The sequence below is a fragment of the Callorhinus ursinus genome, unplaced genomic scaffold (genome assembly GCF_003265705.2).
Source record: "Callorhinus ursinus isolate GAN/ISIS: 27379988/994484 unplaced genomic scaffold, GSC_fseal_2.0 scaffold74, whole genome shotgun sequence".
Taxonomy (NCBI): domain Eukaryota; kingdom Metazoa; phylum Chordata; class Mammalia; order Carnivora; family Otariidae; genus Callorhinus; species Callorhinus ursinus.
Genome location: NW_027397136.1, coordinates 3,647,858 through 3,855,372, shown reverse-complemented (window position 1 = coordinate 3,855,372; position 207,515 = coordinate 3,647,858). Strand labels below are relative to the sequence as shown.

General features: G+C 50.3%; 3 protein-coding genes and 1 long non-coding RNA gene across 21 annotated transcripts; 2 read left to right on the top strand and 2 right to left on the bottom strand.

Annotated features, from left to right (window-relative positions):
• The first annotated feature begins 10,884 nt into the window (after positions 1 to 10,884).
• Positions 10,885 to 51,984, top strand: DDX11 (DEAD/H-box helicase 11). 8 transcript variants are annotated; one of them, XR_012376481.1, is made up of 30 exons: positions 10,885 to 11,012; positions 14,688 to 14,873; positions 15,118 to 15,265; positions 21,412 to 21,660; positions 22,128 to 22,214; positions 22,530 to 22,687; positions 28,787 to 28,832; positions 29,684 to 29,791; positions 30,012 to 30,099; positions 30,529 to 30,734; positions 32,365 to 32,517; positions 33,675 to 33,721; positions 34,058 to 34,137; positions 34,976 to 35,020; positions 35,131 to 35,198; positions 36,730 to 36,768; positions 36,999 to 37,110; positions 37,267 to 37,398; positions 37,849 to 37,961; positions 40,585 to 40,657; positions 41,013 to 41,116; positions 41,817 to 41,966; positions 42,259 to 42,327; positions 42,436 to 42,536; positions 42,939 to 43,023; positions 43,352 to 43,430; positions 43,590 to 43,744; positions 43,830 to 43,917; positions 44,317 to 44,336; positions 44,489 to 44,872. XR_012376481.1 is itself a non-coding variant. In XM_025851844.2 (28 exons), the coding sequence occupies exons 3-28, from the start codon at positions 15,122 to 15,124 to the stop codon at positions 43,857 to 43,859; spliced, it is 2,721 nt and encodes a 906-aa protein (XP_025707629.2). In that variant the 5' UTR covers positions 10,885 to 11,012; positions 14,688 to 14,873; positions 15,118 to 15,121; the 3' UTR covers positions 43,860 to 44,872. The 8 variants fall into 8 exon arrangements, 4 of the variants coding, with proteins under 4 accessions (XP_025707629.2, XP_025707633.2, XP_073743049.1 ...); XR_003204410.2 differs by lacking the exons at positions 44,317 to 44,336; positions 44,489 to 44,872 and adding an exon at positions 50,977 to 51,984; XR_012376482.1 differs by lacking the exon at positions 42,436 to 42,536.
• WASHC1 (WASH complex subunit 1) lies at positions 44,868 to 61,828 on the bottom strand. Of its 4 annotated transcripts, XR_012376483.1 has the most exons (12): positions 58,990 to 59,716; positions 57,987 to 58,140; positions 48,937 to 49,048; positions 48,595 to 48,741; positions 48,292 to 48,428; positions 47,904 to 48,039; positions 47,484 to 47,685; positions 47,226 to 47,393; positions 46,321 to 46,479; positions 45,916 to 46,052; positions 45,394 to 45,462; positions 45,199 to 45,236 (listed from the first exon to the last, which is right to left on the bottom strand). XR_012376483.1 is itself a non-coding variant. In XM_025851851.2 (11 exons), exons 2-11 carry the CDS (start codon positions 58,133 to 58,135, stop codon positions 45,097 to 45,099), a joined length of 1,419 nt encoding a protein of 472 aa, XP_025707636.2. In that variant the 5' UTR covers positions 58,136 to 58,140; positions 61,353 to 61,828; the 3' UTR covers positions 44,868 to 45,096. The 4 variants fall into 4 exon arrangements, 3 of the variants coding, with proteins under 3 accessions (XP_025707636.2, XP_025707635.2, XP_073743054.1); XM_025851851.2 differs by lacking the exons at positions 45,916 to 46,052; positions 58,990 to 59,716 and adding an exon at positions 61,353 to 61,828 and having other exon boundaries at positions 44,868 to 45,236; XM_025851850.2 differs by lacking the exon at positions 45,916 to 46,052 and having other exon boundaries at positions 44,868 to 45,236; positions 58,990 to 59,631.
• Positions 61,829 to 94,350: 32,522 nt separating this feature from the next.
• Positions 94,351 to 205,565, top strand: IQSEC3 (IQ motif and Sec7 domain ArfGEF 3). 8 transcript variants are annotated; one of them, XR_012376477.1, is made up of 16 exons: positions 94,351 to 95,029; positions 128,199 to 128,282; positions 147,723 to 148,002; positions 159,304 to 160,442; positions 162,290 to 162,451; positions 178,736 to 178,858; positions 179,324 to 179,490; positions 185,652 to 185,791; positions 186,939 to 187,064; positions 188,022 to 188,075; positions 189,105 to 189,204; positions 189,386 to 189,547; positions 192,081 to 192,173; positions 194,441 to 194,490; positions 194,577 to 195,604; positions 197,851 to 197,982. XR_012376477.1 is itself a non-coding variant. In XM_073886946.1 (16 exons), the coding sequence occupies exons 1-15, from the start codon at positions 94,467 to 94,469 to the stop codon at positions 194,649 to 194,651; spliced, it is 3,318 nt and encodes a 1,105-aa protein (XP_073743047.1). In that variant the 5' UTR covers positions 94,351 to 94,466; the 3' UTR covers positions 194,652 to 194,656; positions 197,868 to 198,007. The 8 variants fall into 8 exon arrangements, 5 of the variants coding, with proteins under 5 accessions (XP_073743047.1, XP_073743048.1, XP_073743045.1 ...); XR_012376478.1 differs by having other exon boundaries at positions 197,868 to 197,924; XM_073886946.1 differs by having other exon boundaries at positions 194,577 to 194,656; positions 197,868 to 198,007.
• On the bottom strand, positions 100,931 to 104,650 carry LOC141371489 (uncharacterized). Its single transcript, XR_012376480.1, has 3 exons — positions 104,616 to 104,650; positions 102,209 to 102,284; positions 100,931 to 101,058 (listed from the first exon to the last, which is right to left on the bottom strand). It is a non-coding gene; the product is annotated as an uncharacterized lncRNA (long non-coding RNA).
• Positions 205,566 to 207,515: the final 1,950 nt, after the last annotated feature.

Here is a 207,515-nt window from a genome sequence, read left to right as displayed (position 1 = left end):
GCAGATGACCTTTGGACTTGAACTGCAACATGAGCTCTTCCCCGTGCCTCCAGCCTGATGGTCTACTCTGCAGATTTTGGACTTGCTGGCCTCCATCATAATTGGCAATTCCTTAAATCTATCTCTTTCTTCCTTGCTCTTTCTTCACACACACACACACACACACACACACACACACACACACACGTCCTATTGGTTCTGTTTCTCTGGAGAATCGTGACTAATACACCAGGTATAAGGCAGCATCCTCTGAGTCAATAGAAAAGTGTCAATACTTGGGGATGACAAAGGTGGAGTTGGTGGGAGTTGGTGGGAAAGCTAAACTTTAAAGACTTAGCTTCTGAACCAAAGCACTGAGACTTCTAGTGCTTTGTATATTGGCATGTGCCCCATTGGCCTTCAGCCTAGCTTTATGCTCTTTGACTTTCTGACTTTTATTTCAATTTCCTTCGAACTGGGACTTCTCAGGATACCCCCAACCCTGTCATGATCTCTAATTCTTGCCACCACTCCCTGCTGCACATTCTCTATGAAGACAGCTGCCCCATCTGTATCCAGGTGTTCGTAGAGCCCCTAGTCTTGTATTTGGGGGGACCTTGACCAAATCAGGCTACCCGGCAGAGGAAGCTGGTCAATGGCAGAGGGAGAGGTTGCACTCTCACTTGGTCCTAGGGTTAGCATCCTGTCTTCCTTTGCACAGTCCCCCTGCCCCTGCCTTCCAGCACGCATCCCTCCCGTGTTCCTCTCCTCCCCACCAGACTCCTTGAATAGGTGCAGTACTTCTGCTCCTCCAACCTTCTCATCATTTAGGCTTTTCTTAACACTTGCAAAGTAATTTTGTTCCAACTACTGTACTGACTCTCCCTCCTTAAGTTGCCAGGGGATTTTTTTCTAGTTATTGTTCTCCTTGACCTTGCTGTATCCAATATTTTTGATCGTTTTCTCTTTTGCCTTCGTGATGACCCTAATTTGCCCTCTACTGCTCTAATCAATCAATTTCTCACTTCCCTCCCCCCAGAGGGGGCCATTTCTTGAGGTCATTCTCTGATTTTATCCTCTTTTTAAAAAAATTGTGTTCGGGCACCTGGGTGGCTCAGTCGTTAAGCGTCTGCCTTCAGCTCAGGTCATGGTCCCAGGGTCCTGGGATCGAACCCCGCATCCGGCTCCCTGCTCTGCGGGAAGCCTGCTTCTCCCTCTCCCACTCCCCCTGCTTGTGTTCCCTCTCTTGCTGTGTCTCTCTCTGTCAAATAAATAAATAAAATCTTAAAAAAAATTGTGTTAAAATACATATAACATATAAGATTAACTATATTAACTCTTTTTAAGTGTACATTTTAGTGGTAAGTGCATTTACTTTGTTGTGCAACCGATGTCCAGAACTCCCTTCTTCTCACAACACTGAAACTCTCTACCCATTAAACAACAATTCCCAATCTCCCATTCAACTCAGCCCCTGATAACTTCCATTCTACTTTCTGTCTCTATGAATTTGACTACTCTGGGTACCTCATGTAAGTGGAATCATACAGTATTTGTCTTTTTGTGACTGGCTTATTTCACTTATCACAATGGGATAGTTTTTTGCATCAATTTGAAGTGGGCCATGGTGTCCAAATATTTGGTCAAACATTATTCTGGATGTTTCTGTGAAGATGGTTTGTTGTTTTTAAATAGATTTTATTTATTTATTTGTTTGTTTATTTATTTTAGAGAGAGAGAGAGTGTGCGATGGGGGGAGGAAGAGGGAGGGGGAAAGACTCTTAAGCAGACTGCACAGAGCCTGACTTGGGGCTTGATCTCACGACCCTGAGATCATGACCTGAGCTGAAACCAAGAGTCGGATGTTTAACTGACTAAGCCACCTAGGCGCTCTGTGAAGGTGGTTTTAGATGAGATTGACATTGAAATGAGTGGATTCTGAGTAGAGCAGATTAGTCTCCATAATGTGGGTCAGCTGCATTTAATCAGGTGAAGGCCTTTAACAGAACAAGAGGCGATTCCTCGGAGCGAGAAGAGATTGTGCCAGCCCACAGCCTTTGTACCGGCGTCTCCAGCCTGCCTGCTGGCTTACCTCATCAGATTTTGGCTTTGCCAAACCTCCACTATGTGAGCCAATTCCTTAAAATAAATCTCTCTCTATACACATCCTGTTGAACCTGTTTCTCTGGATAACCCTCTCATGTCCTCAAGGTTCATCCATGTTGTAACATACGTCAGAGTGTCCTTTCATTTTAAGGCTCGAAGATATTCCATTGTATATAAATGTCACATTTTGTTTATTCATTCATCTGTTGATGGACACTTGGGTCCCTTCTACCTTTTGGCTATTGTGAATAATGTGGCCATAAACGTGTGTACAAAAACCTATTCAAGTTCCTGCGTTCACTGCTTTTGGGTAGATACCCAGAAGTGGAATTGCTGGATCATATGGTAACTTTATTTTTAATTGTCTGGGGAACCATCCTACTGTTTTCCGTAGTAGCTACACCATTTTACAGTCCCACCAGCAGTGTGCAAACGGTCCGATTTCTCCACATCCTTACTAAACCTCGTTATTTTCTGTGTGTTCTCACAGTTACCATCCTAATGCGTATAAGGTGGTATCCCATTGTGGTTTTGGTTTGCATTTCCCTAGTGATGAATGATGTGAGGGATGTTGGCCATCTGGGTCATGTGAATAGCTTTGTTCAGATGCTTTGCCAATTTTTTAATTGGGCTGTTTTTGCTGTTGCTGTTGCCTATAACTCAACAGTAGGAGATATTTACATATTCTAAATATTAGCCCTTTATCAGATATAGGGTTTGCAGGTATTTTCTCCCATTCTGTAGGCAACTTTTTCACTGTTGATTGTGTCTTTTGATGCACAGAAATTTTAAAGTTTATTGTTGTCCAATTTATCCATTTTTACTTTTGCTCCCTGTGCTTTTGGAATCCTATCCAAGAAATCATTGCCAAATCCAAATCTCCTATGTTTTCTTTTAAGAGTTTTATAGTTTTAGGGATGCCTGGGTAGCTCAGTTGTTGGGCATCTGCCTTCAGCACAGGTAATGATCCCAGGGTCCTGGGATCAAGCCCCGCATCAGGCTCCCTGCTCCGCGGGAGGCCTGCTTCTCCCTCTCCCACTCCCCCTGCTTGTGTTCCTGCTCTTGCTGTGTCTCTCTGTCAAATAAATAAATAAAATCTTTAAAAAAAAGAGTTTTATACTTTTAGCTTTTACATTTAAATCCATTTTGGGTTAATTTTTTTAAGTGGGCTCCATGCCCATCATGGAACCCAATGTGGAGCTTGAACTCAGGACCCTGAGATCAAGACCTGGGCTGAGATCAAGAGTTGGTGACTCAATTGACTGAGCCACCCAGGCACCCCCGGGCTAATTTTTATATATGGTATAAGGTAAGGATCCAACTTCATTTTTTGCATGTTGATGCCTCCCCCCCCCCCCGCTTTTTTAAACTGTTCACACCTTCAGAAATTTTATAACTCACTGTGGCTTTAGTTCTTTTACCCAGAGGTGATCAAATCCATATACATAGCCTCTACCTCTTTCCTGAACTCTAGTCCTCCATTTTCAAACAATGTTTCATGGAAACATTGAGGGGGGGCAGCCTATAAATTCAGTCCAACAAATGAGATCGACCTATTTTTTTTCAAGATTTTATTTATTTATTTGAGAGAGAGAGACAGAGAGAGAGAGAGTGCACGCTTGTGTGTTGGGGAGGGGCAGAGGGAGAAGGAGAAGCAGACTCCCTGTTCAGCAGGGAGCCCACACAGGGCTTGATCTCAGGACCCCAAGATCATGACCTGAGCCAAAGGCAGACACTCAACTGACTGAGCCATGGAAAAGTTATATACCTAGATATACATTGGACATAGTAATCAAAGACATTAAGGCTCAGAGAAATATTATTAGGGTGCATCTTGCACTCTTCCAGGGAAAGGCACATGGAGTCTCGGGGATGGGACCAATTTGGTCTCTGGAGGTTTTCTCTCTCTCTCTTTTTTTTAAGTAGCCTCCGCACCCAATGTGGAGCCCAACACAGGGCTTGAACTCACGACCCTGAGATCAAGACCTGAACTGAGGTCAAGAGTCAGAGACTTAATGGACTGAGCCCCCCAGGTGCCCCTGAAGGCTTTCTCTTATATGACAGGCACATTTCATGAAGCTTTCCCAGTGCCTAGGTGATATGTCACACTCAAATTCCTATGTTTTCCTTGTTCTGATTGTATGCTTACCAAGCAATCGTCCAATTCACATTGGCTTCCCAAATAGGAAGAGATCAATTATTCTACTTACTGGAAATGGCTCCTTTATAAATGAATCCATTAACAAGGATTGTCAATGGATTGACAAGGATCACAAATACAGTGATCATGCATTTGTATGATGTAAACTTTCTGAGTTTACTAAGATAATTCAGCTTCTGGACTGATGCTCAGTTGGTATTTATTGAATGAATGAATATGATGGCCAGGCTATACCCTGGAAAAAAGTTGCTTTAGAGAGGCCCGGTCCTGCTTGTAACATGGCATGTAACTAATGTGTACCCCATCAAACTGCATAACTTCAAATATCTCAGAGATAGAATATTCCCATCCCCCTCTTCAAAATAGCTAAGGTGGTTTTTCCTTCTAGCAAGGCATTAACATTAAGAAAGTTGGGAGTTGCTGGAGGAACGTCAAATTCTGCCTGTCTCAAGTATTTGTCAGTGGGCCGCAAGTTAGAAGGAAATTTAATTGTATCTATATTTCCTTTTGCCCATGTTCTCCGCATCAAGAGCTACTTAAGCCCATTATATATTCCTCTTTGCCTCTGCTGCCAATAATCTCAAAACTCAATGTGCATTGTTTTAGTTTTTCATTGGCCAGTGTTTTTGTTTTTTTTTTTTTTAGAAAGAGAGAGAGAGAGTGCGTACTCGAGTGCCCACACACGCAGGTAGGGGGTGGGGCAGAGGGAGACAGAGAATCTCAAGCAGACTCCCTGCTGAGCGAAGAGCTTTGATCTCACGACTCAGGAGATCATGACCTGAGCTGAAACCAAATAGGGCTCAATCCATTAAGTCTCTGACTCTTGATCTCAGTTCAAGTCTTGATCTCAGGGTCCTGAGTTCAAGCCCTGTGTTGGGCTCCACATTGGGTGTGGAGGCTACTTAAAAAAAAGAGAGAGAGAGAAAACCTCCAGAGACCAGATTGCTCCCATCCCCAAGACTCCATCCCTCCTGACCTCCTTATTTCTGTTCTTCCAATTGCCAAAGGCCTCAATCTCAAAATTTGATTCACAGTTAGGACCCAACTTTACTTATTATTAGATTTTATTTATTTATTGTTAGATTTATATCACAGCTGTATCTAAAGGGGATCTAAGAAAACCTATAATAAAAGCATAGGATTACTAAAACCAAACCCAATTCATATTAGTTAGCTTTGTTGAGCTTTTATAATATGGCATGCCAGGAGCTAAGCCCTCAATGTTACCAAGATGATCTCGTTTATCTCAGAAGAATCATGTAAGGGTTGGTCCTGCTATTATCTCCATTTTATAGCTGAGAAAACTGAGGCCCAGAGGTCTTAAACAGCTTGCCAGGGTCACTGAGACTGTTAACAGTGGATCTGAATCCAGATGGTCTGACTACTAGAGCGTGTACTTAAAATTATCAAGAAGTAATGAGAACAGAAAAATAAGTATCAAAAAACACTGGCCATTCAGGGGCGCCTGGGTGGCTCAGTCGGTTGTGTCTGACTTTTGGTTTCAGCTCAGGTCATGATCTCCTGAGTCGTGAGATCAAGCTCTTTGCTCAGCAGGGAGTCTGCTTGAGATTCTCTGTCTCCCTCTGCCCCAACCCCTACCTGCGTGTGTGGGCACTCGAGTACGCGCGCTCTCTCTCTCTCTCTCTCTAAAATAAATAAATAAATAAATAAATACCCACTGGCCAATGAAAAACTAAAACAATGCACATTGAATTTTGAGATTATTAGCAGCAGAGGCAAAGAGGAATATATAATGGGCTTAAGTAGCTCTTGATGTGGAGAACATAGGCAAAAGGAAATATAGATACAATTAAATTTCCTTCTAACTTGCGGCCCACTGACAAATACTTGAGACAGGCAGAATTTGAGGTTCCTCCAGCAACTCCCAACTTTCCTAACGTTATTCCCTTGCTAGAGGGAAAAACCACCTTACCTTGACAATAGCTAGGCCTCCAGGATCCTGTAAATCTTCTCTAACATATGAAAATCCTTTTGGAGACTTCCTTTGTCTCTACCTCCCTACGCATTTAAATGTATATAATCCATTGCTCCTCAGAACTCCAGTGCAGCCTTTCTGCCCACCAGTTCTGTCCCCGTGCTTTAATAAAACCACCTTTTTTGCACCGAAACCATCTCAAGAATTCTTTCGTGACCCTTTGCTCCCGGATCCCAACATCCAGTCACACCAGCTCTCACTGTTGAGTTACAGAAAGCATATTTGTACATGAGTGGAAAGTTTTTTCTCCCTGGCCTGGCGTTTAGTGGGGTATTTGTTCAGAAGGTCTTTGAGTTAATTCAATGAATGGCATCATCTGAGGCTGTTTAATAAGAAATGCAGAGGTGCTCCGCATAGGTCTAACGGTCCTGATTTTACCCTTGGGACAAAGCCCAGGGTCTAATGTTAGGAGTGTCGGTCTTATAGGATGATGCCTGGGGCAGGGATGAGAAGAGATTAGAGGGTCACCTGCAGGTTTATAGGCTTGTAGGAACTGCCTCTACCCTTTCCATTCCTATTGCTGCCACTCTTGAAGTCTGCGTCCCTATTGCATGGTCGGGTTTACTGCACAACCTGGCTTATTTGCTTGCTTCTGGTCTCTCCGCTCCAAAGCATCCTTTGAGACAGAGAAACTGAGGGACTTCATAAAAAATCTGCTTTCTGCTTCTTCTCCTGCTTCTATCTTTGCTAGGACCTGCACCCGCACTTTACCCACGTCTCATAGTGCAAATAATGTAGGTCCTCCTTTGGAAGGGAGTTAATGATTTCTTTCGAATAATTAACATCTAAGGAAGGACCAGGTGCACATGACTGGAAGAAGTCATCCCATGTGTGTTCCAGACCATGGGCACTAGACATCTCGACACTAAGACCCCCTGGCTCCAGGAAATAACACCTGGGCCCTCATCTTTGTTCTAACTGGTTCCTGGATGCCTGAGAGGATACGTACTCCAGACCACCCTCCTCAATAAAAACCCCAGACCCTAAACATAGACAAGACTCTCTTCTTTCCTTTCTGAGTCTCCCAGACACTCTGTACCTGCACTCTTTCAATACCTCCAATAAACTCGGCTTTCACCTTCTGCTTGGCTCATGTTTGATTTCTATCCTGCGTACAGCCAGAGGCCCTCCTGGCTGGTCCAGTGGGACCCCCCCCTCTGAGTCCCAAGACCTGGTCTGCTGGCATCACTTTCACATTGCTTCTGGCTTAACATTTCCAAGACATTGCTTTTTCAATTTCGCCCCTCCATTCAAAAACATTTCAGTGACTTGCAAATTGCTTAAAAAGGAAACCACAGGCCCAAAATGCTGTCACGTAGGCCAAATCAATAAACCAAGAATCAACACCTAACCTAACTGCAGTTTGTACTCCCCCCCCCCCCCCCCCCGGAATGTAACCTTTAACCAGTCAACATGGAATTTGCTGGTCAATGACGAGGAAATTTACTGATAGACCCCTTCTGCTCCCTTTGGGGTGGGAGTCCGGGGGGAGGGGCAACCTTGCCAAAACAATTCATTCCTCGCTAACAAATTCCTTTCTTCCTTTTTAATGACTTCTTTGTCTTTAAAAAACATTCTTTTGTTTAACTCAGTGGAGCTCCTCTCTGCTTCCTAGATGGGATGCATGAATTGTTTAAAAAAGCCAATTAGATCTTCAAATTTACTTGGTTGAATTTTGTTTTGTTTTTAACAAGTATGAAGTCTAATGTATTATCTTGCTATTTAAAGTCTTCTGCAACCAGACCCTGACTTACCTTCATGTCTTATCCTCTCCTAGTCCTTAAATGGTGCTTCTGAAATCAGAGGCTTCAATACCCTAGGAGTGTGTGTGGGGGGGGGGGGGCGGCAAGGAGGGAGAGGGACCTTTGATGCAATAGGGCCAAAACATAGTGAACATTATTTCTAAGTGTCAAGTTTACCAGATGACAGTTACTCTAAAGTTTTTTTTTATTTTTTCTAAAACATGCTATAGGGGCGCCCGGGTGGCTCAGTCGTTAACCGTCTGCCTTTGGCTCGGGTCATGATCCCAGGGTCCTGGGATCGAGTCCTGAGTCAGGCTCCCTGCTCGGCGGGAAGCCTGCTTCTCCCTCTCCCACTCCCCCTGCTTGTGTTCCCTCTCTTGCTGTCTCTCTCCGTGTCAAAAAAATAAATCTTAAAAAAAAAACAACAAAAAAACCCCCCAAAAACCCCCCAAAACATGCTATAGAGTAGAGTGCAACATTACATCAACTTTAAAGCTGAAACCAAGGCATCACAGAGCTTTTCGGGATTTTGGTGGGCCACATTTCAAGGCCCTATTACTTTCTTATCGTCTTCAAACTAACCCAGTCACTGGTAGTCATAAATACTCATAAAAAACTGACCCTGGAATTGATATGGGAAACAAAGGAAGAAGGAAAATTATTAAATTTCCTTACTACCTACAGCCCCATTGACAAGTCCTTGAAACAGGTTAGAGTGACATTCCTCTAGGGACTCAACTGCCTCAATGTTGACACTTTGCTAAGGTCAAAAGCAATCCTAGCTGCCCACCCCCCCAGGATCCTGTAAGCTTTCTTTAACATATAACCCCCCACCAAGAAACGTGTTGGCAATCATCCCCCAAGAATATGGCCCACCTATATACCTCTGAAGGGTCTCATGGCTAAGGTGTTATTAGATGGTAATAAATGGCCTTTTCCCAACAAGAGCCAGCCCCCTCAAGGTCCTGGAAACCTTGCTTCCAAAACTCCTTAGAGACTTACACTATCCCTAGCCCCCTCCCAACTTGAAAGTCTATAACGGGCCACTCCTCCTGACCCCGGTGCAGCTCTTCCTGCCTATGGGTCCTTTCCCCGGGCTTTAATAAAACAGCCTTTTTTGCACCAAGGGCGTCTCAAGAATTCTGTCTTGGCCATCGGCTTCTAACTCTAATGTTCCTTCTAAAATCAGAATCACCTTTTGTAAACTCCCACTTTTATGCAGTTTTTAACTTTTATGCTTTTATGAAGTTTTTAACACTGGTTCCTCTCCCTGAAAGCCTTTCCTTCAAATTCCAGCACACTGTCCCTAACATCCCTTGATCCTGCTGGGAAATCACACCAATTACCTATGTCATTCCAGGAGAAGCACTTAGTATAAAATGCCTCCTTTATCATTTCTTAGAATCATTCTGTGATATTGTGGCAATAAATATATATATATAAATATATATGTCTGATATATTCGGTATTTGTCCCCATTCCTAGCACAGAACTCCTAAAATCCTTGGAACTTCCTGAGATCGATGGAGGTGTATTATGTTAATGTAGTGATTTTTGGAAGGCCCCTAGGTAACCTAAGGATGGGGTTTGGTTGCTAGGGGAACCAACCAAGAGATTAGAAGGTGGGACACCCCCAGACTTCCTAGGACGGGAAAAGGCCAGGAGATAGAGTTCAATCACCAATGGCTAATGATTTAATCAATCATGCCTGCGTAATGAAACTTCCATAAAACGCTGAAAGTAGGGGGTTCAGAGATCTTCTACGTTAGTGAACGCGTGCAGGTCCTGGGAGAGTGGCACAGCTAGAGAAGGCATGGAAGCTTCCCACATAACCTTGCCCTATGCATCTTTTTCAACTGTCCCTGAGTTTTAGCCTTTTATTAAAACAAACAAAATAACAACAACAACAACAAAAACCACCTAGCGACCTAGTAAGCAAAATATTTCCCTGCGCCTCTACAGCAAATTACTCTGCCTGGGTTGGGGGTGGGGTCATGGTAACCTCCCATCAACTATAGCCTGGTGGGTCAGAAGCACAGGTAACTAACAACCTAGAACTGTAACTGGTGCCTGAAGTGGGGGCAGGAGCAGTCTTGCAGGCCTGAGCCCTTAACCTGTAGGATCTAATGCTATCTCCAGATAGTGTCAGAAGAGTTCAGTTTGGTGGTGTTGGAAAAAACACACACTGGACATACTTTTCAGAAAGTTGGTAGGGATCAGATATCGTCTTAATTCCCAGACTGAACAAAGGAGAACCCAAGTCCAGAGAGGTGAAGGTGACATGTTTATTCTAACTAGAAGGTGTGCTTCCTGATGGCAGGGCTGGTGCTTTATCCTCCTTGCCCCCCTCAGGGTAGTGCCTGGACTTAGTGCGAACAATAATCTAAACTCTTCTTCTGGAGTGTTTTAATTTACACGATTTCAAGATATCCAAGACCCTGCACAACCCTGTCGAGGTGAGCAGGGCAGATGCCGTCCATTTTAGAGGTAAAATAACAGGTTCACTCGTAAAGCCTGACAAGAGCCAGGACCAGAATACGGGTTTCCTGATTCTTGGCTACAGCATCTCAACATCTTTGGGTGTTTGGTCAATATTGGTCAATTTGATCAAGCCAAGCAACTGTTGAGCTCAGTACATTTGGCGCCAATCGGAGGAGGATCACTGAAACATGCTGCACCTGGCAAGAGGGCAAAGGGAGAAAGCCCAGTTCCCTGACCCCAGCCTCTAGGGTTCTGTCATGGCGACGGTTTCCAGCGCCAGACAAAAAAAAAAAAAAAAAAAAAAAAAAAAAAAACCCCAGCTCCGAACCCGCTGCGCAAGCGCAGAGGTACAAAAGGCGAATCACCCCACCGCGCCCCTCCAAGTTCCGGGTTGCGCAGGCGCAGTGGCGCGGGGGCGTGGCAACGCAGCACGCTCCTCCCGGGGGCCGACGTTGACGGAGGGGCGCCACGGTTTGAAGTTACGTGACTTTCTGTTCGAACGCCTCATCCGCCCGGCTTCAGCGAAGCAGTCCCGCCGGCGAAGAGGGTGAGCGCGGTGCCGCGTGAGGACGACGCGAAGCGACAGGAGAGAGGGTAGACGCCGGTGGAAACGCAAACGCGGCGAGCTGTTGTGCAGAGGGGCAGGCCGAGTCGGGAGCGGGAAAAGGTTCTGGAGCCGGAGGGGCGGGACCAACGTGTGATTGGCGGGCTAGAAACCAATGCGAGGGGAAAGGACAGACCAATGAGGGTGGGACCTGCAGTGGCTGTGGAGCGGCGCTTAGGAGTGAGAACAGCTACCCTGCGTCAGGGGGCTTCAATTTAGCCCGGCTGTGCTAAGGCGCTTTTCATAAATTACCTTATTTAGTGATCCTACAACGCTATGAGTAAGTGCTGTTACCTGTTTCTCTTTTACGGATGAGGAGACTGAGGCTTAGGGATATTAACATAAGCTGGGATCCCAGACTTGGCCACCGGAGCCCAGTTCCCATTCTGTTAAAGGCTCCGCTCTACTGCCCGTCAGGGAATCAAAGTGGAGTAGGGTTCAGTCTAGAGGACTGGGATGAATGGAATTGACCACTTGTTGGAGGAGGTGTCATAAAGGTGGAAATAAATGCTAATAAGTAGCAGGTTCTTCTTACATAGTGTGAGAGCTCCGAGGATGGAGCTGGGAGGGAGATAGAAGGCTCCAGCAAGGTGAGAATGTGGGGGTTGTGGGCCGGACTGTCTCTCCAGATCTTGGAGCATTGCAGCTGTGCAAGCTGTGGCTCTGGATTAGCAGCCGGTGTAGAGAAGCTTTTCTTCTTTTAGGGCTGTGTTGCCTCCCAGGTCTGTGAAGTTGAAGTATTTTAGGAACCTAACAGCACAATAGTCGCTGGCTGGAAGTTGTCTCAGGCTACCATAACAAAGTACCTTAGACTGGTGGGCTTAACAGAAACTTGTTTACTCACGGTTGCAGAGTCTGGGAAGTCTAAGGTGCTGGCGTATTTGGTTCCTTGTGAGAGCTTTATTCCTGACTTGCAGAGGGCCCCCTTCTTCCTCATCCTCACATGGTGTGGAGAGTTCCCTCTTTCCCCTTCTTCCAAGGTCACCTGTCTTTAGAAGGATTAGGACCCCTCTCTTATTATGACTTTAACTTCAGTTTCCTACTAAAAGCCCTATCTTCAAATACAGTCTGTGTTGGGGAGTAGACCTTTAACACTTGAATTTTGCTGGCGGGGGGGGGACACAATTCAGTCTGTAGCTATAGTTTATACGCAAGTAAATAATGAGTGGTGATTGAGAACTGAAGAAAAGGAACTTTCAGAACTAACATGTACCTGAGATGCTTTCATGTATTTTATCTCATTTAATAAGTATATGCTCTGTGCCTTAGCATTGGTGGGGAATTCTAGGGAGAACTTGTGTGTGGGGTTGTGGCTGTCCACCACACAACCAACCTGAAGAGGTGAGAAAAAGTTACACCAAATGTCCTGAATAGCACTTAGTGAATCCGCTATTCAAGCATTTATGCAAATACTTCTTTAACTTGTGATTTAGCTTGTGCTGCTTTTGGAATAATGAGATCCATAATTACCACCCACAGGGGGGTGAAATAATTACTTTTCTTCTATACTGTTTCATGTTGTCATTCTGAAGTTTAGTAACCAAGTCTTTCTTTTCAGTAGGCTTGCCCTGGTGGAAGGAAGAGGGATGAACTGTAAAACACAGGGGCTTGGAGGTCTGGCAGATGGGGGTTCAAGTCTTGGGTTCAAGCACTTGCTGAGTGACTGGTCAAGTCTCAACCTCTCTGAGTCTCAGTGTTTTCATCTATAAAATACAGCTAATAAAAATATCACACAGGGTTGCTGTGAGGTTATATGAAAGCAGTTGGAAACCATTAAAGAACTGGCCCTTGGACTAAATATTTTAGTTGTGGGACCTCCTCTGCCCATGCCTCTGAAGAACAGAAACCTCTACCTACAGCCACCATATCAAGCTGGCTATTCATTCATTTCATCAAAATTTATTTGAATGCCTGCTAGGTGCCAAAGTACCTATTCTGATGCTGGGGGCAGGGAAGAACAAGACAGACAAGGTTCCTCCTCTTATGCCATGTATATTCTGGTATGAAAGGATTATAAATAAAATAAGTTCAGTTAGTGCTAAGAGCTGCGAAGAAATTAAATACAGGGTAATGAGACAAAAGAGTGACTTCAAGCAGGGTGGTGTATGTGTGTTTGGATAGGGAGTGGTATTTGACCCGAATAGGGTGGCCAAATAGAGGTGGAGGCTTCTGGGAGAAGGCTGAGTCCTAAATGTCCATCATTTGCCAGGCAAGCTCAAAGGTAGAGGGCGCTGAAGAGGCCCTGTGCCAGCCAAAGTTTGGGGTAAGCAGAAGCTATGAGTAAGCGCAGGAGGTCAGTGAGTGCCTCCATCTGGCATGTGACTGAGCAGCAGAAGGGCAGTCTGTGGGTGTTTACTTGGTGGGGAATTTCTTGGAGCTCTCTTAGGATCTGGATTACTTTGTAGTTGTAGTCTGCAAGAAATCCCACTCTGTCAGTGGCTTCTGTTTTTTTTGTAGGTTTTCGCAGATTTTGCATAATTTCTCAGTATGTATATTTTCATTAGATCTCCCTTCTGCCTCTGCTGATTATCTCTTGTGAGGTGAATCTGACTAAAAGAGAGCCATATGGACCTTGGTGTGGGTCCCTGGTTTTTCTCTTGTTAACTTTGCCCTTGAAAATTATTTAATGTCTGGAAGCATGATTACCCAACAACTGTGTCCTTATAGTGTTGTACAGGTTAACTGGGATAATAATAGTAAAAAGGCCTGTGGAGTGTTTAACACATACTAGGTGATCAAAATTTGTTAGACACCTTCCTCTTTTCTTCCTTTTTTTTTTTTTTTTTTTGATTCTATGCCTCCCTCTCAGTATTGAATGGTCCTAGTTTTTAATAGTCACCCTTCTTATAGTTTCTCACCTCTGTCGTCCTGTTAGGTGCTCCTAAACTATTAACTGGACGAACGTCATGGCAACTACCTTTCCCTTCATCAGTGTATTGACATTGTCAGTAGTCTTACTGAGGCCGGTCGTGTGGCAGGATTCTAAGTGGATTTCAGACTGATTAGTACTTAGAAGAGATGGGCCTGCCAAATAGGTTGGAGCAGTGACTTCCAAAGAGAGTGTGGGAACCAGGATGGAAGGGTTAGTCCTCCACATGGTAACGAAAGGAAGAAAGGGTTGGGGCGGCTAGCAGGCTCAGTCAGTTGAGCATGTGACTCTTGATCTCAGGGTCATGAGTTCAAGCTCCACATTGAATGGAGCCTACTTAAAATAAAGATTAAAAAAAAAATCTAAAGGAAGAAAGGGTATGGAGAAGCTATCTTAGAGAAATTTGGTTCAGAAGAGGGGAAAAAAGATAAAACATGGAGCTGAGAAGTTCTTCTTAGACCTTGGCCTGGCAAGGAAAGAGAAATGCTATGGTTTCAGTGTTGGGGAGCTCTGGAATTCCAGCCAGGGCTTAGTCCCTGTCAGGAGAGCTCTCCCAGTCTGCAACCAGACAGAAAGCTCTTATTTCTTGAGGCTGGCAAGGCTTTAGGAGGAGGCTCTGGTTTATACTGGACATGGAGGCTAGGATGAACAAAGAAGCAAACTAAAGATCCCTGTGAAATACGGATGTATGTGTGCACCTGTGCCAGGTAAAGAACTGTACTGGTGATTCTCTGCCTGTGTTTTTACAGGTCTTGGCAGCAGGATTAAGTGAGGCGGCTTTGCCAGGCAAAGGCTGTGCTGTGGACATGGGCAGAACTGTGCTGCACAGCTAGTCAGGAGCAACACCCCTGACCTCAGGGGTACACCTCGAGAGGAAGTCTTTACACCTTTCCTGGAGGCATTAGAAGGGTGTCCAAGAAGCAGAAGAATCCCAGGTAAAATGGCAGGGCGGTTTCTGTTTCAGGGCTCTGCTGGGCTGCGTTCTGCATAGCCATTTCTGATAAAGGTCATTAGATGGGTTGCATGAGCTGGGTATGGCTTCATGAGGGCGTGCACCTTGGGGAGAACCTGGTCTCTGCTTGCAAAAAAGTGTACAACCTGAGGAGAAATTCTGTATCTAGTATTGAGACTGGTGTTAGGAACTGTTCTAGATTTCAGGCCTATTTTTTTTCCCCCTAGGACCATGGCTAATAAAACCCAGGAGGTTGGTGGTATCCATTTCCCTTTTCCCTTCACACCCTATTCCATTCAGAAAGACTTCATGGCAGAGCTATATCAGGTGTTGGAGGCTGGCAAGATTGGAATATTTGAGAGTCCGACTGGCACTGTAAGTATGACTCTTCAGGGGCCAAGAGGGTCCTGAGAGACCCTGATTATGGCACTGCAGAAGCCACCTAGCATGCTTGTTAACCTAGGCAGAAGTTTTCATGGTTTGAAGTTGGGCGAAGTTGTTCCCTTGGTTTATCTTTCTGAGTAACAGTCGCTTCCTCTGTTAAATGCAGCCCCAGGGTCTGAGAACAGTTACGCTGAAGGTAAAGGAGAATTTGAATGCCTGTAGAAACCAAGACCTATAGCACCGAAGCTTTGCAAATTGTTCTGGGCACACAACTGCTTTGATGTTGAGAAACAAATTACCTTGGCTTTTTCACAGATTAAACATACTGGTTTCGTTGTCAGAAACAAAGTTACTGAGTGCTGGAGAGATCCAACCAAAGGCCCGTGAGTTTTTCCTTCCAGGAGTGGAATGATGGAGGGATTTATTAGAAGGTGGCTAGGAGGAAGATTAGGACAGTAGTGAGCAGTCCCCGCCTCTCCTTTAGAAAGTACTATGTGGTAGTGAGCTGCGTGTGTTGATGCGAAGATCCCCCAGCCAGGCCGCGGTCTCCTAGAGGTCCTCCTCTGTGTCCCTGTCATCCCGTGGGGCTTGGTGAGTTCTGCCCACAGGAGGCTTCTAACCCAGTGCAGCAGGCCTTCTTCCCCCACCAGTCCTCGCAGACTGGTTTTTCGTCTCAGCAGTGATTTCCTGATTAGTAGATTTGGGTGTTTCGAGTCCTTATTTGATCTCTCTGCAGCAGTTAGTATCATTGAACATATCCCTCTCCTTCGTTTAGAGTCATAAAAAATTTAATCAAAAATAATGCGTGTCATCTGTAAAGTTAAAAAGTTTATCAAACTTGGTTCTTTGGGCAGGTATTTTTAATTCTTTTAACTGGTTCCTAAGAAATACACTTGCATAGCATATCTGAAATTGTAAACTTGGTGCTGTTTCTTGATTTATTCATTATAGTGATTGTGCCTTCCTTTGTGATAGCTAAGATGTAGCTCTCTTACTGTCTCCTTTCCTTCCCTCGCCCCATCCTCCCGGTGTAGTTAGGAAAATTTTAGCCTCTGCTAAATCAGTATGCTCTGATTATGGGTTTTCTTCTTGAATAATTTTTGTTTTCCCAGAGTTGATAATTGCCTTTTAAAGTTTGTCTAGTTTTTAATATACCTACACCACTTTCTCACACCATCCAGGGGCCTTTCTGTATGATACTCCATCCATAAAATTACAGCTTAGTCTGGCTGCTCAGGCTGCCATAACAAAATACCACAGACTGGGTGGCTCAGAGGACAGAAATTTATTTCTCAGTTTGGGAGGCTGGAAGTGCAAGGTTTGGGCAGCCTCTGGCTTCTGGCAGGGACTCTTCCTGGCTTGTAGGGGGCCCCCTTCTCACTGTGTCCTCACATGGTGGAGAGAGGTTTGGTGTCTCTCCCCCTTTTATCAGGACACCCGTTTTATCAGATCAGGGCTCTACCTTTACGACCTCATTTAACTGTAATCCCTTCCTTGAAGGCCCTTTCTCCAATAGTCACATGAGGGTTAGGGCTGAAACATATGAATTTGTGAGGGGACATAATTCAATCTGTAGTAATTACTAACTCCATTGTACCGTGGAGATTTCCTTCTTGAAGTTCTCAGTTTACTCTTAAGATCTACTTCACAACTGTAATGCTAGGATTTCCCTTCTTTCCTTTAAAAAAATCAACTTTATGGAGTATAATTGACATATAATAAAATATACCCCTTTTATTTTTTTAAAGATTTTATTTATTTATTTGACAGGTAGAGAATCAGAGAGAGAGGGAACACAAGCAGGGGGAGTGGGAGAGGGAGAAGCAGGCTTCCTGCGGAGCAGGGAGCCCGATGTGGGGCTTGATCCCAAGACCCTGGGATCATGACCTGAGCTGAAGGCAGACGCTTAACGACTGAGCCACCCAGGCGCCCCCAAAATATACCCCTTTTAAATCCACAAGTCAATGAGTGTTGACAGATGTAAACCCCCATATAGCCACTACTGCAATGAACATGCAAAACAGTTCCACCAGCCCAGAAAGTTTGTTTACCCTTGGCTGCTGTTCCCCTCTCACACCCCACCCTACCCCAGCCAGTCAGGGTTCACTTTCCATCTCTGTAGATGCATTCTGTCTTTCTAAAATTTCATGAAAATGGAAACATATAGAAGTACTATTTTGTGACTAGCTTCTTTTGCTCAGCCAGCATAATATTTTGGGGATTCATCCACATTGTTGTGTGAATTCTTTGTTGGATTCTCTGTTTCCTGGATTCCGTATCTTTTCGGTTCACTTGTTTTGATAGAGAATGTTCCTGAAGGTTGTATGGGAGGTAAGATTTTGAGACTTTGCTGGTCTGAGAATGTATTGATGTGCCTTTTCACTTGACTGGTAGTGATAGTTGGGTTGGGTATATAATTCTAGCTGCAGAATGCTTTTCCCTAATAGCTGCTCCCTCTACCCTCTGGTTTCCATTGTTGCTACTGGGACGTCAGGTGCAACCTGCACCTCAGTCCTTGGTGGCCTGATCCACCCCGCCTTCCAAAGTTTCAGGATATCCTCTATCCTTTGTATTCTGAAATCGCATGTCGATGGGTTGGATGAGTGTGTTTCGTTTTTTGTGTTGGCCTCCTGATGGGCACTTTGTATCTGGAGACTTCTTATCTCTCCATTCTGAGATGTTTTCTCACATTTGATAATCTTCCTGGTACTCCCATTCTTTGAGTTTGGACCTCCTGGTCTTCTTCTTCCGTTTTTTTTTTTTTTTTTAAAGATATTTATTTATTTGAGAGAGACAGAGATAGAGCATGAGCAGGAAGGAGGGGGAAAAGCACACTCCCCGCAGAGCAGGGATCCCGATTCGGCACTTGATCCCAGGACCCCGGGATCGTGACCTGAGCCAAAGGCAGATGCCCAACCGACTAAGCCACCCAGGTGCCCCAGTTATGTTTTCTTCTAGTTGCTTGTCTCTTTGGGCATATTGGTTTGTTCCTGTTTTGTTTCACTTTGAATTCTTCTTCAGGATTCCTTTGACTTTGTTGTCCAGTCTTTCTGTTCAGTGTATTTCTCTTATTCTATCTTTAATATTTAAGAACTTGTTCTTATTCTCTGCTTCTTAAAAATAGCATCCTGTTCTTGTTTCATGGAAATAATATCTTTCTGCGGATACCAATTAAAGTAGCATTTTTGAATTTTTTCTGCCCTGCATCATCTCATTGTCCATCCTTCTCCCTCCCCCAGTTTGGGTTCTGTGTTTTGTTGAGAGGCTTTCCTCAAATGTCTGGTGATCCTTGGCTATCTTCTGTTGGTGTTCAAGAAAAAGCCACCACAGGGCGGGCTGACTGGCTGTGGGGCAGGCTGGCTTTGGACTGATGGGCTAGCCTCTCTGTTGGGGCCTCCAGTGATCAGTCACTGTGTGATTTCTCTCGAGCCATCCAGTTTTTCCAGAGAAGGTTCCTTTAAACTCTTGCCTTCTGGTCCCAGCCTGATGGCCGTTATTCTTGAGGGTGTTCTGGGAAAGCTGCTTCAGGTGCATGGGCTTTCGCTTAGTGTCCTGCTTTGAGTCCGGCCCTCTTGGGCACCCTTCACTTGACCCACCGTCTCCAGAGCCCTCCTGGCTCAGCTCCTCCAGAGGGTACACATCCTGTCTTCTGCAGGGAGGGGACATCCTTGGCAATTTGGGGGTTTGTGAGCAGGAATCGGGGGGATCTCTGCAGGCACTTGGGCTTAGCATCCTTTACTCCTCTCAGTCCAGTTCTCTGCTTTCCATTTCTCCTAAAACCTGTTACTTTCCCTTCTTCCACTTTCTTTGTTTCTGTGGGTTTTAAGCCTCTTTTATTCCTTTGGTGTAATTTTAGCATGTTTCAGAAAAGGACACAGAAGAGCATGTGTTCATTCTGCCCTGTTTAACCTGAAGGCTTAGGTCCCCATCTCAACCCTCTGCCTGTTCTGTGCATCCCATTCCTCTGCTCAGCCCTTTCTTGTCGATGTTCGTGGTTCCAGGGCGTCCTGTCTTTGTGACTTCAGTTACCGTATCATTCTGACATTATCTAAATCCTGTCTCTAGTAAGTTCTTCCTCCTGTGGTTGGTGCCCCCTTGCACACAGGGGTGCCATACCATTACCCGCGGTGCCTCACCTGCTAGACCTCTACCTCAGTGGCCAAGCTCCCCACTTAGCTCCTCATGATGCCTGCTTCTCTTGTCCCTCCCCATTTTAGCCTTTCATGAGTCCGCCACATTGTGCTGACCTCTCCACCTGGAGCCCACGCTTCCCAGGGAAATGCGACGCCCCGCGGTTCGTGTGTTAAGTTTGTGCCTGTGGGCATTTTCTAGAGAATTCTCCTTCCCAACATCAAGTCCAATGCTTGTTACAGTGTGGGTGTTTGTATAACTGTGATATCTTGGGTGGTACCCCACGAAATAACATTGTTCAAAGCTAGGTATGTTGTGGGTACTTTATTAACTGAGGCAAGCATTGGGTCATACATCCTTTTAACATTTTCCGGTTTAAATTTTTATTGTCTTACTAGGGGATATAGAATTGCAGGCCTCAGTCCTCCTTTCTCTTTGTGATCGAGTGTGTTCACAATTGTGGGAAGATAACTTTGACGTTCCCTTGGGACTTCCTCAGCTCACTTTCCAGTGGAGGGTGCTGGCTCTCTGACCGGGTGTCCGACCCAGGGCCACTGTTTTAGGGGGATGGCTCCCTGGCCCCTAGCTTGGTGATGGCTAAAGCCGGTGGCTCCCCATTTTACTGGCATACAGAATGGCTGCTGTCCAGCTGCTGCTGGGGAGTGCTGTTCGGAAGTCTTTGCCATTGTGTATTTATTTATCAAAAGCTGAGAGAAATGGTCTATATGGGGCTTTTTCCAAAGATATGTCATCTCTTCATTCTTCAGAAGTGCCATTCTGTCATAGGGCCTTTTAAGAATTTCATGAAATAGGTTCTTATTGCAGGACATAATAATCTTACTATTATTACTTAATAATAGCAAAAAAAATTAGCTCCTGTTGCTCACTTATGTACCAGGTATTGTTCTAATCCTGGAGTAGGTATTAGCTTTTATGGGTGTGAACTTACTTAATGCTTGCAGCAGTTCTGAGGAAGGCGCGCGTACGCTCTCTCTCTTTCTCTGTCTCTCTCTCTTTCTCGTCTCACACACACACGCCTCATTTTTTTTCTTGCCCCAGAAGGACTGTGTTAGTGCTCCCACTGCTGTAACAGAGTTCCACAGGCTGGGGGCTTAAACCACAGAAGCTTTCTCTTCACAGCTCTGGAGGCCAGAAGTGCAGACTCAGGGTTGTGAGGCAGGGAGGGTTCTCTTGGAGGGCCGTGAGAGGAGACTCTGTTCTGGCCCTCTCCTCAGCATGTAGGTGGCCATCCTCCCCTGTGTCTTACCGCATCGCCTTCCCTCTGGGCATGCCTCAGTGGCCCAATCTCCCCTTTGGGTAAGGACACCAGTCTTAGTGGATCAGGGCCCCCCTCTTTCTTAAACTACATGCATCTGCAGTGACCGTATTTCCAAATAAGTTCACATTCTGAGACACTCAGGGTTGTTAGGACTTAACATATGAATTTGAGGGGGGGACACAATTCAACCCACAGCAAGGACCCACAGGGAAAATTCTAGTCTTTGAATTAAGAATTGTGTTCTCCAGAGCAATTAGTTTGCTTTAAAAAGTTTCTGAAGACTGGGACTCATGGGACCAATCATGTTCTGTCTGCACATGGGCTGTATTAAAGCATAGAGCCAAATGTGGCTCCCCCTTAGCGAGTATATAGGTTTCAAGCCATGTATTTTTTGGCCTTCTTTTTTGGGGCTTTTTATCTAATTCCTCAGCTTCTAATTATGTTAACTTGCAGTACTTATATGTAACTTGATAAGCCACATTAAATTATCTTAGGAACAGTGAGCTATATAATTAAACCAAGAACTTTTTTTTTCTTTCTTCCTTTTTTCCTATTTTTCCTGGCTGTCCTTTTGCTAATTCCCTTCCTGCCCTTTCCCAGGTTGGTCTTAGAGTGCCTTCTAATATTTAAAGTTAGACCTTCCTTGAAGGCTTTATTAAAATGGGAAACGTCATTTGGAAAGCTTTGGTTTTTGTTCTCGTTTTTGAAGACCTTTTTCTTCCTGTAGGGAAAATCTTTAAGTCTTATTTGTGGGGCCCTTTCCTGGCTCCGTGACTTTGAGCAGAAGAAACATCAAGAAGAGGCACGTCTCCTTGAAACTGGAACTGTCCCCTTAAGTGACGGGCAGGAGCAGTCCCTGTCTCTCTCATCCTCCTGCAAAGAGACCCCAGGCACCCTGAGGCCTGTGGGAGAGCCTGACTGGGTGACTCAGTTTGTGCAGAAGAAAGAAGAAAGGGACCTGGTAGACCGACTGAAGGTGAGCTGTGGGGTGACAGAAGTGGGAGCCATCCAGGAAACAGGGCTTGGCTAGTAATTTGGGGTTGATTGTGGGAGTTAGCGTGTCCTTTGCCTTTGCGGTGCCTTCTTGAGCCTGTGGTACTGCACCCGCGCTGTCTTTTTAAAGCTGATGTCAACAGGCCTTCTCTAGATGGGGTGGACAGTTCCATTCATTACCTACTTGGGAAAGGAGCCTCACCGTTGCCGTTGGCAACGCGGTTCAGTGGCTGCAAACTCCATTAAGGGAATGAATTTGATTGAGAGTCTGTTGCTTTGGGAGGGAGTGTGCAGACCTCCCACACTGAGGGTCAGAGATGCTGCAGTCCCCGGAAGGAAGAACCGCCCCGCCCCGTGTATGGAGGCCCTGGGCTGAGCCCCAGACTCTTCAAGAAGGGCATGGTTGGGGACTTGGGCAGGAGTTTCCTTTCTGGCTACTCCACCCTCTAGGAGGAGCAGGTCAGGAGGAAGAAGCGAGAGGAACGCCTGCAGCAGATCCGTCACAATGCACAGCTCAAGTATGCAGCCAAGCGCATGGTGAGCGTCCTCTGCGGGGGTGGCAGGGATGGGGTGCCGGCACTGTTGTCACACTGTGTGGGGCCTTACGGTGCCGCTCCTGTGGGGGAGTGGCCAGGACCTCAATCTGCTGGCCCTGCCCCCCTCTGGCTAAGTTCTCATCGTCCAGTAGCTGCAGCTCGAGCTGAGGTATTGCTACCTGGGGTATAGTCACCGGTAGGGAAGCGAGGCCCGTGGTGATGGCGTGTGGTAGCCACTCGCAGGCAAACTTGGGTGGGGGCGCGGGCGCCGGTGCTGAGATTGCTTTCTCTCTCCACTGGCGGTGCTCTTACACAGAGACAAGAGGAAGAAGAGATGGAGCGTGTCCTCCGCCTCAGCAGGGAGGCGCTGGCGGCAGGGGCAGCGGCCGAGCTGCCAGAGCAGCCAGCATGTGGGGAGGAGGACCTGGTCCTCGCCGAGTATGAGAGCGACGAGGAGAAGGGAGCGGCTGGCAGGTAAGGCGGCACTTCTCCCTGCCCCGCCGCCCCCGCCTTCGTGGACATGGGGCCTCCCGCGGGAGCGGCTCCTGTGCCCGGAGAGGGGCAGGCTGCTTTGTCCCTCATGAGGCATCCGAAGGGATGCAATGCCGGCCACCTGGCCCTGCTCTCAGTCAGGCTCCTGAGCGTGTGTCACTGGTGGTGACGGCGGTGGCCAGCCGTGCCCTCTGCCAGCATCGGGTTCGTGTGAGTGAACTCTGGTAGCCTCGCAAGCTTTGTGTCTCCCCATCATGGCCAGCAAGGGGCTAGGAGGCCGAGGGGCAGGGACTGCACCCAGCCCGGCCGGCTCTAGTCGCGTGCTCTTCGCCCCCGGACTACACCGTGGGAGCTTTAGGACGTAAACCATCAACGTATCCTTAGCCTGAGTTGCTCTTTCCACTGTCTGGTTTCTGTCTGGGTTTCTGATTTGTGAGCAGTAAGCTGCTGGGTGGAGTAGAAGACCCTGAAGATGGCAGCGAGGCTTTTCAGAGGTCATGCTTCCCCTCGCGGGAGCCTCCTTTTCCATGCGCACTTCAGTTGCACAGATGACCTTTGAGGATCTGCTCTAGGTGTGGCATGGTTCCAGATGCCAAGTACGCCGGCTATGCCCCCTGCCCATGGAGAGCTTGCATGTGGTTGGGGGCGGCGGGTGGTGGGACAAACACACAGGTGGTAACTGCGTGAGGTGAGCACATTTGCCCAGGAGGAAAATGAAACCAGGTGCAGCGGGTAGAGTGTGGGGTTGCCCCTTGAGGTGAAGCCAGGAGAGGCCTCTGAGGAGGTGGTGAAGGGTGAGAAAGAGCCGTGGGAAGACCTGGGAGGAGAGGTCTAGTCAGAGGCCTGCTGGTGCCCTGGTCTGGAAAGGGGAGCAAGTTTGGCGGGTTTGAGGGATACAGAGAAGGCCCACGGGCTAAGAGCGAATGAGGAAGAGAGGCAAAGAAGAGGCAGCTGTCTGTTTGGGCCTCAGAGTTCCACTGAGGGGTCTAGGTATCTCTCTCCGTGTCGCGGGGCTGTGGGCCGTTGCAGGCAAAGGAGTGACCTCATTTGGGCATTAGGAAGGGCATTAAGGTCATTTTGACATCAGTGGCTCTCCCCAAGGCATGAGTGCATCTAGAGGTCATTCCTCTTGGGCTCCCAGCTTGGAAGGGGTGTTTCCTGCTCCTCTAAAGGTGACTTCAGGTCCCATGTGTCCCATGTTGTCATTGACACTGTGGTGACCGTGTGTGTGGAGTGTAACTCCAGGGTCTCAAACCTTCCGTTGAATGGTGATGGAGAAAACCTTCACAGCCTGTCTGCCGTGTACCTTCTAACCTCGCCCGCAGACGCTCAGGGTCCCGGCTGCCCTGACTTCTTTCTTTGCCCCTCAGCTTTATTCTAGATATAATAGGGGTATAACATTGTGTGAGTTTAAGATGCGTACCATGATGGTTTGATAGGCGTATGTATTGCAAAATGATCACTATGATGAGGTTACTTAACAGAACCATCACCTCACGTTCGTAACATTTCTTTAAAAATGTGCTCTCAGCACCTCTCAAATACACAATATAGTGTTAACGATAGTCATTTATTTTCAAAAGATCTATACCCTTTGACTGCTTTCACCCCACTCCTCAGCCCCTAGCAATCTACTCTGTTTCTAGGAGTTTGGTTTTTTTAGATTCCGCACAAGATGACACAAAATTTGTCCTTTGGCTTACATCACTTACCATAATGCCCTCACGGTTCATCTGTATTGTCACAAATGGCAGAGTTGCCTTCCTTTTTATGGCTGTTTTACGCTGTGTGTGTGTGACTCGTTCTTTATCCATTCATCTATCTGTGGATACTTGGGTTGTTTTCATTAGTTGCTCCTGTGAACAGGAAGGTGCAGGGATCTCCTTGAGATATGGATTGCGTTCCCTTTGGGTATATACCCAGAAGTGGGCTTGCTGGATCATATGCTACCTAATACTTTTAATTTTTGAGGAACATCCATGCTTTTTTCCAGAGTGGCCGCACCAATTTACGTTCCTGCTCACAGGGCACAGGGTTCCCTTCTCTCCACATTCTTGCCAATACTTATATGTACATATATATATATATATATGTTTAAGATTTATTTATTTGAGAGAGAGAGCGTGCAAGTGCGTGTTTGTGTGCCTGTGTGCACGGGGTGGGGTGGGGAGGAGGGAGAAGCAGGCTCCCCACTGAGCAGGGAGCCCGACATGGGGCCTCCACCTCAGGATCCTGAGATCACGACCTGAGTGGAAGGACCTGAGTGGAAGGTAGCCGCTTAACCAACTGAGCCCCCTAGGCGCCCCTTGCCAACACTTATCTTTTTGATTGTAGCCATTCTAACAGGTGTGAGGTGATGGCTCATTGCGGTTTTGATTTGCATTTCCTTGGGGGATCAGTGATGTTGAGCATCTTTTCATGTACCTGTTGACCATTTGTATGACTTTGAAAAAATGTCTGTTCAATTCCTCTGCCCATTTTTAACCAGATTATGTGCTTTTTTGCTGTTGAGTTGTAGGAGTTCCTTGCATATTTTGGTTATAAGCCCCTTATCGTCAGATAGGTGGTTTGCGAATATTTTCTCCCATTTTTTGGTTCCTGTTCCATTTTGTTGATTGTTCCTTTTGCTGTGCAAAAGCTTTTTAGTTTGTCATAGTCCCACTTGTTTATTTTTGCTTTGCTTGTACTTTTGATGCTATTTCGAAAAAATCACTGTGAAGACCAGTGTCATAAAGCTTTTTCCCTATGTTTTGTTCTAGGAGTTTTATGATTTTAGGTCTTACATTTAAGTCTTTAATCCATTTTGAGTTTTTGTGAGTGGTGTAGGGTGGGGATTGAGTTTCATTCTTTTTCATGTGACTTTTAATGTGCTTTTGAATTCAGTTTCTCCAGCACCGTATTGGAGACTGTCTTTTCCTCATTGAGTGTTCTTGGCTCCCTTGTCAAATACTACTTTACTGTATACGCATGGGCTTATTTCTGGGTTCTCTTCTATTCCATTGGTCTTATATGTCTGTTTTGATGCCAGTACCATCCTGCTTTGATCACTCTACTGTTTTTATGCCAGTACTGTACTCTTTTGATTATCATACTGTTTAAAATCAGAACATTGATGCCGCCAGCTTTGTTGTTCTTTCTCAAGATTGCTTTGGCTATTTGGGGTCTTTTGTGGTTCCATATGATTTTTAGGATTTTTTTCTTCTATACCTGTTAAAAATATTGTTGGACTCTTGATACAGGATTGCACTGAATCTATAAATGGATTTCAGTAGAATGACATTTTAGCAACATGAATTCTTCTGACCTGCACACATGGGACGTTCTGTCATTCGTGTCTTCTCAGGTTCTTTCATTGGTCTTGTAGTTCTGAATGTGTAAGTCTGTACCTCCTAAGTATTTTACTGTTTTTGGTGCCATTGTAAATTAGACTGTTTTATTTCTTTCTCAGACAGTTCATTGTTAGTATGCAGAAATGAAATTGACTTTTGTGTGTTGATTTTGTATCCTGCAACTTCACTGAATTTGTTAGTCCTGACAGTTTTTTGGTGCTGTCTTCAGGCTTTTCCTATGTATAATAGTATCACTTGATGATAACAGGTAGTTTTACTCCTTCCTTTCCCGTTTGGATGCTTTTTCTTCCTTTTTCTTGCCTGATTGGTCTTGGCTAGGACTTCCACTGTGTTGCAGAGAGGAGGTAAAAGTGAGCACCTTTGTCTTAGTCTTAGTGGAAAAGCTTTCACTGCTGAGTATGGCGTTAACTGCGGACTTATCACGGATGGCCTTTGTTCTGTTGAGGTACGTTCTTTCTGTACTTCATACGTCAAGAGTTTTTATCATGAACAGGTGTTGGATTTTGTCATTTGTTTTTTCTGTCTTACTGAGGTGATCATACGACTTTTATCTATCATTCTTTGATGTGTCACATTTACTGATTTGCATATGTTGAGCCATCCTTGTATTTTAGGCAGGAATCCCACTTGATCATGGGGCATGATCCTTTTAATGTGCTATTGAATTCAGTTTGTTAATATTTTGTTGAGAACATTTGCATCTATATTCATCGGGCATATATATTAGCTTGTAGTTTCCTTTCTTTGTAGTGTCATTACCTGGCTTTGGTATTAGACTGATGCTGGCCCCCTAAAATGAGTTTGGCAATGTTTCTCCTCTTCAGTTGTTTGGAAGAGTTGGAGAAGGGTTGGTATCATTTCTTTAAATATTTGGTAGAATTCGCCAGTGAAATCATCTGGCCCTGGGCTTTTCTTTGTTGGTGCTAGAGGCCTGCCCTTAAGCACAGATTTCAGGACCTGGATTAGAACCAAAACTTCTGACCCTGCCCAGGGTTGAGATGGCCAGACCTCTTTATGCATCCCGCTTTGGGGAGGTAGGAGCAGTGAGTGCTCGTAAACCCTTTGCCACCTGCCTCCAAGGTTACTTGCCCGTTCTTGTACTTCTCCTCGAGAGCCCCCCTGGGGACAAGAGAAAGAACTTGAGTGGAGTTTGTGACCATTAGAGAAACAAAGTGTTACTCAGGGCCTGGGCCTGAGTCATTAATCCTGCAGATGAACTTCTACAGCTCCCATGCCCTGGCATTTCGAGAGACAGGAGCCTCTCTTAGAACACAACCAGTTCCTTTTTTTTTTTTTTAAAGCTTTTATTTATTTATTTGACAGCGAGAGCGAGGGTGAGTGAGCACAAGCGGGGGAGTGGCAGAGGGAGAGGGAGAAGCAAACTCCCCGCTGAGCAGGGAGCCCGAGGTGAGGCTCGATCCCAGGACCCTGAGATCATGACCTGAGCCGAAGACAGATGCTTAACCATCTGAGCCACCCAGGCGTCCCAGCCGGTTCTGAATATAAAATTTTTGCTCTTCATTTCTTCACACATCCAGCTTCTTATCTAGATCCTGTTGAGTTTGCTTATTACCTTGTATGTGATTTAAATCAAGGCCCGTCAGATAAAACGGACTGAACAATTATTTATTTATTGACCGGAAAGGCAACCCTATAAATAACTCTACTTCTGATTGCCCAAGGGAATTAGTATTTCTGCCTTAAAAAAAAAATTAATTTGCCAGGTGAACAGAAAGAATCCCAGTGATGGCCCTGTAGGGGGCAGTGTATCTGTAAATGATTTTGTGTTTTCTGGGGAGTCTAGACGTTTAACAATGTTGACTAACCAGTCAGCCTTGTAATGCAGGCTTGACCTCCCTCCCAGTTCCTCAGTGCACGTGGGCTCTTCATTCATTGCTGGGAAGGGTAAGGTGCCAAGGAGAGAAGAGGTTTGTCTGGTTCTGGGTGACAGCATCTTTTAGTCAGTCAGTCGTGACTTCCCTCAGGAAACGTGCATGGAATTCCTGCTGTGTGCCAAGCCCTGGGGTGGGACCCCCTGGCCCTCACAGAAGCAAGACACCCCCCGAGTCCTGCCTGTGGACATGAGTCTGGAGGGGTGGACAGACCAAGAATAAGTGATTTTGAACGAGATGGGTATTACAAAGAACAGGTGTGGGGGCCACAGCAGTGTGTTGAGGGGCCAGCTGAGCCTCTAGGGAGGTTGAGGAAGGCTGCCCAGAGGCGGCAGTGTTTATGTGGGCCTCTCAAGGTTGACAGTTAGCTAGGTAAAAGAGGAAGTGAGGGGAGAGTGCCTTCCAGGTAAAGAGAACAGCATGTCCACGGCTCTGAGGTGGTAAGAACAAAGTTCTGTGGGGAGCCGAGAGAACTCCAGTTTGCTGCTGGGCGCACAGTAAGGACAGAGTCAGACACCGAACCTCGGCTTCGGGCATACTGTACCCCTTTCTCATTGCCTTCGTGGATGGGAATGGGAGGACGGGGTTGGTGTTAGCCTGGCACGTCTCTCTGACCAAGTGAGCAAGCGAGCGAGCCCTTGTTTCGGTGGAACTTTGTTGCCGGGATGTGTCCGTCTCCCTCTGGCTCGGCGCTCCAGCCTCAGCTGTGCTGGCCTCCAATGACGGGAACTGCATCTTGCTGGTTTAGGTCCAGGGCGAGTTGCTGGCACTCAGTAGATGCCCGGTAAGTGTGCTTTTAGTTGAGCTGAGCTGAGTTTCCGTGTCACTTTCTGTCTCAGAGTGGACCAGGATGAGGATGGCCCGGAGGAGGAACATGTAACTAAGGTGAGACATTGCGTCCTGGGGATTCTGGGATTGGGCCTGAGTCCAGGGCTCTGTGTCCCTTCCCCGGCTGCTTCTCCTGTCATCGGCAAAGAGCCTCCGGCCTCTGCCCCAGACCTCAGTGCTGAGGGGCTCACTTGGCAGGCCCACGGACCAGTGGTGTCGGTCTGCGGGGTGGGGGGGGTGGGGGCAGGCCTGAGCAAGAGCACCCTGCCCTTTGGCTCCCTCTCCTCTTGTTTGTGTTTTCATGGGCACAGAGTGCTTTGAGGTACGAAGGGTTCTGAGACCTGTCACGTTTAAAAACATTTGGTTTTATTCGTGTAAGACTTCTGTTTTCTCTGCTGAAAGGTATTTCCCCCATGTCTCTTTTCCTTGTCTTGCTCTCCGCAATCTCAGGAGCATAGAGCTCAGCTCACCACCCCCCCGCCCCCGCCCGCCCTACTGCGAGCCTGGCCCCCAAGGCCTTTGGGCGGTGTGTGTGGACGGCCCACCCCCGACACGCCCCCCCAGAATCTAATCTTCCCCACTTGGGAACCTCAGCACGGGGAGGCAGCCTGTCCTAAGAGGACCAAACCCTGTGAAGTGGCTGGATTCTCGGCTGAGCAGGACTGATGGCAGGAGCTCCATGTTGTGGGTGTTCTTGTGAACTTCTGGAGCTGAGGGGGAGGTGGGGACTGCCTGGGCCCTGCATTAGCTGAGATCTGCTGTGGGGCGGAGTCCCGTTGCTTTAGGTGTGTGTATTTGTGGCCACTCTCCCCAGTCCCTCCGCCTGCTAGGCCATGTATTCCTTGATATGCAGAGAATGGAGATGTTGTAGTCTCCTCTTTGAAATCCCGTGCTTCCCCTCGGAGCAGATTTACTACTGCAGTCGGACGCACTCCCAGCTGGCTCAGTTTGTGCACGAGGTACAGCGGAGCCCCTTTGGCAAGGACACCCGGCTTGTCTCCCTCGGCTCTCGGCAGGTACGCAGAGGCATCGTGTCTTGGCCTGGGTGCCGTCCTGCTCCCTCTCCTGGGCCTTCGTCTTCCTCTTCCGGGCGTGGAAGGATGGTGGATCCAGGGCAGGCCGTGCAACGGGAGGACTGGCCTCTTCTGGTTCTTGGCAGGGCTGGGCAGGCCCCGGAGGGTTGCTGTATATTGTGTAGCCATTGCTGTGGCTCTCTCTTTGTCTTCTGTCTTCTAGAATCTTTGTATAAACGAAGATGTGAAAACCCTGGGTTCTGCGCAGCTCATCAATGACCGCTGCATGGAGATGCAGAGAAGCAAACACGGTAGCCCCCAGCGCCTGGAGCTGTGCAGAGAGCCTCTGGGATGGTCGTGTAGCCTTGGGCAGTGCTGAGAAGGGGTGGGGAGCGGGCCGGAAGCGGACCAGGGACCTGGGAGATGGTGTCTTAAGCAGCAGTGAGGGCAGAGCAAGCAGCTGGGTCCTTCCTTAAGATCGTCTCCTTGGGAAAAGGCGTTTTGCTTTTTGGGTCAGTGTCTAGTCCAGAACCCTGGCTCTGAGATGTTCTTACTGGCTTTTTCTAGAGAACACAAAGTTAAATGCCAGAATGGTGAGACCATCCTAAGCAGTACCGGGAAGGGTTTATTAGACCCCACCCCATGGAATTGGGTCTTGACATTATGGACCTACTGCCGCCACGTGGACAGGGCTCATTCCTTGTGGACAGGGCTCATTCCTTGTGCCTTTGCCCCCTCAGAGAAGAGCAAAGCTGAGGAAGAGAAGCCCAAGAGGAGAAAGCAGGAGCGCCGGGCCACCTGCCCCTTCTATGGCTACGAGCAGCTGCAGCTCCTCCGAGACCAGGTCCTGGTGGGGGTGAAGGACATTGAGCAGTTGGTGGCGCTGGGGAAGGAGGCTCGGGCCTGTCCCTATTACGGGAGCCGGTCTGCCATTCCAGCAGCCCAGGTAAAGACCCTGGAGGGTTGAGCAGTAACTCTTGGCTCTTAACTCTGGCCTCAGCCACAAGGGATTTCCTCATTCCTCTTAATTCGGGAGGATGTCCCTGGCCGTGGTTGGACTGACCAGCACACAGCACCCCGGTGACCTGTCACCCCCTCTGTCCTAGTGCGTGGGGGTGGGGGCAGCCCCTGGTCCCCTGTGGCTCTGGGTTGTAGGAACAGATGGCCTTACTGGGGACAGCACATAAGAACTGGGAAGGGGTGTGCAGTCCTAGAGAAACCAGAGTCTGGGGGCGCGGGGCAGCAGGAAGCTGAAAGGTTGTAGTCGGGGTGCTGTGGAACAGAAATGTGTTTCCAAATGGCCTTTCAGACAAACCGTCCTGATGTAGGCACCTATCTGCCAGTGTGGGAGAAGACTGTCTTCTCTAGACTTGCCATGTTGAGTCTCATCTTTACACACAGAGAAAAACTGCCCATTTGACAGATCAAAAATATTGTTATTTGGTATGATTTTATTGTCTTCTTGCTATTGCTTAATTCCAGTGACTTTTGGAAATAGGGTTTCATTTGTGGAGAATTCCATATATGCAGGAAAAGATTAGGTAGGTTTTCAGAGATTCAGGGAACAACGTTAGTATTGATTTTACACAGCAGTTAAATGCTTGTTAGTATACTGCCCTGAACTGTTGCATGGGTGCTCAGAGGGAAATTCCAGAACCTTCCCAGCCCCCACCGTTGTTGCACGCCCTTCATGGGGTCTGTCTGCCACGTCGCCTGATCAGTGCCATAGATACCTGTGTGTAAATATGATAAGATGTCCTGAGATTTTTGTGATCTTAACTTTTTGAGACACTTGTCACCTCATTTTTGCTTTGTAGTATCCCACTGAAAAAGCAAAGGCAGGTATTATCCATACATACACATGTGGACACAGGCCCAGAATGGCTAAATGATTTATCTGTTTTCTCACGGCAGGTGGATAATGGAGCCAGGATTAAAGCTGGGCCTTAAGTTTCCAGTTTTCTGGAGTTTCACGTTATCAGTATTCTTTTAACTGGAAAATCGTCCTCACAAGTAGCACCTAAAAATTTACAGAATGTGTTTATTTTTGTTGCCCCCGTCCTCTAGCCCTTAGCCCTCATTTGAGATAGAGTTTATCAAGTCTCTTTTGCCCACGAAGAAACTGAGGCTCAGAAAGGTTAAGTGACTTTCCCGGAGTCACACAGCTGGGAAAGTGGCAGCCCTAGGACCAGAATGCAGGGCTACCTTCTAGTACACCAGGGGTGTTCACTGTGTTTTGAGGAATCGCGGGTGCTTTGGGGGCTACCTCGGGGGTATGGATAAGGCTGAGCAGGGGTTCCACACTCCTCTCTGCTCCCCTTTCCCCACCCCCACTCTTGGTTCGGTCAGAGTCAGACTGGCTCCGGTTTTGTCTGTTTCATATTTGATGTTCCACAGAAAACTTGAGACAAGGGTCTGTTGCTAAAAGCACAGTACTGTGCTATAGCTGTCCCTGCGCACATCCTGGCTGGGAACTAAAAACTGTTCGCACCAGGCACTTAGAGTAGGTGGGGCACACCTGCCAGAGCAGGGAGCCCTCCCCACCCCACTGCTCAGGTGGCCGCTCCTCTCCCCAGCTCGTGGTGCTACCCTACCAGATGCTGCTGCACGCGGCCACCCGCCAGGCTGCGGGCATCCGGCTGCAGGGCCAGGTGGTGCTCATCGATGAGGCCCACAACCTGATCGACACCCTCACGGGCATCCACAGTGCGGAGGTCAGCGGTTCCCAGGTGGGTTGGCCTGTCCTTTCTTGGGCCAGGGCCTGCCGTGGGGCAGAGGGATGTGGAGGGATGTGGATCATTTCTCTAAGCCCTGGAATTGGTCTGGCGATGGCTTGGGAGAGGGTGCCCTGAGTCGAGGCAGTGGCCTCGTCGGGGGGCTAACTGGCTTTCCAGCAGGTTGTAGAACTAGGGGGACCCAGCTCAGGCGAGGTGGCTCATTTTCTTGCTCCTCACTGTCATAGGTCAGTCATCCTGAGTCCCTCCAGCACAGGATGCTAATACCTAGTTCTCTCTAGGCCAGAGAAGTGAAGGAAGCAGGGGTCCTCACATAGTTCGATGTTGTTAGCCTTGCTTTGAGGGATGCTCAGGGTTTCTGAGAGCCACAGTGGATTGATTGCCTCTTCTGTGCCATGCACCGTGGGCAGTATTGTGAATTTTCACACTGCCTCCGGGTGGGCTGGTGTTCCTAGTTAACACTGAGAACTCTGAGATTCAGGGGGCATTTAAGCAGTGTGCTGAAAGTCACACAGCTCATGAATGTGGAGCCGGGACTTGACCACTGGTTTCTGACCCTGAGGCCCACATGGCATCCCACAACTTTTTTTTAAAGATTTTATTTTAGAGAGAGAGTGCGTGTGTGCGTGCATGAGGAGGGGGAGGGGCAGAGGGAGAAGGAGAAGCAGACTCCCCGCTGAGCAGGGAGCCTGATGTGGGGCTCCATCCCAGGACCCCGGGATCATGACCTGAGCCGAAGGCAGACACTTAACTGACTGAGCCACCCAGGTGCCCCCCACCACTTCTACTGCCTGTGTTGACCTTAGGCCAGGGTGTAATGGCTACCTTGAACCACCTCTGTGCTCAGTGGAAAACACATCTTTGCCCAACGCAGTAGAAATTAGTAGGGAGATTCATTACCTGAGAGATTGAGCTTCTTGCTTTTTTCCCTGACCCAAAGAGGATATGGCAGCAGATCCCCCCCCCCCTTCGCCTCTCAGCTCCCAGTGCCCTCAAGGTCTTTTGTCTGTACCCAGGCCTACTCTCTTTACCTGCTTCCCATGTGGCCTGGCTGGAATTTTCTAGGCATAATCTCAGATGTCATTCGCACAGCTCTCGGCTGCTTGCCCAGAGCCTGGGCTTCTCTCACGCCCATTCTCTGTTCTCTCCAGCTCTGCCAGGCCCATTCCCAGTTGCTCCAGTATATGGAACGATATGGGTAAGACGCTGCCTCCTGAAGGGGAGGGGAAAACCCTGCTCGGTTTCTGAAAGCCCTGGGGTCTCCATCTCTGGCCCAGGCCCAGTGCCAGGGAGGCCAGCGGGTTATTCCCCTCCTGTTCATCGTGGTGTGTACCCCACACGGGCCGAGGATGCTCGGGACGCAACAGCTGGCTACGAGGGCCTTGGGCCATGGCAAGCCTTCTTTTCTGGGGGCATATTTATCGCTCGTGGCCTGCTTTGAAAGACACTAGACAGAAAGGCATCGGCTTGAGGCACTTGGAAGGGAAGTTGCTTGTGGAGTACTACCACTTGATGTCCGTTGGTGTCTCCTCAGGAAGCGTCTGAAGGCCAAGAACTTGATGTACATCAAACAGATCCTGTATCTGTTGGAGAAGTTTGTGACTGTGTTGGGTGGTAAGGAGCACCATGCCCACCCTAACCCCTGGCCTGCTAAGCTTGCTGTGGTCCATTCCCTGGATGCCAGTCAGGACACCTGGGTTTTCTGCATCCTCAGGAATTGTCTTGGCCACTGATGGAGAAGATTCTTATTTCTTATAAGCTTATAGCTTAGCTGAATTGTCTGACCTTAGATCCTTTTTTAGATTCCTGGTTTATTTCTCCTTGTTCTGAGTCCTTTTTATTTTGCCAGACCCTACTCCCCAGGTAGTAATAACAGCCTAGTGTAACAGGACTGTGTGGAGTCACTTTGGAGTGCGCCTCTGAGGAGAGCAGCCCGCTCACCCTCGTTGACAGATGAGTAAACTAGAGCTCAGAGCAGGGATGTGACCTGCCTCTGCTTCATGAACCTAGTAGGGGGACTCCTGTGGCTCCGAGTCCCACAGTTCCCTGTCACCTACCCTTTCCTTTGCTGCATGGCTGTCCACCTGAAGGCTTACATACCTGCTGAAGTTCAGGAAGCCAGGGGAGCATCTTGCAGGAGGGATTTTGTCGAATGCTGGTGCTTTTCCCTTCCATCTCTCCTTTGTGGCTGCATAAAGTAGGGTGGTCACTCGGTCCCAGCCTCCTTGGAGGAGGTGTGAAAAGAATGAAATCCACAAGGCTTTGGGCCCCATGTGCAAATGTGGGTCAGATTTTGAGGCTCCCCTCAGTGGGTTTTTTGGGTACTTATAAATGGCAAAAAAAATCCGTTCAAATATGAATGCTCTTATTTGAGGAGTACAGTGTTCAGTGTGAGAAGCGGGGGGGGTGGGTCAGAGAGTCACCATCCTGACCTGCTTGAACTTTGTTTTAGGGAACACGAAGCAAAATCCCAACACACAGAGCCTTTCGCAGACAGGTAAGAGGACTGCCTCCAGAGGCCCGGAGCTGCTCTGAGCCGGTTCTGAGCTCACCTCGGGGACCGTGGTCTTCAGAGTAAGGATTCCAGGGCCCTTTGTTTACCCCTAGGGACAGAGCTGAAGACCATTAATGACTTCCTCTTTGAGAGCCAGATCGACAACATCAACCTGTTCAAGGTAGAGATTTTCACCGTTTTGTGTCCGTACATCCCATTTTCTTATCTTTATTACCACTTGTGAGCAGAACACTGTGTGAAGACGGAGGAATAGAAAGTAAATTTCTTCTGTCCTTAAGCAGTCTAGAAGTCTGAGGATCTACAGCATACATGTTCTAATTATTTAACCCTTAAAGCATTGCATCAGCAAGAAAAAAACAGTCTTCAATCCAGGGTTGAAGGGTCCTAGGGATTGGTGAGAAAAGGTTCCTTTCATTGTCCCAAATAGGCAGAAGTAGAAATTCCCAGGTCTTTTGCCTTGTTCCATCTTTCTTCCGGCATAGTCTTTGCCCTGGGCTTCTAGTCCGAGCAGGAGGTTAACTTCAGGAGCATGATCCTGCTGTTGGGCTGAGGTGGCTGAGAACTCCCTCGCCTCCTCCCACTCCAGCCTTGAGCTTGAGTGCAGCCTCCCGTGGTAGCTCGCTCCGGGCTCGCTGTGCAGGGTACCGCCACCTTCGCTCAACTCACGACTCAGGGATTCTAAATTACTAATAATACAGAGCGCTTACTGTGTTCAAGGCAACGCACCAGGTTCTGTGACTCCAGGGTAGGATGTACCATCACTGTTCAAAAGCAGAGGGACCCAAGGCTGGGAGAGGTTACCCCAGGAGGGACAGGCCCAGGCCGCACACAGTGAGCAGTCGGTGCCTGGCGTGTGAGCGCCCCCCCCCCCCCGCCCCGCCCGGACTCCTGACCCTGCTCGCTCTCCCTCCTGCCTTCCCATTTGTCTTCACAGCCCCGCAACTTACCCATTTTGGTCCTGTCACTGCCATGACCCCATCAGACAGGCTGGCAATCTGAGGCCTTTTTGATTCCTTTCTTCTCCCCTTGGGTCCCACATCCAAACAGTTGCCGGGCCCCAGAGCCGGAAATAGCTCTTGAACTTCCGCGGCCTTTCCATTCCCACGGCTGCTACGTCAGGACAGGCACTTTTCCTCTTGCCTTCTCCCTGCTCTCCCTCATTTCACTCCCTCTCCCTTCTGATGTCTTTCCTACACTATAGTCTAGTGGAGCTCCCCTGAAAGGTCACGCTCTCTTTCGAAATCTTCCAAGGCTTCAACGCCCTGTCTCCCTCCCAGGCTGCGCGTAGTGTACGCACCCGACATCCCCAAACAAGCCCCAGGCTGTACCTCTTTCGTGCCTTTGCTCCGAGAGGTTTTTTTTAACTCTTGATCTTTCAAGGTTCAGCTTAGGTGCTGTCACATTGAAGGAGAACGGAGGGGACCTGTCACCAGTACCTTTAGAGAGGGTCGGAGCCGTGCACACGTTTGTGAGGGGACCACACGCATGAGGCTTGCTCTCGGAGAGCACCGCGTTGTGTGTGGGGGCGGCAGGAGAGGCGTGACCTCAGCAGGGTGACACGCCTGGCCACGAGGAGGCTGTGGGCTCCTCAGGAGGTGGCAGGGAGTCCTGCTCCCTGGGGTTCGGGAAGGTGGCAGTTTCTGTCTTCCAGCTAGTTGTTGCTGGTGCCTGCAGCGGGTTTGCTTTCGCAGGTGCAGCGCTACTGTGAGAGGAGCATGGTCAGCAGGAAGGTGCGCCCTCCCCTTTCCGGCTCTGGCCGGGCTCCGCGGCGCCCCAGTGCTGCCCCCAGCCTTTCAGACACTCAGGTCACCTCTGCTCCCTTCTCCTTCCTATAGCGCTGCTTGCTGGGGGCAGGGGGTGGGGAGTTGCGGGCTGTATGGGGTGTGGCAAAACCTCCCTCCAGCCGGGGCTCCCACTGCTGCACCCTCATTCCTCCCTGCGCTCTCTTACCCCGTCCCAGCTCTTCGGCTTCACAGAAAGGTACGGCACAGTCCTCGCACCCTCCAGGGAGCAGCCCAAACTGGCTGGGTTCCAGCACTTCCTGCAGAGCCTGCAGCCCACAGTGACCCAGAGTGAGTCAGAAGGCTGGAGACTGCACAGCAGGCGGGGGACGGGAATGTCCGCGCCTCACGCCTGGACTCCACTCCCTGGGAGAATGGCTTTAGCCTCGCTGCAGGGGGCCCTGCCGCCTCTGTGGTCCCAGAGCCTCTTCTCTCTGCTCTCTGCAGCCTCTGTGACCCCTGTGGAGGAGGGCGAGGCCAGGGTGCCACGGCTGGCTTCCCCACTGATGCACATCGAATCCTTCCTAGCAGCCCTCACCACTGCCAACCAGGATGGCAGGGTCATCCTGAGCCGCCAAGGTAATCCGAAGGAGGAGCCGGCATGGAGCTGCAGAACCAGAGCATGAAAAGACTGGATCAGGAAACAGGGTGGTGATGACTGGTCCCTGTGGCCTGGTGGGGTGGTGGTGGTGGAAGTGTGAGGAGGGGTGTGAGGCAGTAGCACGGTGGGGCGTCTTGGGCCAGGCTGCAAGAGATGGGTAGGTGGGTTTTGGTTTGAGTCTTGATTTCATGACCTCTGAGCTGTGTTTATCTCTCTGAAGATAAATGTGCAAAGGGAGGGGATAGTGCTGTCTCCCTCAGGGTTGTCCTGGAGATTAAGTGGGATCTAATCAAAAAGGAAAGTGGTATCTTTCGTGGCTCCTATGTAGACACAGCTGAGCTCCCCTCTGCCTCAGACTCACGGAAGTCTTTGTTGGGCCTGCAGCCCGCCTCCTGCCCCATGGAGCTGTCTCTGTCTTTTTTTTTCAGGAAGCCTTAGTCAGAGTAGCCTCAAATTCTTGCTCCTGAATCCAGCTGTGCACTTTGCCCAGGTGGTGAAGGAATGCCGGGCCGTGGTCATCGCAGGGGGCACCATGCAACCGGTAAGAGGACCAGAGCCAGCCTCCTGTACCCCAGGTGCTGGGACGGGACAGTGACAGGGGAAAGATGCACCGTCAGGCCTCTTCCCGTCCAGTGGGCCCCCAGACCGGAAAGGGGTCAGCATGAGCAGGCTGAGCAGTGTCCACTGGGTGGCATTGCTGTACTGTCTCATGCCTGGGCCTTTAGCCCTGGGTGAGGGGCGGGCGAGGGTGGGGGCAAGGGCACTGCCGCTGATTTGGTGCTTCTGGAGCCACAGGACCACACTTCTCCCAAAGACAGCTGTTGTGGAATTGCAGGCCCTCATTCGGTGCCTTAGCACCGTTCCTTTCTTAGACCCACCATAGATGCCACCTTCCCTCTCTTATAAGTTCATAGACACACACACGTACATAGGAAAGTATTATGCTTTCATTGTAGAAAGCAGAGCCCAACAAAAGGAAAAAAACATCATAATTCCACCAGCAAAAGATTTATTTTAGTGTATGTCGTTACAGTCTTTGTGTGCATAAGTTTTACAAATCTACATACATATTTTAAAAACAAAAATCTATCTCTACATGCTGTTGCTACGATTTGGTTTTTTCACTCAGCAACAAAATGCCGTAAACATTTTTCAGGAAGTACATACGCATTTGTTCTACCATGCTCTGGCTCTACTGCATGAACATACTCTATTTTGTAGAACTACTCTTCTTGTGTTAGGTATTCAGGTGATTTCCAGTTTTTCTCTGTTTTGAGCAACACGGGCACATAGAACCATGTCTGCGCACAGTGGTCCTGTCCTCAAGGTACGCCTGGCACAGGACTGAGCCCGTGGAAGGCTCCTCGGTGCTCACGCGCTCTGGTCCCTCTCCTCAGCTGCTAGAACCACCCCTGTTGCTTTATTTTCCATTTTTCTTTCTTTTGTATAGACTTGCAGATTTTTGTTCACACGTTAAAATCATTTCTAGTCATTGCTGCTTTTGATGCTCAGGTGTCTCAGACTCAGCTCCTTAGAGCTCCCACATGCTGCCCTTGGTCCTTGACGAGGCCCCGTGAGCCTTGGGATGCTTTCTTGCTTTTTGGAATGACAGAATGCAGAATGTCCCAGGTCATTTTATACTTTCTTTGCCCCAGAGCTGGAATCCTTCATTTCTCCAAGATAACCTGACTTCTTTATTTGGGAATTGGTGTGTGGAAACCAACATCTTGGTTCTGGGTGTTTGTCCTGCCCCTGGATTGTAATTGCCTTTAGGCCTTCTGTAGACAGACCAGGGAGAATGGTGTTAAGAAATCATGAGTCCATATTGATATTTCTAAATGAAAATCAGTGAATTTATTTGACCTTACACTGTATCTATTTTCTCTTGAGCTGAACGTTTCTTATTACATTTGCTCTATCTGATTACTTATTTGCTCTATCCCACAGCATACTTCAAATACTTTCATATACTACCAGTATTATTCTAACAGTAAACTACTGATTGAAATTTCATTTCTTTGCATTTATTTTTTGCCCTGAGAGTATATCCTACTAAGGATGTATGGTCACTAAGGATATGAAGTCACTTGAAGTCAGACTTTTCTTTGTGTGCTTCTCTTGTGAATGTGACAGACAGGCTTTCTTGTTGCCATCTGTTTTCAGTTTTAGAGTTTGCTTTTTTATTTCTGACTTAATTTTGTTTTTAAAATATGTAAACACGTATATGGTTCAGAAGTCGAAACCATCTGGAAAGATGCCTTCAGAAAGTCCCACTTCCGTCCATCTCCAAGCTGCTCCCCGTGCCCAGAGGCAATCATTTTTATGACTGCTGGTCTTTCCTTGCACGGTTTCATTGTATTTTTCTGTAAAACTAAGCAAATATATGTACTTTTCTCCTTTCTTTGTTCCTTACATCAGAGGCCGCGGTGCCATGGTTGGGAGGGTGCGGCAAGCGCAAACCACCGGGCCCTCCTGAAGGGCGGTCGTGCGCTCACAGATTGCTGCGCACGAGTGTCCCTGTGCATGGGTTGGCTTGTGAAGCTGTATCTTCAGGGGGCACTCCTGGGTAGGCGGAACTGCCAGGCTAAAAAGTCATACGTCCAACTTATTAACTGTTGTCCAGTTCCCCTCCAGCTGGAGTTCTGTCTCCCACCAGCAGTGTGTGAGCACCTGTTTCTCCCCGGGCGCGGGGGGGGGGGGCACACTTTTGGATTGTTGCCAGTTCAGTAGGTGAAAACCCTGGAGTGCTTTAAAATTACACACGCGTATGTCTTCCCCCGCAGAGGTTCTTCTCCAGAGAGTAGTTGAGGCTGGGCCTGGGCGTGTGGGTTTTGTCTTGAATTCCCACAGGTGATCTTGTTGCATAGCCAGGGGTGAGAAGCACTTTGCCTAGTTTACCAGATTTCCTTTGCTATTCCCACAGTCTCGCTGAGACTGTCCAACACTGGGTATCATTAATTTTTTTCCTCTTTTTGCCAATTTATCTGCCTTTTACCTCTTTTTCTCTATTTTTATGCACTTAACCGCCTCCCAGCCCAAACTTTTGTCTCCCCCCCGACATGCGGCTCGCTCTCCCTCCCTCCCTGCCAAGGCCCCCCTGCCTGCTCAGGCCTGTAGCCCCCAGCCCCCTGGGGGATCACAGAGCCCTGCCTTGTGGTCTGCAGGTGTCTGACTTTCGGGAGCAGCTGCTGGCCTGTGCTGGGGTGGAAGCTGAGCGAGTGGTGGAGTTTTCCTGTGGTGAGAATCCTTGTCCAGGGTGGAATGGGCCACGCGTCACACTCCGGCCCCTTGTTGTCACAGTTTGACCCTATGCTCTTTTATCAGGCCCAAGGGGCTGAGGAGACCAGAAAGTGGGGGAGCTCCATGCTTTGTCAGCTCTCGCGTGAGCTCACTTGTCTCTGTGCTCCCGCACCGTGTCCTCGACCTGGAGAGGTCTGAGTACGGCCCACGTGTGCTGTGGAAGCAGGCGGGTGGGCGAAAGTGGGAATTGCTCCTCCTGGCATGGAAGACAGGGTTGGGGAATGCTCTTTCTGGACCCTGCCTTACAGAATCATCAGCACCTTGCTTTCAGCCCCTCCCCCGGTCTCTGCAGGTCACGTGATCCCTCCAGACAATATCTTACCCCTCGTCATCTGCAGTGGGCCCTCCAGCCAGCAGCTGGAGTTCACGTACCAGAAGAGAGAGCTGCCACAGATGGTTAGTGCCAGCCTGCTCGCCTTACCACAGCCTTTGCTGCGGCAGGAGAGCCGTTTTGGGGGTGATGGGCACCCTGGCCGTTGCTTAGTGTTCAGGTCTTGGGGAGATGAGCACTGGGGTCTTCCACCACGGAGCCGGCAGAGGCTGGAGAGTGTCCATCCGGATGCTCCTCAGGGGAGGTCTGAGCTTCCCCCTCTTCTCACCCCTTAAGACTGTTAAATACGTTTTCTTAGAACCTCGAGGCATCCTTTCAGGATGAACCTGATGAGAGAGAAAGCTGCTTGTTTCCTTTGGTTCTCTTGGCCATTTGGTTATATTGGTCCCCGCCCTGGGCAGGGATGCGGGGCTTGGGGGCCTGTCGCGAGAGGCGCACCTGGGATTTTCAGTGTCTGATTTGTTGTAGATGGTGCTTAGTCCCCAGTGGCCCACTAGGCATTGGGCGTTGTAGCAGGGAGGCCTCGGCAGCACGCCAGCAACAAGTTTTAGCTCTGGTGCGCTAGCATCGTGATGTGTGTGGTAGGGAGGGGGGCACCTTCCCATCTCTGATCCCTACCCGGGGGGCACTCCCGGCTACAGGTCCTCCCCCATGACTGCAGTCACCCTTGGATCTCTATACTTGGTTTTGAGTCCCAAAGTCAGGAAGCACTGTTTGGATATGGCCTCTGGAATGGCTCCAGGGAGGGCTCTCTGTCTTCCTTAGATGGATGAGACTGGTCGCATTCTCTGTAACCTGTGCACTGTGGTCCCTGGAGGGGTGGTCTGTTTCTTCCCCTCCTATGAGTACCAACGCCAGGTCTATGCCCACTGGGATAAGAGTGGTCTGCTGGCCCGCCTGGCTGTCAAGAAAAAGGTGAGTGACTGCTCAGCTGGAACTCCCACTTGCGAGGACAGTGGCACCCAGAGTTCCTGCTGGGATTTCTCATGCATGTCAGACCAGAAGGTTAGGCCTCGTGTCTGGGCCTCTGTTAGTTCCTTACCCCCACCACTTGTAACCCCTGATCACCTTTGGAGAATTTCCATAGATCCTCTTACTCTGGGGGCTTCTCCAGTTTCCAACCTGGAAAACATAAAGGCCAAGAGCAGAGCTGGGACCCACGCATTCTGAAACCCTTTTCTGGGAGACATTGTCTTTTTTCCTTCAGATATTTCAGGAACCCAAGAGAGCAAACCAGGTGGAGCAGGTGCTGATGGAGTATTCCAGGTGCATTAAGGTGAGACATAACTCTGAGGTCTCGGGTCCAGAGAACAGGGGGCAGCTGCCAGTATCTTGCGTGGCATCCAAGCTTTGGCTCCACAACCTGGGCTGGTATTTCCCACAGTACTGTGGCCAGGCGGGAGGCACGGTGACAGGTGCTCTGCTCCTCTCTGTGGTTGGAGGAAAGATGAGTGAAGGTATTAACTTCTCTGACAACCTCGGCCGGTGAGTTGTGGGCTTCTCATCTCCCAGGCTCCGCTTTTCATCACCCCTCCACAAAACAGCTGATGCTGTCAGAGTCTGCACCCCCGGCTGACTGCTTGGGTCACTCAGCTGTGTGGGGAGGTAGCTTTGGCCCTCTGGCCAAAGGTTCCAGGTGGAAATTAGAGCGTAATCTTGTCAGGACTCCATTCATGTGGCCTGCCCTGGGTCTCTCGACTGAGCACACCTACTCCAGGTGGGGAGGGGAGGCGGGGACTGCAGGCACAACTTGAGGGCCTGAAGGAGCGCTGGATGTAGCTGTTGATGACGTGAGGGTGAGGCCTGGGTCCTTCGTCCTGGCCCTTGGCAAACGCGCTGGGGGCCTGACCGCCCACATACCATGGGCTCGTGTTCCCTCCGCCGTAGGTGTGTGGTCATGGTAGGCATGCCCTACCCCAACATCAAGTCTCCAGAGCTGCAAGAGAAGATGGCCTACCTGGATCAGACCCTAGTGAGTACCTCCCGTGTCCAGAGAGTGGGAGGCGGCGGCCGGGGAGAAGCTGCTGTCGCCTCGGGGGCTGCGGTAACAGGGCCGCACCACTGTGGCCTGCCCACTGCCCCGATGCGTGCCAGTGTTTCCCGTCTGCTCCAGGGGATGGGACGCGCCCCCTTACCCTCTGGAGCCGCTCTGCGGTCTCTGTTAGAGCCGCTGCTGGCCTTGTGCCCGCCACACCTGCCCTTGCTCCCATGCCGAGCGGTGCCATTTTCTCAGAACACTGAGCCGGGGGCGGAGGGGGGGGCAAGAAACACTAACAGGTGCTCTGCTCTGCCCTCCCCAGCCCAGAGGCCCGGGTCAGCCACCACCAGGGAAGGCTTTGGTGGAGAACCTGTGTATGAAGGCTGTCAACCAATCTATAGGTAGGCCTGGGACTGCTCCTGGCTCTTGGGATGCGTGGCTGGAGAATGGGGTGACAGGAAGGAGGGGTTTTCCTTGTCTTTCCGAGGAAGGAGGGGGCACAACGGAAATGTACTGTGGGGGAGGCTGGTTTAAGAGCCCCAACCTCTGTCCCCATCTAGGCAGGGCCATCAGGCACCAGAAGGATTTTGCCAGCATAGTGCTTCTGGATCAGCGGTATGCCCGCCCACCTATCCTGGGCAAGCTGCCAGCCTGGATCCGAGACCGTGTGGAGGTCAAAGCCACCTTCGGTCCTGCCTTTGCTGCTATGAGGAAGGTCGGTCCTGCCTTTTCCTCCCCTCCCCCCGGGAGCTCCCCACCCCCGAGGTCTCATGCCTCACTGCTTTCCCCTGTCGCCTCAGTTTCATCGTGAGAAGTCTGTCCCTTCCTGATGGACGGCCCACCACTGCCTGGGTGCCAGGCCCTTCCTTCCCGCTGCCCACTTGAAAGGTTTGTCTTGGGCCTGCTCTGCGGGGATCCAGCCTAAGAAGGTGAAACCCAGGTGGAGACCAGACCAGCCCCTTTCTGGAGTCAGAGGGCTGCCAGGACCAGGCACAGGTGGAAAAACCAGTAGGAGAACATTAGGTTGATCCTGAAGAAATGGTGGGTCGTGGCCATCCTGGGACCCATCCCGGGGCAGTTCCGCTCCCGGAATTGAATGTTTGCTCACATTCAGCACGGCCCAGAGTCCAGCTCCCCGGCCAGCCTTCTACCGCGGCAGCTCTGTCCTTCCCTCAGTGTCCGCGCACTCACGCGTGAGGTGGAACATGCCCTCCAGTCTTTCAGGCTAGTTTGCTGTTCTAGACCTTCGCCTTCTCTTCAAAACTAAGAACGTTCCCTGTTTTCCAGCCCCCTGGTGCCCATAGGGCTCCTTCTGCCCAGGGGCCCCTGACCACCTCAAGCCTGCCTTCTGTCAGAACTGGGAAGAGAGCCATGTGCTGGCTCCCCCACCTGCTGGTCTCTCTCCCCAACCACAGTGCTGGCCCCTAACCTGTTCCATAGCATAGCTAGCTCCCTGGGCCTGGCTCCACGTCCTCCTCCAAGGCAGTGGCACCTCCTTCCCACTCAGCCACTTGAGCAAGCTTCAAGACACCTCCTCCCCTGACTTCAGCAATGATGCCAAGGGCCATTAGGCTCCCAGCAGGACTATTTTTAGAGACCCTGTGTCTGTCACAGAGACATTTTTCCCTGTGTGAAAATCTCCCTCCCTCCATCTGCAGCAGCCACCCCTACTGACTGCACCTCTCTGCTCTCCCTGACCCAGAGGAAGGGGCCGTGGTCCACTCGGTGCTCTGCCCCCACCACTGGAGCCCAGGCGGAGCGGGAGGACAGGTGTCGGCTTGGAGGAGACGCTTGCCCTCTGCACAGCTAGGCTTCCTTAATTAAAAGTGGTTCTTGCATGATACTGCTGGATCGATTCATGTATTTATTTTAGTCTGTGGCTGGAGGAGAGCACAAGGGCTCCCCGCTCCCAGCCATTTGGCCTCAGAAGCTGGCCACCTCGCTCCTCGAAGAAGGCACAGGCCTGGGACAGTCCTCCATGGGCAGCAGAGGCCGAGAGACCCCCCCCAGGCCAGGCAGCTCGTCCCGGCCGTGTGCACGCTGCAGGGGGAAGGAGGGGCTGAGCCCCTAGGATTCCCAGTCGTCATCGTCCTCCTCTCCAGGTGGCTGCTGTGGCGGGGGCAGGGGCGGGATGGAGTCTGACATTCGGGCGAAGGCTCCTCCCGGCCCCTCGCTGGCCCCTGGCGCAGGTCCTTTCCCAGAGATACCTGGGGCGGGGGGTGGAGGGTGAGGGGGGTTAGTTTGGGATACCAGTTCACCCAGCCGCTAGAGACTTAAAAACAGGAAGGAAAAAGCAGAAGGCGCAGGATACAAAATACCCTGAGGCTCCCAGCCCAGGGAAGGCAGCCAGGCTCTGCTTCCTACCTTTACGCCTCATGACCAGCTTGTTAAAGAGATCCGACATCAGGTCTCCACCTTGGCTTGTGGCTCTCACTGTGGCAGGAAAAAGTCACGGGTCAGATGAGGGGACCAAGGACAAAATCTGCCCCTGGAGTGACCTCCTCAGGGTTTGGTCATATTTCTCCTCTTTTTGCTCACTAGCCACACCTGCCAGCCCGCTTCCCCCCCCCAGCCCCAGCATCACAGCCAGCTCTTGGAGCTGCCGGCCGTCAGTGGGGCCAGCACTGGGGCACTATTAAACTGGCTGTGAGACAAAGCGGCGAGGTAGGAGGGGCCCCGTTGTATGGACCAGGAAACCAGCCCAGAGAGGATGGGCAGTTTGCCTGAGGTCACAGCGCAAAGCTCAGAAACCTAGCTGGAACTCAACTTCGGGACTCCAGGGCACTGTGGCTTTGGGCCCAGGTGTTCTGTTCGTGCTGCATTTAGGATGCACAGCACGCCTAACCTGCAGCCTCGAGAGGCTTGGAGAAGCAGGACTGAGCTAACCCTTCAAGTCCGCAGTCTCTATAGCAGCTCAGGTCCCCACCCATGTCCTGGGACAGCTCCTGGCAGAGTCTAAGAAGATGCTCTGTTATAGTTTGAGCTGGGTTGAAGCTCTTGTCTCCTGGGTGAGGCTCTGTCTCCTATTAGTTTAGAGAGGAAGGTTCTAAGCAGGCTACAAAACCAGGAAGGAACCCCTAGCCCAAACGGGAAGGGTGGGAATGTTCGGGATGGCCGCCCAGGGCTTCCTGCAGACAGCCTGGGGAAAGCATGGGGCAGGTGGGCTGGGTGCTTGCCCCTCTGACCTTTGGGGTGGGCAGAGAGCACCCTGTTGGGAGTCTGGTGGAGGCTACAGGAGAAGGTGGCCCTTTCTTTAGAGCCCCCCTACCGGAGTTGGCTGACGATCCTCACCTTGCTCCTGCTCCTTCTGCTTCTTCTTCTCCAGCTTGCGCTCTTTGACGCTGCGGAGCTTGGCCTTGCCGATGCCGCCAGCCTGGCGGATGGACTCCAGCAGAGTGGCCCGGCCACTGGAGGGGTCCACCACTTCCTTGGGAGCTCCCTGGACTGTAGCTGGATGTGAGGGCAGGGTGTGAGGAAGAGGGCTGCTCAGGCAGGCCACGCTGCGGGACAGCCTTGCCCAGCCTGAGGTTCTGGGGGTCCAGAGGCTTCCCCTCAAGCCTGGCTGTGAGAACGGGCTCTTCCTCTTGAAAAAGGAAGCCAGTGGGTGAAGCCGAGCCCTGGGAGACCGTCTGCAGCCTGGATGCTGCCTGCATCTGCCTGAGCTCAGCAGGTCTTATGTCTAGGCACCCCAGGTCCCTCTCCAACGCCACCTGGGCCACCCCAGAGGTGGATCGTGGGAATCTACTGCTGTGCAGACGGTGTCTGAACTTGACACATGAGCCAACATGGGGTTTTTGTGCCGTCTCTGGGTGCTGGAGATAGACCAGGAGATGTCCTGCTTAAACTGAAATCCTGCAATTTAAGGATATGGATATTTTGTTGCTGAAGCTTTCTACTGTTTTCAGTAGCCGCCCTTTTCCCACTGGTGTAAGTGGGAATGGGGGACCACAGCTCCACCTGTCCACGTCCAGGCTCCCTCTGCCCTGGAGATGAGAATTCTGGGGGGGCTACAGACAGTTTGAAAGCCACTATTTCATGAACCCAGTGGAACAAGATTTTGAAATTAGAACTATTCTAGAATTCATGGTCACATAAACCTACAGGAAACCCTTCAGGGATCCAGAAATTAGAGGCACCCTCAAAGAGCACACGCCCCCTCACTCTGACCCCTCCGTGAACCCTGGTGCTGCTCTTACCTAAAGGAGACACCCCACCACTGCTGTCGTCCTCCCTGGCACCTTGGCCCGGGGAGGCCATGGGCTGGGGTGGCGGTGGGGGAGCGCTGACCAGCACAGCCGGAGCTGGGGGAGGTGGAGGCGGCGGCGGTGGCGGGGGGGGTGCTGTTAGCACCCCATCTTCTGGGTCTGAAACAGAAGTGTGGGAAAGTGTGAGGTGCCTAGGAAAGTGAGTGGCCAAGTAAGGGAGTTCTTGCCCAACTCCTATGCTCAGCTCACCCGGCCTGAAAGTCTCGGCCACCTCTGTTTGGAAGGCGGGCAGCTCTGGAATGGTGCCAGGGGCGGAGGGGGCAATGCCGGGGCCCAGGTCAGCACTGTACATGAGGTCATCGGCGATGCCTGGCAGGTCGGGCAGGTAGGATGGCACGTCAATCTCAGGAACTTGGCCCAGGTCGGGCACATAGAAGTAGTTCTCTGGAACCTGCAGGATTAGGTGGGGGGCACGAGTGGGGGCTGAAGGGGGCTTGGGCCCTGCGGTTTGACCTTGGGGCAGTCAGCAGGACCTCGTGCATACCCATGTACAGCAGGGTGGGAGTAAGGGCTCAACGGACTCCTCACTTAGAGGACGCTGGCAGGGCCCCGCTCCTTGTCCGCTACAGCCGCCCCCCCCCCGCCCCAACAGGCATCATCCGGCTCTACCTGTTGCTCCAGCTGCTCCCTCTTGCTGATGGACAAAGGGGCATCGAACAGCTTCTCCTCTGTCTCCGCCCCCAGCATCACGTGGGTCTTTGTTACAGCACCAGCCAGGGGGTCCAGGAAGACATACTTTTTGTACCTACAGAGGTGGGGTGGATGTCAGGCAGTCCATCTGCTCAAAGCCCATGGTCCTGACCCAGCTTTCCTACTTCACTGGGGCCACAGTTAGTCTGTACTGTGGACTCCGAGGCCTTACAAGGTCAATCAAGCTGCTCGGCTCCGGGTTGCCCAGGCTGCAGACTTCTGCACCGGAGTCTGAGGCCCCCCAGGCCCCCACAAAGCCAGGCCAGGCCACCCAGCCGCCCTCCCAGGGCCCTGCCGTGTGCCGTACAGGTTCTCAGTAGTGTTGAACAACAGCAAGGAGCTGACGGAGCTGATGTTGCTGGGAAGGCCCCCGAGGCCCTCCTCGGCCTCGTCCTCAGGCTCTGGCTTGGTGTTCACACACACGGGGAAGTATTTCAGCTTCTCCTGGCAGGGGCAGGGGTGGTAACACATGGATGGTGGGCTTCAGGGCCAGGCCAAAGTGACCACCCATCCCAGTCCAAATCCTCTTAGGGAAAAGAACCCTCAGTTCCTCCCCGACACCCAGGGCCGCCTCTGGTCACTCCCCGTTAAGTGTGTGAGCCCATGAGACCTGTAGGGCCCACTCGTCCAGGGGGCGGTGCTTGCTCTGGATCCTGTGGCGGGGGCGTCTCTGCAGGCCAGGGTCCTGGGCACCCGTGAAGATGGAGCCATACTCCTGTAGGTGTTCTGGCGCTGGGTACTTGGCACTGGAGAACACCTGTGGACACAGGGAGTCCGAGGTGCTCCAGAGAGTCTAGGGTGGGGGGAGGTGGTCTGAGCAGAAGGAAAGCTTGACGTGTGGCTGGGCAAGGCAGGCAGGGACCTGGGCAACGTCAGGAGCATGGGGAGGTGATAGGGATGGGATTTCTGGGACTGCCTGCCAGCCACGGGGACTCAGGGCCACATGGTCTACCTTGATTGCCTTCTTGCTGCCCTTGATCTTCTCAATCTTGGCCTGGGCCAAGGAGACCCTCTCTCCAATGGCCTGTAGCTGCTTCCGGCTGAGCTCTACTCGCTGAGAGATCCTGCCATGGGAAAAAAAACCCAAAAACCCAGGGGCTGAGGGCTGCTCCCCAAGCCCCTGAAGTCTCCTGCACCCCTGCTTCTATCTGCAAACTTGCAAAGCCAAGGGCTTCGGCAAGGGCCCTTAAAATACAGTGTTACCTGCTTGTCATGGCTGACCTTGAACTGACCTCTGCAGGATCTCTAACCTGAAGGGTCTAGAAATGAGCTCTACCAAGTTCTTGGAGCTCTGGGTAGGAATGGGCAATCACCCTGGCCCCAAGGTGGTACCTGGACGTGCCATCTGTCGGGGACAGGGCCCCTGCTTCCAGGATTTTACAGACTCAAGCAGGGGCAAGCAGAGAGAAAATCGTCATGACTCCTGTACCTACTTGCCTACTTCCAGATGAGGAGACTGGAGCTCCCAAGGAGGAGGGCTGGGCAAAGCTGGGTCTAAATCAAGTCCCAGACCCAATCACAGGGAACTGCCCTGACACATAATAAATGGCTCACGTGCAAATCCAAAGTTCTCACCATGGTTCTGGTGGCTGTGGTCAGAGTGCTCGCTCGGAGGTTTGGCAGGCTCCAGGGACACACAGTGTCCTGCTCTTCCCCAAACGTGCCAAATGTATTACTGTGGGGCCTCTGCCTCAAACGGAGTGCTGTCCCTGCAGACAGCCACGGGGCTGGCTGTGTCACCGAGCACACTCCTCACTGAAGCCTTCCTGCCCACCGACTCTAAACATGCACCTGTCACTTTCCAACCCCCTTCCACACAGAGCCACTTGACATGCGCCTATCTGTGCTCCGAGGGGGTGAGGGTTCGGCTTTGTTCCCTACTGTTCTCCCAGCGCCGGCAGCTGGAGAGGCTCCCTGAATGGCTAACACCCACGTGCCCTAAACGTAAATGCACAGGAGCCTCACGCTGTCCCACATTACTGAGCAACGGCAAGGGTCTTCTCACTGCAGAGTTGACTGGCTAAACAGGTGCCAGGGCATCCTCCTCCCGATCGCTCCCCCACCTGCAAGAACACCAGCCCCTGCCCATGGCCACCACGCTTCACATTCAGAGAGGGCGCACGTCGGCACTCACCTGGCAGGAGGGAGCACGCAACTGAGAAAGAGGCAGAGCCGCAATCTCAAGTTTACGGGGAAAAGGCAGAGGCTGCAGTGGATGGCAGAGGGGCCCCACGGTCTCTGGGGTCAGAGACGATGCACCCAGGGAACGCCAGGATTTCCTTAAAGGTTGAACGGCCAAGGCTCTGGACCAATCTTCCTAAATCAAACCCCACCAACTCTAGAGGATTCTGGTCCCCCAGAGAACCCGCCAGATCAGCCAATTTCACAACCCAGCGGTCTCAGTTCCCTGCAGTCTCCCTGCTTACTCCTGGCTCCTTATGTGTAGGGGGCTCAGTGAGGTGGGGGGCTGGGGTACAAGCAGGGACCCAAAGCAGCTTAGTCTTCCCTGGCAGACTGGGCTGCATGGCGGCAAAGGAGAGAGAGAACAGAGGGCAGAGTTTCCTTCCAGTGAGAGAACGTAGAACCAGACTTGCATGAGCTCCATCTCTTCTGGCAGGAAGAAAGGTCTGCATGCACTGAGAAAGGGTACTCACGCGCAAGCTACCTCCTCCAGCTCCCAGCCCGACCACATTCTGCCCCCGGGGTGTGGAAGCCACCTCAGTGGTTATATGACAACTTGGCGTGAAGTCAACATGGAGAGTGGGAGGGACAGCAGAACTAGAGAGGGACAGAGGCTATTCTGTTCCGGTTCTTCCATCAAGGAGAGCAGGGCTGCTCTCTCTAAGTTGCAAACATAAAGCTTAACCATCAACTCCGGCAAAGTTCCAGAATGGATGATTAAGTCGAGGGTCTGTAAGCACTTCGAAGAGAAAGAGGCAGATCCCAGGGGCCAGCATTGTTCTAAAATCACAGGATTTCTTTTTTTTGACAGGGTGATTAGGCTGCTGTATCGGCGGAAAACCTTAAACACAGTGCATCTTGAGTCAGCAAAGGTCCTGACGGCTTCTCACAAAATCCTTGGACAAGATGGAGCTATGGGGGTTGGAGGAGAGCACATTTAGGAAAAATCAGAGCCCGATGAGCAACAGCACCCAAAGGGCACCGCTGAAGAACGGACTGATTTCAGCCTTGCACAAAGGTCTCTGGCAAGGCCCCATTCAGCCCACGAAACCCTGGGTTAGTAAACTGGAGATATTGAACGGAGGAGGGCCAAAACGGTCTGCATGGGGAATCAAGACTCAAATAATCTTGAGAGGCCAGAAGGACGGACTGCAATCAACAAGATGAAGTTGACAAGCGATGAAGTCCAGCACTTAGGTGTAAAAAGTCCAGTGCACAAACACACAAGATGGAGGGCTAGCAAGGCCTGAGGTTTTGGTTAACCAGAGCTCAGTGAGAGCTAAGAGTGTGTTAAGCAGCTTGAGAAGGAAATGGGATTTGGGGGCACACAGCTCCTTGTCCCTCCTCCCTTCTTTCAGTAAACAGGGGACATCCACTCTCTTGGGGGCACTAGAGAGAAAACAGACCCCAGACTGTTGAGCTAATCTGTGCTGGGCACCAACCTCTCCACAGCTACATCCCCTTTAAACTGGATCCACATTTTAAGAGGACTCTGAATTCCTTCTAGACTAACTATAAGGTCTGTCTTCATTGCTGTGTCTCTAGCACCTGGGACTGTGCCTGACATGTAACAAATACTGGCTGAATGTAAAGTGACAAGTTCAAGAACGTCCAAAGGAGGGTGATGAGGATGGTGAGGAGGGAGCCACTCATGTCCTACAAAGACGACTGAAGGGTGTTCTGGCTACAGGGTAGGTGACTTAGACAACATGGTAATTCCCTCCATATGTCAAAACCATCACAAGTGCTGGCGGGTGGAAAAGCGATTGCTACTTATTCTGTCGCCCCAGCAGGCTGCAGGAGGACCAGTGGGTGGAGTTACAAGGAAGTAGATCTTGGTTCTGCACAAGGAGAACTTTCTAGTAAACTTTCTTTCTAGGAGAGCTTTGCAAATCAGATTCCAGCAGGATGAGCACCTGTCAGGAATGCTCCAAGGGAGGCTGCTGTGGTGGGCAGGGGAAAGAAGACAGGATTTCCAGGGTTATCCAAGAGCCTACCAGCCCAGTGATGGCCTGCTTGTTGACAAAGCCCCCAGTCAGTCTAGTCTCTCACAGTTGGGAGCCGCGGTGCCGAGAGCGCAGAGCATGGGTGAAAGGGCCCTCACGACAGGCAGTGGCAGTGCCAAAGGCGGCATTAGGAAGGCCCGGCAGGACACACGCGGCTGGGACGGAGTGCCACGACCGATCAGCAGTGTCCTCCACGCAGGCGGGGGAGAAGTGGCAAGGGGGCGATCTGTTTGCCTTCCCTCATCTCCACCCCCTGGCTTGGTGGTCTGCTTCAAGGCAGGTCAGTTTCCAAGCTTACCACTGAAGCCAAGTCCCCAAAACACATTTGTCCAGACCCCAGGGCCGCCTCTGTGGGCGTCAGGAATGGAACTGGCTCAGTCAGTCTGCTCAGAGCCTGGGACGGAGATGAATCAGGGAGCACACATCCCCCAGGGAGATAAGTGACTAGTGTGCCCCACAAACCTGGCTTTAACATCTACTTAGCAGCAGTGTGACCCTGAGCAAGTCACTCAACTGGCCTATGCCTCGGGCCTCTTCAGCTGCGAAACAGGGACGGGGACTTCTATACCATGGAATTACTGTAAAGCTTAAAATAAGCAACCGTGTGCGCAGTGTTCCCATACTAGCGGATGGGTCCTCAGTGCTATTACTACCCACAAGGTTGGGGGGATGAGGGGCTCCAGGCGCTCAGAGGAAAGCAAGAAGAGGCGGTGCTGAGCAGACATGGGGGAGGACGGTCCAGGCCGAGGAGGCAGGCACTTCACAGGGAACACCGTGGAGGCGGAGGGCAGGGCTACCGGAAGCGGCTCCTGCGGGGGGGGGGGGGGGGGAGGCCCTCCCCCAAGCCCCACAGGGACCACTGCTTGGGCTCCGGGGGCCCCACCTCCCATGCTGACCCTCCCACTCCCTCACAGCCACAGCCCCGCAGCAATCAGCACCCCTGCACGCCTTCCCACCTGCCCACAGGGGCTGCTGGGGAGGAGGGAGCACCAGCCTCTCCTTGGCCTGGCGGAGCCTGAACCTGCGCCGGCCTTACCTCCTCCGCTCCCGCTGCTGAGGACTGCTGTGCTAATGACGCAGGCAGCTGACTGAGCGCTTCCTAACCTTGGGAGTCACCAGGTGCCAGTCGGCGGAGGAGGGGAGGCAGGGGGGAGAGGCTGGGAAAGGGGGGAGGGAGAGAAACGAGGAAAAGAAGGGAGGAAGGAGGGGTTGGAAAGACCAAGGAGAGGAAGGGGAAAAGCTTGGCAGAGAAAAGGAATCCTCCCCCAGGCGGTAGCTTCCCTGCCACACGAGGCATGACGGGGAAGGCAAGTGACGGCCCCCCAACTTCCACACACGGAAGCCGTCCGGCTCCTCCTCCCTCCGCCCCTGCAGCCCCCTCTGCCTCGAAGCAGGTGATGTCTCTGGACGGCTACTGTGGGGCCTGGCCTCTCCCAGGTGAGGGAAGGGCAGATCGCCGGGCAGGGAGAGGCGCGGCTCCAGGAGAGCCTGAGAGGCACTTGTCATTCTCTTCAGGCTCCCGGAGGCTCCGGCTGCGGCAGAGCAGGAGGAAGGCGGCCAGCTTGGAATGCTAATTTCCCATGAGCTCCCCTACCTGCGGAACTGGGCACAGGCGCCCCTGGGCCTGAAAGGGGGAAGCGGGGGAGGGGGGGGGAAGGAGACAGATACCCACCTGTCTCTTCTGTACAAGAAGTTTTCAAGCCGGTGGAATAAGTTTGAGGGGGAAGAGTCCAAGCCGGGGTCACGCCCCCCCCCACAAAAGCCCATGAAAAATGAAAAGCCCCTGGGGTGTGTGGACTGCTGCAGGATGGGGGGAGGGGTGGTGGTGGGAGAAGCAGGGAATAAGGCTGGGTCTAGGCCAGCACCACCCTCACCAGCCCCGCCCCCTCCCTTTCCTTCATCCTGTTCCCAATCTGTCACCATGTCCTGTCATTATTCCCTCTGAAATGTCTCTTACCCAGCCCTCCCTGCCTGCAGCCGCCCTGGACTGCAGCCTCACCCCTTCCATGCCTTGACTGCAGCAACAGTTCTCAGTGCGTCCCTGGAAGCCCCTGCCTCCCCTCCTGGCCACTCTGTGATGGCTGCCGGCTCAGCCTTCCCTCAGCCCTTCTGTCACACCCTTCCCTGATGCAGAGCCTCCCGCGGCTCCCTGCAAGGCCCGAATCAAGTGCAAAGCCCTGTCCTGTTAAGGGGAAGCCCTCACGGGCCCTAAGTTACTTACCCTAACTGCTCACTCGCCCCACCATCCGTCCCCCTCCCTCTGCCCTGGCACATTCCCGCAGCACTGAGGAGCACAGAAAGAAGCCAGGGGCCAGCTCCCAAGGGCGCACACTCAGAGGGGGAAGCAAGGCCCGCGGACACAGAGAAAGTTGACTCTTCACACCCTGTTCTGCAGTGCAGGAGCTGAATGTCTGGGGCAAGCAGCAACGTCTGCACTCCCAGTACAAAACGACGCCCCCCCCCCCCCCCGTTCAGGCCAGCCTCTCCTGGGGAGCCTGGGATACACCATCCTCCCCATTCAGGCCCCTGAGCCTTTGGGGGTCTTTCTAGACCCCACCAGAGGCTCTGCACACCCACATTCCTACCCCTGCCTAACCATGACCTATCCCTCCTATGGCCTGGTTCATGCCCCTCTCCTTCAGGAGGCCTCCCTTGACCATGTGTGGTAGGCAGGCAGGTTTCCTCTCTAGCATCCACTTCCTCCTTACTCAAGTAAGGGCCCTCCTTTCCTCTGGGGAACCCACTGCTCCCACAGGCTTAGTCCCCGCACTTCAGGTGGGGCTAAAGCCAGGGCTCGGGAGTAATGCACGTTAGGGGGTCTAAGCCCATCAGTGTGTCATGCCCTCTGCCCCTGCAATGGGCTCTGGGATAGACACAAGAACCCAGCCAGGCCAATGGGCCTTCTGAGGAGATGCCGACACAGAGGGTGTCCCTCTTTTCTACTGGACCTGAATGTGAGTGCAGGAGCTCCGGCCCTGCTGGAGAGCAAGGCCTTTCTGGGAATGGGGCCGATGGAGAAGCAACAAGCTGGATGGAATGAAAGAAAAATCAGGTACTGACGACATCGGTTAAGCCCTGCAACTCTAAATCCTGCTCTACTGACTGCTTACTGTTTGCCTAAACTGGTTTGGGGAGTTCCAATTCCTACTTATTGTCTCTTTTCTGGATCCCTAGAAGCTGACACAGTTCATGCTACACACTGAAGAATCCATCTAGACTTAGTGTTTTCCCTATTCTAGACTATAAGATCCTTGAGGACAGGAACCAAGTTGCACACATTGTCGGGACCCCTCAGGGTCCAGCACGTTTGGCACATGGTGGGAGGTCAATGGAGTGACCAGGCACTGGGCTCCTGAGAGGCACCCTAAGCCCCCTGGACCATGCCTAGCCACTCGGAGGGCCCGTTGCTCACTGCTTTCTCCCAAGAGATAAGACTTCCTGCCCTCTTTTCATTCCATCTCTGGGCATAGGGACATGACACTGTCTACAGATGCCAAATACCAGGAAGGGAAAGGAAAGTATGCTAAAACTCCAGTGCTCCCTTAGAGAAAGGCAAGCATACAATCACAGTCCTGGTGAGAAAACGGATTGTTTTTTGCCTCCATTTCAGTCACTGGGCATGGGGTGTCTATCATCTGGGACTGATGGCTCTTAAAGGCCTGTGTCCTCTTGCTCATGTGCTCCTTGGGCATATTTAGCACAAATATAAGCACGGAAAGGGCACATAACACTCTCCGTACTACTGATAGCACGTTCATGGGGGGGGGGGGGGGCCACGCCCGGCAGCAGAGGATCGGGGCTGACAGCAGCAGGTGAAAAGCGGGAATGTTTCCTGAATGCCTACTAGCTGCCAGGTGCTTTAATTCCTTCCCAAGTTTCAATTTACTTAATCTTCAGCACAATCCTATGAGGAAGGTAGCATCATTAACACCATTTGATAGATGGGAACACTGAGGCCTAGCGAGATTAAGTAACCTGCTCAAGTTCACAGGGCGAGCCAGTGGGGAAGCCAGACTGGAGGCCCCGCAGGCTGCTCCGCGCCAACCCCCTTCACCACTCCGGGGCACGGCCCCCTGCTGACATGTATAGTCTGGATAGGCCTGGGCAGGGAGGGGAGTCAGTGGGTGCGTCAGAGGCTGAAGAGTAAGAGGGTCTGGTGTTTATACCATGTCTAATGGAAGACAGTGAACCCATTTTCTGCTCCCATGGGGGAAGGCTTCTGGGAGGAGGCCGGCTTCCCGGTGGTGAAGGGGAGGTTGCACGGTGAAGTAGCTGGGGTTTCCTGGTCTGGGGAGGGTGAGGGGGTCACTTGGACCACGGGAGGGACCTCAATCAGACAATGACTTCCCACGGGGTGGGATAAAAGGGCCCTGTGAGAAGGCATGGGGTGGGCCCCAGGAAGGAGATCTGAGCCCCATCTCAGGCTTCTTAACAGCCAGAGAAAGACAAAGACCTGTACGTAGGACAAAACCTGGGACCTTTGGAAGGAAACGGCAAACACCATTAACTCATGTTAAATAACCACCGAGTGAAAATCATTATGGCCCAAGGGTTGTGCCAGATAAGCACTGGCAACTCTCCCACTCAAAACCGTCATCACCCCTCAGGCCCTGCCTAGCTCACCGGCTTCGTGACCCCCTCAGCTCCTCACTCCTTGCTCCGGCCACACTGGCTTCCATTCAGGTCCTTTCCACCTCAGGGCTTTAGCTCATGCCCTTCTTTCCTCCTGGAATAGTCTTCTTCTCAATCTACCCCCTCACAATAACTCCGACTCACCCTTCAATTTCCCCGTACATGTTTTCCTCACATACGCCTTCCCCGATACCCGCCCTCCCAGACCAAGTCAGGCCTCCCGTTACCAAGTCCTGTAACATCTTATCTCCCCTTCACAGACAGCGGTAATCCCAGAGTCTGGAGCCACAGTACCTGGGTGCGGGCCCTGGCTCTGCCACTTGGGCAAGTCTCTTAGCTGTGCCTCAGCTTCCTTATCTACAGAATGGAGAAAACAGCATCTCCTCATAAAGTTGTTCTGAGGGTTAAATGAGTTAATACACTCAGATCCACGGTAGCACACGGTTCCCTCCACACGACTATCAGTTCTTACAAAACTATCATAAATAGGTCTTAATCACAATTGTGATTAAAGAACTAATCATGCCTGTGGTTAATCAGAGTCCGTGTCTCCTGCCAGAGTACAGGCTTCCCCCACTCTCCACAGCAGAGTGTTCCCGAGAAACCTCCCGTAAGCTAGAATGACGTGAAGTGAAGAAGCAATGATCAGTTCATAAAAGTGAGAATCCGCTTCGGATTTCTTCCAGTTAGTGAACCCAGGTACAAATGTCTGGTCTTTCATCAAAGAAAAGTGGCAGAACGTGATCTTTCTGATTGTGGGGGAAACCTGTATACTCTCCAGTTAGGAGAGGGACACGGCCTTACTCCTTGCTGTAACTAAAGACAGCAGCATGATGCCTTGCACACAAGTGTTGAATAAATATTCAGGATACGAGTGATATGCAGGAATGAGTGAGGACATAGGCAACCCCCCCCCCGCACCCCCGTGGGAGAAGGTCAGGAATTGGGAGAGGAGCACTACCTCTGGGGCCTGTGGATCCACAGGGAAGCGGGCGGACTAAGTGGGACAGTAAGCAGTGAGCTCCTACGAGCACTTACGAGAAAGAGCTTCTAAGATGGGCTCCTACCTTGGGCCCCCTGGGCACAGGGAAGCCAGCCGAATCACCAAGATCAGCAAAAGGGCCGCAGGGTGCACGCTGACTGCCCAGCCCCTAATCAGGTGCGGGTGGGTGGCAGCACCCACCTGCTAAAGATGTCTCCAGAGACCTTCTGTAGGTACTGCAGGGCATCCGCCACCTGCTGGATGGCCTCCTCCCGCCGTAGGTCTGGCTGGATGAGGGGCACTGCATAAGTCTGCCCCGCCAACGAGTGCTGGGTCCTCGTGGGAGTCATGGTGCCTGTGGGTGGGAACCAGAGCATGAGGGGCCAGGTGCCGGGAGTAGAGAGCCCTGCCCCCCACCCCAACTGTCTGCCACAGGCCCGCCCTGGTGCAGGCGGGGAGTGGAGGACAGAGCAGTGGCTGGGAGGCCAGGAGCTCCCAGGGGCTGGTACTCTGTTGATGCTCGTGGAGTAAATGAGGGAGGGAAAGTGGTAGCAACAGCAGAGACTGAAGCGAAGCGGTCAGAGAAAGTGCTTGCTGCTCTCCTACGTACCCTTTCCATACATGATCTCATTTCAACCTCCCAAGCCTGGTTGAACAAGAAAGAAACCCTGGCTGCAGAGTTAAAAAGAGGCCAGAAGCAGAGAGATGGATTTGGGGGGCGGGGGGGGGGGAGGGAAATGCCTGTGTCAACTGCCAAATGATACCCAGGTCTAGAAAAGCACAGGAAATGCGGGCTCCTGGGTTCTTCTCACTTTGACCCCAAGGAACTCAGGACCTATTCCTGAGACAGGAGAGGTAGTGGCTGGTGACCCGGCATATGCCAGTGTCTGGGCTCTGCTCTCCCAGGCTACGGCTAAGGGGGGCCAGGAGGAAGGAGGGGCATGTGGGGGTGGGGGACAAGAAGGAAAAACACTCCTTCCAATTGCAAGATGAGGGCAGAGTCTATTTATACTGGGTTTAATTAACTCCGCTCCCTGGTGCCACTAAAGCAGCAATCACGCTGCAGACGGCACTGATTTGATTGGCAAGAGATGTACCAGGCAGAATATTAAGGCACCGGGCCCCTATAAATAGGCCTAATCACAGCCCCTCAGTAGAAGACGGTGAGGAAGACATTAATCAGACCTGGCACTGCGCTACATACCTGTTCTCTTCGGCACCATGTTGGGGCCCCTGAGTGCAACAGAGGTGGAGGTGGGGCAGGGTAAGTGCGGCAGGGAGGGCTGAGGAGGCTTCACGTGGGCTTAAAGAGCAGTGTGACTCTGGGTACGTCCCTGCCTTTTCTGAAATCTCTGATTCTTCCCATTTCCCATTCTGCAGACTGAGAATGACACCGCTAAGATGTGGTTATTCCCGACGCAGCACACCATCTTCTCCAAGCCGGAACTTACTCCTTTGCTCCCTCTGCTGGCTTCCCCGGCCCTTCCTTCTACCCCCGCCTGTTCCCTCCTACCCGGCCTACACCGGGACTCCTCAAGATCTGAAATGACCAGTCTGCTCTTCCACTTCTTCTCGGGCAGTGACATCCTCAGCTTCCCAGACCCGAAGCTGCCTAGAATCCTCATGAGGGCCGGGGAGTTACTCACCTCCCCACTTCTCTTCCCTCCTATCAAATGGCCAAAGTGGGGCCAGCTGACACCTAACTCAGGAACCCAACCCTCTGAGACCACCGCACTCCTTTCAAGAAGCCCCCCCCATTTATATTCATATTGATGCAAATTTGCTGGCCTCTCTAACTTAATTCTGCACCTCGGTTTTCCCATCTGTAAGCTCAGGAGAGGATAAAAGGTAGAATATACTCTCCGTGCACACCCTGAGATGCATTCCTTGTAAGTTACCCCAACTGTTTGTGTATGTGCACAGAAGGGGGTCGTACAGGAACAAATCTCAACAAGGAAGTAGCAGGTCCATTCAAGAATTAACAGACTGAGTACAGCTGGTTAATGATTTACTCCTTTTAAAAAAAATTTTTTTAAAGATTTTATTTATTTGACAGAGGAAGACACAGCGAGAGAGGGAACACAAGCAGGGGGAGTGGGAGAGGGAGAAGCAGGCTCCCCGCTGAGCAGGGAGCCCGATGCGGGGCTCGATCCCAGGACCCTGGGATCATGACCTGAGCCGAAGGAGACGCTTAACGACTGAGCCACCCAGGCGCCCCCGGTTTACTCCTTCTGTCTCCAAACATCTACGGATCAACTATTAGACGCCAGCCAGGATCACAACAAAGATGAATAGGACACTATGCTCTACATAGAAACGGCCTCAAAAACAACACGACAGGATAAGTGCTCTAATTCAGCCACAGTACAGTGCTAGGGAAGAAGCACCGAGGAAGGAGTGATCCATCCCTCCAGAGGTTAAGGGAGTCGGCACAAGGCTCTCAGCAGACACGGCATCTCCCTACGAGGCCTGGGGAGAGCATTCCAGGTAGAAGGGCTTGAACAAAGGTGTGTAGGGAACGGCAAGTGGTCTTGAGTGATAAGGGTATAACTATCCTTGGGCCATTAGCAGGAAAAAATAAGGCAGCCAAATCGTGATAAACACTGCGAACCGCCTTAAGAAGTTTGCTCTGAAGCCCTTAGGCCCGATCTGTCCAGTATGGTAGCCTCTAGCTGCATGTAGCCTGCCCGAGTGGAGGTGCAGTGTAAGTGCAAAATGTACACCCTCATTTCAAAGACTTAGTAGGGAAAAAAATGTAGAATATCCCGTTAAAATTTTTATATTGATTACAGGCTGAAATGACCATATTTTAGATACACAGGGTTAAAGAAAATCTATTACTAAATCTATTTCACCTGTTTCTTTTTACTTGTAAATGTGGGGCTCACATCATATTTCTATTTGATGCCACCACCTTACAGAATCTAGTAAAAACCATGGACCTATCCAGAAAATGAACAGACACCATACCCGCCCGCCAGGGCTGTTTATAATCTCGGAAGTGCATGGAATCCTTCCGGCAAACCATCCCTGGCCACCCAGCTCCCAGGGTCCTCAGCCCAGGTTAACGGCAACGGCGCGGGCAGTCAGGAAGCAAGCGCGGTGAAAGCCGTGAGCGAGAGGTCAACCAAGAGGGGCCGGGGAGGGAAGGGGTCCGAGGATTCAGTGGAGCCCGCTCGCGGGGCCCAGAGACGGTGCAAAGGCACGTGAGGGTCACGGGACCCGGCGGGCCGCGAAAGGAAAGGAGGGCTGGAGCCCGGGGCCCCGAGTCCCGCGGGCCGGCAAGGGTCCTCCCGGCGCCCCGGCCTCGGCCCGCCAGACTGGGGGCAGAGGCCCGGCGCCGCTTCCGGACGGGCGGCGGGGTGGGATGGAAGCCCGGGCGCAGGCCTGTGCGGACGGCCGCCGCCGCTGGGCTCGGCGCCGGGCCTCCCGCGGAGGCAAGGGCGCGGCGGCTCCCGGGCCTCGCCGTCCGGCTCCCATCGCCAGGCGCGGCCTCCCGGAGCCCCTCCCTCCCCGTCCCCGCACCGCCCCGGGGGCCCCGCGCCCTCCCCGCCGCCCGCTCCTCACCTGCGCGCCGCCCGCAAGCCCGCCGCCAGCCGCTCCGGCCGCCGAGCTTCCGCTGCGCCCGCTCCGCCGGGTCCTGGCGCCGCCGCTCCGCCTCTCCGGGAGCTCGGCCGGCTGGCGGAGCTCTGGGCGGCCAGTGGCGGGCCCCGGCGCGGAACCGCCCCCCGCCGCACCCCTCGCGCGTATTGCGGGCTACCGGGCCGCCGCGAGCCCTCGCCTTTCCTCGCGCCCCGTCTCCTCGCCGCTTTCCGCTCGGGCCCGGCCCCGGGCTGCCCGCCCCCTCCGCCCGTCCGCCCCTCAGCGCCGCCCCGGCTCCCGACCCCGGCCGGGTCCCGGAACCGCCCGCCCTCCGCCCGCGCGCGCCCTGCTGCCGGGGCTTGGCCTCTGGGGCAGACGGCCGGCCGGCTGGAGGGTGGAGTGGCGGGCGTGCGGCGGGTGGGGTGATGGTTTCGTGCGTACAGACTTTCTGTTTCTCTCTGCGGTTTCTCTGACCGCATTGGACTCAGGCTCCTCTGAATCCTCTGCCCAAACAGGCTTCGACCTGCATCGCCAGGCTGTAGCGAGAACCCTGCGAAGCCGCTCTAGCGGAATCCCCTAGTCTCTACGTCAGATCACCCTCCATTTCTGACCACGTGCCTCATCCCCCACGATCCCCCCGCTGCTAGCCCTTCGCCCTGGCGGCCCTCAGCAAGAATCCTGTTGGTCAGCTGAGCAAAGAATTACCTACCCTCCTAGTGAGTTTCCATCCACCGCCCCCACCCCCGGCCCAGCCTGCTCCTTGGCTATAAATCCCCACTCGTCCATGCCGTGTTTGCAAGTGACCCTGCTTCTGTACCGAGGTCTCTCCCTCTGTTGCGAAGTCCTGAATAAAATCTCTTTCTACTGCTACTGTGCAGCTCTGGTTTCCTTTGACACGTCATTTTGGGATGATGAGAAAGTTCTGGAGATTGGTAGTGGTGATGGTTGTACAGCAATGTGAATGTACTTAATGCCACTGAACCCATACACTTAAAAATAGTTAAGATGGTCCATTTATGTTATGCGCGGGTTACAACAATAAGAAATAAAGCCAGGTGGTATTTTTAAAAGACTAAACAAAAATTTAAATATATAAAGGAAGCATCAGTCCAGAGATCCTGCAGCAGTCCCTCCTGAAATCCATTTCTTTGTCTCAAAGTTCTTGGCCCCTGTCTTTTAGGGTTGCCAGATAAAAATGCAGAACACCAAGTTAATTTGAATTTGAGATAAAAAATGAATATAGATACAGATATCTATGTAGATATAAATATCCCAAACTAGGCAAGAGACACACTTGCACTTAAAAATTATCATTTACTTGAAATTCAAAATTAAGTAGATGTTTGATATTTTTGTTTGCTAAATCTTGCAAACTTACTCTCTTCTTAAAACTCTCTGAATTTTGTCCTCTTTCCCTGCTGCCCACCCCCATCCTAGAGTTAGGTTAAATTGTCTTTTTTGACAAGCACATTCCAATGTCTTGCTGGCTTGCAGCATATGGTCCCTACTGACGATGAGGAAGAGACGGGTTTCCACCTGTATTGTAGACTGAGTGTTTTTGTCCCCATCCCCTCAAATTAAATATGTGGAAGCACTAACCTCCAGTTTGATGGTATTTGGAGATGAGATCTTTCAGAGGTAGTTAAGGTTCAGGGAGGCTAGGAGAGTGGGGTCCTCATGGTGAGATTAGAGCCCTTACAAGAAAAGACGCCTGAGAGCTGGCTCTCTCGAGCTCTGTCTAGCTCTCTCCACCAGGTAAGGACACAGCCAGATGGCCATATGCAAGCCAGCAAGAGAGTTCTCACCAGGAACCAAATCTGCTGGCACCTTGATTTTGGATTTCCAGCCTCCAGAACAGTGAGAAATAAATGTATGCTGTTTAAGCCACTCAGCCTATGGTATTTTGTTTTTGACGAATATAGCCTGCAAACACATTTTCTCCTCACTCCACCTGAGAGATGACTGAGCAGGTTCTTAAAGGTATTTTAAGGTTCTCAAAACACATCAAAGAAGGGGAAGAGTGCCATTCCAAAAGGAAAGCATGCAGGCTTGGGGCTCTGTCACTAGTTCTTTGTGCAACTCTGGGCAAGTCATCTAATGGGGGTGGCCCCATTTATAAATCGGGCTGGAGAGTGCTTGCCCTGCCTCCTTTTGAGAGCTGCAGAGAAAGGATATCAAAGAGCTTTGTGATCTGTAAAGATTATTCGTACACGAAAGGAAATCTGTATGTGCTCCAGGATGTTTGTTTATACACGCATGCACGCACGCACCCCACCGCCGCCACATACCAAAACTAGCTGTGTCTTCTCACAAAAGTGCTGCTAGACAGCAGCCCAGTTCACCCAGACCACCCAGTTCACCCTCAGTTTACCCTCCACTTCATAGAAGTTCTTTACCTAATCTACTGAGGCTCATCCCACACCTAATTTTAAAGATTTCCCAGGAGCTGGACGGCAAAGACATTTAACCTCAGCCACTCAAGCTGCAGGGGGAATAGACCTCGGTCAGAGCGAAGAAAAGCTAAATGTCATCCTCCTGTGTGAACACTGGAGGCCTCGCCGGCCCTTGCCGGCCTGTTGTGCGACTCCATCTTGTGAGATACCCAGGGACAGGGAAACCATAGGGACAGCACGCCGACTGGTGGTTGGCAGGAGCTGGGGGAGGGGAGGACGGGAAGTGGCTGCTGATGGGTGCAAGGTTTTATTTTGGGGTGATGGGAAGGTTTGGGAGTTACATAGAAGGGGTGATTGCATACCATTGTGGAGGTATAAATGCCACTGAATTCTTCGCTTTAAAATGGCCCATTTTAGGGGCGCCTGGGTGGCTCAGTCGGTTAAGCGTCTGCCTTCGGCTCAGGTCATGATCCCAGCGTCCTGGGATCGAGTCCCGCCTCGGGCTCCCTGCTCTTTGGGAGCCTGCTTCTCCCTCTACCTCTCTCTCTCTCTCTCATGAATAAATAAAAATCTTTAAAAAAAATAAATAAAATGGCCCCTTTTATATGACTTTCGCCTCACGTAAAAAGAAACGAAATGCTGTGTAAGTTGTAGTGGTTCTCCTAACGCACTCCCGCACTTCTCGGATGGAGGGCCCCGCCTGCGTCTTATGCTTTGGTAGCCTCCTCGGTGTGGGGAGTGTACTGGATGTGGGATGGAATCTGAGAATTCGAGAGCTTGAAATTACCTCAGAGGTCATAGAGCCGATGCTCAGCTGATGGAGGAGGGAAGGGGCAAGAAGGTCACAGCTGCAGGCCGTCTGTGTGTGTGTCAGAACGAGGCTGAGGAAGACACAACAGCATCCCTCGTCCCCATTCCCTCAGCACACAGTGCTTGCCCATGCCTTCAAACAGGTCAGATGATTCCAGAGTGTGACCGTGTTTCCATCCAAGCAGTGAGGGGAGCGTAGGGGGCTCAGCAGCTCAGAGCTTTCAGTTAAGATTGCTTTCAGTTGTGCTAAATAGACACCTTGCTCCAGGGTTTAAGAGTTAGGAGTTTCTAATTCCACATTATAGGAGAACCAGATGGAGGCAGCACAGGCCTGGTACGATGGCTTCATGGTTCCCTGAGGAACCTGGAATCTTCTTTCTACTCTGCCTTAGGGCATGGCTGTCTTCTTTACGGTTGTAAAATGTGTGCTCCATTCCCGGGCATTGCATCTGAGTTCTAGGTGGGAAGGCAGGGAGCGTAAAGGAAAAAGGTAAAGGGCAGATATGAGCCCAATCTAGTCCCTTTTTAAAAAAGCTCCCCTAAAGGGGCACTTGGGTGGCTCAGTTGGTTAAGTGTCTGACTCTTGATCCTGGCTCTGATCTCAGTCTTAGGGTTGTGAGTTCAAGCCCTGCATTGGGCTCCATGCTGCGTGTGGAGCCTACATTAACAAAACAAAACAAAACAAAACACAAAACTTCCCTAAGAATCTCTATCCAGCAACTTCCTCTTACATTTTATTGGCCAGGACTGGATCACATGACTCGCAGGCTCCAAGGGAGTCTTGACAAATGGGTATTTTTGACTGGGTATGTTACTGCCCTGAATAAAATTGAGATTCTACTAGGGAGCAAGGGAGAATGAACAAAGGGTAGTCAACTGTTCAGTGTCTGCTAGAGGTACCTCACCCCGAGTCTAGGAGTTGGGGGGTTGCTCAGGGAAGGCTTTCCATAGCATGTGATGCCAGAGATGAAGTTTAAAGGCTAAGCAGGAGTTTCTGCAGTGAAGCAGGGTGCAGTTACAGGCATTCCAGGGACATGAGACAGCGGGAGGTACTAATTTAGGTAAGCCTAGCTATCGCATCAAACCAAAATTATATAATGGCTTAAGCATGATGGAAGTTGACATCTCACTAATCAATGGAACATCCCAATCAGTTGGATGATTCTCCTTCATGTTTTAACTTAGGGACATTGGTGCTTTCTACCTGTGGCTCTGCCATCTTCAACATGGGGCTTTCAAGTTTGCCGCTCTCCTTGGAAGAGGAAAGAGCATGAAGAGCATGTGGGAGGTTTGAAGGAACGGGCCCGGAAATGGCATACATCGCTCTTGTTCACGTTCCGTTGGCTAGAGCTTGTTCAAGTGGCCACATCTAACTGCAGGGGAGCCTGGGAAATATTGTCTATCTATACTCCCAGGAGGAAGAACTAGCTGGTTTGTACAACAATGATCAGGAGGTGAGAAAATGTACACTTGGGAGTGGAATGGGAAATAGGAGACAAGACCATAAGCAGTTCGATGTTGCCAAAGTTCAAGACAGAAAGGGGTCGGGATGAGACTGAGAAGTAGGTGGGAACCAGACCACAATACTAGGTACCATGTTTGGAGCTCCTACTCTGTGCGGGGCAATGTGCTTGGTACTTTACATATATAATCGCAATTATGTTGGCTATCTGAGTTGTGGAGAAGAGGTGGGGTATCGCCTCTGTGTATTTGTCTTGCATAACAATCCTATTTCCTTTTTTTTAAAATTTTTTTAAAAGATTTTGTTTATTCATCTGACAGAGACTGCAAGAGAGGGAACACAAGCAGGGGGAGTGGGAGAGGGAGAAGCAGACTTCCCGCTGAGCAGGGAGTCCGATGCAGGGCTCGATTCCAGGACCCTGAGATCATGACCTGAGCCGAAGGCAGATGTTTAACGACTGAGCCACCCAGGCGCCCCCTTATTTCCTTTTTTAGAAAAAGATTTTATCTATTTGAGAGAGATCAAGCAGGGGGAGAGGCAGAGGGAAAGGGAGAAGCAGACTCTCCTGCTGAGTAGGGAGCCCAACGCAATCCCAGGACCCCAGGATCATGACCTGAGCCGAAGGCAGATGCCCAACTGACTGAGCCACCCAGGTGCCCCTCGCATAACAATCTTATTTCCCAGCAAGTGTATAGAGCTTTATTGTATGCAACATAAAGGTACATGTACAATATTGAATATTTACAAGAATCTGGTGAGGAAAATATTCCCATCATCCCCATGTAAGAGTTGGAGAACAATGAGCCTTTGAGAGGTTTAAGAACTTGTCCAAGGTCTGGCAGGTCCACCTCTTAATAAGCACTCCCATCCACTATATTACATTACCTCTCAAAGAGGGTCTCACAGGTCCTAGTAAGGAGTCTGGACTTGAGCCAGCATGTGTTGAAACCTTGGGATCATAGCCAGTACGTTTGGAAGAAGCCGTCTCTTTCTGATGCCAACATTGGGCTCCCTCAGATTTGCTGAGTTACCTGGAATCAGCGGCAGCAGGACAGGAAGGCCTTCATGAAACCATGCATGCATTCTTCTTGGGGCAGCACCTGGCTCTCCTGGGTGAGGGAGGGCTCCATTTTCAGAGGGAGGGGACAGGGAACTTCAGGGCCCCTCTTCTGAGCCCAAACCAACCAAGACTGTAGAAGCCAGAATTGGGGGTGGTAGAAGAGCTATAAGGTCCTCAAGTGAGTCATTCTGGGCTCAGAGTGCGTGCATGCGTGTGCGTGTGTGTGTGTGTGTGTGTGTGCGCGCGTGTGTGCTTCAAGGCACAGATTGAGGCCCCAAGACTATGGGCTCTCATGTCTCCAGCTCTCAGACTTAGGGTCGCAGGCTGCCAGTGTCCATCTCACTGAACTACATATATCATGACAGGCTCTAAGAAGCATGGAACCTGGCCCCCAGTGCCTCTGCCCTGCATGGATCTGCATCACAGGAGTTGCACCCCTCCCTTCCTGACCCAGTGTCCACAGCTCTGAAATCCCACTTGTGTGGGAGCTGGGCACAGGGCAGCAGGACTAATCCTTGAAATAGCTCAGGGAGGATTATCCCAGCCTCTCAGCTGCAGCACAGCCGGGCTCATTCCCGGGGAGGGAGGAGGCCAGAGCAGGGTGGCTGCCCAAAGTGGGAATACTGGGGAAGGTGAATATCCAGCAGAGGTCCCGAACAGGGCATGGTGAGGAGGGGGTCCTGAGGGGCGGGACTAAATCTCAGAGGTGGGATTGTGCAAATCAAGCCAATTCCAGGCGGACATCTGAAGCTTGAAAAAAACCCAGCCTGGGGGAAAGAATTAAAATTATAAAAATTTTAAAGTATGAAATGTGAAGTAATCCCTTAAAGTGCTTATTTAACAACCAAATCATTCTGACACAATGAACCATATGTGAAATGTCCTCTTCCCACCCACACAACACCCACAGGCACCCACCTTCAACCCCAACACACTACCATCCATGCTCAGGTAGCTTCTCTGTTCTCCTTCCCAACTCATAAACCAAGCAAATATTGTAAATCCTGTCTCCTCCAGTGGGTGATAAAAAAAAGCAAGACCTGATTTTTCCGGGGCCCCATTCAGTCTGGGGAGAATGCCTCCTGATCCTGAAAGTGTGTGAATCTGCCTAATCAGTATGCAAATTGGCTTTCCGGTATGCTAATATGTATGCATAGAAATGAGAATCCCGATAGAAGGACCAGGTGAAAAGTGGGCCAGGGGAGCCAGGGATGGGTATGAGTCATGGGTGGCTCCTGCAGGTTGGAGATGGGGGTACAAGGGGGAAGGGAGGCTGTTGTTTGAATGTCTGGGTGGACATGCCCTGGACAGTAGAGCCTGGGTAAAACTCGATGATTGGAGAAAGCAGAAGCTGAATGGTAGATCTGGCGCCCAGACTGGAGAGGCCTAGGAGAGCCACTAGTCATTTGTGGGCACTGACCACTTGAAATGTGACTTCTGTGTGCCACAGAGGAACTGAACTGTTACTTAATTTTTAACTCATTTAGAAAGAGATGTTAAAATTGATTGGGTTATTGGAAAACTTAAGTAATGTGTGAGACAACTTGGGCATGAGAATTTACTTTTTCAACATAAATTTTGTGAAATCTAAGTACAGAACACATATTTCCAATAAAAATTTAGCAACCAAACTGAAATGTGCTGTAAGTGTAAAATACACAATAAACTTTTGGGACTTAAAATGAAAAAAGAGTTTTTTCAAGTACCATTTATAATTTTTTATGTGATTCTATGTTGAAATGGTAACATTTTGGACATAGGGGTTAAATAAATATATTATTTCAAATTAATTTCTCTTCCCCCCCCGTTTTTTTAAGTAATCTCTATGCCCAATGTGGGGCTCAAACTCACAACCCCAAGATCAATAGTCACATGTTGCATCGAATGAGCCAGTCAGATGCCCCAAAATTAATTTCACTTTTAAAAAACTTTCAAAAATGTGACTACTAGACACTCTGGAAAACAGAATGGAGATTCCTCAAAAAGTTGAAAATAGAGTTACCATACGATCCAGCGATTGCACTGCTGGGTCTTTAGGGGAGATGGGAAGATAGAGACAACTTGACCTGGCAGTGTTAAAAATGTGTTTCGGGGGGCAGTCCATGTCTGTTGGTTTCTGTCCTGAGGCTTAGGTATCTCTTAGCAGCCCCTAGATGTGCACCCCTCAGTGCCCCCTGGGGCCTCCTGCCCCCCAACTGTGCCCCCATCTTTGCTCATGTGCTGCCAGAGTGCATCTCACCTCTGGTGGCATAACCTTCTTCTCCAGCACATGGGTCGTGTCTGCTTCCTCCTTGTATTCACAATATTAACATCATGCCAGAGTTACAAAAGACACTTAGCAACTATTTTGCTGACAGATGGAATGGCAGCCCGACTGCTGTTCGCTTCAGCGGGCTAACAAGTGTTTGTGGGGCTTAAGAGACCTTAAAGAGAGAGGAGGACACAGAGGCGGGGTGGGGGAGGGGCTAGGGGAGGGCTGTCCTCAACCCTGGGGAAGTTCCAGGGACCCCTAGGAAGTGGCAGGGGACTGTGTTTGTGTCAGTCCAATAACAGCCGCCCAGCCCATCTTCCATCTGGATTGTTTTTTTGCAGTAGCTTCCTAACTGGTCTCCTGCTTCCACTCTAGTCACCTCAATCTAGTCTCAACATGGCAGCCAGAGGTGTCCTTTAAAGACATGCCAGGTCATGTGACTCCTCAGCCCAAAACCCTTATTTCAGAGTAAAGCCCTAGTCCCTTAAAATTGTCTATGTGGGTTGGGGCGCCTGGGTGGCTCAGTCAGTTAAGCGTCTGCCTTCGGCTCAGGTTATGATCTCAGGGTCCTGGGATCGAGCCCCGCATCAGGCTCCCTGCTCCCTGCTCAGTGGGGAGCCTACTTCTCCCTCTCTGCCCCTTCCCACCACTCACGCACACACTCTCTCTCTCTCTCAAATAAATAAAATCTTAAAAAAAAAAGAATGCAAAATTGTAATAACATGTTGCCAGGGGCAAGCCCTTGCTGCCTTTGAAGGAGCATGCTGCTGTGTTGCAAGCTGCCATGCAGAGAGGGCCGGGCAGCAAGGAGCTGAGGAGGCCTCCAGTCTGCCTCAAGAATGCAGGCCTTCCATTCAGCAGCCTGCAAGGAACTGAATGCTGCCATGTGAGCTTGGAAGCAGATCCTTCCCCAGTCAGGCCCCAGGTAAGAACCGAGCCCTGGACAACACTTTTTGTTTTTAATTCAGATATAATTCACATATCATAAAAATTGCCCCCCCTTTTTTAGATGCCCTTTCAAAGTATAAAATTCAGTGGTTTTTAGGATATTCACGAAGTTGGGCAGCCATCACCCACGATCAAATTCCAGAATATTTTCGCCACCCTAGAAAGCAACTCCATACCCATTAGAGGTCATTACCCATTCTCCCCTCCCCAGCCACTGGAAACCACTCATTTCCTTCCTATCTCTGGGGGCATCTTTACCGCAGCCTTATAGAGAACCCAGTTCCCTCATGCCCAGACTCCTGCCCTCCAGAAACTGTGAGATAATAAATGTCTGGTGCTTTAAGCCTCTAAGTTTGTGGTAAAGTTATTGCACAGCAATAAATAACGAATACGGATTTTGGTGCTGGAAATGGGGTACTCCTGTAACAAATACCAAGGAATACAGGAGTGGCTTTGGAATGGGGCCGTCGGCAGAGCTGGGAAAATCTTGAAGAGGTGGTAGAGAAAACCCGGATTGCCTGGATTGGGCTGTTAGCAACAATGCGGACTTGCCAGCAAGGATTGAAAGGAAGTGAGGATTTTATTGATAGCAACCTGAGGAAGGGGTCCTTGTTAGGTAGGGCAGAAAGCTTAGCAACCTTGTCTCCTGCAGTTATGTGGAAAGTAGAACATGTAAGTGATAAATTGGCTCCTATAATTGAGATGAACAAGCAAAGCACTGAGGCGCTACCAGGTTGCTTCTTGCTGCTTCTAGTCACATGTGAGAGGAGAGAGGTAAGTTGAGGGGGGAAATTGTTTAAAAACTGTTAAATAGGCATGGGGACTTGAAGATTTTTTTTTAAGATTTAATTTATTTATTTGAGAGAGAGAGCACGTGCTCGCTTCGACAGCACATATACTAAAATTGAAAGAGAGAGCACAAGGGGGGAGCAGAGGGAAAGGGAGAAGCAGACTCCCCGCTGAGCAGGGAGCCCGATGTGGGGCTTGATCCCAGGACCCTGCGACCATGACCTGAGCCGAAGGCAGACACTTAACTGACTGAGCCACCCAGGTGCCCCAGGACTTGACGATTTTGAAAATTCCCATCCTCCCTACCTAGCAAAAGATGCTAAGATTAAGAAATGGCCTCCACGCACATGGAATAGAAATAAACCCTGGTTTAGAAAAAAAGCAGAGTGTGATGATACAATCTTTTGTTAAAACATCGGTGAAGATCAAAGGATCAGGGTAAGTACTGAGTCACACAAAGGACTGTTTCAAGAGATTAGGGATGTGCTTCCCAAGACCTCTTAATCTGATCATGGGGCCCTGAGGAAGTGTAAGTGAGTTATCCCCTGGCCATCTCAGCAGGAGCTGGGTAGAGAGGGGCTTATCTCACAAAGATCTGGGGCGTAGCTTTCGCCTAATGGATGAAACCCCATTGAAATCCACAGAAGACACACAAAGTTTTTGAGAAAGCTATTTCAGCAAGTGCACTGCCAACTTGAACTGCAAGGGACAGAGCGTAAAATGAGAGGGTGCTGTAGGATCCCCCAAATTCTGCTGGTAAGACAAAAGCTGATAAAACTACTCAGATGCAAACACATGCTATCTTTCATGGAAAAGGAAGGATGACCCAGAGGGCAGAAGCCCAGAAAGCAGAGCCAAGAGACATGGAAGTATTCTCAGGTCTTAAGACCTAATCAGGGAACACCCAACATTTGCCCGGCCAGATTTCAGAATTGCTGTGGACCAGTGATTCCTCTGTACCTCCCATGTTACTTTTTTTTTTTTTTAAGATTTTATTTATTTGTCAGAGAGAGAGAGAGCACAAGCAGGGGGAGCAGCAGACAGAGGGAGAAGCAGACTTATCCCGATGCAGGGCTCCATCCCAGGACCCCGGGATCATGACCTGAGCCAAAGGCAGATGCTTAACCGACTGAGCCACCCAGGCGTCCCCCATGTTACCCTTTTTTGAACAAGAATATCAGTAGCTGTTATCCTACTGTTGCATGTTATGTCTATGGAGGCAGATAACTCGTATCTTTAGTTTTACAAATCAAGTAAGAAGAACACCTACAGGAACCTCATCTATACCTAAACCTGTTTTAGATAACTCTCTGGACTTTGATCTTGGGGGACTGGTGGCAAATTTATTTTGCACGTACAATGGACATGAGTCACTGAGGGGACAGAGGCAAAAGTGGGCCGACTCTGAGGTGACCCTCATGACTTTCCACCTCTTTGTATTCACACCATTGCATAATCCCCTTCCCCTGGGTGTGGGCAGTCCCCGTACCTTGCTTCTAATCAATAAAGTTCAGTAAAGGAGACAGTTTGTATGTGATTATGCATCCATGAGTAGGTTACAGAAGACACCCGTCTTGCCAGGGCACTGCCTCGCTTGCTGACTTTGAAGAAGCAGGATGCCATGTTGTGAGCTGCCATATGGAGAGGACCATGCAGTAAGGAGCTAAGGGATGCTATCAGTTGACATCCAGCTGAAGAGGCCTTCCATCCAGTAGCCTGCAAACAACGGCATGCTGCCACATGAGCTTGGAAGCAGATCCTCCCCCAGTTGAACCCTAGACAGGAACCCAGCGCTGGCTCAACTTTGACCGCGGCCTTACAGGGAGTCCAGTTAAGCCGTGCTCAGACTTCCAGCCTGTACAAATTGTGAGACAGTGTGTCATCTGAAGCTGCTAAGTCTGTGGTCCTTCATGACCCAGCAATAGAGAACAGATACAGCCCACGGGCCTTCCTCAGTGTTAGCCTCCGCCTCCTGCCACTCTCTGCCCCTGGTTCTCTCTACCGTAGCCATATGGCCCCTTGCTGGTCTTCGAAACCATCAAGGAAGCACCTATGTCCTGGTCGTGGCACTTGCTGTTCCCGCTTCCTGGCATGCTCTCCCTGCACATAAATGCACCACTCACTCCCTTGCCTCCTTCAAATTATTGCCTACATTTCACCATTGCAGTGAGGTCTTCCTTTGTCACCCTTTTGAAAATCGCAGCGCACCTCCACCTGTCGCCGACACTCCCTCCCTCCCTTTCTTCTTTATTTTTCTCCAGTGTGTTTATCGTCATCATTCTTGAATGTTTTATTTTTTACTGTTGCATTCGCAGATCATGGGATGTGCTCATTAAGTACCAGCAGAGAAAATAAATGAACCGTGGGGATTCGTGGATGTTGGGGATGGCTAGGATAATGAAGAGGAAGAGCCTGTAAGCCTGGAGGACATTTTCTGGCTGGTAGATTTCTGTTGATCTAACTTCTAAGATACTTTTCCTGGACATACTCCTTATCATAGAAAATCCAGTCCTGCAAGTCAGAGTCGGCTGTGGGTCTATCCCTATGTTCTATAAAATAGCAACGACTATATACATTGAATTATTTGAAGCGTGTAAAGGGATTAACTCCTAGTAAGTGGTCAGCAGTGATGGATCTGCTTCTCATCTGATCCATTAGACACATGAGGACATCCAGATCCAGAGAAATCAGTCAAGTTGAACAAGGTCACTCATTTATTTCATTCTGGATCTAGGAACCAGAAAGGAGGTCTCCTGACTCACAGTCCACAGTTGGAGAAGTGGCTTACCACGAAAGCTTCTCTAGGAGCAGTCACCCCCTGGGGTGGGAGGCAGCAGCTGTGGGTTCAAATCCAGCTCTGCCACCAAAGTGCCACATACCCCGGGCAAGCTTTGTCTACCTGGAGGAGAAGCTGATGTCATCCTCTGAGCTGAAGGCGGGTCGCTTTCTGACCAGACAGAGATGAGGGAGCTGCCATTTGCCGGATGCTGGAGGCCCCTGGTGGACACACCGGAAAGGCAAGAGGTTCTCACCCACAGAGGCGCAGGGCCCTCTGGAAGCTGGCCAGACACAGGAAACTGGGGAATCCACAGGGGACTCCACAGGCCTTTCTCTGTCGGTCTTCCTGTGCACTTCCTTCTCTCCCCTTCCTTCCTCCTTCTGCCTAACTTCCTCCTCTGCTCTGCCCCTCCTTCTCTCTTGTTTCCTCTTTTCTTTATCTTCACCTGTCTGGTTTCTCAGGGCCTTCTGGATCATCTCTGCCTCCATCCTGCTCCTTCTGGGAGCCCCTCTTCCTGACTTTCTCAGCCTCCTCCAGCCCAGCCTCTGAGGGGCAGCACTCCCCTCCCGACCACCCCAGAGCTGGTTGTGGTCCATGGGGAGTTCCCACCAACTCTGTGGAGAGTGTGTGCATGGACTGAAGTAATTCCTGTACATGGGGAGTGCTTTGCTCAGACTTCTCTCCGGCCAGGTCAGTGATGGAGGCGTCTGCCCTGGGGTCCACCCTCCAAGGACCAGATACAGCCAAAGGTCGGGAGTGCAATGTGAGAAAACCGATCGACCTGTTCTGTTCCAGTGCTCCTCTCCTAACCTAGCTGTGTGACTTTGGGCAAGTCACCTAACTTCTCTGAGCCCCACTTTCCTTATGTGCAAAATGGAAATAATAATACCCACCTTGTTGGTTTTTTTGAGGATTCGGTTCAATCAAATAAGCAATTCCCTAGTGATTCCAATGTGCCAGGCACTGTGTTAGTTGCAGAAGAAAAAAAGATGGATTATATATGTGCTCAAAACTCAAGGCAACTGGGAGAAACTGACATTTGTCTTAACCTTTATTCAACCAGAATAAAAAATGCTAAAGAGAGGTGTAGGAAAGCATACTATGTATGTGATGAGCTCTGATTGGGGAGAAGGTTGAGATTTTTCAGAGGTGTGTCCTCCAACAGAATCGCAACAGGTAAAGGGCAAGGGAAAGACAAAGACGGAGGAAGAGATTTGAGTAAGCATGAAGAGGGATGGGCATTTGGAGGAACGTCCTGCTTTGGCTGGGATGTAGGATGTGGGGACATATACATACAGTGAGAGGCCAGAAAGGTAATTGCTATCCCATCGTAGCAAGATTTTATAGGCTTTTAAACCTTTTTGACTGTGATCCACAGCAAGAAATCCATGTTATATCTCTGGTCAGTACATAAATCCACACATATGTGTATAGGTAGACCTAACTGAATCAGACACTTCAAGAGATAGTATTTACCCTTAGCACACGTGATACCTTCTACTTCCTTTTCTATTTGATTTCATATTTTTAAGTGACCCATTACATTGATCTCATGATCTACTACTGCCTGCATTTTGCAAAGCACTGCCTAGGCAATGGGAAACTGTTGAAGATCTTTTGAAGACGGCAGTGACACAGCTTCCTTGGTCCCGTAAGCCCCTCTCGTGGCAGTGCGGGGAGTGGGGAGGAAGGGTGGGCTGAGAGGCAGAGGGAGCCATCATGCAGCCGTGGTCACAGTCCAGAGAGAGCTCATCCATCACCAGGGCTGGGCTTGATCAATGAGCCCTGGGAAGAGCTTTGAATGTAGTTGTCCTCAGCAAATGCTTCAGCAGGGTGGAAAGTGGAAAGTGCTGTCCGTGGCGATGTTGAGATCCCTGGAGAATCAGGGCAGGGGTTGCTTTCTGCCCTGGAGCGGATCTCAGTCGTTCCCTGGGTGTCCAGTGGGCCCAGGCAGAACCCCCAACCCTGGCCGGACATCTTGCTAGGGCTTCCATTGGGTACGGTGAGGATTGGTGGAGAGAATATGGCAGGAGGCCATCCTCACGGAGATCCCCATACCCTCCATTTTAAGTATACACTCTTCTCCATTCTTCTCCACAAAGAACAGCACATGGTTTTCAGACCCAGGCCCAGCCCTCAGGCAGCTGCCTGTTTTCCTCAAAGAATAGGAGTTGGGGTCCTACTCTCTGCCTTGTCATTATGCTCAGCCCCGGGCCCAGGCCCCTGGATGTGGCAAACTGAATAGAACATGTACCTTAATACCACATAGTTTTGGCTTCTGGCCCCAGTCTTACTACTTAGTAGCTGTGTGATCTTGGGAAAGTCATTTCATTTCTCTGAGCCCTGTTTTTCTCACATGTAAGATGGGGGATAACCACACCTCTTAGCCATTGGTAAGATTAGCAGCCCGTGGTTCTTGTCTCTTCTATCCTCTTCACTTAGTGATTCTTACTGATACTCATGGCTTCAATTTAAAAACATTTTTACTAAGGTATAATTTACATAAGTACAACTCTCCCACTTTTTAGGGTACAGTTCTGAGTTTTGACACATGCATGTGGTCAAATAACCACCACCGCAATCAAGACATAGAACACTTTCATCTACCCCCAAATCTGTGCCCTCCCACCCCTTTGCAGTCAATCCAGCCCCCCACTCTCTAAACCACTGATCTGATGTCCGTCACTGAAGATTAGTTTTGTCTGTTCTAGAATGTCACATAGGTTGAATTATATATATGTGTTCTATCTGACTTCTTTCACTAAACTTAATATTTCTGAGGTTCATCCACATTGTTACTTGTACTTGTAGTTTGTGTCTTTTTGATAAAAAGCAGTATTCCACTGTATGGATATAGTGCCACTTGTTCATCCACTCAACAATTGATGCACATTTGAGTTGTTTCCATTTTGGGTTGTTATGAATAAAACTGCCATGAATGTTATTTTTCCAGTCTTTGTGAGGACAAATGTTTTATTTCTCTTGGGTAAATAGTGAGGAGTGAAATTGCTGGGTTGTATGGTAAGTATATGTTTAAGTTTTGAAGAAATAGCCTTGCTGTTTTCCAAAATGGTTGTATAATTTTACATGTCTGCCAATAATATACCAGAGTTCTGGTCATTCTACATCCTACCCAACATTTTGTTTTGTTGGTCTCTAAAAATTTTAGACATTCTAGTGAAATGGTATTTCAGTGTGGTCTTCATTTTGCATTTCTTTAATGACTGATGATATTGAGCATGTTTTATGTACTTATTGGCTATCTGGATAATCTGTTTTGTAAAGAGCCTATTCTAGCCTTTTGCATGGCTGCAAATTTTTATTTAAGATTTTATTTATTTGAAATAGAGAGAGAGGGAGAGAAAGAGAGAACACACAAGCATGGGGAAGGGGCAGAGGGAAAGGACGAAGCGGACTCCCCATTGACTAAGGAGACTCACACAGAGCTCGATCCCAGGACTCGGGGATCATGACCTGAACTGAAGGCAGACGCTTAACTGACTGAGCCACTCAGGCACCCACCATTTATATTTATATTATATGATGCAAATTTTAAATGGAAATATGAGCATTTAACTCAGATGTGAAATCACTAAAATTACACAATTCGTATTTCATAGCTTGTATATGTGTATGTATTTTGTTCTTATAGGACAGTGGAAATGCTGCACAAAACAAACTCAAATGTTTTTATTTCACTTCTTGACACACACACATTTTACCCACATGCTATGCCTTTGGGTTACTGATGAGTAAGGCAGGACGGAAAGGAAAAAGAGCTGTAGGTCACTCTGTCTCTCCCCGTCCTTCTGTGTCACCATTTTCAGCCTAAGTATTGGTTAATATGGGATGTAACAACAGTTGGAAAGGATATGATAAGCTTTCTTGGTCATTTGTGTGTCCTCAAAGGTCATTGCCTTCTTTCTGTGTATAGTGTAAGTTCTGGTTTGGATGGAAAGTGTGGCCTCTCAGGTCTTTGGGTGTCCCTGTCACCAGTCATAGACCTAACACCCCTTCCTTGTGCTCCCTCCATAGCGTGGGTCCACAAGAATTTTGTGCTCTCAGGTCACTGAAAAGGCTGCATGGGAACAGGTGTCTAGGAATGGCAGAAGTCATATGACATAGATCTCCTCTATGTGCATGCACCCTTGTCCCACTGGACATCAGTTAGAAAACACAAACCGTAAGTTAAAATTATTAATGATTTCAAGATGGTGACATCAGAGCATTAAACCAAGTGCAAGGCTCTCTCGAGCCCAGGACCCTGTGGGGCTGCACAGGTCACAACACTCATGAAGGTGGCCCTTGTGAACATTCACAATGCTCAATAAATACACATTACATGAGTGAATGAAGGGTTGTCACTAGATACAAGAGACAGTTCATTTGTTTTGTTTTTTTAAAGATTTTATTTACTTATTTGACACAGAGAGATAAAGCGAGAGAGGGAACACAAGCAGGGGGAGCAGGAGAGGGAGAAGCAGGCTTCCCGCAGATCAGGGAGCCTGATGCAGAACTCAATCCCAGGACCCTGGGATCATGACCTGAGCTGAAGGCAGACGCTTAACGACTGAGCCACCCAGGCGCCCAGTTCATTTGGTTTTGATGAAAACTACAAACTTCCCTCTTCAGGACATCTGGGTGGCTCAGTCTCTCTCTGGCAAATAAATGAATGAAAATCTTCAAAAAAATAAACAAAAATAAATAAATAAAAACCTCCCTCTTCTCTCACCTTGGAGATTCAATATAAACTTCAGGCGGGCACTACTGCCTGGAACTCCCTGTCCCAGGGAGAGACGCTTCCTCTAAAATTTCAAGTGGAGTAAGAGAGAAGGGAGTGAGGGGGCAGAGAAAATCTGACGAGACTCACCTGTCAATTAATCACTGCACTTTGCACTGGCAGCATGTAACATCTTGCAGCCTGCGCTCTTACGACATGGCCTAAGTGTGAATTAAGCTTCAGAGCTCACTGCCTTCATCCACCTCCTCCCCTTTCAGCCTCCACCCTGGCTCCAAGAGAGAGCTGAAGGTTCTACTTCATTAGCAGAGGACCTCTGGGACCCATCCTGCAGGGGATGGGGCGCAGAACAGCTCAGCTAAAGTCAGACCCACAGGTTGCTGGGGGGATGCTCAAATTCCTTGTCTCTGGCCTTGGCCTCCGGTCCACAGTTTGGCATGTGCAGAAAGATCTCTGAGAATTACAAACGCCAAGAGTTAGACGACCTCAGCTCAAGATCTGGCTTTACTCTACACACTCCATTATGTGACCTTAGGCAAGTGATGTTTCTTTCCTGGGCTGGATTTTCTCCTCTGTCAAATGAGAACATGAACTAGATAAGTAGTCTACAAGTAGTGTTCCCAGAACCTCCAATGTCTCAAAAATTTCACTGGTTAGAGGAAGAGAGAGTCTCCCCAACTTCAGTCAGTGGTAATAATAATGATAAGAATGACAACAGTAATAATAATGGCAGACACTTGCAGAGCACTCACCGCCCCAAGTGTTCAGTGCTTTGTGTGCATTAACTCATTTAGTCATCACAATATTCCTGTAAGATTGATCTTACCCATTTTCAGATAAGGAAACTGAGGAGCTAACTTAAATGACTTGCTCAGGGCCACACAGCTAGTAAATGACAGAGCAGGGATTTGAACCCTGGCTCTAGAATACACCTACTTAACCACACTCTTCCCATTTTATCTAACTACCTGCCTATCCATCCACCAAACCATCCACCAATCCATTCATCCAACCATCTGAGTTCCGTGTAAGAGTTTATATAATAAAAAGTTAAATAAAAAAATAAAAAATTATAAAAAAAAATAAAAATTTGAAAAATACTGAATATCACCATTCAAACTGGAGAAACCCCAGGGGGTGGAGTGCTGTGACTGCTTGCCACTTTCTGGGTCATTCTTAGAGCAGTTTCTGTGAGTTGGGGGTGATGAAGAGTTGGCAGCAATCAGAAAAAGAATATTTTAAAACAATTTGTCAAACGTGACACCCACAGCTTGTACGTAGACAGATGCTATGTAAGAAAGCTCAGGCAGTTTGGATCTGGTCTCCCCCCTTCTTCCCTCTTTCTCATCTCCCGCTCTCTTCCAGGGAAAACAGAGCTGGAGGGGGTTTAGGGATTGACTTTGATAATGAGACTACAGAAAGCTGAAATCAGACCAATGGGAGAAAGGGAAAGGAAGGCAGATCACAGCTCAATATCAGAAATATCTTCCTAGCTTTTTGGTCATCCTAAAATTAGATAACCATCTTGTGATGGTTAGGGACTTGTTTGTTGTGGGAAAATTTGGGCAGAGCCTGGTGACCAAGAATGATGTGGTGGGGTTGCTTGCATTTAGGTGTTAGGGGGTCCTAGAGTAGGTGAGCTCCTGGGTCCTTTCTCCTAGATTCGGTGATTCCACCTCCACCCCCTCACTCCACTGTGGGGCTCCTGAGGTCCAGAGAAGGAGAGACACTGGCCCCAGTCTGGTAGCTTTTCAGGAACAGAGAGAACAGATTAGAACCATGGCTCCAGCTCGAAACTTTCTCAGGTATTCTCAATAACACCCCACAGAGTGTCAAAGAAGGAGGAAAATTCTTCCTATGCCCTTCTCACTACAGGTCTTTCTGGATTGTCTCAATGTGCTTGTCATGGAGGCTATGACCTCCAAATTCAAGACAGGCCATTTACTGGGGCTAGAGATGAGGAACAATGAGAGAGGGGTGTTCCTACCTTCAGCTGGGCTCACAGGTTCTGTTTGGATCTGGGTTTACTGCCCAAACAATTTGTTTACTACTTTCCAGTTCATATAAAAATTCATGGACCCATTTGACAGATGAAGATGGGAAGCTCAGAGAGAGTAAGTGATTCACCCATGTACCATGACCAGAGGGGTAAACTCAGTCTTCGGACTCCAGGAAAGTCTTTACCACTCCCACTAAATGCTAAAAACTATTAAACATTTACTCTATGCCAGGTATTGTGCTACTACAATAACCCCCACAATACCCATCACATAGAGATTCAGACCCATTAGTTAACTTCCCCAAGGTCAAATAGGTGGGAAGGGGCAAAATGAGGGTTCAAACCCACATCTGCCTTCTCCAGAACTCATACTCTTTTCCATGACTCTGTTCTATTCCTAAATTCAGAGAAGCCCCAAGAAAATGGTATCTTGGGAGAAGGGGTTTGAGGGGAGGTCTGTTCAAGCCAGAAAGCCTGAGATGCCTTCAGAATGTCCCAGACTGGCACAATCCATCAGGTGGGTAATTAGGGATGAATAGGGCTTCCCTAGTCCAGAGGCCGACTGCAAGAAGGCCTCAGAGACTCCTTCTGAGGCCCATACTATGAACTGCATCCCCTCAGTTGACCTTTGCTATATGAGATGTGGACAAAGTCACCTCTGGGACGCCTGGGTGGCTCAGTCAGTCAAGCGTCTGTCTTCGGCTCAGGTCATGATTTCAGGGTCCTGGAATCAAGTCCCATATCCAGCTCCTTGCTTAGCAGGCAGCCTGCTGCTCCCCCTTCTCTCTCTGGCAAATAAATAAATAAAATCTTACAAAAAAAAAAAGTCACCTCCCAGGCTGCATTTAAGGGAAGTTCTGTCTAAAAAACCCCAGGGCAGTGTGGTGTCAGTGGGATTTCTGGCTCTGATATTTTCTAGCCTTGGGCAAGTCATTATTTGGGGGGGAGCACAAAGAGAGAGAGAATCATTAGTAGGATCCATGCTCAACGCAGAGCCTGATGTGGGATTTGATCTCACGACCTGAACCGAAATCAAGAGTCAAACGCTCAACCGACCGAGCCACCCAGGCGCCCTGCAGGTCATTATTTCCTCGTGCCCCTGTTCCCTTTCCTGTAAAATGGGGTTAATAAAAATACTCCAGGGGCATTTTGTGAGGACTAAATGAGATCATGTATCTGTGCTTTTAATTTTACCGATACCTGGATCAGATCAGTTAAATTAAAATCTCTGGGATTGGGCTTTAATCATCAGCATGTTCAAAGCTCCCTGGTGATTCTAATGTGAAGACATTATGTGTTAAACCTAAGAAATACAATATACAGGGAGAAGCAGACCTCTGAAGATTAAAAACTACAAGGAGTAGCACTGTCCTTATCTTCCTGGCAATCTCAAATGAATGTCAAAGTTGGGACAGAGAAATCATGCAAAAATGATCCTGAAAATACCTAACACGAAAGGACATTGATAGACATTTGTATACAACCTGATGCATATGGCATGAGGTCAGTTTCTGTAAACCATTAAGAATTAAGTCTAACCACTAAATGAAAAGGTATCATGTGTTCAGGGATTGGAAATATTGATATCGATAAAATGTCAATACTACCAAAAGCCATCTATAGATTTAATGCAATCCCTATGAAGATTTCAATGGCATTTGTTACAAAAGTAGAAAAAATCCTAACACTTAAATGAAACCACAAAAAATCCCGAAAGCCAAAGTAATCCTGAAAAGGAACAAAGCAGTAGGCATTATACTTCCAGACTTCAAGCTACATTACATAATTATCATCCTCAAAACAGTATATGGTACTGGCATAAAAATAAATAAATCAATGGAACAGAAACAACAGTACAGAAATAAACCCAAGGATATACATTCAACTAGTATGACAAGAAAGCCAAGAATACTCAATGAACATGAGACCATCTCTTTAATGGTACTAGGGAAATTGGATATTCACATGTAAAAGAATGAAACAGGACCTGTATCTTATACCACTCACAAAAACTAGCTGGAAATGGATTAAGGACTTAAATGTAAGACCTGAAATGATGAAACTTCTGGAAGGAGACCTAGGAAAAGAGCTCCTTGACATGGACCTTGGCAGCGATTTTTTGGATAACACCTAAAGCACAAGCAACAAGTAAAAAACACATGGGACTATCTCAAAAAGCTTCTGCACAGCAAAACTGTCAACAAAATGAGAAGACAACCTATGGAATGAGAAAAATATTTGCAAGCCATTTATTTGGTAAGGGGTTAATCCAAGATATATAAAGGTTCCTACAACTCAACAGTAAAAAATAATCTAATTAAAAAGGGCAAAAGAACTCAATGGACATTTTCTCTAAGAGTACACATCTACAGAAGGGGGACAGATACATGAAAAGATGCTCAATGTCACTAGTCCTAAGGGAAATGCAAACCAAGACAACAATGAGCTACTATCTCACATCAGGCATCCAAAAAAAAAAAAAAAGTGCTCTGTGCCAGACATTGTTCTAAATGCTTCACATGCTTTATCTCATTTAATCACACACACAAGTACAAGGTCATTACTGGTCAACACTCCCCCAAAGTATTCCTTCCATGTTGTATGCCCTAATATGTGGTGCAAAGGAAAAGGTGTAGGGGCTTAGACTAGGAGACTTGGGTTCTAGTCCAGGTTCTGGCTTGATTGGCTGTGTAACCTCAAGAAAGCTACCCACCCTCTCTGAGCCTCATTTGCCACATCAGAAAAATCTTGCTTACCACTCACTGAGGATCAAATAAAATGCATACATGTGATTGCACATCCCATGTAATATTTATCCTTAAAATAACCTATGATATGGATTCGGTTATTATCTCCAATTTACAGTTGAGGAAACCAAGGCCCAGAGATATTTAAAAGCATAATGTGAAATACAAATGCTGGCTAGGATTATTAATCATCACTATTACCATAGAACAATAAGGCAAAAGAGAGGCCATATTTGCTTTACTTCCCTATAGGCTGATAGCCTGATGTATTTCCAGTCCTGGCAACAGTATACATAAGAAATATGTGTGAGCCAGGAGAACTTCTCGTCATCTGTGGGGCTTAGTTGCTGTTCTACCCAGAGGCAGAGAGCTGGATGAAATGACCCTGAACCCCCTGGCCAGTTGTTTAGAATCCATCAAATCTGGAGAGAAGCAATACCCTAGCCCCACCTGCCTGTCTGGAGAACTGTCCAATCAGAGGGAGGTGGGAAATCTGTGGGCCTTCCGTGCTGACAGGACAGGATTTCTCACTGGGGGGATGCAGCTTGTGGGCAGCGGCGGCAGCAGCACCCCCTGTTCTGACCAAATAGGTGGGGAAGAAGAGAGGTACTGAAGTCAGACCCTGGGCCAGAAAAACCAAATGCCTTGCTATTCCTGCAGCTAGTCATTGGTCATCAAAGGCATCATTAATATCCCTTCTGCTTCCATAAAATTGCCCTAGAATTATGACTTTAAAATGTATATGTCATAGTTAAGAGGAAATGTAGAAATGACTTTGTTCTACAATCTGTTTTTAAACATTTTATTGTTGATTATATATGCATGTAGAAAAGTACACACCCACACACAATTTAACCAAGATCCCACCACGTCATTTTATTTATTAATTTTTTAAAAAGATTTTATTTGTCAGAGAGAGAGAGAGTGCACAAGCAGGGAGAGCAGCAGGCAGAGGGAGAAGTAGGCTCCCACTGAGCAAGGAGCCTGATACAGGACTCGATCCCAGGACCCTGGGATCATGACCTGAGCCGAAGGCAGATGCTTAACTGACTGAGCCACCCAGGCATCCCACCCACAATGTCATTTTAAAAGAGAGACATCTGAGGCCCAAAGGGGTAAAGAACCATTTTGTATGGCTGAATTCTTCCCTACAACTAAGCATAATTGCTCATTATCCCCTCTCCCCACCACCACACTTCTTTTATTAAACACATATTATTTGAACATCCATTGTGCCCCAGGCCCTGGAATTAGTGTAGATAGGGATGTGCGGTGGGTGCCCAGATTTATAAGGCACTAACTTTTTTAAAATTTTATTTTATTTAAATTCAATTAATTAGCATATAGTATATTATTAGTTTCAGAAGGGTACTAACTCTTGCCCTTCAGAAGACTGCAGTCTAGGAGGAGAAAACACCTTACAGGTAACTATATAACAAAGAGAATAGTGAATGCCAGGGAAAGACACATAGATAAGGTGCTTTGAGAATCTAAAGAAAGAAGAACAAATGGAAGATACTCATGGCATAAATGGCATTTTTATTGAGCCCTGGTGGGACAGGATTTGGACATGCAGGGATTCAGGGTGCGAAAGCCACTTTAGCTAGAGTAGAAAGTACAAGAAAGACAGAAGTGTGTTGTTGGATTTGGGGAGGAGTAAATAGTCCAATTTGGCTGGAACCTAACATTTATTAGGAGAAGTGATGGGACCTAATGCTGGAAGACAGGCTATAATGTAGTGACAGAGAAAGAATAGCTTGAGCACTGGGGAGCAAACAAGTGACATGGTTCAGAGAAGGGTAATCCCAAGCTCACTCTTAGGCTTGTCTCTTCCAGGGCTCCTCACTTCTCACAGTGTATGGGAGATGAGTCTGTGCATTAGGGTCTGAGGACTAGAGTTCCAACTCCAGCTGTCCTATCTACCAACCATGTTGTGGAGTCACAACATCCTTGGGCCTCAAATTTTGTGTCCTAAGAGGGGAATCATAATCCCATCCCTGCCTTCTTCGGAGAGTGGATATGAGGATTAAATGATATTGCATATGAAGAGGTCTTGCAAACTGGAAAGTGCCACACAAAAGTAAGGCATTACTTTTATTTCCCTCTAGTCAGGAGTTCTCCACATTTAGAATACATCAGAATTACCTGGGTGCTTATTAAAAATGTAGTTTTTTTTGTCTTCTGGCCAGTTTTTTAAGGCCAGAAGCCAAAAATTGGTACTGCACTTGCCCTCCCATATCAACAACTAGAAAACTGTTATATTCCAATATAAACATATATTTAAAAACCAATTTCCAGGGCTGCCTGGGTGGCTCAATCAGTTAAACATCTTTCTTCAGCTTGGGTCATGATCCCAGGGTTCTGGTTTTGAGCCCCGAATCGGGCTCCCTGCTTGGTGGGGAGCCTGCTTCTCCCTCTTTTTCTGCCTGCCACTCCCCACAATTGTGTGCTCTTTCTCTCTCAAATAAATAACATCTTTAAAACAAAACAAAACAAAAATAAAAACAATTTCCAGAATTGGAAAACTATCAGCACATTATGATTCTTGAGATAAGGAAAACAAACTAGGTGAGCCTTACAATCATCTTGGCTCACTGCCTAGAGAAACCTTCAAGATTGCAGGGCAGGGAGAGGGAGTCAAAGCAGAACATGATGGTCTCTCTGAGTTGAGGACACAGAGATCAGAGGAGGCTGAGGTGGCTGGAATTTACAGGGCAGAGGGCCAGAGAAGAGGGAGTTATATAAAGAAAGAGCTCCAGGAATCTGCAGATAGCCCTCCTTGAGCCTGTGGCTGAAGATTAAGCCATATATAGAGAGAGTGAAATCCTACATGACTGAGTAAATAATGACTGTGGGGGTTTAAGATGTTTAATAAGTTCAGGGCTTACACAGGCTGGAAAACTTAGAGTTCTGACCCGTCAGACTACAAAGATCTTGATGACATTCAATCAGATGACAGAATGATCACACCATAATAGTAAGGATAAATTAGACAAGAGTAGTAATTACTCTAGACTTGCCCTATAAAAAGCTTAAAACAGATCTTAAAAGGATCAAGTGGATCCACAAGTAACTTAACTACCTGCAAAAACACAGTCCAACACTGTTAAAGGGAAAACAAAATTCAGCACTCAACAGAATCACATTCAAACTGTCTAGCATAGAATGAAAAAATTACTAGACATGTGAAGAAGCAAGAAAGTAAGACCCCAAACTAGAAGAAAACATAAACATAATGAGGTGAGAAATGGAATATATAAAAAGGAGCTAAATGGAACTTCTGGAAGTGAAGCTATCTAAACTGAAGCTCAGAGAGAAAAGAAGACTGGGAAAAAAAACAAAACAAACCTGAGGCTCAGAGACCTGTGGATCAATATTAATCAGGTTAGGTAAAAATTTCTGTTGCTATATCTTTAAGTTTACTGATTTTTAATTCTGTAGTGTATATATGCTGTTACTCCCACCCAGTAAAAGTTCCATTTCAGATATTATATTTTTACCTCTAGAAGTTCTATTTAGTTTTTTTATATTTCACATTTCTCTCCTCATTGTGTTCTATTTCTTTAAATCCTTACACATATTTATGACAGCTGTTTTAAAATCTTCGCTAATTTCACCTCTCTTTCATTTCACATCTTGTTTCCATTGATTATTTTTCTCCACATTTTGAATTACAACAATGATAAGATTGATCACAGGGTTCTTGCCAGAAAATGCAAGCCAGAAGACACTGGAACAGTATCTTTGAGTGCTGAAAAAAATCAAAGTAAAAAATTCTATATCCATGAAAAAGAAATTTTTAACAATTGAGGAGATATAGAGGCGCCTGGGTGGCTCAGTCAGTTAAGCGTCTGCCTTTGGCTCAGGTCATGATTCTGGGGTCTTGGGATCAAGCCCTGCATCAGGCTCCCTGCTCAGTGCAAAGCCTACTTTTCCTTCTCCCTCTGCCTCTACCTCTGCTTGTGTTTTCTCTCTCTCTCAAATGAATAAATAAATAAAATCTTAAAAAAAAAACAATTAAGGAGACATAAATACTTTGTCAGACAAAAAGAAAAAACCTGACAGAAGAAATGTTAAAGAAAATTCTTCAGGTGAAAGGATAATGATACCAAATGGAAACCTGGGTCTATATAGAAATACAAGTGGCCAAAATGGTACACACACACACACACACACACACACACACACACACGTGTGTATATATGAGTAAATAAAAAAGAGATTAAAATTTAAAAAATTAAAAAGATAATTGACTTTTTAAGGCAAAAATTATGATGTATTATGAAATTTATAATAAATACAGAGGTAAATCTATGACAATAATAGCACAGAGGATGGGAGGAATGGAAATAATCTGTTGTAATGTTTTTACATTTTATGTGAAATACAATATATGGACATAGACAATGAGAATTTAACAACAAATATTGTAAACCCAAAACAATCACTAAATAAATAAATGAAGAGCTGGTGTCAATAAGCCACTAGTGGAGGTGAAATGGAATACCAGAAAATATTCAAGCTAAAAGAAGGCAGGAAAAGGTGAAAAAGAACAGAGCACAAATGAAACAAATAATAAAATAGCAAGATGGCAGATTTAATTCCAAACATATTGATAAGATTAATTTAATAAATTAAATTAAATGTAAATAATCTAAGCACTCCAATTAAAAGAAAGAATGTCAGGCTGGATTTTTTTTTTTTTTTTTTTTTTGGTGGTGGAGGGAGAGAGGGAGGGGTTGAGAGAGAATCTTAAGCAGGTTCCCTTCCCTCACAATCCTGAGATCATGACCTGAGCCAAAAATCAGGAGTCGGATGCTTAAACGACTGAGCCACCCAGGTGCCCCTCAAGCTAGATTTTTAAGAAGTCAGATCCAACTAAATGTTATCTATAGGGAAAAAAAATACTTTAAATTTAAAGACATACATAGATTAAAAGGAAAAGAATGGGGGAAAATGTAACATGCTGTATTGGTTTTCTGTAGCTGCCATAACAGATTATTACGGATATAATGGCTTAAGTCATTCAAATTTATTATCTTACAGTTCTGTAAGTTAGAAATTTAACAAGGGTCTCACTAGACTAAAATCAAGGTGTCAGCAAGGCTGTATTCCTTTCTGAAAGCTCTAGGGGGGAATCAGTTACCTTGCTTTTTCCATCTTCCAGAGACCACTCATATTCCTTGGCTCATGGTCCCTTCCTCTATCTTCAAAGCAAGCAAAGCAGGTCGGAGTCCTTCTCACATCACCTTACCCTGACCATTCCTTTGTAGTCACACTTCCCTGTGACCACAACCACATATAGTTCTCTGCTTTTAAGGAATCATGTGGTTACACTGGGCACAGGTGTGCTGAGGACAAAATCCAGGACAATCTCCCCAATCTCAGGGTCCTTAATTTTAATGGCATCTGCAAAGTATTTTTTGCCATGTAGGGTAATATTATCACAGTTTACTGGGACAGTATATGGACATTTTTGGGAGCCATTGTTCTGCCTACCACACAAGCAAACATTAATAATGAGAAAGCTGGAGTGACTATCAGACAATTGCATACAGAATATTCATCAAAATAGATCACAAATTAGATCATATAAAAGTTCTAAAATTTCAATAAATTTTACAAGATTGAACTCATATAGATATGTTCTCTGACCACAAAGGAATTAAATTAGAAATGAATAATAGAAAGATTTGGAGATACAAAGAGAAATTTAAAAATATTTTGCACTGAATGAATACGAAAAATTTAGGATACAGGTCAAACAGTGCTTGGTGGGAACTTCAGAGCTTTAAGTACTTATACTAAAAAAGGAGAAAGGAATTATGTAAGACTGATGAATCACAGACCTGTACCCCTGAAACAAATAATACATTATATCTTAATAAAAAATTTTTTAAAAAAGGAGAAAGATTTGAAGTCAATAGTCTAAGCTTCTATGTTAAGAAGCTAGTTTTAAAAAAGCAAATGGAAACAAAAGTAGGTAGGAAAAAAGAAAGATAAAAGAACAAATCAAGGAAACAGTAAATGGACAAACAATAGAGAAAAATCAATGACACCAAAAACTAGTTCTATGAAAATATAAAAATGGATAAATATCTAGCCAGACTGACTTTTAAAAATACCCAAATTACCAATAACAGGAATGAAAGAGGAGACATCACTACACAGCCTACAGGCATTAAAAGTCTAATTAAGAACATATAAACAACTTCATGCCAACAAGTTTGACAACTTAGATGAAATTGATGCATTCTTGAAAAACACTTATATTCATTCCCTATTGCTGCCGTTAGATTACGACAAACATAGTGACTTAAAGCAGCACAATTCATTATCTTACAGTTCCAGAAGCCAGAAGTCCAAAAATGCATTTGACCTGGCTAAAATCAAGGTATTGGTGGGACTGCATTCCTTCTGGAGGCTCTGGAGGAGAATCTGTTTTCCTGCCTTTTCTAGTTTCTATATGCCACCTGTATTTTCTGAATTTTGCTTCCCAGATAGCAATTGCCTCATTCTGGTCTCTGCTTCTGTTGTCACGTTTCCTTTCTGACACTCTCACATTCCCATTACAAAGACTCTTGTGATTACATCGGACCCATCCAGGTAATCCAGGATAATCTTTCTATTTCAAGATCCTTAACTTAATCACATATTTAAAGTGGCTTTTGCCATGTAAGGAAACAAATTCACAGGTTTTTGGGACTAGGACATAGATATCTTTGGTGGTCATTCTCCCTACCAGACACACAAATTACCAAAATGGATACACGAAGAAACAGAATGGATAAAAAGCCCCGTATCTATTAAAGAACTTGAATTTGTGGTTAAAAATCTCACAAAGAAACCTCCAGGATGGAATGGCTTCAGTGATGAATTCTGTCAAAAGCTTAAGGAAAAAATGAACTTTGACTCTTCATACTAAATACAAAAATTAACCTAAAATAGATCACAGACCTAAACATAAAAGCAAAAACGATAAAACTTCTAGAAGAAAACACAGGAGAACATGTTTTTGGCTTTGAGTTAGGCAAATGATTTTTAGATAGGACACAAAAAGCACGAGCTATAAAAAGAAAAAAAAGTGATGTTTTTCTTTACCAAAATAAAAACCTTTGCTCTTCAAAAGACAATGTTAAGAAAATGAAAGGCAAGCCACTCACTAGAGAAAATATTTGTTAATATATGTATCTGACCAAGACTGCTTTCCAAAATATATAAAGAACTCTTACAACTCAATAGATAAGAGAAACAATTCAACAGAGTGGGCAGACAAAACAGACACATGAAAAAGTGCTCAGCATCACTCGGCATCAGGGAAATACAAGTCAAAACCTCAATGAGATACCACCTCACACCAGTCAGAATGGCAAAAATTAACAAGTCAGGAAACGACAGATGTTGGCAAGGATGCAGAGAAAGGGGAACCCTCCTACACTGTTGATGGGAATGCAAGCTGGTGCAGCCACTCTGGAAAACAGTATGGAGGTTCCTCAAAAAGTTGAAAATAGAGCTACCCTACGACCCAGCAATTGCACTACTGGGTTTTTACCCCAAAGATACAAATGTAGTGATCTGAAGGGGAACATGCACCCCAATGTTTATAGCAACAATGTCCACAATAGCCAAACTATGGAAAGAGCCAAGATGGCCATCAACAGATGAGTGGATAAAGAAGATGTGGTACACACACACACACACACACACACACACACACTGGAATATTATACAACCATCAAAAAAACTGAAATCTTGCCATTTACAACAATGTGGAGGGAGCTACAGGGTATTATGCTAAGGGAAGTAAGTCAATCAGAGGAAGACAAGTATCATATGAGGAATTTGAGAAATAAGACAGAGGATCACAGGGGAAGGTAGGAAAAAATGAAACAAGATGAAACCAGAGAAGGAGACAAACCATAAGAGACTCTTAATCTCAGGAAACAAACTGAGGGTTGCTGGAGTGGGGGGGGGTGGGAGGGAGGGGGTGGCTGGGTGATGGACATTGGGGAGGGTATGTGCTATGGTGAGCGCTGTGAATTGTGTAAGACTGATGAATCACAGACCTTCTATTACCTCTGAAACAAATAATACATTATATGTTAAAAAAAAGAAGAAGATAGTAGGAAGGGAAAAATGAAGGGGGGGGAAATCGGAGGGGGAGATGAACCATGAGAGACTATGGACTCTGAGAAACAAACTGAGGGTTCTAGAGGGGTGGGGGGTAGGGGGATGGGTTAGCCTGATGATGGGTATTAAGGAGGGCACGTAATGCATGGAGCACTGGGTGTTACACGCAATGAATCATGGAACACTAAAAACTAATGATGTAATGTATGGTGACTAATATAACATAATAAAATAAAATTTAAAAAAGAAAAATAATTAAAAAAAGACTGAATGAAAAAAAAAGAAAAATGGGCAGAGAAAACAGATAAATGGCCAACAGCACGTGAGATGTTCAACAGTGTTAGTTTACGGAAAAATATTTATTAAAGCCATATTAATATACTTACTACTCACTCAAAGTGATAAAATTTAAAAAGGCTAAAAATACCAAGTGTTAGTGAGGATGTAAAACATCTGAACCTCTCATACACTGCTGGGGAAAATAAAAAATAGTACAACCACTTTGGAAAACAATTTGAGAGTTTCTTATTATGTTAAATATATATTTAGTATATGACTCAACAATTCCAGTTCTAGATTTTTCCTCCCAATAAAACATATGAAAATGTATGTCCACACAAAGACTTGTCCATTAAGCTTGTCCACAGCAGCTTTATTCAAAATAACCAATACCTGGAAACAACCAAAATGTCCATTTTCAGGTGAATAGATAAATTATGGTTTTTATCCATACCACATAAGACTACTCAGAAATAAAAAGGAACACACTATTGATATCATAACAGAGTAGATGAACTTCAAAAGCATTATGCTGAGCAAAACAAAATACACAAAAGAGTATATATTTTATGATTGCCATTTATAAGAAATTCTAGAACAGGCAAAACTAATTTATCTTGACAAAAAGCAGATCAATGGTGGACTGGGGCTGAGGATAAGAGCAATTGACTGCAAAGGGGCATGAGGTCACTTTTTACAGTGATGGAAATTTTGATTACATGGGTGTATGTATTTGTCAAAACTCATTAAACCATGCATTCAAAGTGGATGCATATGATTACATGTAAGTTGTAACTCAATAAAGTTGATTTTTTTAAATAAAAGGAAAAAAAAGTCAAAAAATGAATGCACTTGGGCCTCATTCCTAGTGATTCCAACACAGCAGGACTAACATGGGGCCCAAAAATCTGCATTTCAAACAAGCCCTAAGGATAATTATGCTGCAGGCTGTTTTACTTGTAGAAATAGTATTGTCTCTATGGGCACCCAACTCATGGAAAACAAACTGACTAGGCGAGCAAAGAAAATTCAGAAGAAGTGTTTGAGTTTTTGTGTGCCCTCGTTCCATCCCCCAACCTCCATTCTTTAGTTGGAATACTGATCACTACCAAAGGATCCTCCCCGGTGCTCTGTTCTCCTAACTGTTGGCTCAGCTATGGATAAGTTCTCCTAACTGTTGGCTCAGCTATGGATAAGCTCTTTCACTCATTCTTTATAGAAGGAAGTTCCCTAGGAAAATAAATAAGAGAAAAACAAAATAAAAACACACTGCAGGTGCAGAGAAACCAATATATTTGCAAAGCACATACCCTTTCCCATAAGGTCATTCAAGTCTGGCACCAGATGGGCTTGGGTGGCCAAGCTCACTGGACACATGGTATCCACAGATATGCCTACTTTGGGGAAACAACCACCTGTGTGGAGAATAGAACAGTAGCACAACAGATATGCTAAGAGCACTCACAGCCCAGAGGAAAGGGTCATTTTTCTGTCAAATTAGATTAAACTAAAGTGCTCTATTTCCATTCCTAGTCTTTTCCTGCTGTCAGACATATCTTCTTCATCTTCTGCTCCCCTGTTCTGTCTACCTGTTGAAATTTCCCATCATTCATAGCCTAGCTTGAATAACACCTCGTCCTGATCAGATTACCATAGTCAAACACAACCTCTCCCTCCCCTGAACTCCTATGAAACTTGAAGAGCTCTAACAGAAATTTCGATTTGTATTTTAGTTATTCAGGCGCACACCATATCTGTTGTGCTAGATTCCACCCTAGTCATCTGGATCTTACCACCACCTAACCCAGTGTTTGTAGGAGAATGCACTGCATAAATGTTTTTCAAACAGAACGATCTCTTCAGAAGTTTCTGGAAGCATGAACCATGACACACAGGACCTGGTTTATTTAGTTAATGTTCATATTAGAGTGGCCAAAACTGTCCTGAGGTCTCATTCCCAGAGAAAACCCAACATAAACAGACTGCCCACCCTAAGTTTCCTCTCGGCTGAATAAAGGACTAGATGTTCTCTAGAGTCCCTTATAATTCTATGATCCTTGTATCCCAGGGAATTCCCTGGCAGAATAGATTGTTGAGTACAAAAGAGGCAAGTGTGGCCTCTCCTCAGAAGGACTTTAAGATGACCCGTAACCTCTGGGATGGCTGGACATAAGAGAAAGAATTTGTGACCTTTCCGAGTCCCATGACTTCCTCCTTTTAAATACATTTCTCTCTCCTTTGCCACCTTCTCTCTCTCCTTCCCTCTCCTTCTCCCAGCCGCTTCCTCTTCTTCTCCTCTGTCCTTATCTGCTTCTTTTCTCCGACCTGTCTCACCGCACTCTCCCAGTACACCTAAGTCCACCTCACCCGCTTTCCTTTTCTCTCCAGATTTATCTATCTCCGGTCCCCTTCGTTTATCCTGCTCCCCTGCCGGCTCCCTCGCTCCTCTCCCTTCTCTCCTGTCAGCCCTGCAGGAAGCCGAGACTCCTCACGAAGCCCGGAGGTGGGAGGGTGGGCCCTGGCGCCGCGGTCCCGCCCCTCGGTGCGTGTGTGAATGTCTGTGTGGCCGTGACGCGGCGCCGGCGGCGGGGAGGGAGGCTGGGCCCGCCGGAGAGGGAGGCGAGCGGATCGCTGGGGCTGCTCGGCTCCTGCGCGCCCTCGCGCTCCCCGCCGCCCGCCGAGGCGCAGGCAGGGCGCAGGCGGCGGCGGGCGGCATGGAGAGCCTGCTGGAGAACCCGGTGCGTGCCGTGCTCTACCTCAAGGAGCTCACGGCCATCGTGCAGAACCAGCAGAGCCTCATCCACACCCAGCGCCAGCGCATCGACGAGCTGGAGCGGCGGCTGGATGAGCTAAGCGCCGAGAACCGCAGCCTGTGGGAGCACCAGCAGCTGCTGCAAGCCCAGCCTCCGCCCGGGCTCGTCCCTCCGTCGCCAGCCCCGCTGCCTGCCACCCCGGCCACCGCTGCCGCCGCCGCCGCCGCCGCCGCCGGGGCCCAGGAACCGCTCCAGAACCACGGACAGATCTCGCCCGCCGCGCCACAGCCTGCGCCGGAGCAGTCACCGCTTCAGCACCACGGACAGCTCCTGGTGCAACCCCAGCCGGGCCCCAGCAGCAGGGCTCACGCACCCCAGTTGCCCCACCAGCACCCTGTGGCGCCCGGGGCCGTCGCAGACAAGGAGAAGGAGCGTCCCTCGAGTTGTTGCACTGCCGCTGGAACCCTCCTTCAGCACAAATCCCCCGCCGCCCTCGGCAAGGGCGTCCTGAGCAGGAGACCCGAGTGAGTGGGGAAGAAAGGAGGGGGATTGTAGTGACAGAAAGGGAAGCAAATGGGTGTAAGGAGGAGATAAGAGGGAAATCGGGTGCCCCTAAGAGTCTGAAGGACTAGGGTAACCTGAAGTGAAGAGATGAGAAGAAGCTTGGAGGTAGAAGTATGTCAAGGAGATTTGGGGGAAAAGAGGGATTAATATCAGTGTTTGAGAGGGTTTAGGGGATGTTGGAGCAAAAGAGAGAATCCAGACCCTTACAGGGGGGCAAAGGAGGAAAGAAATGGGTTTTAAGTGATTGGAGATACCAGAAACTGGCAGATTTTAAAGGAGACAAGATTGGGAGGAAGTTGTGGTGAAGATTATACTGAAGAAAAAAGAACAGTTGAATTTTTTTTTAAGTTAGGAAAAATTTGGAAGGGAGTTTGGGTAGTAAAATTATTTGAATGGAGAGTGAAATATGAAAAAGACAGAGGCTTGGCAAAGACGCATGTTAAGAGCTTTAAAAGGGCTAGGGTCCAGGAAGAACAGAACTGGGGTCTGAGAAAATTTACGAGGCAGGGGATAAGGCTGAAAAGCCGGAATGATGTGAGAAGGCAGGGCTGTTGGGGATAGAGGAAGATAAAGGGTGGGAAAAGCATTTCCCAGAGGAACGAGTCTGGCTCTTTAACTGATGCAGTGGGATCAAAGCCAGGAGTGGCTCTTTGGGGAAGCTTACTCTGCTCTGACCTGAGTGGGCATCTTTCTTCTGAATCCCCACAGGACCAAAGGGGTGCAAAGACACAACCCACCAAGCCAATGGAGGACTCAATCTGGCTATAGCTCTTTTCCTCTGACTCAAGGAGGATTTCTGTGCAGGATGGTCGGCAATTGTGGGAAGGGAACAATGATTAGAGAGATAGTTGGCAAACGGGAGTTGTTGGTATTTGGGTGTTTAAATCTTTCTCTATTATGCCTGATGACTGCAAATCTTGTTTCCACTTGGTTATTTGGTGATATTAGGAATCTCATGTTGGGTCCTGAGAGAAATATACTCATTAGCCCCAGCGAGGGATTCTAGGACCTCAAGCTCTTTCTTTACTTTCAATGTCTGTGAACTAGGGACATGGGAAGAAGAGATGAAAGAGGACTGGAATATTCTCTCCTCTGTATTAGGCAGGCTGTGACATATCAGCTTCCTTCCTCTGAGTATACAGGTGATGGGAGAACTGCATGGAAGAACAGCTCAGGGGAAATCAGTACCTCATCAGCACCTGACCCTGACAATGGTGTTGCTAAAGGGGGAGCTAAGGGGGGGGGGCGGGGAGGAGAGCCAAGAATCTCACCTCATCCAGTCTCAGCATGTTTCAGGTCTGCAGATGCGTGTGAAGATTTGATGTATTCCTTAAAAACTCAATTTCTCCTCATATCTATGTAGAGAAGTCGGGTCAGGATATGTTAGCTCATAGAGCGTAGATTTGACAAGAATCATGGGCTCATAGGGGTGAAGATCCAGGATGATCTGACTTGGCAGACCCATAGCAATTGATTCAAGCCCCAAGAAGATGCAGCTTTCTTCCCCAGCTCCCTCAATGGCCCATTTGCCCTTCCTTCAGTTTCACAGTTTCCCTCCTTATCTGGCATAAAAAGCAGAAAGTCAATTTTCTTTCAGTGCCCACGATTCAACAAAAAGACAATGTTCTTACAAGGTATTATGTGGCTTTTTCCCTAAATAGGGGGGAAAGAACGATTTCATTTGTTTTTTCAGGGGACGGCCACAGCTTCCTGGTAATTATGGTTCTCCACCATCTTCCTCTCCTCATGCCCTTTGGTATCTCCCTTCTCTTCCCCACTTTCCTCGCATCTCTTCAGGGAACTGTGAGCAAAAAGGGTTGAAGAAAGATAATTTTTTCTTGGAAAAGGACTTTGTTGTGGCCCCCAAAGTAGCTTAAAGAGCCCAAACTCTCCTGCCCAAGTGCTCCTGCTGGGAAACCGGGGATTTAGGAATCACCTGGATTCCTATCCAGCCTCCTGAGTCAAAATCAGAGACAAACCATAGCGTCTTCATCTTTCCTTCTCCTTTGTCCTGCTTTTGCTTCCCATAGGAGCGGAACAAAAATAAGAAATAATTAGAATGGTGGAGGAGAGTAGAAGTTGTTAAAAATCTTTCACTTAGGAAGTTGTGCCAGGCACTAAAAGGTTAATACCCCAAGTAGCTCCTTCCTTCCTCCAGATCCTCCAGCTTTTCCCCTTGCTACCCGAGCCTGGACACCAAGAGACAGAGAGAGCGCCTTACTTCCTCCCTGCAACTCTCTCTCCCCTTGGATGTGAAATCACGGACATCCTGGCTGGCTGAATGCCTTTTGTGCCTTTTGTACCACCCATTTCTCCCCACTGTTTTGCCCAACTTCAACCTAAGTTTCCCCCACAGAACCTCAGTAATGAATCACTGTTGCTGATTACATTTGGCCCCACCCTGCTCTCTACCCATGACCCCCTTTTTGTATGGCTATCCTCCTCTGCCCATACCTTTCAGTGGTGCAGGGCTAGATGCAGCCAGCAGGCAGAGATCTTTATGGATAGGGTGAGGTGAGGGGAAGAAGAGCAGAGCCAGCAGCCCTCTCCCTGGTGTTTCTCCTGGGGAGCTCCCTGCTGAATCAGTTCTCTACTGGGCATGCTGAAGTAGGAAGAAGATATGGCAGATGAGGTCTTTGGATCATAATGTTACTGAAATCTTTTCTCATTTTTTACTTGCCCTTCTCTGGCCTCATTATAGTAAAACTGCGGCCCTGGTGAGGTTGCTGAGGGTTGGGTGAGGGTTACCTGGGGCCAGGCACTGTGTTAGATGCATTATCTTCCCACACATTTTGTCTCTTATCCCCAGAACTCCCCTTCCTGCCCAAATCCAGGAGAGGCAAGATCCCCAGGGAACCTGGGACCAGGAAATAATGGATTATTAATTGTCATCAGATCTGCATTAATATGCAGCCTGGCCTGTCTCCCTTCTTCAGCTGAGGGAGATAGGAAGGTGGTGGCCTTGGAGGTCAGGCCAAGGAAGTGATGATGAAGGAGTGGGTGAGTGCAGAGATACCATGGAAGAAAGACGATGGAGGGGTTAACATTCTTTCTCTGCATGCTTCCTGGCTCTTGCTAAGCTCCAGCCCCCACTGCTTTTGCCTCTTAATGAAAGCAGCATCTAGCTTCCTCCTCTTTATTTTTTCAATCAAGGCTCACAGCTTCTACAGAATTGATTATCTCTTTCCTGGCTGGAGTCAGAACCTCAGCCTGACCCGGCAAAGTCTACTTCTTGCCATGGAAGCACATGACCCTACTGGAGGCCACTAGCTTCAGTGCGACCACAGCTTCTCTATCTGAACACGTTTGCCCACCCAGCCAGCCAAGCATTCAAAGCCCAGGGCTTGTCCATGTTCTCCAGTCCCTAGGCAGAGGATTACTGGAGGTTGGATGTGATTCTTGAATTATAATTCAAATTCAGCTCCTACCCCAAACCCCCCACCTCCAAGTAGCCCTGAGGTCTGAATGGCTCAGTAGCTCCTGTCCTGTTCTCTCTTCCTTCGTCCCTTGTCTTCCTCTTTTACTTTCTCTTCCTTGCTACCTTCCCCTTTCTCTTTGTCCTTCCTTCTCTTTCCTCCCTTCTGCCCTCTCCTCAAATTCTTTCTCTCTCCCATATTTTCTTCCTTCTATCTCTCCTTTGGTTCCACTTAAGCTGCTCAGGGAAGTCTCCTCTTCTCTCCTCCCATCCTTTAAGCATAAAACAAATCTTGGGTCATTTTTTGAGTTCCAGGGGGTCATACTGACTGGAGGCTCAAGGACAGTTAGACAATCATCAGACGTGCTTTTTAGCCTATTGTCTAAAATGCCGATTGGAGCAGGTGTCTCTGTTCCTACTGAGTCAGGGTTGTCTGCCTGGAGATGGCAGCTCCTGTGTGTCCCATTCTGAGCGCTACCCGAGAGAGCATGAAGGTCCGTCAGTCAGTGGAAAAACAGGAGAGAAGCAAGCAGTCCTTGTTCAACAACATACCTGAGGCATAGATCTAGAAACATCTAAACAAGTGTGGGCAGATTGCTGCTGCCTCGAGCTACCCTCTATCAGAAGAGAACAGGGTGAAAGGGGGAGCGTATTGAGAGTCCAGAGAGAAGGTTTCCTTGGTTGGAGTCAAGGGTTTATGTCAGGAACAGTAAGAGCCAAGGATAGCTGGAAAGAGGACGGAGCCCCGAAGACTCAAACCATGGAGATAGCTATATTGCATGTGCATATCATCCCATCTGACAGTGCGGTACCCCCAACCCTAATCACTTCCCAGCAGGCCAAACTCCATCAACAGAGTAGGAAAAGCCTCGACACTCGGGATCCCTGTCTGCCTGTGGCTGGAAGGCCTGCTTGCTGAGGATGCAACATGAAGGCCAGTGCTCACCAAACTGCCTATCGCCCTTCTCTTCCTCTAGAGAGGGCTTCTAGCTGCTACGCTGGAAAATGAGGCCAGAATGAAGGCTCACCGACAGGAGGGAGCATGTATCTTTCTGCTCATCTAGAAGCTGGCACAAAGTGGGCACTTATAAAAATCTTCTGTTCCCTGCTTGTCCAAGAGCCTGGACCACTGTTCCTTCCTCCCTTTCACCCAAAAAGAACACAGTTCAAGAGAAACGAGTCACTCCCACCTCTGGGAAAACCCAATGGCCTCCATCCTCCTCAACAGCTCCCTGTGCCTTGCTCCATTCGCTCTCTCCTTCCTTACTCCCAAGCCCTTCCCAGGCCCACATAGTTAACACCATAAGGGCCTCGAGAGAGCATCCTGGAACATTTTCCTGTTGGCCTGAAACCAAGCAAGAGGAGCAGCAGTTGGTTCTGCTGATTCAGCAAATATCTGTGCAAGCTGAGTTTCAAAGGTCACTTATGAGAAAAGGCAGATGGGGTCAGGTCTGGGTGGAGAGCCAATGAAAGTGAGGGTGATATGGAAAAAGAGGGGAGAGCTGGGACCAACAGCTGGACCTGTGGTCTGGAAAGAGACTTAGATCCTGAATTTAAATCCCACGTAAAGATTTTTAGACAGACTGACCTTGTTGGGGAAACTCAACATTTTTCACCGGCACCCAAACATATTCTCAGTGGCCCTGGACACTAACTAAGCAGCAGCTTGGTGTGGGGTTTCTTCGTAAGAGGTGCCGGGGACACTCTCATTGCACCTGGCAGATCCCCAAATGCAAGGCCATCTGGCAGGATTTCCAAGGCTTGGGCCACTGCAGCACCTTCCTCCTCTGCTTCTGGAAAAGCACAAAGTGCAGACTCTCACCCAGGCTGCAAAGAGTTTCTTGGTCCCAGGGAGGAAAGTGGTGGTCATCTCCATTTCAAGGAGTGAGGGCATTAATAAACAAACAAAAAAGATGAGGAGTAGAGTGAGGGAGAAATTAGATATTTCAGGCTGAAGGGAACTTGAGAATGACAGAATCACAGAATTTTCAAGATCAAGGTGGTTAAGAACATGGGCTTTGAAGTCAGGCATCTCTGGGTATGAGTCCTGCTCTATCACCTACCAGCTGTGAAACCTTACATTCATTACTTACCTTCTTTAAGCCTCTGGGTTTTTTTTTTTTCATTTATAAAATGAAAAGTAATATATACTTTGAAGGGTTGTAAAGTTTAAAAATCAAATGGTATCTTTTTTTTTTTTAGTATACATTGGATACATTCAATACATTAAATACATTGTAGTATTTCTACAGATAAAGAACCCAGGGCCCAGGGTTCATCCCCAGTCAGCCCACAATGAAAGACTAGAAGCCAAGTTCAGGATTCCTTCCCTGCTTCCAAGCCAGCTTTCTACATGTGCCCTTTTCTTATCTGCCCCTCTACCTTTGGACAATGTGCACCCAAGCTCTTCCAGATACATGAATGTGGAGCTTACCTTGCAATGCAGCCAGGCAGGACGAATCCACCATCTCTTAGTGATCTGCGATGGGGTCTCACAACTTTATAGTTGGGAAATGCTTCCTTAAGCTCAACTTAAATGTCTTCTGTTGCATTTTAAGATTCTTTGCACTTCTCCTAAGGACATTAAAGAGATCCGAGTTATCACCCGATGCCCCATGGTGATAAGAATGACCTTGCCCATTTTCCAAATGGGGAAACCACAGTCTCATCTAGTAATATGCACGTGTCAAGGATAAAAGTAAAGGGTGAGGGGAGTGGAGTCTGGGCCAGGAGAATGTTTCCCACTTCCCTGGAATGAAAGCTATATCCATTTGTCCAAATTCTTCCATCCTGGGAATTTTGAAAGTGTAGCCCTGCTCTTTACAGCCCTTTCAGAGGTCAGAAAGTTGAAACAAACAAACAAACAAACAAACAAAAAACCCCAAAACCCAGCAGGGATTACCTGAGAAAAGGAGAGCCTGATGTGTTGTAGGATTTGGGGTTGTGGGTTGAGGGGAAAGGCAGGGAGGTTAGGGGAGGACTCTACTTTCTCTGGTCAAGCCTAGAGATACAAGTTTCTTCTAAGACTTTCTTAGATGAAATACCGTCTGGGGGCGGTTGGGGGCGGGGAGACCAGAAAAGAAAAGATAGTGGGCTTCTGACGTTCCCTCCCAGGGTGGTTGTGGTTGTGAGGCCACCACAGGCAAAAGCTGCCACCACGGGTGGCACTGGGTGCACTGGAGACCTGGGCTGCCCTGCGGTTGCTCTTTGTTTGGAATATCCCATCTGGGAGGTTATGTAATTCTGCAGGACCGGCGTAAGTGCCAAGTGGTACCTTTCGCCCCCGGCAGGCAGGCTACTGTGGACAGAGGCCACGTGGGCCCGTCCAAGGGCCTGCCCACACTCTGCGCTGGCACCAGGCCATTCCCTCCAGGCCACAGCTGCAGGGGCTGCAGGGCTTTCGGAGCTGGGCCAGGGTCCTCCAGCCCCGCTGGGGAATCAAGCAAATGTCAGAGCTGGAAAGGTATGAAAAGGTCCTTTGCTCCAAACTTCTCATTGTGGCAAATGAGGAAGCTATGGCTAGAGAGAGAAGTGACTGGTGCTTCCAGATGAGTTAGTGGTAGCCGGAGACCTAGGACTCTTCATCTGGCGCTCTTGACATTATCCAGTGGCGAGGTCACCAGAACTGGTCAGGACTGTTCCGTGGGTGTACGGGGCCAGACCTACAGCTAGCTATGGGAATTCAGGGGACCCAGGGAGGTCTCTGCCTTCCAGAACAGCTTACCTGTGCCAGCAATTCCACAATTAGAAATTCCTTTCAATACTTCAAGGTTATCCCCCTTGTTAAAATGCAAATTCTCCTAGGACGGGAGAAAAACAACACATTTAGCTCTAGCAGCATTAACACTTCAGCATGAAAGAGTTCTGATGTGAGCAGTGTCCGAGAGAGGATTTGATAAGGGAGGAGGGTGCCATGATGGCACTGGTTGACTAAGGGACAGAGCAGGAGGCTCAGAAGGAGTTGAAGGGCTCGCGGGGGAGGCTGTTGAAAGCCTAAATGATTTTTATCTCTGCCGTGTTTCGCAGGGAGTTGGAATTGCCTTGCCTGGACCTGGCAAGCAGAGAGGTGGGGGGGACGCAGGGCACTCGCACATTGGATCATCTTGGCTGTAGAAGGGATATTTGCCCAGTGAGCTTCATGGGCAAGAATCATTAGGCAGGAATTTAAGGAGCATCCTGACACTCGGTAATCTTTTTTGATCCTTTCTAGGATCTTAAAATAATTCTCTAGATGGCAAAATTTCACACAACTCTATTGGGGTTTGCTGTGAGGTGAGAAGATGTGGGCAAGAGGGTTAACAGGAGGTAGAAGTTGGTGTTACATGGGCCTGGAGAGAATGGGGGATGAGGGGCTAACTCAACATCTAGTAGGGGCTTGATAAATACTGCTTGAATAAATAAACTTCTAACATGTAGGTCTCAGGCAGGCTCAGCAATCGTTGAATAGAGGGAGGTAAGGGTATGGTGTCTAGGCTGAAGAAGATCTCAGCTGGAGGGAAGGCCCACTAGGGACGTGGGTTGTGCTTAGTTAGGCCCAAAAGCCCGGGCTCTGCAGCTGAGCATGTAAGAGAAGCTGGATCAGAGGCTCAGCTCTTAAGGCCAGCTGGGGAGTGAGGGGCACATGAATGCTCCTCCCAGCTAATAGATCCCACCCCAATCCTCTCCATGAGCATGGAAAGGCCTCCCCTCCCTCCACCGCCAGCCTCTGACCCCAGACCAGTCCAGTCCTTGGCGAGGGGTGCCGTGTTAAGAATTAAGCATGAGAAAGCCCTTTCAGTGTTTCATCTCAGTGTCCCCGCCCCAGGCCCATGGCCTCGCCAGATGCTTGAACTAGGAATAGGCAAAAGATCTATGATGATGGGAGGGAAAGGAAGCCCAAAATGTGGCCATGCCTCCAGGTGGAAAGAGAAAAGAGAGAGCTGGATTCTGGCCTGGGGGATGAAACAGGAACCGGTGCCAGCCTCCAGGCCTTTTTACTCCTTTTTCTTGACCAGGCAGTGTCAGCTCTGTTCAGGGAAATGTCAGGACACTGAAGGGAGGGGGAGCGGTCATGTATAAGCTGCAGATGCGTTTGTGGGTATGGTTGCGTGGGGGTGAGTGTGTTACTAGGGCTGGGGGAGATGGATCCCAGCGCACACCATAAAAAGATGTGTGGACCTCACAGCAAAACTCAGCGGAGGCCTTCCTCCTGCTTCCCCACGACACCCCGGTCTGGTTACACGGGCAGGACTCTGGGTTCTACCTCTTTTATCTGCATGGCTTGTTTTGTCTCTCTTGGCCAGCCAGTTCCTTACGGGTGTTCCCCTCTGTAAAATGGGCGAGTCTATAATGCCTCCACCCTCACTCTATTGCAGGCGTGAAGGGGACCAGGCCTCTGGAGGCTGCCAGCTCCTGGGAGGAAGGCTGCCTGGAGGGCGGGCAAGGGCAGGGGTCAGGGATCAGAGATGCACTCTTGAGGTATTGTGTTTGGAAGCTCAAGTACCCAGCAGCAGGGTGATGCATGGGAAGCTGTATTGTGGTTTTTCCCTGAACCCAACTCGGCCTAGCTTCGGCCAGGGCCTGGAACCACATGACCTCTCAGGGCTTTGGAGCTGTCAGGTCAAACCAGCTGCCTCCCTGCCTCCAATGAGGAAAGCACTCCCCATCCCAGGCAGAGAGGCAAGGGAATTCCACAATCTCTTCCTTGATAAATGGTTCCAATGCACCACAATTTTCATTCAACACATGAATTCAACACAATGATTATTTTAAAACAGCAACAGCAACAAAAACTCTACAAAGCAGTTGGGAATCTCTTGCTTGCGTCTAGTTTCAGTGTTTCCTGGCACAGTCTGGTCTTTACAGAGATGTCCTGGATGCTTCCAAATTGGCTCATTTGGCATCTTTGACATTCTTGGGGCTACTTAACTCCTAAGAGCCAGTCATGGAAGGTCGAAGGGAATTCCAGAAGTAGGCAGGGACTCTGACCCAGAAGCCAGGCCTCTCAGTCCTGATGGCTGTGCCATCCTCACGGACCCCAAGTGTAAGCTTGGTGCAAATCCCTCCCCTTCTCTGGGCCTTGACTTCCCCTCTGGTCAATGGGGACAATCACTCTTTGCCCTGCTCTTTGACTCTGTCTCCCCTAGACTCACCAAGTCCACAAAAAGCAGAGCTGTTGAGAGGTTGCTGCAGCAGGAAGGACCTAGCTTAGACGTGAAAAGTGACTTCCAAATGGTAAGAGCCTTAGGAAGGGAGGTCAGGATGGGTGACAAAGGGAGACTGAATTTACGCTCCCTTTCCAAAAAACAAAAAGGAGACCCTTGCAGGTCGGGGAGGGACGAGGTGAATTCTGCAGGGGCTTCCAGCTCTAAGTACCCCAGGAATTTCCACCAGGTTCCCTCCGGACTTTGCGTGAAAACCGGGAGCAAACTGGAAGGGAGAGCTCAGGAACCAGGAACGCGTGACCCCGAACTCGCTCGGCAAGCCTGGGGGAAGCCCTTCCTCCCCTGGCCGCTTCCCCGGGGGCTTCTCCGTGGGGAGGGCTCGCGCAGCCGGCTTTCGGCTGCGTGGGCGGCTTGGCTGGCTGCTGACAGCTCCATGGAACCTCCGGCCCCCGCGCCGCCCCCGCCCCGCGCCGAACTCCACGCTCCCCCGCGGGGGCGGGCACCCCGACCGGGGGAAGCCGCGCCCCCCCCAACTCCGCCTCCCGCGCGCACGCGCCCCGCGCCCCCGGCCCCGCCCCCGCCCGGCGCGGCGCTGCTGAGTCACCCGCTCCGGAGGCGCAGCCTTGGCACCTGTGCGCTCAGGCTCGGCCGCGCCCGCCGGCCCCCACCCCCTCCGCCCGCCCCCCGGGGCCCTCGCTGCGCTCGCGCTGCCGGCCTCCACTGGGCCGCCCAGCCCCTCTCCCTTCTCGCGTCGCCCCGCGCCCCGGCCCGGCTCTCGAGTGTGGCCGTTTCCCTTGGTCCCGCCCCGCGGCCCCCTCCGACTCAGCCCGGCGTGCACACAGCCACCCGCCCACGGCGTCTGGGAGCGCACCCCCCCCCCCACCTCCTCAGGCGCCGCCGCCGCCCGCGCCTTCCCCGGCGCTGAGGCGGGAGGTCGGGGGCGGAGGAGCCTTCGTGCTGCGTCACCACCCGGCCGCTGCTGCTCCTGTGGCCGCCGCCCGGCCCCGGACCGCGACCGCTGCCCCCGGGGGTGCGGATCCCTTCCCAGGCCTCCGTAGGCCCCAGCCCAGCCTGGTGGGCGTGCATCCACCTGGGAGAAGCAGCGGAGGCGGCGGCACGGGCGACTTCCGGGATGGGGCTGGTGTCTCGTAGGTCCAACTTCTACAGAGCATCCACCTCCCCTAGCCTTCTTTGTACCCAGACACGTGGGCAGGAGAATCCCCGCTGTAGCTCAGCCTTCCCATGGTTTATATTGTATTTTATAGAATCACATAGTCTTAGAATTATGGCGCAACCTATGATGAAGCGTAATAGTTCAGAAAGTGGCACTAGGTATGAATCCTGACTCGGTCATGTGCTCACCACGATACTCAGCAGTGACAGTGTTGGTCTTCTTATCTGTAAAATGGGGATAGGCTTGGTCCTAACCTCATAGGATTGCTGCAAAATTAAGAGGGCATGCGAACAAAGCGCCAGGCAAGGCGAGTGTCTGCGCGCATCGAGGACTCAAAAAAGTATAGTAGTTGCTGTTCTTTTGGGACCTTTGTGGCCAGAAAGTGCTTTTCGAAGGTGGAGGGCTCTCTTCCTTGTTCCCCTGTGTTTTCCAGAGCGCTCAGAACAGAACTTCTCATTGACAAGCCCTCAAATATCTGAAGGCCTTCATCTCTCCCTTCCCTGGCCTTCCTGTCCACGATCCACACACTCTCACCCCTGTCTTTTTTTTCTTTCGGAAGAACACACCTAAGCTTACCTCTTCCTGCTCCTCGTGGCTTTGTGGGTCGCTCTGCGTGGCCACCTCCTCAACTGCTCTCTAAAACACAGGCGCCAGGACTGAGTCCGTAGGCCCGGGAGGTGTGGCCAGACCAGCCTGAGCATAGGGAGCCCCTCCCTCACCCTGTCCCCGCCAGGCGGGATCTGGATTCTGCCCATCTCTGGATGGCCCCTAGGAACCCACTGGCTTTCTCAGCCCCCAGGGTCACAAATGGGACCTGTGGAAGAAGGTCAGTGAGAGCTCCTGAAGGACTCCATCCTCAGACTTCTGGCCACCCATACCAGTGCAAATTTTAACACCAAAAATGCTGAACGTTTCACCTGGCCCTGTTGGTTTTCATTTTGTTAATCTATTTGTGTTCTTTTTAAATTTTAAATTACTCTTTCCAAATAAATAATACATTGCCATATCACAAAATTAAAGGATGCAGGAACTGACAGTGAAACGTGTCTCCCCACCTCTGGTTCTAACCCACTCATCCCCATTGCTGCCACCCCCCGAAACCACCCCCAAGAAAAGTTAGCAATTTCTCATGCGTCCTCCCAGGGTTATTCTAAGTACATTCAAGCAAACACACACACATAAATATATGTATGTCTTTCTGTTTATGTGTGTGTGTATTCTTTTACACAAATGGCAGCAAGCTATATGCTGCTCTGGACCTTGGCGCTTTTCCCCTAATAATCTATCTTGGTTATCCTTCCATATGCAGTATAAAAAAGAGCTGCCTCATTCTTTTTAATAGCTGTAAAGTATGCCATTGACTGTGAATCTGGGTTCCTTCTTCTTGTCTGCTGAGAGTTTGGAAGGCAAGCTCTGGGTAGCCTGCCTCTATGTAATCATTCCGGAGGGGTTTTTCTGAGGGGTGGGTGGGTAGGCAGACATTACCTAGGAGCTGCATTTGAACTTGGCCTTCCAGCTGCTGAGGCATGCTGCTGCAGTCTCCTGCAGACCCTGGTCAGTTGCGGTAGAAATAAGACTCAGGAAGTGTGCCTCCTTACCTGAAGAGTCTTCGCCACTCTTTTAGCGGGGCCCCCTCTGTTGTCTACAGGCATCAAGGTTGGGGGAGCTGCCAGGGTGTTATAGTCTCCTTCCCAGGAGCCGAAGATGAGTCCTCAACCCCACCTCCTTCAGGAAGTCTTCCTGAACTGATCTGAGGAGGAAACTGAGCTTCTCACCACTTCTCCTACTTCCCACCTCAGGTTGAGCATTCTCCAGTCCTGGCTAAGAATGAAACCAATTCTTTATTCCTTGGCTTAAAGGTGCTTGTTTTCTTCTCCACATAAGTATATAGTCGTGGCATGTGTACTCTTTCACCTAACAAATATTTGGTCGTCTACCGTGTGCCAGTTACGACTGTTCCAGGCACTGGGGTACAGTACTGAACAAAAAAATCCCCAGCTCCCTTCATGAAGCTGACAGACAAAAAATCAGCAAGATTAAGAATGCAAACATATAGTACATCTGATGGGGTGAGCGTTGTGGAGAAAAATAAAATAGAGAAGGGGACCTGGGAGTAAAGAGGTTCACAGTTTTAAACAGGGGGCCCCGGGAAGGCCTCACAGAGAAGGTAACCTCTGGGCAAAGACCTGGAGGAGGGGGTGTTCTGTGCCATCTGGGGGAGGCGCGTGGCTGGCAGAGGCAAAACCCCGGTGAGGGACCCCGCCTCGTTGTTCAAGTAAGACAGGAACAGAGGGAATGCAGGGAGAATAGTCTGAGGCAAAATCAGAAATGGTGGTGGGGGGTAGCAAAGGTGGGGGAGTGCAGGGGTGCAGCAAATCTTGTAAGGGATGCTCAAGCTGCGATCCACCAGGCTGTGTTTGGAGATGTGTGGGGATATGCTAGTTGCCACAATGGCTGGCAGGGTTCGGGGGGTGTTGTCCCCCAGCATTTAGGGGCAAGGGCTACGCCAAACAGCCGATACTGCACAGGACAGCTCCCGCAGTGAAGAACGTTCCTGCCCCAAATACCAGTGTTCCTCGTGGAGACACACTGATAGGGTCTTGACATCCGTTGTGATGAGTTTGGCTTTTACTTTAAGACAAACTGGATTAAGGGGCGCCTGGGTGGCTCAGTCAGTTAAGTGCCTGCCTTCAGCTCAGCTCATGATCCCGGGGTCCTGGGATCGAGCCCCATGTCGTCCAGCTCCCTGCTCGGTGAGGAGTCAGCTTCTCCCTCTCCCTCTGCCCCTCTCCCCGCTCATGTGCTCTCACTCACATAAATAAATAAAGTCTTAAAAAAAAAAAGAAAAAGAAAACTGGTCAGACCAGCAGTGCCTCCTTAAGGGTTAATGTAGCGTGTGAGAGAAAGAGGCACTGAGCATGACTCCAAGAGTTTGGGCCAAAGTTATTGGAAGGGGGAGATGGGGAGGTCGGGATGGGGGGAGACATCAGATGGAGTTTCAGGCGTGTTAAGTTTGGGATCCCTGTTAGACATTCAAGTGGAGACGATCAGTAGGCATATGGAATGGACTGGAGATATAAATTTGGGGTGGCTTTGAAAGCCTTAAGACTGGATGACATCACCAAGGAGCGAGAAAGGAAGACTGAAGAGGACCAGGGGTGGAGGCTTGGCGCACGCCGGTGTCAGGAGAAAAGCTGGATAAACATGAGGTGTCCTAGCGAAGAGGGGTTTCAACCAGGAGGGTGGGAACATAGAGAGGAGCCCTGGAGTAGGGTGAGGACCGAGAATTGCCCATCAGCCTTAGCAACATTGAGGTAATCAGTGACCTTGAAAAGCATAGTCTGGTAACTCCATCGGGGCAGAAGCTTGATTAGTGCGGGTGTAAGAGAGAAGGGAAAAGAGACAAATCAACCAAATGTGATGTGTGGACCTTGAGTAGGTCCTAATTCAGACCAAGCAACTGTAAAAAGACATTTTTAAGGCAATCAGGGAAATTTGAGCACCGATATTGGAGAATTATTGTTAATTTAGTTCGGCGTAATAATGATCCTGTTATTATATCTTTTTAAAGTTCTTACCTGTTAGAGATACATTCCAGCTAAAATGATCTTATTGCTGGGGTACGCTTTAAAATACCCCAGCAAGGGCGCCTGGGTGGCTCAGTTGGTTGAGCGACTGCCTTCGGCTCAGGTCATGATCCTGGAGGCCCCGGGATCGAGTCCCGCATCGGGCTCCCTGCTCGGCGGGGAGTCTGCTTCTCCCTCTGACCCTCTTCCCTCTCATGCTCTCTATCTCTCATTCTTTCTCTCTCAAAAAAATAAATAAAATCTTAAAAAAAAATGCCCCAGCAAAAAATATTGGGGTGGGAGGTTAGTAAAATGTATGTTTGAAATTTCCCTAATAAGAAGTTTAAAGGACGACAGAAAGAAAGGAACTGCAGACAGTGAGTGCAGAAATCTCTTTGATGAATTTTCCTATAAGGAAGAGTGAAGAAACGGGTTGATAACTGGAGGGGTCGTGGGTTCAAGACAGAAGATTGCTCTAGAAGGTGGGAGAAATAGCACGTGTGTTTCCATCAGCCCGACAGGCGACTCCACTTGCTAACCGTCTGCCACAGAAAGCCTTGTAGGGAAACTGAAGAAGTTGGCATCACTACCTAGAGGAAAGTCATAATAATTTAATGAAAGCAAATATTTTATCATGCGCTTACTATGAGTGAGGCACTGTGTTAGGCCTTTACAAACTTATCTCAATATATGTCCTGATACCCGCTACAGTTGGGGGGTGAGGCATGAAGACTTCGGTTGGGTGGCTTGAAGTGGTGCTCACATTCAAGCCCCGGCAGGGTGATTCTGACGGGCGGTGTCTTCTGCTCTCCACTGCCTTCCCACAGATGATGCAGTAACATGCATCTGGGCGGCCAAGAGAAGTTTTTCAGAACATACTTGCCCCGGACTCCGCCCTGGAGACTGTCATTCAGTAGGGGGTTAGTGGAAGGAGAGCGGCCAAGGGTATTTTAAGTGAAGGACTCAGGATGCAGCTCCCTGCTTAAGAACCATTAGCATAGATCAGCCCAAGCTCACTCATTTATCAACACACGTATACTAATATTCACATGAGGGCCGTGAATAACTAGACTAGCTGGGGGCTGGGGAAAAAATTAAAATATAATGAGCCACGCTGTACAGGAAAAAAGGAACGTGCAGAGAGGAGAGCTGAGCACATTATTGTTATTTAGGGATGGAAAATTTATTTAGGTTCCTCAAGGGCTGGAGTCATACCTGTATGTTCATTTAGCAGGTAGTTACTGAGCACCTACTGGATGTCAGGCTGTGACGCAGGTGCTGGGGATTCACAGCCAGACAAAGACTCTGTTGTCATGGAGCTCACATTCAAGAGAAGACAGATATTAAACAAAAAAAAAAAAATGACCCCATATGTGCATATAAACTCATAAGGGCTCGAAGGGAATATAAGGGGATGCCGGGGGAAAGGTGGTTTTGGTAGGCAAGACCTCACCTAGGAGGTGACATTTAAGCAGAGAGATTAAATAAAGCTAGGGACAGAGCCACGTGAAGACCCGAAGGGAAAACACTCTGCGCAAAGGCCCTGGGGCTGGAAGAAATGGATGCGTTCAAAGAATAGAAGAAGGAAAGGGTGGCCAGAAGGCAAGGGAGTGGGGAAGATGGGGTTGGAGAGTAAGATGGGCCTTCCAGAGGAGTTTGTGGGGTGGGAGGCTGATGGGAAGTCTCGGGGGTGGAGCTTTAGGCAGGGCAGTGATGCAATGCACTACTACCAAAAACAGAGTCGGGGGTTAAAAGGTCAGAAGAGGGAGGGTAGTTCAGCAGTGAGCGCCCTAGAGTACCATTCGCAATCATCTGCTCGTCACTCATTCATTCTTTCTTTCAACAGCATGTACTCATTTCTGCTGGGCATTTATGTACATCTATCATCCCATTTTATTGACCCTCCTGATGGGAAGGTATTATTATCCCTCGTTCACAGATGTGGTGACTGAGGCTCAGAGAGGTTGAGGTGGCCCACCCAAGGTCACACAGTAAAGTGGTGTCTTCAAGATCCCCATGCAAGCTTCAGCCTCTTATACCCTGACATAGCTTTCCCCACTCCAGGGGAGTCCTCCGCAGTGTGGGAAGTGCCTCCTCTCAGCCAGGCCCTACCAGGATCCTGGCTCAGTGTTCAGGGACAAAAAGGTTGGTGGCGCCATGCCCATGTGACAGTTGTTCATGTTGCTGCAGCTCTGAACTTGGCCTTTGGCTCGCTCATCTCCGTCATGCCATGCAGGACTAGGCTAGAGGACTGGCAGAATGCCACCCACATGTAGCCACAGATGGAGGATTTGTAGGTCCCCATGGAACATTGTATCCTTCCAGAGCCCACATGATCAGGAGGATTCATGTAGGGGGTACAACACCCTTGGTCTCAGTTCTGTGTGTGTGTGTGCACATGGCTGTACATGGAGGGTTGTATATATGTGTGTATATGCATGTCTGCATACCCAAGGGTGAGTGTGTGTGCATTCATGTATTCACGTGTGCATAGGTTTGGGGAGTCTCTACTGACTTGGAGTACATTTAGGACCCATGTGCATTTTTATGAGAGCTCTGGATGTGTTCATAGAATGAGGTGTGCATGTTAAGGTGTGTGTGCACCTAGGTGAGTGTGCAATGAGGGGCATGCGTGTATATTTATGTGTATGAATCTTTGCACTCCCAAACAAGTGTCTGTAAGCACACCGCGTGTTAGTGTGTAGCAGTGGGTGTTGCTGTGTGTATGTGAGTTGGGTTGGTGTGCATGAGCAGAGCGGCTGGCTAGGAGGTAGTTGAGGTATGGGATTGGAGACTGGCTGAGGTCTTGTGTTTCTGTCTAACTCCGAGTCTGACTATGCTATGGAGGGCAAGATCAAGGCTCTTCCATTCACAGCCCAGAGGCCACCTCCCCTGCACGTACCTGCTGTGGGGTTGTGGGGCGTGGCATGGGGCTAGTCTTAGCTGTGGGTTTTCAGGAGGTCATCAAACCTCCCTTAGCCTTAATGTCCTCATCAGGTACATGGCATTAATATTAACATTAATTACTATTATATTTATAATATATATATTATTACTTTTACTACTGTTATCCACTGGGATCATTCATGGGGCATTCAAAAATGTTTTGTAAATCAGAAACACTGACAAACGCAGTCATTATTACTGACCAGGATCTGCCTTCCCTGTTCCTGGAAAAACAGTGTGTGCCCACAATTGACTAAGGGTGGATGAGTAACACTGTGTAGGCGTGCTTCTCTGAGGCTGGCATGGGCTGGATGGCCCTGATCCGTCCTCTCAAACTGGCTTTGCCCAGTAGCCAGGCACCTGTCTGCCAGGTAATAGAGATCTCTCGTGAGCGCGTTTGGCAAGATGCAGCCGAGTGCGCAGCTCTGTGATTCCCTCTGAGCCACCCAGCCTGGCACGGGGAACTCTTCTGGCTCCCTACAAAGGCAGCTGGACTTCAAACAAGTAAGCTTCAAGATAGGCCACTGAATGGCTGTGGGGTTGTGGGCAGGACCACCCTGCTGGGCAGGAAGGAGAGAGGGTAGCAGGAAGCTCAGGGACTGAGAGGAAGCCCTGAGGGCTCTAGGGCTGGGCAGGGGGGGAGTGTGGAAGGAGGAGGAGGTTGGGGCTTCCTGGCACACTCAAGTTACAGACCAAGTTTCCTAGTCTGAGTTAAGCTTCCCCAAGACTGCCAGGTTGATGTCAAGGCTGTGTGATATTAAGCAAATATCTTGTCTCTCTGAGCCTCCTCATCTGTAAAATGAGGATTTAATTGAGGGGCGCCTGGGTGGCTCTGTTGGTTAAGCATCTGCCTTCGGCTCAGGTCATGATCTCAGGGTCCTGGGATCGAGCCCCGCATCAGGCTCCCTGCCCAGCAGGGAGTCTGCTTCTCCCTCTCCCACTGCCTCTCCCTTTGCCTCTGCTCCCCGCCCCCACTCATGCTTGCTCTCTCTCTCTCTCTTAAATAAATAAATAAAATCTTAAAAAAAATAAAATAAGATGAGGCAATGTCTGGAAAGGGCTTTGTACGCCTGCACACACGGTAATACTGGTGGACAGTTCTCTGAGGCACGTACTTGGGCTTTTGTCCTCATGAATGCACGTGTTTTCACAAAAGTGCGGGCTTAATTCCCCATTTTTCTCCAGCGCCCTCAGTAATAGGGACTTGATTCATGCACTGAGTCAACAAATGGTATCTACTATATGCCACGAGTCAGGCTGCATTCTGTCCTGGTGGAGAGGTGAATTGGTCACTGACGCTGCTCTGCCCCGAAGAGCTCACCCTAGTGTAGGGAGATGAAGCCTGTACAAACATCGGTGATGCGGCGTGGAGAAAACAGACGGAGGCTGGTGTGGGAATCCAGAGGAAAGCAGGTCCAGTCCAGGCAGGGGCAGGGGCAGGGGCAGGGGCAGTGGCAGGGGCTGAGGCCAGCAGGGCTGGAGGGCAGGCACAAGAACAACGGGGGAAGGCTTGGCAGGGGACATGTCTCAGCGCTGGGCTCTGGAGGGTGGGCAGAATCTGGAGATTGCAGATTGAAGCAGCCTGAGATCTCTGGCTGAGGTTTCCCCCCACTTCACTCTGTTCCCTAATGGTATACTTCAGAGATGGATAGGGACTGTGCTGTCCCCACAGCATTACCGCAAGGCTTTGGAGCATGCAAGCCCAGGGTGGGACGAGAGGAACTCTGGGTCTGGGAGCAGCAGGGGCATACTAACCGGGCCAGGCACAGCTCCCAGCACTTCAGATATATTCGTTCATTGAGTCCTCAGGATACCCTTGAGGTAGATGCCATTAGTATCCTATTTTATGGTAAGGAAACTGAGGCTCAGGCAGGCCAAGCTGTTAACTAGAAAGTGGCAAAACTAGCTTTGGACTCTGGACTTTCCATGCCCTGAAAACCCTGGGTCGGTTCATGGTCCCTGTGTGGGTGCATGGTATGGACATTGATTTTGCCCCTGCTATGTGCTAAGCATCGCGCTAGCATGACTTAGATTATTTTTGTTTTTTGGTTTTTTAAAGATTTTATTTATTTATTTGACAGAGAGAGATACAGCGAGAGAGAGAGAGAGCACAAGCAGGGAGAGGGGCAGGCAGAGGGAGAAGCAGGCTCCCCACTGAGCAAGGAGCCCAACCTGGGGCTCGATCCCAGGACCCTGGGATAATGACCTGAGCCAAATGCAGGTGCTTAACCAACTGAGCCACCCAGGCGCCCCGACGTGGGTTATTTTGTTGGATCTTCACAACAACTCTAGGAGGTGGTTTCCTTTATGACCCTCCCCAATCACAGCTGAGAAATCTGAAGCTGCAGAAGGTCAAATAATCTGCCCAAGATCCCCAGCCATCCCAGTGGAAAGGTAGGGCCTGCATGCACGTCTTCCTAAACCTCAAGCCTGCTTGCTGTCCATGGAACCACGCTACCTCCTGTGGTTTAAGGGGCCTTGATGGAATTCCTCCCTAGAGCATGTGGCAACCTCACTGCTCCACGCAGGTACACTCCTGGGACCAGAGGACCTCGGAGCAATGCTGGTTCGACCCCTTATCAGCTTTGTGACCTCGGAGAAACCAAGTCACCTCTCTGTTCCTCGTCTGCAAAGGGGGATAACTATATCTAACTCACATGGTGGTACAAAGGTTAAACGGCATGTAAGAAAATGCTGTATGTAAACTGTGAAGTGCTGTAATGAAAGGAAGAGACAGCAGCATTGTGTGTCCACCACTGTGGTAAATGTAATAAGGAAGGCACTAGGCAACACAAGCAAAAATAAACAAGTGGGATCACATCAGACAAAAGAGCTTCTGCTCAGCAAAGGAAACCATTAACAGAGTGAAAAGGCAGCCTACGGAATGGGAGAAAATACTTGCCAATCATATGTCTGGTGAAGGCTTAATATCCAAAATATATAAGGAACTCATGAAACTCAATAGCAAAAAAACAAACATCTGGTTTAAAAATGAGCAGGGGCACCTGGGTGGCTCAGTCGGTTAAGCATCTGACTCTTGATTTTGGCTCAGGTCATGATCCCAGGGTCCTGGGATTGAGCCTCACGTCAGGGCTCCCTGCTCAGTGGGGAGTCTGTTCTCCCTCTGCTCCTCCCCCCCTGCTGTGTGCACACTCTTTCTCTCAAATAAATAAATAAAATGAAAACAGAATCTGAAAGAAATATCCACACCCCCATGTTCACTGCAGCATTGTTTATAGTGGCCAAGACCTGGAAACAACCTAAGTGTCCACCAATAAATGAATGAAAAAAGAAAGTGTGGTGTATGTATCCACTGGAATATTATTCAGCCATGAGAAAGAAGGGAATCCTGCCATTTATGATAGAACTTGAGGGCATTATGCTGAGTGAAGTAAGCCAGACAGAGAAAGACAAATACTGCATGATATTACTTATACAAGGAATCTTAAAAAAAAAAAGAACAACACACATACAAAGTCGAACTCAGAGAAGCAAAGTGGCTGCCAAGGGCTGGGGGCTGGGGGAAAACAGGGAGGGTTTGGCAAAAGGACACATGCTTTCAGCTACAAGATGAAGAAGGCCTGAGGGTCTAATGAAAAACATGGTGACTATAGTCGATAACACCGAATTATATAATTGAATAACTACAAAAAGGAAGGTACCAGACCCAGGCAGACTCTGCCCTCAGTTTAGCAAACAATGCACAAGTCAGCAGTGGCGGGCCCCGTGTGTGTGCATGGGTATACAGAGACACACGGGACGGGGAGTTTGCCATTTGATTGGGATATACAACAACTAATTCGAGGATGGAGTACCTACCGTTTATTATATACTATCGTGGGCTGTGGGCTCACTTCCTCCAGGGTATGTTCTCATTGGATTCTTCCAGCTCTCCAGTGAGAGACTACTATTATCATGCCCATCTGAGTGATAAGGGAAGAGACACAGAGTGGTTCAGACACTTCTCTGAAGTCACAAAGCGAGTAAACGGCAAAGGTGCCGTAAACACCCAAGTCATCCTGCTTCCAAGCCAAGGTCTTTCCCCTGCGCCTGCCACGTCCATGACATGAAATCACGTTTTCAGGAGGGCACTCTGGTGGTCTGGGGGACGGGCTGGGGGGGCGCAGCTGCGGTCAGGAGGCCGTTACAGTAACAACCAGCAGCCCAGCGGCCTGCCCTCTGCTTCCTCCACAGGGAGCTTTCACGCCAGTCACCTCTTACTACACAAAGCAGCGCAGCGACCTCGTGCATTTCCCAGACAAGACAACAGGCTCAGAGAGCTCAAGTGACTTGTCCTAAACCACACAGCTAGATGCCTCTCTAGCATCTGCACCCAGGCCTCCTGTTTGGGCGGCTGTACACCTCAGCCTCTTCTATGGCAGTAAAATAACTTGGAGGCTGGGAGCAGGCCTGGGTTCATGTCCGACCTCGACCTCTTCCTAGCAGTGTGACTTTGACCATGTTACCAAATCTCTCTACTCGTCTGTGAAATGGGAATAATAAAATCTACCTCTCCAGTCTATTGTTTTATGGTTATTGCTCATCAAGTTCCTAACAGGCAATAAGTGCTCAAAAAGTAAATGAACAAGCAAGCAGTTATGGAGTGTTATGGACTTCTGAGGTCTGTGGAGGGGAGTAAGGAGGAGAGATGACCCTTTCCATTAGGAAGAGAATGACCTGATGTCTTTTTAAGGAAACGTGAAAGGAGATGGGGTCCACTGTTTCCAGTTTGAATTGAGTGGAAAACTTATAAAATCTGCATATAAGTAAGTACAAGCCACTTCCTTTCTTTGTCCCTGGCTGCTGGAACATCTGTAAGCACTTGCCTTATTAAGATCTTTCCAAAGCTTCCCGTGGAAGACTGCAGTGGCAGATTGCACCAATGAGCAAAGAAAATCTACCCCTTCCTCCACTGCCCCCACGCCGGGAGGAAGGGATGGGGGCCTGGGGAGGAGGTCATCAAGATGGCATCCTGGTAGGTCCCTGTTTGCAATAATAGCGCCATGGTTGCCCAGTGCCCCGGTGGCAAGGACTAATAATATCAATATCAATAATAGTCATTATAGGATTTTGCATCTGTGCAGGGTTTATTATGTTTCTCCCAAGGCAGTTTCACATTCAAAGTCTTATTGAATGTTCTTATTGAAGTGGGAACCCTGAATTCCCTACAATTCAGTGACATAAACAGGGAAGGAATAAGAACCTCATTTACCACGACTTGACCCTCCTGCGGGCCAACAGTAGTGGAGGGTGAGCTGCGTCTCCATCTCCAGCACTTCTCAGGGGCTCTCGGCCCCAGGCCCAGCTCCAAAATTTCCCCCATTCAACTGTCCCCAGCCCCAATTTTCTCATTGTCCTAGTTTCTGGCCCCCTGGACTCCTTTGGCTCAGTCATGAGCCATCTGGTCTCTGAAAACCCAATCTAGTGGTTGAAGGGAAGGAAAAATCCAGTATTTTTATCTGCTGCTTGGAGGGGCGTTAATAATTAGGTGATCTGGGGCCAATGGGTCCAAGGAAGTTAGAAAAGAAATTATTCTAAAGCTTCTTGATGAAGTATCAAGAAGAAAAGGGGGAGAAAAAGATTTTGGTCTTTAAAAAATCAGCCATGTTAAGGTACAATTATATAAATGAAATGCACCCATTTTAAGTGTATGAGTTTAGACAAATGTCTACAGTTCTGCAACAGTGATCTCAATCAAGCTATAGAACATTTCCATGACCCCAGAGGAACCCTTGTTCCCTTTTGCAGTTCAAACTCTTGTCTCCCATATCACTGAGACTGATCTGATGTCAGTATAGTTTTGCCTTTTCCAGAAAGTCATACAAGTGGAATCATAGTGCATGTAGACTTTTGTGTCTAGCTTCCTTCATTTAGTATGATGCTCTTTTGAAATTCGTCCATGTTGGCACATGTATGAGTAAGCTTTTTCCTTTTTATTCCTGAATAGTACTCCATTATATAGATATACCACAATTTGTTTACCCATTTACCAGTTCATGGACATTTAGGTTGTTGCTGGTTTTTTTTTTTACATAAATCTTTATGTTATTGATAATAACTGCTTCTACATACATTTAGAACACATGGGCCATATGTGTGAAGGATATATCGTTTACCCAATTTACAGACGTTGCTTGGCGAGCATATGTAGTTGGGCCCTCCTTGTATTAACTCTAGGCCAGCTCCATCCCGCTCCTACTCCTCTGGCCAGGGTGCAAATGCTTGGAAAGTGGGAACCATTCTTTTTAGTCATGCAACTCAAGAAATGAACATTCAAACCAAAATGTAGTGTTTAACTTTATTTATTGTATTTTATTTTGTTGTGATAAGAACACTTACCATGAGATCTACTGTCTTCAATTTTTAAGTATACAACATAGGATTATTAACTATAGGCACAAAATTGTACAGCAGATCTCTAGAACTTATTCTTCATGCATAATCAAAACTTTGTGCCCGTTGATTAGTGATTTCCTATTTCCCCCCACTCCCCTAACCCCTGGTAACCACCATTCTACTCTCTGATTTTATGAGTTTGACTATTTTAGATACCTCATATAAGTGGGATCATGCAGTATTTGTCCTTCCATTTTACTTATTATTTTATTATTTTACTTAATGTGTTGTCTTCCAGGTTCATCAATGTGGTCACGTATCACAGAATTTCCTTCTTTTAAAAGTCTGAATAGTATTCCATTGCATGTATATACCACATTTTCTCTATCTGCTTATCCACTGATGGACATTTATGAATCTTGGCTTTTGTGAATAGTGTTACGCTGAATATTGGGGTGCTAATATCTCTTCAAGATCTTGATTTCAGTTCTGTTGGATGAATAACCAGACGTGGGATTTCTGGATCATATGGTAGTTCTAATTTTAATTTTTTGAGAAACTTCCATATTGTTTTCCATAGCAACATTTTGCATTCCCACCAACAGTGTACAAAGATTCCAATTTCTCCACATCCTCCTCAACACTTGTCACATACATATATACATATATTTTGACAATAGCCATCATAACAGGTGTGAGGTGATATCTCATTGAGGTTTTGATTTGTATTTCCCTGACGATGAATGATGTTGAGCATCTTTTCATGTGTCTGTTGGTCCTTTGTATGTCTTCTTTGGAGGAGTGTTTTATTCAAGTCTTTAGCTCATTTTTAATCAGTTATTAGCTTTTTTGCTCTTGAGTTGTAGGAGTTTTTTTTATACATTTTGGAAATTAATTGCTTATCTGCTATTATGGTTTGCAAGTAATTTCTTCCATTTAATATGTTGCCTTTTCACTCTGTTGTTTCCTTTGCTCTGTAGGAAATTTCTGGTTTAATGTAGTCCCACTTCTCTATTTTTATTTTCATTGCTTGTGGTTTTGGCGTCATATCCATGAAATCATTTCCAAGACCAATGTCATGAAGCATTCCCCCTGTGTTTTTTTCTTCTAAGAGTTTTATAGTTTCAGGTATTATGTTAAGTCTACCATCCATTTTGAGCTGCTTTTGTGTACCATAAGCTATAGGTCCAAACTCATTATTTTGCATGTGGATATTCACTTTTCTCAACACCATTTGTTGAAGAGACTATCCTTTCCCTATTGTGCATTCTTGGCACCCTTGTCAAAGATTAATTGAATGTATATGTGTAGAATTCCCTGGGTTTTTGTTTGTTTGTTTGTTTGTTTTTTACTGCTGTGAACATTTGTTGCTCTGAATAGTTTTTTGTCAATCTATGTTTTTATTTATCTTGGGTAAATACCTAGGAATGCAATTACAGGGGCATGTGATAAGCACATGTTTCACTTTGTAAGAAACTGCCAGATTACTTTCCAAAGTTTTGCACCATTTTACATTTCCACCAGAAGTGGAAAAGTGTGTGTACGAGTTGCAGGTGCTCCACACCCTTTTCAACACTTGGTATTGTCAGACTTTTAAAATTTTACTAATTCTAGTGGGTGTGTAATGGTATCTCATTGTGGTTTTAATGTGTATTTCCTTAATAACTAATCATATCATTAGTATATTTTCTTTGGTGAAGTATCTCTTTCAAATCTTTTGTATATTTGTCTATAAAGTTGTTAGTCTTTTTATTAAGTTGTAAGTATTATTCATTTTTTAAATGGCATTTTTCAAAGGGATTATTTATTTTGATGAAGTCTAATTTATTAATTTTTTTCTATGGTCTGTGCTTTTTGTGTCCTAGTTGGGAAATCTCTGCATCCTCTAAGTCACACATTTTCTCCTATGTTTTCTTTGAGAAGTTTTAGAATTGTATCTGCTAATTTGGGATATGTTCCATTTTGTATTAATTTATATATAAATATGGCCCAAGGCATGAAGTCCATTTTATTTTTGCATATGGATATTCCATTGTTTCAGCACTATCTGTTAAAAAATTTGTCATTCCCCATTGAATTACCTTGGTACTTTTACCATGAATTAATTTATAAGAATTAATACATATTTGAGTCTATTTCTAGCCTCTTTATTTGGTTCAATCCATCCATATGTCCATCCTTCTGCCAACACCAAATTGTCCTAATTTTGGTAGCTTTATTTTAAGTCTTGAAAGCACATAGTGTAAGCCCTACAACTTGTTCTTGTTTTTCAAAGTTGTTTTGGCTTTTCAACCTCTCCCACCTCCCAGGAAGAGGAGTGACCTCTGAGAAAAGGAGTGACATTTTCCTCCTATTCATCATGTTTAGATAGAGAAGTCTTCCTGGAGGAGGTGAGAAAATTAAGAGAAAGTGAAGGGAAAAAAAAAAAAAGGAGCCTGGTCTTCAGGCTCTGCCAGCCCTAGTGATGGTGGTCCCAGGAGGGGTGGGGGTCAGGGAGGTGACAGGAAATGATTTTATGATTTCTTCTTTTCCTGGAGCTCAAGGCAGCTCCTTTAGAGAGGTTCCTGGTTGTTTCCTTCCAAGGACTGGTGGTTAAATCTGCTGCCTTCACCTTGGAAGAAGAGGAGGGGGTTCCTCATTCAAAGTTTCCCCTCTGGGATCCTGGTTTTGCCTCTTTGATTCTCCTGCTGGGAGTCCCCCTTCTTCATCCCTCCGCCAGCCTCACTTACCATGGTGCTATACACACCATCAGTTTCTCCAGACTACTTGACTATTTTTATGGCCATGCAGTGGAATCCTGAGTCTCAAACTGAATATAGATGTGTGAAGTTATGGGCGCACAGCCTGCCAGAATACCGAGGGCCTGGCCCTGGTTAAAGGTTTAATCAGCTCCTGCCAGCATTTACCATCTCCTTCCCCTCCCAGCTCCCTGGCCCCTTGGTCCCTGTTCTCCCCTCACAGCACTGCTATTCTCTCCCCAGCTTCCTTCCGAGTTCTTCCAGGAACAGGGTTCTTTTCTGGCCAAACCCGAGGCTCCCCTCTTCCTGCAGGTCCACCCTGCCTTCTGTGAAGAACTTTGAGCCCCTGTCTTGCTTGGGTGATGCCCTGAAGTCCCTTAAGCCAGTTGCCCCTCACTCTGCACCTCTCATTCCTGAGTCCTCCAAGCTCCTTCCCAGGCCTGCCTCATGGCATGACCAGGGATAAGACACACATCAAAATCCTTGTTCTGGTTCCCAAACACCCCATATTGCCACATCCACCCACAATCCAGCTACGCCACTGATACACATCAGCTTGGGGCACTTTTGGATTGCTAAAGCCAGGAAGGACTGAATTCTGCCTAAAGTCATGGGCCACGGAATTAAAAATACAAGAAATAAGCTTTTGGCCTAGATACAACAGGCTTCTCTCATTTGCAATTCCAAGAGCCAAATACTGAGAATGGGTCATGTTCCTTTTCCAGACAGGCCCCTTCCATTGCCATTCCTTGGGTCTCTCCAGCTCCAGAACTCCTAGGGCCACAGCCCTGGGCTGCAGACCCCACAGACTAAGATGTGAAGAGTGCCTCTGGATTTGTGTGACATGATGGCTCTGAGAAAGTCCCTCCCAGGCTCATGCTCCAGAGCGGGTCAGGGACTGTTTGATTCCAAGGCCTGGCTCACACTCCTAATGCAACTTGAAAGCTCCTCTTAACCCCAAAGTGCAGCAATTGCACTCAGGCCTATGAAGTCAGGCCTTTCTTTTTTCTTTACTTCTCCAGTAGCAATGAGAGACAGACAAGTCTGGGTCCTAGCTGCTCTAATCATCCAGCCTCCTAGGGATTTGCTCAACCCTCTGGGACCCCGTTTCTCTCTACACTAGGTCCCAGGTTCCACAACAATGAAATGGCGATGCAGAAATGTTGTGAGTCACCATCTGCCCTGGTATGATGAATCAGGTACAAGGAGCTGAACATGTCCAGTGTGAAGCCTCCAGGAAGCAGGTTCTGAGAGCAGCTGGTTCTTGCTGAATCGAGGGGACATTTTCTGCCTCGTGATACTCATGAAATGCACCACTGGTTGACTTCAGGGACACAGGAAGCGTCGTTGGTGGAAGAAAAATTCTTCCTTTCTTTCTGTCATCTGAGCTGATGAAATGAAAGGGCTAGATCTGAGAAGTGAATGAATACATGTTCATGGCGGTAAGCTTTTACCTTCATGAGGTGCGCAGACATTCCATGTTGTATTTGCTTCCCTAAAAGTCCTGCAGGTGCAGGTATTGCTACTGTCCTAGTTTTACTGGTGAGAAAACCGAGGCTTCAAGAGGCAAGGGACTGGAATGAACTTACACAAGGATTGTGGCCTAACTGTGGAGAGCTGATGACCCTGACATTGACCCTCAAAACCTTGTGTGGAGTGGGGTGGAGGCAAGGCCTCACGTCAGGTGTCCTGAGGGAAGAAAGCCTTATTCTGGGTTCCATGGACAGAGGCCAGGTGTGCCCATGCCCCCGCCTTATATCTGGACGAGGTGTGATGGGACATGCTGGTAACAGCCTTGGGTTGGTGCCACCCCAGGGACACTGTCTTATCCCTCCCTGGCTCCCACTCCCCTTTGCAGCCTCTGGGGCCCAGTGGTCCATCTGCTGTGGTGGCAGTGCTCCCAGGGAAAGCTAGACAAGAAGGAAGCAGAGAGGGATAAAGGGCTAAGGATTCGGGAAGCAGCTCAAGGGCAGTGTCAGGAAAAGCCTTGGACTTGGGCAGGGAAGAACAAGTCTTCTGCCCACATTCTCATTATGGCTTCCTTTTCCAGCTTCAATCAAATAGGAACTTATCTTTTGCCAGTGTGGATGTTCTCTTAGCTGGTGGTTTCCCTGAGGCAGGGGCTGCATGTGATGCTTCTTTGCACACTCATGCATTGAGCACCAACAGTGTACCAGGCACTGGGGACTCCCAGTCCAGGGTTTGGTGGTGGAACACATGAATGCCCATTGGCCAAAAACCTTATGAAGTAGAGTAATGGGCATGATGCTTGAAACTAGTGTGTCTGGGTTGTAGGCTCTCCTCCTAACTAGCTGTGTGACCATGGGCAAGTCATTTACCTGTTCTGAATCTTGGTTTTCTCATTTGTAAAAGAGAGGATGATGACACATACTATAAAGAGTTGTCATAAGGGGTAAGGCATATGTTGAATGCAGACGTGTCATTAGTGGTCCACAAACTCACTATGCCTCAGTTTCCTCATCTGTAGAGTGATGAGGAAGTTTTGCTCGATGGTGTTTTGTGAGAATTAATAAATTAATACACGGAAAGTGTTAGAACAGTCCCTGCCACATAGTAGATATTATGAAGTACTAAAATATAATTATTAGTATTTTGCTGCCCCAATGTTATCATCAACCTCTATCTATCTATCTATCTATCTATCTATCTATCTATCTATCTGCTAAACTCTAGTCCTTATTTGTATTTTACTAGTTTTTCCACTACTATCCTCTTTCTGCTCTAGGATCCCATCCAAGATACCACGTGACAATTTCTCATGTATTCTTAGTTTTCTCTGGTCTGTGACATTTTCTGTCTCTTTTTGGTTTTCAGGACCTTGACAGTTTTGAGGAGTACTGGTCAGATATTTTGTAGAATGTCCTCAAATTGGGTGTGTCCTGTGGTTTTCTCACAGTTAGGCTGGGGTTATGGCTTTGGGGGTTGAATACCACAGAGGTGAAGTGCTCTTCTTATCACATCCCCAATTTTATTTTTAATGGGAATGAATTCTTTGGATCCCTTTGTTTGGGTTTTCCTTTGGGGTGGAGAGAAGGAAGTCTGGGACGGTAAAAGCAACGTTCAGCCAACTTAAGCTAACACCATGGGGACTTGGACCATGACCTTGGGTCGGGGAGGTGGCCAGGCTGGTCAGAGGTGGGCAGAGCAGGACTTATAATTCAGCATGAACTAAACCCCAAGAGAAGGCAAGAAGGGAGGTTCTAATGGGGAGCCCCTGGCCCAGGCTGAGGAGACCCATGGGGTAGGAAGTGGATAGAGGGGAAATAGGAGAAGAGCTAAAGACAAGCTTCCCCTCTCAGCTGGACTGTCCTGAGGGATCTCATCAGCAGGAACCCCAAAAGGGACCGCAAGCCCCAATAGCACTGCCATCCCAAGCCCAAGGTACAGAAGGACTTGGGGACATCCTGGATTACAATCGTCCATTGCATGTGCCAACGCAGCTGAATCTGGGGTACTGGTAGGTCCATCTGGAGCCTGCCTGAGTGCCTAGCCAGAGAAGCATCTCCCAGCTCTGGAGGGTGCCTCTGAGAAATAGAGGCAGAATCAGAACAGAGCCCTCAGGCACCAGGCTTGTGACTGTACCCAAGTGAGATCTCCTTCCTGAAATGCCAGTGCCATGGGTGGTAAACAAGCTCTGCCTCTTTGCTTAGGATCTCGGGGGCTTTTTTTTGAAATCAAAACCTGCCCTGAGGCACAGGTACATCCAGTGGCAGGAGCTGGGGGTTATGTTCTCTGCCACCTGCATACCTGGGTCTACGTGCCCCTCCATGGTTTGGGCTCTGAGCCCTCCTGGTTCCTGCCCTGTCTCCTCCTTCCTCCTTTCCCTTCTCCTCAGGCTGGGCAGTCCTAGGGGCTATCATGCAACATTTGGGATCCAGACAATTCTCTAAAGATTCCGATTTGCCCTAGGAACCCCAGGGCTGGAGTAAGGGAGGTGAGGGGAGCTGGAAGCCTGAGCAGGGACTTTGGTCAGGGAACTACTGTAGACAAATTACCTTCCCACTTTGGGCCCAGTTTTCTCATGTGTGAAATGAGGGGTCAGATTCAATTATTTTCCTTACTGCCCTTTTACAAAACTATATTAGTTGCATTAATTATCAGTCTATAATCTATAGATTATATACAATCCATAATCAAGAATTTATTACATTAACAAAAATCCAAGATAAAAATTGCCCATGATCCATCCTGAAATGACATTAATATTTGTGTTGGTTCCTGACATTTTCTAGTCCTTGTTCAGATATATATTCAATTTTAATGTGTTTACAGTAATACCGTAAGTAGGAGTTTATCTTGAGCATTTTTCAGCTAACATTATGCCAAGCATATCTTTCCCTTTCCTTTTTTTGCCTCCTTTGTCCAGCTCTCTTCTTGCTGAGGTAACCGACGTGAACCGCCTAGTTATATACGTACTCATATAGAAATACAGTACACTGTACAGAATATGCATTGAGGGAGAGGAGTCATCGTTTGTTTTACAAAACTGTATACATTTCTCTGCAGCTTGCTTTTCTCATTTAACCATACGTTGTGGAAATCCACCCTGGCCAAGAGATACCACGCATAATTCCACACAGAGAGATAACACATAACCCCATGGGATGGATGAAGCTATCCCAGTGTATTCAACGAGTCCCTGACTGGTGGGGTCTCCGGTAATTTCCAGCTGTTTCCCCCCCCCCACTAAAAACAACTCCACCACATTTTGTACTAATACCTTTATGAACAGGTAACTTGTATTTCTAAGGTATAAAATTCCAGAGGCAGCTTTGCTGGGTCAGAAAACATGTGTTCTTTTTAATTTCCAAAAACAGCTGTAAAAATCCACAACCACACAGGCAGTGGATTAGGGCATTTCTCTGCCCACATTCTCACCAGCCCTTGTAGTTACTTGTCTTTCTAATGTCTGCCAGTCCGATGGATGGGAAATGGCATCTCTGTGTTGCTTCCGTTTGCACTTTCCTATTTACTAGTAAGGTAGAGCATCTTTCCATCTTGTTATTTGTTAGCTCTTTGGATTTCCTTTTCTGTCAACCGGAATTCATGTCCTTTGCCCATTTTTTCTACTGGGTCTGTCTTTGCATTATGAATTTGTGGGATCTCAGGGTAGGATACGCACTTGCCTTCTGCCATACGTATTAAAAATATATTTTCCCACTCAATCATTTGTCATTTGACTTACTAGAGTATCTTTTCCCACACAAGATGCTTTCATTTTATGTAGTCAGATATATTTCTTTTACTTAATGGCTTTTCAATTTCCTGTTTTGTTTTAAAAGTCTTCCCAACATATAAGCTGTCTTCCTAAGTTTCCTTGTAAATTTTCCCTTGTTTTACTTTTTCCACTGAAACATGAAATCTTTCTGGAGTTATTTTTGTTAAATTAAGGTAGGCTCCAACATTATTTTCTCCCGTGAGAAGAGCCAAACTCAGCAGTTTCTAATCTATGCTCTTATAATTGCGGGGCCCCCAAGAGACACCTGGGAGGTGGCCACCAAAATTGGGGCTAGCAGGTCAGGGAGGTGGCTTAGACCTCCCACTTCCTGCCCATAGAGCTATTCCACTTTGGTTACTTTACCAAAGGGCTCCCAGGAAAGATTGGGTTTGGACAAAGTGTTCTGAGGCTAAAAGGAGTTGAAACACCTCCTTCAGGCAATCTTTGGGGCCCCCTCCAGGTCTGACATTCTCTGACTCCATGATGGTGAACACTTGCTAAGGGAGAGAAGACAACATGTCAGCATAACTTTATCCAAAAGTAATTTTAATATTAAATCCCAAGGTGGCTCAAAGTAGATATTAGAATCACAGAGTTTTGACGATGGAAGGCACCTTGGAAACCCTCTAGTCTAATGGCTCTCAATTCTGGCTATTGTTCGAATCGCCTGGGAGCTTATAAAAGTCCTGGTGCCCCTAACCAGGGCCAGAGCAAGTGAATCAGTGTCTGGGGCGGGGGGGTGGGGTGGTGGCAAGGGGGGTTGGGGGGGAGGGACCAGGCATTGATGGTTGAAAAAGTCTCCTGGTGATTGTAACCAGCAGCTAGTGTTGAAGACCACTTCTCTAGTTTAACTCCCTTATTTCATTAGCAAATAAATTGAGACCCAGGAAAGGTAAATGAGGTATCACACAGCTGGCTAGCTGTAGCGTTGGCACTAGAACCTTCATCTTTGCCTCTCAGTTGGCTTTTTCATCTGCATCAAACCAATCCCTCATCAAGCACCGTGTCTTGGATTTTCAGCCGGCAACATTAAAATCTCTGTATGAGTGCTTTGTATCTTTGCATATGGTCAGCTTAAACACGTTCACTGCATACGGTTCTATGCATCATAAATGAATAGACCTAGTTCAGACTTGCTGGACCGAAGTGGGGAACAGAATTATAAAGAACTATAATGATAGGGCGCCTGGGTGGCTCAGTTGGTTAAGCGACTGCCTTCGGCTCAGGTCATGATCCCGGAGTCCTGGGATTGAGTCCCACATCGGGCTCCCGGCTCAGCAGGGAGCCTGCTTCTCCCTCTGACCCTCTCCCCTCTCATGCTGTTTCTCTCTCTCTGTCTCAAATAAATAAATAAAAATCTTAAAAAAAAAAAAAGAACTGTAATGATAAAAGAGCCGAATTAATGGTACATCCTATGCAGAGGAACTTACTTCGGGGCTGGGGGCTCAGAAGGAGGAAGAGTTAGCTGATGGGATGTCTGGGGTCTGCAAATGGGGGCAGGGATGCCTTGCTGCCGGCTGGGCCCAGCCTGTCAAGGCCACCTCTGACCTTCTCCCTCTGCTCTGTCCTCAGGAATGAGACTGTGCTACACCAGTTCTGCTGCCCAGCCGCCGACGCTGAACAGAAGCCCGCCGGCTCCGACTTGGCCTCCCAAAGGTGGGAGTGAATTGGTGGCCGTCCTCCCTTCCCCACCCCCACCATCCTTCCCCTTGGAGCAAAGCACACCACACAGCGCCTCTTGCTCTGAGTCCTGTGTTCTTGTTTGTCTGTTTTTGCCTTCTGCCTCCTGCTTCTATTTCTCTTTCCTTCCTCTGGACCCTAGGTGAGCCATTTCCAACTCTTGAGGTCATTATACCCTATTGTTCAAACTCCAAACTTAAGCTCCTTCCCCCAACCAGCCTATATAATATGTCATCTTTTTAAATGTCAAGGGAAATTAATTAGATTATGCAGAGTGTATGTATATATATATATACACTCTGAAAAAATATATATATACATATATATGTATATATATAAAATCACATAGGTTGTCTGGCACTCAGGAGGGGCTCAACCAATGGTAGCACCCATCCTTTCTATCATAGCAAAGATTGACACTTTTCTTTCTTTCTCCTTCCATAAAGCAGCCAAGATGACTGAGCTTAATTTTCAGGATTTCGAAACTTCACTGAGATAGCTGTTGACCTGGGAAGGAAGGGGGACTGTTGGGTCAAGGGTTGATGTCACTGTCCCTGGCTTTCCTCATCTTATTGTGGGTTAGTCATGGTCCCTCTTTCCTTGATTAATTTTTAAAAATTAATTTATTTTTTTACTAGGGAAATAGATCATTTAATAGTCACTGATGACATCTTAGGGTAGTAAAATTATATATATATATATATATATATATATATATATATATATACACACACACACACATATTTACATGTTTTTGATTGGCACAGGCACGGCATGCCCATCTAATGAGACAGAAAATGTGGGTTTTACAGCACATATTTTGGGTCTTTCCAATATTGTCAACAAAATAGCAGCCTTCTGTGGGAAATAGTCATAGTCATCAAAAATAATCTATTTGTTAGGTTTTAAATGTACTATAAATTTTTCACTTTACCGGGTAGATCATGCATGTTCCTCTAAGTTATGTGCATCACCGTCATCACATTTGCAGAGGCTGCCCGGGAAGAAGGGCAGTGAGTCACCCAGCGCTGCCTGGACACTTGAGCACCGCAAGGCAGCTCCCGGCTCGGCCGGCTTCCCACACTCTGACCCCTCTCCACGTGTCAGCTCCTGGCTGTTTGCTGTGGACATGTTACATCTCAGGACTGACACCTTTGTTCTTTCTTTGGGTTTCTTAAGCTCAAGACTTCCCTGAAATGTAAGTGTAGGGAAGTACTTCTGTTCCGTGCCAGCCTCTTCCCCAGTGAGAGTAGGAGCATGAGAGCCAACATGAGCTGCTGACCTCGCTGGCCCTCTCTCTGCCGGCCTCCTATTTTGTCTTCCCTCCCCCTCATGCTCTCGTCTGCCTTCTTCCACCTCTGCCTGTCCCTCCAGCGCTCCTCTTCCTCCCTGATGCCAAACTCCTCTCCTCTCGCCCGTCTTGATCCCTGCACTGTCAGCCCAGGTCCCTTGTTATGCTTTGCTCTCTTTCCACCAATTTTTCTGTCTCAGTTCTGCACATTTCTCTTTTCTTTACTTTTTTCCTGACTTCACTGGGAGTCAAGATACTTGGATTCTGGCCAGAAAGTTGCCCCATCTACAGTCTCCTGTTGTTGGGACTCATTTGAGCAAGTTGCTTAGCTCCCCTGGGCCTCAGTTTCCCCATCTGTATAATCAAGAGGGTGATCTGTCTGGAAAGTAACGTTGGCATTTCATCTCATTGAGTCTCTCAGCTGCTCAGTGAGGTGAGACCAGGCAGGTTTTCCTATCCCTGTCTTATGTGAGAGCAGGGGGAGGTTTGGAGCACTCCAGGGCCTTGCCCGCAATCACACAGCCGGAAAGTACCAGTACCCAGACTCACCCTGAGCATGTGAGTCTGGGTACTGAGCATGCTGAGCCTATTGCTCAGCATTTCCAGGTTTAAGACTCAAAGATGCCATGATCTTTCCTCCTTTGTTCCTTGGAAAGAAACTAGATAGTAATCAGAATGGTAGCTATTGACATAAAGCCACCCCTGAAAGGTGTTACTACCGGGAAATCAGGGTCAGGGAGGAGGCAGGACTCCGAGAAGGGAGCTCGAGGAGTTAAGCCAAAAACCAAGGGCACACCTTCGGGATCCTTCAATCCAGGACCGAGGGAGGCTTGGTTGTTCCCTAAGGCTGACCAGGTTGGAGGAGGGGAGGCAAAGGGGAGGACCGAGTGAGCACTGTGCCGGTGCCCTGGGTGGCCTGGGGGCCAAGTTCTGTGCTGGGGACAGAAGCACAAGAAAGGCCACTTGGATTCTGGAGGAACTCCCCAGCTAGTGGGGCCCTGTGATGCCCCCAAATGGATGATAGCTTGCCCGGAAACCGACTGGAAGGAGAAGGGAAGGGGAGAACGAGACGGGGGAGAGGAGAAGAAGGACAGAGTGGAGTGGCGTCGGGGTGGTCTGCACAGCAGGACACCGAGGGCCTGGCCCCTCCTCATGAACTGTCACTGTCCAGACACACAGCGGAGTCGTCTTCTTCAACATGGCCTCCTTCGCAGGGCAGGGAGAAGAGAGGAAAGCTGTCTAGTGTGCCTCCCACCCCATCAATCTAGCTCAATCCAGGGAACGTTTAATTACCACCACCCAAGCACCAGGCATCAGCGAAGACAGATGGCAGGGTGCCCTCAAGCTCAGTCCTGGGGGGACGCCAGCAACAGAAATCCTCCCTAGGGTTTTCCATGCTCACCCTCTCACTCTTTCTTCCCATTCCTTCACGTGCCTGCTGGGTCCACCCTGAGGCTCCGAATTCTGGTGGGAAGGGGTGGGAGGAGCTGGTGTGCCCTGTGGGAGAGAGGGGCGGGTGTGGGAGGGGTGCTCTCCCTCATGGGGGCCGGGGCGCCAAGGGAAAGGGCTTCTTTTCCAAGCTTTGGGGCGGGAGGGTAAGAAATCTACTCTCTTAGTTTCCCCTTGGAGGGACAGGTGCCGAGGTCGGGGCGGAGGTGCTCTGGGAAGGAGGGTGGGAGAACATTCGATCATGGGGTGGTCTGTGAGCACTGCCCACCGCAGCCCTCCCCTCTGGGCAGGGCAGGGAGACGAGCCCCAAGTTGGTCCAGACCTTCAGCGGCTGTCTGCCTCTGTTCCCAGGTATTCCAAGTTGTCCCGTCTGTTTGGTTTGTAGTTTCCTAGAGTGTATTTTTGTCTGTCTGTCTGTGCCTCTGATGTCCGTTTCTCGGCTTCTCCGGGAGGAGGCCTTCTGGATGTTTTCTGATGGTCCAACAGTGTATACGTCAGTCAAGTCTGTCTGTTCTTGGCTTCCTGGGGGAATTCCGTCCTGAGAAAGTTTTCTTCCCTGAGACCGCTGACAACCCCGCTCCCAGCCCTATCCGTGACTCCTTTTCCTTTAACCAGGTGTCCCACCGCCACAGAGGGTAGCCCAGACCTCCCTGTGAATATCTCGATGAGAATGTGCCAAGGTCGGAGACTGGGCTGAGGGCTAGTGCAGGGTGGGTGGGTCACAAAGTCCCCTGGCCCACTCTGGGAGATCCTGGGCTGGGCTGCAGGGCTCTGAGATGAGCCAGGCTCCAGCGCAATCAGCCTCCTCTGAGTTCTCTGGGGATAAGTCCACTGGTCTCTACAGGAGACCCCAATAAGAAAGCTAAACCAATCAATCAGGTCTCAGGATCACTGGGGCTTTTGGCATGTGACCTCAGAGCCGACTCCCTCCAAAAATGTCCAAGTTTGGGGTGTCTGTCCCTTCCCTGCCAAACCCCAAGCTGTGGGGCTGAGCAGGAATCCCTTCCTTAAGCCGCTGGACTCATCCTCTGGGGGCTGCATGGCTGCTGGTCTTTATCAGCTGGTCACCCACAGCCCCATCGGTCAGACCTGTGGCGAGGAGCTGCCAGACCCCGAGGCAAACCCTCAGCCCAGGGGAGAAACCTGGCCAGGAGGAATCTTCACCCCTCCTAAAGAGGCAGCCAAGCTCCAGCCCTGGGGGAGGGGATGTTGCTGGGGCAGCCTGCCCGGCTACCTATAGAGCAGCCTTTGGGGGATGGGGTCAGGAGAAACTCTTGGGACCTGGAGCCTGCCAGGGAGCGATGCTCCAAGAAGTGGGAAGACCGAAAGTGCAGCAAGTCTGGAAGCTGGGTATCTGTAAGAAAGGAGGCCAAGGGGTGGGCCTCAGGGACTGGGGTGCATTGGAGCAGTTGTGGGGCTGGAGAGGCCTCTGAGGCTGGACCACCCAAGAAAGGTGCCTAGGCTCGCAAACCCGCAGGCAAACCGCCTACGCTTCCCAGGGTAATGAGGCCCTCAGGTGAGAGCTGGGGGTGGTGCAGCCCTGAGCCGCCAGCCAGGGGCAGCAAGTGTGTGCCAAGCTCTTTCTTCCCCCTTCCCTACCTCCTCCTGCTGCTAGCTAATGACAAGGGCTTTATTCTAGGGAACTGAATAGGCTCGTAATTGCAGCCCTACTTTCAATCCCGTGGCTCTCCTCCCTCTCAGGCCCTCAGTGACACTTGGAACAATGACCCTGGAACTGGCCAGCCACCTCCCAGCATCCAGCAGAACGGCAGGCCATTTGTCTCTGTGGGTGGCAACGGGGCCAAGTTGAGGAAGATTGGCTTCTATTAGAGTCATGAGAGGAGGCTCGTTGGGGTGGGCCGTGGGGACTCAGGAAGGGGAGGCCTAGGGAGGAAACAGAAACAACCCCCATCCCTGGGGAGGAATGGGGGATCTGAAGGGGCCAAAGCAGACTCAACTGACTCACCCCTGGTGTTTGGTCCTTCCTCTTCACGTACCCGTTACTCTAGGATGGGAGAGACACTAATACTTCTTGAACGTAATATTTATTGAACATTCCAGGGATGTTGCACTAAGCCCTGTCAGTATTTTATCTCAATTTGGTGAGATAGCTATTATTCCCATTTGTAGATCTGGGATGGAGAGAAGTCCCGTGTCTTGATAGAGGGACCGCATTAATCAGTTCTGGAGGTGGAAGGTGAGCTCAAGTATAATTCCAAAATGCAACCTCTTTCCACTGAGCTGCTGCTAGGATTTTTTTCTTTTCTTTTCTTTTTTGAAGAGCACAGGAGAAACCCTTCCAGGCAATTCTTTTGATCTTAAATAACGTCTATTTTCTCTGATTATAAGTTATACTTGCTAGTTGTTGGAAATGTGGAAAATACAGAAATGTAAAGAAGAAAATAATTGAATCCAGTTATATAAAATTAACCACTGTCAATATATTAGGGTGCAACCTTCCGGGGTTTTATTCTTCTAGGCATAGGATTTTACATTTTCCCTCATTAAAAAAAAAAAAAAAAAGATTTTGTAGCCTGCACTTGCCACTTAGTATACTGTGTCCCAGGAAAGCACCCACCCAGAGCAGCCCATCCTGTGCCCCCACCCTGTCCTGGGGCCCGGTCTGCACCTACCACCCAGCCCAGCCGGTGTGTGCTAGTGGCCGGCTGTGGGCTCTGCTGGAGGCTGCACTCCATGCCACCCTTGAGGAAGGGATTTCCTTCGGAGGATGCTGTCAGGGAGAACCCTTCTTTAGCATTGCTGGCGCCTCTGTCCTGCCTTTCGGCTCTCCCCAGCCGGCCTGGGGCGTGATCAATGGACCAGCCAGTGTTTACTCAGCGATTACGGAGCAATTAAATTCCCAATCGATACAGCTCAGTCTTCAAAAAGCTGGGCTAGGCAGCCTCGGCGTTAAGAGCCCGCTCCATCAGTCACCTCCCAGGCTCTGAGGCTGCCCAGGGAGCCTGCCCCACCCGCGGTGGAGGGGGTAGGGCTCGTTCTGGGGCTGCTTCTCTGGAGAAGCACAGAGAAGACGCGGCTTCCCTCGTAGGCCGGAGGAGGGGTGGGGGTCTCTGGGGTCTCTGCCTCGACACACGGGGAAGGCAGTAGGGCTGCAGGCAAGGCCAAGGGGAAGTTGTCTGGTTTCCCTTGGCGTCCAGTGGCTAGCCCCCAAAGGCCATGGCAAGGGTCGGGATCATGCGACCTAATGCAGTGCCGTGACAGTTCCCATGATGCCTTCCTTGCCCTGGAATGGAGAAGCTGCCAACTGTGGGGTCCAGGTGGGATTCCTGGCAATTGAGGACCTCAGTCTGGCCCGGGACACAGCGAACCCGGTGGGAAGTGCCGAGCAGCAGGGGGAGCGGAGGAGGGGGGGAGGGGGCTGCTCCTTCTTATTTGGGCTTTTTGAGCCCGTTAGGTTTGCTCTCCAGTCTCCTAAGGATTTCTGTATAGTTGCAGCAGTGAACTTGGCCGTGCTTTATACCTGAGTATAAGCACAATGAAAATGGCAGAAGAATTCAGTCCTGGAGTTAGAGAAATCTGTCCCCTGATGAACCACATGGCCTGTCTCTTCACATGTCTGTGCTTGTTGTCCCATCCGCATCTCCCCCGCCAGAGGCACAAAAGACAAAATAGATGTCAAAATACTTTGATAGCTTGGTAGGGGATGTCCTCCCCCAACCCCCAATTCCAGAGAGTATTAGGGAAGCTTTGTCTTGTCATGATTTTCGACTTTCTGTTCAGAGGGTTTTCCTCAGCTATGACCTGAAACTCATGTTTGGAGTCAAGTATTTGTCCAGGCCAATTTCCTTATGTGCTTTTCCCTCCCGGTCACTCTCTGAGACCACTTCTGAGACCTAGGATGTCACCAGAGGGTACTTAGGAAACTTCCCCATCCACAGGCCTGCGCGGGGGCTGTGGAGTGTGAGACCAGGCTTGGGTCCACCTTCCAAGAGCTACGAGTTAAGACAGACAACTTTCTGTCAGCAGTGTGTTTAGAGATGTTTAGAGATTTCCTCCTCACTCTATTTCTATCTTGTATCCCTTACCATGGGAGAGGGAAAGAGAATACTGGCTGTGAGGTATTCAGCACTTGCTATGTGCTAGGCAGATATTATCTCGTTTAATGCCCACTGAAAGTTCATAAAATGTTATTAGTCCCAGGTTTACAGACAAAGTGAGGGTTGGAGATGATGAATGACTTGTCCAAGGGCCATATACCGGGTGAAGGGCGGAACCAGCATTTGAACCAAGCATCCATGACGACTTCTGCCACCAGAGTCAGAGGACAAAAGAAGGGAGGCGTTTTCAAGCATGGGAAGCAAAAGCGTGTTGGGGGAGTGAAGAGATGGCTCCCACTTCCCCAGGGGGCTGCTTCAAGTGGGCTCCTCGCAGAGCCTGGTTTGATGTTCAGGGACCACGAAGGCTGGCCTTACCTTCCTGCTTCTCCATCCTCCAATCGAGGCTGTTTGAGCAGTCCAGGCGGCGGGAGGTAAACACATCAGAGCAACCGAACCGAAGACAGAAATGACCGAGAGAGTATTTTAAGGGGGGAAGAAAAGCTGTAGGCTTTATTATTTAAGGAAATAAACAGAACTACAGGTAATACTCCCAGAACAACAAAATGAAAGCTACCACAAGGAATGTCTAACTATCTCTGCTCAGTTGGTGCTCATTAATGCACAGTTTTGTCCAATTTGGGGAAACAGATTCTTTTTTTGCTTACCAGAAACTTCTCTTTTGAGTCTTTTGGATATTCCTTTTTCATTCCCAGAAAGAATAACCTCTCTTTGCAGGCCTAGAGATTTTTCTAACCTCACTATCTCTTACGCTTTTTGGTTTTGTTCCGTTTTCTCCTCGGAAGAGTCAGCTTTCCCCATTCATTTATCTTTCAACCAATAACTTGACCATAAAAATAATTTATAATTTCAATAAGCGTTTCTGATCTATGACAGAAAGCGTTTTAAGTCTGTTTCATCACACCAAAAGAGAGGAAATCATCTTACTCTGCAGCAAGAGCAATTTAATCAGATCAGACATCCTTAATGACTTTAATGCCTTTGACAGAGGCCTTGGAATGGCTTGAGGAAAGAGATCTTTGGAGATTTCTTTTGTGACGATGAAACCCCCCCCCCAAAAAAAACAAAACAGAAAAACAGGAAAGACAGCCGTCTGTGAAGGAGGACTGGCCTATGTTACTGTCTCCATCAGAGAGACGTGCCAGCAGGAGCAAAAAGAAAGGGGCTGTTGATTTCAAAGCACAGGATGTGGGCTGGAAGAGCCCCCAGGGATGCTCCACCCGTTATCACACCGATAGGAGACCGGGGGCTCGAGGCTCAAGGTCTCACAGCTGGTGAGGTGCAGAACAGGCTCCAGAACTCAGGCTTCCTGAAGAGCTGGTGCTTTCCACCCCCAGATGTCTCTATGCCTCAGTTTCCTTAGCTACCACGTGGAGCGGTGAACCGTCTAACCCCTGAGGCCCCTGCAGCAGGGATTTTACAAGAAGACACTCTGTCCCGGCCGGGGACAGTGTAGGCATACACGCGGAGCCCCCGGGAGCATTTACAAAACCAAAGGGGGTGAGGGAGGGCGGACCCAAGAAGCAGATGGGAACAGCAACATCCCAATTAGTGCGAGCATAAGTAAGAAATGAGAAGCGTCAGTAGGAAGGTAGAAGCCGGCAGAGATCAAGACAAGCCCCTATAAAGAGAGGGGCTGCAGTGAGCGGTGACATCAAGCCCTGCTTCCTGCTTGTCACTGTTTGAATGGGCTGCCTCGGCCACGCGCCAGGCGCCACCACCCACACGGACTGGCGGCATCTCGGTGTGGTTCCCGGGTTCTAACCGAGGCTGCAGGTTGGCAGGTTTGGAGGAGCGATTAGGCTACCCTGAGGTCCTCGGATTTCAGAAGAATGGACTCACCAGAAACAAATTTATAAGAGACTGATACAGTAGTATGAATTTATGAATGAGAAATGGTACTGGTGAATAGGATACTACTCATGATTACCAATTAATATGGAACTTAAAAATATGAGAGTCCCTCTTCTTCTCCAAGGGCAGAGGGATGAGCGCCAGGTGATTTTCAGGGATTCCCTTCTAAACAATATAGAGGGGAAACACTACCTGGGATGTTGTTCAGGGTCATTGAGCCACGCCCTTCAGAGAGAAGGTGTAGTCCCTTCTCTGGATGGCAGGTGATGAGCGTGGAGAAGGAGGCAGTCTTTCAGATGTTTCTATTCAAGCCTAAGCCGGGACACATGGAGTGTTGGCTAGAAAGAGCCCAATATCTGTGAGAGAGAGAGACTCTGGAAACTAAGGGACAAATTCAGGGAAAAGATCAAAGAACCTAGAGGCCCAGATGAATGCCAATCCAGCAGGACCAACAGGCATGGGGAGGAGATTTTCTAGACATCAGGGCAAGAGAGGCAATGATTTAACCCAGCACCAGCCTGTCACAGTGCAGGCTAAGATGAGATTAAAAGCAGAGGCATTTTATCAGAAAATTTTTGCCAGCTGACAGTTTGACTGCCTCCTCTCCTAAGAGGAGGAAACAGTTGAACACTTTCGGGGAAAAGTTTCTGGCCTGGCACTGACCCCTGCCCTTCCTGGAGGGGTGGGTGGTCCCCCAAGCTAGGCTCTCCAAGGCTTCTTCCCAAAGCTAGTGTGCCCTGCAACATCTTTTCATCCTAAACACTTTTGGAGATGACGTGCGAAACCCACAGGCATATGGAAAAGGGCATGGCCATTCTGAGACTGTATACTTGTGAGCGGTTTCTACTTGACCAAGAAAGATTGAAGCTAGACATTAGGAAGAACTTCAAGTAGGAAGGCAAAAGATAAGGAAGGTGACTGTAGGGAAATAAGTAAATAATCTTGTTCCATAGCAACTTGATAGATACCCAGAGCAGTGTCACACTCCCAGCCATTTGGCCATTTCCAGCTCTCATGTCCTAAGACTCCTATTTTTGGCGAGCACACGCCTGACTGCCACCAGAGACCTTTCCCCTGGCATGTGGCAAAACCGAGCCTGTGAGGAGCCCGGAGAATATCTTTCCCTGGAAATGGCTCAAGACCAAAGAAACATCCGCTCTGGTGGGGTGAGGCAGGGCTGATTGGGGTGGGACAGGAGGAGATAGAATAAAGGGGCTTTATAGTCATGAGAATACAACCTCACGCCTGAGCAAACGGGCTTAGAGAAGTCAAGGCACTAGCCCATGCTGTGCAGCAAGTGAGGAGCTGGATTTTAAACCATGGTCAGTCTGTCTGGTTCCTAATCTCATACTCATTACATTCTGCTGCCTCCCTGCCCTTATACCTCTGGTAAGCTTCTCTTGACATCATCTCTAACTCAGAGCTTCAGAAATTATACCATATGGAAAAGAACAATACTTCTCCATTTCAAGAACTCTAGCACAAGAACATAAAAGAATGATAGTTCAAGTTCAAGGACAGTTCTTTATTCTGAAGTCACATCCTTCCTACTTTTTCATATTCTTTTGTAATATGATAAGGAAACCGAATGGTGCTTTCCTTTTTATTTTATTTGAACAAAATAGCATGTGGGAAATCCTAAAAAAGGAAAAAGACAGTTTCTCCTTTATACAGGGCTTACTGAGCATTGTACACAAATTCCTACTTTAATTCTCTCGCAGAGAAGAAAGTGGGGCCCAGGGAGGTGAAGCAACGTGCCCAAGGCCACACAGCAAGTCAAGGCAGAGCCGACTTTCAAGCCCAGGCAGTCTGGTGCCGAGTCCACACCTGTACTTGCTATGTTGAGGCCCCAAAGGACGCACTGGCTGACACGGTCTGCAGCCTCATGTCCTCCCCGCTCGCAGGGACCCCGAAGGCACTCATACCCCGGACCTGGCTCCCAGCCAGCTCGTGGGCTGATGCCTTTCCTGAGTACGCCTCTCCCAGCCTCTCCTATGTGGCTCCCGACCGTCACCACGGTCCATTCAGAGATGATTACACCCCGGGACCACAGAGGGCGAGGGGCGGCGGGGTTCCTTAAAGAACAAGTCCGTTTTCTTTCCTGAACGTCTTCCTTGCCGAGATAATGGGTACAACCCAGCTCCCAGATCCCTGCCATTGTTTCTGTCCTGCCAGCATGGAGCTGTGGGCCATTGCCCCTGGAGGGGCTTCCTGACCTGCTTAGAGTCCAGAAGATCTTGAATGTTCCTGAGCCTCCCCCGTGAGCACGCTCGGCAGACCCGGTGCTCCTGCCAAGCAGCCACCACTGCTTATGTAAAGACAAGGAAGAAATTTGCCCCTAAGGAAAACCTAAGGAATGATAAACACAAATTCAGGACAAAGATTCCTTTGAGGAGAGCAGGAGGAATACGTGGGGGACGAAGGCTTCTCGTGTGCCATTTCTCGAGCTGGGCACAAGTGAATATTTTTCTTTATACCTTACATATATGTTACTCACATTTGCATATATAAAATGGCCCACAGTAAAAGAACAAATTAAATAAAACCCAGAATTTTACGAGGCTGTAAATATCAAGTGTCGTCTGCACCAGCTTTGCGATGACTTTAGGCCGTGTGTTCAGAAACGGTTTTAAAGGCAGTGGGAGCTTCAGTGCAGGGTTGGGCACCATGAGGATGTCAGGCCTCGTGGGAAAAGTCTCCTCTTGGGGGTAATAACACAAGCACACATAAAAGGTGAGGAAATCCCAAGCGTATTTAGGTGCACCGCGAGTTCTCTGTGCTTGGGCTACGAGAAACATGCGTTTGTGGAATTGTGCGCTGCGTCTTGGGGAAGAGACAGGGAGCGGGCAGGATGTCCTTACAGCTTGATGTTGCTACCACATCCACATCTATTTGTGAGAAAATAAAATGTTCAAGACTATTAGGATTCCAGTGGCAGTAAGATGGCATTAGTCAGTGTGGCCAGCTTGGGAGCCTGTGACGGAGGTGTCCTGAGGAAACTTTTAGATGAAGCTTCCCTGGAGGACTGCGGGCTCTGATGTGCCCGGGTGCTGATGTTCCTCCGTGGAGCGGGCTGAGCAGGGGGAGGTTTCCACAGTGGACGTCTGGGGTTAGTCTGCGGAGCTGCTCCTGTGACCAACCTTGCGTGAGCGCCATGCTATTGTGGGCCTGGATATGGGACAGGTGCGAGTCCAGGGAAGGACTGCGGTTCCTTTGACAGGAAACCCCTACCGGCAAACCAAACTAGCCAACACCTTTTGGGAACAGCTGTGAGACCAAAGCCTGGCGTCTCCGAGGAGCCAACAGGAGAGAGAATCATTTACTCTCTCAGGGCCCTTGGGAGAGGGGAGGGAGAAGCATCTGCCACAGCCAGTGAAGTCAGGGCAGCTTCGCAAGGGAAGGAGCCCAGAAAGCCACAGCTGCCCTGCTCCAGGGCTCTCTCTTCTGAGACCTGGCTTCCAGCTTGGATAATGGAGGTCAAGGAGCCATGGCTGGGACAGCTGCTGCCATGGAATCGGTGACGTTAGGGAAACAAAGGGAGGCTTTGGCTGTGTCCTTGGGTGTTGAGGGCGGGGGAACCAGAGGCCAGCCACTGAGCAGGGATGCTGCAGTGTAGGCCTGGGGCCCACGGAGAGGGAAGGGGACGTGGAGAAAGCTGAGCCTCTCCTTCCTTCCAGATGTCAAAGCAGCTTGCTCAAATTGTCCATTTCCTGAGAGGACACAGAGGTCCCGAGAGAGGTGGTCGGCCTAAGGTTATACCAAGTGCTGCGGGCAGAGGCAAGATTGGACCTTGACTCCCAGCCTAGTGCCCTTGCCACCACCTTGAGTAGCGTTTTCTAGCCTGCCCTTAGAATCAGCACAGAGCGACTTTGTTTGCAACACCAGCCCTCTGCTCACCTCAGCTTTTCCTGGAGACCCGGAGGGCACTCGGCTTCCCTTGCTCAGTGCCTTTCTTCTGACCGTCTTACCACCACCTTATTGATTCAAACACGGGAGAAAAAGAAGTGTTTTAGTAACGGCTGAAAAATCTTCAGATGTGAGTTGTGTTGTTAGCTTTTGTCTGAAAAATGCTAGTTTCTTTGTCCCAGAAGTGCTTTAAGAAAGGCAAGCAGAGTTTGGGCTGATGTAGTGCAATCGGTCAGGCCTTCTGGGGTTTCTTCTTGACCGAGGAGTTCTTCAGCCTTCTAAACCCTCCTAGCAAGCCGTCTAGTAATTACTGCTCTAGCTGTTGCACAGAAGGGGAAGCAGCCTCCCCCAGCGGCCCCCCACCCTCAACATCAACAAGCCCCTCATGGGCTGGGCCTCTGGGGGCCTCCTCATTCCCTTCTCCACCTTCTTGCCAAGTGTCACCACCCACGCCAGCCACTGGTAGGGCAGCGTGGGCCAAGGTGCCCTCTCCCAGCAACCCTGTCCCTCCAACCCCTGGCAGTGGGCAACATGGCCTCGCCTGGGCACCAGGGAGGACACTCGCTGACCCAAGTCAGCTCCCTGGCAGGGGCTATGTGAGCACAAACACCGGGGTCCCTTGCCCTTCTTCGTGCTCTGTCCTCATAGAAAGGCTGTATTTCCCGTTGTGGTCAGCATACCCATCTGTGAGCTCATTTTCTCTTTCTCACTCTCTTAAGCGAACTGAGGTGCAGCAAAGTTAGGTATCTTGCCCAAGTCAGCCAACTAGTAAATTGCAGAACCAGAGGCCTCACTCCACTCCAGCTGTCTTACCTGTGAAGGAAGCTGTCATCCATGTTAGGATAACAATAAGCAGTGTCTGAAAGCTCTGTGGCGGGTGGTACCCAAACACTCTCTCTGTGTGACCAGAGCTGCCTATAGCCCTTGGCACAGTCCTCAGCATATGGAAGATGAGCCATGATCTTCTCTCCAGAATAGTGTTTTTAGCCTGGGTCTATGGGGTTTATAAAGCCTCTGGAAGTGGAGGTAAAATTTGGCATGCATGAACTCTCTGGGAAGAGAGTTTTTTCAAAGGCGTTGGGAACCAGGAAAGGTGCTACAGGACGGCGGGCAGGCAAACCCTGGTTATTCGGCTGTTGAGAGAAAAAGGAAGAAACAAGGAAAGCTGGTTACCTGTCACTGATTGGGTTCTCTGGGAAGCAGAGTCTGAGTTGAGGGTGCTAAATGTTTACTAGAGGATGCGCTTGGGATCACCACTCATGGAAGGGAAGGCAGGAACACAGCATGGGGCAAAGGGATAAGTCCAAGTGATGGAGGTCCAACAGAAGCCTCAGCCAATCCCAGGTGGGCTCTTGTGAGAATGACCTATTAAACTTGCCCCATGTTGGGTAAAAATGGATGAACCTTTATATCCCCACCTCAATAAGTGACTGGATTTGGACAGCCCCGGGAATGACGTGACTTTGGGCCAAGGAGCTCTCTGCAGCTGAAACCATCCCTGATGGGACTGATAGGGCTAACAACAGAGGGCAGTCTTCAACAGCACTGCCAGAGTGGGGCAACAAGTCATTTCTTGAAGGAGGGTCTGGGCAGTGCATCACTGAGCCCCCTCAGTACCTCTGCCCTTGGGAAAGTAGGAGAGATTAAATGATGCCTATCCATCCACTCATCTAGCCATCTATCTTTTCATTTAACATTTATTAAACATGTCTTATGAGCCAGCCCACTGTGATAAGCATCGGTGATAAAAGGTGTATGTGGCATAGTCTAGTGGAGAGAGACACATCAATGAATAATTGGAACACAAAGTAGTCATTGCTGAAATAGAGTCAAGTGCCATTGGAGGGTGGGACTGACTCTTCCCAGGGGCAATGAGTGAGCCCCGAAAGAGTTGACGAGGCAGAGAAAGGAGGGATGAGAGAGTAGGAGCATGAAGAGGAGAAGGCATTGCAAAGCAGAAGGAGGTCACGTGAGAGGCATGGTGGTCTGAGAGCGCAAGGTAGGTTTGGGGAGAGTTCCCGTGTGCCAGGAGTGGGTGAGGCATTTGGTGGAGATGTGGCTGGAAGGGAATGTTGGGGTGAGATCACCAGTGCTCCTGAGTCCACACCAGTGGACTTTATCTCAGGAGTAGTGGGAAGTCACCAATGTGTTTTGAGCAAAGGATTGATATTAAAGTATCTACATTTTAGGAAGTCAATTCTAATAGCAGGGATGATAGACAGGAGGGAGTGGTTACTGGATCACCAAGGGAGTCCTATATATGCCATGCTCCACAGGCCCCTATCATCCTTCTGAGCACAAGTCAGCTTCTGACTTGATGTTCAGTTCCAACACACAGGTCATTCTGGTCTGGGCACATGTAGTATTCCTCTGAGCAACTACTTATACCCCTATTTTCCAAAGACTTCCATTTGCCATGCTCATATCCTGTGTTCTCATGGGTGGAATAACCCCTGTGGATGGCCTGGGTCTCTGTGTGTGTATTGGCCTAATGTCATGCGGAAACAACAAAAGCCTTCGCAGAACACTCTTGTTTTGGTATCACCCACATTCTTTTTCTTCTTGAATGGGTATCCCAACCCAGGAAAGGTTTTGTGACTAGCATCTCCTCTATGTCATCAGTGACCCTAAGTTTCTCCAGGCTAGTGGGCTGCCATTCAAGGAATCTGCTCCCACAGCTGAATAATGAACCCAAGACAGCTAAGATCACCGGGATCCCTCGCCCTTCTCTCCTTCCCTTCTCCTTACAAGAAGCTATGCAGGTCACAGAGTGAATCCCATTCACACGATTCCTGTCCAAGTACCAGGCTGCCTGAAATCTGACCCACAAGGGACAGCAGCTTCATGATGTAAGGTCAGCCCAGCCAACTCTGGACACTTAAGGGTCACAGCCTGTGTCTTGAGAAGAGTGATGTTCTGGGCACTGGAGCAATGGGCTTCCAGTTCCATATGAGACCAGGATTGAAGTAGATGTTCTTTAAGTTGAAGTAGATGGTCCTTCCAAGCTATGACAGCTAGGGTGAATATTCTAATCTCTTTCCTTGGACCCTTTTTATAGACGGGGTACAAAGAGGGAAACAGAGGCTGGGAACAGTCTTTTGATGCTCAGCCCATCACATAGAGGTTTTAAGTACTCAGGCCTCCATTGCTCCCTGACAAAGTGACTAAAAGACAAATCCACACAAGGATCACTGGGCAAATGTCTGCCTAGGGCATGCCTCATATTGTGGCTGGTACAGCCAAAGGGCCTGCCTGTAGGTGGTAAATATGTATGGATTCCTCAGAGGTCATGGATCCCATGATGTGGTGACCCCCAAGACCAAAGCCCTTCACTGTGTTGTTGCTCCAGTGGCTGGAGAACAAGGGTGGGAGGAAGCCTCAGGAAGCCAATTCACCTTCACTTCTCTCCCTAAAGATCGTAAGAGTCAGTCTGGAGGTCTGGGAAAGACCATGAGATATGATGGAAAAACCCTACTGTTTCGGTTTTGTGAAGGTTGAGGTAGGCTAAATGTTGAGAAGCCCTACCACATAGGAATTCTCCATGCCGTTTTTCTGGGGATTCCTTTGGGACTCCATGCTGTAGGTCTCCAGCTCAGAATACAGCCATGACTGCTGTCACCACTTATCAAGGACCACTCTGTGCCAGGCACAGTACTAAGTTCTTTGCAAGCTATATTTATTCCTCACAGCAACCTTGCAAAGGAGTTATTAAGATGCCCATTTTGTGGAAATAGAGCCACAAAGAGGTTAGGTAACTTGTCCAAAGTCACATAGTAAGTAACAGAACCAAGATTCCAACCCAGGACTTCCTGACACCAAAGCCCATGTTCTTTACCCTCTACTATATAACTTTAAACTTTGCCACATTGATGACAGCAGCTCTGGGTCTCCAATAGCCACCTTGTACCACACAGGTCTGTGAAGCAGTCTAAGGAGGGAAGGCAAGGACAACGTCCCCTTTCTAATACTTTTCATCATTTACTCGGGAGGGCCACAGTCTCTCAGTCCCTTTGCGTAGAGGTGGGCAAAACCAGAGTTGGTTCTACCAGCCAGAGAGTCTGGAACCTTGGGGCTGGTGGGCTTTGGTGGACTGGCCTTGGCACTGGAATCCAAGCTCCCAGAATTCTAAGCTTAGGGGTAAGTAAGCCCCCATCATATAGCAAGTAAGGAAACTGACCCAGAAGGAAGAACGAATTACCCAAGGCCACAGAGCTAGTTAGAAGCATTGTATGACTGTGTGTGTGTGTGTGTGTGTGTGTGTGTGTGTGTGTACACGCAGGCATGCATGTGTATGTGTGTGCTGGAGATGACAGTAAGGGGTCTCCTAATTCCCAGGTCCTATGAATGAGTTCAGGAGAAGGCCTTGGAGTCTGTCTATATCCAGAGGGGTGGATCACAAAGAAGGCTATTTTTAAAATTTGTTTGGTTTCACACAAGTAGTTTATTTGGGACAAGGGGACTCCAAGAAGTGCCAACGTAGGAGTGGGTGATGAAGAGAAGGAAGCCAATACATGTTCATTATCAGGTCACTGCTTTGACTGCTGGGCATCTTTGGGAGATGGTGTGGAAGGTGCCTTGGATTATTCCTCAAGGGACAAGGAAGCCGGGGTATTTATCTACCTGCATCTATTACCATCAGTTGAGTACTGCTATTCAGGTGCATCGACTCCCCAGAACTTCTTCTCAAGCACACGACAGCAATAAAAGAAAGCAAAGGGCTATTTTGAAAGGTGTTTGTAGCCCCAAGTAGCCACCAGTTCTCTAAAGGGTCTGGAAAACCTTTTGGGGTGAAGAAACTTGGGCATTAGTACCAAGGACAGTCTGTCTAAGAGATGGATGAGACTGAATGGTGCCCCCTGGAGGCAGGTTGTGATAGGAAAGGGAAGGGCTATTTCTGTGGCCCTGCGGAAAAAATAGGTAAGTCCTATGACAAAAGTTGAAGTCAGGTCTTAAAAAGAACTTCTTGGTGATATCGGTGAAAAAGACATATCAGGTTGTCTAGAGCTCATTCAACTATACGACTTGATTAATGGCCATACAAGAAATGATGGAGCAAACAAATATGCATAAGGAGGGTTTCCTTAGGGAATTTGAGGCTCCTTGTTGCTAGGGTCAGCCAAAGAGCTCTCCTTTACGGAGGCAATGAGGCTGAGGAGTGCTGGGAGGAGAGATGGAGATGGAGTTAAAGAATTCTTCACCCATCCATGGTTATTCTTGTACCAGGGGCTCCAAAGTTGAGTGGAAGCCACAGGAAGAGGTCTCTTCTCTGGCATGATTTGGGGCACCTTACATGGAGGCAAAGCCTTAGAAGAAGAAAGCCCTAGGGTTGTCTGGCTCTCTGACCAGGGCCACCCCACCTCCTGAGCCCCTGCTCCTTATCTGTAAAAAAGGGAGATTGGAGGGCTGGAGTAGATGACTTCAGGGTCCCTTCCAGTCCTGATCTTCTATCTCTGTCTGCTGGAGGGGCCATCCCTATGGCCCTTGCGCTCCCTGCAATTCATCCATCATCAAGTATTAACTGAGCACTCACCATTTGCCCAGCATTAAGTGGGGAGCAGGGATAAAACAGAATATAGGCCCTGGCCTCTAGGGCAGGATAGATGGGGAAAATAAGAATTAACACTTACTGAGCATTTACTCTGTGCCAGGCAGTGTGCTAAACAGCTTACACATACTGACTCCTTTCCTCCTCACTATAACCTCATAAAATAGATACTCGTACCTCCACTATACAGAAGAGAAAACCAGAGAGGGGCTCAGAGAAAAAGCAACTAAACATCGTGGTAGAGCTTGGATATGAGCCCATGCTGTAGCCACAATGCTTCTCCTCCTGTGAAATAGGAAGGGACTCTCTAAGCACAGCTCCTAGTGTGCTTGCAGATGAAGCAGTTACAGCTGGAGTCACTTGGAAAGGCTTCATGGACAGGTGGCTTCACACTTGGCCTTGAGAGAGCGGCAGAACTTGGAGACTGGCCAGGGAGGGGAGAAACCTGAGTGTACTAATTCTCCAGGACAGGCTGGGTGTGGGGGCTCCAGACAGCAGGTATTTTCTTAGAGTAGGGAGGTGGATAGCCGCAACGACTCAGCCTGCTGGTGGCTTCATGGAAGGGCAGGAGGGGCCAGGAGGGGCCAGGAGCCAAAAACAGATGCTTCCCTAGACCCTGCAGGGCTAGCACCCTCCTCTTCACAGCCCCAGCCCCAGCCCCAAAGAGCTGGCGTCCACCCAGCCTGGAGGGGCTTTATGCCCAGGCCAAGCCTGCAAGGATCACTCCTTGCCCCACAGTCTCTGGGGCAGTGTAAAGGTGGAGCTGGTTCAGTGTAAATCAGCTTCTTTCCAGCTGCCTAAGCCACTGGTCAGGGAGCTAGATGACTGATAACGATGATTGTTAACACTTGTATATAGCAGGGACCATGAGCCAGGCACTGTTTTAAGAACTTTAACTAACTCAAGCCTTCCAACGTTCCTATGAGGTAGGTACTATTATTGTGCCCATTTTATAGATGGGGAAACAGAGGTACAATGAGGTAACCTGTTCAGGTTCGCACAGCTAATAAGTCAGAGACCAGATTCCAACCCAGGCATTCTACTCTTCCCCACTCTGCCATACTGCTTCTTCCCTCTGCCTGGGATACCCTCCTCAAATGCAGGTTCTCCTCCTTGCCTGAAGCTTTCCCCTAGAGGCGATGGCAAGGGGCACCCCCACAAGCCCCCACTGCTAGAAAGGCCCATCATTGCCCCAAAGGCCAGGCCAGAGCGCCCAGTCTCTCTCCTCACCCCCGCACCCACATGCACCCTGTCCCGCTCTCCCCCAACCGAGCACCGTTGCCTTTTGTTCACAGCGATGGCTCCTGCGCCCAGGCCGGTGGGGGCATGGAGGACTCCGTGGTGGCAGCGGCGGCGGTGGCAGCCGGCAGACCCAGTGCCCATGCCCCGAAGGCTCAAGCCCAGGAGCTGCAGGAGGAGGAGGAGCGGCCGGGGGCGGGGGGTGCCTCCCCGAGGGCTGGCTCCCACCACGTGGCCTCCCCCGGCCGGCAGCAGCCTGCCCTGGCGACGGCGCTCTGCTCCCACGCCCCTAACGCCTCCGATTACGAGCTCTCCCTTGACCTAAAGAATAAACAGGTACCCAGGGCCTCCAAGGGGGGCGGGGAGGGTGGTGAAGGGGCCCTGCCTTCGGGGGCTATCCAGGGATCTCTGCACTTGGGCCCACCTCTGCTGCAGGCACATTTCTTTTGCCACTAGTTCTCCCAAACGGAGCTGTCTTCTGCCCTTCCGTGTTGCCCAGTTTGTCAGGAACCAGCCTCTCCATGGCAGGGGTCACACCTTTGCAATGCCAGTCCCCGAGGCAGTGTGTTTAGGGTTCTGTTCCTCTCGCCATGTGCAGGAAGCCTAAATTGCACCCCCCAGACCTTGAGGCAGGTGGCCCACTGTTCTCTAGGGAAGCCCCTACCTCCACCTGCTGCTCAGAAGAGATGGCCTCACTTACGTGCCCACACAAGGGGCAAGCCCCATGTGTAGGCACACATAGGTTCAAATGAGGTGCAGAGACAGTGGTGTCCTCCAAGGAGTTTGAGGATTCCCAAGATTAACCAAAGCTCCCTATTGGAGAACAAATCCTCTGTGTGTGTGTGTGTGTGTGTGTGTATTCATGTGCATATGCTTAGAGAAAGACATCATGACTGGATATTGCTAAGAAAGAGCATTGAACTTGGAGCCATAGACATAGGATCCATCCTTGGTCTTGCTTTTAGTTAACTCTGTGACTTTGGGAATGCCAGTTAAGCACTCTGGGCACTGGTTTCTTCATCAGCAAAATTGGGAATTAGACCTTGAATCATCTCCAAGGTCCCTTCTAGCTTTACAGTGTATAGGTTCTAAAGAACCATTCTTTAACTCAACTGGGAAAGTGAGTCTTGGGAAGGAAAGCTAATAGAAAGATCACTAAGTCTGAGTCAGCCCATACCAAACTCAGGGCTTTCCTTCAGCATCAAGGCCAGCTGTAGGTGGAATATCTAGCTGTCAGTAAAGTATTTAACAAAATCTCCCATGATCTATATGTGGACAAGATAGGAAGTAGATTAGATGACAGTACAGTCAAGTGGGTTGCTTTCAAACAGAATTCTCAAAAAAACGTTGATTTTTTTCCCATCAGTGCCAATTCCTGGGGAGTTGAGTGGTGCGCTGTCCTTGGTCCTGTTCTGTTCAACCATTTCTGACAAGGCACTAATTTCTGATGACAAAAAGCTGAAAGGGGACAGCCAATACCTTGGTGATAGAATCCAAGACTTTGTAAAAATCTTATCCGGACATAAAGATTTAAATGAAAAAGTGTAAATGAAATAGGGAAAAACATCTAAAGTTCTCTTAGCTTTGAAAAGCCCACAGCATTAGTATAAGATGGGCAGGCTTGGCCCTGGGAGAAAGACCTTAGGGCTCCAGTTGATTGTAAGCTCAAGAGGAGTCAATAACCAGCAAAGCAGCTGCCAAAGTGAGTCCAGCAGCCTTCATAGAAGGGTAGATAAAACCCCCCGGATAAGGGAGCAGCCGGCTAGAGTCCCACACTGGTTCCTGGTCAGGGCCCGCTGGAGCCTGTCCTTGATTCTTGGGGCTTCATTTAAGAGGCAAGCAAGAATGCCGAGGATTCCAAGGTTCTCCTAAGAAGGAAAAAAGGATTGGCTGGAGTCATATGGAGAAACTGTAGACACGAAAACAAGTTTTAAATATGGAAGAGCTGACATGTAAAAAAGGAATTAGATATATTTTCTATCATTCCAGGCAAAAATAGTGGTACTAACGTATGAAAGCTACAGGAAAGGAAGCTTTTAGCTCAATCAACAATTAGAGCTGTTAAAAATATAGAATGCCCTGCTTGTGAGGTAGTGAGTTTGTGTTACCGGGAATGCCCAGGCAGGGACTGGCAGAGAGTCCATCTGGAACACTACAGTGTGATGTGGGTGGTCAGTTGGCCCAGAGAAGAAGTCTTCTCAATTCCACATGACTATGCTCCTTGAGGACAGAGACCATCTCTTATCCATCTTTGTACCATTCCCCCAGCATCTAGCAGGGTGTTTTGGATATAGCAAGAGCTCACTGAATGAATAATTTTTGAATAACTATGATGTGCAAAACAACAAGAGGGTGAGGTAACAAGAAGAGAAAAATGGTCCCTACTTACACCCCAAAGAGAGTGCAGTTCAACTTAAGGAGGGAGGGAAACCTGTGCTTCAGCTCCGGCAGGAGAATTAGTTTAATTCTGAGTGATGGTGGCATATGGAGAGTTGTACAGGGTTTTGATTGGTATCATGAACCTTTTTATAGTGGACGTCATTCTGATAGATGGGTCTGCAGTTTGGGCCAGCAGGAGTTGGGTGGGAAATGTGAGGAAACCAGCTCCAGGGAACAGCCCACCTCCCCTGGCTCCAGTATCTCTCTGGGCCAAGCATAGGCTGGGGGCAGGAGGAAGAGGGTAAAAAGTGAGGGGCTAGAGAAAAATGATTAAAAATATGGCACACCATGTATAAGAGACTGAGCTCAATCCCTGTCTCTTCTGCAAATGAACTGTGTGACCTCGAGCAAGGTGCTTAACTTCTCTGGGCCTCCTTTGCCTCCTATCTCTTTAGGGCTTTGTACATGCTCTTCCCTCTGCCCTACCGCTAACGTTCCTGCTCCCCTCCTCACTCGGCACTTGACCTCAATTACTCCTTCTCTTACTTTGGGACAGAATTGTGGTTCTCCTTCCTCCTCCTGGCAGCTTTCCCTGCTCTTCCAAGGTGGTGCGGGATGCCCCTTCTCCGTGATCACCTAGCACCCAGCCTTTCCCAATCAGAGCCCTTCAGCCCTATATCCTCAGCCCCTATTGACTGGATTCCTCCTTGAAGTCAGGGCACATAACTTATTATTCATCATTATAACCCCAGGGCCTGGCACAGTGCCTGGCATGAAGAAGATGCTCGAGGATGAAAAGGGGAAAATAGTAAGTGAGCTGAAGAGGGAAAAGTGCATGAAGCCTGGGGCAAGGACCTGACTCGGCTTTAGGTTTCTTGGAGATCTAGGATTTAGTATTCTGACTCTGTCAGTTCCACCAGTTGCACAAATCCTGTAGCACTTGGACTGGAAGGATCTTGGATGATCATTATCTCCCTAGTCCACCAACCTGCCAGACTTCTTGCTCCATCAGCCAGTCCAGAATCCCAGGCGATTTCTATGGCTTCTCGCCCTCTCCTCCACATCTGCTCCATCTCCAAACCCCACTGATGCTACTTTTTAACTATTTCCCAAATCCCCACCTTCTCCTGCCAACCCCACTGCCCCCACCCCAGGATAGGCCACCATCATCTTGCCTGAGCTCCTAGGGAACCCCCACATGTTCTCCTACTTGGAGTTGTGCTTCTTCCAACCTGATCTCCACCTTGCCACTGAGTCCTCTTGAAAGAGAACGCATCTGATCATGGTATTTTGCTGTCTGAAAGCCTTGCATGGCTCCTCACTGTGTGTAAGACAAAGACTTCTCCAGGTTCTTCTACCACCAGACATAACCCCATCTGCTGCCCCGCTCCCATGTGGGGTTCCAGCCATTCCCATTTACCTTGCTCCAGATCTCTGTGCTATCGTTTGCCTCTGGGCCTTGACAGATTTTATTTCTCTGCTGGGAATACTCCCCACCTGTCCCTCCATCACACTTCACCTGGGAGATCTCTGCTCACACTCCACATCTCAGCTCAGTATCCCCGAGCCTGGGTGTGTGCTTTCACGGAGTGCCCCACCAATGACTCTATGGCACCTGAGAGCTGTCCCACTCATAAGGGCAAGGACTATGTCCTTCTCAGGACCGTCATGGAGTTGAGCAGATTGTGCACAGAACACCTTCATAGTCTGTGTGAGGAGTGAGCACTTGTTAGAGTTATGTGTTAGATGATATGCTGCTCTTGCCCACCTTTGCTTCCCTGCACCCGGCACAGTCCCTGGAGCCTAGAACATGCTCCATACTGGAGGAACACATGAGTGAAAGAACAAACAAATGAACCAACAAATAAATGAATGAGTCTGCCCCTGGGCGTCCCTGTTACCCAGCCCCCACGGCCTCTCCCCATACTCACACAGTGGGGAGGGCCTCTGGTCCAGCTTCTTCTGTCCTCCGTTTCCTCTGCCCTCAGCTCTGTCACTTCACCTCACAGTGGCCCTTGGGGCTACAACCTAGGGGGACAAAGAGCATGCAGGTCCCTTCGGGGGGTCCTTTAAGAAAGTCATGTGGCAAGTATACATAGGGCACCCGAGTGATTTCCAAATTCATCCAGGCTCTCGAGGGAGTTCGTATCCTGTTCTGTGCCACCACTGATGAGCAGCCCGTTGGAGCTCATGTGAGATGTCCAAATGTCATGGCTCTCTGTGCCGTCCAAGCCAGGGGGCCACACGCTGTGGTCAGTAGCATCCAGGCCTTGCCCCACCCCCCACATCAGATCCTGGGTGGAAGTCATGTTCTCTTTTTGGACAGCAGCCCCTTCTACAACCGATCTCCCCCACCCAAGCCTGAGGGGCTAGCCTCACTTGGGGATACCTCTCAAGGGGAGAAGTGGTGGTTATGTTTCCAACTCTCTGGCCTCAGTTTCCTCATTGGTGAAACGAGGGGTTGTACCAGAGTATCTAAGGCTCCTTCCTCATCCTAAAGGGAGAGTCCCACCATGGCACTGGATGGCACCAGAGGGCCAGCCTACAGAAGATGATGGTGAAGGCAACGCTCATCAGGGATAGTCCTTCTGTCCACTTGCATCCAATTCAGGGAACAATATTGCACAGCTGCTATGTGTAAGGCCTGGGCCACCACATTACAAAAGATACAGTCCCAGGCCTCAGGTGGTGGGCGCTGAGGAGTAACCGGTACTAGCTAGCACTAACAGTCATGGGCGCTGACGTGTAACTGGTACTAGCTAGCACTAACAGCCCTAACTCTGTGCCAGACAAGGTGCTAAGCGTTTCCTATGCATTACCTCCCCAGATCTGCATGCTATCCCGGTGAGCTAGGGACTACTGCTATCCCCATTTTAGGAGTGAGGGGACTGAGCCTTAGCCATATCAAGTCACTCACCCAAGGACACATCCCTAGGTGTGCATCCCTGGTACAGCCAAGACCGGGACTCCACAGTCCTTGATTTTACCCAAAGTCTTCCAGTCTCCTCATTGCAGTGAAGAGGTAGGTTCCAAGGAAGTGGTGCACGGGGCTCTGTGGGAGCACTGGAGACAGCAAGAAACCCAACCTGGGGTTCAAAGCAGGCTCCCCACAGCAGCATCTCCACCTGAGACAGTCTCTGTGACCTAGGAGTAGCAGAGTCATTAGTGGCTCCCACCCCTAGCTGGTTGGCTGGAGTCAGGAGAGGTTCCCAAGAGCAGCCCTGCTCCTAGGCAGGCCTCGAGCACTTTCTGTAGTTTGGACAGCGGGCAGGGAGGTGGGCACACAGGGAAGACGCAGGAGTCACAGCCTGCCCAATGCAGGCCAGCTTCCCCCGGGGGCCACCCTTAACATCTCTGAGCTCCTCTTACCGCGCCCCCTCCACCGCCCCCAGCCCCAGACTGTCTGCTCCTAAGCCTCACGTAAGCCTTCCTTTGCCAAGTTCTGCAGGCTCATTCCATGTAATGCTTTAACATTCTCAGCTGGGAAATCTTGGATCAGAGGAAATCCTTGCTCACATGTGAAAGCCACCCCCCACCCCAGGCTGGCTCCCTCATTCCTCAGCACTGCAGCCCCCCAGCTAGTTGCTCTCCCTCTCAACCCCACCGACTTAGCAGCCATCTCTCTACGGCCCTCCTCAGGCTCAACTGCTGCAGCAACGTGAAAAGAGGGAGCATGTTCTAATTAACACTGAGAGGCTCATTAGACACACAGAGCCCCCCGAGCCCCCCTCCATCGCTTCTTCTGGCAGAAGCTGAGAGATTGCTCTCTTGGGAGGAGGCGAGGCTACAATTACCCATGATTCATGGGGTTTAGAGAGACGTGAGCTGAGCTGCTCTTAGGCTGGTGGGCCCAGAGACCCCTCCCTCCCTGGGGCCAACCCCCACCCTCATATCCATCTCTCTTAGCTCTCTGATCTGGCCCTGGTTAAGAAAAGAAGAGGGTTAGGGTGGTAGGGAAGGCCTGGCCAGGTAGACAGAGCTGACCTGGGACACTGCCAAGTTCCTGAGCCCTGGTTGGGGGGCAGGGGTAGTGGGGGGTAAGGGGAGGATGCAGCATTTGACTCCAAGCCCAGATCCAGAAGAGAGCCTAGATCTTTATTTCTCCTGGGACATAAGACAGAGCTCCAGTTTAGTTCATGTGTGCAAACACTGATTAAGCCCCAGCCATGGCTCTGGCTCGACGCTGGGCACCAGGAATGGAGAGAAATAATATCATCCTGCCTGTAAGGTATAGTCCATGGGAATACAGAAAGCATTGAGGGTGGGCTGCAAAGGATGGGAAAGAAACAGTAGGGGACAGTGCAGGCTGGGGTTGCAGTAGGCGCAAGGCTGGAATAAATGGGAGATGGTTGTGTTAAATGCACTGGAACAAATGGAGAAGATCCAACAACTGAATTCAAACACCAGACTGAGGCGTTGTTCTTTGCCAGGCTCTGTGCTAGATGCTGGGCAGGGATCAGAGGCCTCAGATAACGTATGCCTTGCTGGCGTCAGGGTTGGTGGGGTGGAGAGAAGGAAGGACGGATTAGTTAAGTATCACAAAGATTAGCGGAGAGAATTGAGTGTCAAAGAGAAGTAAGAAACAGCATTCTTCATGGGCACCTGAAACCGGGAGCTCCCTGTCTGGTCGGGGGACTGAGAAGGCTTCACAGAGGAAGCACATTTGAGGCAGGGCTTGAAGAAAGGAAAACATCGCAGGCTGAGGGACAAGGCTGAGCAAATGCTCAGGGCGGGAAAGCCTGTGTGGGCTGGGGGAAGAGCAGGAGTCGAGCCAGTGTATACACAGGCTTGGCGTAGTAGTAGAAGATGGGAGGGAGGCTGAGGCCAGATTGCTCAGGGTGGGAAGGCCAGCAGGAAACATTTATACTTATTTTGGGCGATGCTCTCAAGCAACGGAAGGCCTGTGTTCACATCTGCTCTTCAAGAGCCTTGATCGGGGTAATGTAGGGTGGATGGTAAGTGTGAGAAAGCAGGGAGGGAGTGGGGAGGCTGCCAGAGTGGTCCAAGTGGGAAGCCAAAGACAGCCCCACATGGCAACGGTCTGGTCAGGATGATGCAAAAGGTAATAGGGGTGGGGGTGCATGGAATAAAGGCTTTGAGGCCGACAAATGCAGAGGCTGGGGTGAAGGAGAATCCATGGAAAAATGCAAGTTTCCCAGCCTGGAGAGTATAGCAGCCACATCTCTGGGGGCAAATAAAGAAATCATCGAGAGCTGGTTTAGGGAGGTGGGGAAAGACAGTGGCTTTGTAGAGGTGAACAGAGGGGATCCATGGGCTGTTGGAAACACAAGCCTAGGATCAAGCCTAGGAGTGGAAACTTGAGAGTCATTCACATAATTATCACTGTCATCATCCAATAACTACCACTTACTGTATATCTGCTATGTGCCAAGCGCCATATGAAACCATTCGATTCTCATAACAAGCTACAGAGTGAGGCAGGATTAGTTTCATTTAACAGATAAGAAAGCCGAGAGTCAGAGATATTAGGAGACTTGCCCAAGGTCAACCAGCAGGGAAGAAGCAGGTCTGGACCTGAGTATCTCTCCTGAGGCTTGTTCATCAGTCCATTAAAGTAGAGTGAAGTTATGATAGGGGACAAGGTTCTCACTCAAGAGGCGAGAAGACACTAGCCTACAGGACAACTGTAGCTTCCCTCTTGATTAGCTGTTAACTATCAGTTACCAGAGGCTACTGTAATGACGTCCAACACAGAAGCAGCAGAATGCCCGGAAGTGCATAGGAAAGTAATTCAAATGTGTCTGCAGAGCGGAAGATGGTCCACATGGGACTTGTAACTGGCATGCTTAGGGGTTTTGTGGTCAGAATATAGGATTAAAGAGCTGTATGGAAGCAGGCAAACCAAGATAGACTGGGTCATGAGAGCTGAGGACAGAGTTTCAAGGTGATAAAAATACCAAGAGCTGTGGAAAGGAGGGAGAAGGAGGGTGGAGGATGGACCAGCAGGTTTCATGATCAAAGGTCTCTGGTGACCTTCCTGAGAGTCATTTTAGAAGACTGGTGTGAGCAGGAGGCAGAGCCTGGGGAGTCAGGGCATACAGGGCTGGGTCAGCAATTCGGCATTTTTTTTTCATGGAAGGAGGCAGAGGGTGCAGACTAGTCTTCCAAGAGGTCTGGTGGAAAATAGAAAGAAAGAGATTGGGTTAGTGCTCCAGAGCCGGAAGTCGAGAGGAGTTATGTTTTAGCCTGAGGAGATCTGGGAGGGTCTGTAGGGAGGTGGAAAGGGGCCAGTGACACAGTAGAGTTTGGAAATGCAAGCGAAATGCATGAGTTCCAGGAGAAGAAAGTTATGGGTTAGGTTAGGGAGGTTTTTGAGAGTCGCAAAGATAACTTCGCAATTAATTCTTTAGTGTATTCAATAAATATTCATTGGAGGCCTACTGTGTGCCAGGCACTCTCTAAGCATTGGGGATAAAGGAGTAAACATGGCAAAGTCCCTGCCTTCATGGGGCTTACAATCTAGTGGAGGACTTGCTGGAACAGATTCAAGATATTTAAAATACAGTTTTCTTCTCTGCTTGGGTGATATTGGGACACTGCTTGTAGAAGTCTCCTAGGCTTAGCTCAGCCAGCCTTCTGCCTCCAGGTAGGGCGATACCGTGCCAGGGGGGTGGACATCTTTCCCATTCTGGAAACATTTCAGGCAATGTGATTTCATACCTTCCCTCTGTTGCCAATAGCATCTCATAACCTGAAGAGAATGCTCTTGGGCCCCAGGTTTCCCGCCAGGTAAGAAAGAAATGTGAATTTCTGCTTGGTGTCCATTTCTCCTGGTACTCAAGGAGGGGTCAGAGGGAGACAGAAATTGACAGAAGGAGGCAGTTAGGTGGTCAGCTCCCCTTACTCCGTACACTTCCTCTTGGAGGGCTCTCCTGCCTAGTCAAGGCCAATCCCCATTCCAGACCTCAGGGAACCTGCCAGAGTTCTGTGGGGACACTGAGCTGAACTACAGTGGTCTCTCCCCTCTGACCTGATTTCTGCGAAAGCAACAACAAAATGCCCGAGGTATCAGAAATATCTGTGTTTCTCTGGAGATCCTGGGTACATGATAAAATCCCATAGGTATGGGAGGCAGAATTCTGATGGCCCGAGATTCCGGCCCCTTGGTGTGCACATCCTGTATAATCCCCTTCCATGGGAAGTGCCATGGGACTAGAGGGCATAACAGGGTATCACTCCTGTGATTAGGTTACCACTCAGTTGGCCTTGAGTGAATCCAAAGGAAAATCACCCTGGGTTGCTTGACCTAATCAGGTAAACCCTTTAAAAGAAGGTGAAGCCTCAGAGTCCTGTTGGGCTCAAAGGGCTGAGCTACCACGTGGCAGAGAAGGGCAGGCAGCTGTAACTGAGGGCCTCAGCCTTAGAATCTCAAGAAACTGAACTCTTCCAACAACAATGAGCTTGAAGGAGGACCCTGAGCCTTGTGTGAGATTGCGGTGTCAGCTGACACCTTGGTTTCCTCCAGGTGAGATCCCAAGCGGAGAAGCCAGTGGAGCAGTGCCCAAACTGACCTACAGAGCTATGAGAACATAAGTGGATGTTGTTTTAAGTGGCTAAGTTTGTGGTAATTTGTTATGCAGTGGTAGATAACTGATACACTTGGTATGGTACAGGACGCCTTATTGGCCACTCAAACCTTGATAAGATTAAGTTTTCCAGCTATCTTCAGAGAGGACAGCCAGACTGGGGAAGACAGACAGCATAAGGCCACTAGGTTTGGGGATGGGAAGGACCCTGAATGGCAAGATGGAAGAGCTGAAGATAGGATTGAGGTTATTCCGTTTTACCCGGGATCGTCCCTGGGTGTTGGGGTTGTGTCTGTGAGGTTTCCTGGGCTAGAAGGGTGCCTCTGCTAGTCCGGGGGTGGGGGGCACCCACAGGGAGGAAACTGAGGGGATCACTGAGCTTATGAGAGGCAGGCACTCCAGCTGCCATGGCCAGTGAGCCAACGTGGGTAAACGTTATTGGTCACTCCCATCTCAGGGGGAAAGTCTCTCTGGTCCTTTCCTATGAGGTTTTGATAAAGGAGAAAGAGTGAGAGCATCGCCACGTGAGGGGGAGAAACAACCACAGCAGGACAGAGCTGGGAGGAGGTGACTAAGGGCCTTGAAGACGCACCGGCCCCCTGTCACAAGTTTTCCTGGGTTCACACTGCCTACATGAGGTAGCACGCCCCCAGCAGCCCCACCAAGCCCTGCCCTGATTGTACAGCTCCCATTGTTGAGGACAAACGTGGCCCAAATTATGGAGCATGGTAGCCTGGAGGGATTCCCACTCTTGAAACACCCGTCCACCCACTCCTCTGTCCTCCATCCATCTTTTTATTAAATTCACATTTTTTTTAAAGATTTTATTTATTTATTTGACAGAGAGAGACACAGCGAGAGAGGAAACACAAACAGGGGGAGTGAGAGAGGGAGAAGCAGGGAGCCTGATGTGGGGCTCCATCCCAGGACCCTGGGATCATGAGCTGAGCCGAAGGCAGACGCTTAACAACTGAGCCACCCAGGCGCCCCTAAATTCACATTTATTGAGCATCTACTATGTGCCAGCCCTTGGGCTGGGTACCAGGAACACATTGTTGATCAAACCCCAATCCCAACCCTCATGATGATCCCAGGGTCAGGAATTTCCACAATGCAGTGATGAGGAAGAAAGGTGAACAGGAGTAGCAGTAATTTTTTTGGTAGCACTTCTGTTTAATTTTTAATTTGTTATTATTTTATTTATTTATTTTTTTAAGAATCAATAAAGTAATAATTTGTTATTATTTTAAATGTACACACAAGTAGAAAGAATAGTGTAGTAAACTTCCAGATAACCGCCACCCAGTTCCAACAATTTTTGTTAATATTGTTTCATCTACAGTTCCACTTTTTTTTTTTTTTTTGATGGAGTATTTTAATACAAATTCTAGATACTGGGTATTTCACCCGTAAGTACTTCCATATAGCTCTCTGAGATGAACGTTTAAAAATAACCACCGCAGCAGCAGTGTCTGATCACCAAATGCAACACCCTGACCCCTTCCCCTCCGAAGCCAGTCCTACATCCTACACCTCTAGGAGTCTTGACAAGGATCTGGTATCTCAGGCCGTGACATGCTAGAGTTTCAGAGTTTGGCCCCTCAGTACCCCCCCCCCCCCCCGGTTGTGCATTCCTGGGCCCTGCCAAAGCTTAGCCTGACCCCCGCCCCAGGTCTCACTGCGTTCTTCCTCCTCCCTGTTCTTGTCGCAGATTGAAATGCTAGAACACAAGTACGGGGGCCACCTCGTGTCCCGGCGCGCCGCTTGCACCATCCAAACCGCCTTCCGCCAGTACCAGCTCAGCAAGAACTTCGAGAAGATCCGCAACTCGCTCCTGGAGAGCCGCCTGCCGCGGCGGATCTCCTTGCGCAAAGTCCGGGCGCCCACGGCCGAGAGCCTGGCGGCCGAGAAGGCGCTCATGGAGGGCTACGGCCTCGTGGGGCTGCCGCTGGTGCGCTCGCCCTCCCTGCCGCCCACCTTCGCGGGCACGCTCACCGAGCTGGAGGACTCCTTCACCGAGCAGGTGCAGTCCCTGGCCAAGTCCATCGACGATGCCCTCAGCACCTGGAGCCTCAAGACCATGTGCTCCCTGCAGGAGAGCGGCGCTTACCAGCTCCACCAGGCCCTGCACGCGGGCGCGGGGCCACGGGGCCTGGAGGCCGGGATGCGGGAGCTCGACAGTGCCCGCCCTGCGCCTGGGGAAGCGGCCGCCGAGGCCGCCGGCCTGCCCCAGGGCCACAGCAGCACCCTCATGATGGCTTTCCGGGACGTCACCGTGCAGATCGCCAACCAGAACATCTCCGTCTCCTCTGCCACGGCTCTGTCGGTGGCCAACTGTCTGGGCGCGCAGACCACCCAGGCCCCCGCCGAGCCCGCAGCGGGCAAAGCCGAGCAGAGCCAGGCCCCCGGGCAGGAGGCCCCGGCGGCCGCAAGCCCGACCCACAGGGACGCGCCCGCCGAGAACACGGGCGCAGAGGCCGGAGCCAGCGGGGCCCTGAGCGCCCACCCACCTGGGGCCGCCGCGGCGGTGGCGGAGGGGGCGGAGGGGGCGGAGGGGGCGGAGGGGGCCGCGGCAGCGGCGGCGGAAGAGGAGACCGGGGAGGTGGGGAAAGGCGCCGAGGCCGAGTCCGGCGACAACTCAGAGCAGCTGAGCAGCAGCAGCACGTCCACCAAGTCGGCCAAGTCGGGCTCGGAAGTGTCGGCCTCAGCCTCCAAGGAGGCCCTGCAGGCCATGATCCTGAGCCTGCCGCGTTACCACTGCGAGAACCCGGCCAGCTGCAAGTCGCCCACGCTGTCCACCGACACTCTGCGCAAACGGCTCTACCGCATCGGCCTCAACCTGTTCAACATGTGAGTGAGCCCTGGCTGCGGAGCCCTGGGCAGTCCTGGGAAGATCGGTGGGAAGGGGGCGGGCGCAGCGATTACAGGGCAGCAGGGTGCCGGGTAATTTCCCACATCATCCCAGCGCCCTCCAGGGTGACATTGGTGCTGCACCTGCTCCTCCAGATGCGGTGTGGGGATGCACATTTTATTTTTAATTGTTACAAATTTATGTTCAGGATTAGGGACAACACAACACATCGAGCCCATGCTTTCACCACTAATCCTGCTTAAGACGAAGCTGGGGCTTGAAAAGCAAGAGAATCGAAAAGAAAATGCAGTGTTAAGTAAAAGACAGTACAGGTCGAATGCGGACTGAGCAGAAATCATCCAGGGAGGACACGAAGTTAGGGAAACAGCATCATCTCATGGGGTTGATGTCAAGGAGAGAGAGCAAGGAGAAAATGAGGAAAGGCAAGGGAGGGTCTGGGTGGGGGAGAAAGAAGACCCCTAGCATAAGCAATACAGGTAAAAGGCAGGAGAGGGACCGGGGTAAAAGGGCGAGACAAGGAAGCCTAGCTGGCGCAGAAAGAGAACAGGAGAATGAAAGCAGAGAAACAAACAGGTGCTGGAGTTCAGAGTCCCCCAGCCGGAGCCCCAGCCAGAACTGTCCTTGCAACTAAGAATGTAGACAGCTGGGGGCCAGCAGGATACGCACGCCCCCCCTCCCGTGGAAATCTCATCTCCACCCTCCATTTGCCCCTTCCTTCAGAGCCCTGAGCCAGGAAATTGAACATCTCTCCCACCCACGTGCCCGTTCCTTTATTCACTCAACTGTTACTTATTAAATGCCAGGCACGTGGACCACAAAGATGAGTAGGGCACATGCCCTGGTCTCAAGCTTATATTCCAGGGGCGGATAGCTACTGTTCTTGGCTCACCTTACATAAAACATCTGCAAACTTCCTAACAATATCTAGAGATGGCCTTATTATGCCATTTTACAGAAAAGCAGCAGGCTCACGCAAGTAAGGCGAGTTGTAACTCAAACTCACGCAGAGAGTAGGATCCCTCAAGGCAGTGGTGCTCAAACTCTCTGTAGTGAAGGACCACTTTGGGTTTTTACCCGATGGGCTGTGGGCTGACACTTTTGTGAAATGCAATAAAAGTGAATTGCTAGAAAAACAATCACATGCTTGGTTATCCTGAAAAGGTCAAAGTGCTATAAAAAGTTCTGAATGTTTGCCCTCTACTTCATAGCTTAGTACTTAGCTTCTCCTGAACCAATAAGATACAGTTCAGGGAACGGCATGGATTTGCAGGCCGTACTGTGAACACATTTGCCTACAGACACAGCACCCACACCCACAGTAGGGATGCAAGCATGAGAGAGTAAATGGTGGAGAACAGGAATCTCGAGTCCACTATGGACAGTGTGGTAGGAGAGCTCCCCGCTGCTCCCCAGTCTCATCCTCCCTCCCGATTCCGGGGCTGGTGCTGTGTATAGACAACAGAATGGGGACAGGGAGGAAGGGCCTCCGTAGCAGGCCTCACGGCCCTCAGCGAAGACAGAAAGAAACCTCTCCACCTGCTCTGGAATTCAGACCTCCCCCAACTCCTTCCTTCCCCATGCTATCTTCACTCCTATGTGTGTGTTGGGGTGGGGGTTGTTCAGGAGGATGAGGCTCCTGGGAGAAGCACTTGGGATGGGGAGCCCATCTGCAGTGGAAGGAATCCTGGCATTTCAGAGGCGTTCTTCCCAGAAACTTCTAGGCACTTCTACGGGTTCCATGGGCTGGAAGAAAGGGAAGAAAGAAGTCATGGATAGCCGTGGCTCACTCTCTACTCCTTCTCCCCACCTCCGCTCCCGCCCCTAGAAACCCAGACAAAGGCATCCAGTTCCTGATCTCTCGAGGCTTCATCCCTGACACCCCCATTGGAGTGGCCCACTTCCTGCTCCAGCGCAAGGGTCTCAGCCGGCAGATGATCGGGGAGTTCCTGGGCAACAGCAAGAAGCAGTTCAACCGTGACGTGCTAGAGTGAGTGCCCCTCTCCCCACCCACGGCCCAGGGTCCCCATAGGACACAGGGGAGGGAGCAGGACCCCTGAAGTCTTGGCCCATCACTGTATCTTGACCAGCCTCTGTTTCCTCCTCCAATGTCGTGCAGACATTTACTGAGCGCACTCTGGTCAGGGTCCCATTGGAGGCACCAGGGGTATAGAAATGGTCAAAGGAGACAAAAGGCCTCCCTCCCTGCTACCCTCTGGGGCAAGAGCGTGAGCCTGGAAAAGAAGAGGACTGTGTCTACACTGGGGCCATCTCTGCCTGGTGAACAGGCCCTCAGCCCACCCTCTTGCTGCCATCTGCCCAGCCCCTGAGCCCCCACAGGCTGGCTTGCGCCCCACACGGGCTCAGTTTCATATTGGTGGAGGCAAACATGAGTCAGAAAAGAGGAGTTAGACTGAGGGTTTTTAGAGCAAGAAAATACTGTGATTCCCTAAAGATACGTTTATCACCAAGATCAACAGATAGGGGCAGGATGAGGGGCCTGCCTTCGCCAGTGCTCTGCTCTGTTTGCGTGGAGGCGCGGGCAGGTGACCACCTCTTCACTCACCAGCCTCGAGCCGCCGGGCACGGGGTGGCATCCTTGGGGCCTTGGAGCCACCTCTCCCCTGGCAGAGAGAGGGTGAGGCCCCATGAAGTCTGCTCCAGACCCCCTTCTTGAAGGCCGCCCCAACTCTCTCCCCACTTTCTTCTTGGGAGGTCAGCAGAAGTGTTTCTTGGGGGTTCTGAGAGAACCTCTCCCTTTCGTACTTGCTCTTGGAGAGGCAAGGGCCTGCTGTAGGGGGGCAGGGGGCTCCTGCCCAAGGGTTTGGGAGCATGGAAGTCATGCAGCCTGACTGGCAAGGTTGTCACTGTGCCTGGAATGGGTGCTCAGAGATCTGGCTTCTGTTTACGCAGTGGTCTTGGTGCTGCGTCTTTGGACAAGTCTCTGCCCTCGGAGCCTGGTGCTTCCACGCCTGTGGACTGCAGGGGCTGGATTATGAGGGGTAGAGCAGTGGTCCTCTGGAATCCCTGTCATGTTCCTAAATTCACAGGCAGTTGTCTAACTGAGTCAGAAGAGCCGGGGGTGGGGGGCTTGGACACATCTGAGGGACCCTGAAATCCCAGGATGCCCCTTAGTTGACAGAACCCAGTTCCCCCCTTTTGGACAATCAGGACCACCCCCACTAGTGCTTAAGATGCTCTGAGTTCCTTGCAGAGGAAAGTGAACTGATAAGTGTGCTTCCTCCCTTCTCCTTTCTTCTCCCTCTCCCTCAGGCTCCCCTTTCTCCTCAGCACCACCCCTGCCAGGCAGGGTGCCCTAAGGGGATGCCCTGAGGAAATGATAGAAAGATCAAGTTTTCTCCGTCTCCTTCTGCGGCCGACTTCCCTTCATCTGGCTCATCTCTCTGGCCTTTTCATTTGCTTTTGTCCCCATTCCACTCCTCCGTCTCTGTAGGAGGGTGAGTGGGGGTGCTGTGCCTCATCACTTCGTTCTCCCCAGCTCCCCGGTTCCCTGCGCCCCTGGGGGACCCTGCTTTGTCTCTCTGCTCTGGGGGCTGCCTGCTTCACTCACAGGCCCTGACTCTTGTCTCTTCTGCCCTCCCCAGGCCCCGTGTGGCCTGGCCCTGAAATTCTGACCTGCTCAGCCCACAGTGACCTGGCGCGCTGGGAACACAGGGTTTGCAGCCAGCCCGGTGGTGGTGGTGGTGCCCGTGCAGAGCAGCACGATGCAAACTAACTGCCATCCTCCCGGGGAGACTGGGTGTGTGGGCTGAGATGGGGAGGGGCGCCGGCTGGGGACCGGGCTGGCGGCTGAGGCGGGGAGCAGGCTAGGGATGAGGGGCAGCGTGGTGGCAAATGAGAGCTGTGCCTGAGAGGGCCTGCTCGGAACCCTGGCTCTGCTGGTCTCCTGCTGGGAGGCTCCTCTGGGCCTCAGTTTCCTGACTTGGAAAGCGAGAGGGTTGGGCTGTGCCGTCTCCAAGGTCCCTTCAACTCCTGCAAATCTGTCATCTTACCCATTCCTTGGTGTCTCTGTAGCGCACTGGGATGGTGCAGTTTGCCCTAAACGTCAAGGCTATGCTTTGTCGGGCAACCGGGGCATCCCGGCGGCCCGCGGGCTCCAGAGCGGTGAGCTCACCATTCCTTCCACAAACATGGAGTGCCTGCTCTGGGCTGGGAATGGCGCTGCGCTGGGCATCGGTGCCAGGGCGGGACGGGGGCAGGGAGGAGTAGGTGTGGCCCGTGGCCTCAGGGGAATGTACAGACCCGGGTGAGTGGAGGAGTATGGAAAGTGAGACAAGGGGCCAAGAAACCTCCTGCAGGCCTTGGGGTGTCAGGAGAGTGGAGCGCAGAGCTGAGCCCCCATCTACCCCAGTGGGCGCCTCGACCCCTTGTGGCTTATTGCACGGCGTGCAGGCCCTGGGTCCCGAGACCCCAGCACACCCAGCCTCTGCACGGAACAGAAAGGGCTCCTCTTGTTTCTCCTCCGCAGAAAGGAGCCCTCTTCACCCAAGTCCGTGTCGCCTCCCGCCTGGCTTGTCTCCCGTGGGGTGCCAGCACGAGATGGGGAGCCGGGAAGGGGCAGGCACTCACAGGGGAGCCAGACGCTGGGGGTCGGTGGGGGGGGGTTCCCTGCCAGGCAAGCCGGCTATCCTGCAACCTCTCAGCATCTGCTGCCTCTTCCTTACACCCACCAGAGAAAACACACGATAACGAAGTCACCGGTGCCATTTTGCCCAGGCGGAAAAGGCTTCATTGGGATTCCGCACAGCTTCCCTGCCCCCGCCCGGTGACATTCAGCATGTCGCGTCCGTTCTGTACAAAGCTGCTTGCTGAATAAAAGGACATAAATCACCCATCCCCTTGGAGACTGAGACAGCTCCAGCCACAGCACTCTCCAAGATGCAGCCAGGCAGGAAGGTTGGAGGGTGGGAGCCTCTAGGAGGGGACGGGGCAGGACCCCCCCCCCACCACCACCGGTGGGCCTGTGGAGAAAAGGAAGAGAGAAGGGGCCGAGCAGAATCCTGCTCAGCTGCTGGCCTACAGCTCAGTACCATAGATGCTGCGACATTGCTGCCCCAATTGGACACTTGGTGCTCCTGGAAGCTGATCTCTTCATCCCTTAGTGCCCTGATTCCATAGCAGATCCATTCCAAGAAGGAATGTCTTTAATCAGGGTGTATTGAATAATAATAGAAGGCATCCTGAGCTCAAAAGGCCACGTCCATTTACCTGGGAAGGATTTGGTTTTTATAAAGGAGAAACCAGCCTGCTTCCTTACTTGTCAAATGGGGACAATAGGAACGTCATACAAATATTAAAATGAATGTAAAGTGCTTAGTCAGTTCTTTACAAATATTAGCTATTTCTATTATTATCTTTCTCACTTAAAAGCACAGGACGTCAGATGCCTCCCCACCCTGGCCCCGGCCCGGTGAGCAATCTGTCAGACACCTCAGGTCCGGTTTGCGATCAGGTCCACTCCCCAGACAGCAAGAACTTGCTGGAGCTTGCCGGGGAAGGGAGAGGCGTTCATTGGGGGACCATCCTGCACTCTGAGGAATCCTCTCTGGTGCTGATGGGGGAAGGGCCATGGAGGCCTGGCCGGAGGAGCTCCAGACATCAGCGGGGGTTAGGATCTTTGGGCGCTGGACGCTTCTCCCTCTCAGTTTTCACATGGCTGGGAAATTTGGCTCTGCTCTATTTCCCTTCTGAAATGTTCGCCTCAGCAGTTTGAAGGCCAGGGAATGGGGGAACGTTCCCTGCTGGCTGTGAACAGGCTCTTTTCTGGCCTGGGTGATCTTTTCTGAGGGGAGTCACACACACAGGGAGAGCAGGGGTATCTGTCATTTCCATGGAAGTGCACGGAGGGCAGCTTTTGGGTTGAGTTGCCGGAAGAGTTTCCTGTGTGTTCCTTCTCTCGCTGTGTCTACTCCGTTTTTTGCTCAGTATTAGAGTTTGACATTTTAGTCAGATCTCATTATTTCACTTCTTTGGGAATGTGTTGGCCAGAGTGTAACAGATTTGTTCTTCTTAGAGGACATTTAGAAATGAAGACAGATTGCCTGTCCAACTCAACAGGCTGGGAGGCACTAGCCTTTCATGACTAGGAAGAAATTATTTGAGAATGTCCTGCCCGTTGTGCCGTGTGTAACCTCAGAATGGTTACTTCATTTCTGGGGAATTCCACCAGGAGGGAGAGAACAGGCTTGGGCCCACGCAGACCCTTATAGGTCTGGAGGAGGGTGGAAAGAGGCCCGGGGCAGGTAGGGATGGACTCTGAGCTTATTCCCACTGCTTTGAAAACTTGACACAGCCACCATCCAGCGGGATAGAGGGAGGGGGTCTCTTTTTTTTTTCTTTTTAATTTAATTTAAATTCAGTTCATTAACATATAATGTATTATTAGTTTGGGAGGTAGAGTTCAGTGATTCATCAGTTGCATATAACACCCAGTGCTCATTATATCACGTGCCCTCCTTAATGCCCATCCCCGAGTTACCCCATCCCCCTACCCCCTTCCCCTCCAGCAACCCTCAGTTTGTTTCCTGAGATTAAGAGTCTCTTATGGTTTGTCTTCCTTCTGATTTCATCTTATTTTATTTTTTCCTCTCTTCCTCAATGATCCTCTGTTTTGTTTCTTAAATTCCACATATGAGTGAAATCATATGATATTGTCTTTCTCCGATTGACTTATTTCGCTTAGCATAATACCCTCTAGTTCTATCCATGCCGTTGCAAATGGCAAGATTTCATTTTTTTGACGGCTGCATAATATCCCATGGTGTATATATATATATATACACCACATCTTCTTTATCCATTTCATCTGTTGATGGACATCTTGGCTCTTTCCATAGTTTGGCTATTGTGGACATTGCTGCTATAAACATCAGGGTGCATATACCCCTTCGGATCACTACATTTGTATCTTTGGGGTAAATAGCCAGTAGTGCAATTGCTGGATCGTATGGTAGCTCTATTTTCAACTTTTTGAGGAACCTCCATACTGTTTTCCAGAGGGGTTGCACCAGCTTGCATTCCCACCAACAGTGTAGGAGGGTTCCCCTTTCTCCACATCCTCGCCAACATTTTTTGTTCCCTGTCTTGTTAATTTTAGCCATTCTGACTGGTGTGAGGTGGTATCTCGTTGTGGTTTTGATTTGGATTTCCCTGATGCCGAGTGATGTTGAGCATTTTTTCATGTGTCTGTTGGCCATTTGGATGTCTTCTTTGGAGAAGTTCTGTCCATGTCTTCTGCCCATTTCTTGACTGGATTGTTTGATCTTTGGGTGTTGAGTTTGATTAAGTTCTTTATAGATTTTGGATATTAGCCCTTTATCTGATATGTTATTTGCAAATATTTTCTCCCATTCTGTCGGTTGTCTTTTGGTTTTGTTGACTTTTTCCTTTGCTGTGCAAAAGCTTTTTATCTTGATGAAGTCCCAATAGTTCATTTATGCCTTTGTTTCCCTTGCCTTGGAGACATGTCTAGCAAGAAGTTCTTGCAGCTGAGGTCAAAGAGGTTGCTGCCTGTGTTCTCCTCAGGATTTTGATGGACTCCTGTCTCACATTTAGGTCTTTCATCCATTTTGAGTCTAGTTGTGTGTGTGGTGTAAGGAAATCATTCAGTTTCATTCTTCTGCATGTGGCTGTCCAATTTTCCCAACACCATTTCTTGAAGAGACTATCTTTTTTTCCATTGGATGTTCTTTCCTGCTTTGTGGAACATTAGTTGACCATAGAGTTGAGGGTCCATTTCTGGGCTCTCTGTTCTGTTCCATTGATCTATGCCTCTGTTTTTGTGCCAGTACCATACTGTCCTGATGATTACAGCTTTGTAATAGAGCTTGAAGTCCGGCATTGTGATGCCCCCAGCTTTGGTTTTCTTTTTCAACATTCCTTTGGCTATTCGAGGTCTTTTCTGGTTCCATAAATTTTAGGATTATTTGTTCCAGCTCTGTGGGAGGGGGTCTCTTCTAAAAGTGAAGTCTTTAAGTTTATGGCCTTGACCCCTCACCTCTCCAGTGCCCTTTCCCCTGACCCCCCACCCCCACCATCACACACGTACACACACACTGACAGACAAGAGATTTTCCTTAACCATAAAGAGTCATGAACGTTTCAGACCCACTCACTCCTATGTGTAGAGATCTTTGGACCCTAAGTGCGGGGTGAACAAGTCCAGAGTTGAGGCTCCCTTTGGCTTGGTCGCATTAGTATATAAATTGGACTTTCAGACAAAGCCCTACCACCCAGTCCCTTCCTGATACCTCGGGCCCTAGTTCTGGAGGGCTCTCTCAATCCCTGTGTGGTACTCAGGGGTGGCTTCAACTGGCCACTCTTCGAATTGGGATTTCTAGGGAGTAGGCTGCTAGGGAAGGGGCTTCCTGGGAGTTCCACTCCCCTGAGGTTTGTAGGAAGGCCAGCTGTGAGTGAGGAGGCTGTGAGACATAACAGTGACAGCTCACATATATCAAGCATTCACTGTGCGCCAGCAGGCAGTGTGCCAAGACCCATACGTGCAAAATCTCATTCCGTCTCCGCAGCAGCTCTGTGAGGTGAGTGCTATTAATCTGTGCCAAATGAAGGACCTGGGGAGCAGAGAGAGTAGGTAGCTTGCCCACAGTCACAGAGCTAACCAGTGGCTGAGATCTGAGGGCAGGCAGAACAGGTCTACAACCTGAGCCCATAACCCGACGCCATCCCGCCTCTCTGCCTCATCTCAAGGGAAGTGTGGTCCAAATGCCTTGTAATTTTAGTCAGACCCCAGTTGTGAACTGTGGTGCTGGAAGACCCCTTACACGGCCTGCTAGTCCAGCCCTCTCACCCAGGCAGAAAGTGAGGCCCGGAGAGAAGAAATGACTAGTCCCCTGGCCAGGGGCAAATTGAATGAAATCAGGTACTCTTCCATCCCTGGACCCACCTTTTTTTGCTCTGCTCACCTGAGAAGAAAGCAAAACTGAGAAACTGATTCATACATCTCAAGAGGTCTGAGCTAGATCCCGTTTCCTTTCTCCCTGATAGATGGATATTTTAAAGAGTTAATGGATGAACATCTAGAGGTATAATTTCAGGCAGAATTAACTGCTGATGATGGAAAGGGTCTTAATACCTATGTGAGAAGGAACTTCATATTCACTTACTCGCTTGGTACATCAACTCAGCCTTGGTCTCCAGGTACATAATGAAAACCATCATCTATGAAGCTCTGTTATATAGCTTTACATACATTGTCTCTTTTAAAACTCGGAACCACCTGCCCACTAGATGGTTTAGGTGTCAGCTCCATTCTACAGGTGGAAAAGTGAGGCATGGAGAGTCGAGGTGACCTGAACCGAAAGGCTCAATGATGGAAACAAGATTCAGCCTCGAGGGTGTCTGACACCAAAGGCCTGACTTCTCATTCTGCCCACTCTATTAAGAGTGCCCTGGAGCAGTGGTTCTCAAAGTGTGGTCCACGGAACAGCAGCAGCATCACTTGGAAAGTTGTTTGTGATATCAATTCTCAGATTCCACCCCAGACCCACTGAGTCAGAACCCTGGCGGCAGCAATGGTGGGTTCACAAGCCAGCCAGGTGGTTCAGATGCACACTCAAGTTTGAGAACCCCGGCAAGCAGGGATGCTGCCAGGCCCGGTGAAGGGAGAGTCACCCCAGGCATCCACACTGACTTTGAATTCGTTTGGGTAGTTTAAACTTAGTTCTTTCGGTTCCTGAGTCCCCAAGGTGTGACCGGCAGTCATCCCTTCTGAGGCCCTCCCAGACGAGATGGTCCTTGTCCCCTTGTCGTCACCAGGAACGCTGGCTGGTCCTCATGCGTCAGCTTCCCTCTGCTCTATTTTCTGAGCCACATTGCACTTTTCCAAAAAGCCTTGACCTTTGTTGGGCATGTTATGAGTTCTGCCTAACAAAAATAACTCTCTGGCGGATGGGGATATTTTTAATTGAATTGTATGAGCCAAGAACTGCAGAAATAAAACCAAGGTTCCTACATCCCGTGGCAGTGGGCGGTTTCATTTTCCATCCTAATCCTGGAGCCTGGGCTTAGTCCCTGCCTCGAGCACCAGGGCCCCCCCTGCCGTCTGCAGCACTGCACTCGCACCTCTTCTGAGCTCAGCCTGCACCTCACCTTCCAGATCTTTGCTGTCTCTTCTGGCCAATTAAAAATCCCTACTGCTATCATTATCTATTTTCAGCTCCCAGTCAGTTCCTTTGTCTGCCAGGCGCTGTCTTGCTATCGTAAAAGAAAAAAAAAAAGTTGAGATGACGAAATTCATTTTGATCAGAGTCGTGTACGACGCCTCATTTCCCTGCAACACAAACTGCTTCCACGCACAGCTCAGTATTAACAATTTTATGCAAGGTCGTACCTGGTTGTACAGATGCAGGGAACATCTGTGCTTCTGCTCCCCCAGGCTCTGTGAGGTGCTTGCACAGGAAAGAGAGGGAGGGAGGCCTGAGCAGAAGTTACAGCGCTCGTGATTCACTCACTCGTCCATCAGCGGCACCTCCCCGGGCAGGTGCCGACAGGCTCGGCTGGAAAGCGGCTTAATGGGCACCAGCCTGCCCGGGTTCTCATCACTTACCCGCTTGCGCATAGCGGCTGAAGGAAGTGGGAAACCTGTGCCCGCTACCCTGCCTCACTGCCTACGGGCTGGCATCCACGGGGCTGTTTCCTAGGCAGCTCTGTTCCGTCTCGGGGGCAGCTCCAGATGATCTTGGCAAAGCAGGCCCAGCGATCCTGAGCCACCGGGCAGAGCTCCCAGAGGCTCAGGCCACTGGGCTCCCTCCCTAGCTGAGCACATGCTCCAGGTCCCATTCATTCGCCCAGCTGGTCTCTCACGCATTCATTCATCCCAGAAACAGTTATTGAATTCATATACACGCCAGGCATGCAGAGAGTAACAGAACGGCCTCTGCTGGAAGGAGCACAGAGCCGTGTGGGAAGACAGGCAGGTAGATGTTAATGGCACAGGGGACACCTGCAGCGGTAGACAGAGGCGTGTTCGGGAGGCCGTGGCGGTCCAGGAGGACTCCGGGAGAGATGGGTAGCTCATCAGGGACCTTGAGGTTGGGGTTGGGGGGCAGGAAGAAAGAACAGCATGTGCAAAAGTGTCAAGCTCAAGAGCCAGACTGCAGGAGGGGGAGCCACTATGTGGAAGGGGCAGGAGAAGCTGGGCCACTAGCAGGGCCCTGCTTGCTTGGCCCAGAAACTGGGGCTTCAGGCTAGGGATGTGGGAAGCCTTGGAAAAAATAGAAGCAGAAAAGTGAGTGACAGAACCAAATGGGTGTCCGAGAAGGATTGTTCTGGAACATGACTTGGGGGCAGGGAGGCTGGTTAGGAGGCCATCACAGTCACAGTCCTGAAGAAATGTGAGAAATGTTGAGACCCTTAGCCTTGGCAGTGGCCATGGGAGGGAGAAGCAGGCGGGGCCCGGAGGCAGGGCCAGGCGGTGGGGGGGTGGGGGTGGGGTTGCAGGTCCAGGGAACAGCCTCCAGAGCCACTGAGAATTCGGAACACTCAGTCTTAGCATATGAATATGTTTGTGCTTCCAGCTCTCTAGAGTAATTTGTGAAATTATACCAAATAAACATGTGTATATTTTCAGTTTGGGAAGGGAGATGCTGGGGTCGGGGACATTTCATCTGAAGAATCCCTCAAACCGGGTATTGTCAAATATTTACTGAGAACAAGTTGAAATTTTAAACACCCGCTGAAACATGACATGTGTGCAGGCTGACTTCCCTGCACGAGATGCTAGCACCACCTGTGGTCTTGTGAGTATGCCCAGGCCAGCTCTGACTGCCATTCACACCGGAGCACCCAGATGAGTTCAACAGCCAAAAAGGAAATTAACTAGTTAGTGACAAATAATAAAATGAAAAGGGTGAATTCATCGCAAGAGTTACACACTTATGAGTTGTGCAGGGAGCATTCAGAGCCGTGGCAATGGGGGAGGCCACCTAGACAGAGGCTGTTAAGAGGGGGAAGGGAGGCTAGGGGCCCGGCCCGAAGTTGGAGGCCAGGGGAAGGAGGCTCTGGATGGAGGAGGGGCACCCTCAGAGACCAAAGAGTCAACCTAGGGGAGGGTGCTGTGAGGAGAGCAGGAGAGAGAAGTGTTTCGAGAAGGGAACGGTTAACCATTTCGGTGCTGCCAAGAGGCTGGTGGGATGCAAAGTCATTGCCTTTGGACTTGGCAGTGTGAATCCAACGTGGCTTTGACAAGAGAAGTTTTAACGGAGTGCTGGGGGTAGACGCTTGGCTGGAGTGGGATGAAAAGTGAATGGGATTGAGCAAGTGCAGTCAGCATGGGTAGGGACAGCTTCTAGAATGTTGGCTCCAAAGAAGAGTAGAGAAAAGGGGTAGTGACTAGAGGCAAAGAAGAGTCAAGGCAGGGTCCTAATCTGTGAAATAGGGAAAACAAGACTTTGAGTGCTAAGGAGGATGATTTAGTAGACACTAAGTTGGTGCTACAGGAAAGACCGTCTCAGACTGAATGTGTCCCAGCCCATGGTCTCAGTCTCTCCTCCCGCCTACGTGTCCACCCCATCGTGGACTCCACTTAAAAATTGGCACCACCAGCCCTCAGGTGCTCAAGCCGGAGCTCTGAGGCTCACCATTGACTCTTTTCCTCACTTCCCACCTTCCCTCCATCACCCACCGCCGTCAGTTCTTCCTCTAGGAAGATCTCTGGTCGTCCATTCCCTTGGCCTCCGCCTTGACCCCAGCGTCATCAGCCGTTACTTGGACTCGAGCAGTAGCATCCTCACAGGGCCCCTGCTTCATTCTTGTTCACTCCTCCTCCCCCAACAGCCAGAGAAATCCTCACAAAACCAACTGACTCATATCACTCCTCTGATCATGTCCCTCTACTGTCTCCGGCTGCATTCAGGAGAAATTCCGAAATCCTCTCATGACTCACGGAGCTCGGACTGGTCAAGCCCCTGCCCACCTCCCTGGCCCCACAGCCTGCCACTCTCCACTCTCCCCCTCACTCCTGCACTGCAGCCTCACTGACCCTTCCTAGGTTCTTGCAAGTTCTTTCCTACCAAGGGCCTTGGCATATCTTTCCCTGCATCGCCTGAAAGCTCTCCCCCACCCCTCCCCTTCCCTTGGTCAGCTTCTACGCATCTTTCAGGTCTCAGCTCAATGTCATGTCCCCAAAGGGGCCTTTCCAACCATCCCAATATGAAATATGAAATACATCCGCCTGCATAGGATTTGAAACAATTACAATGAAATAATTATTTTTGACTCTGGGTATCATGTTTGTCTCTCAGCAAGACAGGGTCTGTGTTTGTGTTGTTTGACGCTTATTCCAAATAGGGGAGAAAGAAAAAAGTCCCCACCAGGGGTCAGAGAAAGCACCAGAGAGGAGAGGGGGCGGATCGGGGATTGGTCCCTGTTGTGGGTTCTGTGTGTGCCCAGGCCAGCTCTGAAACTGAAGGGATGGCCACGCAGCTTCTGTGTTGCCTGCTGACAGTGCAGGGGCTCCTGGCCCATGACTGTGACTGTGCCCTGTTGTGCCCCCTCCGGACCCCCCACAGGCTCCCGCCAGGCATGTGGGTAAGACAGCAACCCCCAGGGAGAGACACATTAGCACAGTCCCCGGAGAGGGGAAAGAGGCAGCCGGCTTGCCCAGCCCAGGAGATGCCAGCAGGAAATGTGATATGTGCAGCCCCCACCCCCCCCCACCCCGCCCGAAGGACTGGCCCTTTCGTGAGCTTGTTTCTTCGTATGCAGTAAAAAAAAAAAAAAAAAACAGGACGGTGGTTAACATCACACAGGATGGAGAGAGAAGATGAAGTCTGGGCGCACTCAGTGGAGCCTAAGAACAGTCCTTAATAAATGTGAGCGCAGAGGGAGCGACCCCCACCGGGGTTAGACCCCTGTTGGAGTGGAGGGGGCCCCGCTGTGGGGAGAAGCCTCACCAGAGCAGGAAGCATGGGGCAAGCCCTTTTGCAGTCTCAGTTTTGCCTTGTGCAAAACGGGGAGATTATACGCCAGACGAGACCACCCAGAAACGTGTGATGTTTTTGACCTTAAAGGTTATCAAAGAGGAGAGACAGCCATGGGCTGTCCTGGGTGGAGGCAGCAGGATGGATTTGGAAAACTGTCAAACAATCTGCTCCCTACAAGGATTCCGGGGTGGCAAAGAAGGATGGGAAGGGGGGCGATTTTACGGTAGATCCAGCAAAATAAGAGAAGCCGTGGGAGAGAGGGAGAGAAGAGAGGGAGAGGAGTTCGCCGTGCAGGCTGAGAGCTGGCCCTTTGGGAGAGAAAAAAGCGTCAGGCTGAGTGGAGGGGCGAGGGTTTGGGTGACGGCAGGATGGCCGAGGCCCCTGAAGTGAGGGTCCGCAGGGGCAGGCTTGTCAGGAGAGAGCAAGCCTCGGCCTGGCCAGCTGCCCCGGGCGGCACAGGCCCCTCCAGGAAGGCACCCTGTGGTCCCCTGGGGCGAGGGAAAGAAGCAGCCAGTCATTGCCGACTGTATTCCAAAGCCAGCCAGGAATGATGCCATGGTATCTTGCTGCCTGTGGGCCCTCTCTGCTTCCAGGTCCTTCTCAGAGACTGGGGGGCAGTCCTGAGAGGTCCCCTGGCCCAGACCCCAGCTCTCCAGAGAGGAAGGCATTTGGCTTCTTGGGGACAGTAATGCCCTACCACCACCAAACAGCTTCTTCCATTCCATCTGGGGGTCTGACAGAACATATTGAGATTCCGCCCCCCCAGGATCTGAGAGCCCCAGGACACCATCAGCCCCTTGGACACTGATGCCCCATGGTGGCAACTGCAGTGAGTCAGGCACACACGCACGTGTGTGCGTGTGCGTGTGCGTGAGTGTGTGTGTGTGTGTGTGTGTGTGTGAGAAGGGGGCACTGCATCTGTCTCCACATCTCCCATCCCTCCCTCACCGCTCCCCTCGCAAAAGCAGCCCCTGACAGCCTGAAGGGGCACCTGTGTGCTCCCGGGAGCTACTGCCTGGTGGCCCGTGAGTTGCTGGATTCACATTTGTCTAAAAGCCTCCACATGGGCTGGACCCCCTCCTGCCCTGGCACGCAGCTCAACCATTGGTTTTCAGGTTTTAAGAATCTCCTAGAGAGCTTGTGAAAATGGCTGATTGCCAGGCCTCGCCTCCACGTATTCTAGTCAGCAGATCTGGGATGGGGCTCAGGCATCTGCGTTTTACCAAGCCGTCTCACAACTCTTACAAGGGGCCCTTGGGGACGTGGGGTGTAGACGTCCCCCGCCCCACGGCCCAGGCGACCTGTCACAAAGCCCTCCCCCCTGCCCTCCCTCCTCCCCGTGGCCTGTGACCGATGTACTCAGCGCTCCCCCGTCTGCAGGCTGGCATTTCCACCTGGCTGCGTCTCAGGCTCTGGGCTCATTACTGGAGCTTTCGGCCGAAGCCCCGAGCGAGCCAGGGAGCGGGCTGCGCGTCACCTGAGTGAAGGCCTGGAAACTAGGCCATCGTGCTTGGCCAAGCAGATCCCACTTTCTCCCAGCCGCTGCACTGCCTCCTTCCCCTGCCCCCCCCCCCCCCCCCGCCCGCTGCCATGGTGCCTGGGGCCTTGGGCGCCCACCCCCTCAGAGCACTGGGGCAGAAGGCACAGCACAGGGGCTCTGGGGCAACACTGCAGAGGGACGCAGGGGCCCCGTAGCGGTGGGCTGGACAGACTGATGGGGCAAGTCCTGGGCAGCAGCTGGATGCCCGGCCAGGGCACCGGGGGCCAGCCTGGGGCCCTCCGCCTTCCCCTGCGGCCTTGACATGTCAGGCGGGGGCGGCGATGAGCAGGTGCCGCCCCTCGGCTCCACACCCAGGCCGCCCCAGTCCAGTCCGGGGTGTTTTCCTCCACCTCCATGTCCTGTCCCTTTCCACCTCTCCTTCGCCCCTCTTTTCTCCGTCTGTCTCTCTCTCTCTCTCTCCCTTTCCCTGTGTCTCCCCCCGTCTCTGTCTGTCCCTTGTTCTCTGTCTCCCTCTCTCCCCCGTTTGAGGGTCTTTCTCTCTTCTCCCGTTCACCTCCTTGCCTCTCTTTTCCTGTCTTGCCTTCTCGGCCCCTCTCTCTTCCTCACCGGACTCTGTACCCTCTGCGTCTCTCACTGTCTCCATGCCGGTCCCCTCCCTGTCCTTGCCTCCCTGGCTCTAGCTCCTGGTCCCCTCGCGGCAGGACAGCAGCGGCTCACCTCCTCCGACCGGCCCCCGCTGTCTGGGTCCGTCATGCACGATTCATAACCCCTGACTGGGCTGGGCTAGGGGACACGGGGGTGTGGGCCCCACGATGCGGCTCTCAGGGCTCACCTGCCAGTTGGGGAGGGCCTAGGGAGGAGGTGACGCGCCGCTGGGAAATCAGCGTGGCCTCTCCCCAGGCTGGACCCGGAGGCTGCTACCACCAGTTGCTGTCTCAGATGGCCAGACACTGACATCCCAGCTGTCATCCTCGGGCCACATTCTTGCCTCGGCCTCCCCCAGCGTCACCCTCTCACTCACCAGCCAGGCAGACAAGCCTGACAGAAGGCTGGGTGTGACCAAGCCGTGGATGGGCTCCCAGCCCAGAGATGGCCATCTCCCCTGTCCTTGCGAGCCGAGGACGGCTCCCAGCCTCCCCTTCCTAGAAGTCTCAGCGGTGCCCTCTCCTCCCTTTTCCCCCTGGAAGGAATGGGGGAGGGAGAGCCCCCAGGCCACCAGGCCCCTGACCACAGCCGTGTGGGTGTCTCCCCTTGCTTTCTCCTAAAAATTGACACCAGAGCCAGGGGTGTGTCTGGATCTCTGAGTCTCCTAGGTGGTGGGCCCTGCACAGGAGCCCATCTTGTGGAGGAAGTGGGTCCTGTCCAGGGCTTGTCCCTCTGTTCACACGGTTACTGGGCAAATGTTGCCTGAGTCCCCCAGGGTGCTGGGCCCTGAGCCACATGCTGGGCTCGAGCCTGGAGCTCGCCTCGCCTTTTTGGGCAGGGAAGCAGGCAGCGACCAGGCCTCGGCTGCCCGGGGTTGTGACCCTGTGGCAGCAAAGGCCAGGGCTGTGGAGGCAGAGGGGCTGCTCCCCGCAGCAGGCACTGGGAGGCTGGCTATAAGAGGACCAGGAGAGAGGAGACCAGACGACAGCACGGGTGCAGAAAGGAGGGAAATCAGTGTGGAGAGGCTGTCGGCACATGTGAGCTTCTGCAGTTCTCAGCCACTCAGGGCCACTGCTTGGCCAAGCCTGGGCTCCCGTCCACTGCTCACGCCCTAGGGACAGGGCACCCCGGAGGAGGGTGAGGCAGCGGGAGGTAGGGGCTGGGAGGGGCTTGGCCCCAGAGCCCATGGAAAGAAGGGGCCCCAGGAGCAGTTCAGGCCAGAGGAACGACATTGCCGCCTGCAGGTGACTCGAATGTGTCCCTGACCTCGCCCCACTCACTGAAGGGGGACATTCAAGATGCAGACTCTCCAGGGCTAGAGGTGACATTTCAGAGGTAGAGGGTCCCTTGGGGAGCAGGATTCTGGCCTCCTTGATTCTCAGAGAGAGAAACTGAGGCTCTAAAAGATGAGTCTTGACTGAAAGTCACAAAAATGCAGTGGTAGGCCCAGGCTCAGAATCCCACCGTGTTTGTCACACAGTGCCCTCCCACATGAAGCTGATTTGTCATTTACTTTTCAGAGGCCACAGCTTCCCTGAGAGCTCAGGGCTCCTTGGCTGCAAGGGAGCTTAGGATAAGCCCGCTCCTCTCCCATCCTGCCTGAGGCAGAACTGAGGGCTGGTGCCGGAGAAGCTTTCAGGCACCTGGAAGCCCAAGTGGGAACGAGAAACTAGGGAGACGGACACTCCTACCAAGAGCAGAAGAGTGTAGTGTTCTCATCCTTATGTCAAGCCTTTGTCTGACTCTGAGACCCTCTGAGGCTGAGAGGAAAGGACCTGGGCTCTGGAGGTGGAAGATCAGCCATCCTCTGACTGTGCAGCCCTGGACAGCCCCCCGGCCTCTCTGGGCCTCAGGTTCTTAGCTGTGCAGTGGAGCGTCAGCCAGCGATCTGCCTCACAGGGCTATTGTGTTAGAGGAAGGACGCTGTGAGGGAGGGTCCTCCGGGGTTATTCAAGGGAGAGCCCGGGGGGTGATTTGGCCTAGGAGGCCCGAGTCAGTCCCCTCCTGGGTGGTCACAGGGACCGAAATCCCTCCCCCATCCACCAGGGCAGGCGGTCCATGGGGGGAGGGAGGGTGCACCTGGCACCCTACTCCTCAGCTGTGTCAGGTTGAGAGAGGTTTAGGGGCCAACCTCTCCTCAAGACCTCTCCGCCTCACCTGCCCCCAGCTGCGTGGTGGACGAGATGGACTTCTCCAGCATGGAGCTGGACGAGGCTCTGCGGAAGTTCCAGGCTCACATCCGCGTGCAGGGGGAGGCCCAGAAGGTGGAACGGCTCATAGAGGCCTTCAGGTAGGACCCCCTTCTGTAGCCCCCGCTCCCCTCACCCAGCCCTCAAATCACACGCCTGGGGCACCGGGGATCGGAGATGCTGGGGCGGGGGGTCAGCCCGGGGCTGGGGAGAAGCCCTCCTGGTGGGGCAGCTGGGGTGGTAGGCTGAGTGGAAAGGAAGGATGGGAAGAGAAGGGATGGGAGCCGGGGAGGCTGCTAAGCTGGAGCAGCGCTGGGCCCTCCAAGTGGACTGCAGGCATCTCCCTCATTCCTCATCTATGCAAGGTGATGGGCTCCACGGGTGTGTGGTACCTGCCTTGTCCCCTCAGCCGGGAAGAGGACCAGGCTACAGGGCACATAGCCATCATTAGGGACCCGATGCCCTCGGAGAACCAGCATATGGGCCCTGACCGCCCCCGATCTCTGGAGCTCAGGGAGGCGGGGAGAGGGCCTCACGCGGCACCCCACTCTGTGTCCCCACCACAGCCAGCGCTACTGCATGTGTAACCCCGAGGTGGTACAACAATTCCACAACCCCGACACCATCTTCATCCTCGCCTTTGCCATCATCCTCCTCAACACCGACATGTACAGCCCCAACATCAAGCCTGACCGCAAGATGATGCTGGAGGACTTTATCCGAAACCTGCGAGGTGAGGAGGAGGGGGAAGGAGGCGCGAGGCCACGGCTCGGGGCGCCATTCTGTTCAGTGTTAATTCTGGGCTGCCGAGGGCGGGGCAGCCAAGGGCATGGGACACTGCTGTCTGGTGCTGGTCCCGCACAGCAGTCTGGGAAACCTGCTTGCGTGCCAGGCATCTGGGCAGTTTCCGGGAGCCATTACCACTCCCCTAGACCTTGGGCTGTAGCCCTTGCCCTCCATGGAACATCCTCCATGGGTTGACCTCTAGGCACGGGCACCACGGCTGGTGTCAGGGTATACCAGCCCTTCCCACTGCTCGACATCTGGAGGCGTTTAGGTCTTGGGTCCATTTATGTCAGCCTTGCAGACAATGCCTTGGCACCCACCAGCCAAGTCCTTTCCTAAATGACATAGTGCAGCCCCTGGCAGGGATCAGAACAAAGATGGCAGGATGGGATGTGTGCTCAACAGAGTTCTTTTCTTTCCTAGCATTTAAGAAATCAAAGCTATACATGCTACATAATTTAATAAAGTCAGATAATTCCACAAAGCTTGTTCCAAAAAAAGCTCGTCCCTGCCTGTCACCGCTCTCCTTCCTCAGAGGCAACCACTCTCAACTTTGTTTTGCTGTTTTCTTGTGTTTCTTCTATAGCACTAAACAACGTGCTTCTGCTGTTTTTCTTACACCTTGTTTCTAATTAGTATAAAATCCAGTTGTAAGGCATATAAATCTGAGAGCTTGATGAATGCTTATGTTCATATACACATGTGTGATCCTGGTGGTAACTAGACCCGTTTCCCAGTGTATAAAAACCACTCTGTTGTACGCCTGAAACTAGCAGGATTTTAGACCCATTCAGTACCCCTGCCCGAGGGCCAGCTCTTCTCACCTGCCATCCCCGCTGATGAGTTGTGCCAGTTCTTGAACTTCACATGGGTGCGATTAAATAGTACACACACTTTGGTTTCTTTTATACACTGCAACTTGTTCATTTTTTAAATTTTAAGTAGTATTAATTTCTGTCTCAATCCGTTCAGGCTGCTGTAACAAAATACCACAGACTGGGTAGCTTCTAAACAACAGACATTTATTTCACACAGCTCTGCCGGCTAGGCTGCCCAAGGTCAAGGCACTGGCAGAGTCGGTGTCTGGTGAGAGCCCGCTTCCTGGTTCTGGCGGGGCCCTTCTGGCTGTGTGCTCACATGGCGGAAGGGGTGGGCAGCTCTGTGGGTTTTTGTTTTTGTTTTTGTTTTTTTATATGACACAAATCTCACTCATGAGAACTCTATCTTTATGACTTCCGCAATTTCTAAAGGCCCCATCTCCTCATACCATCCGTTTTGGGGGGTAGGATTTCAACATATGCACGGGGGAGGCGGGCACAAACATTCAGCCACAGCGGTTTCCTAGAGTAGACTATAAGGATTAGCTCTTTTTCATCCACCTTGCCTAGCCCGCCCCCGCTAAAACTACACTGTGTTTATGTTATTAAGATGTAAACACAGTCCAGAGCTGAGTCTTGAAGTATGTCATGATTACAAACCCTTTCTATTTCTGCTTTCCTTGGAGTGAAGTGAGCACTTATGTTCTTTTTCCCTTTGCTTAGCTCTCTAGGTACCCGCTATTGATTCTTCTCCAAACTCCCCACCCTAAGTGTCACGTTCCTCTCAACACGTGGAGCCCCAGGGAGGTCTTTTTGGAGTCTCCCTCCCGGAGCCTCTAACTCTGCTCCAATCTGGATGGGTTGCTGGGCCAGGGCACAGCAATTGGCCTGGGATACCCTCCCCCATCATCTGGGGGCCTCCTTCTCTTTGCTCCTGTGTTCGGTCCCTGTATCCTAGATTTCATGGCTTGCTCATTTTTAATTCACTTCCATAGAAAAGGTACACTGGTGGCAAACTTTCTGAGAACCTGTGTGTCTGAATATATCATTTTCTACCTTCGCTCTTTTTTTTTTTAAGATTTTTTTATTTATTTGTCAGAGAGAGAGAGAGGGAACAGAAGCAGGGGGAGGGGCAGAGGGAGAGGGAGAAGCAGGCTCTCCGCTGAGCAAGGAGCTTGATGCAGGACCGATCCAAGGACCCTGCGATCATGACCTGAGCCAAAGACAGCTGCTTAACCAACTGAGCCATCCAGGCGTCCCAACTACCTTCACTCTTGCTTGGGTGTTCGACTCGGAAGAGAATTCCAGATTGGAAACAGGGAACTCAGAATTCTGAAGGCGTTGCTCCATTGTCGTCTTTTTTTTTTTTTTTTAGATTTTTATTTATTTATTGAGAGAGAGAGAGAGAATGGTAGAGAGAGAGCATGAGAGGGAAGAAGGTCAGAGGGAGAAGCAGACTCCCTGCTGAGCAGGGAGCCCGATGCGGGACTCGATCCCGGGACTCCAGGATCATGACCTGAGCCGAAGGCAGTTGCTTAACCAACTGAGCCACCCAGGCACCCGCTCCATTGTCTTTTAATGATGATGCTGCTCTGTCGTTCCAATTCCTCACCTTTTGCATATTAATTTCTCTCTCTCTCTGAAAATTTACAGGCTCTTCTCTTTGTCCTTTGTGTTCTAAATTTTCATGATGTTCCACCTCGTTCTGGTTCTTTTTTTCAGTTGAAGTATAACTGACATCCTGTTAGTTTCAGGTGTACAGCAGGGTGATTTTTATACATTGGGAAAGGAGTCTAGTTACCATCTGTCACGTTACAAAGTTACTACAATGTTATTGACTCTATTTCCTATGCTGTACATCATATCCCCATGATTTAATTTATATTTAACTGGAAGTTTGTACCTCCTAATCCCCTTCATCTGTTTTGCCCACCCCCCAACCCACCTCCCCTCTGGCAACCAACAGTTTGTTCTCTGTATTTATGAATCTGTTTCTATTTCTGTTTTGTCTGCCCATTTGTTTCATATTTAAAGTCCACATGTAAGTGAAATCATATGGTGTTTTTCCTTCTTTCTGACTTGTTTCACTTAGCATAGTACCTTCTAGGTCCACCGATGCTATTGTAAATGGCAAGATTTCATTCTCTTTTATGACTAATATTCCATTTTATATATGTGTCACATCCTCTATATACATTCATCTTTCAATTCTTCCACATCTTGGCTGTTGTAAGTAATGCCCAGTGGACATGGGGGTGCAGATAGCTCTTCAAACTGGTGAGTTTCTTTTTGGTTCTTTTATCATCTCTTGTGCCAGCGCTGGGTTGATCCTTCAGCCTAGAAACATGTCCTCCAATTGTGGGAAGTTTTCTTTTCTTCTTTTTTAATTTTTTTATTATTATGTTAATCACCATACATTACATCATTAGTTTTTGATGTAGTGTTCCATCATTCATTGTTTGTGCATAACACCCAGTGCTCCACGCAGAACGTGCCCTCTTTAATACCCATCACCAGGCTAACCCATCCCCCCACCCCCCTCCCCTCTAGAAACCTCAGTTTGTTTTTCAGAGTCCATCGTCTCTCATGGTTCGTCTCCCCCTCCGATTTACTCCCCTTCATTCTTCCCCTCCTGCTATCTTCTTCTTTTTTTTTCTTAACATATATTGCATTATTTGTTTCAGAGGTACAGATCTGTGATTCAACAGTCTTGCACAAGTCACAGCGCTCACCATAGCACATACCCTCCCCAGTGTCTATCACCCAGCCACCCCATCCCTCCCACACCCCCACCACTCCAGCAACCCTCAGTTTGTTTCCTGAGATTAAGAATTCCTCATATCAGTGAGGTCATATGATACATGTCTTTCTCTGGTTGACTTATTTCACTCAGCATAACACCCTCCAGTTCCATCCACGTCGTTGCAAATGGCAAGATGTCATTCCTTTTGATGGCTGCATAATATTCCATTGTGTATATATACCACATCTTCTTTATCCATTCATCTGTCGATGGACATCTTGGCTCTTTCCACAGTTTGGCTATTGTGGACATTGCTGCTGATCTTTTTATTATGGCTGCATAATATTCCATTGTGTATATATATGTGGGAACTTTTCTTAAATATTGTATTTGATCATCTCCCCCCTTCGTTTTCTCTGTACTTTCTGGAACTCCTATTATTTGGATGTTAGATCTCCTAGTTTGATCTAATTTTTACAGCTTTCTATTTGCCATCTTTGTCTTCTTGTTGGACTTTCTTAAATATGTCTTGCAAGTCTCCTCCTAAGGTTTTAATTTCTGCTGTCATATTTTTCATTTTCAAGAACCCTTTTGTTCTCAAAATGTTTCCCCTTTATAGCATTTTAGTCTTGTTTTATAGATGTGGTATCTTCTTACATATTTCTGATGGTATTTATTTATTTCAGTTTCTCCCTGCTTGTTTCTATTTCTTCTGGCTTCCTTTTTCTGCTTCCCCATACTTCTTTCTCTTTTGTGTTATAGACTTTCCATATATACATGATGAAACTTGGTTGTTCTCTCATATTTAAGAGTGAGCTAAAAGGCTGATTAAAAACTGTGAGTATGGGTGGGGGGTACTGACCAGTGGACTTTCTCATAGGGTGATTTAGTTGAGCTGTGTCACTGAGGGACCCCTACTGCAGCATCTTTAGATTTTTCTCTTGTGCCTGTTGATTCCTCAGAAGAGAAATGTCCAATCTGTTGCCCAGAGGGTAGGAGTCTGGCTGCTAACGTTCTAAGATCTTCTGGGTTCAATAGGACTGAGAGGGTCTCTTAATACATAGACATCAACCTCATGCCCCAGTTTTCAGCACAGACTCCCACCTTTGGCTGGGCTTGGGGTCCCCCACCCCAGATTTCCTGGCTCACCTCTTCCAGAGGACTAACCCTCAGTCGGCTGCTGGAGTGGAGGAAGGGACAGGGAGATCTAAATGTTTTTTAGACTGATGATCAAACTATTTTCCTGTGTCCAGCCCAACTTTACCTCCACTTTTGGGGATTCCTGTTGCCACCCATTCCAGAGCCCTTTGGTGGTTCTGTGATGTGTTGAGTGGCTTTTAACCTCTCTGCTGGCTTCATGTTCCACTCTCTCAGGTTTGCCAATCCATCTGCTCATTCGTCCACTTCCCAGGTCACATGGTACCATTGTTTCTTCCCCACCCTCTTTAAAAAACTCCCTTTGGCCAGAATATTGAGGAGGAGCAGAGGTGTGCGACCTGCCATCTTCAGCTGAGAGCCTTTGTGTGTTCAGTCTTGGTTCCTGCTCTTGATTGCACCCAGCGCCCCAGGGGTGCCGCACGGCTAATGTGCCTGACTTGAAGAACCAAGATCAGATGTGAAAGAAACAGGGTTGATATAAGGAGTTGCTCGTAGAAGGTATAATGTCCTCTTACTAAGTTAGGAAATCTCCTTTGAGGACACTTGCCAAAGTTGCTTTATTTTCCACTTTTCTCTCTTATAAGAGAAACATAAGTCATTAAAAAAAGATTTAGAAAAGGTAGAAGAAATTTTTTATTGCCTCTCTTTCTACCTCCTGAAGAAATTTGTTTCCATGTTGGTCAATTTCCTGCTAGTATTTTTTTTGTTACCAGAGTGTTATGACTATGAAGTAGGAGATGGGAGTAAGGTCTCCTTACTTGCATTGCCACAGGGGGCTGTCCACTTCCTCTTCACCTAATGTCTAACCATCACCACCCCCCACGCTCCCAGTGATGGAAGAATCATGTCATACATTCAACAACTAATCATTGAGCACCATGCTCCCTTGTGGAGGGGTGTGGAGGGTCTAAGAGGGAGGAGATCCAAGAGAGAACAAGACAGAACATCAGCTTTCAAGAGACTCTCATGTGGGGGGCAGGGAGTCGGGTGGGGGTAGACAAATACATGAAGGATAAGAGAACTACAGAAGCAAGGCACTGAGCAGGATCATGGAGGCTGTATTTGGGGATGAGGAAAGAGGTGGGAGGGGGGAATGGAGGTTCTGATTATGGAACAGCAGGAGATGAGGCTGCGGCTATGTGTGTTGGGGACCATATTAAAGTAGTTCTGTCGCCTGGCTAAGGAGTCTGTCCTTAATTCAGTAGGTATTGAATTACCTATTGCCAGTCATTGAAGGCTTTAGAACAGGGACAGGGCAAAATCAAGGCCACCCTTGAGGGGCCTCAGTCTGGTGGGGGCTTCCCCTCTCTGGCTCCAGGCCTCTAACACCTCCCTCCCTCCCTCCCTCCCCTGCCTCCCTGGCCTCCCCTTCCCACTCCACGCTGGTAGGTGTGGATGACGGTGCTGACATCCCCAGGGAGCTGGTGGTAGGCATCTACGAAAGGATACAGCAGAAGGAGCTCAAGTCCAATGAGGACCACGTCACGTATGTCACCAAGGTGGAGAAGTCCATCGTGGGCATGAAGACAGTAAGTGCCCACCAGAGAACAGCACTCACCTCATGGGGGTTGCTTCCTCTCCCATGGCTGCCAAGCCCCCCACCTCGCACCTCCTTTTGTCTCCGGTGTGACATCTCCTTCCATTCTCTTCCTTCCCTTTCAGAAACACTTGTCTATTATTTGCTCACTTCCTAGTGATTGAGTCCCCGCCATGTGCCATCCACTGCACCCCCTGTTTCCCCTTGCCTCATTTCCTCATGGCTACTGGCCACCACAGCAGGAGAGCCTGAGGTGAGGTGTTGGGAAAGATTGCCCTATGGTCTAGGGTTGAAGCATCAGGATGGCCAGATGGGGAAACTAAGGATGGGCTGGATACTGGGCTTTCCTGGATGGTCCCACTGAATAGAAGACAGGAAAGAGGCTGAAGAGCCTTCTAGACTGTGGTGTCCCAACCACTGAGTGCCCCTTAGTTATGACCTATGTACCAGGCAATATGGTCCAAGAGGGCAATGATGCTCTATAGTTTACTACTCATAAGTCAGCAGAGGCTCTTTATGCCAAAAATATAAAGGATGTAGAGTGGGTTCTGGTATTTGTTTCCAGTTTCTCCTCCCTAAATTGCTGACCCAAGAAGCAGTGTGGGGATGTTGTCTGAACTCTTCACTGGGCTCCTCTGTGCGGGGTTGGCCCTTTTCTGCCCAGAGCCTTGATTGCTGAGGTCTTTTTTTTTTTTTTAGATTTTTTTTTTTTTTTTTTTCAGAGAGAGAGCACAGGCAGGGGGAGTGGGAGAGGGAGAAGCAGACTCCCCGCTGAGTAGGGAGCCTGATCTGGGGCTCAATCCCAGGACCCTGGGATCATGACCTGAGCTGAAGGCAGACCCTTAACCGACTGAGCCACCCAGGCGCCCCGATTGCTGAGGTCTCAGCATCTGTCTGGTCTGCAGGTGTCACTGCCGTAGATTGTTCTACACGCAGCAGATCCGAGGCATCCCCGCCGTCCCCTCCCTCTGGCACATCTGGATGTAGTGTGTAGGAGAGAAGGGGACAGAGGAGCCACCCTGCAGGCCGCAGCCTGGGTGGTGGGGGGCCCTCCAAAAGGTCTTGAGCGGAAAGGGGTTGACAGCAGCCATATTTGCACAATCCGGAAGCTGCTTTCAATTGCCACGCCTCCGCTCCAGGTGCTGTCGGTGCCCCACCGCCGCCTGGTCTGCTGCAGCCGGCTCTTCGAGGTGACCGATGTGAACAAGCTGCAGAAACAGGCCGCACATCAGAGGGAAGTGTTCCTCTTCAACGACCTGCTGGTGGTGAGTTGACTGGCCAGGCCGGGGCCACCTGCTGCCCCGCTCAGCCTTAGCTCTGACCCCAGGGAGGGGCAGGGAGGGCCCCAGAGACCTCCTTCAGAATGCTATAGCTATTTACCTCTTTCTGTGGCACTTTCACATCCTGGGGGCGGGGAGGTGAGGTTGCTCAGGCAGATATGATCATTCCTACTTTATAAGTTATGAAGCTGAGGCTCACAGGGACTAAATGATTTGTTTGTGGTTCCGCAGTCATGAAGGAAATGAACCAGATCCCAGATCATGTGCCTCTCCCACATTACAGAAAACCTGGGGCAGGAAGAGTATAGGGTGTGCTTCATGTCCCACAGCCAGGGAGGGACAGTGAGCCGGAGTGGGGTGTGCGCTGCCTGGGGCCCAGGGGTGTGTGCGCGTGCGCATGTGTGTGCACATGTGTGTGCACCTGTGCACACACAAGTTTGTGGCGGGGTTGGGGGTACTCATTCTTTGCTCTGTGAAATAGGTGTCCATTGCACAATATTTAATGAGTGTCAGCTATGTACTAGGCATTTTTGTAAGTGTGGGGAAACAGTGGTGGACAAGATTGGGTTTCTGTCTTTCCCTCGTACCCCACATCCTCTCTATCCATGAGTCACTTTGAGCTCCCTCTAAAATCATCCCACATCTAATGATCTGCCTCTGGGGTCCACCTTCCACAGAGCAGCAGAGTGATCCTTCTAGAGTGCACATCAGGCTGTGTGTCTGCCACACTTCCCAAGCCTAGCAAAGGAAGTCCACAGTCCCCGACCTGGGACCTCCCGGATCCCTGGCCTCCTCTCCCTTCCCTCCACTCCCCTGCTTGGCTGCGCAGGCGCCCTGACCCCACAGGCTGCGTCCCACGGGCCAGGATCCTTCCATCTCAGACCTTTGTTCTTGCTACCCACCCCCAGACTTTGCCCAGCCACCTCCCTTCTCTTCATTCAGGTCTCAATTCAAACATCACCTCCTCCCAGAAGCCCTCCCTGTGCATCTCAGAAGGTAGTCTGCCCAGTCACCTTCTCTTCCTTACCGTATTTCATGTTCTTCAAAACACTCATCAGTTTCTGGTATTACCTTACTCATCTCTTCCTTCACATTGGTTTTTTTCTGCTTATGATGCTTTATGGATTGACCCACTGGTTTACACCCTGAAGGGGCTTCCTCCGGAGCAGCGAGGGCAGGGCTCTCTCTCTCTCTCTCTCTCTCTCTCTCTCTCTCTCTCTCTCTTTCTCTCCCTCGGGCTCATGTGTCCCCAGGGCCCAGCTCAAGAAAGGTGCTGATGAAGCATTTGTGAATTAAGCAACTGGCTAAGTTTCCATTTTAGTTGGGGAGGGAGATAGAAAATAATGAAGTAAACAAACAAGATACTATGAAATTGGGAAGAAGGTGGCATGAAAGTGAGTGACGAGATAGGGAGGGGCTGGGGTGAGCTCGGATTTGGTTTGGTTTGTTTCTGTTTGTTACTTGGGCTGCTCGGGCAGGGATCTCTAAGGAGGCAGCATCTGAGCTGAGATCTAAGTCATGAGAGTAACCCAGCCATGCAGAAAGCTGCAGGGAGGGTTGTGGACCAGGGCTAGCATGTGCAAAGGGCCTGCAGGGGGATTGAGCTCGTCCAATTCAGGCCATGTCAAAGAGGACAGCAGGGCTCCAGCATAAAGCCAGATTGAGGCACGGACCAAATTGGGGGAGGCAGGAAGTGTGGACTGGCTTCTTCTAAGTGCGGTGGGAAGAGCCGTGGAGGGGTTTTATGCAGTTAAAAACACCCATATTTTGATATAGTGTGTATTTATATACATGCATATCCATGTGTGTGTATGTGTGCATACACATATACATCAATGTGTGTATGTGTGTGTGCATATAAATGTGTGTATGTGTGTGAATACATCCTAAGTATACAAGTGTGCACATGTATTCACATTTTGTATGTACTTATGTGTTCCCCAGTGTCCCTGCGTGTTCGTGCATCCGGGTGCATGCACACACGTGTGCACCATCAGTGCATGCCTCTCTCCCTCTCTTGAACAGATTCTGAAACTTTGCCCGAAGAAGAAGAGTTCCTCCACCTACACCTTCTGCAAGTCAGTCTGCCTGCTGGGCATGCAGTTCCATCTTTTTGAGAATGAGTGTAAGTCTCCCTCGGACCCAGAGACGTGAAAGAGGCAGTTTGGGGGGTGGGGGGAGTTGGAGGCTGGAGGGAGGGGGAGGGGGCAAGCACCCCAAAGCCTTCAGCCACTCTCCCCACTGGGCTGGCTCTAGCCTCACCTGCCACTGCTCATGGCCATGGGGGCCTGGGGTCTGCTTTCCAGATTACTCTCATGGCATCACGCTGGTGACCCCACTTTCGGGCTCTGAGAAGAAGCAGGTGCTGCATTTCTGTGCCCTGGGCTCGGACGAGATGCAGAAGTTTGTGGAGGATCTGAAGGAGTCCATCGCTGAGGTGACAGAGCTGGAGCAGATCCGGATAGAGTGTAAGGCCGCGGGGCGCCACACGGCGGGGGTGGGTGGGTGGGCTCCCCGTCAGCAGGGAACGGAGGCTGTTTGTGGCACAAGTTTGACTCCTTGCCCCACTCTGGAGTGAGTGTGGGGTGAGCCGAGGCCCCTCTTGCCATCCATCCCAAGCCCTCCTCCAGCCCCACTGCGCCATCACGGCCCATGTGGGTGCCATTGCTGTTCATGTTTCTTCACAATTAAAGTGGGGGGCGCTAGAGTATGCATACACACCGCACGTGCACACCTGTGTGCACACCCAGCCAGGCTATGGAGCTGCGTGCTGGCCCCTTGGAACAGAGGACTCGGCTGTGTCTGACCAGCGCAGCCGAGCCAGCCGAGCAAGGCAGGCATGCCAACCTCAACAGTCTGTGCGCCCGGGCACCCCTCTTCCCACCGGACTCCTGGGTCAGTCCCTCCCTGGGACCCAGTCAGACTCACACCTTACATCTGGCTGCTTCATTTCATTCATCTCTTTTCATCTCAAATCGTCCCCCCACTTTATTTTTTCATGATATGGTCTTTTTGAAGAGTCCAGCCTGCTTTTCTGACTATCCCTCATCTAGGAGTCGCCTTTTGGTTCCTCTAAGGAAGACCTGGACTCTTGAGTGTTCCAATTCAGGCATTTTAGCAACTACGTGGGCCTTTTTGGAGGGGCAGGTGGTTTGCCAGTTAACTTGGTGGTTGAGGAGTAGAGCAGGGCTGGCCCTGCTCACAAGCTTTTGTGTGCCCACTCACAAGCTTTTCCTGCTTTAGCATCGCCCGTGGCTTCAGATTGCCTTTCATGGGAAATTGAATAACTGTGGATTCAGAAACTAAAAGAGCAAACAGATTTCAGGTCTGCCTTTTATGGTCACTTCGTTGAAAAGTGCTTCTAAATTAATATAAAACCATTAGGCAATAGGAAAGGCGGGGGGACTTTCGAGGCTGGGCACCAATAGGATAGGGCGGTGCTTTTTAATCAGCATTTTTGGAGCACCCACTAGGTGCCAGACAGTTTGTCTACAGCGCCCACAGTGAGGCTGCAAGGTGGTGCTTGTGCCCCGTTTACAGACCAGCCTCAGGGAAGTTAAGGGCAGTGTTTAACGTCGTGCATCTTAGAAGCAGACATGACACTTGCATTTAGGTCTGCTTCTGAGGTTCCTGTACTTCCTACTCTGACACTGACAAAAGAGATTCCGTTTATAATAGCGTAGGGAAACAGTTCAATCAGGTTGAAAGAGAAGCCCAGCAGACCAGACTGTAGGGCTCGGTAGCTGCTCGGGAGGCAGGTGGGGGTGTTAATTCCCCTGCTGCACTCTGCTGGCGTGCTTGAGCTCCGCGGCAGGACCGGAGGCTCGGAGATGCCACCTTGGCTGCTGATCTTGAACCTTCTCAAGGACACACCCTCAAAGGTCACTTCTGTCATTATCAAAATGTTACAGATGGTTCTTCTATTATCTAATCCTTGCCACAACTGTCCACAAGGCAGGTAGGATTGTCCTCATTTTACAAATCAGGAAAGTGAGTCTAACAGAGCTGAAGGAAGTCGTCCAAGTTCACACAGTCCAAGTGACCAAACAAGATTGGCGCCAAGTTCCTCGGACTCCTTGCTTGTAATTAGGATGCTAATTTCTCTGAAGCCAAGACAGCCCCTCTCCAGGGAGGGACGGCCCTCTGCTCAGGGAAAGTATGAAGTATTGACTGATGGTGTGATTCAGGCAGTCAGGACAAACTGTGCTGGTTTGGAGGTTTGCAGTCCAGTGTCCCTCGAGTATAGACAACGAGAGACACAGAAAATGGGACCCAGGGGTGTGGCTTTAATAAAAGGAACCTGAGTTATGTCTCCTGGAAAAGACACTGAAGGAGTGATTTAATCATTCCTGGAACAGGCTTACGGTCTAGTGAGAGGAATCAAGGTCGAGGACAAGGTGGATGCCCTGGGCTTGCAGGCTCAGGCGGGGAATCTCCTCCCCAGGGGAGCTCAGCCGGGTGGGTGGGCTCTGTCCTGCCGGGTGCAAGGTGCGCAGGCTGGCCGTCACCTGCCGTCACCAGCCCTCACCGAGGTCCACTGTGCCAGGTGATTCATCCATGTTGTCATAAAAATTAGTATTTACTAAGCACTTGCCATGAGCTGGGCCTCCTTCTAAGGGCTGTGGTGCATTTCCTCGTGTAATCCTCTTAACAACACTTGGAAGTGGGCACTACTGTCCCCTCACGTGAGGCACAGAGAGGTTAAGTAACTTGCCCAAAACCACACAGCTACGAAGTCCCAGAACAGGAATTCAAACCCAGGCCGCCCGCCGCCCTCCCCTTTGCCTCTTCTGTTGCCTCTCTGACATTCGGGCAGCTGTTAGCATCCCCACAGACAGATGAAGAAACTGAGGTTCTAGCAGGTGTCTAACTTGCTGTGAAGTGGGTTCCAGATTCAGGCCTTGTGTTAGAGCATGTGTCAGGGAGCGCCCCCTTCCTGCTCTCTCCTCACTCCTCTCCCATCTCACCGTGGTTGAGGCTAGCTTCCTCTCCCTCCTCTAGGGGAGCTGGAGAAGCAGCAGGGAGCAAAGACGCTCTCCTCCAAGTCCAGCGGGGCGCAGGTGGACCCGCAGTCAAAGCAAGGATCGCCTACAGGTGAGCCCTGATTCCGCTCCAGAGTCCCAGACCCCAGGCCTGGCATGGCCCTGGGCCCACATGGAAGTCACTCTCTGCCCCCAGCCTTGGGTTCCTGGGGAACGGGGAAGTGCTCATTCCCATGGTGACTTCTTTCTGCTCAGGGCTCCAGGCTAATCTCACGGGCCTTAGTAGTGGGGTGAGGAGGACGGTGAGAGAGGAATATGTCCATTTACAAGCTGCCCTAAGGCCCTGGGTCCCTGTGAAATGTCACTGTCCCCCCTGGAGGAGTCGGGCCAAGAGCCCAGACACCCTGGCCCAGTGGGGGGTAAACGAGCCTCCTGCCCCACCCACCCTGCACCCAGTTTCCCCGGGGACTGCTGGGGTTCACCAGGGGTGGGGGTGAGAGGTGTAGTAAAGAGAAACAGCATGAGAAAAACTGCTGCCTACAGATGGGAGCCCGGTAAGGAGGGTGGCCAGAAGGGTCTGGAAATCTTGATCTGCCAGTCAAGTCTTTCCCTAATGAGCCACAAGTGCTCCATGCCAGAGTCAGCCCACCCCAAAATCCAGATAAACCTTCAAACCCACTTTCCCAAATGGTTTCTTCAAATTGACTTATTCACTCCAGATGAATCAAGCCAGTTTCAGATTTTGTATCACCTCTGGCCATGCTCTCTAGACCTGCTTCCTTTCTCCCACTGACATCTTCCTCCTTTCTACCTCTTGGCTCTCACCTTACCCCCCACCCCCACCCACCCCCCGCAGGGAGCATGGGAAGAGTCACCCCCACCCCCATTCCGCAGTCCCAAATAAAAATCAGAGGGAGAGATGTCGTGAGAATTAACTCCCATCCCCACAGACCCCCAGTAAACCATCCCAAACTGTTCACTGATTGATTAATTAATTCAGCCATTTATTCTTACATTTAACAAACACTTATGGAGTGCCTGCTGTGTGCCCCCTGCTAAGCACTAGAAGACCAGGGTTCCAGCAAGACAGCAGCTTGAGCCGAGACACTCGGGTGGGTTTCATGCTGGCCCCCAGACCTCGGTGACAGCCATGACACCATGATGCTGGGACAGACGGCCTCCCAGCACTCAGTCACTCAGCTAGGAGACGCGACTCCTTTCCCCAGCAAGACCTGGGGCTCCTTTAGCTGCACGGAGGTTCTCACTGTGATGTCATCTTCCACGTGAGGTTTTGACCTGCCATCATGCATTCATAATTCTCCACCCTGCCTGATTTTCCAGCCGGCCCCTTCATTTCTATCAGGTCACAGTACACGGGTCACTGCTTGTTTGCACAGCTGTGTAAACTCCGGAGCCAAACCTCAGCTGTGATTAATTATTTGACATCCCACCCCACTCTGCAGCCCAGGCTGCCTCTTTTGGAAGCTGCACCCCCTGGTCGGGCCAGGATGCATGTCTCCAAGGCCTGGTCCATCAGTCACCTCCCCAGTGGGGTTCTCCTCAGTCCCAAACAACGGCATAGCTCCCTCTTGTGCTACAGAAAGCAGAGGGATGAGCACAGCGAGGGAACTTGCGCACACGTGAGCGCACACGTGTGCGCAACATGCACACACACACACACACACACACACACACGTGCACACAGTATGTGAGCAGTCAGAGGGGCTCTGGGAGACCCGCTGAGGATGAGGGTGGCAGCCGGGAGTGACTGAGCCGGAGAAAGCCACCACGCTGTCCCTGGAGGTCCACGGGCTCCCTGGTGCTGTGCCGAGCCAGTCAGAATGCCCCATAGCGTCACACAGCCACGCTTCCCATGCCAGGCCCTGTGGTGAGTGCTGTACGGGCTTCAGTTCATTGAATCCCCACCACGGAGCTAAGTAGCAGGGATAGGAACACGGGCCCTCCCTCAAGGAGCCTGTGGTTGAAAGGGACAGGTTAACAGCGGAGCCTCCTTGTGTGTCTGGGAGCCAAGAACCAATGGCCCCTCAAAACTGACTTTCACTGTCCCTATCGGGGAGGCTTTGACCGTGGGTAAACGAAACTCAGCAGTGCTCCCTTAAAAACCCTCAGAGATCTTCTAGTCTGCATGCCCAAGGTCACACAGCTACCAAGGGGCAGAACTGGGCTCCGCCTTCTGGTCCACCGCCCCGGGGCTGCGTCCCAGTCAGGAGGGGCCTGGTACCCAGAGTCTTCTGTCCACACCGGCTAACTGCAAGGATGCTTGGTATCGGGGACAGAGCGGGGGGGCGGTGGTTGGCAGAGGCAGGGATTTGTATTGGGCCGGGTAGAGAGTGAGCCCTGTGCTCTTTGCATTCAAAGCTAAAAGGGAAGCCGCGCTGGGGGAGAAGCCCGTGGAGAGCACGGTGGAGGTAAGTGGAGGCCTGGTTGCCCAGGTGAGTGGTTCCGAGCCCCCGCTTGTCCTTCTTCTCATTGTCTCTGTTGTTTCTCTTCTCAGGTATTAATCAATGCCTCCCCAGCCCGACTCACCATTTTACCAATTTCAAGAGATACAATTAAACGTTACTGCTAGCATGGGTAATGCCACTGTCCCAGCGCCTAATTAAGCCACAGCTCTTTCTGCCCATCCCCCAGCCGCGTGCCCTCCAAGGCCGAGCTCCTGGGCTGACACCTGCACATGATGCCCATGGCGCCTCCGTAGCGGCCTCGCTCAGAGCCCCCCAACCCACGCCCCCAGCACACTGCTCACTGATCCCCTCATACGTGCCCTATCAGGGAAGCCACCAGTCCCTTCCCACCCTGGTGCGTCTGTCCTCCACAGCAGGGAGCCTGGGTCCCTCCGGACACTCACCCCTCAAGTCCAGCCCCAGGGACCACTTCCGGCTCGGACCCTGCCCTCCCTGCCCCTCTTGGGGCAGTCGGAGAACTGAGACAAGGGGCAGCTGAGCCCTGGGAGCTCCTCCCTGGACCAGCTGGTCCATTCGGAAAGCTGGTCAAGCGTAGGGGTGTATGCCAGAGCCAGTGAAGCAGAGCAGGGTTGGGTCACCTTAGGGATTTTCCTGGGGGAAGCGCAGATGTATCTGAAGACTGTCGACGTGGGAGGGGGATGCCCCCGCCCCAAGCCACATAGGGAGAGGCTGGGGAGGGAACCCCAGCAGTTAGTCCTTGCAAAGCTCCCAAGTGTCACCTGGGGGGGGGGTATTCGGTGGCCTCTATAAGCTTCACTGGGCCACAGCCCTCCCCACTGCTCCCCTCCCACCCCAGTGAACCCCCATCCCCCACTCCTCTGCCAGGCCTCTAGGGACGAATAGCTTCTCACACACAGACATCTCCTTTCCCAGCCCCACCCCAAGCTGGAGGAGCCCCTACTTAGAGGGAGGGAGGAGACTGCCCACCAGAATAGCCCAGGGAAGCCCAGTTTCTTCCCTCTTTTCCCATGGCCCCCCAGCCCCCACACACCTGTGTCTGGAGGAGGCACCTTTACCCGGAAGAGCTTCCTGCCCCGGCAGCCGACCAGCCCCCAGGGTGGGTATTCCATCCCCCGCCCCCCTTCTCCCCATCTTCCTGCAGCTGCCCATTTTCTAGCCTTGCAGATAAACACACAAAGCCCCCAGCCGTCCAGTTTGTTCTCCCAGCTCCACCCTGCCTGAGCCTGGCCTACCTAGGGAGCACAAGCGATCTGATGGCCGGTCCTCCCATCCCCCCCTGCCAGAGGACCATGTGGCTATCTGCAAGGCTGCCACCCCCAGCTAGCCCCGGGGCCCTGCCAGCCTCGCTGCCCCCAGCCTCTCAGCTGGACCCCAAGCTCCCTCGTCCTCTGCCCTCTCTCTGGCACTGCCTGGCCAAGCCCCTCTGGCAGGCGCTTCTCCATCTTCTCTGAGCTGTTCTGACCTGCTACTCATGATCCATCCTCTCTTTCTCTCTCTCTCTCTTCCCCTGCTCTCTCCCTCTTTCCGTTCTCTCATTAGCAGGGAGGTGAGAAGGGGGTCAGAATGAATGTTTGGCTGTCACTTACTGACCACTAAAGATAAGGGATGAGGCTGGGGTGAAGAGGAGGGAGGTGCAGACAGTGGAGGGGGATCAGAAAGCATGAGGCGATGAGGCGAAGATGAGCCAAGAGCTGTGGGCTGCACTGGGGAGGGGTGCAGGTAGGGAGGAGGGGAAAGAAGTCCCATGGGTCTGGAGTAGGGCAGCTAGACGTTAGCTGTGAAATCTGGGGGAGCAGAAGGCCTGCCCCCACTCTCTAGGCCCCTTTCCTCCTGGGGAATAACTCAGAATACATGCAGGTGGGGAAAGGAGCCAGTTCCCTCCAGCAGCGGTAGGCAGAGGCCTACTGCCAGAGTGAGGACCACAGAGGGCTCTCCAAGGGGAAGGTGGGCCCCCGCTCTGCCTTCTGACTGCTCTGTGTCTCAGCAGGGCACTGAGGGACTCGGGGTCTCCTTCATTTGATTGGAGGGGGGTGTGGATCTCAGCCTAGAAAATGCTGCCAAGGCTGGAGGTTGAGAGTGAAGAGGAAAGCCTCCAATGTGCTGAGCACAGCAGGATTTGTGGATATTGAAGGGGCAGACAGAACCAGGGTTTGGGGGACTGTGGAGAGGGAAGCAGCCCATGGGGGTGCACAGGCCCAGAAGGGGGGTCCAGGAAATTGCACCTTCTGCCAAGGAATAGGGTTAGGATCTGCTGCTGTAGGGCTCTGAGATAGTTTTGAGCTGGGCATCTTGGTCTAGACTTGGCAATCAGGGCCCTTTCCCTGCAGCCTCGATGTCCCCCTCTGTGCCCTGAGCAACCCGTCCTGGGTGGTGGTGCCCAAGGACAGTAGGATGCATCCTCAGAGTGAAGGGTCTCAGCCACTGCAGAGGGCCAGGTGTTAGAAGGGGATTGTGGCCTGTCATACCTATAGCCTGGGGAGCTGGAGGGTGAAGAACTAAACACATCTGCCCCTCCCCCCCCCCAAAGGCTCTAGCGCCTTTCCTCCCATTTCCTCAACCTCCCCCTGCTAGCAGGAGGAGGCCAGGCTGGTTCACAGTGACCTCCATGGGTCGAGGGAGAGTGTAAAGATTAGAGTCCTTTCTGGGTACCCCCTCCTGAAGTGGGACAAATTTAACCAGGATGAAGCCTGGCCCAGAAAGGCAGCTGGGAACTGAGCTCTGGCCTTGGCTGTCTGGGCTGCTTTCAGATTCATGGTTTTGGCCTTGGGGAAATCTAGGAGGATAGGGTAGGTCCAGATGGCCCCTTCAGGGGTCCCGGGCATTCTGGGTTTGGGCACCAGGGAAGCTTCTCCTTTAACAAAGGGAAGAGGGGGCTTGAGAGGCTCAAAGATGATTGACTGTCCCTGTGTCTGGTGTCCGTTTGTCCTCACCACAGCCCGGGGAGGCAGGGAGAGGGCAAAGATCATTACCCTGTTTTCCAAGATCAGAGGTTCGTAGAGAGGCACGTGGAGAGAGGTTTACCCGTGAGATGTGACTGCAGAGGCCTGCAGAGCCCTAGAGGCCACTGGTCCAGGTGTCCATCTCACAGGTGAGGAGCCAGGCCTGAGAGCCGAGGCTCCCCCCGCCCCACCGACCACACCCGGGGTGGCACTTCTGTTCGGCAGCTGGGGTTCCTCCAGGCCCGTGGGGAGGTGGCCAGCGGGGCTCAAGGTGAGGGCTGGGAGCAGCCGAGGGGCACAGGAGGCGAGACAGGGCTGGGAAGGGAGGCTCAGGGTAACCAGTCCTAGCAGCTGGGAATTAGTCCTGTAACATTTCATGCTTCTCTGGCTGTTTCTAAACTAGGTGTCAATTCACAACAGGCTTCAAACGTCTCAGCACAACCCCGGGCTGGGGGCCGAGAGGGGAGTGCCGGCGCCACCGCCAGACCCGCAGCCTAGCCCCCTGAGGGAACAGCCCCCGCCGCTGCCGCCGCTGCCACCCACGCCCCCTGGGACCCTGGTGCAGTGCCAGCAGATTGTCAAGGTCATTGTGCTGGACAAGCCCTGCTTGGCCCGCATGGAGCCCCTGCTGAGCCAGGCCCTCTCCTGCTACGCCTCGTCCTCCTCCGACTCCTGTGGCTCCACACCCCAGGGTGGCCCGGGCTCCCCGGTCAAGGTCATCCACCAGCCTCCGCTGCCCCCGCCCCCACCCCCCTACAACCACCCCCACCAGTACTGCCCACCCGGTTCCCTGCTGCACCGGCGCCGCTACTCCAGTGGTTCCAGGAGCCTGGTGTAGACTCTGTGCCCCCCGCCCCTGCCCAGCCCGCGCTCTCGTCCCTGGGACGAGGGACGGAGGGCTGGCCGCCGGGGGCCAGGCGGGGCCTCAGCTGCAGCCAGCAGCCCCAACCGCCCCTTCGCTCGCTGCTCCCCACGCCCTGGCACGATGCACATGCACTCCTGGCCACTGATCACCATCGTTTTGGAAAGAGATTCTCAATCCCTGGCATCTGGGTTTCGCCTCGCCCCCACCATGCCTTCCCTTAGTCTGAGCACCCCTCCCCCTAATCTGGAGATCCCACCTCACTCTCCTGGGGCCCGACACAGCCAGGCACGTCCAGGCCTCCTCTTCCTCCTGCTACCACTCTGGCCACTTGGACCATGGACTGAAGCAAGCAGGAGCCGAGGGCCTAACCAGCTTCCTGGCCCTGAGTCCGTCAGGCCCCAGGCCTCAGGCCGGGTGGGTGATGCGAGGGGTGGGAGGCTTTCTCTGCTGCAGCCCCCAAGCCTAGCCATCTCAGGAGGCTGATCCTCCACCCCCAGGGATGTTGGCTGTCCTGGTCACATCCTCCCCCTCCTCCCAGGGCCTTCTCCTGCTTTCTCAGGAGCTGGGCCCTGCCTGTCCAGGGCTTCTCAGACTGCAGGAAATTTCTGAGAAACTTAAAGAGGGAAAGGGGGACCACTCTCAGCTCTCTCAAGAGTAAGTCAGCAGAGCTGTGGACTCGTGAGGTCGTATATCCACAAAATGCACCTTTTAAAAGAGTTTCTTAGTTCTCTAGCCCCAGATATTCCCCAGCCAATGTGAAGTGCAGAGGGTATAGACGTAAACACACACATACAAACCAGGTTCTTCCAGCGTGAGAGCCGACACAGGGAGAAGTAGTGGTGACCTGCCCAAGGACAGATACAGCCAGCAGAGGTAGGAACTGGACCCAAGGCAGGGCTCCCTCTTGAATGACTTCCGTGGCCCCCGTGAGAGGTTTGGAGACAGAAGCAGGCAGGAGAAGCAGGTGATCCAAAGGCACTGGCATTCCTCCTGCTGCCATCTCCAACTAGCCCGTCACCTTTAAATCCTGCTCCCTGTGCCTCCTCCAGGAAGGTGCCAGACCTGCCTCCAGTAGGCGTGGCTGAAAGAGCCCCTACACCCTCACAGTTGCACAGGAGAGCCAAGCAGGGCTCGCTGAGCTCCCCAGGGCCCACCAGAATCCGAGCGTCCGCTTTTACGAGGCCCAGCGGAGCCCAGGCAGCCCGGCCTCAAAGCCCTCGGGTGCTCCCGCGGCCTGCCTGGATCCCAGCCCTTTCGGGAAGTATCTGTCCCAAACCAGGCCGGATTCTCCAGTCCTGTGCCAGGAGCTCATTGCTGTCCTTCATTAGGATCCCCTCCCACTTGGAGCCCATTATCAAAGCCTGCCAAGAGGTGGAAGTGAATATTGGCCAGGTCTAAAGTGAGTCTGCTGCTCCCTGCCACCTACCCCATGCCCCAAAGGGAGTGCCCTGAGCCAGCTAGGAGGCGCAGAATCTTCCCCCACTCTCAGAGGTTCCAGATGACCTAGTTTCGAATGTGTGTGTGCAGTCACCCAGACGTCATATGATGTCACCCAGTGAGTTTATTTCTGGCTCTGTCTTTGTCAGCCCGGTTTCCATAACTTGTGACCAATTTGCCACCTTCTCCCACAGTGGCTGCCCAGCTGATCTCCTCTCCTTGTTGCCCTGCCCCTCTCCTGTGCCTTTCCTCTAACAGGTGGCTCCAGTCACAGCCGTTCAGAACAGAGCGGCTGACAGATGGAGCACACAGATTCAGCCACCTCCGATGCCCTTGGCCAAGGCAGGGATCGCCCTTTGAAAGTGCAGGCCTAGACAGCAGGAGTTGGGGGGCACTCGGGGTGGGGGGTGGCTGAACCTCGAATGAGGGGCCATGCTGGAAGAGAGCAGTCGTTACACTGGGCGGCAGGGAGGCTGCCTTAGGAAGGAACAGGAGCTCTGAGATGGCTAAGTGTGCTCACTGGTGGAGACCATGAGTGCCAGGGCCCGCCACTGAGACGGGCCGCAGTCCCAACCGTCGGGCCCCTGTCACCTGCTCACACAGTGCTTCTGGTTGGAAAGTGCCCTCCTCCCTGTTGATGGGCATGCCAACCTGGCCCCTCCCTCCCACCTCTGCTGTGGCCCTGACTCTCCAGGTCAGGCCCAGCAGAGGTCTTAGGGCCGGCACCGTCTCTGAGGACCCAGACGCTCAGGCGTCTCAGGGCCCCTTCCCCAGGTAGGGGCTTACCCCCTGTCACTGGGGTGGCTTCCCTGGGCCCCACCGGCAGCACAGGGAGGCCTGGTCTAGGAGGCGGACCGGCCTGGGGTCAGCAGCACATGGAGCCAAGCCTGAGCGGTGAGAGGTTTTTAAGCCCTGATGGCACCCCTCACTGTTGGGAAAACCAGAATCCCCACTGTCTCTAACTGCCCTCCTCTGACCAGCCAGCAGGCTAAGGTTGGGACCCACCTCTGTCCCTGGTCCTAGAACCTCATCCCCAAAGTCCTGGGTCATCGGATGGGTCATTGCAGGGCCAGGGAGCTGACCCCACCACTCCACCGCTCCTCCCTGGAGGGCCCGGTCAGAGCTGCACTTGGGCTCCCTGCTCCCCACGGCAGTGGGGGGCAGCGGAGTGCTGACTGGGCCTCCCGACACCGCGTCCTGGGTACATGCCCTGTGATCCCGAGGTGGGCTCACCAGATCAGCTCTCTAGACCTTACTTTAGGGGACCTGGGCCCCCTTCTCAATGGTATCCATATGGCCCCAACTCTGGAAGCGGGAGTGAGGATGGTAACTAGGTTTCCCACACGGTTTTGGGCAAGTCCCCCGCTAGAGCTGGACCAAGACCCTGCCCCGGGAGCGTGAGCTGGAAGCCCACCTGTCTCCGAAGACACACCTATTGATCAGCCCTGGGCCCCTGACCCCCCCCCAAAACACACACACACCTGTTCCCCCATAGCCTGCCAGAATGTCTCTTTGTGTCCAATAGGCTTCCCTGGTAGCCATTTGTCCATCTGTCCCCGTGTCCTGCCGTATAGACCTTCTTGCTGCACTCCCCACCCCTCTGCATCTGCCCCTTCACCCCATTGGAGAGAAACCTCTCTAGGGAAAGGCAGGGTGGCTGCACCCAGCGACGAATCCAAATGGCAAATATTTTGTAACAAAATAGCCCAGAGGTATTTTATCTGTTCAATTCATAGAGTTTTAGAGATTATATTGAAATATGTCACTTGAGCAAATTGCTCCAATTCCGTTTCTTTCGTTGTCTCAGAGGGAGGTCCTACCTTGAATCCAAGCATCTAGTTGGCCAGAGTCCGACACCCCTCAGCCAGACTGCCGGGCTGCTCTCCTCTGGCCGCAGTGGTGTCACCCCTGACCCCAGGATGAGGTGCCTCTGTCCCACCATGGGACATGGTTAGGAAGCCCCATGTGACATAGAGGAGACTTAGGTGTGTGGGGGGGGGGCAGGTGTCATCGGATGGGTCAGAGCTGGGGGCGCAGGGCCAGGGAGCTGACCCCACCAACACCACCACCACACACCCGCACGCGCTCGCGCACACACACACACACGCATGCACACCTTTTAGCCAGGTAAGAGAGCCGCTAACAGTGGAGACTGAGGCCGCGTTAGAGGAAAGAAACCCCACGACCGTCAGTGTGCATCCCAGCAGAGTGGGAGGTGAGGGGTCAGGACCCCATCTGCCCTGCTTGGCCTCCTGCCATGGAGAGCGGGGGCAGGTTGGGGGTCCCGGGCCCCAGTGACCACGTTTGATCATCAGCCCCCAAAGCCTGACCCTCTCATCACAGGCCTGATTTGACAAGCCCTGGGAGGGGGGGAGCCCTTCCTGAGGTAGAGGGGCAACAGGCCCAAGTGCGAGGAGCACCTTTGGGGAAGCCGCACGGAGCCAGCGAGTGTGATGGAGCAGACATCTGCGGGTCGCTGGAGGGGGTGCCTCTCCCGCAGGAGAGAGTCAGCACTGGGGAGAAAGACGAGGGGCTTGGGCGAGCATTTCCCACTATGGACAGAGGATGCACAGAGAGCACTTTCTCCTGGCAGGGGAGAGAGGACAGAGCCTTCCAGCAAAGCCGAGGCCTCAGAGGCACTGCGCCGTGGGAGAAAAGTGACTGGCCAGGGTGGCAGGTCCAGGGACACCTGCAGAGGGTGACCTGCTCTCCTGGTGACCAGAACTCTGAACACCCAGAAATCCAGACAGCTCCCCAGGCTGGGGCCCATTCTCCCCAGTTCAAGGGAAAAGGAACATGACCTCACCCTCCTTCCAGGAAATGGGAAATTCCAGGAGAAATCTGGGGCCAGCTATGACCTGTCCCATCCTGGGAACTCTCTGACCCAGGAATCTGAGGACGGGCCCCTGGAGAGCACCCCTGAAGGGACCCAGCTCAGCCCAGGCCTGGGAGAGGGCTGAAGGCTAAAAGGGCTCCTGCTGTGTGGGAACGCAGGGCGGTGCCGCCGTCCTCCAAGCCTTCTGGCCCCTGAGGTCGTCTGGAAGGAACGGCCCTTTCTCCAGTGAGAGAGGGAGACCATGGTGCTCTAACAGAAGCCCCCTGGGTCCGCCGGCCAGTGCCGCTCCCTACAGTGACCCTTTAGCTGGGGGAAACTCAAACTCTGCAGCCATTGATTTAGAACGTTTCCAATAAGGGGGACCTGAGAGCAATGGGCCAGAACAGGACACCGGTGTGAGAATTCAGGGAGCAGTCAGCAAAGTTAGGAAGCCCCAGCATGCCCCAGGCACTGGGGTGGGGGCCGGGGGCACCCAGTGAACGGGAGAGACAAAGCTCCTGCCCTCCAGGAGCCCACACTGAGCAGTGCCGACACAAATACACAAACGGACCAGCTCTTTTCACAGAGCGGGTAGTAGCACAGGACAGGGGATGGGGAGGGGGTCAACAGTCAAGGAAGGCCTCTGTAGGGAGGCAAATGCAACAAGGTCAAGGCCAGGTCCAAGGGCAGGAGAGCAGTTCAGAGACCACCTCCACACGGTCGAACGAGCACAGATGGATAGACATCGTCATCAGTGGGAAAGGAGGTGGCTTGAACGCAGGCCGTCAGGCAGTTCTGGAGGCCGGCCGGGTGGGGGCAGCTCCAGTCCAGAGCAAGGGCTCTTGTATGGCTCTGACTCCTGGTGGGGAGGAGCCCACCCCAGGGCCCAGAGGGCCTGCACGTAGCCCTCTGTCCACCTCCTCCCTGTCACCCCACACCAAGGAAACTCAGGTTTTCCATTTAAAATAACAACAGGTGGACTCCGTGGCCTATTACCCACAAGACCCTGGGGCTGGCAACTTTTCTGACCTCAGCGCAAATTACACAAAACTGTGGTAGGGTCGGTTTCTCATCCCGTGGGGCTGGCAGAAGGCCGCCGTGGGGCTGGCAGAAGACCACCGTGGGCCTTGGTACGCCCCCCTTCCTTCCCCCAGCCCTGACGGATGTGGCTAATTGACCACTGCTTTCCAGGAGTCACAATCAATCAACGAATGTTGGTCCCCGGGATGAAATTAAGCTTCCACCCACCCCGGGTGTCCTTACTGAGCCACCCTGAAGGAAGCCATTTGGGATGGAGGTGATCTTAGAGCAGGAGGCACAGGCAAACTCTGGGCTGAGGGAGCGGGGCCCAGGGAGGAAGCCTAGTGGCAGACACTCCTGCCCACTATCGTCAGATTGCTTGGGGAAAAAGGCTCGGGAGGACGCCTCACTATTCCATACCTACCAATGTTCTGCCCGTCAGATGCTCAGGCCTGCTTCCTCTTAGGGCTCCACCCTGCTCCAGCGCCCTGCCAACACCCTGCCTGGGAGGTCCCCTCACTTGCTCTACTCACCTACCATCAGCTCCTTCTCTCCTCTGACCCACAGAGTGGGCCACTGAGGTCCAAGATAGCGGCCAGGGTCACAGATGGGGAGTGCGCAAGGAGAGGGAACTCGGGAGAACTCTCCAGCCCAGGGCAAAGCATGGCCCGGAGGGGCCACCACCAGGCATGTCTGGCCTGGAAAGACTCTTCACAGGGCAGGGGGACGTGGTCCCTCCAGGAGAACGTGGGGCCTGGCCAGAGCCCTGTGGCCTGGAGTTGCAGGCTGACCTCTCCTCTGCTCTCTCTCCTTCCCAGAAAGGAGCCAGGCCCAGGAAGAGGCCCCATGTTGTCCCAGCCTGAAGTCAGAACTGGTCCCACTGGGAAAATTCCATTCTGGAAGAAGCTGGAGGATGAGGGAACTGGGCTCAGGAAATGAGGAGGATGGATGGAAACTCTTTCCCCACCCTGCCCTCCCATCCCTCCTGCTGGTCTGGGTGGCTCCTCTCCCCAGAGAACCAGGCGCCCTAGCCCCACTAGCTAGCCCTGAGCACCTCTGGATTTCCTGCTTTCCTGACCCTAAAGAACCTCAAGGCAGGCTGTGGAAAAGTTGTGGGAACTGGCTGCGGGAGAGCAGGAAGCCACCAGGAGAGCTGGCTCTTACTCTCACATCCCCAACTTCCCTCCCCCCCAGAACCCCCAATACTTTCTCCTTCCAAGAGATCGGGCTTGGAAGTGGCCTCCCCCGCAACCCCTGGAGGGAGCCTTGTCCACCATCACAGGGCGGCCCAGGAAACAGACAGGTTAGTCGGTCCAACCGCGTCCTCTTATGAATAAGGGGACTGTTTCCGTTAAGAGGTTAAATTAAAGCCTCAGAAAGAACAACAGAATCATCCTACAGGCAGTAGGAGAAAGGAAATAATAAAGACAAAAGCAGAAACAGTGAAACAGAAAAGACATACACAACAGAAAGGATTAACAGAACCAGAAGTTAGTTCTAAGAAATGACTAATCAAATTGACAAACTTCCAATTGGACTGATCACGAAAATGAGATTCAGCACAGATAGGCAACAAGGGGCACACAGTTACCAATACTGCAGAAATGTTTTTCTTATAAATAGAGAGAACACTACAAATCAACTATAAATAAACTACATACCTTAGAACAACACGTTTGAAAATCATCACATAAGATGAATACTATTTAGAAAAATACCTTATCAAACTCACTCGAGTACAAATGGGAAATTTGAGATAAATGGTCATTAAAGAAATTCAAACATGTATTAAAAATCTCTTTGAGGGGCGCCTGGGTGGCTCAGTCGGTTAAGCGTCTGCCTTCAGCTCAGGTCATCATCCTGGGGTCTTGGGATTGAGCCCCGCATTGGGCTCCTGGCTCAGCGGGGAGCCTGCTTCTCCCTCTCCCTCTGCCTCTCGCCCTGCTCATTCTCTCTCTCTCTCTCTCTCTCTCTCTGTATCTCTGTGTCTCAAATGAATAAATAAAATCTTAAAAAAATATATATATATCTCTGCCACCTCCCTCCACAGAAACTACTACACAAAACCAGGCCAAATGATTCTACACAATTCCACCATACATCGAAGGAACAGATAGTTCCAATCTTTTCTTAACTCCTTCAGAGAGGGGGGAAAGAAAGAACATTCCCAAACTGCTTTTCATGAGGCTAGAGTCATCTTAAAAACAAAAACTGAACTAGACAAGGCAAGGTGAGAAAGGGAGACTAGAGGCCACTCTTGCTCCTGAGCATAAATATAACAATTCTAAGCAAATATTAACACACTGAATCTGGCGGTGAATAACAAAGACTAGGATAAACCACCACCGACTTAGATTGGTCCCAGGAATTAAAGATGGTTAAATATTAGGGAAAAAAATCCATTAATATAATTCACCACGATTAAAGGAGAAAAACGATATGATCATTTCAATCGATGCAGGAAAAGTGATCGATGGAATTCAACATCTTTTTTTTTTATTTCCTTGAAAACTATAAAGGCTATATGATTGTGTATCGTGGAAAGAAAGGTAGACCCTCTTGCTCCGAAGAAATAATTTAGCATTCTAATTTGCACAAAAATCATGCTTCAGTCACTCCTACAGTAAACAAAGGTCCTACCACCAAGTCGAAAGTCTTGATTTAAAAAAAAACCAGCAACCTTGGAACGGATGAAAAGTCATAACCTTATAGCCCCTCTCAGGGGGACCGCCCATTCATCACCAGACCCCGTTCCAACTGCGCTTGCTGGGTGGGTGCAGGCTACCTTCATGTACTCCCGTGGGAGCGGAGTGGGGCTGAGGGCACTGAGTCTTGCAGGGGAGGTTTGCCACTGCCCCTAACCGCACCGCTGATGTGGGCCGTGGGAGTCCTGGTGTCAGGGCCAGACCCTTGGCCTCCACTGTAGTTGTCCTCAGCAGGTCAGTGAGGCGGTGTGGCCAGAGAGAGCCTCAGAACGTGATTGCATCAGGAGTTTGGGCTGGATTCTTGTTCCATCACTGGGGTTGGGCTCTTACCTTGCAGAGCGACCAGGCCCATGGAGGGCTCAGCCTTGGCCTTGGCAGAGAGTGAGCTCTCCTCACTGTCTGTGGCACCACCTGCGCTCACCTCCTCAGACCACACGAGCAAAGCAACCTGCCCAGGCTGGTGGTCACACTGGAAATGGAGAGCGCTGGAAGGCAGGATGCCAGGGCCCAGGGCCCGTACCCACCTCAGCCCCAAGTGACCACAGGGCCTGGCCTCGGCAGCCCTCTGCTGTCCTCCTGGCCTCTCTGCACCGACGGGTGGCTAACAAACTTTTCCCCCCTGTCAGATCCGATCAGCCCGTGTCACTTTCCTGAGCAACTAAACCGGAAGGGAAGCCACGTGCAGTGGGCCATCAGGAAGTGGGCACATGAGGACCAGGGTGGCAGGCAGGCCCAGGGTCCCAAGAGGGCTTTGGAGGGCCAGAGGTCGTGAGGATGTGGGAGAAAGGCAAAAGGCTCAGACAGGAGGAATACCAGCGAGGCCTCCTCTTCCCCTGAGTGCTGAGGGTCGCCTCTGATGAGGGGCCACACCTGACCCTCAAAGAGGGGGATTCTGGTATCAGGGAAGCCAAGGGCCCATATTGGTTACCTGCTGGTGTGTAACAAACTACTCCAAATTCAGAGCCCGCCTGGCTGGACCTTCCTGGCTCAGGGCCCCTCATGAGGTTACAGTCAATGTCAGCCAGGCCTGCAGTCATCTGAAGGATCCACTTCCACGGTGGCTCATTCACGTGGCTGACATGTCAGTGAGGGCCCTTGGCCGGAGGCCTTAGCTCTGTCCACATGGGCCTCTCTATTGGGGTGCTTGTGTGTCCACATGGCATGGCAACTGGCTTCCCCCAGAATGAATGACCCAAGAGGTCAAGGCAGAAGTCACTTGCTGCCAT

Excerpts from the sequence above, each read along its gene's own strand:
- IQSEC3 (XM_073886944.1), top strand. The coding sequence starts at position 94,467 with ATGGAGAGCCTGCTGGAGAACCCGGTGCGTGCCGTGCTCTACCTCAAG. Across the intron at positions 160,443-162,289 it reads GGCCTCAACCTGTTCAACAT|AAACCCAGACAAAGGCATCC; the intron begins GTGAGTGAGCCC and ends TCCCGCCCCTAG. Across the intron at positions 178,859-179,323 it reads CGGCTCATAGAGGCCTTCAG|CCAGCGCTACTGCATGTGTA; the intron begins GTAGGACCCCCT and ends TCCCCACCACAG.
- DDX11 (XM_025851844.2), top strand. The coding sequence starts at position 15,122 with ATGGCTAATAAAACCCAGGAGGTTGGTGGTATCCATTTCCCTTTTCCC. Across the intron at positions 22,688-28,786 it reads GAGAAGGGAGCGGCTGGCAG|AGTGGACCAGGATGAGGATG; the intron begins GTAAGGCGGCAC and ends TTTCTGTCTCAG. Across the intron at positions 30,100-30,528 it reads GATGCAGAGAAGCAAACACG|AGAAGAGCAAAGCTGAGGAA; the intron begins GTAGCCCCCAGC and ends TTGCCCCCTCAG.
- WASHC1 (XM_025851850.2), bottom strand. Across the intron at positions 48,742-48,936 it reads GCAGCAAGAAGGCAATCAAG|GTGTTCTCCAGTGCCAAGTA; the intron begins GTAGACCATGTG and ends CTGTGTCCACAG. Across the intron at positions 47,686-47,903 it reads GGGAGCAGCTGGAGCAACAG|GTTCCAGAGAACTACTTCTA; the intron begins GTAGAGCCGGAT and ends CTAATCCTGCAG.